The sequence below is a fragment of the Crotalus tigris genome, unplaced genomic scaffold (assembly GCF_016545835.1).
Source record: "Crotalus tigris isolate CLP2741 ecotype Arizona unplaced genomic scaffold, ASM1654583v1 scf7180000019068.10715455, whole genome shotgun sequence".
NCBI classification, from domain to species: Eukaryota; Metazoa; Chordata; class Lepidosauria; order Squamata; family Viperidae; genus Crotalus; species Crotalus tigris.
Genome location: NW_024097358.1, coordinates 6,621,958 through 6,878,315, shown reverse-complemented (window position 1 = coordinate 6,878,315; position 256,358 = coordinate 6,621,958). Strand labels below are relative to the sequence as shown.

Sequence of the window (256,358 nt, the reverse complement as noted above, 5' to 3'; positions counted from 1 at the left end):
CTAGTCAGATAAAACAAATGTTACCTTTGCTCTTGTGAAATAGGTATAATGCAGCAAAGGAGAATACCTGGACTATTGGACCTCCCAGGACCTGTGGCCTCCTCAGCCTCCCTCCCCACCCCCCCACCAAGCAATTACACTTGTCTAAAAGGTTTTATTGATTGCACTAAAAGCCTTTTTTAAGCTTACTTATTGTAACAAAGGAGTTGACACCTAAAGGGAATGCAGTTGGAGAGGAAAAGATTTTATTTAATGATCTAAATCTAACTGTGGATAAAACTGCAATAAATTGTCAAGGTAATACAGGATTAGGCAATATTTCTGCCTGTATTTATTGAAATAATATGTTGCAAGGACAGTGGTCCTCTATTATCCCTTGTCCTGCCTTTCCTCTATGAACAAAGTCCACAAGGTGTACTAAAACATTGTTAATGTCTACTTCCAAATTATTATGAAAATATATTCTTGTTCAGGGACACATGTGTATGTGTGTAAAGTCAAAAAAAGTCAAGATGGAGGTTATGACATGATAAAAGGCCCAATCCTTTTTTATGTGACATCACACATGTAAAAGGATGAGGGTTCAATTGCATGATCATGCTCAAAAGCACTCAATTCAATTACAATGATAACTAACAGAATGGAACTAGGAAAATACCTATGTATTCTGGACTAATTAATCTGCAATAAAAGTAAGAATTTGAAGGCCTGTTTTATTTTAAGAGATGCCAATTTTCTGCAAACAGCTTTAGAATAGCCTTCTGTTGAGAAATCTAACAAGTTGTTTTATGAGATGGACAAGATATAAGAACTCTTGATTAATCAGATCTATAGTTCTTGCATGATAAGGTTGTGCCTCTAGTTTGGGTTCTTGAATCTGAGTATTAAGTCCGGGGATCTGTTCCATTCTGAAAGTGTGAATTAACCACAGGAATACTCTTCAGCCTGCTCAGGGTGCATTTTCCACCCTTCTTGAGTAACCCACATCTCATGTCTGTACAGAATATAGTTTTATGCTTAAAGGGAAATACTTGAACCTCAGTAAATTTCATTTTAAAACTGAGTACTGCATTTCTCTCTGTTGCATTTCTAATATATTTAATGCTTGGTCATTATTTTGATAGCTATCAAGGAACTAGATGCTGAAAATAAACCTCTGTTACTTTTAAAATTATTTTTCTGCTTTGCTGATTTCCTCTTTGATAAAGGTTAATGTATGTGTGGTGTGTAAGGGGTGAGGGTAGCCTCTAGTGGCTTTTTTGTTCAGGGATTTTCATTTCAGGATCTCCTGGTCTTGTTTCTTTTTCTCTCTCCTGGTGAGAGTTTTGGGTCCTAGTGTCTGTATGTATAATGTGTATATATATATATATATATATATATATATATATATATATATATATATATATATAGGTTGTATATATATATATATATATATATATTTTAACAAAGCAATCTTGAATTGTACATGCATTTTTAAAAAAAGAGTTGTATCAGGCCAATATACAGAGATTTTTCTATTGTTGGAATGAGGGACAGCTCACTTACATATAGTCCTAAAAGCTTCTGTAAACTGGAATATAAGATGCATTGCATCATTCCAAGAAAGTGCAGCTTATTTTTGGTCTGGTAGCTATTATTATTACTATGATGATGGTTGTTGTTATTATTATTTTGCTACAGAAACATTGGATAAGAAAACAAATGGTGGAAATAAAAACATTGCAAAATATACTGGATTTTATATTGATCTTTTCATTACATATTTCTCATGAAACAGGATTAAAATATTTTATTTTTCTAGTAAGGCTATACACATGCTGGAGAAGATGTAGCAGCATAATTTATTTTACTAATTAAAAGCATAATTGTATTCACAAACTTCTGATAACTTTTTATTTTATTCAATTTATAAACTATCGGGACTGCAGGTGACATAAATAAAAATTGCATCATAAAATACATACCGGTAGTACAAAATCAACTACAGGGAAACCATTTAAACTCAAATTGCATCCTAGGAAATAGTAGTGGTTATGATACTGAAACCAGGAGACTGTGAGTTCTAGTCCTACCTTGGGCATGAAAGGCAGGTGGGGGACTTTGGCCAGTCACTATCTCTCAGCCCAACTCACCTCACTGGGTTGTTGTTTTGGGGAAAATAGGAGGAGGAAGGTAATATGTATGTCTGCAGACTTCAGTTAGTTATAATAACTGGCAGGATAAATATAATAAAATAAAGTAAAATAAAATATGTTACGAAACAGTCTTACAAACCAGCTGGCCAAGGGAATCCTGAAGAGCCAAGTTTTAAATATTTTCCAATAACAGCAAGCTAAAGGACATGGCAGAGAAGGAATGCTGTTCTAAATACTAGGACCAGTGGCAGAGAATGTATACTTCCAAAATCTAGTGACACCATTTAGTAGATAGGACTGGACTGTGCTGACCTTATCAGTTCTTTTCGGACAGGAACAAATTATTGGATAGAGGTAGCCTCCTACATATCCAAGCCTTGAATTGTGACAAGCACCTTAATTTCTTTTTTAAAAAATCAAATGGTAAGCATACAAAAAATTAAATACAGAGAGTGCTATACAAAAATGCATGTACTTATACATTCTGTGTGGGGGTATTCCATCGTGTTCAGTCCAGATGGATTATATTTGTGATGCATCAAAGTGATTGCTGAAATGAAATCCATGCATCGAAATGCCAGGATAGAAAGAGCCTTAATGGAGGAAGCAATTCCAAAACAAAGAAGCAAGTCTCTTCCTTGAAACTATAAATGTCCTCATGGTTAACATTTTACAGATGTGAGCAATCACTGGTTTGTGGCACTTCTAATCTCATATGCAGACTCTTCTATTGTCATCTCTGGCTAATGTTATCTTTAGACTCTAATGTCAAGACTTAATTTTGCCACTAAGTATGGGGTTAGGAGATGAAGCTGAGTTCATACTTCAGTAAGGCATTTGATAAACTAGATCACAACCTACTATTTGATAAAATAGAAAAATGTGTGTTAGATAGCATCACCATTAGATGGATTTGTAGCTGGCTGACCGGCCGTACTCAGTGTGTGGTCCTCAATAGAACCGCATCTACATGGAAAGAAGTGTGTAGTGCCCCAGGGCTCTGTTCTGGGCCCAGTGCTCTTCAACATCTTCATCAACGATTTGGATGAGGGGATAGATGGGGAACTCATCAAATTTGCAGACAATACCAAGCTGGCAGGAATAGCCAACACTCCAGGCTTAAGATACTGGAGGATCTGGACAGACTTGAACACTGGATGCTATCTAACAAAATTAAATTCAATGGTGAAAAAAGTAAGGTTCTACATTTAGGCAAGAAAAACCAAATGCACAGGTATAGTATAGGGGGTACCTTGCTCAATAGTAGTAACTGTGAGAGAGATCTTGGAATCCTAGTGGACAATCACTTAAATATGAGCCAGCAGTGTGCTGCAGCTGCTAAAAAAGCCAACACAGTGCTAGGCTGCATTATCAGAGGGATAGAATCAAGATCACATGAAGTATTAATACCACTTTACAATACCTTGGTAAGGCCACACTTGGAGTACTGCATCCAGTTTTGGTCACCATGATATAAAAAAGATGTTGAGACTCTAGAAAGAATACAGAGAAGAACAACAAAGCTGATTAGGGGACTGGAGGCTAAAACTTATAAGGAACGGTTTCTGGAATTGGGTATGTCTAGTTTAATGAAGAGAAGGATGAGGGGGGACATGATAGTGTTCCAATATCTCAGGGGCTGCCACAGAGAAGAGGGAGTCAAGCTATTTTTCAGGGCGCTGAAGGCAGGACAAGAAGCAACGGATGGAAACTAATCAAGGAGAGAAGCAACCTAGAACTAAGGAAAAACTTCCTGAGAGAACAATTAACCAATGGAACAATCTGCCTCCAGAAGCACTGGAAGTTTTTTAGAAGAGGATGGACAGCTATTTGTCAGAAATGGTATAGGGTTTCCTGCCTGAGCAGGGGGTTGGACTAGATGACCTCCAAGGTCCCTTTCAACTTTTTTTTATATGATGATGATGATGATGATGGATCATCGCATAGTCAGCCAGATGTTCAGACTGGATTTGGCATTTTGTCTACCTATCGAGTCCTTACCCAGGACCTGGCATAGGCAGATGTGGATGTTTGATGGTATTACAGATATCGTCGCAGGATGGAAGCAGTTCCTAGTAAGGCCGCCTTTTGCAATTGACTAATAGCGAATTTGTCAATGCCAATGGTGTTCAAGTGGTGCTCCAGTTGTTTTGGGATTGCACCCAAGGAGCCTATTACTATTGGTACTACCCTTGCTTGCTTTTGCCACAGTCTTTCTATTTCTATTTGTAGGTCTTTGTATTTTGTTATCTTCTCCAGTTCTTTCTCTTCTATTCTGCTGTCTCCAGGAACTGCCACGTCCACTATCCAGACTTTTTTGTCTTTCTTATCGACAATTGTTAAGTCTGGGGTGTTATGTTGCAGATGCTTGTCTGTTTGAATTCTGAAGTCCCAGAGCAGTTTAATTTTATCATTTTCTATGACTTTCTCTATTTTATGATCCCACCATTTTTTGCTTACAGGCAAATGATATTTTTTGCAGATCTTCCAATGCACCATTGTTGCTACTTTGTCATTTGGTCTTTCTTGTAGGCCAGTTTGGTCTCTCCAGTAGTCAGTAAGCCTTTCTGATATACTAATTTCAGTGCATCTTCATCATTGTTCTTCAGATATTCTTCCAAAGATGATGATGATGATGATGATGATGATGATTATTATTATTACCATCATCATCATCATCATCATGGTTGTGCTAACTTATGATTGTTAGCTTGTGACTGATAGGTCTGTTTTTAACCCAAATAGTTTGTGTGTTCTGTTTTTCTGGGATTTTTTTCCCACTTTTATGTTTTAACACTTTAATTTAGCATCTGTTAGAGGTGAGAGTTGCACATTGTAGAAGATTGCACATTCCATGTTTGTTAGCATTCATAAATATGCAGTTGAAGCAAGATTCAGCACATGCAGTAACTATAAAATTTGACTTATTTATAGAATGGTAGATATAGGCCATCTACATTTAAGCTCTCAGAGCAGAGAAATACAGATATTACATTGTGTCATGTCTTCCTATACAGTACTAGGTTTTTCATGACTTCCACAAACAAACCATGAGATAGCAATAGCAATAGCACTTAGACTTATATACCACTTCACAGTGCTTTACAGCCCTCTCTAAGTGGTTTACAGAGTCAGCATATGGCCCCCAACAATCTGGGTCCTCATTTTACTGACCTTGGAAAGATGGAAACCTGAGTAAACCTTGAGCCAGTCAGGATTAAATTTCCTGGCAATGAGTTCAGCCTGCAATATTGCATTCCAACCACTGCGCCACCATGGCTCAAATACACTATCACAGGACCATGGATAGGAGGGGAATTTCCATATTTTTACATAATGTATTTTTACAACCAGTCAGAACTGCCTCACAGTGTTCAAAATAAGTAAATTCTGATTTAGAATCACGAAGTTTGCTACTTAAGTCTAGTGAGATAAGAAGTGCTCAATTAACCTTACAGTATTTCAATTAGAATAGAGCTGGAAGGGACCTTGGAGGTCTTCTAGTTCAACTCCCTGCTCAAGCAGGAGATCCTATACCATTTCAGACAAGTAACTGTCCAGTTTCTTCTTAAAAAGCTCCAGTGATGAAGCACCTACAACTTCTGATGACAAGCTGTTCCGCTGGTTAACACTGGTCCTCAGTGTTAGGAAGTTTATCCTTAGTTTCAGGTTGCTTCTTGATTAGTTTCCATTGTTTCTTATCCTGCCTACAGGTGCTTTGGTAAATAGGCTGACCCTCTCTTCTTTGTGGCAACCTCTCAAATATTGGAATACCGCTATCATGTCATCCCTAGTCCTTCTTTTCTCTAAACTAGCCAAACCCAAATTCTGCAACCGTTCTTCATATGTTTTAGTCTCCAGGCCTTTAATCATCTTAGTTACTTTTCTTTGCACTTTTTCCAAAGTTTCAACATCTTTTTTGTAATCTGGTGATCAAAACTGGATGCAATATTCCAGGTGTGGTCTTACTAAGGTTTTATAAAGCGGTACTAATACTTCACATGATTTTTATTCTATGTTTCTGTTTATACAAACAAGATTGTATTAGCTTTTTTGGCTGCTGCTGCACACTGCTGGCTCATATTTAAATGAGGTTCCATTCACAGTTACTGTTTTGAGCCAGATTTCACCTAATATGTATGTATACCTTTCTTTTTTCCTGCCTAAGTGTACAATCTTGCTTTTCTCCACATTAAATTTCATGTTGTTGGATTGTTCAAGCTTGTCAAGATCTTTTTGGATCCTGAGCTTATCTTCTGGGTGTTGGCTATTCCTGCCAGCTTAATATCATTTGGAAATTTGATAAAACCTCTTTCTACTCCCTCATCTAAGTCATTTATGAAGATATTGAAGAGTGCTGGGCCTAAGATAGAAACCTGTGGCACCCCACTGCTTACTTCCCTCCATGTAGATGTAGTACAATTAAGGATGACTTGTTGAAATTCAAAATTATAGACCGATTTCTTTACTGAATACAGATTATAAGACATTTACAACAATAATAGCAGAAAGGATAAAAAAAATTTTGAATAACTACATCCACCCAGATCAAAATGGATTTTTACCAGGACGACAAATAAAAAAATAACATGAGGATAATACTGAACACTTTAGAATTTTACGAAGTCCATCCTGAAAGATAAGCTACACTGGTTTTTCTTGATGCCCAGAAGGCATTTGATAATTTGAATTGGAATTTTATTATAACACAATTGTACTATATGGATTTTGGGACAAAATTTGGAAAGATGGTTGAGAAAATATATACTAAACAAACAGCTAGAGTAATTATAAATGAGGAAATGACAGAAAAAATTGATATAACCAAAGGAGTAAGACAAGGATGCCCACTTTCCCCTCTTTTATTTATTTTATCATTAGAAATACTCCTTACAAAAATCAGAGAGGACCAAGAAATAAAGGGTTTAAAAATTAAAAAGGAAGAATATAAGGACCAGGCCTTTGCTGATGATTTGGTATTTATTTTGGAAGATCCATTAGAAACCGGCTTTAAATTGATTCAAAAAATAGAAGAATTTGGTGAGGTAGCTGGATTTAAGATTAATAAGAATAAATCCAAATTAATAACAAAAAATCTTACAAAGGCACATGAAAGGGAATTGGAAGATAAAACAAAGATAAGTATAACCAAGAAAATAAAATATTTAGGGATCTGGCTTACAGCGAAATGTTCCTCGATTAAGGAGGACAATTATGATAAAATATTACACCAGATTAAAAAAAGACTTAGAAAATTGGGAAAATTTGCAAATTTCATTTTTAGGGAAGACCGCTACGGTCAAAATGAATGTATTGCCAAAAATATTATTTCTGTTCCAGGTTATTCCAATAAAATTAGGAAAAACATTCTTTCAAGAATTAAATAAATTGGTCACTAAATTTATATGGCAAAGGAAAAAACCCAGTATTAAATTAAAATTCTTGCAAGATATGAAAAATAAAGGGGGATTGGTGCTACCAGAGTGGGAAATATACTACCAAGCATCGAGCTTAACTTGGCTAAAAGATTGGATGGATTTGAAAAATACTAGAGTTTTAACAATAGAAGGACATGACTTGCAAGCAGGGTGGCATGCATTCCTATGGGACGAAAAACATAAAATACAGAGATACCTTCAAAGACACATAGTTAGGAATGCATTGCTACAGACTTTGGAAAAAATAAAACAAAAACATCATATAAGAATTCCAATGTGGTTATCCCCAGCAGAAGCTCTAAAATACCCAAACTTATTGGATTTAAATAAGATAATTAGATACAAGGAATTAGTAAATGAACAGGGAAATTTGAAAACAAACAAGAATTGGAACAAGACATTGGCAGAGAGACTGATTGGTGGACATTTACACAAATTCAATCTAAATATACAGAGGACAAAAAATTATATGAAATCCAAAAAGAGCTGCAAGAATTGGATAAAATTATACATGGAACAGAAATAAAATTAATTAGCAATTTATACAAATACCTAATTGAGATATAAAATGGAAGACGAGGCTGTCAAAGACACAATGATTAGATGGGCAAAAAATGTTGGATATAATGGGAAATGGGAAAAAATATGGGAAATAAATATAAAATTGACTTATGTCGGCAGCATTCAAGGAAAACCAGTTGAAGATGTTTTACAGATGGCATCTTCCACCAGCAAAGCTTGCCAAGATGTTCCAGAACAATTCGCCAACATGCTGGAAATATAAAAAAGTACATGGAACGTATTATCATTTATGGTGGACATGCCCAGTTGCAAAAAAATACTGGTCTACAATAAGAAAATGGATCGAAGAAATAATAAACCAACCCGTAGACTGGAAACCAGAGATCTTTTTGTTGGCTATTTTAAGCAGAAAATATAGTAAAGAAATATGGTACTTAATTTTACATATAATAAAGGCGGCAAGAATAGCATATGCACAGTGCTGGAAAAATGAGAATATACCATCAGAGGAAGAAGTAATAAGAAAAATCCTGTACTGTGCTGAGATGGACAAATTAACAAAAGAGATAAAAGAAAAGGAAGACACAGAGTATTATATAACATTGAACAAGTTGTATGTCTGGTTGGAGACTAGAAATAATAGAGGAGAATAAATATGGAAAGGTCAAAAGTGAAAATATGTGTATAATAATAATAATAATATGAATTATTCTTAGTAAGAAGTAGAACATGAAGGAAGAAAAATGTAAATAAGAAATAACGGGGCTATAAGGACAAATATTCTAAAGAAGAATAGGGGGAAATGTAAATAATAGATTACTGTTACGCAATTGCTGTAAAAAAAAAGGAGGAGTATATATTGTGTGTGTATGTGTGTTATGTTTTGCTTTGCTTTGTTTTGTTTTGTCTTGTTGGTTAAAAATAAAAATAAATAAATAAATAAAAAAGATGACTTGTTGAGTATGATTTATCAACCAGTTACAAATCTATTTGGTGGTGATGCTGTCTATTCCACATTTTTCTAGCTTACCAAGAAGTAGGTTTTGGTCTACTTTCTGGAATGCCTTGCTGAAATCTAAATATACTATGTCCACAGCATTTCAGTGGTCTACTAGTTTAGTCACTTTGTCAAAGAATGAAATAAGATTGGTTTGGCATGATCTGTTTTTAACAAACCCATGCTGGCTTTTAATTATAAAGTTATTTGTTTCTAAATGTTCGCAGATCTGTTTTTTGATTATATTTTCCAGTATCTTCCCAGGTATTTTTTTTATTGAAAAGTTTTATACAAGTTTTTAACAATATCCCCCCCCTAAAATAAGTCCCTCCCTCCCCCCTCACTTCCCAGAGCTGGTTACAGGGTTACAAATAAACAAGTAAATTCTAAATAAACTTATCCAACTATACAAATAATAAAATCAATAATATACTTTAACTCAAATACAAAAAAGGAAAAAAAATTAACAATATAAGCATTTCCAAATTGAGAACTAAAAATTATTCATAATCTGAATAATGCATTTTAAACCCATATCATAACCCATATTTACTCTACATATAATTTATCCATCTTCACCTCGCTGAGGTGTATATTTCTTTTAAACAACCATTCATCCATAATAAACATAAAATTTTCCCTCCAATATAACCTAACCAACAAACTTACGTTCGATAAAATTGGCTCTTTGCTTTTTACCCCTAAGAAAGTCTATTAATAACCTCCTATTTAAAAAGTTTCAGCAAACCATTCATCTTCTAAAATTCTCACCAACAGAGATCATTAGAATTTAAATCCTTTTACACATTTACCCATAATATCTCATAATTATTTTTCACTTTAAATTAAGAATTTATAATATAACTCCCAAATATTTAAACTTTTCCACTAAATCAACACCTTCTATTATTCTTTTTCTTTACATCTACATACTATACAAATCATTCACTGTTCCTTTAAAACATACTAAATACAAATCATTCACTATTTCTTTAAAACATCTTCTATCTCAAAAACTACTACAAAAGTTCATCATTTCCTTTTCTTTATTCCAACATCCATCTTCTGCTGTTCTTTTAATTTATGTCTATAGGCTGCACGAATCATTCTCGGTTCCTTTAAAAAATCTTCTGTCTCAAGAGACTGCTGCAAAGGTTCAGCCTGTATGTCTCCTACATCCAATAGCATAGCACTTTCAACCGGCTGCTCTTCCAACTTCTCTTCTATTATCTCAGGTTGTAAAGATAATGGAGAGTCCACCTTCAAAACCGGAATGTAAAAATCTTTCGCCTTTGACATTATATTAAGTCTGTAATATATCCCCGCATAGTTCAGCACTATTCCAACCAGTATCTCCCATCTGAATCGAACCTGTCGTTTTTTGAGCTCATCAGCCAAAAAAGCAAAATCCTTTCTTTTTCTAAGAATTTTTGGAGGTATTTCTTTTAAAATTATAACATCTTGAGCTGCAATTTGAAATCTCTGCTTATAAAAAGCCTGTAAAATTTCATTATGAAGTGATCTCCTAGAAAAATAGATAACCACGTCTCGTGGCAAATTCCTGTCTCGCAACCCTAGAATTAACCCTAAAAACTTTTTCCGTCTCTCTCAATATTTCTTCAGACTCAGCCCCCAAAATGAAAGCTATATCTTTTACCACCACTTGTCTCAAATCCTCTTGCATATTTTCCTTCATTCCCCTTATTCTTAAAGCAAATTTCATGTTTCTGTATTGTAACATAGTAATTTCATCCTGTATTATTTCCACGTTGTTTTCCACTTTGTCAATTCGATCTTCCAGTTTTTCAAAATTTTCCACAACATCATCAATACACTCATCCAGACGATCTATGTGACCTACAAACTTTTGAAACACGAACGCTATGTCCTCTCTCAGTTTCATGAATTTATTTTAAAAAAAACCTCCATCTCTTCTTTAATTTGTCGTTCCTTTTTTTCCAAGGCATCCTGTAAATCTTTAAGTATACATGCTGAAGACAATGGAGAAGGTGGTGGAAACTTAGACTTAGCTTGTTGAGCTGTCTGCATTACCGGGAAGATCGAGGCTTTAGAAGCAACAGAAGCTCAGAGATGCTTTGAAGCCATTTTATTTTTAAGACCACTTGTAAAAAGTCTTCTAAAATTTTATAAAATCAACAAATACCCCCTCCCCCAAAAAAGAAAAAATGAAAAGGGGAAAAAAGACAAAAGCCCCCTTAAAAGAAAAAAAGAAGATTCTTGCAATTTATACAAATACAAAATCTGTTACATTGTTCCAAATAGAAGTTCTGGTCCTTTCACTCAAAGAATCAACTCTCAGCGCCATTCTTCACAACTCTTAATTAAAAGAAGGAGAAGATAAGTTCTTTTCCAGAGTTAAAGTCTCGAAATAATCCCCATTTTAGTCTCTCCTGGTCAGCTCTGTCTGCTTTAAATTTTACTCACAAATTCATTTTAAGTGCAGATGTGGAAGCAGCGTCTAGCTTTGCCCTGGGAAAATCAGGGCAAAGGCATCCTGGAATGTGGAGAACACCCCAGACTCCGTGGGAGCTCTCACCCTCTGATCACCAAAAAAGAAAACTTTGGAGTCTCGGGGAGCTCTACCACTATCTGAGGAAAGCTCACCTCCTCCCCTTCGCCCGGGGAGAGAGGTTCCAAGCCGCGAGACAGCTGTTGCTCGCTGTCTCAGCTGGCTTTGACACAGCCCAGGGCGGACGGCTGAAGAAAGCCGCCATCACCGCAGCCGTCGCCACCGGAAGTCCCCCCAGGTATTAATGTTAAGCTGATTGATCTGTAATTTCCTGGGTCTGATTGTTTTTCTTTTTTGAAAATGGGAACCACATCAGTTCTTTTCCAATCAGGTAAAGGTAATTTCAGGTAATTCCCTGGTGTTCCAGGATTTTTGAAAGATATGGTACAATGGTTCTGAGATAACATCTGCCAGCTCCTTCAGAACTCTGGGATGTAAACAATCAGGTCCCAGTGATTTATATTCATCAAGATCAGATAGATGTTCTCTAACCATTTTCTTACTTATTTTAACTTTTATTTCTAATCTGTCTTTTACAGTTAGGTTTTTGGTTAGGTTGGGCTATAGTTTTTTTTTTTGCATGAAGACAGATTCAAAGAATGGACCTACTGTTTCCTTGATTTTCTTTTTACTGTCTGTTATTTCATTGCCCTCTTCTCTCTTAAGTGGACCTATTGTTTCCTTGTCTTTTTTCTTGTTAATTATATGTTGAAAGAAACTTTTTTATTATTATCTTTGATTTTTGTTGCAAGTCTTTGTTCATTCTGAGCTTTCCTGACTTCATCTTTGCAGATTCGGGCTATATGCTGGTATTTTGCCTGAGTTATGTGTATCTCTTTCCATTTTTTGTACTTATCTTTTTTGTCTTTCAGTTTATCAGAGAAATCTTTGTGCAACCATGTTAGTTTCTTCTTGGATTTCTTATTTTCTTTTTCAGTGGTATTGTGCTCAACTGGGTTTTGATGATCATATTTTCCAGAGTTTTCCACGCTTCTTGAGTTGTTTTCCCCTTAGGATTTTCATCCATGGAATTTTTCTTAGACTCTCTCTAAGTTTGTTAAAATCAGCTCTTTTAAAGTTTAAGACACTGGCTGTATTATGTTCTATTGCTTGTGTTTGCATTATATTGAATTCCAATATGATATGGTCATTCTTGCCCAAAGTTCTGGCAATTTCAATTCCCTCTATCACTTCTTTATTAGTAAGAATTAGGTCTAATATAGCTTTTCAAGTTCCCTCCTCTACCTTTTGGATGACAAAGTTGTCAGCTAGGTAGGTTAGGAATGTGTTTGATCTCTCACTTGCTGAAGAATTTCAAAACTAACTTTCAGGAATTCTTAAGAAGCAGGTTTAAGACCCAATTGGCCATTTTATGATTGATAAAGTAGCTTTTGTGCAATTGTTTGAGGAGACTATAACATGCAATTAAATCTCCTCTCTTGTGTAAATAAAAAGAAATAATCCTATAAATTGTGAGCCACAGTAACACACTATTGCACAAATGAGATCTATAGAATATAAAACCCAAGCAATTTTAGTACCTGTAGTTCAGTAAAATGCAAAAATGCATTTAGTCTTGTTGAACAATGAAAACACAATCCAAACACCTATTTTGTCTTTTTTTCTGGATTTTTAACTATCTTGCCCAATGATTCAAAAGTCTGCATTCTATTTTATGAACCTTCAGCTAGATTATTAAATTTTTTTGCCTTAAGATGTGTAAGAATTAACTAATTGATATATTCTAGGTTTCTGTTTAGGGCAGGGTTGTCAAACTCGCAATGTCACATGACCTGTCACGACATATTGTGACTTTTTTGACATTGTCGGCAATGGGATGGGTGTGGTTTTGCTATGATGCATCTGGCCCATGGGCCGGCAGTTTGACACCCCTGGTTTTGGGATACTATTTATAATTAGAAAATAATTAGAATTAGAAAAAAGTGAAAGGAAGCAGGAGGAGCAGAAGATATTTCAATGGCTTGAGTGCTAGCTCCATAGCAGCAGGTGATAAAAGTAATATGGATAGAATTGTCTTTGCTGCAGTTTAAAAAGTGTTCCATACTTTTTAACATTTATATTTTATTGCGTTTTAATAGATGAAATGTTAATATATATTGCTAGTCCATACACTAAATAAATAAAATGAATATATCAAATGGATGGTGGAATATTCACTGTGGTTCAATTTTATTATTTCTGTACCACACCTTTTCAGAGGAGTTCAGAGCTGTTTGCAGGAAAATAAGAGGTATCTTAAATAAAACCATTCACATGCCATAATAGCCAGACAGATCAAACAAAAGCTTTAACAATATTTAAGCTGTTGCCTGAAACACTAGCTAGTATAATAGCTCTATAGCTGATAGTATCACTTTGAATTTAACTATTGGCTTGTTGAAAAAGGAAGACCTGCCTTATTTATTTGACTAGAAAAATAAATTGCAAAGTTGCCATAAGTCCCAGTCCAACAATCCTAAATCCTCTCTACAATTTTAACACAGATTGTATCATTTGTGGTAACTCCAACTCACCTACCTGAACTTAACGAAAAGAACGACTGTGCAAAGTTGACAACTTTGAGATGTGTGAACTTCACTTCCCAGAATTCCCCAGCCAGCACGAGAAACGCTGGTTTATTTATGTGATTTTGCATGAATTTTATGAACCCATCTACTTAATTTTAGAGGGATAAGTGTATAAATTAAGCACCCTGCAAAATTTAGAGAACACTTTTTACGCCTGTTGTTTCTTTTTCCTCTGGTGATACGGAGATAAAAACAGTGACAAAAAACCCGATATAGGGACTCCTGTCTGAGCAGGAGGCTGGACTATAAAACCTCCAAGCCCTTTTCTGATTGATTGAAAACCCACAGAATAAATAACACTGGACGCGTCAATGTGATTTAGCGAAGCTCTTTCCGCAGCCCCTCCCATTCAGCCATGACCTCCTTATCATGGTTACCGCTTAGCCCGACGTTTTTCCGTTTTCCACAACCCAAACCGGAAGAGAGTGGGGATATCATGCGCATGCGCATTGACCGGAGGCGTGTGCCGCATCGCCATTTTGTATGGCCGCCGGGCGGACATTCGTCTGTTTCCGGATTGGAGGCTCCGGATCCGAGAAGGGGGAGTGCGCGTCGTGGGTAAGCGAGGAGTCGCTGAAATGTGAAGTGGGCTTCTGGGAGACCAGGAGAGATGAGGCCTTTCAGGGGGACATTATCTGGGGAGAAAGGAGAACGATGATGTTTGATGGAAGTTTGACATTTGACCTGAAAGTCAGGGGTCATGGGCTGCGGAGGGGGCGAGGCGTGGTGGCGTTAGAAAAGGGTGGCGTGAGAAGGGCGAAAAAGACGCAGGAGAGGGAGCAGCGCAGTTAAGCGGGACGTGTGTAATCAAGAGGTACTGCTTAAAGGATGCAGGTAGACATTTGTCATAGAAGCACCAGATATTAATGTGAAGTCTCCTTGAGTCCGGTGAGATGGGCAAAGGTTTCCTGGGGACTGAAATTAGACATTTTTCTTGGTGTGGGGTGAAAAGATTCCTGTAAACCTTTGGTTTACTAGCTTGTGAACTAGTAAAAGCGTTAATCAAAAGAACAGCGATTTGGCAGATAGGGTAAAGGTGCGCAAAATGATTGCAGTTCTTATGCGTGCGTCATTGATTGATTGTATACCGTCAAGTTATTTTCGACGCCTTACGACCCTACAGATAGATTTTCTCCATGACGATACGTCCTTGATCTGTTATTTCAGGTCTCCCAATGGTGAAGTTGTTCATTAGGGGATTTGAAATTTTCCGAGCCCTGGGTTGAGAAATGCACCTCATCTGGAAAGCTTGACGGGCAAAACAGGCTTAACCCTGCCTGGGTGCTTATGAGAGAGACGGGCAGAGGGAGTGTCAAGTTACAGGTAATGGGCTGCTGATAATAGAAGTGAATGAAGAAGCAATCAGTGTGTGCTAAATCATCACCAGGTGGGGTGGTTGTGTGAGGTTGGCAAATTGTTTCAAGTGAAGTATATCCTTCGCAGAAGATTTCTGGAAAGTTTACCTAGGGATGGTTTGCTTTTCTGTTGAAATTGAGGCAAAAAGAACTGCAATATTTGTGATACAGCTGTGGTTTTTCTTCCCTTATTTTAAAGGTGGGAGGAGTTATCATGCAGACATTAAATGGATGGGTGTGTGTGTGTAAAAGATAAAGTGGAGCTTCATCTATATTTGGTTATTTTTGAACACCAAATATATTTTTCTCTATATATTAGGTATCCTTGGAATCTTCAGTACTAACCATAATTCAGTTACCATCAATTTCTGATCTAATCATTTTTGCTTTCTTTACAATCAAGGTATTTCCCAGGTCTTATGCTCATCTTCCTCATTTGTTACACAATAGACATATTGTAGGTGTGGCCCCTTTTCAAAGGTGTGTGTAATCAGTCCAGAACATTAGGTGCCTTAAGAAATTGGGCATTCAAACTTGTGGAGGTGGAGCTAAATTGAAAGTTATCAGTGCTTGCTGGCTGTGGTATTTGTTCATTAAATGGTGTTCTTTAAATTCCCAGCACACCTAAGTGTTAAGGGTATGAAACAACTTGTCATGTAGAAGTACCTGTAATTAAGGGGACTGGAGATGCATTAAAACAGCTCCTGAAAAAAATACTTCCTAAGTGAACAGAATGATAGCTTATGACTTTCATAGAGTGTTTTCTTCTGCTTGCATCTACTTTGGAATACTTGCTTCTTGAGGATCTAAATTAGTCTACAGGGCTAAAATAATGGGTTTTGATTTGGGCTAAAGCCAGTTTTCAGAAATACACTACAGAGAAGCTTTGGATAGAGGCTTTTACTCTTGGGCTGTACCATATTTCAGATTAGTATAATTTATTTCTCTAACACAGTCATATTGCATTTTAGTTATATTATACCTATATTTTTCAAATTACTTTGCAGTTTTGAGTACTTAATTGTATGCTATTTCCATACCAGTACTAGTCAGCTACTATTCTGAAATAAAGTTCAATAGTAAAGACTAGAGAATTTCTTTGAGCTGTTTTTCCTAGAGTTATATTGTACAGATACTTGTCAGGGGTGAACTTTGTTATATCTAAGTTATTGTAGAAGAAATGTCCTCATTAAATATTTTAGTTGGATTTTGATTGCAGCTTCTATGCTTCTAACATCCTGTTGCAAAATAATCTTTGATTTCTGTCTAATTTGATCATGGTACCAAATCTGGTGTAATAATATATTTATAGAATAATAGAGCTGAAATAATGATCTAGAGAATTGTCCAACTCCTTGCCCTGTGCAGGAATCGAAATTAAAGCATTCTTAAAAATGACTATCTGGTCTCCACTTGGAAACATTCTGATGAAAAATCATTTTCTCCCTCTCTGGATAGGTAGGTAGGTAGGTAGGTAGGTAGGTAAGAAGGAAGGAAGGAAGGAAGGAAGGAAGGAAGGAAGGAAGGAAGGAAGGAAGGAAGGAAGGAAGGAATGATTTAGCATGCATGGTACATGAATTAAGTAACTGTTTAACACCTTTATGTTATTCTTGATTATGTTCTTATTATTGATACAGATTATTTTACACTGGGATAATTTCTGTTCCCTCTATCTCTGAGAATTGGTTTAGTCTTCAGAATAGGCTGCCATTTGGAATATTGATGGAGAACTCAAATCAGATATTGAAGGTGTTCTGACATTTCTCTTATATGGTTTTACTGTGGTTATACTATAAACTAGTCTGCATAAAAGCCTCTGTAATTTGTTAATTTCAAAATTTTATTTTATATTTTTAAAATGTTCATTTTACTTGTCCTGTATTGGACAAAATCTGGGAAAAGGAATGGGCAATTATATATTATTTGGGCAAATTTTAGATAACTTAAGTGAGCGGCTATCTGTGAAAACACATATGTTGTCTATTCTATTGTACAGTATAACATAATTTCCAGAGGACCATGCTGAAAAACAATCAAGCAGTATAAATAATGGACATATTGGGAAAGGCAAGTATGATCCAGATCCCTGTAGTGAAGCTAAAGAAAGTATATTAACTTATTTTCAAGTTTATATTGTTTTATGCATTTGTATTGTTAGTTGTCCAGATCACTAGATTGAAAGGAGCTGCCTTATAAATTTTCAAATGAAAGAAAGAGGGAAGTATATTAATGGAATCAGTTAAGAGTTCTTCAGGAAACATTGTTATACTTCAGCCATTACAAGTTTGTTCAGTGATGTGTATTCTTGTGGCATTTCTGTTGATTTATAGGTGTAATTTATCCATGTATAGTAAGTATGAACAGACAAAGAATATTGATTTATATTCAATAAATTAACATATTCAGATTTTTAGCAATATTGAGTAATAATTCATTACAAAATATCTAGTATTTTAAGTTTTTCTTATTTGCTAATGTAGTAAAGTTTTCAAGTTAGGAGTGCCGTTTCTTTGTTTAACAGTTTATTTAACAATGATGTCTGAATTACTTTGTAGCTCAACATAGCCTTCTCCTAAATCAGGGGTGTCAAACTACTGGCCCACGGGCCAGATGCATCATCGGGAAATCACACGCACTGCCAGCAATGGCGAAAAAGCTCTGATATGTTGCGCGACGTCACATGATGTCAGGAGTTTGACATGTCTGTCCTAAATAATTTCTTCAAGATAGCTAAGACATCAACTAGCAGAATTCTTAGTGTCATGGCCATATGGGCTGGGACCTCCGGGAACTGATGTCTGGATGTTGCTAGACTGCAGGAGACTGCTATAAAAATTGACAACAGGATTGACAACAGCATTACACTGAGTACAATTCCAGCTAAATTTCCAGCTGACTCAATGCTACTAGAGCTCAAAGCCTGAGGGAGCAGCCAGGTTTCAGTGACTTTTTAAAGGCCTTGGGGAGGAGGAGGGGGAATACTATTCTAGAAGACAAACACAACAAAGAAAGCACATTTCCTTGGTCCTAGCGTTTCATTGAATGATTTTTAATGTACAAATTAGAAAAGAATATCACAAAGTTTATTTTACAGAAGCAAGCACTTCAAAGTTGCTGCATTCTTTTATTACTACTAAATTTCCTAAATGCCATCTAATTTTGGAATTCCAGAAATTGAGTCCATCGTGTAAAGGGGAGGGGGGATAATTGAGGAAAATAATGGTACATGACATGTGATATTCTTTTTCTTGGCCAGTTGATTTGATGCACAGGTATTATTTAAAACTAATTATTTTATAGCTTTTATTACTTTCAATCTATGTGTTTTTCCTAGTCTTTAGGAATATAATATCTGCATCACATTCCCCCTAGTCTGCATCTCTAATAAAATCAGAATAAATGGGCTAAATTGAATCAATATTTCAATGTAATACCACTAAGTTGATCTCATTAAATTCAGAGGGGAAGAATTAAACTATTATTTTTCTAAATGTAGGTGGATATGTTATATTTGTGCTATAACATCAAAAGTCATGTTAGATGAGAGTGTAGTTTTTATTTAAAGTGGATTTTCTACTGGAATGGAGTTGTGGAAGGAACATTCATCATATAATCCCTTTGGTTTGTATTTTGAAGCATACTTGTGGGATTGTGGTTCTCTGAAATTGCATCTACACATAAAGCAGAGTAAAACGATTTAGTAGTTTTACAGGCTGTGATACCACTTGTGAATATATCACTGCATGTAAGTGCATCTTCCTATAATCAGAAAATCAACATATATGGTACTGTGCTTCTGGCCCAATTGTTTGTACTTTGCTCTTTTAGTTTTATGGGTATAAGGAGTTTTTAAGCATAACATATGTTAATGCTACCTGCTTACAGTCTAAAAAGCCAAATAACAAATTTAAAACAGTTGTGTAAATATATGAATACACGGGATGTAAAATGTTGATAAGGGGAATAGAATATAAATTCTTGTTTAATAGGTGTATTGTTTTTAATGATTGAAAATTTAATGTGAATGCTGTAATAGTTACTTTTTTTTCAGAATACTGGAATCCTTTATAGCTGGCTATGGAATTCTGGGAGTTGAAGTCCACATGCCTTAAAATTGTCAAGGTTAAGAAACACTGCTTTATAGACAAAAAATGCTAACTTCCTTTTTAGAAATCAGGTCAGGTTTGAATGACTGAACAATAGTCTTATGAAACACACACCTTTCTATAAAAATGGGGTAAGCCAGTTGGTAATCTGTAGTGAGGGAAAAAATATTTGATCCCCTGCTGATTTTGTATGTTTGCCCACTGACAAAGAAATCATCAGTCTATAATTTTAATGGTAGGTTTATTTTAACACACAGAGATAGAATAACAACAAAAAAATCCAGAAAAAGCATTTCAAAAAGTTATAAAATAATTTGCATTTTAATGAGTGAAGTATTTGATCTCCTATCAATCAGCCAGATTTCTGGCTCCCAGATGTCTTTTATACAGGTAATGAGCTGAGATTAGGAGCACTCTCTTAAAGGGAATGCTCCTAATCTCATCTTGTCATTTGTAAGAAAGACACCTGTTCACAGAAGCAATCAATCAATCAAACTTTCCACCATGGCCAAGACCAAAGAGCTGTCCAAGGATGTCAAGGACAAGATTGTACATTTACACAAGGTTGGAATGGGCTACAAGACTATCGCCAAGTAGCTTGGTGAGAAAGTGGCAACAATTGGTGCAATTATTCACAAATGGAAGAAATACAAAATAATTGTCAATCTCCCTTGGTCTGGGGTTCCATGAAAGATCTCACCTTGTGGAGTTTCAATGATCATGAGAATGGTGAGGAATCAGCCCAGAACTAAACGGGAGGATCTTGTCAATGATCTCAAGGCAGCTGGAACCATAGTCACCAAGAAAACAATTGGTAACACACTACAGCGTGAAGGACTGAAATCCTGCAGCGCCCGCAAGGTCCTCCTGATCAAGAAAGCACATGTACAGGCCTGTCTGAAGTTTACCAATGAACATCTGAATGATTCAGAGAACTGGGTGAAAGTCTTGTGGTCAGATAAGACCAAAATCAAGCTTTTTGGCATCAACTCAACTCGCTGTGTTTGGAGGACGAGGAATGCTGGCTATGACCTTAAGAACACCATCCCCGCTGTCAAACATGGAGGAGGACACATTATGCTTTGGAGATGTGTTTTTTGCCAAGGGGACAGGACAACTTCACCACACCAAAGGGACAATGGACGGAGCCATGTACCATCACATTTTGGGTGAGAACCTCCTTCCCTCAGCCAGGGCATTGAAAATGGGTTGTGCATGGTTATTCCAGTATGGCACTGACCCAAAACATATAGCCAAGGCAACAAAGGAGTGGCTCAAGAAGAAACACATTAAGGTCCTGGAATGGCCTAGCCAGTCTCCAGACCTTAATCCCATAGAAAATCTATGGAGGGAGCTGACGGTTCGAGCTGCCAAACATCAGCTTCAAAACCTTAATGCAGGCATGTCAACCTGCGGCCCGCAGGCCGGGTGCATCATGCCGAAACCGCACCAACCCCATTGCTGGCAATGGGGAAAAAGTTCCGATACATCGTGGGATGTCATGTGACATCACGAGTTTGACATGCCTGCCTTAATGCCTTGGAGAGGATCTGCAAAGAGGAGTGAAACAAAATCCCTTCTGAGATGTGTGCAAATCTGGTGGCCAGCTACAAGAAACGTCTGACCTCTGATTGTCAACAAAGATTTTGCCATCAAGTACTAAGACATGTTTTGCGAAGGGGTCAAATACTTATTTCACTCATTAAAATGCAAAACAATGTATAACTTTTTTGAAATGTGTTTTCTGGATTTTTTTTGTTGTTATTCTGTCTCTTGTTAAAATAAAATAAACCTACCATTAAAATTATAGACTGATCATTTCTTCGTCAGTGGGCACACATAAAATCAGCAGGGGATCAAATAATTTTTCCACTCTGTACATTTAATTTAGTGCTACTGTGCTAATATAAACGGTTTCAATTTGCACCTTGACTCTAGAGGAGCTGGTAACCTAAATTGTTGTGCTACCAATGCTACTATACCAGTTATTGCCTGTGCCTAATTTTTTTTTAATGTGTTCTCTTAGGTCAGCGGTTCTCAACCTGTGGGTCGCGACCCCATTTGGGGTCAATCGACCATTTCACAGGGGTTGCCAAGCAAAGCTGTCTGCCATTTTTTTCCCCTTTTCTGGGCTGGGCCAGTTGGTGGCCCAGCCGGTGGTCGGCCTGCTTCGTCTCTGCCGCTTGCCAGCTACGCCTCGGCCGGCGCAGGGGGCGGCACCACGCATGCGCGGCGCTCCCGGGCAGGGAAAGTCCTTGATTTATGACTGGTTGGGTAGTCCTCAACTTATGACCGGTTTAGTCCTCGACTTACGACTGGTTTAGTCCTCGACTTACGACCGGATGGAGGTCATGGCATTAAAAAGGTTGAGAACCACTGTCTTAGGTTGACTGGGGTGGGGAAGAAAATTATAGCTGGAAGTGGACCATATGCACTTGACTGGACTACAGGCCTTGAAATGCTGAAGAGTAGATTGGTGGAAATGTCTAATGGTAGACTCTTAGACAGTGCTGTACTGTTCATTTTGTATAGAACTCAAGAGCATGATTAATTTACTTAATCCAATTATCAGATTATTCATGTGATAGCTCTTTTAGTCCACACCAGAGGTGCCAATCAAATGAAATCCCTTTATATAAAACCTGGTTCAATTTAAAACACCAGTGACGCCCTAATGGGCATGTTCAGACCAGTAAGAATTTTTCCTGAGAGTCTGTCACTTGATCAGGCTATCTCATATCATCTGTATTCTCTAGGTAGTTTCTGTTGCAATTTAGAAGGCTCAGTTTCCGCATGTTTTCCCATTGCTTCCTATATAGCAGCCTTGCAAGTAAGCATTTCAAAATTCAAAAAGTGCTGTAAAATCTAGTGTTTACACTTAGTTGAGCCATGGGGGATTTAAAAAAAGATGTAGGTAATTTTGTGCCTCAAATAAATCTAACAAAAGTTATTGCTAATCAGTCTATGTGCAAACCAGTATGTTGTGATGGTTAAGGTTTTAATCAGAGCAAGACACAGATTCTAGTCCACTTTTAGCCGTGGAAGCTGACTAGGTATCTTTGAGCCAATCACTATGTCTCAGCCCACATACTTCATAGTTGGGGAAATAGGAAGTAGAAACCTTTAAGTAAATAAGTACTGTAAATAAATGACTCAGAAAAGTCTTACAGATTTGCAAGAAACATCATTGAGGTCTGCCATTCAAATTAATTATTAATATTCTCCATACTAAAAAATTGGGATGATTTTGGTATAACAGTATAATTTTTTTCATTTATTAATAAGGTTTTGCAGATTTGCTTATGTGCTGTGTGGTGCATTTTTTCATCTTTAATTTTTACCTTGTTTAGCTCTTGATCTCTATTAGGATAGTTAGTATGGACATTAATAGAGCTTATAATTGAAAAAGACGTTTGTGGGATGCCCTGATTTAAACTCATTGGAGTAAAGGAAGATGCGGAGGGAGGCAGACAAACCATTCTAAAGTGATCCCTTTTTCACACATTTTCAGCTATATTGCTGTGTTACTGTTGTCTCACTCTTTCTGCTCAAATTACTGGTAAATACAGAATTCTTAATGTTGCTGCTGCCCACATCTTGATCCTGAATGTAAACATCTACTTCGCATGTAAAAACTGGAATTTACATAGATGAGTCAGAAATTGTGAATCCTTCTCAATCTTATCTATTTGGTATCTCAGTGTAACACCAGTATAGGATGTAAAGTCAGGGAACGGTTAATATAGCTACTATTCTGTTCAGTATTCAGGTTTAAAAAAAACTTGGGTTTGCATGTTATTGCTTGGTATTAAGTGCCTAAAACAGATTGGGGAATTAATGCATTTTTCCTTCTGTTGAGTACTATAATTCTTTCACTGCTTATGTTGATGGAGATAATGTCAGATATAGTAATGAAAATTCTTAAGCTTTTTGTTCTGCAAAATGTATTTATTAAACTCTCATTATTTTTAGATGAAGTTTTGGTTTTTAGTAACTTTTTTTTTCATTGCTGGAATGGTGGACTGAATGAGATGCAGTACTTTGATCCTGATGAAATCTTGATAATGTTAAAGGACATAGTTAGCATTTGTACCAGCCTTTTGCTACATAATATAAATATGATTTGGGAATTTATTATGACACCCATGACTTATTATTTTCTATCACTGGAGCTTTATATTTTGTTCAAAAGTTCTGTTTTTTTTTTTCATTAACAGCTTCTCTGCTCTGAAAAAGTTTGAGAACTCCTGTCCTAGCCCCTTATTAGATTAATTTATGGCTATGAGTAATAATGCTTTGCCACAAGTCATTGTTCTCTATGTGATGTGTGTTGTTATTGGTGTTCAGAGACTGCTTTAGTTTATTTTAATATTGGAGGAGAATGAATGGATTTCTTAATACATTGGCTGCCATTATTTAATTGATAAATTTGACTATATTAGATTGAATTTCTTGTCTCAATTTTCAGAGCTCAGGTTCACATTCACCCTGATGATGCATTTGAAATAATAAAATTAGCTAAAACTAATCATATTTTTAAGTTGTAAAGCTATAGGAATCAGCTTCTTAGTTAATTCTAGATACTATACGTGTGGTTCTGTTCCTCCTAAAGACTAGGTGAGAACAAACTTTTTTACAGTTGCTGTGCTTTCCAGTTGCTTGAATGGATATGATATCTAGTCATGGTGTTTCTGGGAAGTTAATGAGCTAGATCTTTTGTTATTAAACCACTCTTGTTCCCCTAGTTATAAATGTAAAGCAAAGTAAAATAAACAAGTCCCAAACCAATTGTATAGTGATTACGACTGATTGTCTGTGGATGTCCTATATTTGTAAGGTTGCCTTGCTGATTGAGACAGCAACCACTGGAGGTGTGACATGAACTTGATATTTGGTGATTGAGATAGACTGTAAAGTTCTTGAGGGTGGCTTTACTCAAGTGATCTTTATGCCACTTGCAAATGAGTGGGTGGTAGTTTGTAATCTTTGGCAAGCTATTTATTCTCAATTCCCAGTTTATATCAGCTGGCTGTTAAGAATGCATGTAAAGCCCTGTATTAATTTACAAATTAAGAAGTTATAGATTTTTCTTGCTACAAAAAATGTCCGCAGTTTTGTATTTGTGGTCTATAAATGGTTGCATAATTAGTTTTCATATGATATTATCCTCTAAAGCGTTATTATTAACCTGTAATATAAAATTCGTTGAGGTAGCTCATTTAATACCATTTATTAAGCACAGCTAAGCTCTGTATGGAGTATACCACCTCAGGATTAAACTAAAGTTGTCTACTTTTTTTTCTTGTTGTTTTTCATTCTTGGAAAATATGCATTTTTATTAACTTAATAGTTATATTTTGAACCACCGTGGGTGCTTTCAGTTGCAGATGCTCATTATCTCACCAAGTGAAAGACTTGCTTGCCTCCCCCAGCATTGTGTAATATGAGGGGTTATGTGAAAAACCTTAATAAAAAAATCTGGTGCTGCCTTGATTAATATTGTGGATTCTCCATCGTCATGCTGAGAAAAGACGTTCAGGTAAGACAACGCCTCTTCTTTCCAAATGTTAGGCTCTCTGGACCAGGATTCAGCAGTAAACCTTCAAACATCTTAGCTTGACTGCTAGGTTCAAATTCACCTAAAGTCTCAGAATCACAACACAAAGTAGCTAGATAAACATATTACCTGAACATCAGAATAACTTTGAACAATTGAATGCTCATTGCTGGTGCTTTTTACTTCCCCATGTTTCATTACAGTGTTTATTTACATAATCTTGAAATTATCAGTTATTGGTTATTGATGTCTTGATTTCTCTTTTTTATATAATTTTATTAATTTTTTATTATAACAGTAACATTTAATACAGGCCAAATTTAAAGAAAGAAAAAGGTGCAAAGAAAAAGAAAACAGAAAAGAAAAAGTAAGACTATAACAAACGGAAAAGAAAAATATAAAAAGTTATTTCCAAGCTTCATCATAAGTGTAAACAAATTTTGTGACTCCTCACCACTTCTGATGTTACAATTATCTTTTCATCCTATCTCAGATCTATAATCCAGAAAGCATTTTATGAATTTGCATCTTTTCAGTCCTGATGTTAGTAGAATTTCCATAAAGTCTTACCAGGAGTAAAAGCATATTTTGTTTTAACTTTAATCAAATAAACCAATTTTATATTCCTTTTTTTAAATTCTAACAGCCTTAATCTTTAGTTCATTCAAACATGATTTCTGTTCATTTTGTCTTTGTCTCATTGCACAGAATTCAGGTTTTTAACAAACATTTTTTTGTAAAATCAAAAGGAAAAAATAGTCCAGGTCACTTTTTTGGTTTACCATTTGTATTTCACCTTTGAATGTTAACATATCACCCACTTTCTTATTAGATTCAGTGAAACATCCTTTTCCAAGTCATTCTCTTGACCTATGAGTTGTAAATTTGTATCTTGTCAGATGAAAATTGACACTTATGTCATTTCTTCAATATCATCTTTTGGACATAGTCTGTTTATAGAAATAGACATAACTATTCAAATTGAGGCTACTAATTTCCATTCTTTCAAAGTCTCCTTCACTATTTTCATTGTTAACAATGATTTGCATTTATAAGCTTGCATTTTTTTCTTTCCTAAAATCTTTACCCCCTCGGGTTTTAAAATCATGAAATTACTTATCTTTCTTCTGTTGTCCAAAAACCAAAACTGATCTGTTTCCCACAAAAATCTGATTGTTCTTTATAATTAAGTCCAAGGTATTGTTGTAAAACTTTCAATATTTCAAATTTATCTGGATCTTAGTCCATTTATAACTTTCTAAAATCAAAAAGTTCTTTAGCATTTTTGCTATTTATTTGAGATTATTTAAATTTTTAAGTTTATAATAAAATTTTCTTTTGCTCAGAGTTGAAGATAAACTCACCTGATTAAATTTTCAAATCTGTCATTTGAAACATATTAGAAGGTCTCTAATAGTTTTAAAATGGTTAATAGGCATTTTCTGAAAGTAAATAGAAAGTAAGGTATGCAATCTTGATGTCCTTTAAGACCAGTTTCAAGCAGGACAGTTGATCCCTTTTTCTCTTGGTGCTCAAACTTGTGGAAAACCACTGTCCTACAGTCTTTTTGTGAGGAGCACCTATCTGGCCCATGTGGTCAATCTCTCATCCTATCTTCATTTCATCATACCTCCCTCAAAAGTCAATCCTCTATGTTAACCCTGAGCACCATTGACTTTTATGCTATCATTCATCATCTCAGTGAAAATAAATTTCATAGAAAGGCGCTAAACTGGTATAATATAGCTATTATCTTGGATTAGGAATTGATAACATTATTGGCACCAATGTATTGCTGAAAGTATTTCAGTAAACAAATATTACAGAATACTTGCAAGGCTGGCAAATACTTGATTTTAGTGTTCTTGCATGAATCATAAAACTATTTTGAACAATTAATGCTTTCTAAAATTGTAATTTACTTTAGAGAGTTCTGTGATTACTGTTAATTGATGACATATATTAATTCTACATTCTCCATGGTTAAAGCCGCAAAAGGGAACTAGATTCTTAGTAAATGGAAGAAATGAAATGCAAGAAGTGCACTGCAAAGAATACACCTAAAATCCAGAAGCACTGGAATAAATATGCAGTTAGTTTTTATTCTTCTAGTCTACTTTGTTGTGGTATGATACTACCAGAAGATGTATGTCCTATAGCAGAGGTTCCCAACCTTTTGGGCACCAGGGACTGGTTCCGTGGAGAAAGGTTTTTCCACGTGCTGGTGAATGTGTGGTTTTGTGTGCTGCCTGCATCCCATGGATGGAGCTTTGCTTGTTTGTGCGGACTGGTTGCTGGCATGCCATGGCCCGGTACCAGTTCACGGACTGGGGATTAGGGACCCCTGTCCTACAGGACAAGTTCCTATCTATTTCTTAATACCACTCGTTCTCAATTAAACAAATTTTATGTTTCAATCCTGAGATGTTAAAATGGAAGAGAAGAAATGGGTAAGTAACCTATGTTTACTTGATTTAATTAGTGCTTAAGAGAAAAGTTGGTTGTGTATACTGGAGCAAGTGAGCTAATAGCCAGTGTGGCTATATTCTAAATAGGGATATCTCCAATTAATTGAGAGATTCTTACTACTTGAAAAGTTTGCATCTTACAGAAGTACTTTACCTGAGGCTGTTTGATTGACTGTTTGCTTATCACTAGCCATTTCCGGCCATCCTCAGGTGATCATACTATGATGCTTCCTTCATAACTTGAGTTACTGCAAGGCTACATGTTCTTTTGTGCTCATAAATCAAGGGTGTGACTTTGTAATGAAAGGAGGAACAGGAAAGGAAACGGGAGAAGGAGGTAGTGCTTAATTTCGGGCTCTTGTAAATGAAACTTACGAAGCTTGTTCTATTGCTTCTGACTTAGAAACTCCCAACTAGGTAAGGTATGTTTGTACTTCTTAAATTTATTTCTCTTTTAAGCTATTGTGAGGATCATGTTGCTGTTGTGTAGTACTACGTACATGAGATATTAGCAAGATATCTTGATAAAGTTGGAATCCCATTTAGAATTATATGCTGTCTGAGACAACAAAAAAGTTTATTTTGCCTGAATGCTAAAAAAAAAATCTAGCTATATGTGGAAATAGTCCTACTGTTTCTACTGATTTTACTTTGAATATACAATAAGTTTTATTTCTATATTGAGCATTAGAATAAAGAGAGATATTCCAGGGAGAGAAAGGAACTTTTTTAATAGTTTGGGAGCTGATGGGAACAGTCCATTTCGCCATTGACTGAAAATATGTGATGTTCACCACGTGACATGGAAAGGAACTATTGATTCATTGGTAATATTTAATTATTTCATGGTAAATGGAATCAAAGAACCTTCTAGCAGGCATATAGATGATTAATTTTTGAAAAATCGAATTATCAGTATTCTCTTAATTCAATCGCAACCCAAATATCTACTTAGTTCTTAAGTGGGGGGGGGGTAAAATAAACAGAACGGGATAGAAGGGTATGTGTTCTCATGAATCAGATAGACAGATTTTTGTTGATCTTGCACTTAACAGTTGAGGGAGCAATATTAAAATTTAATATTAAAAATACTAAAGTTCTCATGCTAGGATTTTTCAGGAGTTATTTAACTTTTTTTAATGAATTATATCTTGGCTTTGTTAAATTTAAATATTCTTTCCTATTTCAGAATGTCAGGAAATTACATCACCCTGCTTCAACATCTGTGAGGGACACACACAAAAAATTTGGGCCAAAAGTTTAATAATAATTGGAAAGGGAGGCCAAGTCCACCAGCCTAATTTAGCTTGGTAGAAGGATTCAGAAATAACATTTTCCTGGCAAAGTATTTCACTGATATTAAGACGGTTTCTCTGTCTTCTAAATAGCATGAATATTTCTTGGAACTCATAGCTAATGCATCTCTTAAAGCTTCTTTGGTCAGTGATCGGTTACGTTTTCTTATGCCTTATTATTCTGGACTCCAGAAAAATTGTAACTTTGATCAGTGACTTTAATTCTGAGTGTAAAGCTACTCAGCCTGTGGTTTGAGGGTTGCATGGGGTTCAAATCACTGAATTATAACTTTAATATAACTCAGGGATTCTTAACCTTGGATCCACAGATACATTTCAGAGGGTCCATAAATTTGGATGGGGAAAAAACTGTCTTCACTAATTTCTGGAAAGAGGCCCCTAAGTTTCATCAAACTCTGGAAGGGACCCATGCCACTAAAAGATTAAGCACCTCAGATTTAACAGAAGGAGACAGTAAATACAAGTAGATTTGTTAAATGTTTGTTTGGGCTCAATTTGCTTTTGGGAAAGTGATCATCTGAACCCAGTCAAGGGTCAGGTGCAACTTTCCACCTATAAATGATAGTACACCAGTCTTTTAGAGCAAATTGATTGACTGCCTATTTTTAAGAAGCTTTTATATCCTTTAAACCAGCGGTCCCCAACCCCTGATCCGTGGACCAGCAACAGTCCGCAGCATGCCAGCAAGCAGGCTGCACAAACAAGCAAAGCTCTATCCTTGGGATGCAGGCAGTATTCAAAACTGCACCTTCTCTGGTACACGGAAAAATCTTTCTCCGTGGCACTTGTCCCTGGTGCCCAAAGGTTTGGGGACCTCTGCTTTAAACCATAAATAACTAAATATATATATGTGTAAGCAGATTTCTCTAGTAATTTTTAAGAATTTATTTGTAGGTTCTCTTTAAGGAAGAATTAAAACTTGGGCATTTGAGAAAAGGTAGTATGTTGAGTTATAGTCTTCAACATATTTTGGGATTATAATTCTTGTAATTCTCATATATAATGACTATGAAGGTTGGAAGTTATAATTTCAGTATGTCTCGAGGATATTTAATTGGGCAAGAATGTTGTATAGAGTTTCTTTTCTTTACAGATCATTTTTGTCCTCTAAAGTCCTCTTTTGGTCTTTGTTCATGGAAAGAACAACACAATTATTTCTTGTGAGGAAATGTCCACCACTGTTGAAGCTTTTAGAGGGATTTGGTGTTCCTCTTGATGTTTAGCAGATATCACAAGGAGTTCTGACAAAGCTGTTGCAAAACATATTTGAAGGAAGACGGAATTTTAAGAGTTTTGTGGACACTGAATCTCTTTATAGCAGTGTTACTACAAAAATATAAAAATAATATGATAAAATAAAAAGAGGGAAAGAAAAAAGGAGGGAAAGAGTAATTCTTATTCATGTACAACTAGTTCAATCCTTTAAAATATTACTAAATCTAGACCATAGAGAAACATATTCCTCTATCTTCTCATCTTTAGAATATAAAAACATTTCAAAAACTGATAAGTACACTTATTTTTTAACCCATTCTTTAATATCAAAGGTGTACAATTCTTTCATCTACATAACAATTTATTTTAGACTCTATAAAGCAGGAGTTTGCCTTAAAATCTTAAATTTCTAGGTAGATTGATACAGTTTCCTAAGTGCCACCTTTTTTCTTTGTTTTAATGGGCACGTGTTGAAACGTAACACATTCCTATACTATTAGACTTCCTTGGAAGACCGAGAATCTTCATTGACTTGCTTGAAATAGTTTCATTGGACTTGTGGATTTGACAGGTATCTGTAGTGTCATGGATGAGTCACACTTCCTCCATTACACACCTATTCTTGCTTCATTTCTGCTGTGATGTGGTATCTGATAAAGAATCATGCCTGTTTGTCTCTGGTTATGTAAACTCTGCACAAGTTTGGATGGCAATTAATATACTGCTGTATTAAACTAAATTTTTCGAGTTATTTATAATTATAGGCACACAATTACTTCCTGTACTAGAAATGTAAGACAGGATCTTGAAAATTCTTGTTACCAATTACAAGATGGCAGAACTTTGGATTCACTGTTCTCTTCTTTTCAACACTACAATCATTTCAGTGCTTGGGTAGCTTGGTTCCTGGGTTTCTGCAGCTATCTGGAGTCATACAGTTTCACAAATTCTATAGAGAATGTGCAGAATGTGATAGTCAGAATTGCACAAAACTAAAATCATCTTGGTCGTCAACCCTTCTGGACTGTAGATATGCCATTTACTTTTATTTTTAAGATCGGGGGTACACTTCTGTATATTTGGTCCACAAATAAACAATATCAATAAGAGAAAACAGATAAGGAATTAGTATAGAAATTCCAAAAGGAGGATCTGTCAGTGGTCTGTAACAGCAAATAGCATTGGAACTTCCATCAGGTTGAAAAGTAGTAGTAGGCAAAGACAAGATTTCTAATATCTAGAATACTGTAACAAAACTGGCAAAATGGATGGCATATATATTCATTCTCTCCCTCTCCCTCCCTCCCTCCTTCCCTCTCTCTCTGTTTTTGTGTGTGTGTAAAAGAGCATCTGAATAGCTAAAGTCTATATAAATGATGGATAAGGTTTGAGAGGTATTTGGGATAACATCTGGACATGTTGCTCAGTTTTAGTTCTGAGAAGGAAGGACACACCTCTTCTTCACAACTTCAGCCCCATCAAAGTAGGGCACATAGCATATTCTTAACAACCCCAGAATGTTGCTCCAACAGTATTGGACCTTTAAGCAGATGAAGATGCAAAATACAATTGGTGGAAGAGGGTGCAAGAGGGGAAAAAAAACCCTCCTCTTTGTAACACATAAGATTTCAGATCTGAAGTGATATTCTACTCCTATATAATTTTGATTATCAAAATTTATTTCAAAGAGTATTGGAAATTGTAATGTTATAAAAGCGTGAGTGTTATAAAAGTGTGAAAAAAGTTGTTGCCCCTTCAGAAATGTATGGTTGTGAGAATGCCTTATAGTATTGGAAGCCATGGCTATTGAAAAATTTCAAGTATCTTAAATGTATAGCAAAAATGTAAGGAAATTGATATTTGTGAGAAAGCCTTTCTTTAACTATATGAGAGAGTTTTATATTTTTATATATTTTATAGTTTTATTTATATTTGAGAGCGGGCAACTAAATTTCATTTTTGATGTGTGCCATTGTGCCCACAGTAAAAAAAAAATGACAATAAAGGTTATCTTATCATATATTAAAACAGATAATTTGAGTAACTGCCTCATTTTTATAATAGCTTGTATCATTGAGAACTATAAGCGTAGTTCTGTTGTCATCTGGTGGTATTACAAGCTTCTTCCATTAGACTTCTGGTTCTATGAGCTTTGTATAAAAACAAAGGAGGAGTAGAGGTGGGCAGTCTAAAATAATTGTTGTGAATGATAGTATAATTAAGAAATATACTGTACAGTGTAAACCCATTTAAGTTTTACTTTTCATTAAGTTTCATCTTATTCAGTCAATTATTGTGGAGCTAAACTTCCCTAAAATATTTTCTCTGGGGCTTTGGATTTGTCAGTTGAAAATTATTTATTTGTGCTATTGTATTCTTTATTAAACACTTCTCCCAATGTATTAAAATTATAACTCCAAGAATTTTCAGTTGTCATGACTTTTAATTAACATGTTGAAAGTAATTCTATTAGTTCAGCAAGTGTTTGCAATAATTTCAATTTTCCTATTTCTTTTTGTTACTTCCAACTTTTATTTTGTTATTTTAATTATTTTGAATAGCATTATTATGTTTATATATGTTAAATATATAAATGAGTTAATATAAAAACAATATAAAATGAGTTAATATGTAAATTAATTTCCAGCTCTCAAAATGAAAGCAATATAACTCCCAGGACTTCCAGTCAATAGTGCCCATCGGATGCTCCAATGGAAGCAGTGCACAATACAAGTAGTCTTTGACTTATAACAGTTCATTTAGTGACCATTCAAAGTTACAACCACACTAAAAAAGATGACTTATAACCATTTTCACACTTAACTACTTGCAACAGCATCATGATTACGTGATCAAAATTCAGCTGCTTGGCAACTGGCTCATATTTATGACAGTTGCAATGTTCTGCCTCATGTGATCACCTTTTGCGACCTTTTGACAAGCAAAGTCAATGGGAAAGCCAGATTCATATAATTAGTGTGGCTAGAAAAATTGTAAAATGGGACAAACTCAACAAATGTCTCGCTTAGCAATAGAAATTTTGGGCTTCATTGTGGTTATAAGTTGAGGATTACCTATAGATTTCTGTCCTCTTTTGCTGCATCTGTCCTCTAATCATTTTCTTTTTCCTTCCAACATTGCAGGTTTATGAGTGATCAAACATTCTTTTTACACTAAGCCAGGAGGGAGTGGGGCGAAGATGCCGATACCACCCCCCCCTCCACCTGGACCTCCTCCACCTCCAACTTTCAGTCAGGTAATCCTTCTGCTTCTGTGTATTGCTTTATCTCTAGTATGGATTAATCACAAGATATTTCTACTGATTATGTCAGCTTGTGCATCTTCCATATATGTAGACCTGTGGCTCTAGTCCTAATTAGTATGGCTTTGGCTTAGAATTTTGAAAATGGAAATTCATATAGAGAGTGCTTCGGTTGTTGCTAAGGTGATATAAGAAAGTCAGGTCCAGTTGCTGTCACACATCACTATGCCCAGGTATCATAACTAGGAACAACCTGTTCCTAAAATTTATATATGTTCAGTAGATAATACCAAGTTACATAAAAGCATAAGGCAGTTTCATATACAGCGTATGTATGAAGATCATAGATTATGTACCTTTTATATTGGTCCTTCAGGATTTAACCATTATTACTCTAGTTCATATGTTATAAAGAAGTAGGGCTGGACGGATCCTGAGAGATGACATTAAATATATTGGCTGTTCATAGATTAACCACCAAGAGTGATTTGATTGCAGTATTACAGATATAATACATAATTGGACCAAAAATGAAATATTTATTTTAGGTTGATAGATAAAAATAATGGAAAGAGTAGGAATTGCAAATGAGGTGAAAATAGTTCCTTGAAAGCCTTTTCTAAGCCATAAGTAAGAAATTTTTAGCTGTAGAAGCTATAGAATTGTGCAGTTTATTACAAGTAGCTTTTTTTGGTAGTGTGAATGAAGGATTTGTGTGATCTTTAGGCTGCCAAGGGATAAGAATTCCCTTTTCATTTTTTTGTGCAACATTTCCTTTCAGGCAAATACAGAAGCACCAAAACTGAACAGAGATGAGCAGCGAGGGAGAAATGCTCTCCTACAAGACATTTGTAAAGGGACCCAACTGAAAAAAGTGGTTCAAGTTAATGATCGCAGTGCACCTATCCTTGAAAGTAAGTAGGTGAATGAAGTAACCGTCAGAAGATTTTTTTGTTGTTGTCAAATTAAAGGAAATGTGTTACATTCCCACAGTTGTTCCTTTCTTTTGGGAATAACCTATAGCTCTTTAGACATATAAAATGGGTTCATATATTTCTATTACTGCTTTGCTTGTACCATGAAACCAGAGATTGGAATTTATTCAACAAATTATGATTAGACAGAGCATCATTTCCCATAATGTGTGAATTAGGTCAGCAGTGCAAACAGAATTTGGGAATTAATGTTTAAAATAATTGAATTCCAGGCATGTGAGAGAATTATCCAGAAATTAAATAAAAGTAATTAGGTGAGGGCTTGTTAGGTGAGATGGATTGTTTTTAGTCCAGTAAATAATTATTTAAGCAATTTAGATACAATCTGTTGCCCTTTCACTTTACTTCTGACCATGAATGACTTTGTTTTTTTCTGATTGGTTCTTATTACATAGTGCCCAAATTTATTCTGCTGTTATTGTTTGGTTATTGATTGTTTTGAATTTAATTCTTCTAGTTTAGGAAGGCAGGAGGGAAAGAATTTGTGGAGTTTGAACTATTATAGTTTAACCATTGGAATTTCTACTCAGTACCATTGTTTTTCCTATACCTATTGTGTGCTAAAAGTTATTTCCAAAGGGAGCTTTTGATATTGGGTACAGTCCTGCTCAATAGAAAAGAATGTAAATTGCCTGAAATCTTTAGATTAATATTAATATATATATAAAGTTCAAGCATTTACACATTAATAGTAAACTTTAGAAACAAACGTTTCTGAATTTTGAATTTTAAATTAAAGAAAAAGAACATATTTTTAAAGCATTCTAGGGGAAAATATATTAAACTTTGGACATTTGAATAGCAGTCTCAAATACCATTAGTTGCAGGTAGGCCTAGCAATTATGAGTTTGCTTGCAATAGCTGTAATTAATAAACTTTTTGTGTTACATAGTCTGACAAATTAAATAATATTATTTAACTTATTTCAGAATCCAAAAGTGGCAGCAGCTATAATTCTGCTGCATCTCCTCTTCCAACAAAAGTGGGCCTTTTCCAGGGTGGTATCCCCAAACTACGACACATGGGAGTAAAAGAAAGTTCAGGTGATGTTTTAAAAAATACCTTTTTTAAAGATATTGAAACATGATTTGATTTCTCTTGCTGTGCCATACCTATGTCCATATTTGAATCTGTATTCCTTTTACTTTCTATTGGAAATAGTAAAGTTTAGGTATTTACAATCCAATCATCTGCAATTAGGAATACATATTATATATAGCATTGGGTATAATTTCTGTTCAAGCAGGTCTGTAAGTTTTATTAAATTGGATGGTCATTTTTACCAGTGAGCTTTACACCTTTAAGAAATAAGGTAACTTTTTCACAGCAGAGCTATCTGTATAGGCTTTGATCCATTTAGCTGATTTTACATACCATTTTTTAATTTTTCCAGACAACTCCTCTGGGAAGGCACTACATCAGGGTTCTGGGGTTCGATCAGCTGCACCCCGGCCTCCTGTGTGTGCTACTAGCACACGACCCCAAGATGACACTGAAAATAGCCGAGCTTCTCCCCCAGAGCTTCCACGCATGCAAAGACCTTCATTGCCAGATCTTTCACGGCCAAACAGTGCCAGTGGCACTGGTATGAAGCATAGCTCTTCAGCCCCACCACCGCCACCTCCTGGACGGCGAGCCAATGCTCCTCTTGCTCCACATTCTATGCATAATAGCAAAGCACCTTCTTACAACCGTGAGAAGCCATTGCCACCAACTCCAGGACAAAGGCTTCCAGGAAATCGTGATGGACCACCAGCTCCTCCTCCCATCAAGCCACCCCCTTCCCCAATAAATATCCGGTCAGGATCAAGCAATCAGAGCCAATCCTTGGTACCCCCTCCCCCACCTTACCGGCAGCCTCCTGGTGTCCCTAATGGCCCTGCCAGCCCTATTAATGAATCTGCTCCTGAACTTCCCCAGAGACACAATTCCTTACATAGAAAGACACCTGGACCAGGGAGGGGTATGGCACCTCCCCCTCCTCCTTCAGCATCTCCTTCCTTACAGAATAGTCGGCCCCCACCTCCTGCCCGTGATCCTCCAAGCCAAGGTGCAGGTAAGAGATTTTTACAGCCCCCTTCAGCTTAAAAATAGGTTGTGGAATTGATAACATTCAACATTTAATGTCTGAAAACAGAAAATGCTTCAGAGCTATTGTATATCTTCTAATCTGGATGTATAGAGATAGATTTACAGAAGATGCTAATTGCCCTGGTTTCACAGACAAGGCCACTGACAAAGAAGTTCCCCGTAGCAGAAAAATAATGTTTATGTTATGGAATAAGGATTATAATTAGAAAATATCTGCAGATGACATTTAAATGTATATAACAATGTTTAACGGAAAGTTTGGGAACTTGGGTTTGTAGCTGATCTCAAAATTTTTGATTTGGTGTTTCTCCAGCACAGGAGATGGAGAATCCACCAATGGGTTTGCTCCGTCTTCCTGCTCTTGCGACCAAGTCAGCCAAACTTGCCACGCCCCTGCTGGGCTAGGAGACACCCAGACTTGACTTGGTCTCCAGTTCTAAGAGACGTGACAGGTTTGGCTCTCAAAAGTCTTGCAGGTAATGAGTTCTCCCATTAGTAGATTCTTCATTTCCTCACCTCCACAACTATCTCAGCAGCGCTGGGAACCGCACTGCTCCAGATTGTCTATTGGAAGGCTGAGGGGTGGTGGTGGTTTCCTTTCCCCTTCTCCTTGCCCCAGTGCTCATTGCTGAGGCTTCAACCCTTCGTCCTCTCCACCCCTTGTCGTTTAGGTGCTTCAGCGCTGGGCTCAGCGCAGCAGCTCGGATTGCTGAGGCTTCAGCCTTTCATTTTTTCCACCTCTTCTTCCAGTGGCTTCAGTGCTGGGCTCAGCACTACGGCCTGAATCTTTACCCAGCTTCCCAGGAAAGATACACGAGGCCCCTTGGCCTCCAGCACATTTCTTCTCTCCATTTTGGCTACCACAAACGGGCAGCAACAGTTGTTTGCAACTCTGGAGGAGGGGGGGAGGCTCCTTGTAAGGCCGTTCCTTACCGTTACGAGCGAGGAAAGAGTTCTCACATCAGTGCGAAGCCGATTTTAGTCTCCTTACTGGCAATTGTGATCGGCCAATTGTGATCGGCCCAATTGCTGAAGATCGCGTTCCGATCTGAGCGGCCACCATCTTGGCCACGCCCTGTTCTCCTTGCCTGAGGGGAATGTCGGTCCTTTCAGCTTTTCGTTGCAATGAAAGCCCACGCCTCTGTCGCGGTCGCAATTCGATCGCCGCTAGCCTGGTCTGGCCGGCCCCTTCCTCCCTGACCATTTCCACGCTCGGTATTCCATATAGGCATTATTAACCTTCACGGCCGCCATTTTAGCTGCTGTCTGCCAGGTCCGGCCTGCATCCCCGTGTGAACTCCCCATGTGGCCACCATTTTAGACACGTGGCGGGCCGCTTGCACGAAGGTGCCCTAGGCTGTGGTAAATTTGACATCCAGGCCGGCAGCAAGGCCACTCTGCGCTCAAACAGCTCGGGCCACTCTGGTGCAACTATTTTTGACCTGGCCACCAAAGGATTTCAGGGGCTGCGCACCAGTTGCCTGTCACGGCCTCTGCCACAGATTGACCCGCCCGGGGAGCATGCTGACCTCTTCCTCGTTGCCTCCAAGACCTCAAGGGGGCACTGAGTTGCCGGTCAGGTGGCCAGGGGAGCAGTGCACATTTCTCTGCTCCAGCTGCTTTAGCTAACCCGCCAATTGATCCCCTGCCAGAGCTCCCTCTCAGTACTTCGTGAGATAGCTCCCTTCGGGATGGAGGACTCCACAGTGCCCCAGCTCACGGCCACCGTCTCCCCATCCACTGGCCAAGAAAAACACAAATCCTCCAAACAGGAGGCGGCAGGCAGGATCAAGGCCAAGGCAAAGGCCATTTCCAGGAAGCCTTCCAAATTGGCAGAGAAACAGGCTAGCAGGAGGCACCAGGCCCTGGAGAAGGAGTTCTCCAGAGCGCAGAGGCAGGCCAGGACAGAGGCAGAGCAGGCCAGGGCTCCGGACTTTGACCTTCCACTGGGGCCTTCGACCTCTACCCAGGGGGTGTGGTCCCTGCAGGATAATACCATTTTACAACCCCCTCCCTCCGGGGCGGGTCACAATAGTACCACCCACCCAACTTCATTCACATCTGGGCCACCTTTACCCCTACAGCTGCCGAGCTCAGGGGAGTTGAACACGTAGGCACCCCTCTGATGATCATTAAAGCTCTGATCTCTCGGGCGGTTGACCGGGCACTTGCCGCAAGGTCCTACTGCATACCCGGGACAGAATCAATGGCAGCCGCATCTTCATCTTATTTTCCCCAGTCAGGGTCTCCCAGGTACCATGGTCCCCCCCTCAACTTCCTGCTCTTCATATAATGGGGCCTCTTCTCCAGCAGAGTACAACCAGTCAGATATCCCATGGTTGAAAGAGGAGAACTCCCCTCCAGACCCTCTTCCACCTTGGCTTTCCGCAGGACCCACCAGGCGGCGGCATGGGCGGTGAGAGCGGCCACTTGCGCTTCCTTCTTTACCAGAACCTCTCTCCTCTGGCTTCGTCAACCTCAAGCCAGAATCCCTCCAGAGGAGATACGCACTCACCAGGATTTGAGTAAGCTGGTTGCAGCGACAGAGTATGCCTATGATGCAACCTTGCAGGCGGCCAGATTCTCCTCCAAGTTCATCGCATCCAATGTCACAGCACGTCGGATGCGATGGCTTAAACATTGGCAAGTGGCATCTGGCTGCGGCCCCTTATCAAGGAGGGCATTTGTTTGGAGAGGTCCAAAATCCTTATTTGACCGAGAATAAGGATAAGTGTAAGGTCATGACACATCTCAACAGGCGGACTGACAGGCGTGCTAACCCGTACCCTTGTAAGCAGTCCTTTCGGTCAGGAACAGGCTCGCAAGCCTCACAGCCTCCCCGCCCTTTCACGGCTAGATAGGATCGTCCATCCAACAGACCTGGTTTCAGACCCAGGCAACAGTACCAGGGCAAGTGCCCCTTTCGTGTGGGAGGTCACCCCTTCAGGAGGTGCAAGTGACTCCCGGGCTGCCCCTCCCATAGGTGGCAGGCTATCCCTCTTTTTCCACCAGTGGGAGCTCACCACCACGGACTCCTGGGTCCTCGAAACTGTCCAATTCGGCCTGTCCCTGGAATTCATGTCCAGCCCACCGGGGCGCTTCATCTCTTGCCCCCAGTCACGGAATTCAATCAAACGGGGCCTCATGCAAGAGGCCATTCGTCATCTTCTAAACATAAGAGCCATAGAACCGGTACCAGCTAGTCAGAAGGGAGAGGAATTCTATTCCATCCTCTTTGTGGTTCCCAAGACCTTGGGAGGATGGAGGGCGATTCTAGACCTCAAGGGTCTGAATTCCCACATTGCATACCAGAAACTCAAAATGCAAATGCTCCAGTCCACCCTAGGCAGCATCAGAAAGGGAGACTTCCTGACGTCCATAGACTCACGGAAGCGTATCTCCACATCCCTATCCTTTCCTACCACCGGCAGTTCCTCAGGTTCTGTTATATGGGCCACTACTACCAGTACAGGGCCCTGCCGTTCGGACTCTCCTTGGCTCCCAGAGTGTTCACCAAGATCCTGGCGTTGCTTGCAGCACACCTAAGACTGGTACCGGTACGCATTCAATGCTACCTGGACGACATTCTCATCCAGTCACCCCCCCTTCTGGCAGCCCAGTCGGACCCGGTTTGTCAATCCAGGTCCTCCAACAGCACGGATCTTGGTGAATTTCCAAAAGAGTCAGACAGTTCCCTCGACCCGACTCCCACACCTGGGCGCCGTCATAGACACAGTTGGTTGCCTGGTCTATCTATCACAGGAGCGTCGGGACAGTATCCGGGATCTAACACTCAAGGTATGCAGGGAACGCGTAGTGTCGCTGGCCCTACTTTCCCAACTCTTGGGAAAGATGGTTTCTCGTATCGCCATAGTCCCTTGGGCCAAACTCCATTCCACGAGTTTCCAATGGTTTCTGCTACCCTTCCAGAGGTTGGGCACCAGTTCATCCAACCAACAGGTAAGGGTTCCTGCTCAAACCCTGAGATCCCTCCGTTGGTGATTCTCACCAGAGGTAGCCAGAGGGTCACTATTCAAGTAACCTGTCCATCTTACACTTACAACGGATGCCAGTATGTTTGGCTGGGGAGCGCACCTCTGGTCTCAGTTCGCGCAGGGCCATTGATCCCGTGCAGATCTGAGACACAACATCAACTGGTTGGAGCTCAGAGCCATACACCTGGCTCTCTGCCACTTCCACAACAAGGTTGCAAGGCAGCACGTGCTAGTCCTTACGGACAATGTGGGGGCAAAGGCCTATGTGAACCGGCAAGGGGGTACCCGGTCCAGGTCCCTCATGGCTGAGGCCCAGCTCCTGGGCTCCTGGGCAGAGACCAACCTTTCCTTCCTCAAGGCTGAGCACATCTTGGGGGAGGCAAACCGGCAAGCGGGCTTTCTAAGCAGGTCGACCGTGGATCACTCCGAATGGCACCTGCATCCAGATCTCTTCGCAGAGATGATGCGATGGTTCGGACAACTGGTCCTCAGTTTGTTCGCTTCTCCAGCGAACTACCAGCTCCTGAGACTCTTTTCCCAGTTCCCATCCCCAGGGGCGGAGGGAGCAGATGCCCTTCCAGCCCCAAAGCTGGGGGGGTCTGCTCTATGCATTTCCCCCTCTCCCCCTGATCCCGGCAAGTCATTCGCAAACTACTACTGGAATGGGCAGAGGTAATCTTCGTGGCTCCGTATTGGCCTCGGAGATCCTGGTTTGCCGACCTTGTGAACCTCTCCTGCTCTCCCTCATGAAGAATCCCATCGGATCGTGTATCTCTCCACCAGAGGGTTCTACGACACCTGGAACCCCAATGGCTACAGTTAGCCGCCTGGCACTTGAATGTCGGATCATGACCCAAGAATCGTTCTTGGCTAGAGCGATTTCCATTATTCAGGCATCTTGCCGGCTGGTGACCAATCGCATCTATGACTCCACATGGAGGAATTTTTGCCATTGGTGCGAAAGGCGGCAACTGAATATCTCGGACTTGACAATTCCACAGATTTTAGAATACCTCCTAGACGGCCTTGATAAGGGCTTAGCCCCTAATACCATCTGTAGGCAGTTGCGGCCCTATCAACATTACTTACCTGTGCCAATTCGGTCCCTTTGGACCAGCATCCCAGGATACGTGCCTTTCTGAAGGGTGCCACCAACACTAAGCCACCCGTGGTACACAGGTATCTCTCTTGGGAATTACCTCGGGTCCTACGGGCTCTCACCAAACTGCCGTTTGAGCCTCTCACAACTAGTGCTCTACGGTCCTTATCCCACAAGATTGCCTTCTTGGTCGCTATCACATCAGCCTCTGTATCTTCCACCGGGACCGGATGGTCCTTCGATTGGATCCCACATTTGTGCCCAAGATCAACTCTCTTTTTCATAGGGCCCAGGAGATTGTTTTGCCGGATTTTTGTCCTAATCCTTCCCATGACTTGGAGCGACAGTGGCATATGCTGGACGTCCGCAGGGCACTGCGTCGATACATCAAGTGAACGGCACCCTTTCACAGGTCCGAGGCCCTCTTCGTTTCTTTTCACCCTGCCTCTCTGGGACAGAAGGTGTCTGCCTCCACTATAAGCAGGCGTACCGGTCATTTTCCCTGTCAGCTCCAGGTCGTGTAATGGCTCATTCCACGCGCAGCGCTGCGACCTCTGCGGCATGGGCCACTCAGTCATCCATCAAAGAGATTTGTAGGGCTGAGACATGGTCTTCGCCTTCCCCATTTGTTAGACATTATGAAATAGATCGCTTTGCTTCCGCGGACGCCTCCTTTGGTCGGAGGGTCCTCCAGCAGGTGGTGTCTGGGGATGTGGACCCGGCCTTGTCTTTTTCCCTCCCATTGGGACAGTGAGGCTTTGGTATGTCCCATTGGTGGATTCTCCATTTCCTGTGCTGGAGAAGGGGCATTGTCTTACCTGAACGCCTTTTCTCAGCACAGAGATGGAGAATCCATTCCCACCCCTTAGGGTCTGTAAGGCCAGGGTTAGGGTTCTGAGAGCCAACATCTCCGGACTGTCGTCAGCTGCTTTCGCTCTCGTCAAGACTGGGTGTCTCCTAGCCCAGCAGGGGCGTGGCAAGTTTGGCTGACTTGGTCTCAAGAGGAAGAAGACGGAGCAAACCCATTGATGGATTCTCCATCTCCGTGCTGAGAAAAGGTGTTTTGAAAAAAACCTATTTACAGTGCTAAAATTTGATGACATCAGTATGGGCCATGAGTTAGGAAATTCTTCGTCCAACCATTATGAATACGTAAACAAGCCACAGATCTCTCCCTGTCAGGCTCTTCAGTATTGATCTAAATTTGAGACATTAAGAATTTTAGTGATAATGTTGAATGCTTGATAGGATTTCATAAACTCTTAGTGCAGTGGTCCCCAACTTTTTTGGGTTGGCGGCCCGGTGGGAAAGAGATGGGCAGACACCTTTATGTGCACGTGCGCATACACCCAAATGTGGCTGCATGCACGTGTGTGCGAATGGGGCCATGAAGGATGTTAGAGTGGTGATATATTCATGCTCTGCATTTCTCTTATTTATTTCTAAAATGCTGTACTTCCTCTTCACAGCACTCACCAAATCTTCTGTTAGCTTACTCTCTTGGGATTAAAATCAAATGTATGACTTGCCCCAGTATTGTGGATACAAACTTCTATAGCACATACAGAGCAAGGCAGAGCTTTGCATACATACAGTGTGAATGATGAAAAATATGAATGGAAATGAATTGCCAGTTATGCACATCATATATTTTTGGCTATCAAAGATGTATTTTCAGAATTGGGCTGCATCTGCTAAATTTAGGCATAATAGTTTGTGTATCACATTAAGTCATGATGTGGCTTGTTTAATTTCAGTTGTAAACTTTAGCGTTTATGAACCATGGAGAATATCTTAACATGTACCTGACCTTTGTAGCTTAATCAATAAATATAGCTAAAATAGCTATGACTTTGCAATGGAGTCCATGTCTTTGCTGACGTAGAGAATTTCTGTTTAGCTCCACCACCACCTCCACCTATGATACGAAATGGTGGAAGAGATGCACCTCCACCGCCTCCACCCTACAGAATACATGGGTCTTCAGATCCCATGAATCGTGGGAAACCACCCCCTCCTCCTACCAGAACACCAGTTGGACCACCTCCTCCTCCCCCACCAATGAGAAATGGACATCGGGACTCTATCTCTACAGTTAGGTCTTACTTGGGTGAGTAAAAAGAGCCTGTTGTTCTGATAGATTTCTTTGACATTCAAGTTTAATAGGGAAATATTCAAGATTCTAGACTACCCAGAAAGGAATGGCTGTTACTAATCTTCTTTGTTTAATTCTGAAGATTATAAAAATATTTAGATTAGCCAGGATAATTTTTTATTTTTCTTTTTTATTGAAATATGTTTTATTAATTTTTAACATACACCTTAATATTTGGTAAATATCATGTCTGGGTTAATGTTTAAAAATAATAACAATTTCTATAATTCTATAGTCCATATAATAGCTTTACTAGATTTCCTCTTCTTCCAGTAATATTCTCTTTTGCTAGCCTTAATTTAATACAGCTCTTATTTAAATAAATGACAATTAAATAGAAACATTTTTCTCATGTTTCTGCAAATAATAACCACATCAATATAAATCATTTTTTATTAATCATTTTAATTGCCTGTTTACATTCTTATTTAAATTTGTTTTCCCCACAATATTCAAAACATTCTTACTGGTTAAGATTTTCTTAAAATTAGTTACACTTAAGTATTTAAGTCTTTTTTATTATTTTAATAATAATAATAATAATAAAGTTGGAAGGGACCTTGGAGGTCATTGAGTCCAACCTCCTGCTCAGGCAGGAAACTTACACCATTTCGGACAAATGGCTGTCCAGTCTCTTCTTTAAAACTTCCAGTGTTGGCCATCACATTTTTACATTTCCCATGTCTTAAAGAAAAATAAGAGGAAAAAAACCCCAAGAAGTTTAGAGTTTATAATTCTCACTTTGTAGAAAGCCTAAGATGTTTTCTTTTTTTCTTTGTCACAGCTGTTCTCTGTTAGTAAGACGCTGAAAGTCACCAGTATCAAATTTATCTTTTTCTGAGCCCTGCCAGTTCCTGTAATAGAGCAGCTGTTGTATATTTTCATCCACCACTAGATGTCAGCACCAGTTCTTTCAGTTCTTTTCAGTAATAGATAATTATTTACTTCTATTTTCATGATATAAAAGGAAAATCTTAACAGATTCCACCAATTTCAAACTTATCCAAATTAAGTCTTATATTCTTTTTATTTCAATATATTTCTGTTCCTCCTGGAAGGTTTAATTCGCCGCTTCCATCTGCAGGAGGATGAGGCAAAGGTCCCCCTTCTCACTTTCGGAGGCTTTTTGCTTCTTGGGGTTTTTCTTTTCTTTTTTTCCAGGAAATCAATTTTCAAGTAGAAGAGAGAAAATCACTGTTCTCACCCAGTTTTAAACATATTGTTTACAGTTAGCTTGAAGTAGTACTTTTGGACTTTGGTTGTTTGTAGCTTGGGCTAGATTTGGAAGTTAAGCTAGCTTCTTCTGCTGGTTTCTGGAGGGCTTTTCCCAAACCGATCAGATCAACCGCCATCTCTCTGCAATCGGCGGGACTTTCCCCCTTCTATGTTGCCTCTGTCTATGAGGCAACTTCAGGCCCATTTAGGGTCCCCTGATTTTAGGACAGAAATCAGCCATAGGGTGCGGAGCCCTGCAATTCTCAGCTGCAGCGCTACTGCGCAAAACTGGAAAGCGAGAGAATATTTTCTTTTTGAGGATGTAGTGGTAAAATCAAACTCTGCTGCTCGATGTTAGGAGCCAGCTATAAAATGTAACATTTTTGCCTTACATATTGGTATCAAATTATATACATTTGATGCTTAAAATTAATCTGTTAGTCTAGTGAACCTTCCAAATGTAATTACAGTAGAATAGAAGTTTATCATATTGTAACTGCAAGAAAAAAAGTAGTTTTAAAAAGTTGAGTATCTGTAATCTAATACTCTGTGGGATACATATGGAACTAGTTCATTTTATGTTTTATGTTGCTTTTGATATTCTGATCAAAAGTTATCTGGATACGCGACTTCCGGTGGATCTGCACGCGCGATGGCGGCTACTTTGTAGCCGTCCTGGGTGTTTGAATCGTTATGAACAGCGGCCATCAGCTGTTCAGCGGTTCAAAATCCCCCTCCTGGGCAAAGGGGGGGGGAAGAGGGTTGTCTGAATAGTGGTAGAGCCACTCTCATGCACCCCCAAGGCTTTTTTGGGGGGGTGAGAGGAGTGCTCCCACGGAGTTCAGACTGTCTCCGCTTCCCAGCTGCTTTTGTCCCTAGGGACAAAACAAGCCGCTGCAACCACCTCCGCGATTAAAGTGATCTGGTGAGTTTCTTTTTTAGAGGCGGACAGAGCTGAGTAGAGCATTTAGCTTTTGCTTTCTTTGATTTTATTTGGATTTTAAGTTTAAAGATTTACTTTTACTTTTATATTCCCTCTTTTTATTTTTTTTCCTTTTGTTGAAAGGGAAAGTAAAATGGCGATCGGCAAGCCTTTCGGTTTTTTTTTTTTCCTTTGGGAAGGTAGAATGGCGATCGGCAGGCTTTTTGGTGTTTTTTTTTTATCCTTTTCCTTTTTTTTTAATGATTGGAACGGAATGTGGATTTGATTTTGATGTTGGGTTTGGATTTTAGAAGCATTATTATTTTTGTTTAACTTCTTTGTTTTGCTTTTTGTACTTTTAAAAAAATGGAATGGATTTTTTCTATTTAATTATTTTTTTCTTCTTCCCTTTTCTTTTTTTAACTCCTTTCTTTTTATTATAATGATCTCCTTTTGAAGGATTTTTTGATTTTTTGGAGTTAATCTCTCTTTTTCTTTTGTTTAATTTTTGTAATTTTTAAGAAGAAGTAAAGATTTTTCTAAGATGGCTCCAAAGCGTTCAGTATCTTTTTGTTATAATGATCTCCTTTTGAAGGATTTTTTGAATTTTTTTGGACTTAATCTCTCTTTTTCTTTTGCTTAATTTTTGTAATTTTTAAGAAGGAGTAAAGATTTTTTTTAAGATGGCTCCAAAGCGTCCAGTAATTCCTACAGCTCCTAAGGTGGTTTCTTCTTCGGTGTTATCATCAGTGCAACAACCTAAATCAATAGCTTCACCCTCTTCCTTGGTACAGCCAATAATTGTGAAGGATTTGCAAGATATGATGGGAAATGTTATATCTCAAATTAGGGCAGAAATGAAAGAGATTTTAGAGGAAAATAATAAGATTTTGAGGCAAGAGATAGTTTTGGCTCTAAAAGGAGTTGCCTCTGTTCTTGAAAAGCTGAACTCTCGTGTAGAAGAGGTAAGAAAAAGTGGAATTGATGGAGGGAAAATTTGAAAGCATGGAAAAAGAAATGGAAAATGAGATTCTTATGCTTCAATATAGACAAATGGAATATGCCTTAAGAATCAGAGGTTTGGGAGAGTCTGTGCAAGGAGATCTGAGAGAGATGGTTGCAAAGGACTTTGCTGTGATTTTGAATAAAGAAAAAGAGGAAATACTTAGTGAAATTGAAAAATTATTTAGAGTTAACTCTGTGGTGGCAGTGCAAAAGAATTTGCCAAGAGATGTGGTAATTTACTTTGGGAAAAGATCCCTGCGCAACGAAATTATACAAGCTTTTTATAAGAAGAGATTTCAAATTGCTTCACAAGATGTTATAATTCTAAAGGAGATCCCATCTAAAATTTTAAGAAGAAGAAAGGAGTTTGCTTTTTTAGCAGATGAACTTAAAAAGAGACGAATCTTGTTCAGATGGGATGTTCCGATTGGAATGGTGGTGAATTACCTGGGGATATGTTATAGACTTAATACTGTTTCTCAAGCAAAAGACTTTTATACTTCGGTCCTGGGGGTATGTTCATCGCCATCTATTAAGTTTAAAGCTTTGGAAGAAAAGAAGGTAGAATTGCAGTCTGAAGAGCCTATACTTATGAAAATTGGGAAACCTCAGTTTGAGGGGCCTCAACAAGTTGAAATGGAGGAGCAGAGGATAACCTGTGCAACATATAACTGTAAAGAAAAGGAGCAACAGAAGAAGGTTAAGGAAGCCTCACAACTATTGGTTTCTGAATCTGCGGGAGAAGTAGGATTTATAAATTTTTTGGAGCAACCTTTAAGGGTAGAATTGCAGTCTGAAGAGCCTATATTAATGAAAAATGGGAAATCTCAGTTTGAGGGGCCTCAACAAGTCGAGATGAAGGAGCAGAGGACAACTCGTGCAACATATAATCGTAAAGAAAAAGAGCAACAGAAGAAGGAGTTTAAGGAAGCCTCACAAGTATTGGCTCCTGAGTCTGTGGGAGAAGCAGGATTTATAAACTTTTTGGAGCTACCTTTAAGGGCAGATTTCAAAGCACTTCTTTCGAGATTTATGGATAAGAGAGACTGACAAGGATGGAGATCGAATGAAAATTCTAGATAAGAAGTTTAAGTTTAAGTACTTAGTTTAAGTATTCAAAAGAGTACTGAGTCTGTGGGAGAAGCAAGATTTACAAACTTTTTGGAGTTAGCTTTAAGGGCAGTTTTCAAAGCACTTCTTTTGAGGTTTATGGACAAGAGAGACTGATAAGGAATGTGTTTATTGTGGATGGAATTTGTTATTGGTAAAGATTTAAATGTGTATAAGGGAATTTTAATGGTTTATGGACAAGAGAAATTCATTAGGAATGTGTTTATTGTGGATGGAATTTGTTATTGGTAAAGATTTAAATGTGTATAAGGGAATTCTAATGTTTTAAGTAATGTTCAGATTTGTGTTTTGGAGGGAGTTTATAAAGAATGATGGATAATAACATAAGTATGATATGAAAAGGTTCAGAGTATATTATAATGTGTTTAATGATTGGGGTTTTTTTAATTATTATTATTATTTTTAAGAGAAGATAACTTGTTTAATTAAATGTATCTAGATTTGTTTAGGATTTATATGTCTTTTAAGTTTTTTTTTTTGATAGGAGAGAAGATTATGGAGATTGAATGAAAATCTTAGATAAGAAGTTTAAGTTTAAGTATTTAGTTTAAGTATTCAAAGAGTATTTAGTTTTAATGGTATAATGAAGGTTTATATGTTTATTTTTGTGTTCTAGGATAAAGAAAGAGGGAGAGATTAGATTTTATATTGTAGGTATAGATATTCAAAGAAAGTAATGTTTAAATTTGTGTTTTGGAGGGAGTTTATACAGAATGATGGATAATAATATAAGTATGATACTAGAAAATGTTTAGAGTATATTATAATGTGTTTAATGATTGCAATTATTATTTTTTAGAGAAGATAACCTATTTAATTTAATGTATTAAGATTTGTTTAGGATTTATATGTGTTTTAAGTTTTTCTTCTCTTTTTCTGAAAATTTTTAATTAAGCCTGTACTCAGCTCTGGGAAGGTTGGGGGAGGGTTTGGGAGGTTTGGGGAGCTGGGGGAGGGTATGGGAGGGTGGGGGGGTTTGGGGAGGGGATTTGTTTTGTAAAATTTAAAAAACTTTCAATAAAAAAAAAGTTATCTGGATACGCAAAGAACATGATATGTATTTTATGTAAGTTGCATTTCCAAATAGCAGTAGTTTCTTTACTTTAGGTGCCAGGTGACATCTTGCTGAATTGTGCCACAAATGTTCTATCTATGAAGTCTAACTACCTCATGATTTTAGTTGGCCATTTTCATCTTGCACAGGAGTCTTACAAAGCTTTAATGATAACAGCAGCAGGATGCGTGTGACTTTCAGACTTATCTACCAAAATCCACCATTTTGTTTTTGTTTTTTGAATCTTCTACAGATGACTTTGAATCCAAATACTCTTTTCATCCAGTTGAAGATTTCCCAGCTCCAGAAGAGTTCAAATATTTTCAGAGAATTTATCCCAGCAAAACTAACAGAGGTAAATACTAAACTGTAATTTAGTACACTGCAATGTTGAATCACAATTTGCAAACTAGCAGGCTTAATAAAGGATTTAAGAACAATCCATGGGGCAAAAATGCTGCCTCCAACAGGATGAGTCAAATTGTGTTTATCATTAATTTACTTCTACAGGTAGTTAATTTATTCGGTGGCTATTCGAATAATGGCATTGAATGAGGGTTAGTTATAACAGATTCTCATACTTATGGCTGCCACAGCATTCCACGGTCAAACGTTCACCATTTTTGACCTTCACTGCTGACTTTTATGCAAAATCATGGGAAAATGTCAAGAGGTCACAAATGGTGATCATGTGATCACAGGACACTGTGATCAAGTGGGATTTGCCTAACAGTGCCAACTAGGAACTGCTGAAATAGCCATCACAAGTTGGCACAGTCTCGTGACATTACCCTTATGACCATGTTGCTTAGTGATGCAATTCCCAGTTCTAAATACTGTTATTAAGTGATTGTTTCTTTGATTGTTCCAAATTATGCCAATTGTGCAGCCTTATATATGTTATGCCCATAGTTCTAAAATTGCCATGGAACCATAGTAAACTCATAAGAATGCCCGGTCTGATTGATTACACCTTGGCATTTTTTTGATTGCTATACTGCAGTTCTATTTTATATATATAAAATCACTTTTGCCTTGCCTTTATGGGATTCGAACCTAGGCAGCTTACATGCTAGACAGTTGTATTAACCACCAGGCCACCGGCTCTCCTCCCCTCTTTGTCAGCCGAGTCAAGGGAATATATACAGAAAGTTTTTTAGACAGACCGGTTAGCAAAAAAAAATATATCTATCTATCTTAGGATGAAAACATCCATGTAAAAATTTCGTGGTCTTTTTTGTTTTGGGGTCATGGTTCTTGTAGAAGAAAGCACCTGAATATATAATACCCATATATTAACACCCACTCTTATCTTTTCAGCTACTCGTGGGGCCCCTCCTCTGCCTCCTGTCCCTAGGTGAAAAACAGCAAATGAGCATTTTTGCTTAGCACCAAAACTTGTTCTTAAATTCTCTTCCCACCTCCAAAAAGCATTCCTCAGAAATCTGCATGAAAAATACATTCCTGCTTTTTTTAATTGCAAGAAACTGGATGAACTTATCATTACTCAACTTTCTCTATGCATTTCACTCTCTGACATAAAAAGGCATCTGTTGGCTTAGCCAGGTGAGAATACTCCTGCAGATCAATGCTAATTTCCTCCCTTTCCTGCTATCTTTGTCACAAGGGGAGGGAAACCCACAGTTCATAAACACTACAGTTCAAGAACAAGGGAAGAGTGAATGTTTCCCAGGAAAGAAAACCAATCAGAACAACAAAACTATGGGCCAAGTTGAAGTGGTTATTTATAGATGCTTGCTTATCATAAGGAAGGAAATGGCCACAATTGTATGGATTAGGGAACATTAATTCTTTTTTAAAAGGCTGTGCTATGAAAATAATTGAAATGGCTCCATTTTTCATTGCAGGCACCACATATTCAGTTATTAAACTTTGTAACTTAAAGCAGGAGGAGAAAGATGAACTAAATGACATGTCTTAAAGACAGTTTAAAAAATTGATAAAGCTGCATAAGAATAGTAGTATCTGTAGAAATGCTCAAAAAAGCAGGCAAGTACAGCAGTTACCATGCTATGTTTTGGCAGAGTTGTTGTCTTGCAAATCTGGAACCCTAATCTTTAATTGTCAGTTTCTCCAAAAGATAGCTGGCATCCTAAATGAAGCTTCTCAAAATCTACAGAATAAAAGATACCATGGTAGAGATGAACAGATTGTAAAGTCTAATAGCTATCACTGATTTCTGCATTGTATTAAAAAAAAAAGGCATGACTGTTATTGAGGAACTAGCAGCCCCTGAAAGTGAAAAGAATGATGTCCTGACAAATACTGGGGATGAAGAACTAGTTTATAGCAAACTAGTGGATAAATGTTGCAATACAGTGCTGGCCATAGATAATACATTGAAGGTGCTATACCACTATAGAATAAAATATATATTATATTCCAACTTATTAGAATTTCTGATACCTGAATGTCCTGTGTCTTCAGAAGATCCATCTTGCTCTCATTAACAAAAATGCCCAGCTTCATTGTCTTATCCTATGAATATTTTTCAGACATAATCAGTCTTGAGAATGTAACCATCTATTGCTGAGGGATGGCAAAACATCTGAGAAGTATTCTGTTTTTTTGCTGAGAAGTGGATGGGCGCTGGCTACTACCAATTCCAGAGCGTCATTGACTGTCTGAAGGTCCCATTGGCATACATTCCAGTCTAGTAATGGGGAACATACCTTTAATGGCAAACTTCCAGTTAAAATTTTTAAATGACATACCATTTTGTTCTAGCTCAAAGCTGATCTTTAGTGGTTAGTACCTACTTCAATGAAATAACTTTGGAAATGATAGAAACTGGTGAAATTCCTTCATATTTTATTTTTGCTGGTTATACACAATTGACAAAGTTTTCTGTGGTTCTTGCACAGACATTTTATGAGGTGGAGGGTTGTCAGTTATGTTTGTGTCTTTTAGGATGCTTGTTAGGTCCTTTGCAAGAATGCCACTAATTCCAGCTAGGCCTCTTGGTGGTGTCATAGGAAATTCTATAGTGCTGGCCTTGTCTCTGAGATCAAAAGAGGTATTTACATTTGGCCTTTTCCCAGTATCAGAAAAAGGCCAAGGATGGATTGCACATCTGCTTCTCAACATAGTAGTTTACACTGCTGAAGACTCCCCTATGGGGATGCATCTCTCTCTTTCTCTCTGTCTCTCCCTCTCTCTCTTCAGATAAATTTTTTAGAAAGCAGATTCCAGCAGTAAAAATGCCCAGTTCTGGATTAGACACCACTAAGCAGACTCTGAAGCAGAAGCAAATTTTTCATCTCATTTTATCTCATGCTCTGCAGTTGGTTGTAACATCAAGCTTAGATTGCTGGTTGGTGTTTTGCCTTATACAGTGGTTTTGTTATGTATTGGTACCAGATTTATTATAATTATTATGTGTATTTACTTTTAAAATGTGGCATTGGGAAATTTGTGTTATAATGATAAATATTGATCTATTTTGTATGTTGTAAAAAGTTTGTTGACTTGCTAGCCCTACACTACAAAAATTCCTTTACCACCTAATTTTTTTTTATGATGATGGAAATTTGTCTGCTTTTAAGTTAATGACTGGGCAGTCCCTCATGTTGAGGGACTAATGCTTGGTCAGAGGAATTTCTTTTTTTCTTCTGAAAGAAAATTAAATCTTATCCAGCATAACTCGCTGGGAAGAGAAGTTAAATGCACTGTGCATTTTGGGGAGGGGTATTAATTTTTTTTATTATGTTCTGTATAATGTTGGCTTCCAGTGAGTATATCCTGTGGGAAGCACTGTGAAGGGGGTTCTTAAGCTTGAAATGGCAGTCAAATGGAAACTGAATACAAGAGGCATACAGTCATACTTGCACATTCTGGTCCAAAACGCTGCTTTATTTCTTCTTGCTGCCTCTTGCCCACATCCCTTCCTGGGCCAAGTTGTCTGGTGGTTTAATTATGTGAGTGGGCAAGATGTATTTGCTTTTCCTTGCTAAGGCAAGAGTTTTGTACATAGTGAATTTAGCACATACATTTTCATACGCATTCTGAAAACATTCAGAGAAACCATATATTTGCAACTAGCACTACCAAGATAAAAATCTTAATTGTCTTATAAATCACTTTCACCAGTCTAGTGCCCCCATTTGTGTTGGCTGCAATATCCAATAATTCTAACCAAGGTAATTATGTTGGTTAAAACTGATGGCAAGTATAGTCTTATCATCTGTGAGATCCATTTTAGGGGAGACTGCCTTAGGTTGATTTTGAACTTACAGTCTTAGTTGCTCAGAAAATCTTCTATTTGTATCTGGGAAACTAATTTTGTAGACTCTCACAGAGTCTTCATCCCAGTCTTCTTCTTGCTATTGTTTTAATGCAATTTAAAGTAGAATATTAGGAAATGTTTTACACTCTTTTCCTATGGTACCTCTAGTTTTAAGGATGGTATAGGTTAAAGTATGATTTTTTTGTTCTTCACAGTGTATCTGATCTTTTCTTAAGGTATGAAATGATAGAAATATCAGTTCAGTAATATCTAGTTTCTTTAGTTGACCCAAGAATTTTTAAAAGTTTTATCTGTCTGATTTCTTGAGGCAATTCTACAGTTTTATATTGTTTATCAACAAATATGCCCACACAAAGAAGATTCAAAAATCTTTATATGATTTCTTGAGGCAATTCTACAGTTTTATATTGTTTATCAACACATATGCCCACACAAAGAAGATTCAAAAATCTTTATATGTACAAGAGGTATACAGTGATGCTGTGAAGGCTAATCACAATCTACTAGTACAAAATGAGAGGAACCATTGCAAAGAACTGTGTGTCCTGCTATCCTGTAACTAACTGTAAGTTTCAGATGTTGTGAACATGAATTTTAAGAATTGGGTTTTTCTCTTATTTTTGATGGTTTAGGAGAGGGCCTTTGTAGCTTTTTAACTCTCCCCCAGATTTTATGCAGCCCTTTTCCATGCTGAAATATATCAATTTTCCATTGCAGCTGTGCAGGTATGCCAAGGAAAAGGCTTTTATGAGGGGTGTAATGTTTGTGTTATTTAATAGCAAATGCTTCAACCTTCATTCATAGTGCCTTATCCTTAAATAGCTCCCAATGGAGTTTTGTATCTGTGTGCATGCATAGAAATTTGGCTCTTGCAAGCTTCATGCACACTCTGTCCTCCCTCACTGTCTATGCTCAATAGTTTCATTTCTATTTACTGCAGAAACACTACTGAGAATAGTTCCTGTAGTTTCAAGAACCAGAATTTGAGTCGATTGCACTGCTGCTTTTGTTTCAGATCTGATCTTTCCCTTTCACAGAAAATGTCCTTTTGGAGTTTTTCCTTTGCAAGTGTTTCAAGTAAATTTCTTTAGGTTCTTGGGGCAGTGAAAGAATTCTTGAGTCCATTGCAAGGACACATGTGGACTTGTTTTAAAGAAAAAATTTCTTAATGGGACTTGCATGTAATAGTCTTTCATAATTTTATTATCCTGATTAAATAATTGTGAGAATTCTCTTGATGTGGCATTAGGAGGAGTTTGATTTTTAAATCATTTTGATAATTTTCACATTAAACAGTCAAATACTTCATGTTCATCTGAATTCCACAGATGATAAACATACTGTAGATCAGTGTTTCTCAAGCTTGGCAAACATATGTGGACTTCAATTCAGAGAAGGCTGCTAGCTGACTGGGAATTGAAATCACACATCTTCAAATTGCCAAAATTGAGAAACACTGCTGCAAATCATTTTCCTACATTTTTTAAAAATATAAACAGTCCTTTTTTTAAATTGCTCTCTCTTAGTGGGATCTTTCAAGAACCATTGCCTCTCAGTTTTTTCCCCCACTTGTACGGCACAATAATTACTGTATCAATCAACAGAAGACATGACTATACAATTTCCTCTCAAAGGTAGAAGTCATTACTCGTTTGGGAAAATGCAAAGTGCTCCAAGTACAGTATAATTATATAGCTCTGAATGGGAAGATCATTCCCTCTTCCTCTTCAATCTGTATCATTAATCAACCATCTTAGTTTCAACATGCAGATCAATCATGTTCCCTACAGTTGAGATGAGAATAGCCTGTGAAGATAGCATATATTGAAAGGTTGATTTTGGGGAAGGAGAAAAGAACATTATTTTTATTCCCTAGTAGCTATGTTTGATAATGCTGCCTCTTTTAATATTTCACTACTTCATAAGACACTGTATCTGACCGCAGGAAGTGGTGCTGTCTCTTATTAAAATTGTAGCTGCATTGACTGATGCAGAAGTGAGTCTGTGTCCATGATCTAATAAATTAATCAAATACAAATATTGTTTCTGCAATTTGTTCTCTGTTTAAGCACATGTCACTAATATCTAGCATTGAATATGTCAGGTATTTTTATTTATATCCCATTATATTGATCCAGGGTTATTTGAGATTTCACAAATCAGTCCACAAGAAATTCACACAATCTGCTTTTAGAGACTTTTGAGGAAACGAAGAGCAAACCAATAATTTTTTGCATTGAGCAATTTCTAATATAACCTAGAGTACAATTTTTGCTATGATTTATTTTATTTTCATGTATTTTTCTGACTGAATTGTCAAATGCAGATAGGCCATAGTATTCCCCTTTTCCTCCTGCCTCTTTTTTTGAAGAAAGTTTGCTGTAGGAAAGGAAGTGATAACTTCCTTTATTATATAGATCAGTGGCTCTCAAACTTTTCTATACCCCGCACCCCTAAAATGCTTCTGATATATTCTCGCACCCCTTACAAAAGTTTGAAATAACGGCAACGAATTATGCATATAACTATAATTTTGAAAACCCACGTTTTTGCATCCCCTGGAATATCACCTCGCACCTCTGGTTGGGAACCCCTGGTATAGATAAACCTCAATTAACTACTGCCTCATTTTGTGATGATTCTAACTTATAATAGTGCTGAAAAAGTAGATTTACAACTGGTCCTCAAACTTACAGCTATCACAGCATCCCATGGTCAGCTGATTGCCATTTGTAACATTTCCAGTCAGATTCCGCCCAGCAAAATCAATTGGGAAGCCAGTAGGAAGTTGAAAGTTGTGGGCATGAGATACCATGCTGAATGATTGCAGGTGATTTGTTTAACAATTACAATGAAACTGACATTCATAGGTGTGATTGTTTGATTCACTTAACAATAGTGCTGCTTAATGATGTGATTATTGGTCTCAGTTAATGATTGTTACATGAGGACTACCTATACAATGAATTTCCCAATGAAACCCATATTTTTAAATTATTTTCATGAATGTTTTGACAGATCTGGAAGAGAAGGATTTGTATGTTTTTGAAATCCTATTTGTTTCCTATCAAACTATGACAGGTATCATGATTAAAACATTTAGCACTTGCTACTCTAAAATTTGAATCTGATCTAATCTGAAAATAGATTTACATAGCCTATGGAACTCATATGTATCAAATTAGGCAATTAGTGAAAATAGTATATGCTGTTACATTTGAAAGATTATGTGGTACTAAAGGCTGAAATGTATACAGATATACTAACCAAGAACTATAGAGGCTGTAAAAAGTCGTGTCACCAATTTAGTTATTCCCAGATGCTTTGGACTACAGCTGTCATAAATAATAAATTAGCCAGTTTGCTCACATATTATATGGGAATTGTAGTTTTAAACGTCTGGAGAGCATTGTCTCTGCTCTGCTACAATTTCCATTTTTACTTCCAAGTGGAAACACTCGATAGTTTTCGCAGCCTTCCAATTTACAGAATTCACAACCCGCAAAAATTCAGCTCCCGTGGCTTGTATGAGCATGCTCCTTCCCCTCTAGAAAAAAAATTACGCTGAGCGCGCTTTTTTTAGCTGCTTCCCTTTCATTTTGCAGCAAGGTTCGATGGGAAATGTAGTTCTGTTTGCTAAGAGTGGCAAGCGACTCGTTTCTGCTATCTTATCCGGGAAGGAAGATCCTCCTGGATAACTGGTGTAGTGCTGTATTGCACTATTTTTTTTTTTTAATGTGAAAGAAGAGGGGGGGGGAGATAAGTTGAGCTGCAGGGAGAGTGGCGTAGAAGGGGCAGGGCCAATGAAATATGCGTTCGGCGCGAAGAGTGGCGATTGGTTGGAAAGGAGCAGCACCGCTTGGAATAACCAATTGGCAATAACCGAACGGCTAGAGCGCGCGAGGAGAAATTTTGCCAGTGAATCGGGAAGAGGTGAGCGAACGACAAGCGTGATCCGGTGTCCTAACTCGACAAGCTCCCAAGGATTCGGTTTATGGTGGGTATTGGATCTCGGGGCAGTCAGGAAAGGGAAGTATAGAGATTGAGGAAGGGAACTTTGTATATGCTGGAAAGAATCAGCTGTCCAGCGCAAGATTTAAAACCAGAATATGCTGCCAGCGAGCCCGTGCCCGATATATTGGACGGTAGTTCCCGTTTCATAGCATTTTTTTTTAATACTAGGTTTGGGGATAATTCTGTCAGAAAGGATAGAAGGCGTGGTAGAATGAAGAGGGCATAATGGAGAAGGCCGCGCTAAGGAACACGCGCCATTGAAGCATGTTTGCGTTTCCTTTCCATCTAAGTGGCAGCGATTTGGGGAGGGCGACCCAAAAGAAAAAAAAATATCGTGGGGTAGGAAGAGGCTGGTTGCCCGTTCCCTCGTGCAACTTCTTCCGTGAAAAAGTAAGTCAGCCTTACTTTGCCTCGGATGTTGCAACAACTCAGGGCATGTTGCAACATCCGAGGCAAAGACCATGTTGGCTATAGATAGAGGAGGGAGGTGTTGTGATCCGGAGAACACGAATTTTAAAACTGCCCAACAGTCAAAGCTCTCTGGATTTACAATAAAACACTAAAATAATAAAAACGTGAACAATAAAATTCAAAATACAGACATAATACAGATCAAATAGCTGCAAGGGGGACCAAAATTAATTAGCATGAGAAAATAAAAAGGCCTTCATCTGGTGCAAAAAATAATATCAGTGTGGATGTCAGTTGAACTACTGTTGAAAGGAAATTCCATAAATGGATTGCTACCACAGAAAAAGCTGTCCCCCTTGTAGAGGCCCATCTCATTTCCTTTGGGAAAAGGCTTCATTTAATGGTTTTAATGTCTGGGTAAATATATATATTGGAGAATTGAGAGTTTTAAAAGTTTATTTTGAAAGTCCAAGTGTTAGCATCTAGAACAGTAGTTCTCAACCTTTTTAATGCCGCGACCCCCAACCGGTCATAAGTTGAGGACTACTCAACCGGTCGTAAGTCGAGGACTACTCAACTGGTGCAGCACCGTTTGCAGAATGGGACTTTTGGCTGGCTCAGCAGGGCAGAGACAGCCTGGACAATTCCTACTGGCTTTTGAAAGCCAATAGAATTAGACTCTATTCAAGAGAGTCTATTCTATTGGCTTTCAAAAGCCAATAGAATAAAAGGGAGTAGCACAGCTAAGGAAAAGGGGGGAAAAATGGCGGACCGCGTTGTTTGGCGACCCCCATGAAATGGTCGTTCGACCCCAAATGGGGTCCCGACCCACAGGTTGAGAACCACTGATCTAGAACTATTCTGAAACCAAACTGCTGCTTCAATGCTTTAAAGCTCAGAATTAAAATGGGAGAAATTTTTCTTGTTATTTTTCATTTAACTCATGCTGCCTAGTAGCGGATATATTTAGATGAAACCATATCTGGAAGTATTTCAACACTAGAGCATGAACAAGCAATGGGGCATGTTATGCATCTTTGTGATGTTTGATAGATTTAATAAGTTGGCATCAATCAAAATTTAAAGCTAGGATGAGTGCATGTTTTCTGATAATGTTTAGGATTTTATTACATTTAACATTACAAAGGAAATAAAGAATAAGGAAAGGATAAGCAAACAAGGGATGAAGAAACAAACAAATTGCAAAATAATTGTAATTAAACTTGAGAACCAAAATACGCTCAGAAGAGTGGGACATGCAAAATCCCTGGTGATTCCTTGGATATATCAATGTATTTTTACTGGTAACATTATGGAAATGGTTGACCGCTGTCTTCTAGGATTGTTTTTTAATTTCTCAGTCTACTCTTGAGGTTTCATTCTGGTCTCCCTTTCAAGTAGCCAGGTTTGACACTTGTCTGAATTAAGATAATATTTCCCTCCTGTTGGGTAGGAGGGAAATATTCTATACTTTAATCCATTTTGATTTTGTTGATGTAAGAAAAAAAATATCAACAGCAGATAGAATACCTGGTCTAGCTAACTTATAGACTATTTGTAGAGTATTAGAGATTTGTAGACAATACTTTGTGTAGTTTGAATACTTATCTTTTTTTCTATGTTTGGTTCTAGTATGTTCATCATGCCCGGTACCAGGTCACAGTCCCAGAGCCAGAAGACTATAGACTTTCCAAAGCGAAAATCAGTTAGGACACTTCAGAAATCATTGGAGAAAAAGAAGGGTTCCCATCTAGATTCAGCAACAGTACCAGTCTCTTTGTCATATTCGCCAAAACAGGTCTTGCCTCTCAGTCCCCACAAACGCATAGGTAAGTTGTCTTTCCTTATACCTCCCAAATATCGTAGCATAATGTTGAATCATTATCTTAAAGATCATTTTCTTTAAAATTAAAGTAATAGAAAGGGTTGACAAACTACAGGTAGTCCTTGACTTACAACTGTTCATTTAGTGACCGTTTAAAATTACAATGGCACTGAAAAAAGTGACTTATGACTGTTGCAGATGTCATGTGATTTACATTTGGATGCTTGACACCTGGTTCATATTTATAATGGTTGCAGTGTCCTGGGGTCATGTGATCCCCTTTTGCAACCTTCTGACAAGCAAAGTCAATGGGAAGCCAGATTCACTTAATAACTGTTATTAATTTAACAACTGCAGTGATTCACTTAACAAATGTGACAAGAAAAATAATAAAATGGGACGAAGCTCACTTAACAAATTTCTTACTTAGCAACATAAATTTTGGGCTCAGTTGTGGTCGTAAGTTGAGGACCACATATAATTGCTTATAAATGGAAAATTTCCAAAATATATGAATCCAAAATATTCAAAGTTGAATGTTAAAAATACTATGATTTTGCCAAATTGAATGGTGAGATTAGACAAATTATGCGCTGAATTAAACTTGCCTATTCGATTCTTTGGCATTCTAAGTCTATAAAGGCACAGGCTATGACACAGTTATTTTTGCGGGAAATGTTAAGTCTCGTACTGTGTATAGATTTAAGCACATATGAAATAAAAATGCTAAATATTATCCTCTGATTAATGTTTACAACTATTAAGATTTATTAGATTTATGTTCCATTTTTCCTCCTGGAGCTTAAGACTATATGCATAGTTCCCACCTCCATTTCCCCCCTACCATAAAAACCCTGTTAGGTAAGCTAGACAGAGAGGAGCATACTGGCCCAAAGATACTCAATGAATTTTTGTATTTGAGTATGAAGTTGAACTTGTATCTCGCATATCCTAGTCCTGTATCCTAATGATTATAACAGAATGGCTTGCTCTTCTAGTTAGCTCTTTGTTACTCAACTAAAAATTAGAAAACTAATTTATGCAAAATGAATTAACAACTCTCTTGAACAATACTGGAGAAAATTAGTTCTCTAGTACAGGAGACGGAGAATCCACCAATGGGTTTTCTCTGTCTGCCTGCTCTTGAGACCAAGTAGCCAAACTTGACATGCCCCCTCTTGCTAGGAGATCCAGTCTTAACTTGGTCTCAGCTCTTGAAGACATGTCAGGTTTGGCTCTCAGCAGATAGCAGGTTAGAAAACTCCATTGGTGAATTCTCCTTCCTTTAGTTCTTCCAAGTATTGCTAAAACAACAATTTGGTATTCCCTTTAACAAAGGTTCCCCACAAGCACTGGGCTAAATCAATCGTGATTGAGGTGTGTGTCGGGGGGGGGGGGGTCCTTGCAGCTTCCTTACCTTCTTTTCCCCAGGGCTTTGGGGGAAAGCTTCCAAGCAGGGGCTGCTTGGAACTTTTCCCAGGTTCTTCTTTCCCCCCTTTTTTTTCCTTTTTTCTTCCCTTTCTGGGGATTCATTTTCAGGCTGCGGGTCTGAAATTCAATTTTGAATTCAGGCCTCCGGAATCTCTCAGGCAGCCGAGGACAGTCGCGGGCGCCATTTTGGTTGTCGTTAAAGGCAACGAAGTCAATTTAAGCTTCATTCTTGCTTGCTGCTCGGAGGCAGCCTTACGGAGCAAAAGTCAGCCTCTTTTTTTTTTTTTTGCCAGCTGCTTGGAGGCAGACTTACGAAACATATTTTCGGCGCAACGGTTAACACTACCACCACGAGTGTCCCAGTAACAAGACCTTGCTTCTAAGGCCACGAAGACCGTTCTCAGTGCAGAACGAGTAGCGGCCGCCATCTTGGGGCCGCCAACAGGGACGAAGAGCTGCGAACGGCCTTTTTTCGGCATTTCAAGCGCTCTGTCTCATCGGTGGCTCAGTTTACACAGCCCTTTTTAGGGCTTTAATTCCTAATTTTGCTGCTTGTCCCTGGGGCGTAAATTGCGAGATCACCTTCTGACAGCCGCCATCGTAAACGCCATGTGGGGGCCTCTTTAGGCCCAACGGGGCCTATTCACAGCAATGGGAACACCATCTTGAAAACCACGTGGGGGTTTCTTTAGGCCCAACGAGGTCCACTCATAGTAGTTGGCCTGACTTAGGCCGCATCTGGGGGGGGGGTTGTCTCCCTTTACTTACCTTTTACAATACAATACAATTTGTGTAGCTGCCAATTGAGCCTGATTCTTCCTGTTCAGGACACCTTTTTCCTTCAGGCCCTCTGCGTCCTCATTGGGACATATTTTTTTGCTGGTGCACATTAACTGGCCACCTAAGGCCTCTGAGTGGAGCCCGGAGAGTGGCCCCAAACGTGCCTTTGGCATCTGACTCAATTGCCGTGACCAAAGCCCAGAGAGAAATTTTTTCTGGTCAGGGGAGCAGTCTTGTTACTTGTTCCAATTTCGCTTCCGCCAACTGTTTGCCTGCCAGAGATTTGTCTCAGTTTCCCTAGGCTGCTCATCCAGGATGGAGGGCTCCACGATGCCTCAGCCCATGAGCACTGCCCATCCTCCAGTTACGGCTGCCACAAATCCTCTGAACAGGAGGTGGCAGGCAAGCTCAAATCTAAGGCTAAGACCACGCTCAAGAAGTCTTCCAAGTTGGCGGAAAAGCAAGCTAGCTGTAGGCACCAGGCTCTGGAGAAGGAGTTCTCCAGAGCGCAGAGGCAGGCCGGATTAGAGGCGGATCAATTGGCGGCTCATGAATTTGACCTTCCCTTAGGTCCTTCAATTTCGGCTCAAGGCGTGTGGTCCCCCACAGGGACCCCTGTCACACTCAGCTCTCCTGCATTGATTCATCACACAACAACAGCTCCAGGTTCAGTCTCAGAGGCCACCTTCACTCCTACGGCTGCAGGGCTCAGGGGACCAGACATCGGAGACATTTTCTCCAATGGCCGCCTTGAGGCCTTGCTATCTAAGGTTGTGGACCAAGCTCTAGCAGAACGGTCCTTCCATCCACCTAGTCAGGTGGTTTCCACATCAGCTATGCCACCTTATGTTCCTCTTACGGGGCTCCCTATATCTCATGAGCCCATGTCTCCCGCACACTCCTCCATGAGCGGCTACTCGTCCCCACAAGGTGAGGAACAGCCAGACTTTAATCTGTCAGAGGAGGAGGAACTTCCCCCTGAGCCCTCCCCTTCAGGAGGCCTATTCAATCCAGCCCTGTTTCTTACAGTGCTGCGCAAGGCCACATCAACAGCAAACATAGGATCAGTTCCCTCAGCCACAGGCAACATCGGATTCCAGCCCAAATCCGATATTTTTTGAAACGGTGGCAACCCAACATCATGTTCCGTGCCCCTCTATTTTTCTTAAAGGGATCAAGAAACAATGGGCCTCCCCTTCCTCCTTCCCTTCCATAAGCGGGACTGACAAAAAGATATTTAGCACCTCCACAGACCTCACTGATGCACTGGAGGTCCCCAAGGTAGACGAAGCCGGGACCCCTTTGGTATCCCAGACTGTGGTCGCTGGAGACTTGTCGGAGACGCTTAAAGCGGACGACAAAAAATGGGAACAGACCTTCTGGAAGACCCATCAATCAGCAGCATGGGCAATTAAAACGGCCACTTGTGCGAACTTTTTTGTCCGGAGTACCCTTTTATGGCTACGTCAACTTCAGGCCAGAGTCCCTACTGAGGACATTCGGACCCACCAGGATCTAACCAAATGCTGGCAGCCACTGAGTACGCTGCAGATGCAACGCTTCAGTCGGCCAACTTTGCCTCTAGGTCTCTAGCATCCAACATCACAGCCAGAAGGATGCTATGGCTGAAACACTGGCAGGCTCACGCCAAGGCCAAATGGCGTCTAGCAACTGCTCCTTATCTGGGCAATAATTTATTTGGGGAGGCCCTGGCTCCGTACCTTGTAGAAAACAAGGACAAGTGGAAGGTCATGGCTCACTTGAACAAAAAGTCCGACAAGCGTCCCGCTCCATATTTTTGTAGGCAGTCCTTTCGGCCGGCAGCAGGTCCAACGGTCACTCAGCCCTCCTGCTCATACACTCCCAGACAGGAGAGACCACATGACCATCCTTATGACACACCAGGCTTTCGGCCCAGACAGCAGAGCCAGTCTAAGCAGCCATTTTGAGGGGCAGGATGCCCCTACAGGAAGTCCAAGTGACTCCTACACTGTTCTTCCCATCGGGGAAAGGCTGGCCCACTTCTTCCACCAGTGGGAACTCACTTCCACGGACAACTGGGTCTTACAAACCATCCAGTTTGGTCTGTCCCTGGAGTTTCTAGCCAAGCCCCTGGACCGATTCATCACCTGTTCCGTTTCCAGGGATCCACTCAAACAGGGACTCATGCAGGAGGCCATTCAACATCTTCTAGAGATTCAGGCCATAGAACCGATACCACCGGACCACAGGGGAGGGGGGTTCTATTCCATCCTCTTTGTGGTTCCCAAGGCCTCAGGGGGGTGGAGAGTGATTCTGGACCTCAAAGATCACTTACAAAAAGTTCAAGATGCAATCACTCCAGTCCATCCTGGGGGGCATCAGACAAGGAGACTTCCTGGCGTCAATAGACCTCACAGAAGCGTACCTCCACATCCCTATCCATCCAGCTCACCAGTGGTTCCTCAGGTTCTGTTACAGGGGCAGGCATTTCCAGTACAAGGCCCTTCCTTTTGGCCTTTCTTCGGCACCCAGGGTGTTCGCCAAGATTCTGGCCATAGTAGCCGCCCAGTTGAGGAAAATACCAATACGCGTCCAGTGTTACCTGGATGACATCCTGATCCAAGCGTCATTCTTCCAGGCAGCTCAGGCGGACCTGAAATACACTATTCAGGTTCTTCAACAACATGGCTTCTCAGTCAATTTTCAAAAAAGCCAGACAGTTCCCTCATCCAGGCTTCTGCACCTGGGAGCCGTTACAGACACCACAAACTGCATGGTCTATCTCTCCCAGGAGCAATTGGTCAGCATCAGGGACCTGGCTCGCCAGGTGTACAGGGAACGTACTGTCCCATTGTTCTTACTCTCCTAACTGTTGAGAAAGATGGTCTCCTGCATAGCCATAGTTCCCTGGGCCAGACTCTATTTGCGGGACCTCCAATGGTTCCTCCTACCATTCCAGCGGGTGAATGCCAGTGCATCCAACTGTCAGGTCAGAGTCCCGGTTCACATTTGCAGGTCACTGCGCTGGTGGTTCTCACAAGTGGTGACCAAAGGATCACCCTTCAAGGAACCGGACTGCATCACCATCACGACAGACGCTAGTCTGTTCGGTTGGGAAGCTCATCTACAGTCTCAGTTTGCGCAGGGCCGTTGGTCCCACGCAGATTGAGACACAACATCAATTGGCTGGAGCTCAGGGCCATCCACCTAGCTCTTCGCCAATTCAGGGGACGTCACATTCTGATCCTTACGGACAACGTGGCGTCCAAGGCACACATCAATCGTCAGGGGGGCACCAGGTCCCTTATGTCCGAGGCACGGCTCCTGGGTTCCTGGGCAGAGTCCAACCTGGCCTTTCTCAGGGCTAAACACATCTCGGGGGTCGAGAACCAGCAGGCAGACTTTTTGAGTCGCGCTATGGTGCACCCCTCGGAGTGGGGGTTGCATCTGGATCTGTTTTCCGAGATCTCCCACAGGTTCGGCCATCCAATCCTCGACTTGTTTGCGTCATCAACCAATGCCCAACTCCCTAGGTACTACTCCGGCTATTTTCTTCCAGGGGCGGAGGGGACGGACGCCTTGCAGAACCCGTGGCTACAGGGTCTCCTCTATGTCTTCCTTCCACTCCCACTCATACCGGCAACCATCCGCAAACTACTACAGGAGCAGGCGGAAGTGATCCTCGTGGCCCCATACTGGCCACAGAGGCCATGGTTTGCTGACTTGGTGATTCTTTCCCAGTCTCCTCTGTGGAAGATTCCTCCACATTGCGTGTCCTTACACTAGGGGTCCCTCCAACACCCGGACCCTCAATGGTTGCACTTGACTGTCTGGCGCTTGAGCGCAGCATCATGACACAAGAATTGTTTCCCCCCCGCTCAATTACCATGATTCAGGCCTCTCGTCGCCCAGCAACCAATCGCATTTATGATTCTACTTGGAAAATTTTTTGCCATTGGTGTAGAAGGCGACAACTGGATATCTACAAATTGACCGTCCCTCAGATCGTAGATTATCTTCTGGACGGTCTGGACAGGGGCCTGGCCCCTGCGACTATTCGCAGACAGGTGGTGGCTCTGTCAACATTACTCACTTGTGCGGATTCAGTTCCCTTAGTTCACCATCCTAGGATTCGCACCTTTATCAAGGGTGCATGCAACACCAGGCCTCCCATGGTACATAGGTACCCATCTTGGGAATTGCCTTGCATCTTTCGCGCTCTAACAAAACCACCCTTTGAGCCCATAGCGACTATTCTGTTACGGAACCTATCTCTTAAGGTTGCGTTCTTAATCGTCATCACGTCAGCCAGACGTATCTCTGAGCTGGCTGCTCTATCGGTCAGGAATGACCTTTGTATCTTTCACAGCGATCGGGTGGTCCTTTGTCTGGACCCCGCCTTTGTGCCCAAGATAAACTTGCTCTTCCATAGAGCACAGGAAGTCATCTTACCAAATTTTTGCCCCAATTTTTCCCATTACTTGCAGCAGCAGTGGCACACACTGGATGTCCGCACTACGGCGTTACATGAAACGCACAGAACCTTTTCATAGGTCTGAGGCCCTATTTGTTTCTTTCCATCCGGCTTCTCTGGGACAGAAGGTTTCCGCTAACATTATTGGCAGGTGGATCAGGGCCTGTATCGCGGAGGCGTACCAGTCCTCTTCTCTGCCTGCTCCAAGTCATCTTACTGCCCATTCCACTTGCAGTGCTGCGGCATAGACCACTCAGGCGTCCATCGAGGAGATTTGCAGGGCTGCGACATGGTCCTCGCCCTCCCCGTTTATACGCCATTACAGGTTTGAACGTTTCGCTTCACCGGACGCCTCCTTTGGCCAGAGGGTCCTCCAGCAAGTAGTTTCCGGAGACTCTAATCCAGCCTTTTCTGTTCCCCACCCATTGGGACAGTGAGGCTTTGGTATGTCCCATTGGTGGATTCTCCATCTCTGTACTGAGAAAAAGCGTTCAGGTAAGACAATGCCCCTTCTAATGACATTTCTATAAATAGACTTATTTACAAAGAATTGAGTTTCAACTTTTAAAAATTACAAATCCAAGTGTTTTGAACTTTACTATTGCAAGAGATTTCCAACTAATGAATTAATAAGAGCGAATCATTAAAAAGTTCACAACAAAAGGTTTCCTTGAAACTCCACCCATTACCTCTGAGATAGTATTTTTAAAAAAGGCTTGAGTATCTCAAAATGAGACTTTTAATAAAAGGACAACATTTTAAAGAAGTCACTTTGTGTAGATGGTCTAAATTTCACCTATTAATTTCTACACTAGATATCTCTTTGTTTCCTCTAGGTGATGACAATCTCTGCAATGTTGCTCACTTGTTACCTTGTACCCCAACTAAGCAGAGTAAAAAAGAAAACACCTTTCCAGCAACTTCCCCCAGGGTCCAGACTTTACTCTTTAGTGAACATTCAGTCTCCAGGACTCCCACCAAGTGCAGCAGTTTGGTTCAGTCTCCAATACAAAGGAGCCAAGAAACACCTACTACTATGCAGTGTTACTCTCTTAAAAAACAGCGAGTACGAACTCAACTGTTTAAGCCAGAAGGTATGTAACAAGGATGGGCAGCTAGGACCTATTGTTTCAATTTGTCTTTTCCAGTAACTTTAGTATCAAAAAAAATTCCTTCAGCTCTATATTATTTTATTTCTTTATTTAGTAATTCCATTTATATAGCTGCCTATCTCAAAAAGGGGACTTGAGGTTGCTAATAACAATTTTTAAAAAACAGCAAAAAGCAAGAATGGGCAATCACCCACTATGATAAAAGCAAAAGACAACAAGCATCAATACAAATTCAGTGCAAATGTTTTACATAAAATAAATAAAATACTAATATTAGCATATAATTTCTGTTATTGTATAGAATGGGAAGGCTAAGCATGATTCTATCACAAAATAAATGAAATTTTAAGGTGATTTTATGTAGGAGCTAATATAATACTATGAAAAAGATTTTAACTATAGTTAAAAACTAGCTGAATGAATTTATTTGAATCTTCTGATTTGTATTCAGATGTGATTGCTAGAAGACTTGAAATTAAGTCTGCTACCCTTAGTCACCAATAATGTGTTTCTAAGGGACATTCCATTAACATCTGCCAAAGCACTGGATGCTTCCAAAGTGATGTTTCTAAATTTTGTTTGAATTGTTAAGTATTTTTTTCCTTGGCTGGCTGAAAAATGATTTCTTTTTGACCTATAGCCAATCCATCATCTTGCTTTTCCTTTGCCAATATTTTTCCGACTCCTGTGTGGACCTGAGCATTCTCAGAAAAAGAAAAAAGGGGGGATGAAAATCCTGCTTTCCGGCTATCTCACCAAAAATAAAAGAAAATAAAGGAACTACTGTGAAAATAGTAACAAAAAGAACACTTTTCCAAGCTGAAATAGGTAGACTACTTTGAAAGATTGAAAACAACAGGAGAATAAAGTATAAAAGGAAGATTTTTTTAATGGGTGGCTTGAAGGGAACTGAGAAGCCAGCAAATTAAAACTAGGAAAAAAGGATATGCATATGGTGGACGAATTAGAAATGGTTATACGTGTGCATGGATTGGTGAGTGTGAAACAGAAGAAATGGGTTATTAGAATGGGAGAAGTTGTTTTGAGGGGATTGAATTTTAGAGCTTTATATTAGTATTGATATTGGTATTACATATGGAAGAAATATTAATCTTCCTATTTATTGAAAAGTATCCCTAGAAAAAAATGGAAAATTCTATTTGGAAAAGGACATTTTGATAAGGTAAAGAATATTTAATATATAAACATATTTTCTTGGTTATTTTCTAACACATTTTTCAAAAAAATACATTACGATGTTGTAATAATAACTTGTGTGATTTTTTTTCCCCAGGTCATTATGGTAGCCATTTTATTTTGGTGTTTATCAAGAGTTCCCCAAAATCATAATGTATCCACAAGGCCTAAATTCCCTTCACCAAAAGTTAGAATGAACTTGCTGGGCACGCAACCAATTTCTCTTCTTCATTGATCATATTTATAGAATCATATGTTACCGATTTTACAGCTGCAGACAGTGTTAGAAAGTCAAGATAATATATTAATAATATGAAACAGATAAAATGCAATATTTATTTTGCTTAATCTGATAAGGATGTGTAATTGAACAATCTATTTCATCATTAACAAGAACTCAGTTAAAAGTATATACAACTAATTTAGTAGCAAAATTTTACCCATTATAATTTCTTTTTCTAGAAATCAGAATGCTGTCATCTATTGTGTCAAGACATGTTTTTGTTTTATGGTAGCTGTTTATTTTAATGCAGGCACCTGTTATCAACAGGCAAAGAGCCTCCTTCATACAGCTGTTCCAGACCAATTGCTTACAAGGGAAAAAGAAACAGGTGTCCTGCAACGATTCCTCCTGGAACATGTCTGCAGGAAGAAGCCTGGAAGCCTTTATATATCTGGAGCCCCTGGCACTGGGAAAACTGCTTGCCTCAACAGAGCCTTGCTGGATTTGAAGGTAACTGCTGGATTTGACCATGGGTATTAAATGTTCTTGAGATCTTTCTTTGAAACAGAGTGCTTGAACAATTATTGCCTGCTCTGTTGCTGGTAATGTTATTGTGATAGTCATTTGAGGCCTGGGGAAACTTGATGGGAGGGGTGGCAGAGATGGGGGAGGTGCTGCAACATTCCTACAGTTGGTTGTAACTACCTTTTGTGGGGATTTTTTATAATTTTGAATGGTCGCTAAGTCAAAGTTTACTTGTATGCTGTCAATTCTGAGTCCTAATCGACACAAAACATGATTGAATGCAATGTTTGTATTTGTGTAAATAAAAAATAGCAATTTACACTTATTTATCCCAAAGGTAAGACCGGCCTCTACTTTTCTGGCCTTTCAATATAGTGTTAAGACCTGGCTTTGCCAATTGACATGGAGATTGAAGAATGATATGAGACCCTGGGATGGCTGGTAATGTGAGGATGTGCTGCCTGTCTTTTTTAACTTGTAATATCTTATTTTAACTTTGTTCTTAACTGAGTTTTAACTCTGCTGTATTTGTGTTTTTATACCTCTTTTTATGTTTTATTCTAAACTACCTAGTCACTTAGGTGTGATATTCGATGGATGTGATAGATAGATGTGAGAGAGAGAGAGAGAGAGAGAGAGAGAGAGAGAGAGAGAGAGAGAGAGAGAGAGAGAGAGAGATTGGTCCTTGCTCAACAGTTCAGATTAATAGTAGTGTGATCACAAGAAGTCCTTGACTTATAACCACTCTTGTAACAGTTTGAAATTACAACGGCACTGAAAAAAGTAACTTATGACTATTTTTCATGACCATTGCAGCATCCTCAAGGTCACATGATCAAAATTCAGACATTTGGCAATTGGCATGACAGTTGCAGTGTCCTGGGGTCATGTGATCACCTTTTGTGCCCTTCTGACAAGCAAAGTCAATGAGAAAGCTAGATTCACATAACAATCATGTTAGTAACTTAACTTGTGATTCATTTAACTATGGCAAGAAAAGTCATAAAATAGGGCAAAACTCATTTAAAAAGATTTGCTTAGCATCGGAAATTTTCGGCTCAATTGTGTTCATAAAGACTAACTGTATGGAACTGCAACATGCATTCCATTCAAACTGGAGGATTGATGGCGAAGGTTAATACCCCTACATGAATATAATCTTCGAATGAACGTCTTGTTCTTTGCTGTTATAACAATAAGGAAAATTATTTCAACATCAATTTATACTTGCCTTGAATGTGTTTTACTGTTAATAGGGAAACAATTATTTGTTCTTTGCCTCCCCATCTAATGTCTAGGAGCTGAAAAAAGACTTCCTGGACTTTGTCAGCCATGCAAAGAGCAAAAATCATGTGTAACTTGTTAGTCTTGGTAGTGTAGTTGTATAGAAGCATAGGGCTGGAAGGCATCTTGAAGATCTTCCAATCCAATCGCTTCCCAAGAAAGGAGTCCTTGTACCATCCTGAACAAATGGTTGTCCAGTCTTTTCTTGAAAACTTCCAGCAATGGAGCACCCACAACTCTAGGAGGGAAGCTGTTCCATTGATTAATATTCTAATTATATTCTAGAATAAACTGTATTCTAAATTCATTTTCTATTATATTTAATTATATATAGAATGTTATATAATTGAATATATATAAATTATATAAATATAATTAAAATTAAATATTGTTATATTTAATTATATTACATAGAATATCTTAATATTTTAAATTCATTTTTAAGCCTCAGATAAATTTTATTGATTTGATCATGAGCAGTAGGAATAAAATATACGTATTGCCTATTTAATGTAATTGAGTATTTTTATGGCTTGTCACATCTTCCTTTCTCAAAGGAAGGCTTTGTGAACAGGAGGGTTTTCCTAAAATATTTAGGATGTTGCAGTTTAAATAAAGAGAACAGTTGTGTGTTCTCTTTATTTCTCAGCTTAGTAAAATGAAAGTTCATATACAAGAATATTTGTCTATCCTGCACATTGGGTTGTTGCCCCCACTAGTAAGGGAGGTGTTGCTTTTGTTTTATGGCAGCTTATCTTCATGATTCTTCTTGGAGCTCCTAGTGTTCAGAATGCCTTGCAGGTTGCTTTTGGACTCTCTTATAGAATCTAGGTCCATGGTGGTGAACATATGGCACGTGTGCCACAGGTGGCACGCAGAGCCCTCTCTGTGGGCACACATGCTGTCGCCCCACTCCTAGGCCTTTAGCTGTGTTTTATAAAACCTTTTCGCTTTAGGTCTCTGCCGCCAAAAAAAAAAAGGTTCAATCAATCAATTTCAACTTCTTGCAGGGGAAAAAAAGATCTCACAAAGTTGGAATTGATTGATTGAAATTTTTAGTCCCACCCAGTCTGCCGTTACCACCGCAGCTACACCCACCCAATGGGCCACACCCACCCGGCATCCAATGGGTTTCAGTCTCTAAAAGGTTCGCCATCACTGGTCTAGGTAGTGATCAAACTTTCCCACCTTCCTTACAGACAGAACTCATTGGGATTCAGATCACAGTCTTAAATTGCATGGCCTTAAGGAGCTCCCAAGCTGTCTTCCCAGCAATTGCTGAACAGTTGGGCCTGGCTGGAGCTGCCAAAGCAGCCAAAGGTGATGTCATCAGAAAGCTGGAGAAACGGTTGACATCAGAAAGTGCATCGATGGCGTGAGTAGAAGATTTTTTATGGGAGAAGTTTTTTTTTTTTTTTAATTTAGTTATCCATTGGAAATAGGGATGGTATTAGTCATGAATTTATGCTGTGTATGGAAAAACAGCATATTTGGTTGTTTTGGGACTCTAATTTATATGAGAGCATCACAGAATCCCTGTTTGCTTCACAGAAAAAAGTAGCTTGCCAAACTCCAGTGAGCAAATGGCATTTTCTCACCAGAGATGGACGAGTCTGGCCAATAATAATTTGAATGAAATGTTCTGGGGTTAGAGCAATCTTTATAGGAGAATTACATACCTTTCCTATTGTCTTCTCCCTATAATTCCTCCCTGTAAATATATTTAGGTATTTAAGTATGTTCAAGATTTAATAAACTGAACTAATTGGTCCATGGAAATTGGATTTTTTTTTCTCAGATTAAGCCATTTGACAGGATTATTATTGTAGTAATAACAATTGTACCCAGGGAAAGCATTGTAGAAATAAATGCTGAACAGTAGGATCTCTAATAATGGATTTTTATTATTATAATTATCCTCACATAGGCTGATTGGTACTTGGGAGAGTTGTTCAACTCACAGAATCTAGGTATTTTGACCAGATGTGCTATGTATTTATTCTCAGGAGTATATCTAAGCCTCAAATCATTCAGGGCTTGCCCTTGATTAGCATTAAATGAGTAGATACAGCGCTTGATAAATTGAAACTTTTATTTTTGCCTTTGTTTTAAATATATATATTGTTGTTTTAGTTAATTTTGAAAAACATACTAACCCAGATTTTTTAGAACCAGCTTTTAAAACAGTCTTGGAGAGACTATTGGGAGAAATAATTCTTTCCTATATAATACAATCTTCAGTTTATGAGTTTGAGAGAATAACTTCTCTGGAAATGAATTTATTAAAATGCTGGAGATGGCATAAAATAAAGAGATCAATTAAAATATGCTATAAGCTAAGAAATAAGCAAAAAAAATACAAAATTAAATTTAGATTAAATAGCTAGGATTCTATAGCATTGAAAATCTAAAAAGTGCCTTTATCATAATTCTGAAAGAGGTAACAGAAAATAAAATACTACATTTTTTAGGAGAGACTTCCACAATATGGGTCATATTGCTGAAGAGGTCTTTTTTCACATAACCTATAACCATACATTTTTAGATATGGGAAAGAAATAAGATGCCTTTTTTAACCAGATTGTTGGTTTGTCTAGCACATGACAGAGATTTCTGCCCTGCCTTTTAAAAAATGTGATGAACCTGAATGTTTTTAAATGCAGTCACTATTCTTTAAACCAATTTTTTCTTCTACTTTACCCAGAGATGTCAAGGAGTAATATTGTTGTTGCACCTTTCTCTTCCCCCCCCTCCCCCAATGAATAATGAAAACAACAAGCAGGTATATATGGAAGGAGGCAGTCCTTCAAGTATCTTGTCCTTTCATAGGACAAAACTTGCATCTTGCATTTTACTCATAAAAACTTGAAGTCAGTGAATTTGCTCCAGTAGTAGGTTGTTCGAGCTGTTAGAGCAAATTCATTGCTCCACTGTTTATACTATAAAAAACACACTCCCAAAAGCAATCTAACTGCAATATTATATGTCAGTTACAGTTTTGAATACTTATGAAGGTCACAGTGTTAAGTGATATAAATAAGAGATAATTAAAACACAAATCACAGTTGAAAGCACAGATGGTGCAACAATTGAAAATTGGGCTGGGCAGAGGCATTCCTGACCATTGCTAACAGTCTGACCTTTCAGGATCAGTGCCAATTGCAAGAACACCACTACATAATTATTTTCCTAGTACTTCAAGCTTATTGGAAAATCAAAGAGTGGAGTTCTATTCCCAGAGGAGGATATTTGGGATTAGCCATGGCAGCCAAGCCAGCTCCACACCCACATATCAGTCAGGAGAACTGCCAGCACCAATAGCTAGAAAATTCTCCAGAGCATTCACAAATTCTTCCAAAGCCATTGATCTCCAAAGACAGACTAAATTAATGGTTCACCAGACCAGTGCAGAGGTTTTATGTTTCAATAAATGTAAGCACTATTAATAATGTTCATGTAAAATCGTTTTCACCACAGACTGTTAAGCAGGCTGAAACTAAACACTGAATCAGGTCTTGACTCTGGAAACACACTGTGTTGTATATGAATTAATTCAGACAAATTTTTGCTTGAAAACAATGAACTCTTGAATTATTTCAGATGGTATTACCTTGGTTTGAATTTTCCCAAAGCAAGGAAACTGGAGTGATGACTTTTGAAGCAGCCTGTAACAATTAAGGCAAGAAGCTAGTGGATCAGAGGGTTCCCAATATTTAACCTGTTGGCCAGACAGCATTCAATAAAAGAATGGATTTATGATAATCCACTGCAATTCCATCTTTCTTTCCACTGAATCTTGTATTTTGTTATCCTCAAAAGCCTAGTGAATATAATTAGTCAAGCCAATTCCTTTGCCCTTATATAACCATATTTTATTCAAATGACAGTTCAGTTTCTTTATCCAGAATAAAATCTCAGAGTATATTAAGCAGCAACATTTTATGATCTAGTGCAGGAGTGTCAAACTGCCGGCCTGTGGGCTGGACGCATCACAAGGAAACCGCGCCCACCCCGTTGCTGGCAATGGGGAAAAAGTTTCAATACGTTGCGTGACATCACATGACGTCGTGAGTTTGACATGTCTGATCTAGTGGATTTTCCTAGGATATTTATGAATTCATGGGCTTATATATTAAACTATGTGCTTTTTAAAACAAAAAAACATTTTATTCAATTTTCTGGAAGTTGGGAACCTTGCAAGTACCTCAGTCCACTCATTATTTAAAAGTACTACCTGCAGCTAAAGGATATTTTGTTAAAAATTTTTGAATATTTTATTCTTTGTTTATTGTTACATTTGCATATTTTTTTCTCTGGGAAGGTAGTATTCAGTCTTGATGTTTTTCATCCTTGCAGTTTGGTTGTATTAGATGAGATGGATCAGTTGGATAGCAAGGGACAAGATGTTCTCTATACAATATTTGAGTGGCCTTCCCTTCCCAACTCTCGGCTCATTCTCATTGGTGAGTATTAGAGATGTTAAAGCTTTAGCTTGATAGTTTAAGAAGAAGAGTGTTACTATACTTTTTTTGGGGGGGGGGATGCCTAGCCGAGTGCTGGGTATTTTCCAAAGTCTAATTTTGCCCACTATTGATTTCAGTGCCTTTCTTCTGCTACTTGTCCATGTTGACTCTTGCTTAACTGTGCTATTATAGTTCATGCCACCTTCCTTCTCAACTACTGGAAAGGAAAGGAAAAGATATACTTAAGTTAGAAGCAGAAAAAATAGAAGATTTTCAGAGAATGTGGATCTGTGATTATATTCTGTCTCTCCCTCTGTTAGAATTGTGCATTCCCACTGATCTGCTAAGTAGAAGAATCTTTAATTAATTGCTTATCTGAAAGATATATAGCATTCTAAGGGAAATAGGAACTAACTAGGCCAGTCCTCTATGCAGCATGTAGGACCATCTATCCAAGCCTAAATTTAACAAACTTTTCATTGTGCAAAATAAAAAGCACAAAGTAGGGTGTTGAGAAAATAGGAAATACTTTCCTTCTAAATTTACTTGTGCATTTACTTAGAACCAATAAAGATGGCATTAGAAGTGAGTTGTACATAGCTCACAATAGTAGGTACCAGATAAGTACTGTAAAAGTATGGTTGCTCCAATGTTTTAAAAGAAAGATTCTTTCAATTCTTAAAGAAGCTATGGGTAGGATGGAATGTTTGTTTGTTGGATATAAACGAGATTTGTTTGTTTGGTAGGAATAGCTAATGCTTTGGATCTCACTGATCGCATCCTACCTCGCCTGCAGACCCGACCTATGTGCAGGCCACAGCTGCTAAACTTTCCCCCATACAGCAAAGATCAGCTGGCTTCTATTCTCCAGGAACGCTTGAAGAAGGTAATATCTCAGCGGCCTAATTCAAAAATTACTGTCTTGCCCCTAAACAACTTATAGAAGGAATAAGCTGCATTTATCTTTGATGCCACTTGGCGAACTGTAATTTGAATTTCTCAGCATCCTTTGCGTTGCATTAGGACAGGGGTGTCAAACTGCTGACCCCTAGACCAGACACCTCACACGGAAGCTGCGCCCACCCCATTGCCAGCAATGGCAAAACAGTCACAAACGTCACACAACGTCATGTGACATCACAGGTTTGACATGTCTGCATTAGGAGCTCCTTCAGTTTCTTTTAAGCAGAGAACAAATTAGTTAATTTGTTGGGCTAATCCCTAATGGCAAAAAGTAAGGTAGGAAGTTAAATGATTAAGGATATTAATTTGAGCAGAATGAGAGGTTCTGAACTAAATATAAGGATTGCTTTCTATACATGCCCAGATCATGTCTTTTTTCTCTCCAAAAATGTAGGACACTTACTTTTGTTAACTACCATGTTTTCTCTTCTTTATTCCTTTAGGTGTCAGGGGAGGAGGTGTTGGACAACGCTGCTATCCAGTTCTGTGCTAGAAAAGTCTCTGCCTTCTCTGGGGATGCTCGCAAAGCACTGGACATCTGCAGGTGACAAATATATAGTGAACTAAATTCCAAGCTAATTACTGGATGTGGGACGTGATTTAAAGCTTTATTGTGGTGTTTGGTCCCCCTGCCTGAGGGGGGAGAGTCAGAACCCTCCTGTCCTTGTGCATAGGGGAGGGTGGTGCCTCCTGGCTGTGCTAATGTCTGGAAATGTTTACAGCCCATTACCTATGAAGGGTGAGAGGAATTGGTCCTCCTGCAGCGATTATAGATTGGTTAATTACATTTAGATTGCAAAAGGCTCTCATTAACAGCTCTCAAGCAGACATCTTTATGGTGCTTGGAAATATTATCTTTTCCCTCACAAGAGAGTTTATCAGTTGTCTTCCATCTTCCTTGATTTCAGTTAGACATTTGTTGGATGTCCCCTTTTATGTTTGCAGAGCAAATACACCTACTTTAATATGTATGCATTTACTTATTTATTTATGTCAGTCAGTTTAGAAGTTGGTCCTAATGATTCTGGGTGGCTTAGAGTTAAAAAAAGTAAGAACTTTACAATTTTAAAAAACATAGGTGTCCTGAAGACAGGGGCTCAACCATCAACTTATCTCAAGGTCTAGGAGAAAAGCCAGGTCTTCAATAACTTTGATAATTAAATGTCGTTAGGAATTTTACAGTATAGAAACTCAGTGGAGTTTTCACATAGGCAAAGAAAAGAAGGTAGCTGCCACTTTGGGAGAATTCTAATCTAGATCTTTGCATTAGGGTTTAGATATTTACAGCATTTGAAAAGCACAGAAAGCATATTACAGTATATGTTAACCCAATAACCGAAAGCAAAAGTCACATGCAGCTTAATCCAGACTGAGAAAAGTACAGAAGCAAAGCATGTGTGCTATGATGCCATTCGAAGAGGGCCAGGAGAACAGGCTGCAGATGACTGTCTTGAGTAAGCCAAGCTGCTGGAATGTTCTGCTGTTGTTCCCTTATCTTTATAGGGAAAATGGCCTCTTGAGACCTCTAAGAGTAAGAGTCAAAATGTTAAGCCACATGATCCATATAATATATTTTGATTTCATTTCATTTAAGGAGCTCACAGAGACCTTGCTGAATTGTACAGCTTGTGTCTTGATCCTGAAAAAAATTATTCAGATATGCTAATAAATATTATATGCAAATAAATATTACTGTATGTTTCTGTTTCATATAGTTCACTATTGAGCCTGCCCCCTTTTCTTTTGCTAGCCCCTGAGCTATGCAAATCCTTTCAAACTCCATTAGATATCTACCTTTATCATCTTTGAGGGGGTTCATTAAAAGTGATTTTAATATACAAGACCTTTATAATTTAGTTTCCTGATACATCGTTTTCATGCAGAAGATTCTTGTAGGAGTTTGTATTTAACTGGATTATATTTTATTTCTCTTAGTTAAAAACTACAGCAATAAACATAAAATAATTTACACTTAGGATCTAGAGGAGGTAATGATAACTTTAATACTAACGCAAAATCAGCATTAAAAGTTAATTGGTCCTAAAGCAGTCTTTAGAAGAAGCAGAAATACAATTAAAGTTTATGTTAAACCAATACAGTGAAAGACAGTTGATGCTCATCTAGCTGACATTATGCATTTGAGTTAAGCAAATGCTTTCAGACCAATCTTGGTACCTTAAAGAATGCCATTCTAAAGCTTTACTTGTTCATTCTAGTTGAAGGAAAGATAGGCTGTTTGCTTAATTTGCTTTTTTGGAGGTTATGTTTTGTTTTGGGGTTTTGTTCTGTTATCTGCATTTTATTTGCTTTATTTAGCTGTATGACTGTGCATTGTCAGAAAAAAAATACTTAATTTTATTAAACAAATTCACCAATGAAAATTTAAACATACCTGGTTCCATTTCAAAATAGTTCTTTGTTCCAGAATTATCAACAAATGTTTGGATCTGAAACTTAAGCTTTGGTTTAGCTATGAGTAAATGTCAGCTTATACACAGAATTAATCCTGATTCCTTCTACCCATGTGGTGCCCAAATTAGACATAGGTTAGCACAGAGGGTCAAAATCTGCCTCTGGCACTGCTTCCAATATAACAAATAGAGCGTTAATCTCATTAACATGCAAGATAGTAATGAATTCCCATTAATGGGCCATGCATGTTATACTAGATCTTCTTTCATTATAGCATACTTGCACAGTTTCTCCCTTGTGACTTGAGAGCTACTTTAGAGAACTGAGGTGAAAAGGCAAGATCAAGAACTGGTATAAGTAAGAGTAACATTCACTATGAGAAGGCTAGGCTGGTACAGGTTTCTTGTACCAATAATAAATACCATAGCATTTTATTAGACTTTCAGCTGGTTGGTCAAGCCCAAAATCAATTCATGAATTAGCTAAAGTGGGTTGTGTCATGGCAATAATGGTTAAATTTCTTCTGTTGCTTTTAATTTTGTTATTATTCTTTTTAAGTGGGAACTGTAATAGGAAAGAAGAGAGGAATTATGTAGAAATACATAGATACAGAAAGGGAGTAGGTGAGAAGAAATTCTTTAAAAAGGAAGAATTGAATAGTTTGCTGTTAAGCAGCCTCTTAATGGTTGAAGATTTTCTTCAAATCACAGGATTTTAGGCAGCCCAATCAACCATTCTTGTTTAACTCACCTGCTCTTGAAGGAGGATCTCAATGTATATTACACGTCAAATGTTTGCCTAGCTTTTCACAACAAATCTAATTGGAAGCAGATTTTTATGTTTGTTTGTTTGTTTTTTTAAAGAATTCTGAATGTTAAGGACTTGGTAAGCTTCTAGAAGGTTCCTTTTAAAATCTTTACTTGGATCCCTTTGAGAGTCTATCTATGATTGCCTTATTCTGTTCTCTTCCTTTAATCTACTATTGGTGCAACTTTATTAAAAGCGGTGCACCAAAAAAAGGCACTTTGAAGAAGATATAACCATTTGAGAAAGCAATCAAGATTTATAAAGAAAGGAAAAAAAATCCCTAACATTTATAGACACTTCATAGGCATCACAATACAATGACTTGGTGTATGAAATGTCATCAGCAGGAAGCTTTCCTGTTGTGAGCTTAGTTAATTCTGCTTTTGGATCTCCGTGACTCCCTTTTTGTATTGCATTTGATAAGCTATTTGCCCATTTGTATAAAATCCCCGTTTTTAGATAATAGGAATTGAGTTTACACTTTCTCACTAAAATAAATAAATACTCCAGATAAGGGGAGATAACTTCTTGTGCTAATTGGCTTTGGAGTTGGAGTTTGTTCTTCTGAGGTTGTTTAAATCCCAGTTAAGGCTGGAGGGGTGTTAAAGTGATGGTAATGGATGCTATGATCTGATAGCAAGAACAAACAGCAGATATTTTCTCTCTGTGCCCTACACTAAGTGGGCAGCTAAAGGAATGTAAGTAATACAATTGATTGTAACTTGTCTGTTTTGCACTTAAGCTGAAACAGCTGGAAGTGATTTCTGAATCTTGGCAGAATGCTTTCATATGTGCTAGAATGGTGGTTTGGTCAACACATCAATTATGTGAGACAATCTGGAGTGGCCCATTGCTGTATTGGGGATAAAGTTTTAATACCATGATCTAAAATACTATCTTCATCTTTAGGAGGGCCGTTGAAATTGTGGAGTCAGATGTGAAGACCCAAGCTATACTTAAACAAACGCCTGCCTGTAAGTAGATTTTTCTCATTCTTTACTTTATGCAGATCATGTACTTCTATGCAATAGTACTAGGTTTCCTTAAGTGTTTTCCTGATCTAGTTTGGCACCATTTCTTCGAGAAAGAAAGTTTAAACCATGCTGGGGGAATGGAAATGTTTGTAAAGTTGGCTGACACAAATGTATTTTCTCTTCCCCCACTACAAAAACGGTCCTGTTGAAGAAACTGAACTTGTTCCCTCTCTTCTATATCTGATCCTAAATGTAAGGAACATTAGAAAAGCACGTATGAAGTAGTACTACATACATGCTTCTTCCAAACAGCTACATGCAGTCTAAAAATTTGTATCTTAAGGTTTATGAACAGTGATGGTGGTGTATAGAGGTTTGTATTGACCCGTCTTGAACTTTAGACCAATACTTTTAAAGTTTAGCAATGTTACAATATATGGATTTTAATTACCAGAATTTCCTAGCCAGCATGCAAAATCCACACATCTTAGTGTTGCTGAGGAATCCTGCCAAAACATTTGCTGTAACCATTTGGATATACAACTTGATTGAGCAGGAAAAGGATCTTGCAATTAGTGCAAATGACAGTTTGATATATAGCTACCGTTGAAAAAGGCAAGTTCCATGTTAGGATTCATTAAGAAGATAGTTGAAAGTAAAGTTGGTAATGCTTTAATATAGAACTCTACTGAGACTACTTGGAATAATGTGGTACCAGTTATCTCACTAAACCTCAAAAAAGACAACTAGAAAAGGGGACAGTTGGAAATGTTTACCTGCTAGAGCTGCTCTCAAATGAAGAAAAACAGCATCATATGCTGTTTAGCTTAGAATGAAAGAGAATAAGGGGAGATCTGCTAGAGATATATAAAATCATTCATCACGACTGGCAATTGGCTTCCTTCCTCAAGCACAGCATTGGTATTTGGGGCTTTTTCATGGATAACAAAAAGTGGAGACATTCAGGACCAATGATAATGCAGCCCTGAGTTAAACCATAGAAATCTCTGCCATTAGATCTGACATCTCTTTAGATATTTTAAAAAGGTCAAATAGATTCAAGGATAATTGGATCCTTAATATTTTCCATTGATGCATGTTTATTTACTGACTCTTGAATTAAGATACCATATCATCAATATTAACAGCTGGGAGTAATTGTGAACGTCTTGATTCCACCTGATTTAAGCAGAGTATGGCATAGACTACTGGATGAAGTATGTTTAACATGGTTCTTCATGGTTGATCAAAATCAAACACTGCATGTTTGACTAATGCATGATCTGAAACCACACGATGCAACAATGCTGGTAAAATTAAGCAGGTCTAGATCTTTAGTGAGACAGCGTCTGGGAATCCCAAATATGTCTTGCTGAATTTTTTCAAATGAGATAGAAACTAATCAAAATGCATATATGTGTCATTTGTACATGGGTTAAGTTGCAGTTTTTACGTATGAATAATGGATTTTCCATCTTGTACTTTCTGACCAGCTGATTCCAGTCCTGTGTCCTCAATCAAATCTCATTCCAAACCAGCTGCAGACTCTGCAGTGCCCAAACAAGTGGGCCTGCGTCATGTCTCCCAAGTGATCTCTGATGTATATGGTGATCGGATGGCAACTGGTAACAGTTACGGTGATGCTTCTTCCTTCCCACTACAACAAAAGATTTTAGTCTGTTCTCTGTTGCTCTTAGCCAAGCAACAGAATATCAAAGAAGTTAACCTAGGAAAGGTGAGTGTATTGATCCTTCATTGCTACTCTCCTATAGTACTTTTATTTAGTGCTGCTTCATTCTGCTTCACCCGGATCTCATGAGGAATGAATGTGAAAGAATCTTAATATTGGCTAATGTAATATCTTTATGCAAAATTTGCATTCTGAAAGTTCTAGAATAAAGTGATATCAAAAGATTTCTGCTCTCTGCCTCTTCGTATCCTGTACCTTTTTTTTTAAAAGATTTTGAGAATAAATAATAATTCTCTGTTTACTTAGGAAATAATGTCTCCAATCCTCCCTGGTCTGAATGAAAGATAATTGCATAAAATATAGGACTATGTGTAATACAACTAGTCCTTGACCTATGAACACAAATTAGGACTAGAATTTATGTTGCTAAGCAGGGCAGTTGTTAAATGAATCAAGCCTGATTTTACAATCTTCTTTGCCATTATTGTTAAGCAAATCACTGCAATTGTTAAGTAAATCATGCAGTCATTAAGCAAATCCATTTTGTCTCATTGACTTTGCTTGTTGGAGGCTGGCAGGGAAGGTTGCAATCACAATCATGATCTCGGGGTGCTGCAACTGTTACAAACACATGCCAGTTGCCAAGCACCTGGATTTTGGTCACATGACATTGCAAATGCTGTAATAGTTTTAAGTGTGAGGACCAATTGTAAGTCATTGGCAATGTAACTTTGAACAAATGATTGTAAGTTAAGCACTACCTCTATAGTACATGAGTTATATATAAATTACCTACTATTCCCATTCTATTACCTTCTCATGGCATTTGAAAAGTGGAGGAGGGAATAGTTTGTTCTATACAATAGTTCCTAATTTTTGTAGCAGAACAATATAGTTGCCTGTATTCCAAATTCCTCCAAAATTATAAGTGCTTTTATTCCATAGGAACAAATGCTGAAACTAATTGGGGCAATTATTTGTTCACTGTTTCTAGTAAAATTATACTTAAGTGGGATTTAGTGTAAACTGAATTTTTTGCAATATATCTTATTATGGATTTCTAAATCTCTTTCCATGGCCACTCTTTTCTTTAAAAAGTAAAATTATAGTAACTATACCAAATATAGAACTATGTTAGCAAGTGCTTTGGCTGGGCACTTTGGGTTATGATTATGAAGAACATATTTTAGTTAAAAGCTACAATAATGGAACAAAATGAAGCTAGGATGAGTGAGCCTTGTTGTATCTACTAATCTCTCTGTGTTATTGTATTCAATAATAATAACTGGAACTTATTAAACCTTCCTTATTTCTAGCTGCATGAAGCTTACAGCAGAATTTGTCAGAAACAGAAAGTAGGACCTGTTGGCCAATCGGAATGCCTCTCACTCTCAGCTCTTTTGGAATCAAGGGGCATTGTAGGACTCAAAAAGGCTAAAGAAGCACGGCTGTCTAAGGTATTTCTCCGTATTGGCTGGGAGAGTAGTTTAATCACATGCTCTTCGTTGGCTGAAAGATCTAAGATTAATGTACAAATTTTCCATTCTCTATTGCTTTTTAGAGAAAACCCTTTGAGTGGTTGGCTTTTACTCTATTATAATAATGATGATAACAGGGAGTGATAAAAATTGGCCAGTGATTCTTGTTTTGGCTTTCCTAGGAAAATGTACTATTTAGAGTTTTTTAGTGCCTGAAAGGTCTCTGCTGCACCTGGGAATTTTTTTTCTTTAGATGCAGCCATCTTAAATGTCTTTGCTATATGAACAGGTGTATCAGCCCTCCTTTCTTATGTTTCTGTGAGACTTCCTCAGGGTACAACTTTTTTTTTGTTCATATCTGTTCTTTGCAGAACTGCAGAAACAATAAACAAAGAGGAAACAGAGTTCAATTACTTTTTCACCAGAGCAGTTGGAACTGCACGTGTAACATCAATCATTCTTGCCTATATTGGAAGAGCTGCCCGAAGTTTAGACATATCACAATGTATTTGATTGGTTGTCATATTTGTGCTCTGTCCTTCTTGAAATTTGCCTATTTTTCCAAAGCTTAGTACTTTCTGGAATGTAAATTAAATACTCTATAATGAGGAAGCTAAAGTGTAACATTGTGGTGATTAATTAATTCATGCTAATGCTTGGAATTCTGCTATGAGAGATAATTCTGATTTGAAATGTTGTGGATTTTGAACAATAGAGAAGTTGCACAACTAAAAAAACTGGTTAATAATCCATCTTCCTCCACTTCTTGTTTCTGCTTGTACTCATCTAAATTTTTGCAATTAGAGAAAAGGGGAATGCAGATATTTGAGGCATTTGGGTAGAATCTTTTCATTCTATCCGTCTTTTTTCAGTGTTAACTCTATGGGAACTGGCAGTGGAAATTATATGGCAGATTGTTGATTCTTGTAACAATTATAATATTTCTGTTCTTGAAAAGTGGTTGGAAATCAGCATATGCTGGAAGTTGGATGCTTCAGTGACAACTTGATAGCAGAACTTTTTCTTCTATGTAGATTAAAGGGAAAGTTAGAAATTGCCAATGCCTAAAGTTTAATCTTGATATTGTACACATGGGCAATCATGGATACTCAGCTATGTCCAAGTAACAGATTCATGTTTGTTTTTCTTCCACCAGGTCTTTCTGAAAATAGAAGAGAAGGATGTGGAACATGCTCTCAAAGATGGAATCTTGGTTGGAAGCATTTTGGCTGGGGGACTTTAAAACTGTTGCTTTGCTCACTTGTACAACCCTTTGCCTCATACATCTTTTAGCTTTAGGAACAGACTTCATCGAGACATACAGAGAGGTGCAATCTTCGGAATATTTGGACCATTGGCTTTATTATTTTTAAACAATGTCAGTGTTAAAAAAAATTGCCCTATTTTCAAGGATTTTAAAACTTTTTACCCTTTGATAATGCATCACTCTTTCTTCCCATTTGGAGATTTATTCTTGAATACCAGAAATATTTTCCCCTCTTTCCCAGCCGCAGTGCAATCAACCTTTTCTCTGCTGTCCCTTCCATCTACACATATGGAACTGCCAGTGTGATATTTGCTTCCTTGATTAGCAGCAGAGATGAAAAGGAATGAAAGATGTCAGTAAGAGAGTCCATTTGCAGACACAGCCATTAATGTAGCAATAGAAAATAATGCAGTAGCTTCAGTTCTTTTGAAGTTGGGCTGTTTCAATGAAGTAAATGTCATCCATACTGAGGCTTAGCCTCTTCAGAGCTGCAAAGGGGCTTAGCTATACACACAGAAGCACACACAACCCTGAGGGCTCTTGAACATCTTAACATTTCTGAACTATGGCTACAATCTTAGCAGTAAAACTAGTTTTAGACCTGGAGCAAAGAATCAATTTTATTTCTGGGCCATTTCTTTTTGAAAAGCTGAATTAATTAAATAGCTTAATGATCGTGTATTAATCTAAATTTTTTACTAAGCACAGTGTGGATTTCTGAATTGGAATCCATTTGTTTGCATGCATATATGTGAATGACCAGGATTGGTTTGTTTTAACTGAAAAGCCATTTATTTTTACATATCAGTGCCTTTCTCCACTGATTAACTTAGAATTGTTCTGATGTATTGAAATATGTGTAACCAGATGTTTTTAACAGTTGCAATTATTTGCTATTGCTTTAATTTATAGATTAAAATAGTCAATCTTGCAATTTTGAAGTTTAGGATATATGCTTAGTTCAATCATTTACATTGTTTAGTTATTTTCATTAGAATTGGAGTTGTGTTATAGCTTTCTGGTTTGGTGGGGATGTATACATATCCCATTAATTGTGGGCTTGTCTATGCTCAGTTTTAAATATACTTGGAATTTGTATATCTAATGCATACTAGCTTGTTCCAAATTATGCATACGTTAGCATCTATCACTATTCTCTTGGACTTTGGAAGAGTACCTACTACATTGGAACATGCAATTCTGTAACTAATATGTGGTTAAATTTAAGCCAAAATTGTAGTATTATTAAAGAGCTGGGGGCTTTCAGTTTAATTTGTGTTCTCCCCTAAATTTTTATACTCCCTAATTTTCATAAAGCTGCTCAAGTGGCCACAGCAAGAGATATATTACATGCATTTTTTGATATTTATATTTTATAGCCTCCTTGTTCAGTTATGTTAGAATGGGATGACTTGATCCATCTGCATCCCTGATGGCTGACTCCTGTAAACCACAATGGCATCACATGTTAAAAATCCATCACAGTGTTAAGAGAAACCAGCTTAGCCCCATAAAACAAAGGGAGATTTTGTGGTTGTCTCTCCTGGTCACTAACTGTGAGTGGTTAACCATTGCAATATATCCAATAGAAAAATGCTGAAGCCTAACATAAAATAAAAGGTTAACTTATAAGATTCTCAAGTTCTAATTGACAAACTATTGTCTATAGGATTTGGAGAACCAAGATTAATCTTTGGACTTCTAAGGCTATCAAAGCACACTGCGTATATAAGCCAGCTTTCAAAGAGTTAATGGCCTAGAGCAGCCACAGCTAATAGAAAGCAGACTTTAGAAAGAATTGGGAGCAGATGGGCAGCTGGATTTTAAATCATATTTTTCTTCCTGTTAGGACCTTGAAAGTGATACAGTACTCATTACAGCATATGTGCCTATTTTCTTCATTCATTGCATGCATGCACATGTTAGTCTATACCTAAAAAAAATACTTCCTACCTCCTTCCAGTAGGTGTTCCAGTCTTATACACTGGTAGCATTATTTTGTGCATTGCAAAGGTTATTTATCCATTTGTGCATTTGTTTGGAGACAGCAGTTCTTAAATCATCCTTCTCATTTGGTCTGATTTTTAATATAAGAATCAGCTCTCAAGTTGATGGGTGTTTTAATTTGAGTTGTTGGGAGCTCTGCAACATGATTGCATTTAAAAATGAAAAGCTCAAAGCGATTGGGAATTTGGTAACTGCTGAGAAAGAAAAAGACAAATGGACTTTGCTACTGAGGTGGCTGTTTCTGATGTTTTAAAACAAAAGCTTTTTTGCTGAAAGAAACACATTCTGCTAAAGCAGGGGTTCCCAGCCAGAGGTGCGAGATGATATTCCAGGAGGTGCGAAAACGTGGGTTTTCAAAATTATAGTGTATATGCATAATTTGTTGCCATTATTTCAAACTTTTGTAAGGGGTGCGAGAATATATCAGAAGTGTTCTAGGGGTGCAGGGTATAGAAAATGTTGGGAACCACTGTGCTAAAGAGTCGATCTGAACTAGTGGTTAAGGCTTTGGCAGGTTGAGAGACTTGCTCCAAAAATTAGTAGAATAGTGGTTTTGGAGAGCCTTGATATCTTGCAAGGCTTAAAAAACCATTTTTTATTAATACCCAACTCAAAAACACAGCCCTACCCTCCAAATATTGTATCCTGCATTGCATTTGCTCTGACGGTCATAAAGGGAATATGAGATCCTATGTGGTCCTGAGCTGCATATTTGCTTTCTTCGATTTGTTGTAAGCCTCTGTCTTTTAATTTGAGGTTAGCTGTCTCAAAACAGTGTACTGTAGAATACAGGCTTCTGAGTTTGCTGACATGTCATCAGCAAAGGTGGTAAATAAAGGGAAGCAAAAATGGAGCGGGGGAATCTGTTCAACTCATATCTGAGTTTAGTTTCAGTCTGCTGGAATTTGGAAGGGGCCTTCTAGGCCCTACGGGGTACAGAGGGTTATTAAGGTTACACACTGATTCCCGAACGTTACTGAAATTAAGGAATAAACAAAACAACGGATGAGTCCCCATTTCTTAAATAAGAAGTCTCACAATTATTTTTACCTTTAAGAAAAATACCCATTGGCTCTTCTTGGTTAAACTTCATTGTTCCTTAATCTGTATCGGTCTTCAAATTCACTGTGAGATCTGTACAACAGGCTAGATTTGGGTGCAAGACTTTCACATTTTCTCTTGGAAACTTTCCTGCTGTTGGATCCCTTGTGAGATGCAGAAGATTCTTTACCTATCAGAGAAACATATTTCCTGAAATACCAGTGGAAAATACTTTCTTGCCAGAGCCACTAATCTTTTCAGGAACATATGGTTCAAACATTGAGCTAAACCATTCCCATGGTGATTTGGTAAGTATGGAAGATGTTGGTAAATTATTGTAACAATAATTCTTAACACTGCTTGCATAATGAGCAGCAAAATATTGGGATGGAACAATGATGTTTTAATTACATGGTTAGCTAAACCTGCTGAAATTCTTTGACAAAATGGTATATGTTATAAAGGTATATTCCATTAATTGTATAGTATGATTTACAAATAAAATTTTATACAAGTATTTTCCAAATCTGAGTCTTATCTCCTACTTTAGAATATATGTGAGGATAAAGGGAAAAGCTTCTGGCATGAACATTGCATCCCAAAGAAAATAAAATTTTCAAAACTACTTTGCTCACAGGCAAAGGAGTTGTTGAAGGAAGTTGTACAGTACTGTAATTATGTAATGGGTAACGATTCTAGACCGTTTTTGCTTTAAATCCATCCTAAGGATCACCTTCGACATGGCTGAAATCCAAGAGGCCCTATGTTTACACTTCTATAATTTTTCTTTTCTGATGGAGGTAATATATAATACTTCAGCATGACCTATAAAGTGTGTGATTAACCTGCAGGAGCGTTTCATTGATGGGCAAGAGCCTTTCCAAGCAAAAAATGCGAGTCCTGCTTGCTTGGGAAATAGGTCGCAGGACGGTTTTCATCAGCTTTCCTTATTGATTTCCAACGCCAATTTGTGGCAGCAAACTTTGTACTCTCCTCCCGCCGCATCCCTCTTTTCTCCCAAGTGACCTTTGCTATGGAAAGAAAGTTCCAAAACAAACCCAGAGCAGGGTCATTACCTGCTTTGAGGCCGCTGTGGGAAGCCAAGACTGGGGTGGAAGGGTATTAGGACCCAGTGGCAGCGGGATTGCGCTTGCCGTTTAGCAGACAGTCCATACCCTGAGCGAGACGGGGAATCCTGTTTTCCACCAAGAAGGGCTTCCCCGAGGATCTGAAGAGTCCCGGCAGCCCCAACCTTTACAAGGTAAGCAGCCTATCATCTCTCTTTCTCTCTCCTTACCGCAAACCATACTTAAATACAAGCATTTATACTGGGTAGAAAGAGAATGCCTTCTCGTTTTTCCTTTAATAAGACCCTCCCCCCGCAACCCGTCTGATTTTCGCTTCCTCTCCATTAAGGGATTTCCAACTAGCAAATGGTCGTGCCGACGTAAGCGTCGCTGCCCACCAGAAAGTTGTGCGTGGGAAGAGGATAGTTGGATTTGGGGTTCCACGGCTTCTGTAATAGTCGTAAAATCTCCTCCCTTCAAGTCAGCTGTAAGATTCTTAGCTCTCCCCATTTATCAGGGAATGTCAGCCCAGAAGTGGCTTGCAAAGTTGGGGCGGGCTTCACATACCGTCGGATCAACTTTACTTGAATTCCTTTCCCCCCTCTCTTCGATTTCTTCCAGTAGCTGATGCGGAAGCCAAAAAAAATTAATAATAATAAATGCTGGGGATAGGTTAGCATGGCTGAACCTAATGGGTTCAGGCAGCAGAGGTCAGAGTTTAATCAAGAACAACTTGGGACCAGCAACTCTAAGCTGAATCTCAATACTGTAATGGGATAATTGTATAAATGTCTCTTCTATATTCTTTGAGGAACAGCAGGCTTCGTATTTGTTTTTTAAATAACTTAAAGTGATTAGTTCCATTTTATGGATGCAGTAATTCAAGTCAAGGCAACACGTGGAGTAGATTGCATGTGGCTGAGTATGCTCACCCAGGTTTTTTAGACTCATGGAACTCAGGAAGCATTTCTGAGTCAAGACTTTGGATTCAAAGTTCAGTTTAAAAAAAGATTGTTGGTGCTATTTTACTTATTTGCCATCATTCTTGCACAATAAAATTTATCTGGGTAGTGGTTAGTTTTTTGAGGAAAATGGTTGGATGAATGATATATGTAGGAAGTGGGAGCTATATTTCACTCTCAATTCTCAGGTTACTTCCTTCAAATCTCTAAGGAGGTGCTTCCAAAATTGGCATCATCTACTTCCTAGGAATGCTGTTCCTAGACCAGTGGTGGCAAACCTATGGCACGGGTGCCAGAGGTGGCACTCAGAGCCTTCTCTGTGAGCACGTGCGCCGTCGCCCCAGTCCTAGGCCTTCAGCTGGGTTTTATAAAACCTTTTCGCTTTAGGCCTCCACCGCCATGTATAAAAAAAAAGGTTCAATCAATCAGTCAATTTCAACTTCTCGCGGGAAAAAAAAAAGATCTTGCAAAGTTGGAATTGATTGATTGAACTTTTTAGTCCCACCCAGTCTGCCGTTACCACTGCAGCCACGCCCACCCAATGGGCCACACCCACCCAATGGGCCATACCCACCCAGCATAAGTGGGTTTGGGGTTGCAGTTTGGACACTCAGTTTCTAAAAAGTTCGCCATCACTGTCCTAGACAATCTCAAAGACTTCTATTGGTTCCTAACAGGAGTAAAAATAGATTTTTTCCATTGATGGGTGAGAAATCAATATTAGACTCAATGGAAATATAGTTTTTCCTTGCTTGTTTTGTGGAAAACAGATGTGTCTTCAACATTGCTTCATTTGACAAATTTTGATTGTTTTCTCCAAAATTTGGTGCTCAGATCCGCCTCTTCCAACTAGATTTTTTTAGGCTATAGGCTTGAATGGGCCATGCTCATTCAAGATGATGGGAATCATAATCTAACCACATTGATAGTTATCAGGATGGAAATAGAAAATATAGGATTCCTTCCTCTCAAATTAATATGAATAACTAAATGCCTTAAAGTACATTTTATGAAGTCTATTAAGAGAAGGGAGGACTTTGAGATTTTTGAAATGTTTAAATAGAATTAGTGAAAAACTTTAGACCAATAGCCTCAGTAGTCTTTTAAAATTAGGTTCTGATCATAGAGAATGTGAGATTTGGAAAATAACAGCTGGGAAGAACTTTGCCTAAATTATACCATGATTATATGCAGAACAATTTGGAAGAGCTATTTTGGCTGAAGATGATGGGAGGTTAGCACTGCATCTCAAGGATAACATGCTAACTGACTGCAATATTTTCTGCTATTCTTGTCTAGATAGAAGAAAATCATTACTTGTTCCAATTTCTTACCAACTGTTTTGCTTTGCTAGAGGTTAAGTAGAGGAAAAATAGAGTGTATTGGTAGTCAGTGAGTTATTTGTTGAACTAAATCATTTACTTCAATGTAGAAATTTTGTAGAATTTTCTGAATTTTGTGGCATTGCTTCACGAGTATTTGGCAAAACTAGTGGTTTTGCAAAGGGGAAGAGCTGAAACTTAGCAGAGTTGAAAAAAGTGCTTGATTTTTTTTTTATTTCGGTGGAAAAGAAACATCAACTTATGTGGTGATATCAGGTTATTTAAGAAAGAGTTCCTTCTTTACATTAATATCTGTTCCATAGGGCACAGTTACCATAGCTAACTTGAAAACTTTTGGGTTTTGTCAACCTCTCCGCTTCCATATGGTCCTACCTGCACTTGCTAGTAGCATCATTTAGGTTAATATCTGCACATATGGCACCTCTACTGAGCCAGCTGGACAGTCGGTCTTCCTTCAGTCTTTCTAGTGTGGAAGGAGAGGACATCTGAGGTTTTAGCATTGTTGCAAGGTTGTGTTAACTATCTACCTCTCAGGGCAAGGAATAAGCAATCAAGGATGGCTGGCTGCCAGATCAAAAGTAGTGCACCCTTGTCAGGTAGAAACTGAGCTATTAAATTTTCTGAAGAAGCTGAAATTGAGTGAAAAGTGGCTTTGTGTTCCCTAACTGATCAAAGCTTTTAACTGTTAAAGCTTGAGCTTAAATATTGTATCAGGTAGAATTAGATCAACTTGGAGGCCCATGATGCATCCGATTGCTTCAAACCTTGGTTTCTTCTCAAGGCTTGAGATGAAGAAACTGGAAAAGTTGACTTCTTCAATCCATCAATTTGTGGGATTGTTGAATGCCTAGATGTTTTTGAGTTAGTTAAAAAAGTTATTTTTTTTTAATATGAAATGATGTTTCCATGGGATCTGTTTTAATGAAATATAGATGTTGTATTGAAACTATATTTTTGGTTGTCTTGAATGTCTTTTTTTTTAGTGTAAATGGCACACTAAGAATGGATATGCTTAGCACAGTTTGCTACGTCAGTTAAAGATTTAATGATTTTATCTGCATAACATACTAAGCTTGGATATCTTTAATCCTGGTCAGGTATTTTGGGTTTAATGTATCATATGAATCAATATCATTTGGATAATTTAAAATCCAATGCAGCACAATGCAAATGTGTTAACTATAAATGTGCTAAATGTAACTTACACAGTTACAGCTGAAGACTAAAGATTTGTTTGATATTAAGACAGATGTTATAGATGTGCAGGAAAATAAGTCCTCTGTTTTGAAACCCTTCCTAGATGTATAGCAACTGTGATAGGGGGAGGGAAAGAAAAACTCACAATGGTTTGAGAAATGTACTTTGTGCTTTCTATGATTTTCCTACTTACTTCATGTATTTTGAGACAGAAAAATCTGCCTTCATATCAAAAGGTGTGAAAAGCATTGTGTTCAAAGCTGTATGATGTGTATGGTGACTCATTCCTATGTTAGGTCACTGACTCTGCCAGTATTAAGTGATATGCTGAAATTTAGCTTGAAGATGGTTTTAAGTTCAGGACGTAGCTGATTATAAGGTGTTTTTTTTTTAGATTTGTTCAGTGACCAAATGTCTTCCATCTTCTGCATTATCAGTTGGGAGAGAGATGTATGAATATGTACTGTATGTGTATTAAAATGACATAAATTAGTGTGCAAGCATTCAAATTCTTCAGAACTTCTCTTCCAGATTTAGCAATGTCCTGTAGCACAGTTATACAATTTTTTTTCTGGGCAATAGCAACTTTATATTACAACTAAATTAACTCTGATTATGATTGCTTTCTGGTCATGTGTTTAATAAATTTCTAGTTGTATCTCATTAACAATTTAAATTGTTGAGGTGGAAAAAATGATATCATGATTTTTATGTAAAAAGTTGAGATTTGATTTTAATGTCTGATTTTACTGCAACAGAAAGAGTCGGAAGTCAATGCCTTTTGTTTCCCTCCCCTTCCTCACACCTTTGTTTTCCCTTTTCTTACTATTACCCCTACTATTTGCTTTTATATTTTCACATTTTATGTTATAAATGAATAAATCTAATAAAAAGCAAATTTAAATTGTTCATCTTATAGAAGCAGATTCTATACATGTGTCCAAAAGGATTTGTTTTTTTAAAACAGATTTTAAAAAGTTTGGCTGCTCTTCTGCAGGGCATCTCAGTTCTTCCTACCAGTACTGAGCAGAACATGGAATTTCCCCTGGGCACTAGTATTTCCATTCCATGGAAGGTCAAAACTCTTGAGCACTTGGGAGAACAAGTGATGGTGGTGGTAGTGGTGGTGGTGGTGGTAGTGGTGGTGGTGGAGGAGGAGGAGGAGGAGGAGGAGGAGGAGGAGGAGGAGGAGGAGGAGGCGGAGGAGGGAATGGATGGCTTGTCCATTCTCCTCCTCACTGCTTCTGGGTCTTGACCAATTGAATTCTTGTGTGTGAATTAATTAGATCTGGCAGCTGAAAAACACTTTGTTGGCTTTTAAGGACAGAAGTTGGCAGCAGGGAGGGATGGAAGAGGCCATCTGGAAAAATGAGAAATACATGGAGTACAGATTGATCACTTGCTTTCCACTTGATTATAAACTGCAAAAATGCCAGAAACAGTCTAGAATACTCTTCTCCAACTGGTGCCTTCCAGGTGGTTTGTATTTTAATTCTTATAATTCTCACTCAAGGATTTATACAAGACATCTAGTCCACCTAAAAAGTCATCAGGCTGGAAAAAGTGGACTTCAGTGCTAGGCTTTTCCAGCTGATGGTCCTCAGATGATGCAGTATTGCAGGCAAACTCTGCCCACAGCCTGGAGTTTGATCCTGACAGAACTCAAGGTTGACTCAGCCTTCCATCCTTCCAAGGTTGATAAAATGAGGATCCAGATTGTTGGGGGCAATATGCTGATATTGTAAACTGCCCAGAGAGTGCTGTATCAATAAATCTAAGTGCTATTGCTATATCTCATCTCTGATAACAGGCCATGTTGGCTGGCAGAATGCGATATATTTCAACAACTTTTGGAGATATAAGATGATGATGTTTTATCAGATAAGTGCTTTCTGACACTCAATTGCGAAGGTTTGTGGAAATATATTATTAAGAAAGGGTTACAGTGTGGAAAGAGTTCCATGCTAATGTAAGGAACTGAGCAGCTATAGTGAAACCTCCTTAATTTCTTTGTGTTTACTGAAGAAAAAATTGTCTATTTTTTTCTTCAGTGAACAGTAGGGTACTCTGTTTTGAATGCCATCTGTGGCTCAGCCTAAGTTATTGTGGCCCTCAACAACCTATTTTTCTAGATGTTGCAAGCCCATTTTTGTTGCCTGGAAGACTTCTCAGCTTCTAGTTTCAGTGTCCATGTCTGTGTATCTAAAAAGGAAGACACACTACAAAGCTGCAAATCCATGTCTGAGTTTGTCCCAATATCATTAGGTAGGCTCTCCTTGATTTTTTTTCTCTTAACTGGAAAATTATTCCCTTGTCTCATGATTATAAAGATATTCTGAATGCCAACAAAAAGAAGAATTGAGACTTCCAGAGACTCTTCGGTTTTCTCTCTGAATTAGAGAGAAAATTGAATTTTCCTTTTGCATATTGTAATTATTATTGAACCTTAACTGAATTTCTATGCCACTCACCTCTTCTCACTTGTTCTCTACATGTATTGGGCTGGATATCCCATCATCTAGATGAGGTGAACTCATCTAGAAAACTTTAACTCTATTAGAGATCATTTTCCTCCAGGTCTCAAATTTATTTTTTCTTGGGCTTGACCAAATACGATACTAAATTCAGACATAATCTAGTAGGAACCATCACAAGGACTTGTGTTTTTAAGGAAAAGGAGGAATAACTAGTTCCTTCTCTCTTGGTACACATAAAAAGATTTCTCAGAAGTCTGGTGCAATTAAAAATGTTAATGTAAGTTACGTGTTAAATACTAAGAAGTTATTCTAATTGAGGTATACATTCTTATCCCCTTTCAGGATAGTTCTCAGCCCTGAGGAACTTGCAGTTTGAAGTCCAAAATGGTTTCTTCTCATCCTAGATGAGAGGAATAATGGAGGAAATTATAAGAAAGCAAATTCTGTTTAAAGGTTAAAAAAAACTTTCCTAATAGAAGAGTACATCAACAATGAACTGATTACTGAAAGATATGTGTATTACCCTTTTTCTTATAGTATATGGAACCAGAAGTTGTAAAGCTAACTGCTATGCTTTAATTTTGATTCTTGCACTGAATGAGAGTTTGTGTTTGACTCAAAGTTTGAATAGTCTCTTCCAACTCTCCTATGATTTTGTGAAGGGGAAGGGCAGGTGAGACAGGTTGTAGGCAATCAAATACAAACACTTTATAGAAAACAGATTGTGAAGAAAGGGAGATGTTGGGGTGTCATGGTACTGAGTGAGTTCCAGGAATATGAGTATTGTTAGATATATACTCTGAAATAACAATTGATTATCACTATAATATGCCTGCCTAGCACACATGTTGAGAAAAAGTTTAAAAACTGCACAGAAGCTACTGTTCTTTGCTTTATGTTCCACGTTCGCAAAGTCAGGATAAAAGACAGTATGGGTATTGGCACTTGCAGGCATGGGCAGTGTAAAAAGGACAGTAAAATATTGGATACTGAAATGTTGGCTGGACTTCTGACTTGGGGGGAATTGTTTCTTAGTAGTGGTTTGCGTTCACACTTTTTTAGAAATTACTTTTAATTTCACAGAGGGCATCTGTGAAGATGGGGTAGGAGCTTGAAAAAGGTGAAAAGGGTTGTGGTGATAAGGCAGAATAGCCACTGGGTGCCGCTCTTGCTAAGAGTAAGAGGGAACTATTTTAGGGCAGGGACCCTGGGGGTGGGCATACGACACATACTGATGCAGTAAGTAGTTGGATTTTAAATAGATCCATGGATTATCTGCTCAGTTCCCCAATTTTTTAAAAAAAACAAACAAACACTGGCCACATAAATTCCTGTGATCGTATTTGATTTTTTAAATTGTTTTTGTTATTTTTCTGCTTCATCTATGATTGGCTAGAGCAATGAAAAACTGTAATTTGCTGGGTTCCAATAAATATAGTCCACTGTAGACTTTGGATGCATCTCTTTGGATGGATTCCCACACTATGTTAGCCTCAGCTAAAAATGGAGTTGAGGTAGTTCTGTGGCTCAGTCCATCAAGGCAATCCAGCCATTGACTTCATAAATTGTACAACTTGGTCATTACATTAGGCCATAATATGATTTATTTTTTTGGACATAGCATGCTATCTGAACCCAGCAACTGTGCTTTGTTGAGCTGTTTAGTGTGTTGCGTGGACTCAGGCTTTGTGTCTCATCAGTGTTTTTTCATTGCAATGTTGGCTTCCATTGTGTGGCCACAGCCTCCTCAGGTCATTCTGGATTCAAACTTGGGCCCAGCTCTCCTGGCCTGGTGCCCCAGCACCACCATCCCTCCCTTCCCGCCAGCTAGCCTCTCTGTCTTGCTGACCTTTCTCCAACTTGGCAGTGAGTGAAAGTTGTGGCTTAGAGCCTGATTGGGCGGAAAACCTGGGGAGGGGGAGAATTCCCAGCCCAGAGTTAACTAGTTGCTATCCATAAGGCCCTTTTCGGACCAATTTAAAATCAGCAAAACCTTGCTTTCTAGGAATGGGGTGTAGGATTCTGCTTCCACCCATCAAAACTCACTACAGGACACAGGAGCTTTGCTAGCTCTAGGAACATTTTGCTGTTGTGTAATTCAAGAAAAGCAAGCTTTCATTCTAAGTTGGGAGACTAGATTTGCTTTCCAGAAGTTGCACATTGAGAGTCCTTCCTTAGGTGCTGTACCTCATAATTCTGACATTCCAATTCTCAGAAACAATTTTAGCAGTGCCACGTTAATTGTACTTTTTTCCTCAAGACTCCAGAAGTACTGTTTGTATTTGTACCTAAAGCTCCCTGCTGCTATTTTAAGGAGTAATAAAACTGTGGTTCTTTTATTCCTTGTTGCCCCTAATCTCGTCCCCTCCCCTCCCCTGCCCCTGAAGCTGCAGAGAGAACCCAGAAGCTCTTGCTCTTCAGGGTTTCATAGGCTGAGCTACATTTACTCTACTCCTAAGCAGATAACATCCCCTAGTGGCTATTAATAGTACACAATCCCCAATGTGTGTGCATTACGTGCTTGACAGACTAAGAGGTGAGCAAGGAGGAAAGGAAATACAGGCCAGGTTCAGATCAGGATTCTGGCCTCTTCAGGGAATGGTTTTTGTGCCAACTGCTTGGCACATCCCACCATTCCCTCTTGCTGCTATGGAGACTGGCTTTGCCCTGGGGAATCCTTAATGAAACTGCATACACTAGGAGGGAGATTATGGGGCAAGAACTGAAGGAGAAAACACATAATATATGCTATCCTTTTCTCAACACTTACTTAGATAGGTAAGTCTAGAGATTCTGCCATCATTTAGGGTATCAACAAATCTAGATGAAGAGGCAGCTGAACTGGAGGACCCATCCAAATATATAGTTATTGTGGAAGGATTGATTTGAAAGTGGTCAGCATTAAACAATACTGGTAAAAGCAAAACCAGTTCCCAGACTGTGGGAAGCAGCGACGTCAGCTCTGTATGCAATCCTCTGAGCTAGATTGCTAGCCTTCTTTGGAGAAGAAAGCATCCTGTCATCAATGTTAAAGTTGAGCTAATAACTAGTCAGCTTCTTCTTATGCTGTGAAGTGTGACACCATCATGAATATGGAATAGGATAGGCACTAAGACAGGAATCTGGAGAAGGAAGTGTCCTACAATTGATACTCTACTTTCTGACAAGAAGAAATCCTAGTGACTAGGTTGCCATACATGGAAAGGTTGTAGATGCTTCCTTTCAAGGCACTTTCTCTCTCATTCTTTCTAGGTACAGCACAGAGGTACAAATCTTGGTCTTTAAACCTACACAGTTCAAAGTACCTGGAAGCAAGTTAGCCATCCTTCTTCAGTGAACCTGAAGCAAGGTTCTGCTCTGAGTAGAGAGATAGATAGATATACGACACTGCCTCTTTTCTGAAGCAGTACCTTGATTATGGAACACTTTCTCTTGAGACATTTTGTAGTAGCACTTCCCCTTTTACCTCGGAGATGCCAGGTCTTTTCTTCACTTAAGCTGTTGGTGAGTTGTTTAATGGACTGTTTAATAGTCATCCTGGTATTTGAGCTGAGGTTTTACTGTATTGCTGCAAGACTTTATTGTTCCCTGTGTTCTTAGTACCAAACTATTTAGCCACTTTAGTAGCCTTCCTTTGAAGTAGACCAAAGAATGTTTGGTTTTGAACATTGTAAGACTGACTACGAAACAGAATTGTGTACAAATGATGAATGTATTATTGCTAAGTTGTATAAACTTTATTGAAATTTGAAACAAAACAACAGCTGAAATAATGTATGATAGAGTGGGCTGAAAATTTTGATTACAATACACAGATGGAACAATGGAAAAATACGTGGTTGAAAGGATTGAAATTTACATTATTTTACAATCATAAAGATTACTTTTATAGAATTATTTATATATGTCACCAGAGAAATTGTCTGGAAAATATATAAGCACTTCAAATTTATGTTGGAAATGTGAGCAACAAGAAAGGACATTTTATCAGGTTTCATGAATGTGTAAAAAAGTTAAAAATAAAACCTTTGGATTCAAATTCCTACACTGATTTTAAACATTAATATACAACTGAAACCAGAGATCTTGCTTTCTTTTGGGATTGATGGACAAACATCTGAAAACCAAGAATATTTGAGAACTATAACAAGATTGTTGCATGCACAAAGATGGAAAGATTTGGCACTAATGGAGGAATGATTGCTGAAGATGATGGAACTTGCTGAGATGGCAAAATTGACTTCTCTGATGAGACAAAAGATAATATCTGCATTTATTGCTGAATCGAAAGCCCTTATAGACTTTTTATGTGAACCAGAAGAAAAATGTGATTTATGGTTTTGATGATCGGATAGAACAGATTATAGATATTGTTATGTTGTAACCATAGATTAAGAGGTAAATCTATGATTGTACTGCTGAGACAAAGATTAGAACCCAAAAGGTTTGTACCTTTTTCTTTCTTTTCGTTTCTTTCCCTTTTTTTGCCTTTCTTGCACGTTTAGCTTTCTCTTTGACTTTTTCTTCTTTTCTTTTTATTCTCACCTTATGTTGGTTTGTACTAGTTTTAATCTTCTTTTGCAAAAATCTTTTATAAAATTATCCCAAAAAAGTATTTGTCCTTTGGAAAAGTGAGGGAGAAGTATTTTAAATTAAACAACAAACTAACTACAGCCCAACATACCCAAAAAAACCACTGCAAAAGACATACTAGAAACAAAAGTTAAAATAAGCAATAAAATAGTAAGAGATCATCTATCCTACCTTGACGAATATAAATCACCAGGACCCAACAGACTACATCCCAGAGTTCTGAAGGAGCTGGCAGATGTTATCTCAGAACCACTGCACCATATCTTTCAAAAATTCTGGAGCACCAGGGAAATACCTGAGGATTGGGAAAGGGCTGATGTAGTTCCCATCTTCAAGAAAGGGGAAAAAACGGACCCAGAAAACTACAGACCAATCCATTTAACATCAATACTTGAGAAGATCCTAGAAAAGATAATAAATAACAGATCTGCAAACAACTAGAAGCAAACAAAGTTATAACTAGTAGCAGTGCTTTTTTTGTAAAAAAAAAAAAAAAAAAAGATGCCGGAATTCACACACGTTATACAACCCGCCTTGCCTACCGTACAAGATTCCATCCAAAAAAGGTGCCACAACTCCGTTCTGGGCATTCTATGAGAAAAAAAGCCCTGGCTAGTAGCCAGCACGTGTCTATTAAAAACAGATCATGCCAAATCAATTTTATGTCATTTTTTGATAAAGTGACTAAACTGGTAGACCAGCGAAATGCTGTGGACTTAGTATACTTAGATTTCAATAAGGCATTTGATAAAGTAGACCACAACCTACTCCTTGGTAAGTTAGAAAAAGATGGAATAGACATCACCATCAGATGGATCTGTAGCTGGCTGGCAATCTGTATTCAACAAGTAGTCCTCAATGGCACTACATCCACCTGGAGAGAAGTAAGCAGTGGGATACCACAAGGTTCCATCTTAGGCCCAGTACTCTTCAATATCTTCATCAATGACTTAGATGAGGGAACTGAAGGGGAACCCATCAAATTTGCAGAGGACACCAAACTGACAGGAGTAGCCAACACCCCAGAAGACAAACTCAGGATCCAAAAAGATCTTGACAAACTTGAACAATGGGTCCTTTCCAACAAAATGAGTTTCAATGTGGAGAAAAGCAAAGTTTTACATTTAGACAGGAAAAATCAAAGGCATAAATACAGATTGGGTGAGACCTGGCTTAAAAACAGCAACGGTGACAGCGACCTTGGAGTCCTAGTGGACGATCACTTGACTATGAACCAGCAATATGCAGCAGCAACCAAAAAGCTAATATAATCCTGGGTTGTATGAACAGAGGCATAGAATCAAGATCACTCAAAGTATTAGTACCACTTTATAAAACCCTAGTAAGATCACATCTGGAATACTGCAGCCAATTTTGGTCACCATATCACAAAAAAGATGTTGAAAGTTTGGAAAAAATTCAGAGAAGAACAACTAAGATGATCAAAGGCCTGTAGACTGAAACATACGGAGAACAGCTGCAGGACTGGGTTTAACTAGCCCAGGGGTAGGCAACCTTGGCTCTTTTATGATTCGTGGACTTCAACTCACAGAATTGAAGTCCACAAGTCATAAAAGAGCTAAGGTTGCCTACTCCTGGGCTAGTCTAAAGAAAAGAAGAAATAGGGGTGACATAACAATATTCCAGTATTTGAGAGGCTGCCACATTATTCTTCAAAGCACCAGAGGACAGGACAAGAAACAATGATTGGAAACTGATTGGAAATGATTGGAAACTGATCAAAGAGAGAAGCAACCTGGAATTAAGGAGAAACCTCCTGACAGTGAGGACACTTAACCAGTGGAACAGCTTGCCTCTCAAAATTGTGGGCACTCTGTCACTGGAGATTTTTAAGAAGAGGCTAGATAGTCACTTGTCTGAGATGGTATATGTTGTGTCCTGAGCCTGCAAATGCAGGCTCGGGATGTTGCAATGGTCCCGGGCTTTGCAAAAGCTGCCTGGGACCAGACTGAGTGGTGCCGGCTTTGCACGCATGCGCAAGGCGGGAAAAGTGCCTGTTTTCTGTTGCCATTGTGTCCGAGGATTTGGGCATATAAAAGGAGGCCTGCATGCCTTTGCTCGTTGTTGGAGTTTTGACTGGAAACGAAATAATGAGTTATTCAAGGAAAGATGTATCTTCATCATTCGCCATTAATGTGAGGACTTAACACTGGCGACAAGGATGGGATGGCTTTACAAGCTTAACAGAAGAAGGCTGTAAAGGCTCACCTAAAGAAGTCCTGAAGAGGGAAGACGGTGTTAAAGTCAGCGTCCCAGCCTGCCAGTACAGCGTCACTGGAGGGTGAGTTCAGCTGAAAGATCCCTTCCCTAAGAGAAGCGAGTGGTGAAGTGCAAGTCAGAATGGCGAAGATCAGCCGTTTATCCGAGTTCGATGTCTCACACCCAGAGAGATGGGAATCCTACATTGCAAGGGTGGAGAATTATTTCAGGGTAAACCAGATCAGAGAAGATGGATTGAAGGCTGCAACACTGTTATGTGTCTGCGGGCAGGAAGCCTTTGAGATTGCAGAAAACCTGGTGGCCCCTGCTTCCCTGGAGTCAGTAACGTATACTGACTTACAGAAACTTCTGAAAGAGTATTTCCAGCCTAAGTTGTCCGTCATTGCTTGGAGGCACACTTTTGAACAAAGGGACCAGAGGGCAGGTGAATCTGTTAAGGACTTTATTGTGGCATTGAGGCGAGCAGCCAGACCATGAGAGTTTAAAGACTTGGAAGAAAGGCTGCATGACCGTTTTGTATGCGGGTTAAGGAACAGAGACTTACAGCAAAAGATCTTTGCTAAAGAAGATGTCTCTTTCCAAGATGCTCTGTGAGAGGTTACAGCATAGGAAGCAGCAGGCGGAGCGGTAAAGAATCTGCGGCCCACCAGAAGCTCTCCAGAGACAGTCACTATCCACTGTCCACCAGGAAAACGTGTGAAACAATTCGGAGGAAGATCCTGAAGAGGAGGTGGATAAGCTTCACCAGGCAGCCAGAAGGAGACAGAAGGAACGTACAGAAAAGGCCCCAACAGCTCTTCAATGAGAAGAGGTGCGGAGGATGCTACGAACGAGCTGACTGCTGGTTCCGTTCCGCCATTTGCAGAGCATGCGGCAAGCAAGGCCACATCACATCCGTCTGTTTGGGACATCAGAAGGTACCACCTAGAGAAGAATTGCATCTGAAAGGTACCAGGGTCCCCAGCCAAAATAGGGTGGGTTTCTGCGCAACACGCAAAGTGTTCTAAGGACAGGCACACATAAACCTCTAAAGAAGAAACTGTCCCTTAAAGTAAGGTTACAAGGGATTCCTTTATCAATGGAATTGGATACTGGGTCCGCTGTCTCCATTCTTTCCCTCAACATATTCAGGAAAATTTTCAGCAGCAGTGGCCTTCAAGCTAAACTCAGGCCATCCAATGTAATACTCACAGACTTTCAGAATTCTAAGGTGTGTGTTAAGGGGGAGGCCACCCTTAAGGTATAGTACAAGGATTTTAAAGGTCCCTTAGATGTGTTGGTTGTTGGGGGTGAACGCACAAGTCTTATTGGACTCGATTGGTTCGAGTCTCTGGGAATCCGGGTTACAGGGCTGCACAATTTGCAAACGTGGAGCCTGGCAGAAGTCTGCAAGGAATTTGCAGATGTGTTTAGCTCTGAGCTTGGAACCTACAAGGGGCCTCCAGTTTCATTAAGATTAGATCCTTCCATAACGCCCATCAAGGTTAAGCCCAGGAGAGTACCTTTTGCTCTCAAGAGCAAGATCAATGCTGAACTGGACAAATTGCTCCAGCAGGGCATCTTAGAACCTGTCCATGGGAAACCCCCATAGTAACGCCTCTAAAGGCTAATGGGGACATATGTATATGTGCAGACTACAAATGCATACTAAACAAGGCACTACAGCAGCACGCTTATCCAGTACCTGTAGTAAACCGTATCCTGGCCTCCCTCAAGGGGGGGGCGCATTTTTGCGAAGCTTGACCTGGCACAGGCCTATCAACAGTTGCCTATTGATGAGGCAGCTGCTGAGGCTCAGACAACTGTAACCCATAGAGGAGCTTTTAAAGTAAAGAAACTGCAGTTTGGGGTGAATGTAGCCCCTGGCATATTCCAAAGTGTTATGGAGAACATACTGAGGGGTATTCCTGGAGTCTGCCCATATTTTGATGATGCCCTCATTGCTGGGGAATCATCTCAAAACTTGGCAGAGAGATTAAGGGCTGTCTTGCTTCGTTTTAGAAGAGCAGGCCTTAAGCTAAAAAAGGGCAAGTGTAAGATTGGAGTTAATTCTACTGACTTTTTGGGATTCAGGATAGATGCTCAAGGCATTCACCCTTCTGAAGCTAAATTGAAAGCTATTCAGCAGGCCCCAAGCCCTAAGTCTAAGGGTTACAAGCTTTTTGGGGGTTATTAAACTTTTACTATGCTTTTCTTCCACATAAAGCTGCAATAGCTGAACCTTTGCACAGGCTCTTAGACAAACAAGCCTGCTGGCAGTGGACTAAAGTCCATGAAAAAAGTTTTAATGAGGTTAAAGCCTTGCTTACTTCCAATGCAGTGCTTGCTCAACTCAATGAGCAGCCACCTGTTTGCATTGCCTGCAATGCATCTCCATATGGGGTGGGAGCCATACTTAGCCACCTGAAGGCTGATGGGACACAGGTCCCTGTGGCCTATTATTCCAGGACCCTGTCTTCTGCAGAGCCTAATTACGCTCAAATTGACAGGGAAGCATTAGCTATTGTGGCTGGCATTAAGAAGTTTCATGATTTCATCTACGGCTGCTGCTTCACAGTCCACACTGACCATAAGCCCTTGTTGGGGTTGTTTATCACTTCTAAACAAACCCCCACATAATTCACAAACCTGGAAAGGAAATGGGTCATGCAGATGGCCTGAGTAGATTACCCCTGCCAACCTTGGAGCCTGATCCTGCTCCAGCCATTAATATTCTGTCCATTCAAGAGCTGCCTGAGTCTCCCCTCAATGCTAGGGATGTGGCTGCAGAAACTGCCACTGATCACACGCTTACACATATGCTGACATGGGTGTTTTCTGGTTGGCCTGAAACGTGCCCAGACACTGAGTTCCAAAGTTTCTGGCAAAAGAGGCATGAGTTGTCCACTTTCAAGGGATGCTTGTTATGGGGATGTAGGGTAGTAATCCCGGCCTCATTGAGATCTAGAATCTTAATCTCTCTGCATGAGGGACACCATGGGATAGTCAGGATGAAAGCGCTTGCGTGCAGCCATTTGTGGTGGCCTGGCCTTGATAAAACCATCAAGGCCCAGGTACATGGGTACCATGTGTGCCAACAGTCCAGGCCTGAAATGCCTCAGGCCCCAGTTCACAGGTGGGAGGAAACTCAAAACCCATGGTCTAGGGTACATATAGATTACGCTGGGCCCTTTCAGAGGCAATTCTTTCTGGTTGTTGTGGATAGCCATTCCAAATGGCTAGAGGTTGTTCTTGTATCCTCCACTACTACTGCCAAGACTATCCAGGTGTTGAGAGAAATTTTTGCAGCTCATGGCCTTCCAGATGTTCTGGTTTCAGATAAGGTCCTCAATTTACCTCTTCTGAGTTCCAGGCTTTTCTTCAGGCCAACCTGATTCGCCATGCAACTTCGGCTCCTTTCCACCCATCCACCAATGGAACGGCTGAGCGTATGGTGCGCACCACCAAGGATGCCCTTAAGAAACTGACTTACGGTAACTGGCATCACAGGTTAGCAGACTTTCTTCTTGCACATCGCATCACATCTTGCACAGCCACAGAGAAGAACCCTGCCGAACTTTGCTGGGGTCACTGACTTATCACTAAGTTAGACAGATTGCACCCTGACCGGGTGGCATCTCAGGTGTCACACCCTCAGGCACCGAGGAGTCTGCAAGTGGGTGCTCCAGTTTGGAACTACAGGCCCGGTCATCTCTGGGTACCAGCTGTGGTCTGCAAGGTCTGTGGACCTTTGTCCTATGAGGTGACTTTGGAGGACGGCCGCGTTCTTCGGCGGCACATAGACCAGCTGCGTTGGCGGCTGGACTCTCACCCTTCCGCTCCTGGCTCTGCTCTGGGGGGGGGGAGGAGGACTATGGAGTGCATTCTGAGGATCAATGTCAGCAGTCATTACTGGCTGCTGAGGAGGCCATTGATTCCCCATCTCAAGATTCCGCAAGTGCTCCGAACAGGAAGTCCTGGGGCAGGGGGTCATCCCACACACCCATACTTACTCCAGCCAGGGAGTCACACCGGTGGTATCCACATTATCCACCCATAACTAGTAATACTCCAGACAGGGAGATTGACCGGGGGTATCCACACAACTCACATCCTGCAAGAGAACTGGCAACACAGCATGGGAGCAGGCCCAATTCTGCAGTTGCTCCCAGAAGGAAGTTCTCTGTAAGGGGGGCAAACAGAGAGGCTACTCCTGACTCTGGCACCTCATGTATGATCTTGGGGTCCATTGGATACTGGGGCTCTGTAGCCATCCCTGACTATCCAGCTGCTGACCTTGGGTTCAAGGGACAGTGCTCCCAAGAAAGGTCCAAGGGACGCTGGTTTGAGCTCAGAGGGCTCAGCCAGCCAGCAAATGGGCAGGTCAGCCAGGTACTTGGGGCAGCAAAGTCCTGACCTACTGAGCCTGGCAGGCGAGCAGGTAGGTCAGGCAATAACACCAGGGTCTCCTGAGGCAAATGGGCAGCATCATCTGGAATCACCCAATCCGGTGGGCGAGAAAAGGGACCAAACAAACTCTTCTGGTCCGAGGAAGTCGCAAAGGGCCAAGTGCCCACCCAAATATTTTTCAGATTTTGTGAAGTTGTTGTCCAGTTCCAAAGTCATAGACTGATAATGTTATTTTGTTTTATTTATGATTTCGGGTATAGCTATTCACCCAAAGCAATGGGAAGAAACTTGTAGGTGGAGGCAACCTCAGGCACTCCCTTCCATGTTTGGCGGTGAGGAAGTGTGACAGTCTCCCCGAAGAAGAATGTTAAATAATGACAGGATTGATTCAAGCTAGGGGGGAGCGGTGTTGTGTCCTAAGCCTGCAAATGCAAGGCGCGAAAAGTGCCTGTTTTCTGTTGCCATTGTGTCCAGGGATTTGGGCATATTAAAGGAGGCCTGCATGCCTTTGCTCGTTGTTGGAGTTTTGGCTGGAAACGAAATAAAGAGTTATTCAAGGAAAGATGTGTCTTCATCATTCGCCATTAATGCGAGGACTGAACAGTATAGGTTCTCCTGCTTGAGAAGGGGGCTGGATTAGAAGACCCCCAAGGTTCGGTTCTATTCTATTCTATTCTATTCTATTCTATTCTATTCTATTCTATTCTATTCTATTCTATTCTATTCTATTCTATTCTATGAAAGAAAACTCATTAATATAAGATGCCCTCTTAAAACAGAGGATTTCCTTAACTGCTGCTGTTATAATCTGATTTGCTTTCTGAATATTAGTTTCCAAATCTTTGTCTTCCCAAAAAATTGGATATCTGTATAAGTTTGTGACCTTTTCACCTTTCACCTATTTAGTCTGTTCTGCAGAGTTGGCTCAAGACAGCATGCTATCAGAGCCAAAAACCATGGCTGATATCAACACTGAAAAGGAAACAATATTCTCCATTACACCAGAAGTAGAAGGCTAATTTAGAGTGTGCAAAGTTGCCTTATGGCATGTGGAACTCCATATTGGGATTCCACAACAGTAATACCTATTCTCTCCTCCTCAACATCTTCTACCTGAAGTAGTTGCTCTTTTCACAACTAATCTTACCTAATATTTCCATGCAATTGTACTCCAGAACTGCCTGTATAAAGAAATTGTGAAAACAAAATATACATTTGATTATATATGGAGCTTCTTAAATTCTCTTAATCACAACCTTCTTGCAATGACCTGTGAGCCCAATGGCACAAAAATTGAGAAAGTGTGATTAGAAAATAGCAAAGGCTCAAAATGATCATGTGACTCTAACAATTATCAGGGTTTTAGTGTAAGTTCAACCTCCTTATTTTAAGATTTGCTGGTTTAACATATTCATTTCTTTTATGACTTAGATTTGCATTATTTTGCCATTTTTTTAATCTTTCCTGTTGAATCTCACCTACAAGTAATTTTATGTATTGAACAAAGCCAGGTCAGCCCTTCCAAATTAAGAATGTTTTGTCCGTTTTCTCTCTTCTCTATATTCGATTCAACCTTAATTTCCCCTTCCTCACACTATCCAAAGGAAGAATTTGATGTTTAGGTAGGGCCTAGAGAAATTGAATCTGACATATAGCCTGGGAAGCTTCCCCAACTTAATGCCCTCAAGGTGTGTTGGGATGATAAATATTTGAAGGGCACTGCTTGGATAATTCTTGCTGAGGCCTGGGATGTTTCTCCCAGATCTTCCTCAGCAACAGTGATTTTCCCTAAAACCCAAATTCTCAGGAGATAGTGGATTGCAGATTAAAATAATAATAATAATAATAATAATAATAATAATAATAATAATAATAATAATAATAATAATAATAATAGTAAAGTTGGAAGGGACCTTGGAGGTCATCTAGTCCAACCCCCTGCTCGGGCAGGAAACCCTACACCATTTCGGACAAATGGCTGTCCAGTATCTTCTTAAAAACTTCCAGTGTTGGAGCATTTACTGCTTCTGGAGGCAAGCTGTTCCACTAATTAATTGTTCTCACTGTCAGGAAGTTTCTCCTTAGTTCTAGGTTGCTTCTCTCCTTGATTAGTTTCCACCCGTTGCTTCTTGTCCTGCCTTCAGGTGCTTTGGAAAATAGCTTAATTCCCTCTTCTTTATGGCAGCCCCTGAGATATTGGAATACTGCTATCATGTCCCCCCTTGTCCTTCTCTTCGTTAAACTAGACATACCCAATTCTCGCAACCGTTCCTTATATGTTTTAGCCTCCAGTCCCCTAATCATCTTTGTTGCTCTTCTCTGTACTCTTTCTAGAGTCTCAACATCTTTTTTACATCGTGGTGACCAAAACTGGATGCAGTATTCCAAGTGTGGCCTTACCAAGGCATTGAAGAGTGGTATTAATACTTCGCGTGATCTTGATTCTATCCCTCTGTTAATGCAGCCTAGCACTGTGTTGGCCTTTTTGGCAGCTGCAGCACACTGCTGGCTCATATTTAAGGTGATTGTCTACTAGGACTCCGAGGTCCCTCTCACAGTTACTACTATTGAGCATGGTGCCACCTATGCTGTACTTGTGCATTTGGTTTTTCTTGCCTAAATGTAGAACCTTGCTTTTTTCACCATTGAATTTCATTTTGTTAGTTAGTGCCCAGTGTTCAAGTCTGTCCAGATCCTTCTGTATCTGAAGCCTGTCTTCTGGAGTGTTGGCTATTCCTGCCAGCTTGGTGTCATCTGCAAATTTGATGAGTTCCCCATCTATCCCTTCATCCAAATCGTTGATGAAGATGTTGAAGAGTACTGGGCCCAGAACAGAGCCCTGGGGCACCCCACTACACACTTCCCTCCATATAGATGCAGTTCCATTGAGGACCACTCGCTGAGTACGGCCGGTCAGCCAGCTACGGATCCATCTGGTGGTGGTTCTGTCTACCCCACATTTTTCTATCTTGTCAAGTAGTAGGTTGTGATCTACTTTATCAAATGCCTTACTGAAGTCCAAGTAAATTATGTCCACAGCATTCCTCTGATCCACTAATTTTGTCACTTGGTCAAAGAATGCAATAAGATTTGTCTGGCATGATCTATTTTGACACAACCCATGTTGGCTTTTAGTAATGACTTTTGTTTGCCTCTAGGTGTTCGTTGATTTCGTTGTTTGATTATCTTTTCCAGGATCTTCAGGTATTGAGGTCAGGTCTGATAGGTCTGTATTTCCTGGATCCATTTTTTTTTCCTTTTTTGAGGATGGGAACTACATCAGCTCTGTTCGCCTCCTCTGGTAGTTCCCCTGTGTTCCAGGATCTTTGAAAATATAGTTCGTGGCTCCGAACGTCTGGGTGTAATCCATCTGGTCCTGCTTTTGAACTCATCTAGGCTGGACAATGCCCCCTAGACCATTTTCTTGCCTATCTTAACTTGTGTTTCTGTTTTGTTTTTTATGGCACTATTTTTGATAGGTTGTTCTGTTTTTTCCCTTTGTGTAAAGACAGATGCAAAAAATGAGTTAAATAGTTCTGCTTTCTCCCTGTTGCTTGTCACCTTCTTGCCACTTCCACCCACTAATGGACCAATCATTTCCTTCACTTTTTTCTTGTTTTTTACATGTTGAAAGAAGCTTTTTTTGTTATTTTTGACTTTGGTCGCAAGCCTTAGTTCATTTTGAGCCGTGGCTTTCTTCACTTCATCTTTGCAGGCTCGGGCTATTTGCTGATATTCTGACTTAGTTATGTTCCCCTCTTTCCACTTTCTATACTTGTCCGTTTTATCTTTCAATTTGTCAGAGAGTTCTTTATGCAGCCATGCTGGTTTCTTTTGAGAGTTGTTTGTTTTTCCTCTTTGTTGGTATTGTGCTAGACTGTGCTTTTATTATCTTATTTTTCAAAATTTCCCAAGCTTCTTGAGTTGTTTTCCCCTTGAGGATTCTCATCCATGGAATCCTTCCCAAGCCCTCTAAGTTTATCTAAGTTTATTGAAATTAGCTCTCTTGAAGTCCAAGACTCTAGTTTGACTGTGTTCTATTGGTTGTGCTTCTATAATGTTGAATTCTAATATTGCATGATCACTTCCTCCCAGGGGTCCTATGGCTCCAACACCGTCTATCATTTCATCTCTGTTAGTGAGAATTAGATCCAAAATGGCTAATCCCCTAGTTCCCTTCTCTACTTTTTGGGAGACAAAGTTCTCTGCTAAGTTTGCCAGGAACCTGTTTGATCTTCCACTTGGTGCGGAGTTTGTCTCCCAGTTGATGTCAGGGTAGTTAAAGTCCCCCATTACTATTGTGGTGTGCTTCCTACATACCTTAGTTAGCTGACTAGCAAAAAGTTCATCTATTTCCTCTGTTTGGTTGGGTGGTCTGTAGTATACACCCATGGCAATGTCATTTCCCCCCCCTTTTATATTGACCCAAATGCATTCAAGAGAGTTTTTATCATTGTTGTACTCTATTTCTGTGGAGATGTAGTTATTTCTTATATAGAGAGCAACTCCACCTCCTCTTTTATTTGGTCTGTTTCTTTTAAATAATTTAAATCCCTCTAGCTGTGTGTTCCATGGGTGAGTTTCATCCCACCATGTTTCCGTAATGGCAACAATATCGTATCTGCCCTCATTAACCTGAATTTCTAGTTCACCCTGTTTGCTTTTCATACTCTGTGCATTGGTGTATAAACATTTGAGTCCTTTGTGGGTGGCCCTGTGTTTCCTTTCTACATAACCTGTGTGGTGCCTGAGTTCCCCTATTGTCTTACCACCTATTTGGTTAGTGCACTTTATGTGGCACTCACTATTAGAGGCTTCATTTTGATTGGTAGCAAGGTTGGTATTCTTGTCCACACACACATCTGTGCTACATGCACTGATAGCCCTATAGTTTTTAAATTGCCGGGGACATGGTTGTTCCGTATCAATTAACTCCCTGTCCCCGCTGTTTAGTTTAAATTTCCCTCCAGAAAATCTGTGAATTTATCCCTTTTTTTGATGGATGCAAACCATCTCTTTTGTACATCTTTTGATTGGACCAGCTACTGACATCGTGACTAATATATCCGAAGCCTTCCCCTTTACACCACTCCTTTAGCCACATATTGACTTGTGCTATGCGCTGGCCTTTTCCGTTTTGCTCCTTATACACTGGTAAAACCTCTGAGAAAGTAAGCCTACAGCCTATTCTGCTAAGTTCCTTCCCCAAGCTCTGGAAATCATTCTGCACAGAGAGTACATCTTTTTGGGACAGATCATTAGTGCCAATGTGTACAATAGCCTCCACATCACAGTCCTTGCTGCCATTCTTGATTATTTTAGAAATACGCTTCTTGTCCCTACTGGCAGTAGCACCTGGAAGACACCTGACCTCTTTCAAAGCCTCTGTGTCCTTTCCTAAATTTACATCCCTTATAATTGAATCACCTACCAGAAGGTAGCTTCTGTTTTTGGGAGCCTTTCTATTCTTGCATGACTGATGTGCAGTACCTGATTCACACTTCTCCCTGTCAAAATCTAGTTCTTCATCTCGGACCACAATCCCCTGCTTATTTGAGTTATCTTCACAAATACCTTTACCAGTCTCCTAAATGTCCCTATTAAGGTCAGCAAGGGCACTGTAGCTGTTGTGCAGGGACACAGCGAAAGCTTTGTGTTTATGGTTCACAGCTCTCACCCTGCCAGATCCCACGTTTGTCCACACTGCCCTTTTCCTGCAGGATCTTTGTGGTAAAGGGGGCTGATAGCAGGGAGGCTTACTAGAGTAGAGGGGCTGAACTGGACACCTAATTTCTGCCCGAAGAGCATGGATTACAGACCCTAGGTAAATGATCTGTCCTTGTAGGCTAGTGATTTGTTTACAGATAGGACAGTTTCCAAGTTTGAAAAGGGTACTGCGAAAAACAGCTGCAAAGCAGGTGTTGCACTGAACTAAGCCGGACACCTTAGATACAGGGGATGTCAGACACACTTGCCCTGAATGTACTGCTACTGTTTGTGATTTTTAGTTATCTAATTATATAATTCGCGCGCCGTTAGGCGCGCGGGCCGCTACTTTCCTGGTGGATTCTCCCAAAACTTACAGTTTAAGCAGCAGCTGGTGGGATGTAGCACGTTCCAGCAGCCCGACCGAAGTTGGAATGGGGTTTAAATAGAGTACAATACACTATAAATATAATGGAGATCCAATCAGGGCTTGCTACTTTCCTGGTGGATTCTCCCAAAACTTACAGTTTAAGCAGCAGCTGGTGGGATGTAGCACGTTCCAGCAGCCCGACCGAAGTTGGAATGGGGTTTAAATAGAGTACAATACACTATAAATATAGAGTACAATACACTATAAATATAATGGAGATCCAATCAGGGCATTGCTACTTTCCTGGTGGATTCTCCCAAAACTTACAGTTTAAGCAGCAGCTGGTGGGATGTAGCACGTTCCAGCAGCCCGAACCGCAGTTGTGAATGGGTTTTCAATAGAGTACAATACAGCTAATAAATATAATGGAGATCCATCAGGGCCTTGCTACTTTCCTGTTGATTTCTCCAAAACTTACAGTTTCAGCATACAGCTGTGGGACTGAGCACTTTCCAGCCGCCCTACCGAAGTGAAGTGGGGTTTCAATAAGTAACAATGCACTATAATATAATGAGATCCAATCAGGGCCTTGCTACTTTCCTGGTGGATTCTCCCAAAACTTACAGTTTAAGCAGCAGCTGGTGGTACGTAGCACGTTCCAGCAAGCCCGACCGAAGTTGGAATGGGGTTTCAATAGAGTACAATACACTATAAATATAATGGAGATCCAATCAGGGCCTTGCTACTTTCCTGGTGGATTCTCCCAAAACTTACAGTTTAAGCAGCAGCTGGTGGGACGTAGCACGTTCCAGCAGCCCGACCGAAGTTGGAATGGGGTTTAAATAGAGTACAATACCTATAAATATAATGGAGATCCAATCAGGGCCTTGCTACTTTCCTGGTGGATTCTCCCAAAACTTACAGTTTAAGCAGCAGCTGTTGGAACGTAGCACGTTCCAGCAGCCCGACCGAAGTTGGAATGGGGTTTAAATAGAGTACAATACCACTATAAATATAATGGAGATCCAATCAGGGCCTTGCTACTTTCCTGGTGGATTCTCCCAAAACTTACCGTTTAAGCAGCAGCTGGTGGAATGTAGCACGTTCCAGCAACCCGCTCAGAGTTGGAATGGGGTTTAAATAGAGTATAATACCCTATAAATATAATGGAGATCCAATCAGGGCCTTGCTACTTTCCTGGTGGATTCTCCCAAAACTTAAAGTTTAAGCAGCAGCTGGTGGAATGTAGCACGTTCCAGCAACCCGATCAGAGTTGGAATGGGGTTTAAATAGAGTATAATACCCTATAAATATAATGGATATCCATTCGGCCTTGCTATCTTTCCTGGTGGATTCTCCAAACTTACAGTTTAAGCACAGCTGGTGAATGTAGCACGTTCCAGCAACACCGATCATAGTTGGAATGGGTTTAATAAGAAAAGAAAAAAAAAAGTAGAAAAAAATAATCCCGATAATATAATGGAGATCCAATCAGGTGCCTTGCTACTTTCCTGGTGGATTCTCCCAAAACTTACAGTTTAAGCAGCAGCTGGTGGAATGTAGCACGTTCCAGCAACCCGATCAGAGTTGGAATGGGGTTTAAATAGAGTATAATACCCTATAAATATAATGGAGATCCAATCAGGGCCTTGCTACTTTCCTGGTGGATTCTCCCAAAACTTACAGTTTAAGCAGCAGCTGGTGGAATGTAGCACGTTCCAGCAACCCGATCAGAGTTGGAATGGGGTTTAAATAGAGTATAATACCCTATAAATATAATGGAGATCCAATCAGGGCCTTGCTACTTTCCTGGTGGATTCTCCCAAAACTTACAGTTTAAGCAGCAGCTGGTGGAATGTAGCACGTTCCAGCAACCCGATCAGAGTTGGAATGGGGTTTAAATAGAGTATAATACCCTATAAATATAATGGAGATCCAATCAGGCCTTGCTACTTTCCTGGTGGATTCTCCCAAAACTTACAGTTTAAGCAGCAGCTGGTGGAATGTAGCACGTTCCAGCAACCCGATCAGAGTTGGAATGGGGTTTAAATAGAGTATAATACCCTATAAATATAATGGAGATCCAATCAGGGCCTTGCTACTTTCCTGGTGGATTCTCCCAAAACTTACAGTTTAAGCAGCAGCTGGTGGAATGTAGCACGTTCCAGCAACCCGATCAGAGTTGGAATGGGGTTTAAATAGAGTATAATACCCTATATATATAATGGAGATCCAATCAGGGCCTTGCTACTTTCCTGGTGGATTCTCCCAAAACTTACAGTTTAAGCAGCAGCTGGTGGAATGTAGCACATCAATAACTGGATCCTACTGTGATCTGATTGGCTCATTGCCAAAACAAGAAGATATCTGATTGGCTCTCTAAACGCTCATGCTCATTGGCTACAATCGGATGAAGGAAAGCTACCTGAGATCAACCGAAGCAAGTTGTGCTTCCTTTTTCTGGTTATTTGGCTATAACGTTTCATAGAATACAATACAGATAATTGAACAAGCTTTGTTGCATTACATTCTTGATTAAATTATCTTTCCATTGATATATAATTTTATGGTACTACTTCAAAAAAAGGGGTGTTATTAGCCATCAAACCTCAAAAACACACTTTTCCCAAAAGGTTTCCACAATTTTGGCCACTACTGTATCTTGTCACCTTGAAGAATTCTGCCACTTGGGAATATTAATCATCATTTCACGTGGGGCTCCTTTCGGGAAAGCGATCTGAGGCCATTCCGGATCTCAGGTCCATGATCAACCCCTTGTATGAATTCAAAAGAGGCCAATAGACATGACCACTGAAGTAAAGACTAGGATAGAGAAAGCCTTAACAGCATTCTTTAAAATGAAAAAGGCCTTCTGCAGTCACGACATAGCCTAAGACTGAAAATCAGGCTTGTCAGATGCTATATTTTTTTCTATCCTGCTCTATGGAGTAGAGAGTTGGTCTCTGACAGAAGGCCACCTGAAGAGACTGGAAGCATTTGAAACGTGGATTTACAGGCGGCTGTTACGTAGAAGCTGGGTTGACAAGATCAGAAATGAGGTGATAAGCCGCCTGGGCAAGGGAAATCATCAAAACAATTAAATGAAAATTAGAATATTTCGGACATGTGATGCGACACCCAGAAAAATACGGCATGCTCCATTTAATCCTCCAAGGAAAGATGGAAGGCAAACGAGGTCCAGGCAGAAGAAGAACATCGTGACTTCAAAATCTGAAGGACTGGTTTGGACAAAACTCAGCAGCACTTTTTCGTGCAGCTGCTGATAAAAACAAGATCACCAACATGATCGCCAACGTCCAATAACTGATATGGCACAAGAAGTAGAAGCATTATTAATCTACTTTGCCGCTGTAAGAGGGAAAATGCTAGACTAGGGGAATTCTAATCTCTTATAGCAACATATTTCCGAATGTAAAAGAAACAGTAATGTTTCCACAGTGAGGGTTCCTGCATGACTTAATTTTAACATACTAAGAAAAATCAAATATATATTAAATCAGGCTTATCCTGCCACTTTGACCTCTATCTTGTTACCAGATCCCAAACAAGGCTCATCGCCAAACAACAATTTTTAGAGTCCGGCCAATCCTAAATTCTATCCTTTGCTATCCTTTCCTTACCTGATTGTCAATTTTGATTTCTGCCAGTTTGGACAAAATTCAGCTGCACTTTTTTGTGCGGCTGCTGATAAAAACAGGATTGCCAACATGATCGCCAACGTCCGATAACGGATATGGCACAACAAGAAGAAAGAACTCCACAAACATTTCTACCTTGCTAGCTTGCCAGTTTGGCTCACTTATTGCCGGCCTCATATCCAGATTTTTGTTGCTGTGTAATTGTTCTTTGCAGGACGCGGATTGGAAAGCATGAATGAAATTGAGAAATGGCTGTCTGCGCCAAAGGATCATTGCTTCATCTCAATCATTCTAACCATGAAACCAGATTTTCTTGGAAAGGCAATCCTATTTATACGGAGACTCCTCTCCTCCTTTCCATACATAATGACACCTTGTTCGCGGGGAAATAGCTCATCCTAGATAGAAATACCAGGCACATCTTATGCATAATATCCCTCTGAAACATCATCCTAGATAGAAATACCAGGCACATCTTATGCATAATATCCCTCTGAAACATACCAAAGAATGAGCCAGCATTAGGCGCAGTAATGATGAAGATTAAAAAGCTAACCGTGATATTCTCCCAAACCATCCTTACGAATTCTGCCTCATCTGGGACTCTCACACCAGAAAGCTAACTGAGCAGGATATTCCAGTTAATTATGAAAATATTTTGAATAGGTCTAGATTTCCCAAGCAGACATAGCCCAGAGCACCAGGGGAGGCCTGTTATTTAAGTGTCATTTCTGGATGGAAACAAACCTTTCAAATGCTCTTATTTCCGGCTTCCACTTAGTTGTACTCTCAGCACCGGAAATGCCTTTCTATTAAATCAACAGAACCCAATTTACCTTTATCAGCAGCAGAGATCTGGATGCACATTCTTTAATCCCACAATGTTTGAGAAAATACATCCCCTCTGTGTATTTTTTTTTTTAAAAAAAAATTTCCGAATGGTAGCCGTGTCTGAAATTGAGGCAGGATTGCAGAAATTAAAAAGAGCGGATATCTGGATTCTACCAGTTAGGCTTCCTTTCCTCTGGGTTGAAATTTTAGGAATTCAATAACTTTTGACATTCCTTCATTCATCTAGAAGCCAGTGCCTGATTCCAGAGCCCTTATAAGAAAACTTTTCTGAGATTAGGTAGTTCTCTGAATTTAGGATGTGCCTACACTAAAAGTTAGATATCAGCTATGAAAGGTCAGCAACCTAGCAGGTAGGAAAGATCAAATGCTAACAATATTTGGTCAAAATTCAACAGGCTTTGAAAGTTCCTCTTTATTTATTTTTTTAAAAAAAGTTTCTATGGCTGCCCCTCTTAAACAACTCTGGGTGACTCATGTTGCTCTTCCTATTTCTAATTTACTACACCACACTTGCCTTCACATCCCAGTTTTTCATCACCAGTAGATAATCTGGGAGGTCTTGAAGAGTTTTGTTTTTATTCTACATTCTTTGCTTTGTTCTTATGCCTGGGAAAAAGAGTCAGACACAGCCACAAACTTTGCCCTAAGCACAAACTAACCAGCAGGCAAGCAATTTTTAAAGAAATTCCTGATTTAAAAACTTTGCCCTAAACACAAACTAACCAGCAGGCAAGCAATTTTTAAAGAAATTCCCGATTTAATATAGTGACCATATAGCATGGGGATTAAACCCTACATCCAGGTTCTCCAAAGTAAGAAGAGTTTGAGGACTCTGCCCTACATCAACAGATATACCCATCACCGTTTGCTGACAGATAAGATTTAGCATCTGAATGCCACTGAAGAAACAATAAAGGAGAATATTTGTAGCTCAGGGTTGACATGAGGGGTCCTTGATGCTCTCTGAACTTGGTTGTTTTATTGCAGACGTTTCATTATACAAACTAGGAAACATCATCAGTGTTAGAAAGGAGAGGGAAAAGAGGAGGAGGAGGAGGAGGAGAGTTGTGGGATCCTTGGTGTTCTCTGAGCTTGCTTGCAGATGTTTCATTACCCAAACTAGTTAACATCATCTAGTACTGATGATGTTACCTAGTTTGGGTAATGAAACATCTGCAAGAAAAAAGAGAGCACAAGGACCCCTCACTGAACAAACAGCTGTTGAAGTTTCAGAAGTCCAAAAGGAGCATCAGTGGGTCTATCTTTACACATCCTGGTCTCAGTCTTGCAAGCTGAGATCAGCTTGTAGTCTGTTCCAAAGCTGCTAAGTTTATCCTGTTCTTGGTGCTGGTTTGTTGAACCTCTAAGCATGCAAGCAGGGACAAGAACATGGGGAAAGGAGCTAGGCCTGGCTGGAGACATTTGTTGCCTGAGGCAAAGGACACAATAGCAGCATTTTCTATTCTGTGTATAAAAACGAGCAGCTTTCTCCAATCTTGGCACAGGTCCCTCATCACACCTTAAAGAACAAACTGCAGGGAGAGCTGTAGGCAAGCAGTTCTTCACCTCCTCACTGCTCTGTTATTCTGCCTAATGGGTAAAAGCCAGTCTAATTTCTCTCCGATTCCTTCTGGGCAATGCTGAAAACTGGGTTCATAAACCTACTTTGCAAGGGGATCCACCGACAGCATCTTAGCTGAGAATACACCCTCCCCTCCTGGCCCAAACTGAAACCAGGCAGAGCAAACACATCCAAGATGACAGAACGTTATAGCAAGGGGACATGTCAAACCACCTCAGCAAGAAAACAATTCCTCCCAAGGTCCTAAATGAACAGGTCTATTTGGAACACCCTTTCTTCCTGGAACAACACCCTGTGCACGCTTTGTCTCCTCCTGCAGCAGCGATTAAGGAACGGGCTCAGACAGTTGACTGGAAAAATTCCAGGAAAAACACAAAGGAAATACGAAGGGGGTTCTACAACGGTTGCACTACAGACCCCTGGCCAGCTAGGATGAGACAGACAATTGCAAACACTTCTAGCCCAGGCATTATATAGGTAAAGGCTGCCCAACTTACTCTAGCACAGCACTATCAGTATTGGCTTGTATCGGCTAGGTCTGGATAATCTTTCCCAGACGGAGGTGGGATTGAAGTTGAAACTTTTGGGGAGGCGAACCCCTGAACCACCTTAGCAACAAGTTTGTTCACGCCTCCTCTCCTTACCCAAAGGTAAAAAGCTTTTGTTCAGCCCAACAAGGGCAGGAAGAAAAAGCAGGCATCGAAAACAATGGGAGACCATGCAAAGGGGGGGGGGAGGGAAATCCAGAGGGAATGCATATGGGGTATGGAAGATCAATACCAGAGGGATCTAATCCTTAAATTCCAGAGCATTCCAAAGCAAAACATAGGCTTTTAAACTTCGCTGGAAGTGACTAATATCGATTCTAAAGGTCGGCGCTGCCAAGTTCATCATCAGGAAGGGTCAAAAAGCAACCAAGACCCAGCTTTTAGGCTGGGCTTGCCCGGGCAAAACTGAGCTTGAATGGGAGATGGTAGAAAAGGGAAATGCTCCAGAATTGGGACTGGGAAGGTTTTGTTCCCAGCGACAAGGGCGGGGCAGGGAGATCCCCGGGTGTGGAGGGTCCCCACGTCTCCCGAGCAAGAGCAGAGAAAGAGACCGGGAAGGACCGGGGCTCCTGCCGCGCCCCAACCTTCCTTACCCTCCCCTCCTCTCTCGCACACCCTCTTCCCCGCAGCTTCCCCGGGCAGCCCCCCCCCGCAGGGAAACAGAGAGGCGCCCCCTCCCCAGGTGGACTCCCCAGCCCATCCTCCTTGGCCGCACGACCTGGCAGCCGGAGCCCCAGCCACCCGGAGGGCGCCAGCTTGCAGAAGGCAGCCCGACCCTCCCCCCCCCGCCTAGGGCAGAAGTCAGCCTCCGCCGCCTGCTCTTCTTCCCCCCCCCCCATTTGCTCGCTCGACTTTGCAACTTTCGAGAAACAGGCAGGCCAAATTCCCCCCCCTCCCCCCCCAAAAAAACCCCTCCCGCTTTTGGCTCATTTGAAGCCTCCCCCCCCCCGTGCCTGCCCGATGCTCCGGAGCCCCCGCCGGACTCACCCTGCCGGAGAAAGTCCCAGCCCCGAAGAGTTGTAAAAACTACAGGCGCTGTTTCCGCCCGGCTGCTGCGCCTGCGCGCCCTCCCTCGAGCACAGGATAGGCTGGAGGCGCCGAGGGGCTTCCTGGGAGATGTAGTCCGCCATTGATCCCCGGCTGTAGTCCGGTCAAGCCAGGCGGGATCTTTGCAAAGAGACGGGGCGCGGGGAGGGTTGTTTTTTTTTTTTTTTTCCCCCTTTTCATCGCAGCTTTTTCTGCTTTTTAAATTTAACGGGTGCGAGGAGGCGCTCTGCTTCTATAAGCCTTCGATGGGCTGGCCGGGGATGATGGGAGCTGTAGCCCCAATTTTATTTATTTATTTATTTATGAGACTTATATACCGCTTTAAGTGCAAGCACTCTCTAAGCGGTGTACACCAGTAAGCAATGTATATATACATTTATATTGCCCCCAACAATCTGGGTCCTCTAGAGCAATATTGCTGGCTGTGGAATTCTGGGAGTTGAAGTCCACATGACCTTAAAATTGTCAAGGTTGAGAAACACTGCTCTAGAGCAGTGGTTCTCAACCTTTTTAATGCCGCGACCCCCAACCGGTCGTAAGTCGAGGACTACTCAACGGGTCGTAAGTCGAGGACTACTCAACGGGTGCAGCACCGTTTGCAGAATGGAACTTTTGGCGGGCTCAGCAGGGCAGAGACAGCCTGGACAATTCCTATTGGCTTTTGAAAGCCAATAGAATTAGACTCTATTCAAGAGAGTCTATTCTATTGGCTTTCAAAAGCCAATAGAATAGAAGGGAATAGCACAGCTAAGGAAAAGGGGGGAAAAATGGCGGACTGCGTTGTTTGGCGACCCCCGTGAAATGGTCGTTCGACCCCAAATGGGGTCCTGACCCACAGGTTGAGAACCGCTGCTCTGGAGCCACTGGGTTGGGAAAGGCAGTTGCACAATATTGAATCTGCTTATCTTCCTGTGACGCTGCAAATGAAAACCAGAGTCACGCCGTGGAAACGGCAGTTGCATTTCCCTCCCATGAATGATTTGCAACTAGTAATGACAAGCTGACTTCACGTGTTCCCCCCCCCATTTCGTGCCACAAGCAGGCTTCATCAAAAAACTTTGTGGTTGCATTTGCCCCTGAGATAAGCTTGGTTATTTTTAGTCTTCCTCATTTAGTCCCCTTGACTAGCACTGATGAGATTACCTAGTTGGGTAATGAAACGCCTGCAAGAAAACAAGCTCAGGGACCCCTCATTTCGACTTTGAGCTACAAATATTCTCCCCTATGGCAGGGGTCCCCAACCTTGGGCACTTTATGACTTGTGGACTTCAATTCCCAGAATTCCTCAGCCAATGAAGTCCACAAATCATAACGTGCCCAAGGTTGGGGACCCCTGCCTTATAGACTCTTCCTCATCGTCTGTTGTTGTGTGCCGTTTAGCATGTTGTGCAAATCTGGCTTGCAGCTCGTTCAGAGTTTGTGATCCCACGTATTGTGCAAATTCCAAAAATGGGTCCAATAACCAGGCAACCCTCACGGGGACGGGGCTTGCACATCCTAACGATGCTATCAGCAGTTCCATTAGGAAGGCCGCTTTCCATATGTTCACTGATGAGGAACTGGACTAAGTACAGTTCGTTGACCACCCATGCTATCTTTTGCCAAGACAAGCAAATGGACACTCACAACCAAGTCAATGTTAATCTGTTCATCAAATGCCTTCCAATCTGGGGGACTCATCTTCCAGGAAGTACCATACTAGGAAAGAACAGAGGGCAACAGCAAGTATTTCTGGTGTTTATGATCATCATCATCATTTTAGCCATTGTCTGTTCACTGCTGGATGAAGGCCTCTTCCGCATATTTCCAACCATTACGATCCTGAGCTTTCTTTTGCCGCCATACTTGTTGATGTCGTTGATCCATTTTGTTTCAGGTCTCTTTCATGAATGTTTTTGATCAAGTGGGATCCATTCTATGACTGCCTTGGTCCACCTGCCCTCAGTTCTTCTTGCTATGTGACCAGCCCATTTCCATTTCAATTCTTTTCCATTGTCTCTTGATGATATTGTATGCTTTTGTTTGTTCTATAATCCATGTCTGTCTTGTCTTATGCTGAGCACATATCTTTCCTTGGCTCTTTGTGTCACTTGTAGGCTGTGAGGTTAGTATCCATGTTTCACCAGCATACGCTAGAGCAGGTGGCACACACCAATTGAAGGTGTTTATGATACGGCTGGATTAAAGCCTAAAGATCATCCAGCTGCTGATGTGTTCGGAGGTGAAAAGCAAGTTTGATGCTACAAAGTTATGTATATAGTTGCTCTATGGAACATCAGAGCACAACTGGACAATTAGCTGCTCATGAGTATGCAAATCACAACACATTTCCATCCAAGATTATTTGGATGTTGGTCTCATTTTCTTCAACAGAAGTGATTTTGAGTATAGGCAATGGGTTGCAATTTAAGGTGACTATTCCAGGTTTTTTTTTCCCTTTGGTGCAGTTGTGTCTGATTCTCAGAGGCTACCTTGATAAGTCCCTGCAGTTTTCTTGATAAGCTTTTTCCAAAAGTAGTTTGCCATTGCCTCCTTCCTAGGATTGATGGAAAGGGACTGGCCCAAGGTCACCCCACTGACTTTGTGCTTAAGGCGTGACTGGAACTCAGGGTCTCCCGATTTTTGGCCTGGTGCCCTCAGCACTAAATCAAACTGACTCTCTTTGACACTGCATAGACGGGTGCCATATTCGGTGCAAATAGTCTAACTAAGCAATTAAGAAATCAAGATCTATTTCAGTGTTAGGGTCTTACATACATACATTCTCAGAGTAAGTAACTTCAACAGAGGAAACCAATAGAGAAGAAGGGATAAGATCAATTTTAAGAGAAGAAACGGGAGAGAAACATCAACCTGGCTCTCAACATTCTACATATATTTACCGCTAAATAAATCTCAGTGGTTTGGTCCATACATTGCATTATCAACCATTGTTTACAATCCACTGTGGCTCAATTTATACAATACATTAAGCCAAAGCCCAGTGTGAAAGACAAAGCTCTTTGGGGGCTCTCTTTTTTTTGTTGTTGTTGTTCATGCATTAAGCATCTCTGAAATTTTTCTGCCGCTGAGCAGCTTGGACAGTGTAATGATTGTGTGAGTTTCACTTGAAAATGAGAGTGAGCAGGGTGAGAACTCTTGGCACGTTGCCTCTGGCATAAGTGAAGGGGGACCTTTGTGTGTTCAGAGGGTGGCTGCCATTGTGTGGAAGTCCATTAGAATTCAGTAGGGCTTCTTAATGGGCTAATATTTTCAGCCAAGGTTCCAACAGAGCTGAAAATAAACAGGTCCTTCCCCAGAGGGAAAGCTTCTGGAAGAAAGAAATTTAAAGGCTTCAGCAAGCCTGGAAAAAATGCAGACTTTTTAAAGCATCTATGAGCTCATCTCTGTTCTAATGAGAAATGGGAACCGTTTGGGTACTCCAAAAGACCAAATTAAACGTTTTCATGGGAAATCTAGTGCTGTGCGCATGCTATGTGCTGTAGCACCTGGGATCTGCAAAAAATGGTGCAGGATGTGAATGGTGCAAGCTTGGAAATGCTTCCAGCTCAGGATTAGACCAATGCGTGGAGCATATCCTAACTGGAGGTCTATGCTAAAGTAGACAGTAAATATTATTTGGTTATTCATCACAAATCAGGGCTCAGACCTGGAAAGCATCATTCTCATAACAACAGAAAATAAAGGCGGGTGTCTTTCTCGTGCTTGATTTACGCAGCTAAAACCGATTTTAGGAAGGAGTTTCTTTTACTGTTAGCTATAAAATTCCATCCTAAAATGATTTCTGTCCAGGAAGGAGACAGAATTAAATCAATTGCTCCAACAGGCAAAGCCGCATTCATCAGGCATAATTTTTGAGAAATGAGCCTCTCGTCTTTCGACAAGCAATCACAGAAACACTGTGGGAATTCAAATGTTGCACAACTAAAGCATGGAATCTTTAAACCGTGATGGTAGCTTCTTTATTTAGACAGACAGAGAAAGATTGGGAACTCTGCATAGGTGCTATTTAGTGAGCAGGAACCCAGAACTGAGTGTATTTCAAGGTTCAAAGTGGACCAGTGGAGCTCAATTAAACCCAGCCTTTGATGACTGTGTGGTTTTTACAGCAGGGATAGAAATAAGATGAACGTTTTAGTATTAATCTTAGACGACGTGTTGCAAAATGCATCTTATAATTAGCTTATTTATAGTGTCTTGTTCTAAAGAGGCACCCTGTTTAATTAAATAAACGCATGGCTCATTATACTTCAATGATAGTGGAAGATCTAGTTTGATGTTTACCGGACTAGTTTTACGTATGATTATAGTTCTGGAAACACAAAGCTGCCAAGAGCTGGGCTTATCTTTCATCTGGTAAGTCCAAATGCCTTTGAATGTTGCTGCCCTACTACACTGGGAAATGTCTTGTGCATTTCAGAGATTGCTTCAAGGAATAGACAGAGGAGCTGACAGTTGGCTTCCTTCTGTGATTCAAATTGGTAGTAATAGACTTAGTTAACCATACATACTAACCATCTGGAATAATACTCTTCCTTTAAATCAAAGTAGCCTATGCCAACTGGGTGTGATGGGAACAGGAATTCATCAACATTTATAATGATGATGGTGATGGTGATGATGTTGGAAGGGATCTAGTCCAAACCCCTGCTCAAGCAGGAAACCCTATATCATTTCAGACAAATAGCTGTCCAGTCTCTTCTTAAAAACTTCCAATGTTGGAGCATTCATAGCTTCTGGAGGCAGGTTGTTCCACTGGTTAATTGTCAGGAAGTTTTTCCTTAGTTCTGGGTTGCTTCTCTCTTGGGTTAGTTTCCATCCGTTGCTTCTTGACCTGCCTTCAGGTGCTTTGGAGAATAGGTTGACTCCCTGCACAGCCACATGTTGCCCTGTGTTTTAGTATTAGTAAAAATAAAGTATAACATCTTCTTTGAGTTGAGCTTAACTCTTGGTAACTGGGGATACATTCTCGTCGCTTTTAGAAGTAATTTTCCATTGCCTCGAAGGGGGTTGTTTTCAATTTTCCAGGATGACAGTTCTGGGATTTCTGTAACTACTAACTAGTTCCAATCCAAGTCAGCTTTTAGAGAACTGACAGTCAGCTAAATATTGCTTCTTCGTTTCACATGTTGGAAAGCCCACTCCGTTGTGTTAATAAAGGCTCTTGTATGTTCTGCTCGGTGGTCATGACTGCCTGACAACCTTGTTCTGAACATACTGTAATTCTGCCATGTTTATGCGCATGGCTGATGAGCCTTCCACAGACTTCAGAATTCTGTGTGAGATGTATAAATGCTTTGGGGAAAAGAACTGTTTTTGAGCATCAGTTCATCTTTAATCCAACAGAGACTAAGACCTGTCATTTTTTTTTCTCCTGGAGACATTTTTCTCCTGGAGGTATGAAAGTCTGGCCCAATGAAACATCTGGTGAGCATTCTGTTTTATGGACTAGCCCTGGGGAAGTCCAGGGGCTAATAGCAAAATTTGTTTATTGTAATATGACTGCAGTTTTGCTGTGCAATCTTCAGCGTACATTTTTGTTGTAATGGATTTCATTTTAATCATGCATCTCCATTTTCCTTTGGGTTCAGGCCTAGAATCTATTTTCTGTGCCAAATGAGGATTGGAATAGGCATCTGAAGATGTGTGAGATGCCCGTTTATTCTTTTATTGCCTTTAAGACTTGTATTACAGTAAAAGCTTTTATTGACAGGTATTTCCTTTCATCAGATTCAAACATGTTACTCGGTGCAGAGCTTTAAGCTGTACTGTTGTGAGTTCAGAAAGAAAGAAAAATGAGGTAGCAATGAGGTCAGAGCCAAATAAAAAAGCTATAGACGAGGTCCACTAAAAGGACTAAATCACAGTTTAATTAAAAGAAAAACCTTTTATAGGCAGATGAATTCATGTAACATCCCAAACAAAACCGTATGATTCACATTATCATAGAAGTGTGAATACACAGATTCTCATTGTCGTATTAAAGGTTAAATGGGTATCAGAAACTGACCAGGCTTCAATTACTATTAATTGTAATCAAGTAACTAAGATTAACAAAGAAGACTTTTAAAGTCAATAGGAATGGATTGGTAAGGTAAGAACACTTCCAGTTTAGCTACTTGAAAGCAATAAGATCTTTGCAGAATCTAGTTTCATAAATCTGTGCAAAAGTATTGCTTGAATGTTCCTTCTAATTAAGGAAGCCTAACATGTTTTCATTCTGATTGATAAGGAATAACTGAAAGGGGGAGGGTAATATTTTTCCTGAGTGGCCCCATCTGTCTCCCTTAGCCTATTTTCTGCAAACTACCTTATATAAATCATTGTTGCTGAGTTTGCCCTGGGGATGTTCTCTTGGTGCAAACTCAGCTGTAGTCTTTATTTCAGGATTTAGCTGCCTCCGGGGAGCTATCTAAATTAAATCTCAGTCTGAGGAATGGGGATGATGGATCTCATTTGCATATGACCATAACACCATATAATTCTTGCATGCCGAATACCTTAACCCCTGCATTAAGAGGAACATAAGCATCAGAGTTCACCCTCTTAATCAAACACCGGTATGTTCTTAAGCAAATAAATGGTGCTCTTGCATCAATTTATTTTGTTGCAACGTTGCCTACTTGTAATTTATTATAAAATATTAAATAAAAGAATTTAATGGGACTGCTAATTAGAAAAATAGAAAGAATAGCAGTTCATTAGATTGGTGTTTCTTAAGCTTTGTGTCTTTAAGTTCCACCAATCGCTCTGTCAAAGAACTTGTATTCCATCACAATGGATACAAAGCCCAGGGGATTTTTTCTGGAGACATTTATACGTTTGTAAGCATAGATGCTGAAATTGAAACTCAAGGACTTTGGACACCTAATGAGAAGGAAGGACTCACTGGAGAAGACTCTGATGCTGGGAAAGGTGGAGGGCAAGAGAAGAAGGGGACGACAGAGAATGAGGTAGCTGGATGGAGTCACTGAAGCAGGAGGCGTGAGCTTCAATGGACTCCAGAAGATGGTAGAGGACAGGAAGGCCTGGAGGAACGTTGTCCATGGGGTCGTGATGGGTCGGACACGACTTCGCAACTAACAACAACAAAGCATTCTGTTTATCATTTATACTAAATTTTAGGGACTTAAACATTTCATGACTCACCACCTAACTGCTTCAGAATCTTATCTGTGATAAGCACATCGCCAACTGAGAAGCAATGGTGAATTTCAACTTGACAGTCTCATTTAACTTTCAGAGCTGTAGTAGTTTTGTCTAGTGGTTAAGTCAGGGGTGTCAAACTGCCGGCCCACGGGCCGGATGCACCATGCCGAAACTGCGCTCACCCCAGCTCTGGCAATTGGGGAAAAAGTCACAATACGTCATGACACGTCATGTGACGTAGTGAGTTTGACACCCCTGGGTTTAAGTCATCAAGTTAGAATCTGAGAGACCATGAGTTCTAGTCCTGCCTTAGGCACGAAAGCCAACTGGGTGACCTTGGGCCAGTCACTTTCTCTCAGCCCAACTCACCTCAAGGGTCGGTGGTGTGGGAAAAACAGGAGGAAGATGTGTTGACAACTGCCTTGCGTTCTTTGCACAAATAATGAAAGAGAGGACAAATAAAACCAACAATCATAATAATGCAAAAGGACACAACGGGATAGGGAAACTTGGCGTGCCAGAATGAAAGACTTGGACGAAAGGCATTTTAACGCCTGAACTGAATATTTAGTTGGGGAGAAGGGGCTGGAGATAGGACTATTTTTTTTTTTTTTTTTGGGAAGACAAAATTGCTGGTTTTTTTGTTTTGGGGTGTTTTGTTTGTTTGTTTGTTTGTTTTGGCAATGCACTTTCAAATCCAGTAAGCCCTGATTTCTGCCTTCCCAATTCCAGCTCAAAGTCCGCAAAGCGAGTCTCTGGTTTCCACTGAGGTTTGTACTGCAAAGCCAAAGCAACTCTGGGACTTGGGAAGAAAGGCTGGTTCGCCTGCCTTGACCCAAAAGAGGAGGAGAAGGAGAAGGAGGAGAGGCTGCTCGCCAACAGGTGCCAGCGCCCTGCATCCCTCGGGAGAGGAACCGCTGCTTCCCGGGGGAGCTAACCCAGCTAGGGCCGGCCGTCCTCCTTCGCTGCGGGGCATGCAGTAGCGCCAACGCCCCCTCCCCTCCCCTGCCCACCCCATCCTCGGAGAAGCGTTACCATGGCAGCCGCCTCGAACTACGCGCCCCATAGTGCCCGGCAGCCGCGACTGAGCCTGCGCGGCGGCCGGCTTTGGTTCGGCCAGCGCGCCCTGCCTCTTTTGACAGCGCTCCGGGCTGCTTCGGCAGGAGCGCGCGGAGAAAGGACCGGGCGAGGTGCGGACTGCCAGTCGGGCCGGAGGGACCCCGGCCAGGGAGAGGCGGCGGTGCTGGGTAAGCCCTGCCATCGCCCCCTTCGCTTCCCCGGGTCGCTTGGCTCCTCGCCTGCCGCCGCTCTCCAGCAAGGATGCTGCTGCGGGGGAGAAGGCGCGGGCATCCCGCTGGATCCCTCCAGCCAGCCAGCCAGCCTGGAGAGATCTGGCGAGGCGGCGGCTGGTGCCCAATTGCCTTGAGGGGTGGATGCTCCGCTGCCCGGGCCGTTCGCTGCTGCCCGGAGAGGGGCGGATGAGCGATGGGTGGGTGGGTGGCTGGCTGGCTGGGGAAGGCGGGGGGGGGGGGACACGCATCGGAGGATCCGCCCCGGGTCTTGCCAGCCTCGCCAAAGGCTGTGAAAAACGAGCGCCTTGATCGACAGGGTCTCCTAGTTACGCATTCCTGAAAGGCGCATGGATGGGGAGGGGGGAACGGATGGGAAGAGAAGGCTGTCCCGCCAGGGCACGCTTCTTCCGAACTGCCCCCGCCTATGCGGCTTCCTGGGTGGGCTATTTTTTTTGGGGGGGGGGTGTGGTGGGTCGTGGGGGGGTCGCCTTTAGTTTGAGCTGCAGGGACCTGGGTTTGGGCAACGGCTCCGGTCCACCCCGGGAAATGAGTGTGTGGGATGCAGAAGAGCAACCCTTCCCATCATCCCCTCCCAAGGGGGCCAAGGTGGGGAGGGGAAGTCGGCTTTTCTGACTCCAGTTGACCATTGGGGGGGGGGAATGGATCTCTTCTCCTGCAGCAGACGCTCACGCGGCAGGAAACATCCCCCTTTGTGCAGTGTATTGATTTTGATCTTAAATTTGGTTTTGTTTTTTTTTCCAAAGGTTCTGGCTTCCTAGAAAGCAGGTCTAAGATGGCAGCCAAGGTTTTGTTTTGTGTTTTTTTCCCCCTCTTTTGGGGTTGGTTTCAGGAGATGGACAGTGCCCCAAGCTAGCTTGTGCCCATATCTCTGAACTAGGAGATTTCAACCTTTTTTAGAATCAGGAACTCTAGTGAGTGAAGTGGCATCGTGTGCCAATCGGTATAGAATCTAGTCACTAGATGAGATCATGGAGCTAGCTCAGAGTGAATGTAATATTCCGTACCCCCATTCAGACAATGAGAATGCATCCAGGCTTGTGATTTAACACAGATGCCTTCCTTGGAATCTCCTCTCTTTAAATTCAGCGTTCACACCACTTGTCTGACCTACAACAGGATTTGTTTGCTTTTGATTCAGCCATGGGTGTGTTGGGTAAAATGACTGACTATTCACTGTGGTTTATTAAGTCACTTTGAAACAATCTGTGGCTTGTTTCCAGTTTGTGTATAGAGGAATGAAGGGGCTAGTTCAGGGCTCTTCAAACGTGGCCCTTTTAGGACTTGTGGACTTCAACTCCCAGAATTCCTCAGCCAGGCACACCGGCTGAGGAGTTCTGGGAGTTGAAGTCCACAAGTCATAAAAGGGCCAAGTCTGAAGAGCCCTGGGCTAGTTGATATATATAATTCTCTGCCAGTGTTTCTCAACCTTGACAATTTTAAGGCATGAAGACTTCAACTCCCAGAATTCCACAGCCAGCATTGCTGGCTGTGGAATTCTGGGAGTTGAAGTCCACATGCCTTAAAATTGTCAAGGTTGAGAAACACTGCGTCTGGATGTCCTTTAAAAAAAACTATTTTCTTTAAAAAAATAATTTCATCTTTTGTCTTGTATGCTTGTTTATTATTTAACAAATCAGGGAATTCAGTTAAGATGCCTGATTTAAAACAAAAAAGGCTCAAAGAGACTCACTTGTTAGCTATCTTCACTGTCTTGTCCCATCTCCTTTCTAAATCCACAGATGACACCACTTCCCTGCGAGCCAGCTGCAGTTGTATAATCAGTACATTTTAAGAGCACCCATGCCAGATGTGTCTGCCAAAATAAGCATGTTCGAAGAAACTTTAAAAGCTTAAATTAAAAGAGATTAAAAACAAAAACTAAATCCTGGGAATCTGGATAGGGAAACAAGCACTGCCTGCATAGCTGGTTATAACCTTCATATTTTGAATAAGGCCCAATACTTCATTCATTAATCTATCAATCATACTTCAGAGTTTCATGGGATTGATTGGAAGATGAATTTATGTGGCTCTTTTGTGAGCAATGGATATGCTTCCAAATGCATCCTCTTCCTTATCTATTGCTCTGCTGCCTGTCCTTATTTACTAACTGTGCAAATTTAAAGGTAAAATTAGCCTTTCAACAGTGGTTGCAAATCACCATGGAAAGCTCACATGCAAACAATCAGGGCTACCCACAGAATGTGGTTTAAAAAAACATGATGGTGGTCATGAGTGTCCAATCAACATTCTGCCTTTTTTTTAAATATGTATCAAACACAAAAAAATAGACAAAGCTTCAACTGCATCATTGCAGCCATCATCCTGACCTTTCTGACCACACCCTGCAGACAGCCTGCAAATAATCACAAATGTCTATCAGTTAGTTATGATTGAAGAATTAATGCTGGGTTTGCAGCATTTTTTTTACGAGCACACCCATTGTTGATTTTTTGGGGCATGTTTGTGGGATAAAAGCTATATTTAGGTATGTTACTCTAAGCTCGCACTTTTTTTACTCATCAGGCTATAGATAAATTCTGGCACGTTGCTGTCTTCTCTGTAGATGGGTAGTTAATCTTATCATTATGAAAAAAAAAATGGTGCTTCAGGGGAAAGAACTAGAGCCAATGCCTTGGAATTGCAAAAATGAATATTTTAGCTAAATAGTAGAAAAATGTGATCAAAGAGTAAAAATGGTTCGGTGCTGAAATGAAGTGCTTTGGGAAACAGTCTGCCCAAATAGTTGGGAGGAATTTAAGCAGAGTTTTTCTTTCTATATAGGAAAAGCCATTGTGGCAAGATTATTGCATAGCAGTGATTCAGAATAGATGACCTCTAAAATCTCTTCTCGTTCTAAAATCAAAAGATTTCAGTATGTTACAGCTGGGGAGGGGAGGGAGAATCACAACTATTAATGCCCTATATATTCTTCAAGACATGTCTTTTCATTTTTAAAGAGCTATTCTTGGTTCCCATGAAATGTTATCTCTGAAAGAAAGAAAATGTATCCAAAACAGCACGATGGAGAGTTTCTCCTGGAAGAATTCAAAAAAGTGATTATCGGTTTATGACCTTGGCCGAAGTGTAGAGTTTGCTGTTTTCTGAAGTAGGAATTCTTTCTGAAGAGAAACAATTTATGGAAGGAGCATCTAGAAGAGAATGCAGGATTGCCCCAGAAAAGACCCAATTTACACGGGGCAGAATAGTTGCTTTGCATGAACCCGGCACTGAAATATTAAGAGTGCTCCCCAAATTGTTTCTCTTGGTTTTTTTCTTTACAACAGTGGTTCTCAACCTGTGGGTCGGGACCCCATTTGGGGTCCAACGACCATTTCACGGGGGTCGCCAAACAACGCAGTCCGCCATTTTCCCCCCCTTTTCCTTAGCTGTGCTCCTCCCTTTTATTCTATTGGCTTTTGAAAGCCAATAGAATAGACTCTTTTGAATAGAATCTAATTCTATTGGCTTTCAAAAGCCAATAGGAATTGTCCAGGCTGTCTCTGCCCTGCTGAGCCCGCCAAAAGTTCCATTCTGCAAACGGTGCTGCACCAGTTGAGTAGTCCTCGACTTACGACGGTTTGAGTAGTCCTCAACTTACGACCGGTTGGGGGTCACGGCATTAAAAAGGTTGAGAACCACCGCTTTACAACAATCCTGTGGAAGGCAAGTGATCAGGAATAAGTGATTGATCCAAAGTTACCCAGTGAGTGAGGATTTGAATCTATGCATGCAGCCTAATTCTGACCCAGCTTTAACTTGGTCTCCCTATTCTGATTTGAGAAAGAGTTCAGAACACCCAGTCTTTTGAACTGGCCTGCAAACATATGTGGAAGAGGATACTGTACATCAAGACAGAGGTGACTGGTTTGATTATTATCAGTACGCTCTGACTTTTTTATATTCTTTGCTACAAATTAGGAATTGGGTTTTCAAATGATGCTAAATAGTAAGCAGTTCTCTTTACTGCACTTGCTAGCCAGGTCACCTGTGAGTTGCATTTGGGAATCATCTAGAACAGTGGTTCTCAACCTTTTTAATGCCGCGACCCCCAACCGGTCATAAGTCAAGGACTACTCAACCGGTCGTAAGTCGAGGACTACTCAACTGGTGCAGCACTGTTTGCAGAATGGGACTTTTGGCGGGCTCAGCAGGGCAGAGACAGCCTGGACAATTCCTATTGGCTTTTGAAAGCCAATCGAATTAGACTCTATTCAAGAGAGTCTATTCTATTGGCTTTCAAAAGCCAATAGAATAAAAGGGAGTAGCACAGCTAAGGAAAAGGGGGGAAAAATGGCGGACTGCGTTGTTTGGCGACCCCCGTGAAATGGTCGTTCGACCCCAAATGGGGTCCCGACCCACAGCTTGAGAACCACTGGTCTAGAAGGCCCCAAGTTTGGTGCACCTCAACCATAATCTGGTTGGATGGCTTCTGATGTTGGGATGCCAATTCTGGGAAGGTTGTAGAGAAAATCTTGCTTTCTATGACTATTTCCCATATTTCCATAAAGAGAATAACCAAACAATATTTCTCATTGCAACTGGGCTAAAGTAACAAGTAAATAAAGGTTGTTTCTATGGATAGACCAAGCCCATTAAATGTTATCCTTGTACAGTTCTGTTAATTCCTTTTTTTTTTTTTTTTTGGCACAGAAAAGTGGGATATTTTTCTTCTTTCCTCCACTCTTTAATCTTCTCTAGATCAAAGCAAGAGTGAGCTTGATGTGCATAAATAGCCAAGCAATTACATAAAATGATCAGAAAAGCATCTATTGAACATGACAAGAAGGATCAAGTCCAGTTTGATCGTTTTCTTTTAATAGAATAGAGTCTTCATGTTTAAAAAATATTTAGTAAGGAAAAAAAATTTAAGCCCAATAAAATTGTTTTTCAAGACCGTGCTCAAAAAACAGAATTGATGTATCCCATTGGGAACCTTTCAAACTGAGCAGTAAGAGTCGTTTTTCAAGCCAATGTTTAACTCTCTCCAAGGAGGGTTGATATATTAATTGTACTCGGAGTGACACTATATCAGAAGCATTGTGGGAATGCCAAAGTACGTCTTTATTTTGAGTCATCTGTTTCTTGGGAGTGTTGAGATGTTGAAATGTGGAAAACAAAATATTGGTAAGAAAAGGGTCACATGGGTGAGCTCTGACATATTGTTGAGGTTCCAGAAGCAGTCTAAGAATTACGTATAGTAGTACAACGGGATCTCCACATAGTTTAAGAATCATGCGCTCCAAGCAGTGCAATCACATTGCTAGATGAGATCATGAAGCTAAGTCAGGGTGAAGGTAATATTTCATAACTTTGCTCAGAATATAAGAATGTTTTTCCCCCCTAGGTGGAAAACATGTTTGAGAAACAAGGTCAAGTATGCAAACGAAAACTTTGAGGAAACTGATCTCAATTATAAACACGGCTCTCTTTCTCACACAAATTTATAATGCTTCTTGTCTCACTGTTAGGATTTAGAAATTCATCATCAGTAACCTTAATGCGTCAGTCTGTGTGCAGACCTTAATAAATGAATCCAATGGGTAAACAGCGCTGTAAACTTGAATGCACAAACTCAAAATAGTTCCCAGGTCAGCAAATATTTTCTATCTTTTGCTGGAATGGAGAAATTAACCTTGAGAAAAGTGTGGGAAGAAATTCTCCTGGGTAAATCTCATTCATTCCAGTTCCACAGATGCAGGCATTACACAGGAGATGCTCTGTGAATGGCTGTGATTGGGCCATGGGACAACCCAGCACTCAGCTCACGCCAAGTCAAAGGACAAGCAAAAAGGCAGGGCCAGAAAAAAAAAATCAAAGATTAAATAATGTCTCTGAACACAGATTGATCATGGGTGCTCCACTGCTGCAGCTTTTTAAGAAGAGGCTACAAACCGGTCAGTCCTAGAAGAGATCAACCCCGACTGCTCTTTAGAAGGCCAGATCCTGAAGTTGAAACTCAGATACTTTGGCCACCTAATGAGAAGAAAGGACTCACTGGAGAAGAGCCTGATGCTGGGAAAGATGGAGGGCAAGAGAAGAAGGGGACGACAGAGAAGGAGGTGGCTGGATGGAGTCACTGAAGCAGTAGGTGTGAACTTAAATGGACTCCAAAAAATGGTAGAGGACAGGAAGACCTGGAGGAACGTTGTCCATGGGGTCGCGATGGGTCGGACACGACTTCGCAATTAACAACAACAACAAAACAGCCACTTATCTGAAATGGTATAGTTCTCCTGCTTGAGCAGGGGGATGGACTAGAAGACCTCCAAGGTCCCTTCCAGCTCTATTCTATTCTAATGAAAACTTCATGAGAGGCCGCTAATAATTCTTACAGGATTGTTACAAGGATTACAATGAACTAATATATGTGAAGTACTTTTAGTAGTTGAAAGCACCAAGCAGATATTAAGATTCCGTATTGTATCATGAATCATATCATGTAAAGCATCACCAATAAGCCATTTATGCAATGACTGTAAATGATCAGAGAACTGATCGTATCTTTTTCTTCCAGGAATCCGGAAGACAGTCTTGTGAATGATTGACAAGTAAACGTCAACGGGACGTGATTGGGAGACATGTCAGTGCCATTCCGGAAAGAGTTGGAGAAATACAAAAATATCAATGAAGATGAAATTCTGAACAAACTCTCTGAGGATGAACTCAAACAGCTGGAGAATGTCCTTGATGACCTAGATCCAGAGGTACGTTCTAAACAATGAAACTACATTTCCGATTTTCCAAATTAAGTCCTGAAATATTTATAACGCCTGAAGATGTAAAGATACAAGATAGATTCATGGTTAGTTTTAACTATAGCCACAATGTCTGTCACAGCAAATGTAATCCATTCTATATAATACCCAAATTCACAAGACAAGGAAAAACCATCTAAATGGGATGTCTTTAACTTCATCAATGTGGCCTGTGAAAATAGACTGTGGAATTTACAATCATTCAGAAGACACAAAGAGGTCTATTACTAATGTTTGAAGTGACTCATGAAGCAGCGGAAGGTGATGGTCTGGAGATACATACTGAGAGGGTGATAATGGGATGGAGCTGCAGTTTAACGTCTACTAGATCTGTGTGTGCTTTGATAATGATTCAGAAGGGCTTCATAGGATATAGAGAAAAGCATCTTTCTGCTATTCATTCAGTGCACCTAATTTTCTCCAGACTTCCACTCAAGTCTGAAAAAATGGTGTTACTTTCATGAATAGCTCCCTTCAGCTCTGAAGCACTTCTTCCAAATCAGCTTTGTAGCATGTATAGCAGGGGTCCGGGCCGCGGCATGCCAGCAACCGGTCTGCACAAACAAGCAAAGCTCCATCTGTGGGATGCAGGAAGCACACAAAGCTACGCACCCTCCGGTCCGCGGAAAAGCCTTTCTCTACGGAACTGGTCCCTGGTCCCCAAAAGGTTGGGGACCCCTGATGTATAGCATCTACCTCTTTTTCTCACAAGGGCCCCAAATGTAATGTGATTTCTGAGGAAAAAAAAACGTTCTTTTGGCAGCTGCCATTTGTGTATCTACATGCTGAGTTAGGTAGGGGAACGGTTGTAAATGAAAGAACAGGATGTAAATCACTGTTTTGAGTGCCATTGTAAGTCTGAATCATTATTATACAGATGGTTTCAAGTCAAGGACTATCTGTACCCTTTTTCAGTTGTCTGCTCTGAAGCAAACGTGCACATGAGCTACATCAGGGCTTTTCAACCAGTGATACAGGTACCACCGGTGGTACATTGGCACCTGGCAGGTGGTACACGACCATCCTAGAAAAGGGGTAGCAGGGGAGGGGAATGAGCTGAACCGGTGGCAGCACCGTACAAGCCTGAACGAGAGATGGCTGGAGTTGTAGGGCTGTCAGGGCTCAGCGGAAGCACCAGGATCAGCACTTCTTCGGGGCTGTCAGGGCTCAATGGAAGCACCACGATCAGCACCAGGCTCCAGCTGGAGCTCGGCGCTGATCCTGGCGCTTCTACTGAACCCAGAAGAAGCGCCGATCAGCTGGAATGTTGCAGCATCTCCAGGGTCTTGTGTGATTTACATTCAGATGCTTGGCAACTGATTCATATTTATGACGGTCACAGTGTCCCAGGGTCATGTGAAGTGACCAAAACCTGCTGCAACCACGCAGCAGACGGGGGCAGAATAAAAACCAAACACCCCCCACCTCATCCCCACTGCCAATCCCCAACAGAAATGCTCACAACAATGGAAACCTCGGACAGGAGGAAGAGCGCCGTAGGGCGGGCAGGCAGGTGTCTTGCTCGGCTGTGGCTTGGGGGCACTTTTTTCAGTCCCATTGTAACTTCGAACAGTCACTAAGTGAACTGTTGTAAGTCGAGGACTACCTGTACTTTATGACTTTTTTCCTCTTTTTTATTTTTTGGTCATCAAGTTTTCGACACCTTGCTAGGCGACTGGTGGTCCTCGGATGTCGCCATATCCTGAAAGTGGCACAATGGGTGAAAAGGTTGAAAAGCCCTGAGCTAGATGTCACAGTAAAGAAGTTGTGGAAATGTTCCACTCCTCCTAACCGAATAATCCCTTCTGTTTCTCACGCTGCTGTGTCAGAATGCCCTTCTGCCAGCGGGCTTCCGACAGAAAGATCAGACCAGTAAACCTGCCACGGGACCTTTTGACAGAGAACGACTATTGTCCTACTTGGAGAAAGAAGCACTGGAGCACAAAGACCGAGAAGATGTGGTGCCTTTTACTGGAGAAAAGAAAGGTAGGTTCCTGGCTGCAGTGTCAACAATCAAGTAATGGAGATGACGTGGTTATCTTTGCTGCCCCCAGCCTGGCAGAGAAAGTCCTATGCAGATTGCAAGGGTTGAATATGCAATTGGTGTAGATACCCTTTCTCCGTCTAAATTATCATTATGTAATAATCAAATTCAATATGAAAAAAGGATATAACAGTGGTGGCGAACCTATGGCAAGGGTGCCAGAGGTGGCACTCGCAGCCCTCTCTGTGGGCACACGTGCCGTTGCCCCAGCCTCACCTCCCCCGCGACCCCCTCTCCAGCAGCCCCCCTGAAGGAAAGTCACCCCTGAGCATGGCCCACGCGGAGCAGCACAGCCAAGGACATGGCAGCCAGGCAGCGTAGACCAGACTCTGCCCTCACACCCCATCGTGCACAGTTGATGCTGCAGGGCGCGGGCAGAGGGCGTGACCGCCATAGTACTGCTGGGCTGCCTGGGCGATCTGCGACAGTCCCTGGAGGCGGTGAGTAGCCCTGCGGGCAGGCGGGGTGGGGGATGGGGGGTGGAGCAGGGGCAGGGCAGGGGGGGGAGCGGGGGCGGGGTCAGTTTTTGGGCACTCGGTCTCTAAAAGGTTCGCCATCACTGGTATATAATAATTAAGTTTATACGTCATCTGTCTTCCAGCAACTCTGGGTAATTTACAATTGTTAAAGGCATTTTAAGAACAAAAATCAACACCAAAAAAAAAAAAAAAAAAGACAAGACGAACAAGTTGCTGGTTTTACAACTTGCTGGTTTTGTTTGTGGGCTGCCTTCGTCAAATTCTGTTTGGTCCTCATTTCCTGGATTCTACTTTAATATTCAACATCAGGCTTGGATACCGTGACTCACAAGGCATACGTGGCCTCTGAGTGATCCATATTGGTTCATGAGGATTTAAAAAAAACTGCCGGTTGGCTTCTCAAAGTATTTCTATAATTTTTAATCTTAGGAGCCATATTGTTCTGATCCATATTTTCCAACTATAAATTCCATGGTTCTCATTCTGGAAAAGGATGTTATTCCTAGACAGAGGCTAGGCATTTTGGGACCTGTGGTGTCAGCCCACTTGCAAAGCATCTGCTTGAAGAAGGCTGATCTACAGGAGTCTCTTACTCAGAGTTAAATGGGAACTTTCTTTGTCTCTTTCCACTGGAATAGAACATCAACAGGAAACTCCACCCAGAATTAACTCATCCCAACAGCATGTAGTAATTAGTTGCTAAATGATTTAATAGCACTGATCAGAAAGGGGTAGGCATGGACTTGAGAAATATCACTTCTACAAAAGGAAATGGTGTGGGCGTTTTAAAATTCCAAATATGCTTTGCTGTGGTTTTAATATATATTTTGCATTGACCCTAATGAGTATTACGCATAGACATTTATTCACATTTCAGTTGAAGTTGGTAGAAAGCTTTGACTACAGGTAGTTGGGGGGAGAAGATATACTCCATTGCATTTAGCAAAAGGTGCATATACTTGCACTTTACAATAAGAATGTCTTAGCAGCAGCATAACCGGGTTGAGAAATACTAATACCTGTAAGTGAATGGCCAGAAACTGCTTAGCTTAAATATTCTGGCTCCTATCTGCCTAGGGAAGTTGTTTCCATCAGCTCTTCTTTCCAGGATTACAGTATTTATTTCATCAGCATGGAAGGTCTCTAGCAAAGAGGAGTAATAACAGCCACTCTTCATTGCTGCTGCACAGCTGAAGCTGGACAACGTTGAAAGGGTTCAAGAAATAAAAGAAAAACTTCCCAGCCTGCTTTGTGGTTCATCCTGCAGCCCCCCACCTTATTAGGGACACTCCAAATTAGAAGCGCAGCCGCACAAGTCTGGACTCAGAGGAAGCCTCCTTGTTCGAAATAGAGCAAATGTTACTGAATTCACCTGAAGCGTCCCTCAAATTAGTTGGCTCCCAGATGAAACCAGGGCACCTTTCGCACAATATTCTGCATTTACTTCCCCAACTCTCTGAAGCAGCATGAAAGCAATCTCTGATCGTCTTTATTTCCGAGAACCTGAACTGCTGAGGGCTTTGGTGTTTCAGGATTCTGCATCTCTAGGTCTTTGTATTGTCATAATGTCAGAAGCGCTGGGGAGCTGGTCTGATTTATTTTCAGTTCAGCAGAGGTGGATTTGCAACAGCTAGATCAGGGGTGGCGAACCTATGCCCCGGAGATGGCAACCGTCCCTTTTCAACCAGCTGCCCGCTAACTCGCCGAGATCCACGTGGCTTGATGCATCCCAGCGCCCATGAGCTCGCTGGCCTCTGTGTGCAGAGGCCGATGGTGTCAGGCAGCAGCTGCCCCGGCCCCTGACTCACCTTGCCCTGCAACAATGGCTACCCCGCCCTGCCTTGCCTCACCCTGCAGGACAAGCCTCCTGCCCACCGCCCCACCTGCCAGAGACCCCCTGGATTTCCCCCAACCCTGCCCGGCCCCCACAGGTGTCCCTCCCCACGAGCAACATTGAGGTGATCACGCCCATCTTGGCCACACCCTCCCAGTCTGCCATGAGCACCACAGCCACGCCCACCCAGTGGGCCACGCCCACCTGGCACCCGGTAATAAATAAGTGGGTTTGGGGCTGCAGTTTGGGCACTCGGTCTCTAAAAGCTTTGCCATCACTGAGCTAGATTGTGGGATTTTTTTAAATTATTTTTTTTAGATACTAGGGTTTTATTTCCACATTAGAGGGAACTCTACCCTTCCACCACAGTTAACAACTTCTAAGCTTCATGTCTTTTAACATTGGCTTGATGGCTTTACGGGTCCCCCCCCCCAAACAACCACGTAAACCGACTGAAGGTCAAATTGATGAAATGTCGCCAAGGGGAATTTTATCTTCAACATCTTAGAACTGTCTTGCAAAGCGCCAAGTTGGTTGTTCTGGGGTTTTCCTCCCCTTTTTTGTTTTCTCCCTTTTGTGTCGCGTAGGTTAGACAGGATTTTTTTTTGCTGTTGCGGGATTTGCAGCTGTGCACGACAGAGCAATGATGCAGCCTGTGTCCTCAGTATTTCACGTTGACAAAACTTTGGGGGGACTGCAAAGAATAGCAGTGAGAGCAAGAAGCAAGATATGATGGCCTGACTTGCAGCGGGTCCTGCGGCAATGAATCTCCTTACGTTCTCTCCATTGCACGTGAAAAGAATGAAAAGGAAAACAACAACCCCACGATAGTTTGACAGGCTGCCATGGGCTTGTCCCTGCGGAAGAAAGTACAGTACAGTGGAGGGAAACGGACAAAATGCTAGCCAATTTCACCCGTCCTCCTTTTGCCTGGAGTACAGGGGTGGGTGGGAAGCTGTCAGTTATCCGGCCAATACATTCCATGCAGAAATTGAAGCCAGAGGGAGAGGCAAAGCAAGAGTTGTTCTGAATGGGGAAAGTAAGCCATGGCATCTGAAAACAAGCCAGCTCCACCTTTGCAATGATTTCTTCTTCTTCTTCTTGTGCCGTATCTGTTATCAGACGTTGGCGATCACGTTGGCGATCCTGTTTTTATCAGCAGCCGCATGAAAAAGTGCAGCTGAGTTTTGTCCGAACCAGTCCCTTAGATTTTGAAGCCATGATGTTCTTCTTCTGCCTGGACCTCGCTTGCCTTCAATCTTTCCCTGGAGGATTAAATGGAGTATGCCATATTTTTCTGGGTGTTGCATGTCCGAAATATTCTAATGTTCGCTTTTTAATTGTTTTGATGATTTCCCTTGGCTTTCCCAGGCGGCTTATCACCTCCTCATTTCTGATCTTGTCAGCCCAGCTTATACGTAACAACTGCCTGTAAATCCACATTTCAAATGCTTCCAGTCTCTTCAGGTGGCCTTCTGTCAGAGACCAACTCTCTACTCCATAGAGCAGGATAGAAAAAAATATACCATCTGACAAGCCTGATTTTCAGTCTTAGGCTTATGTCGTGACTGCAGAAGACTATACTCCTGTAGCTGAATTAATCGACCGAGTTCTCCAATCTTGCTGATCGCAGGGAGATAGAGAAAACCCAGACCTGCTTACAAACTAGCACAGAATCCTTTTGTCGAAGTAGCCCAAAGGAAATAATATTTAGCTTATTTGTCCCTGGAGATCAGAGTTTTTCCCTGCAGTATTGGTCTTTGTAATCCAACATGTCTGCTGACCTGGAAAAGTCTGTTTTCAAGCTTCCATCTCATCTCATTTTGGACGGTATTCCAATATTTGAGGGGCTGCCACAAAGAAAAGGGGGGGGGGTCAACCTGTTCTCCGAAGTACCTGAAGGCACGAAAAGAAGGAACGGATGGAAAGTAATCAAGGAAAGACGTGAGAACCAGTCTAGAACTAAGGAAATTTTCCTAACAATAATTCAGTGGAATGACATGCCTCCAGAAGCTGTGGGTGCTCCAAACACTGGACAGCCATTTTTGCCTGAAATGTTATCGGGTTTCCTGGTCGAGCACGGGGCTGGACTAGAAGACCTCCGAGGTCCCTTCCAGTTCTATTATTCTCACAGGCATTCTAAAACTGGGGATCCTGCAAAACTCTGCCTTGTTGCGATAACCATTTGCAGCCCCAGTTGAGCCAGGAGGAAAAACTGCCAGGCTGTTATGCAAGATGAGCCTGCTGATTTAAAGCTGGCAAAATCATTGAGATACTTGCATAAGAATAAGTCGTGATCCTTGTTGGCAGGACATCCAAGACATGTGGTGTTTCTGGCCACTGCCTTTATTTTATTTTATTTTTTTGGCAGGCCTTGCAGTAAAAATGGCTGGGGAGTGATTATTTGGAAAGCTTAACAGGCTGATTCTCCTTGGAACTGAACTGCTTAGGAACTACTCACTGAAATAAAGCAGAAACAGTCCTTTTAAACAAAGAGGCTCAAAACCTGACAATGCCTGACCCAGTGGAAAAAACCAGGCGGTAAACAGTAATCGGGAACAGCCAGACTAGGTGAAAATAAGCATCTGATAAAAGGTTTGCTGCCCAGGAACATGTATGTTATCCTACAATATCCCCAAGACTATCCCTTTTTGATGAAATTCATCACTGAGCCCACAGACTGAGCTAAACCATGGTTTGAATAAACACGTGGCTGGATTTACACGTCATGCCCAGCCACAAATACGCAAATGACTTTATGCCTTAGTGCAGTGGTTTTAATGCCGCAATCCCCAACCGGTCGTAAGTTGAGGATTACTCAACCGGTCGTAAGTCGAGGACTACTCAACTGGTGCAGCACCGTTTGCAGAATGGGATTTTTGGCAGGCTCAGCAGGGCAGAGACAGCCTGGACAATTCCTATTGGCTTTTGAAAGCCAATAGAATTAGACTCTATTCAAGAGAGTCTATTCTGTTGGCTTTCAAAAGCCAATAGAATAAAAGGGAGTAGCACAGCTAAGGAAAAGGGGGAAAAAAATGGCGGACTGCGTTGTTTGGCGACCCCCGTGAAATGGTCGTTCGACCCCAAATGGGGTCCTGACCCACAGTTTGAGAACCACTGCCTTAGTGGGATGTGTAAAACCAGTAGCTAATATCGCTATCGTTATGGAAAAGGAGCAATTACCTATTTGCGACAAATATTTCCACATTGGGAATCTTTGAAAATGTTAGCTCTGCTCTGGGTTTTCTGCTTCTTAATACGGTGAGCTAAATGATTTCCTGACACACGTGCTTCCCTCTGGCACTGAGAGATAATGGAATTTTTTTTCTCTCTTTCAATTATCAAAATATTTTTACTTTTCACTGTTGCAAATTTAGCTGGCAACTTTGGCACCAATTTGGGCTGTATGTGTGGAGATAAGCTAGTGGGAAGGTGGCACGAACATCCTACTGGTTTATGTGTAATGCAAAGGTGTGATTATATACATTTGCTGGCCTACACCATTTCAGACAAATGGTTAATAATAATAATAATAATAATAATAATAATAATAATAATAATAATAATAATAATAGTTGGAAGGGACCTTGGAGGTCATTGAGTCCAACCCCCTGCTCAGGCAGGAAACCCTACACCATTTCAGACAAATGACTGTCCAGTCTCTTCTTAAAAACTTCCAGTGTTGGAGCATTCACCGCTTCTGGAGGCAGGTTGTTCCACTGGTTAATTGTTCTAACTGTCAGGAAGTTTCTCCTTAGTTCTAGGTTGCTTCTCTCCTAGATTAATTTCCATCTGTTGCTTCTCGTCCTGCCTTCAGGCGCTTTGGAGAATAGCTTGACTCCCTCTTCTTTGGGGCAGCCCCTGAGATACTGGAATACTGCTATCCTGTCACCCCTCGTCCTTCTCTTCATTAAACTAGACATACCCAATTCCAGCAACCGTTTCTTGTATGTTTTAGCCTCCAGTCCCCTAATCATCTTTGTTGCTCTTCTCTGTACTCTTTCTAGAGTCTCAGCATCTTTTTTACATCGTGGTTGTCCAATCTCTTCTTAAAAACCTCCAGTGTTGGGGCAGCTACAACTTCTGGAGACAAGCCGTTCCACTGATTAATTGTTACAGGTTGGACTATAGTGTTAAAAGCCAATTCTCCTAACATATCTCATTCCCCCCCTTCTTTCTAGACCACCTTTGTTCTTTGTTTCGAATAGACCCATTCATTGGGGAACACTTGGGACAGAATGAATTATCCCACACTCAGTTGCTTGTGGAGCTCCAGTAGAAGATACCTTAAAGCTTTCCATATGATTTCATTTACGTGGTGGAAAGGGGGCAGGGTGGAGGAACTGGGGGAAGGTGGGAGAGGAGACAGCAGAGGCAACTTGATCGCTTTTCTAGCAAATATTCATATCTGCCTCGGGAAAGCCATTTCACACATCTGGAGCGCTGTGGCTTTATAGATCGAAAGTATATTGAACAGGCTGAGTTTGCACAGTATTCTAAGCTGTGGTTTCTTTCTGACTACAGTTGGCTGAACAATCACTGGGGCCTCCTTCTCATATAACATTAAACAACAGAAATGGGATGAATCCGTATAATGCATTAAGTCAAAATCAAACCCATTATGGCTTGGCACAAAAGTACGAACATGATCCGGAGGACCCCTCCTCATGCAGCATTGCTCACAAAAAAAAAAAAATATCACACATATGATCCTTCTCGGACCATAGAGTCCGTTTTCTTTCAGCTGTAGCACAGCGCAAATGACAACATTTTATTTGTCTGACACTGGAATTCAAGAGCAACTTATAGGCAGGGTGAACTTGGAACTCTCTAATAGATTTCACAGGCAGCCCAATCAGCAAACCCAATATAATCTCTCCAGTCAGTTTTATAGCTCCTGTAAAAAATTGCTAGCTCGATTTTCCTGCTTGGGTAAACAGTGTGCAGTGAACTCCTGCTTCACCTTGACTCACCTCCCAATCTTTGGCCTCAAGTGAGTCATTTTTCTCTTCCTCTCACACATGTGAATGTGGTATGGTGAAACTAGGATTATAGCCCTGGGGAAAGAGGTCTGGCCCCAGATGGATCACATGGCGCTATCCTCAAAAATTTATATTCAGGAGGAATGACAGCTTGTCAGCAATGAGCTTTCCTCATTTTAACAACTCAGATGTTTTGCAAAGTGGCCAGACAAAACCGCATCCAAATGTGTGTTGACATTTGGGGATGGGAGTTAGCTGCTCATTTCCCCCACCCCCCTTTTGTAATTCTTACATGAACTGTTGTAGCTCCCGTAGAGGGCAATATCAGGCTAGTAATTTTTGCATTCGCTTATTGTTGATGGAGGTGCTTGTTCTCAATTATTTGAGTTGTGCAGGAAGGAAGATGATTGCACACTTGGCTTCTAAATGCTGTTTGGAAGACCAGGGAAGTAGCGTAAGAATGTGAAAATGCCTACATCTGAATTTATCAAACTATAGTTGAGAAAAACAAACTCCCTACTGCAGATATTCCGGCAGGACAGGTCACAGGTCTGGAGATAGGGATGGACCATCTGCTGGAGACGGGGACTGGACCTGTCTCCAGCCGATGGTCCATCCCTATCTCCAGGCCTGTGACCTGTGCATAAGAAGAAACAAGGGCTTTGGAGAGCAGTTGTGATACGACTTGGATGACCTATATCAGTGATGGCGAACCTTTTAGAGACCGAGTGCCCAAACCGCAACCCAAAACCCACTTATTTATTGCAAAGTGCCAGGGCCGCATCAGCATTGTGGTGCCCTGGGGGGGGGCAGGGAGGCTCCTCTGAGTGCTGCCTCTGGCACACAAAAACCAGGGGCACAAAAATGGGCCACCATGCTGCAAGGCACAAAAATGGCCACCGCCACTCTGCGGGATGCAGATACAAGGTGCTGCACCACATAAGAACGGGGCAGGCACTAGCCCCTCCCCATTTGCAGTGTGTTGATGCTCGTGGTCCCGGTGTGCGCATGCACGCATGTAAAATGCTTCCCTCTCCCTTTTCTTCTAGTCCACCAATTGACAATGGTTGGTGACCTCTGCTCTACCACCTCTATTCGAGCTTGCTAGTCGGCCACTTTGCCTCCTTTGTGTTGGGTGGGCCTCCTGCTCCAGGTGGCGGGGGTGGCCTGATGGACCTGCTGCTGGCGGTGGTGGGGCGTGTGCCAACAGAGAGGGCTCTGAGTGCCGCCTCTGGCACGCGTGCCATAGGTTCTCCACCACTGACCTATATTCAAACCTCACCTCTGCCATAAATTCATACAGTGGATGTAAGCCAAGCGCAGCCTTATTCATCTGATCTCACTCCAGGGTCAAGAGATTCCAATGATGTTTTTTCTTACAAAGCCGTTGCAAAAATCCTGTAAGTAGGTGAAGTGCTTCTGTCCCTCCAAAATGCAACACGTGATTATTGTATTATTTTTTCTTTTGTGAATCTCCCCACCTTATAAATAGAGAGAAAACATAGAATCATAAAGCTGCCTGGATAGTCTTGGGATAGTCAGTTTGTCTTATCCCAATCTATCGGACATGCGCTTGACCTAAGTTCTTCAGGGGAATGTGAGGATAACAGCATGGTGTATAAAACAATGAAAAAAGGACAACCCTGTGGCTGAGCAATGAAGATATATCATTTTATCCATCACTATGCATTATGGGATCAAGTCAGGAGGAGGCTGAAGAGCTGATGCATTCCTTTGAAAATTATTACCTTATTGCCAGCTTTTAAATTTGGAAATTATGAATCATTTTCCTAAAAATAATACCAGCAGCCAAATGTTTGCTTTTGTTGGCTTTTACTGTGTGAACAGGCTGAATGGCTGTCTCTTAGAAAGCCTGTAGTTGCACTCTAAATTTCACATGCTTTGCTGCACAGGAGTTGACCCCAATAACTCCTTTAGGACTAAATCCTAGGATAGTCGGTATTCGGTATTCGTTCGCATGTTGAATTTTGGTCATTCCCCTGATTTGCCTATAATCCACAAATGTTCTTCCTCTGAACTCGTTCTGAATGCAATAGATGCTTAAGATGTTTTCCCCTAAGCTCGCAACCATCACGCTCTTCAATTGATTCAGTTCATTTATGTCTTGAAGGAAAAGCATTTGTGCCTAAGGAGAGACCAACAGAGACCCACACAGAAAAGAAGGTGACTCTGGATCCAGAATTAGAAGAAGCTCTGGCCAGCGCCTCTGATACTGAGCTGTATGATCTAGCAGGTGTGTGGCAAGATTTGTTTGTTTGTTTGTTTGTTTCACAGCAGGGTCAGTCTTTCAGTCACTCCAAACTTATTACTGCTGTGATTCCTCGCCAGCCAGTGGACCCGTGCCTGGCTGAGGAATTCTGGGAGTTGAAGTCCACAAGTCATAAAAGGGCCACGTTTGAAGACCCCTGTTGTAGATGAAGGCCAGGCCTTCTCAAGCCGTGTTGTATTCAGTCTTATTGACTCAGCCTTCCATCCTTCCGGGGTAGGTAAAAGGAGGACCCAGATTGTTGGGGGTAATGTAAATATATATATATATATACATTGCTTACTGGTGTACACCGCTTAGAGAGTGCTTGCACTTAAAGCGGTATATAAGTCTCATAAATAAATAAATAGAATAGAATAGAATAGAATAGAATAGAATAGAATAGAATAGAATAGAATAGAATAGAATAGAATAGAGGTGGCACAGCAGTTGGAGTGCAGTACTGCAGGCCACTTTAGCTGACTGTGTTCAGCAGGTCAGCGGTTCAAATCTCACCGGCTCAAGATTGACTCAGCCTTCCATCCTTCCGAGGTAGGTAAAATGAGGACCCAGATTGTTGGGGGCAATGTAAATATATATATATATACATTGCTTACTGGTGTACACCGCTTAGAGCAGTGCTTCTCAACGTTTGTGTGACGGCGACCCCCGTCACACAAACGTTCTGCGCATTTGCCGGGCCGCGCGCATGGGGGCGGGGCCCTCACGCACAGCGCGCATGCGCGGCGCCCCCCACGCGCAGCGCGTGTGCACAGCGCTGCCCCCACGCACGCCACGCATGCGTGGCGCTCCCCATGCACGGTGCGCGTGCGTGGCGGTGCGCCCAGGTGCGGTGCGCGTGCACGGCAGTGCCCCCAGGCGCAGCGTGCGCGTGCGGCGGCGCCCCATGCGCGCCGCGCATGCGCGGTGGCACCCCTGTGCGCGGCGTGCGTGGTGGCGTCCCTGTGCGCGGCGCGCGTGCACGGCGGCGCCCCTGTGTGCGGCGGCGCCCCTGTGTGCGGCGGCGCCCCTGCGTGCAGCGCGCATGCGCGGCGGCACCCCCGTGCGCGGCGCGCATGCGCGGGGTGGCCCTGTGCGCGGTGCACACGCGCGGCGGCGCCCCCGTGCGCGGCGCGCGTGCGTAGCGTCCCCGTGCGCAGTGCGCGTGCGCGGCGGCGCCCCCGTGCGCAGCGCGCGTGCGCGGCACCGCCAAAAATGGCGGATCGCCGCCTTTGGCGACCCCCGAAAAATGGGCGATCGACCCCAAATGGGGTCGCGACCCATAGGTTGAGAACCGCTGGCTTAGAGAGTGCTTGCACTTAAAGCGGTATATAAGTCTCATAAATAAATAAATAAATAAATAAATAAATATTGCTGCTATTTCTGGTGCTTCCAGCTGTCCTCGGAGTTCATAATTTGGTCAACAACCCTAAGTTTGATGAAGGAACCACCGGTCAAGATGGCAAAGGAATTGTGAAAAGTAAGTAGAGACATTTCCCTGCATCCTTTACACCAAGCAAGAGAGCAATATCCTGCAACCATCAAACCTACTTATGCTGCTAATCTTTTTCCTAGTGTGGTGATTACAATTGTTGCAAAGATCCAATTAGCAATTGGTCAACATGGCAGGTCTCCTAAACTGCATTCCCATCATGAATGAGGCAATTAGGAATTTGCTCTGTCAGGCCCTTTTGTTCCAAAAATAATTTTTTCCCCCTTAGACAGTAATTTTTCTTTTTTAAAAAAATTAAAACAGATAGTGAAGAATCTATTTTAGGAATTTCTGCAAACTGAGTTATATAACTGAAAACGTGGCAGGCTATGAGAAGTTAAACGTGAGTTTAATCTATGCCCTGGTTTAATCATGGTTTATTGAATACATCAAAATGGGCTATGTTTACATAATCAGCTAAGCCAAAATGATATTTCTAATTATCATAATGTATGAAAATTTATTAATGCTTATGCCTAGTTATCTGCAAGAGCAGGAAGAGAACTTGGCAGCCTTGTTTGAGAGTCTTCTCTTGAGTAAACAAAGTCTTGACTAAGGGATAAAGTGTTTGCAAAATCAAAATTTATAGCCATGCCTACTAAGAAGCCTGACATAGGTGTCAATTGTTAGAAGTGGACAAAAGTGTTTAAAACAAGGAGAGAAAAGGACAAAGATGACTTTGTAGAAATGAGAATGTTATAAAACAATCCATCAGATAATAAATTAGTGGCTTACAGTGCACATATCACTTTATTGAAAATATTATTTTGAAAGAAAATTTCGCATCAATGGTACAGTGTATGGATGGAAGGGTTGCATTAGTGCTTTTTTTTTTTTTTCCCAGATGTGGTTAAAGGTGAAAAAGTCAAGCCTGTTTTTGAAGAACCACCTAACCCAACAAATGTTGAAACCTGTTTGCAAAAAATTAAGGCAAATGATCCCACTCTACAAGAAGTCAATCTGAACAACATAAAGGTACTTTTATCAAAGTCAAAGTCAAATTCAATTGTTTTATTTGTGCCAGTCTTACCTGTAAAATATTTTGAGATGGGCTTTATTTTTTTTTCTGGTCTAGACTATAGCTTCATCCATGAAAGATATTATGAAGCAGATATTGAAAGTTCATGTCAATATTCAAATTGAATTTTTTTTAAAAAAGACTATATATTTGCATTCTCTACAAACATGAAAGTCACCAGGGTAATGATATTTCAGAGGATGATGTATTGCAATTTCATTCCCTTTGAAAAGATGTGCTGAAACATTTAAAAGACCAACAATCAGCCTTATAAACACAACACTTTTGAGTGTGAAATCAAAACAACCATGTGCTCTCTGTTGTGGAATTATTGCTTATGCCTCTTCCTTTTTTAAAGCTTCTTTATTTCTATTTGACATTTATTAGCTTTAGATTGATCCTAATTTATTTGCTGTACCAATTACCTTGTTTTATTTTAAGTATTTTGTTAGTTGTCTTGATGCTATTTTATAGGAAGGTGGGATATGAATTATATTATTAAATGTGTATAATCCAAATGAAAATTATAGACCTGCTTAAAAAATAGATTCATTTACTGTCCAACACAGTTTTGACTTAGTACCACTTTGACAGAACCAGGTCACTATATGGCTACAACTGAACCTATTAAATTCAAGCAGTTACACTAGAGTTGTTTTTTTTTATCTTATACAGAACATCCCAATTCCAACTCTTAAAGACTTTGCAAAGGCTCTGGAAACCAATAACCACGTGAAAAAATTCAGCCTGGCAGCTACTCGAAGCAATGATCCTGTTGCAAGGGTGAGGTTTTCTTGGGGAAAATTGCATATTCTATTTTAATACTGGGTTGATAGCCTGCAAAGTATTGGGAAAACAGTGCAGGATAAATAAATACGCTAAAATATAAACAAACTAAAGTTTCATGTTTGAAAAGCTGCAGGCTTGCACCGTTTTGAATTTTCCATAAACGTCTTACTAGACTTTATTTAACATGTTCATTCTGTATCCAGCTATTTTCACACTATATTGAGATGACAACGGAGGAAAGATGAATTCTGAAATGTAATATTTCTTAAGGCAAACAGAAATAGAACTGATACCAGTCCTTTCACCGCTGTGTTTCTTTTCAGGCTTTTGCAGATATGCTAAAAGTAAACAAGACACTGAAAAGTCTAAATATAGAATCCAATTTTATCACTGGGACAGGCATCCTTGCTTTGGTTGATGCTCTGAAAGGAAATGAAGTACTGGCAGAAATCAAAATTGACAATCAGGTAAGGAAAGGATAGCAAAGTGGAATTTAGGATTGGCCGGACTCTAAAAATTGTTGTTTGGCGATGAGCCTTGTTTGGGATCTGGTAACAAGACAGAGGTCAAAGTGGCAGGATAAGCCTGATTTAATATATATTTGATTTTTCTTAGTACGTTAAAATTAAGTCATGCAGGAACCCTCGCTGTGGAAACACTGTTTCTTTTACACTCGGAAATATGTTGCTATAAGAGATTAGAATTCCCCTAGTCTAGCATTTTCCCTCTTACAGCGGCAAAGTAGATTAATAATGCTTCTACTTCTTGTGCCATATCCGTTATTGGACGTTGGCAATCACGTTGGCGATCCTGTTTTTATCAGCAGCCGCACGAAAAAGTGCTGCTGAGTTTTGTCCAAACCAGTCCCTTAGATTTTGAAGCCACGATGTTCTTCTTCTGCCTGGACCTCGTTTGCCTTCAATCTTTCCCTGGAGGATTAAATGGAGTATGCCGTATTTTTTCTGTGTGTCGCATCACATGTCCGAAATATTCTAATTTTCATTTTTTTAATTGTTTTGATGATTTCCCTTGGCTTTCCCAGGCGGCTTATCACCTCCTCATTTCTGATCTTGTCAACACAGCTTCTACATAACAACCGCCTGTAAATCCATGTTTCAAATGTGTCTAGTCTCTTCAGGTGGCCTTCTGTCCGAGACCAACTCTCTACTCCATAGAGCAGGATAGAAAAAAATACAGCATCTGACAAGCCTGATTTTCAGTCTTAGGCTTAGGTCGTGAATTAATAATGCTAGGAAATTATTTTTTTGGGGGGGGGGAGGGATTAGTTTCTGGTTTGTTCAAAATGCAAGTCACTGCTTGATTGTGGACAGGTAGCCCTCAGCTGAGCCCAAGATTTAAGTTGCTAACTGAGAAATTAAGTGAGTTTTGTCCCATTTTACGACTTTTCCTGCCACAGTTGTTAGGCAAATTACTGCAGTTGTTAAATTAATGACCCAGTTGTTAAGTGAACCTGGCTTCCCCATTGATTTTGCTTGTCAGAAGGACACCAAAGGGGATCACACAACCCTAGGACACTGCTAGTGTCATGACTATGAGCCAGGTACCAAGCACCTAAATTTTGATCAAGTGACCACAGGGATGCGGCAATGGTCAGAACTGTGAAAAATGGTCGTAAGTCACTTTTTTCAGTGATGTTGTAACTTCGAACAGTCACTAAATGAACTGTTGTAGGTCGAGGACTACCTGTAGATATTATTACCCAGCACCATTTTCACGGCAGGGCAACTAGCTAAGTTTTCAGCAAGCTACTACATGGTGCTTGGAACTACAGTTTGAGTTATCCATTTGTTTGTGATTTTTGTCTAAAAATCTTTCAAGTGTTTCATACATCTGTCTCTTTTTACATTTGCTGCTCTCCCCATTTTAGTTTCCCTGACTAAAACCAAGGTAACTTCCACACTGCAAAGCTAAAGTAAGTAGCTGGTGTAGGAATGTGTGAATTGAACTGATATATGGCAAGGGGAATAGAGACCTGTTTAGCCCTTTACTATCCATTGCAATTCCCTAACCCACTGGTGGCGAACCTACGGCATGGGTGCCAGAAGCGGCACTCAGAGCCCTCTCTGTGGGCACGCGCGCCGTTGCCCCAGTCCTAGGCCTTCAGCTGGGTTTTATAAAACCTTTTTGCTTTAGGCCTCCACCACCGTGTGCCAAAAAAAAAGGTTCAATCAATCAATCAATCAATTTCAACTTCTCGCAGGAAAAAAAAAAGATCTTGCAAAGTTGGAATTGATTGATTGAACTTTTTAGTCCCACCCAGCCTGCCGTTACCACCGCAGCCATGCCCACCCAATGGGCCACACCCATCCAATGGGCCACACCCATCCAGTGGGCCACACCCCCCCGGCACCCGACAATGCATAAGTGGGTTTTGGGTTGCAGTTTGGGCACTCGGTCTCTAAAAGGTTCGCCATCACTGCCCTAACCACAGATGAGAAATGTTTCAACTGGAATCAATGATTTTTTTAAAAAATGCTATTCCATCCAGCAATTACGGGAAGTACAGCTTCAGTCAGGACTATAGCGGAAGCAAATAATCACACCAACGTAATAGTCTTCTGTTGCCATAACAATTCTTTGATTATGACAAGCTCCACCACCCCACACCAAATATTAAATCTAGTTTAGCTCTTAGGAGACTTTAGTGTTGTGCATGAAGTAGCATGGATAATGATGATATAATAGGATGTATAATATTTTCCATTTGATTTGATCTCGGTTGCTTTCTCAGAGGCAACAGCTTGGCACAGCAGTGGAGATGGAAATTGCTCAGATGCTGGAGGAGAATTCTCAGATTCTCAAATTTGGGTACCAGTTTACAAAGCAAGGCCCAAGAACCAGGGTAGCAGCTGCCATCACTAAGAATAATGATCTAGGTAAGATACCAACCCCTCAGATTGGTGAAAGTTTAGGAGCATCCTTACCGGAGAAAATACTGGATTCAATTCAGATTAGGAAAATAGAAAACGTCTGGTCTTCTTTGTACCATTACAAAATGACACATCTGATACACAAGGATGAACAAGGCTCTCTTAACACAAAACAGAATTGATGAAGCAAGAGAGAACTAGAAAGCAGGAACCCAAAGCATGCATATTTGTTTTGGTTAAATAATAAATAGAAATGATTTGCTATCCAAATTTACCTTGAAGATTTACTACAAAATAAAAGGATGACAAATATTACTGATCCCGTGGTGGAAGGGGTGAACACAAGTGTAGACATAAATAAAATTGTTTTATCAATCACCTTTACAAAAACAGTTACAAAATTAGAAAAAAATATTTTGTGACACTTACAAAGCAATGCTTCTTCTTCCTCCTCCTCTTCTTCTTCTTCTTTCTCTCTCTCTCTCTCTCTCTCTCTCTCTCTCTCTTTCTCTAGTTCGCAAGAAGCGAATGGAAGAACACCATTAGCCTTGTCTCTGAGGATGTGAGGGAAGAGAACGATTTCATCACAATCTCAGAAAATTTACAGATTTAAAGGGAAGATACTGGAAAAGCTTTAGAACAAGACTGTTCATGTTCCATTACCTCAATTCATCCTTTCCTGCTATTTGACCACCATAATTCAGCCTAATTTTCTCTTTCCTAGCAATCAACAATCATGCTCTGAATTCAAGATGCTCTGAGCTGAATGGAAGAGCAACTGGAATTTGGTGTCAAAACCGGGAGAGCTGCAAGTTAGTCTTTTCTCCCCCTTCCATTTAATGCTAATCCATGAGTGATTAGGAAATTTTCCTGCACCAGTCCACTGAAACAAGTGGGAATTGTTTAGTGGATTGTGCTTTCTATGTCATACAAACCGCCACCTCCTCTTGCCTCATAGCAAACCTAAGTCTGCTCTTTGTTTCCTGTTATCTTTCCACAGCTGTGTGCAAACTATAAAGAAAAACAACTTTTCATGCCAAGGTGGAACTGTTCTCATACCAGCACACTCTGCCAAACAAATTAATCTTCAAATTCCAGACTACAGTGTGCCATAAGCTAGACCAGGGGTAGGCAACCTTGGCTCTTTTACGACTTGTGGACTTCAATACCCAGAATTCCTGAATCAGCCATGCTGACTCAGGAATTCTGAGAGTTGAAGTCCACAAGTCATAAAAGAGCCAAGGTTGCCTACCCCTGAGCTAGACAGTAGGTATATTGCAAACTATTGCTTCTGGAGCTGATAACTGGAGACAAATCTCACAATAGGCTTTGTTTATACTAAATTATGATTTTCATTAACCTTATCTTAGAACACACTGTAGGATCTAACAATCAGGACTTATTCACATAAAATGCAACACCATACCTTAGTACTCATTTGCTATGTACGTGTAAATATGACCACTATAGTATTGTGTTATGTGTGAACGAAGCCACTATGGGCTCATCCAACAAAATTCTGAACTAACACTATGCATGAATGCAATGATAGACAAGCCAAAACTGGAACTACAATACATGTTAGCATTCTTTTTTCTTTATATTTAGGAACTCATGCTTTAGCTGTACTTATCTTTCACATTGATTGGACCCTTCTAAAGGTAGAAGAAATCCTCTAAAGAAAATATGCTAATTTATCCTTGGCATAATATTATAATTAGCACAATCCATGATTTGAATTTTTTTTCTGATTCTAGCTTTCTGGCTGACTGTAAATCATTACTTAGTTAAATCAGTCCTAACCATGGTTTGCCTTGATATGAATGGAGACAATAAGCTACATATTGTATAGTGTAAATCAATTATCTTCCAAAATAGGAAATCATCAAGAGAATATTGTTTCCTGAACATAAATATTAGAATCTTCAGATCCTGGCTACAAGTTAAACCTCTTCTTCAAGTCACAGTTGAGGGATATTAAACTGAAAACAATTTCATGTCACCACTCAGTTTATGATAAAGTTTCATGATTCCATCTTGTATGATTGCAAGGACTGTCGACTATGTGTTCACATACGTTACTATTAGGAGAGCCAATTTCCTAATATAATTTGCCAACCTAAATAGCTTCAGCTGACCTTTTATTTTTAAATTATTTGTTGGTTTGTGTATATGTATTAATAGGAGGCCAATATAATTACTAACAACCCATTGGCTGTACATAAGTGTTCTAATAATAATGTGTCTGTCAAATTGCTTTTAAGTTTGTTTTAATTTCTGATATTAGACATTTGCAATTACTATTGGCCACTGGATTTAGTGATTACTAGATAATGAGTATCTTGATAAGAAGCTGCTTGTCTTTATTCTATGTAATTTACTCAGGAGGATAGATTTCAGCTACTACAAAAGGCTGGTATTTTAAAATGTTTCTTTTGTTTGATCACAGTTTATGCTTCAACAACTGAGTAATAGGTCAAGCTTTAGAAATAAAACAGGTAAAAAAAAAGGATTGGCTTGACAAGAAATAGGCTCCAACAATAAAAAAAAAAAAAAAAAGCTGGATGGGAACTGTGTCTGATAGAAAATGATCTCACTATATTGGGTGAAAAAACATATTAGGAATCGAATTAGGCATTTTAAAGTTCCTATTTTATATTTCAATCACCTGCAATCTCTTAGCTGTAAAGTTTCAGTCATCACACTAATATAAATATTTTAATTATACATAAGCTAATATGTCAGTGCATACAGCATTGAAGTTACATGATGGTCTGTGTGGATTGTATCTAAATTTAACTATTAATTGACCAATTGTGAGAAATTTCAGACAATTGCTTTATATATAGACTGCAGCCATCCAATGTAAGAGCAGGCTTGTGATGGTGGCTTAGAATTAAACTATGTTCAATTTTTTTTAACATCACCACCAAATTAAGTTACGTTTCCCATGAAACCCTGAAAGTATTCAAGTAATATACTATAGATCATAAGAAGTCTGGTAACACCTTTTAAGACAAAACATATTTTATACAAAGGATTTTTATTAAAAAGAGAAAAAAAAGGACTTGCAGTAGTACTGTATCACAATCATGCCATTGTTGTCCACTAGAGGGAACAACAGCACACCAAATGCAGTTAGGAAAAGTTTCCAATTTGGAAATCATTGCCTTTGATCTTCTAATAACAGAAGATGAAGTTTGTATACAACTCAAAATAAGTATTTCCCTTCTTTAAAAAAAACATAAACAAGTCTACGTTAACAATGAAGCACTGCAGGTCCTGCCATTGGTGACAAAAAACTACCCTCCGTGATTCCCTGAGAGAACAATATTTGTAGATTTCTTTCTTTAGTCCTTTTTTCTGCGTTTATAGAATTATGGAATGATTTATACTTAACACTGGAAGTTTTTGAGAAGAGACCGGACAGCCATTTGTCCGAAATGGTATAGGATTTCCTGCCTGAGCAGGGGGTTGGACTAGATGACCTCCAAGCTCCCTTCCAACTTTATTATTATTATTACTATTGTTATTATTATTAATGCATGTATTATATATATGTATGTATATATATGTGTGTGTGTATATATATGTATGTATGTATTTGTTTTCGTAGATTTTCACGGGTACAGGTATGCAGGTCTTGGCATAGTCGGGTCTTTTTCCGTGTAAGATTGAGAGTATCTTGGCGACGTTTCGACAAGGTCCCACTCGTCATCTTCAGGCTGGGGTCTTTGGCTTTGTGCTTGGGTGAGCAAAGTGTGATCGGAGCTACCCCCACCAATATTTATAGAGAGACAGCAGCTCCGATCACACTTTGCTCGCCCAAGCACGAAGCCGAAGACCCCAGCCTGAAGATGATGCGTCGAAACGTCGCCAAGATACTCTCAATCTTACACAGGAAAAGACCCCAATACACCAAGACCTGCATATATATGTATGTGTATATATATGTATATATGTGTATGTAGGTCTTTGGTTGTTCGGGTTTTCTCCCGCGTAAAATTGGAAGTGTCTTGGCGACGTTTCGACGAAGTCTCATTCGCCATCTTCAGGCTGGTGTAATGAGACTTCGTCGAAAGGTCGCCAAGACACTTCCAATTTTACGCGGGAGAAAACCCAAACAACCAAAGACCTACATACAAATACCCGTGAAAACCTCAGAAAACAAATATGTATGTATATATATATATATATATATATATATATATATATATATGTTTATATATGCGTGTGTGTATATGTATGTGTATATATATGTATATATGTGTATGTGTATATATATGTATATATATGCGTGTGTGTGTGTATATATATGTATATGTGTATGTATATATGTGTGTATGTGTGTATATGTGTGTGTGTATATATATATGTATATATATGTGTAAATAGACACACACACATATGTATATGCATATGTATGTGTATACACACACACACACACACACACACACACACACATTTGCCTGGTTCGCAGTTCGCAGTTCCTTACAGTACTTTCAACCCTAAAGGAGGCAGCTGGTTAAGCTATACCCCCAAATCCACACACCACAGTTAACGGGAACCCCAATTGGTGTGTGTGTGTGTTTGTGTGTGTGTGTGTGTGTGTGGCACCCAGGCCTCCCCGAGGCCCTTCACTGACCTGCACAGGAGCGTCGTGAGAACGCGGCCGCCGGTCACGGGCGGGGAGGGGGGGGGGTGAAGGGAAAGGAAGGTCGGCCGGGGACAAGACCTTCTCCTCAGCGGGGAGCGCGTCCAGAGCATGCGCGAACCTCGGCGCAGGCGCAGAGGGGCGGCCTGGCCTGAGGCGCGCTCCTTGCCCCCAGCCCGCGGGCCGCCGGGTCTCCAGCGCGCACGCGCACGGGGCCGCCGCTCGCTTCCCGCCTTTCGCGCCTCGGGGCGCCGCTTTCGCTCGGCGGCCTCCTGAGGGAAGCGGCGCCGCCGTTGCTGCCCTGCCCGCTATGGCCCCGACCTGCCGCTGAGCTGCCAGCCGCCATGGCCGAGTCGCTGCCCCTGCCCGGGCTGTCGCTGCGGGAAGAACCGCTGCCCGGACCCGGCGCCGCCGAGGGGGAGGCCGAGCTGTCGCTGGGCTTGGCGCGCACCAAAACGCGGTCGTACGGCAGCACGGCCACGGTGCTCGCCCCCTTGGCGGAGCGGTACGTGGAGCACCGCCTCAGCCCCGGAGACACCTTGCCGGGCTTGGCGCTCAAGTACGGCGTGACGGTAAGCAGGGAGGCGGGCTGGCTGGCCGGGAGCCCCTGGAGGCCACGGCCGGGGCTCTGGGGAGGTGCCCGTGGAGGGTCGCCCCTTCTTCCACCCGCGAGGGGACAGGGCGCCCCCCATGAAAGAGGGCAGAGGGGCCCCCTTTCTCTGCCAGCAAGGGATCGGGGGGGGGCCTCCTCCGCCAGCATGGGCAGAGCTCGCCACCCCAACACCAGGAAGGCCAGAGGGAAACCCTCTCCATGAGAGAAAGAGGGCACCCCCAACACGAGCAAGGGCACAGACCCTCCGTGAGCATGGGCAGGGGGCACCCCCTCTCCATGAGAGAGGGTCTTCCCTCCACCAGTACAGGCAGGATTACTCCTCCAACGCAAGGAAGGACACAAGGAGCCCCCCTCTACCGTTATGGGTAAAAGGACCCCCCTCCATGAAAGAGAGGGCACCCCAACACGAGCAAAGGCACAGGGAACCCCCCTCTGTGAGATAAAGGGCAGAAGGTACCCCCAATATGAGCAAGGGCATAGGGAACCCCCCTCCGTGAGATAAAGGGCAGAGGGTACCCCCAATATGAGCAAAGGCACAGGGAACCACCCTCCATGAGATAAAGGGCACAGGGCACCCCCCAATATGAGCAAAGGCACGGGGAACCCCCCTCCATGAGATAAAGGGCAGAGGGTACCCCCAATACAAGCAAGGGCACAGGGAACCCCCCTCCATAAGATAAAGGGCAGAGGGCATCCCAACACGAGCAAAGGCACAGTGAACCCCCCTCCGTGAGATAAAGGGGAGAGGGTACCCCCAATATGAGCAAGGGCACAGGGAACCCCCCTCCATGAGCATGGGCAGAGGGTCCCTTTCCATAAGCATATGCTGAGGACCTGCTTGGTGGCACTGCCACGCACCCACTTTTGACACTCAGACTCTGCAGCTGAAACAAGAGAATATGAACTTTTCTCAAATCCCCAGCTCCAGTCCAGTAATCCCTGCTAGATTTGGTCAGCCTCAGATAGGAAAGCTTCTGGGTGAAAAACGGCATATTTTTCACTTTTTCCCCACTTCTCAAAAACTAGAGGAATTTGCTGGAGGAGGAGGGAAATGCTTCTGCCCTCGTGCAGAGTGCTTTCCACTGGAATCATTGCAGCCGACTTGGTGTGTCTCTTTGAGCTAAGCAGTTTACATAACTTTGGATTTTCTCCTCATCTAACGCACATCTCAGACCAATATAGCTAATATTAAGGGGTCACATCTTAACCCGCGCACAGGGAATCGGTAGGGGGTTTCAGACAGACAGTCTTTTCATACAAAAGGAGATTTGGAGGGCATCAGAGGTCTCCATTACAACTGTAGAGTTATTGCAATGAATGGATGTGGTATCTAACAGAGACTTGAATTTGGAATTTTCCTTTGAGCGTGGCTTGATCGCTGGGCCCTTTGAAGGTTGAAAATGAAAGTCAGTCTTTGAACATAAGAAGATGGCGTGCATTACAGAATTGCTGTCCTTTCCTATCTTTGAACTGTGGCGTTTCGATTATAAATCATTTGAAAGTTTGCCTTGCTGAAATGATGGTTATGATTTGTTGAATAGCAACCGTTGTTGGCACAATCAAGATTTGTAATACATCACTATTAATAGGAAAAGGTTGAAGAGTGTATGCATAATAAGCCAACCTAGGTATACGTGCTCATTCTGAGACACTAATTCTATTAGCTGCATTGAATATACATTGAATATTACTCAAAATTGAGACAATTTCCATAGAGTTGTAGACCACATTTAAGACTAAAACAGTTTTTAATCCAGGTAGGTGATGACTTTTATTATAATTGCTTTCAAATGTGGGCCTGTGAGAGAGTTGTATTGCAATAGGTCTGTAATGCCAAACCTAAATTAAAAAGTTTCTGGGGGAAAAGTGTGAGATCTTATAAGAGTCTTCTAAACTTTATGCTGTTCAATCATTAAACTGCGGAATGAAAAATAGTCTTTTAACGTGGTTATGGGGAGAAAGTGTAAAAGTTCTAGTTATATAATAGCTTTAGGTACATTATTTATTAAACTGCAATTAGCAACTAGAGCATCAGGTTGCTAGTTCTTTGTGAAAACAAATGCCTGAGGCAACATTTGGTTTTTATAGTTAATGTATGAAAATGATATAATCCTTTTGGAAACTGAATTGCTGTAAAAATTCAAAACACAAAATTGAGTTTCCATTTTTAATTTGTTCAGTTAGAGATGTAAATTAGTTTCCAAAATGGTTTCCCCCACCACCACCAACTTTTACATATGCCTGTATGAAAGATCTGGTATTGCAGCTGTAACAATACCAGCCCCCATATGGAAGGATAGCCAAAAATTAACCGCATTAAAGATTCATCTTCAGAAATAAAATTATGTAATAAGGTAGCTGCAGGCTATTTTAATCCTTGCTTCACTTGGATTGTAAATATAACTCTTTCTGTTTCAGATGGAGCAAATAAAAAGAGCAAATAAACTTTTTACAAATGACTGCATATTTCTTAGAAAAACATTAAATATCCCAGTTATACTGAAAAAGGCGCTGCTGTTTAATGGATGTAACTCACTGGAGTCTCCAGAAGATGAGTCTGACAATCCCGCTACTTGTGAAGAAAGACCTATGACTGCTCAGGAAGATAGTTCTTCTCCCAGTCCTCCAGAGTCCGACAATCGACTTCCCCCACCTGAAGAACTCTCGGCCAAAGATTTTCTGCACAGAATGGATGTGCAGATTAAATTGTCCAAACAAGCAGCTAAGAAATTAAAATCTGAAAATGACAGGTAAAATTTTATCCATCTCCTTATCTAAAATATGTTTTTATTTGAAACTGCTGGGAAACTTTAATAGATGATAATATAACAAATAATAATAGTAGTAATAGAAATCAGTATATAAAACTCTTGTTAAGAAAAGCTACTGAATTTTCAATATCATAATTACAAATGATCCCAAAGCAAAAGTTGGTATGTGTCTAGAATTACTTTGACTCTCCATGTTGAATTGATTAGTGAAATTTTAGGGGTATGTGTGTGTACACAGAAATATATAGACATATATATGACATACCCCAAATCAATCTGATGGAGATAAATAGAAGGGAATTTATTAGATATAGAGAAGACAGTATTGACCTAGAGCTGAACCAAGAATATTTCTCATTAAATTACTTGAAAGCTAATCCAGAAGAGATGAGGTAGGAGTGGAGAGTAGGGAGATGATGCAACAGAATGTCAGTTGTGACTATATAATGATAATACAGTACATCTTGTTTTCTCGCTTTAAAGTTTTTACATGATACATTAGTGGACACTAAATGCCCTGACCATTTCACATGTACATCTATGCTACTAGAAAAAGCTTCTAGGTTGCTTTGCTCTTTCTAGAGCAGGGGTCCCCAACCCACAATCTGTGGACCGGCACCGGTCCGCGGCATGCCAGCAACCGGGCCGTGAAAACAAGCGAAGCCCCATCCACAAGATGCAGGAAGAATGCAAAAACACGCCCTCTCCGGGCTGCGGAAAAACCTTTTTCCATGGAACTGGCCCCTGGTGCCCAAAGGGTTGGGGGCCACTGATCTAGAGTAAGAAAATGCACTTTCAGAGGATTGGAAGAAAAAGAATGAATAGATTTTTTTTGAAGGATCTTCTACATAGCTATAGTAGTCAAATATAACATTATGTTATGAGCATGCTGTTGGTGAGAACCTTTAAAGCCCTGCATGGAATGGGGACCAAATTAATTGCACAACTGTCTTTGACCCATTACGACAGCCTATATAGGATTTCCATTATGGGCCCCGGGGGTAAGTTGCTGCTCAGAAGAATAACATTTCTGCAGCAGTCTTCCAATGGCCTACTTTGAAATAATTCTATTAAAATTGGATAAACCTCTGAGGTGTAAACTATAAATAACTTTGCATATTTTCATAAGTTTCCTTTTTTCCTCAACAGGGAATATGGTGAGGAAAATTCCTATGCAATTTCTTCCTATCAGCAGTAGAAAATGAATAAAGAGCTGGAATGAAAGCAGTTCTTAAAGAACTAAATGTTTGAAATTCAGAAGATCTTTTGGATTTGATATATTATATTGTACTTGTTACAAATCATATATAAAAATTCCACTGACTGTTGCACTAAAAGTATTTGAATGTTTGCCTTCTTTAGGTTAATATTCTTTTACTATTCATTAATAAAGGAAATGCTTCTCCAAAATATTGCCTTTATATTTCTGCTAAAAAAATGGCACACTAGCAACAATGTATTCCTAAGAGAACTTCAATACAGATTTTTTTTGTTTTCGTATACATATATATAAGATAATATTAAAGGAATAATCATTTATTTTTAAAAAAGCCCTGTGGTCTTGACTCAGACATGGTTGTAATACAAATTTTGTGAACTTGATGCTGATGGATGCACCATGATTAAGTTGAATGTTTATGCACATTTGTATATGTCTCTCTGTGTTGACATATTTAAAGATATGTTCTTAAAGTGAATCAGTTTTAGCCGATTATTTTAGGGGAAAAAGTTGGGATTTTAAAATATGTACAGTAAAATACTTTATTTGGGGAAAAAGGGATCAAACTGAGTAAAATGTATTTTTTTTTCTTTGTGAAAAAGTGTTTGGAACATATTTTCTTGTTAGCACATATACGTAGTTTCATGTATTGAATATAAAATGCACTTTAAAGAGTTATTGCCTTTGTTGTTTGACGTATCTGATGCTTTGCAACTACTGTACATTTCAGATATGATTTGTTTCATATGCTATATTAAAATTTCTTATAGCGTCTTTGCTCCTTTTTCCAACTATTTTATCTTTATTCGAAATCAAAATAGTTTGAATAAATTTATCTTTGTCTTGTAATTCTTAGAAGGAGAATATTCATATTCTAGCTGAGGAAGACAAGATCACAGGATGTGTAACTTCATCCTGTTTTGGTAATGGGAACAATTTATTGCATGCTTGAGGAGTGGTGCTGTTCACTCTAAAGCCAATCTTACATAACAAATTTAAAGAAAACTCTTGTGTGCAAATAAAATGGCTGGAGCTTTTTATTTTAGACTAGGAAAAAACCCAAAAGAAATAAATAAAATTGATGCTAAAAGAAATCTATCTTCAGAAAATTTGATGTCCATTGTTAGGAAAACTGATGAATAGTAGATTGGAGGTATATAAAACAACATAGTTTTGTAGATGAGCGATCTAAAAATACTATATCCTCTGACTTTAAACATCAAATGAATCTTGGCCTATGACACATTTCCTGTTTAATTTTTTCTCCTTTTATTCAAACATTGTGAAGTGTGTTTTCAAATGGATTGAAAGTTTCAAGTTCATCCTGTAGATTTACTGTCTGCTTTCTTTAAAGTATCATTTAAGCATTTTGATGTTTGAAGGAAACTATTTTGAAACTCAATGTGAGAATGATAATAACTTGTCCGATCTCCGGTTTAAAGACAGCTATATGTAGAATTACATTGGGAATACAGTTAATTTATAAGTGACAACTCTGTCAATTTGGAAAAAAATGTTGTTTCCAATTATTATTTTACAGAAACAGAGTTTTAAAAACATTTTCTATTTCTGTTCTTAGCAGTACTTAATCATAACTCACCTGGAAAATGTTTCAACACATTTTGCATTATAGCAAAATTTCTTGCTATGTGCGTTTCTGTAAATTTCAGTAGTAAGATCACCAGTTCGAGGTATTATTTTTAAAGTAGTAATTTAAAGCGGTACCCCATGAAGACAAAACCAAGAATCTGCATTACTTTGTCTTGTAGCAAAGCATTTAATAAAGTACAGTATCAGAAACAGGATTCTATTAGAAAAGTGTATTTTGAATGCAATATATATGATAATTTGTTACATTTTCCCCAACAATGTTTTTTAAAGGTAAAAAGGTGTAAAGACACATCAGAGCATCTAAAAGATGTTTAAGTTATTTAAAAAAGCATTGGTAAGATTAGAACTAGGGAAGTGCAGGATACTTTTATTTCCCTTCGCTGGGATAGAGATAATACCAAATGTGTCTAGCAATTGTTTTCAAATGCTAAAAAGGGCAAAAATATATTATGCCTTGAAATATTATGCTGGATTGCTTACACTGCTTTTAAAAACTGACCACTCCATTCTGCACAAGCCATGGCCACGAGGGTGATGCATGAGGTGGTTTTCCGTTTGCTTTTATCATATAATATGTTGCCAAATGCTGTATTGGATGTCCCATAGTATGTTAACAGTCAGTCCTCAATTCACAGAAGAAAGCAGGGGAAAATTGACATAAATAATACACTGTTATGAAAAACATGGCATACTGAATCTGAATTATATACAGTTTTTTAAAAAAACCTTAAAGATTCATTAGCATAAGGACTGAATCATCTGTCAATTGTCCAAAGCTCTATTTAATTACAGGTAATCCTCAACCATTCATCATTTAGTTACAGATTATCCTAGACCAAGGGTAGGCAGCCTTGGCTCTTTGATGACTAGAGCTGACTCAGGAATTCTGAGTGTTGAAGTCCACGAGTCATAAAAGAGCCAAGGTTGCCTACCCCTGACCTAGACTTATAACCATTTATAACAGCACTGAAAAAAGTGACGGATGAGGGTTTTTCACACTTAACAACCGTTGCAGCATCCCCATGGTCATGTGATCAAAATTCGATTGCTTGACAACTGGCCTGTATTTACGACAATGGCATTGCACCGGGATCATGTCTCCATTTTCAACCTTCTGAGATTACGTCTGTAAGCCGTCACTGAACAACAGATTCATAAACCATTGGCACCAATGTTTTTATCCTGTTTCAAAGTTTAAGCTAGTGCGTGTCCAATTCAGAGGTATTCCCTGTTGACTAGATATGCTTCGGGCTGCCTTCTTAATTTTTCTGCTGCGCTCCTTCCCATCTCATATAAATGCAAATTCTTTTAATGACTCTTTCAAATGTACTGAGGAATACGAGACTAGTATGTCTGCAGAGTACATTACGATTCTCTTTTACAGCTTTTATTATCCAGATGGTGCTAAAATGATCTTTTTCTGAGTTAGCAGCTGCACAAGAAATTTAACCAAATACTTCTGTCTAAAACATCCATTTATGAAGGAGGGGTGCCAATGGTAACTCTTATGGATTTCAGTACTGGTCTTGCCTCATTCAGCTTTTTTGCCATGATCCCGCAAGAGAAGGGATGGGGCTGTTTGGCTAGTCTCAGCCAATGGAAGTTGGTCTTCATGGCCGACTCATATTTGGGGGATTCTCTCCCACTGATACCTAGCTTCCTCAGCTTCCAGCAGATCCATGAAGACCGCGAAGATTTATTTTGCATTTGGTAGTTTTAGTCTGAATTGCTTCTAAATCATTTTATTGCTGCAATCTATCAGTGCAGTTTATGGGGAAAAGCAAAACAAGCAAACATACAGGTGGTCCTCACCGAATGACTACTCATTCAGTGACCATTCCAACTTGCAACAATGTTGAGCTTACTACCAATCCAAAGTTCTGCCCAATGCATGCCCCCATAGTCACGTGACTGCGATCCAGGTGTTTGGCAGCATCCGGTGTCACGTTATCACAATTTGCGACCTCCCATCACGTTTCCCACAAGCAAAATCAATGGGGAAGCCTGCAGGATGTCAGGTCATCGCAGTCACGAGAAGACCTTGCTAAGTGACCTTCATGGTCTTCACTTAATGACGGTAACTGAGAACTACCATAACTGCTGTCCTTAAGCAGTGCAGTCACCTGATACCATATTTTATAATCGCATGGCTTAGCAACAGAAAATCTATTTCCAATTACTGAAATTAAGGGAAGCTACTTGTATTATTAATGGAGAAATTAAGCAGAATCAGCCCATCTTCTAACCGGAGTGCTCACTGCATGTTAATGTCATGAATTTGGAATCCCAAAATAAAAATAAATTGATTATTATAAGACAAACATAGGTCTCCTCATGTTATGTTCAGAATGAGAACTTAAATGCAGGATTTACTTCTCAAGAATTATTCAATGTGCAAGCAACATTAACTATGGAGGGGATACAATATCCTGTGAATGTAGCCATTCTAGTTTTTGAACTATGGTTTATGCCTCATTGCACTGTGGAGCCCATCCAGTTATGGCTTAATCCACAAACCATGGTTGATCAAACTGTAAACCAACATTGTGGATTGTGACTTATGGCTTAGCATGTTGTTTTAACCCAATCGTGCCTTAGTTTTTTAAAATAAAATAAAATAAAATAAAATAAAATGTGAACCGAGCCTCTGTAAAAACATGTATCCTTGTTTAAAGGGAGCTTAAATCTTCAGTGTTAATTCAGGCCAAATCAAAAGTTTACAAACACGAGACATTTATGAAACCTCGTGTTGCTAAATTATACTGCATTCCCGCAAGTCCTACCATATCACTCATCCTATATATAAATGTCTGATCCTAAGCAGACCTCTAAGCTCAAGTACTTTGCTTCACCTCTCTTTTTACCCTTAGAAATGGTTATTCACATATCATTAAGCTACTCACATCAAGAACTGTTCTTCATACATGCAGAGAAATAACACTTAATCAACAACAATGGAGGATGTGAATGACAACCGTTGCTATTGTACCTAACCGTAACACAACGGTGACAATACAGTTCTTTCTCCCTGTAAAGATCTATTTTGAAGGCTGATGCAGGGTTAAACATACAGCCATGACTTAATGGCACACGGACGGGGGGAACAAAGTGGAATGCGCAAACAGCAAGAAAATGAATATATTACAGCATTCCAACAATACTTTCTGCCTGGGACACTAAACAAGAGGTGCCACAAAAGAGAATGCAAAGGTGAGATTTCTTTGCAAGAACGAAGTTGAGCTAAACTGAGTTAATTCATTTGAGTATAGGGTTTCCTGCCTGAGCAGGGGGTTGAACTAGATGACCTCCAAGGTCCCTTCCAACTTTATTATTATAATTATTACTTGCCCCTAGTATTGCCCTTTATAATTTTTTTCAGAACACGATCTCTTAAAAGACATTTCACAAACTAGCTGTTCTCCAAAGCATATAATCTGAAAGAGCCGCTGGATAAATTAACGGGGACATGAAATGTGCAGCTGTTATACCCTGTTATCTATAAAGTGGGCAGCAAAGGGGGCTGCTGATCAAAGTTGAGAAGAAACAAATATGCGATTATAGGTTTGTTTGTTTGTTTTAACCTGGATTAATACTTTCTAATCACCTCTTTTTTTCCTGGGATGTGGTGGGGAGAAAGAAAGTCGTAGGTCTTAGAACTAGATGTGGGTGAAGCTAGACTAGAATTCCATACAGCTTCCAAAAGATTTTCTTTTCTTTACAAGCTGCCATAGATACGTTTGATCACATCAGCCTCTCCTTTATCCAGGATGCCCTTGTCCACGTAAGCGTCGGCTTGTTGGTCTATGAAATCCCGCAGTTTAGAAAGGTCATAATCTGAAACACAGTTAAACCAGGCAGATTATATCAGATTCTCCTGGAGAGACGGCTTCTTATTTCTTTGGTTATTTTAAAATCCACGTTTCCCTCTCTAGAAGGAACATCCAATATTTGGAGGCTCAAAAGCTACAAATCTATTTTAAATGGAATATTGTCCTCTACTGTCCAAAGGATAAGCAAGCTCTGAACAATTACATGCATTTGACATTTAATTTACACCTGCTCCCCATTTAACAACAGAATTCCCATCGTAAGACGTGTTTGTTAAGGGGGACTGTTTTTATGACAGTCATAAAATGAAACTGCAATGGTTAAGGGAATCACAGAGCTGTTAACGTCAACCACACAGTTGTAAAAAAAAACAAAAAACTAATCCATTCTTCCAAATGGACCTTTTTGCCATATTGCATATTATGAATTGGGTCAATACATTTAACGGTGCTGGGCTCATGGATAGGCAAAGCCAATTGCTGATAAATTCTGTAGAAAATTTAAGAGAACCAATATCGCTTCCCATCTATGTCCCTCTATAACCGTGGTGGTGAAACTATGGCATGCGTGCCACAGGTGGACCTCAGAGTCCTCTCTGTGGGAACGCGCACCATCGCCCCAGTCCTAGGCCTTCAGTTGGGTTTTATAAAACCTTTTCGCTTTAGGCCTCTGCCATATGCAAAAAAAAAAGGTTCAATCAATTTCAACTTCTCACGGGAAAAAAAGATCTCGCAAAGTTGGAATTGATTGAACTTTTTAGTCCCACCCAGTCTGCCGTTACCACCGAAGCCATGCCCACCCAAAGGGCCACACCCACCCAATGGGTCACACCCACCCAATGGGCCACGCCCACCCGGCACCCAATGATACATAAGTGGGTTTTGGGTTGCAGTTTGGGCACTCGGTCTTTAAAAGGTTCGCCATCACTGCTCTATATCCTCTCTCTCTCTATATATATATATATCCTCTCTATATATATATGGGTATAGAGCAGGGGTAGGCAACCTCAGCTTTTTTATGACTCATGGACTTCAGTTCCCAGAATTCCTGAGTCAGCTAAGCTCATGGAGTTGAAGTCCATGAGTCATAAAAGAGCCAAGGTTGCCTACCCCTGGTATAGAGGATATATTCTCTATATCCTCTATACCCCTATATATCCATCCATATGTCTTTCCATCTATTCCATCTTCTCAGGACTACACGATCAAGCTTTTTATTTAATGGAATTCCAACAGAATATGTTCTCCGGATTGGTCCTGTCCATACCACAGTTCCTCTTCTCAAACCTTACCATCTTTCTTTCCCTGTGGGTTATGCTTCTTCAGCCACTCTATATTCTTTCGGATGGCTTCCAAATACGCCTCTGCTTTTCCTTCAAAGGTAAGGGGAGAAAAGAGTATTAGTAGTTAAAGTACACGTTTCAGAGGAGAAATCAGGTCTATTGTACAGAGAATAAAAGGCTCTTATTTCTAGGCAATTTCTCAGCCATCCACGATTGTCCCAAAGGGGTTGTTTAAAAGGCAAGTCGATTTTCTGTGTTGATTTCTTTCCCGTTGGATTGTTTTATTGGTTTGTCAAAATATGAAATACAAAGAGAAATTCAAAAAAAGTAATAGACAACTAGAAGAAGGGGGGATGGGAAAGGAAAAAGATAGTGTAAAGAGAGAAAAGAAAAAAAAGGCACCAACTTCCAAATCTTTTTAGCACGGCAGAAGATAACATTACAATCGATTCTTGGTTTTTTTCTTGAAGAGGTTTCACAGTGCTGGGCTGCATTACCAGAGGGATAGAATCAAGATCACGTGAAGTGTTAATACCACTTTACAAGGCCTTGGTAAGGCCACTCTTGGAATACTGCATCCAGTTTTGGCCGCCACAATGTAAAAAAGATGTTGAGGCTCTAGAAAGAGTACAGAGAAGAGCAACAAAGATGATTAGGGGAGGCTAAAACATATAAGGAAAGGCTGCTGGAATTGGATATGTCTAGTTTAATGAAGAGAAGGACGAGGGGGGACATGATAGCAGCGTTCCAGTATCTCAGGGGCTGCCCCAAAGAAGAGGGAGTCAAGCTATTCTCTAAAGCTCCTGAAGGCAGGACAAGAAGCAACGGGTGGAAACTCATCAAGGAGAGAAGCAACCTAGAACTAAGGAGAAACTTCCTGACAGTGAGAACAATTAACCAGTGGAACAACCTGCCTCCAGAAGCAGTGAATGCTCCAACACTGGAAGTTTTTAAGAAGAGACTGGACAGCCATTTGTCCGAAATGGTATAGGGTTCCTGCCTGAGCAGGGGTTGTTGTTGTTGTTGTTGTTATTATTATTATTACTATTATTTCTCACCCAGCAAGCTTTAGGAGTCAAAGGCTACAATTATACTTTGAATGGAATATTGTTGTCCACTTTTCAAAAGGAAAGAAAAGTCTGCATAACAATATGCTATTTAACATTTAATTTACACGGAGTCCTCATTTAACCACCACAGCCAAGCCTGGAATTTCCAGTCAGAACTGAAGAAGCTTCTTGGGTGAGAAGTGAAACGTCTTCAAGAAAAAAACAAAGAAAGTCCAGTTGCCTTTTGAAAAGCACTTTTGGGATAAAGGTTCTCATTTACTCATAAGCCATTTGAAAATGAGAAGAATGGTTTGAGAATAGGAGGACACTCCTTAACCCAAGAATAGTTTTTTCCAATCTTTTCTAGCTATGGCCAATCTAGACAGCATTCTAAAAAGCAGAGACATCACCCTGCCAACAAAAGTACGTATAGTCAAGGCCATGGTTTTCCCAGTTGCAATGCATGGCTGTGAAAGTTGGACCACAAGAAAGGTTGAGCGCCAAAGAATTGAAGCCTTTGAACTATGGTGCTGGAGAAGACTCCTGCGAGTCCCCTGGACTGCAAGACGATCCTAGAGGAGATCAACCCCGACTGCTCTTTGGAAGGCCAGATCCTGAAGTTGAAACTCAAGTACTTTGGCCACCTAATGAGAAGGAAGGACTCACTGGAGAAGAACCTAATGCTGGGAAAGATGGAGGGCAATAGAAGAAGGGGACGACAGAGAAGGAGTCACTGAAGCAGTAGGCGTGAGCTTAAATGGACTCCAGAAGATGGTAGAGGACAGGAAGGCCTGGAGGAACGTTGTCCATGGGGTCGCGATGGATCAGACACGACTTCGCAACTAACAACAACAAGCTAGGAATTCTGAGGATCGTAGTCTGAAGATGCCTCTTGAAGATGTTGAGAAAGGCTCCCATAGAGTTAATAATTGCAGATCAAACCCTGAAGGCTTATAGCAATTTATTGTGTGTAAGGCAGCAGAAGTACGTAGTCCTCTTGAGCTCCCATTGCATACCTCCACTGTATTTCATCTAGAGCCACTCAGGAGAAAATGTTTTTCTGGAAATGACCCTCAGCATTTTGATCGCTCTTATTTATATTTCAAGCAACATCTCACATTACAGCCCGATCAATACGCCTCGCACAGACTTCTGCATTTGGTAACGATTTTATGTTTTGAAAAAGGATACATACAATTAGAGGAATATCTCAGCCAAGAGTGATCTATTGATCTCATTGTGTTTGGACTGCAAAGCTAGCCTCTGGGCTCCAGAGAGAGGACAAAGACCCTGTGGCTTCTAAATGTGATAGATCAGCTCTATGTACCAGGACAGGGGTCTTCAAACTTGGCCCTTTTATGACTTGTGGACTTCAACTCCCAGAATTCCTCAGCCAGGCACGTCCACAAGTCATAAAAGCCCAAGTTTGAAGACCCCTGTCCTAGGACTTCGACACTGTCATATCTTTGAATGGTTGTTACATTGAGAAATACTTCTATTGCAGTTAGTTGGGTCATAATCAAAGTATCGAGAACAGAAATAACAGATGATGCTGTCCAATCAACCCCAGAACCTCTGCCACCTCTGTTGCAATAACCTCTGTTTATGATAAGGTCAGTGGTGGGATTCAGCCGGTTCACACCAGTTCGGCAGAACCGGTAGCTAATTTTTTGTTGCCCAGGCCCAGAATGGACTTCCGGAAGCGGCATCCACACAGAGAACCGGTTGTTCACCTATTTGAATCCCACCACTGGATAAGGCTGACCTTATTTGGCAATCAACCAGACTGTTGACTCTGTTAGATAAAGGTTTGGGAGCAATACCACTGTAACAAGCCCTGGTGGCACAGTGGCTACAGTGCAGTATTGCAGGCGAACTCTGCCCACAGCCGGGAGTTCGATCCTGACCAGCTCAAGGTTGACTTTGCCTTCTGTCCTTCCAAGGTCAGTAAAATGCAGACCCAGATTGTTGGGGTCAATATGCTGACTCTATAAACCGCTTAGAGAGAGGCTGTAAAGCACGGTGAAGCGGTATATAAGTCAAAGTGCTGTTGCCATTGCTATCTTACACACACGTGCAACTACTTACCTTTAGGTTCTTTGTTGCTTCCTACGTTTTCCTCCTCGGCTTTTGTGGAATCTTTCAGGGCTTCGTATTCTTTTTCCATTTCAGCCGTGGCTGTTTTTGTGCTGTCGGCTTCGTCGGTGCTCTTGGCTAGAGGGATCGCAAGCAGAATAACTTTTTCATCATCTGAACCATAGCACATTCCCACATGCACTTGGGTGTCTTAATAGCCCTTGAGGCTGTAATGGTTTGTGGCAAAACTAAATTCATACGAACAGATTACTAAATAGGCTTGCTGTTGTCATTGCGATTTAAATCGATCCAAACAACTGCCAAATTATAATTCAACTAAGTCCACAGGAAAAGTAAGCGGGGAAAAAAAACGATGCAATAACACATTTCCCAAAATTACCTGATAGCTTGTTCTGGGAACTGGATTTTTCAAGTTTCTTTCTTGTCTGTAGGGCTATCATGGCATCTAGATTTTCTGGAAGGCAGGGGGAAAAAAAAAAACAGAAAAATTTGAGCTCCTGTGTAGAATCAAGCCCTTTTGGAGGAGTTTCTTTCTGTTTATGAGCTAGGATGGGACAATTAACTCTCCAATAACTGGCTCCTTAACATTGATGAGGGCAGACAGAGTTAAATCTTCTTTACTCTGGAGTAGTTCTAGAAATTAATTAACAGACTCAATATCATCTAACCCTGTTTCCCAACCTTGTTGAATACAGTATACTGCGCAGTCAGGAATAAAAATCTATATATAGATTGCCAAATAGCTCTGCTGTGGCCATCAAAGACAATTATTTGAAGGAGCAATTCTACATTCATTGTCACATTATCCCAGGCACGCTGGTGCAAACCTCTTCATTTGATTGCCATGTTACTATACAGTCAAGTTACATCCACCAAGGCTAGGGTGTATTAAAATGTATAATCACCAGCCAAGCCGAAACTGGAAACTCCAGTTTATTTATTTTTAACATACACATACTTATTACAAGCCCATAAAAAAAAATCTTACTTTATGGGTGGCATGCCTATTTAATATTCAATAAAAAAATGGATTGGGCTTTTAAATCTCACATTTTAAGAATTTCTTTACTTAGGATTTGGAGAAAATATTATAAAAGTGATTTCAAAGTACCATTATGGGCTATACCTTGGCATGCGATAGAAGCAATAAAAAGAGGGGTTAAAATGGATATGGTGTCTTACAGACAGTTACTTAAATGGGATGGACAAAACTGGCAATTAAAATCACGGGAAGAGTTAGCACAAGAAAACTTTATTTATTCTTGGTTCCAATATAGGCAATTACTAGACAGATGGAAGATGGATTGTAAGGTGGGTTTTCTTAGAGAAGATGAAAATCTTATTAAGCAAGTGAAGGATTCAAGACAAACCCACATTAAGAGAATTTATGCGGTTTTAGTTGAATTGGATTCAGAAACGGAACTAATTAAAGATTGTATGATAAGATGGGCGCAGAATTTTGGTGAGCCAGTCTCATTGGACACCTGGGAAAAAATTTGGGTGAGAAATGTCAAATTTACACAAGCACAGAACTTAAGGGAGAATTTTTATAAAATGTTTTATAGATGGCACCTTGATCCACAAAAAATGTCTTATATGTACCCTGACGTGCAACCCAAATGTTGGAGATGTGGTTATAAGGAGGCTTCCTATTATCATATTTGGTGGTCATGCAGAGAGATAAAAGCATTTTGGATCAAAGTATGGTGGAATATCCAGAGAATTTTTAGAAGGAGGGTAAAATTTACTCCGCAATTATTTTTGTTAGGTATTGTTACAGATTGTGATACAAAGGAGGTTGTATTGATGTTAAATTTGATTACAGCCGCTAGGCTGTTAGTAGGACAATATTGGAAGAAGGAATCCTTGCCTACATTGCAGGAATGGTTTCTTAAAGTAGCTTATCTGGCGGAAATGGCAAAGATCTCGGCTTTCTTAAAGCAACAAACGCAAGAGAAGTTTTTTGCTGTTTGGGATAAATGGATAAAATTTATACAATTTAGATTGGGTATACAAAAATATTATATAGTTTTTTCATAAGTTTTATTTTTATATATGTTATAGATAATCTTTTTATATATATAAATAAATAAAGTTCTTAATTTAATTTTTATTTTTACTTTTTAAGCCTATATTCTGCTCTGGGAAGCTCAGGGGGGGGTTTGGGAGGGGGGGGGTTTGGGAGGGGTGGGGTTTTTTTTTTTTTTATATATATGTATTGTTTAGTTTTATTTTTTTGTATATGTTGTCTCTTGTTTTGTATTCTTTTTTCTTTTTTGTAAAATTTATAAAACTTTTAATAAAAAAAAAAAAAAAATCTTTCCTGAGTCTTGACGCACATGTTTTGCAATGTACGTTCTAGCTTAAATCCCCTAGACGGCTTCTCAAATTGCTGAATATATTCTCTTGGGCTGAATTTTGCCTAAAGAGTTTTTGGCTGCTTTCTTGCATAGACAAACTGAAAAGGGGGGGGGGGGAAGGAACCCAAAAGAAAGGAGAATGCAAGAAACTGGCTGTTTTCAATCAAAATGACGTTAGTAGGTACCCTTTAGCTGCAGCTTGGATATGTTGCATGGCTCAGTATTGGCTTTCAATTACTCTAATGTGGTGAGTCATTAAATGTCACTCACCAGGACAGTAGCTAAGCAACTGGTTCTCCTAGTGGGGCTTTTATAAGATCAGATGTCACTGCTAGGCTGGTTGCCTTGGTAATTTAAAAAAAAAAAAACACTGAATAAGAATGTGAACACATGGACCTTTCACCCGTCCAGTCTATTTTTTTATATACTGTTAATTAAAACAAAGGCCACCAGAGCTATACTGCTGGTAATATCTTCCACAAACTATCTTATAGCTGATAGTGAAGCCAGCTTTCAATCAGTCAATCAGAATAGAGCTGGAAGGGACCTTGGAGGTCTTCTAGTTCAGCCCCCTGCTCAAGCAGGAGACTCTATACCAGACATGTCAAACTCGCGACGTCACGTGACGTCGTGCAACGTATCGGAGCTTTTTCGCTGTTGCCGGCAAAGGGGTGGGTGCAGCTCTGGTATGATGAAACCGGCCTGCGGGCCGGCAGTTTGACACCCCTGCTCTATACCATTTCAGACAAGTGGTTGTCCAATCTCTTCTTTAAAACGTCCAGAGTTGGAGCACCCAAAACTTCTGGAGACAAGGTGTTCCACTGAACAATTGTTCTATCAGGAAATTCCTCCTTAGTTCTAGGTTGCTTCTCTCCACCTCTATATCTATATCTATGTCTGCTATATCTATGTCTATATGTCTATGTTTATGTCTATGTTTATGTCTATATCTGTCTATATCTATGTCTATATCTATATCTGTCTATATCTAGGTCTATATCTGTGTCTATGTCTATATCTATCTCTGTCTATACCTATATCTATGTCTATATCTATATCTGTCTATATCTAGGTCTATATCTGTCTATATCTATGTCTATATCTGTGTCTATGTCTATACCTATCTCTGTCTATACCTATATCTATGGCTATATCTATATCAGTCTATATCAGCGGTTCTCAACCTCAACCATTTGGGGTCGATCGACCATTTTTCGGGGGTCGCCAAAGGTGGCGATCCGCCATTTCCCCCCCTCAGGGGGCGCCGCCGCGTTGCGCATGGGGCGGGCTGCGCATGCGCACTGCGCATGGGGCGGGCTGCGCATGCGCACTGCGCATGGGGCGGGCTGCGCATACGCGCCGCACATGGGGCGGCCCGCGCATGCGCGCCGCACATGGGGCGGCCCGCGCATGCGCACCACGCATGCGTGGCCCCCGCCCCCCCATGCACGCAGCGCCGCGCATGCGCAGAACGTTTGTGTGACGGGGGTCGCCGTCACACAAACGTTGAGAACCACTGGTCTATATCTATGTCTATGTCTATATCTGTCTATATCTGTGTCTATGTTTATATTTGTCTATATCTATGTCTATATCTATGTCTATATCTATGTTTATATTTGTCTATATCTATGTCTATATCTGTGTCTATGTCTATATCTATCTCTGTCTATACCTATATCTATGTCTATATCTATATCTGTCTATATCTAGGTCTATGTCTATATTTGTCTATATCTATACCTATCTATATCTATGTCTATATCTGTCTATATATCTGTTTCCAAAATTCTTCAGTATATATTCCCAATATGTTACTACAATATTTTTGGACAAGTCTGCTCTTCTTTACATAAACATATACCACCCAGCACATTTTCAGCACATACTTGTTCACTTGTCACTGACATTTAGAAACAAAACTAGAGTTTCTGTGGAATTCAGTCATCCACAGAGAGAGAAAATATACCTAATATCCCCCTACCCTATCATAAAGTGTTACATATCCAAGGAGGAAATATTGTAATTCTGATGAAGATAAGATGTCTGTTCTCTTGACTCATCCATCATATACATACTCTGGCAACTCAAGAATATTTACAGAATTATTTATTATTAGTGTTGTATGCCATGTGACGTCTTACAGCAGCATTCGCAATCTCCCAAGAGGAGTATAAACAACTGAACAATCACAAGCAAATAAACATTATATGACACTGAAAGGGAAGATATCAACATCTAAAACCTTTTTCCCACAGCCATTTTTTTTTATTTCTTTACAGAAACTAATTAGAGAGGAGACAATTTTTATATATGAGAACACGTTGTTCCAGAAGAGGGGCAAATTAAAGTACGCTAGCGACCAGACATCAAAGCGTGCATAGATGAATTATTAAAATAATAGATCATCATTATCTAAAACACTAGTGGGAACAGCAACAGACCCGTTTTGATTCAGCTGACCCAAACCAACAACTGATCCCAGAATGTTTTACTACAACTATATTTATTTCTTATAAAAATAAAATGGAAATCCTGCCACCAATAACTCATCTCTTCTTCTTGAAATCCACGTCACTGCCAGCAGGTCAGAAATGATGATGCCGTTAAGTTCTAATCCAACTCCATTCTACTCTGGGTCACTTTGAGATAGGGCTATTCCTTTATTGGGCAAATGGGGTGATATTCAGCCTTAGCAGGTGATGGTAAATGGCTGCCCTTGACTGAGCTTACAACCAAAGACTGGGCCTGATGCATATTTGGTTATCAGACCACCACCATCAAACACTAGGATTCTACCAAGAAGCTGAAAAGCATCTTTGAAGTTGGATAATAGGGAACAGTCATGGCTGGGAGACCATGGAATGATTCCTCCAGCAATTTGACATTGATGTTGAACAGCATGAGGGACGAGGTAGAACTTGATGGGCACATAAGCCAACATTTAGATATTGCACAGTAATCCCCTTTGGCCTTGAGGTTACAGGATATGGCCCTCATTAGGCAGTGGAGAAGGATGGTCAACAGTATCAAAAGCCAATAAGGACTCCAGGAAAACTAATAGGCCTCATTCTTCTCTAGTCAGAATCCTGCAAAGCAACTGAAGTACTTCCAGTATCTTATCTCATCTGAAAGCCTAGTTCTAACCAAGCTTCTAATGTCAGTCAAAAGTCAGCCTATACCGCTTCCATTTTTTTTCTCATTACCCTTTATTTCCTACTCCATCAGACAAGGATGGTGGAAAACCATACATTTGGTTGAGGATCAAGAACACACTGCACCACACTGTAGACCTCTTGTTTACATTTGTTAACAATTCATTAAAAGAAACGTGATATCTATATACCTTGACACTTCTCAGTAAGGCAATACTGGCAGGGCCGGGCAACCTATAGACCAAATAGGACGCTCAACCTGGTATCACAAAGATCTTTCCAAGTGATTAATTCGGAATTAATCCTCGCGCAACAGGGTGAGCTTCCCTTCCTTGCCCCAGCTCCTGCCCACCGACCAGCTTGAAAGCATGCAAATGCGAGTAGATAAATAGGTACCACTTCAGTGGGAAGGTAACAGCATTCCATGAGCCTTTGGCGTATAGCTGGCCACATGACCATGGAAATTGTCTTTGGACAACACTGTCTCCCTTGGCCAAGAAAGGGAGATGAGCACCCTGCCCTAAAGTCAGACACAACTGGACAGGGGGAATCCTTTGATCTTTAATTCAGCACTCTGCAATACTGGACAACCAATTCCATGGACAAAATGAGAGAGATAGGAAATCAGAAGGGAGTGGAGAGACAGGGATGGTGAAAATAGAAGGGGCGACTCCCTTCTTTCGGCTTCGCCCCCTCCTCGCCTTGATTTCAACCTCGCCCGCCAACTGGCATATGGCTCCCCACATTATCCTCAAGGGTACGTAGGAAGGAAGATTTGCTCGCCTTGGCAAAGGAGAGCAAAACATGGGGGAAGATTAGACGCTGAGTAGTGTCTGTTCATGTCCCTCCTCATCAAAACACGTCCAAACTCACTTGAAGGCTCAAGAATGTGACGGCTGAGTCATCTGTGACGGAGGAAGGTGTGAATGTGGAGACTAAGGCTGACAGTGCCACAGCAAATGGCATTCCGCCCATGGATCCACAGCGGAAGAGAGTTAACTCAAGCATTCTTACTGTTTTCATCGCTTACTAATAACCAGCAATTATTACAGCCAGAAATAATTATACCCCCCTGTGCAAAATTGGAAGGAAGCAACTCTGCAAGAAAGAAGTTGTTTTGGACCCAGACGAGGGAATTTCATAATTTCCAGTAATAATTTTCCTACCCTACAATGTGAGGATCAGAAAGAATAATGGAATATTAATGGAAACATTCTTATCCTTTTTACCAAACCTTTCCACCTTTTTCTGCATGCTGGTATTTGTTCCATATACACACCCTGCATGCGAACACACACACACACACACATTTCACAAATATGGTTGCAGAAATCTTTGAAACAATTCAAGCAGTACTTTTTCCCTCCTGCAGCGAAAATAATTGAAACATATGTCACGGGCTGAAATCTCAAGAGGAGCATTGCCCTTGCAACATATTCTGTGAAGTAGTACAAAGAGTACAGATCTCTTTTCTTTCTCCACGTCTTTCTTGCATTCCGCTGCTGAAAAAATAAAAAAACGAGCACACTTGTAGGACAGTGGCTCCTTTATGATATATTTTTTTCATCTGCATCCATGGATGCCTCTATCTGGATCTACATCGAGGGAGCCTTAGAAAAATTACGACTGGATGGAAAGCAACTACCTTAAAATATTTTTTGCTTGCTTTCAGTGCTAGAACTTCCAGCTTAAATTATGGGTGAAAACACAACAATTCTTTTTACTAATCAGGTGATTTTTTTTTCTTTCTTGCATGACAATCTGGTGGATTGAGCAGGATGTGGAAAAGAAGATGTATTTCTCAGCCTGCCCCACCAAACGCAAAAGTGGGAGAGGTTTTCCAAAGACAAAAAGAATGAGGAAGGAATAGTCCTTCCTTTGATCCAATGACTCCAATCCTCATAAACCACCGTGCTGTATGTAGTTGTGGGTACTCCATTACTGGAGGCTTTCAAAAAAGAGATTGGACAACCATTTGTCTGAAATGGTATAGGGCAGTGGTTCTCAACCTTTTTAATGCCGTGACCCCCAACCGGTCGTAAGTCGAGGACTACTCAACCGGTCGTAAGTCGAGGAGTACTCAACTGGTGCAGCACCGTTTGCAGAATGGGACTTTTGGCGGGCTCAGCAGGGGAGAGACAGCCTGGACAATTCCCATTGGCTTTGGAAAGCCAATAGAATTAGACTCTATTCAAGAGAGTCTAATTCTATTGGCTTTCAAAAGCCAATAGAATAAAAGGGAGGAGCACAGCTAAGGAAAAGGGGGAAAAAAATGGCGGACTGCGTTGTTTAGCGACCCCCATGAAATGGTTGTTCGACCCCAAATGGGGTCCTGACCCACAGGTTGAGAACCATTGGTCTAGGGTCTCCTGCTGGAACAGGGGGTTGGACTAGAAGACCTCCAAGGTCCTTTCCAACTCTGCTATTCTGTTTACAAAGTGTTTTTTTTTTAAAAAAAGCACTGTGTCCAATATTACCTACACAGCAAAAATATGCATATGAATGCTTTCAGTGGAAAAAGCACAGACTAAGAAATAAACCATGATTCCAAATGAAAAAAAAATAAATAAAGTGGAATTCAGAATCGGCTGATTCTGACAAATGCCAATTTATCTATCACCTCTTGTGCTCTGGGCTTGAATGCAAAGTCCTTCACTGCTCATCCAGAGTCCTAATAACATCAATTATCAAGTGACAGGTCAGACTTCCCTCTCTCTCTCTTTCCCACTTTGCCAATCCAGCACAAAGAGTGACATCATGCTAGGGGGATTGCAAATCCCTCTCCAGTTTTGCAGAGGTACGCTTTTAAACTTCCTGCCTTCGCAAACCACGTCATGCAAGAAACTAAAAATAAAATAAAATAAAAAATGACTTGGCTAGTAAAACATGTATTACTTTGCATCCATAATTTTAAGATGGAAGCTCCAGCATTTCGAAGCAAACAGGGATATTTTAAGGCAACTGCTCTAAATCTCGCCCCGATTTCATAACGCTCACTGGATGTAGTTCCGAACGAAGACATCCGTGGATTTTGTTGCAAATGGAGAGATTGGAGAGGATTGTTGTTGTTTTTTAACACTATAGAATCCTGAAGCCGGCTGGTAATTCGCACGCCGATAGTTAGTTTGTGTCTTGGTCTCCAAGACAAGTGGACAACTCTCTCAACCAGCATCTCTCAACGCTGCTAACATCGAAGTTCTTTGAAGAGTCTCATCTGTAGGAACCGTGTCATTATCACCTCCTCCCCCCCACCATGAATGGTTATATTAAGCTCATCATTTCATCATTTCTTAAGGCTCCAGAAGACCAGTGTTTTGAAGGTCAAAAACCCTGAGCTTCTTCTCAATGGTGATGCTAAATAAAGTGCAGGAGGGAAACCTTTGAGAAAAAGGCTTTCTGCTCCACTTGGCAGCTTTCACGACAAAATATAATGTTGCCTGTGGAGCGTTTATGACTAGCAGGGTGGAAGTGGACCGCAACACTAATTGTCATTTCCTGGGGCTGGTTCACACTCTGGTGGCCCAGCATGGGGTTGAGTTCCCCTTTGCTGGCTGTGTCTAAGCAGAGATTGAATAGACTTTTTTTTGGGGGGGGGGGGGATGTTAAATGTAGAAAACATAAGTCACCAGAAGCTTTTTCATTGCGTTGATGGATAATTAAGACACACCAATTTGAAAGAGAGTGCCTCCTGTATTAAATTTTTGACTTCATTCTTAAAATTCTTCACCCTGCGGAGGAAAAATTCAGACATTTTCTATTTCCTGTTCTTTCTCGTTATCCCAAATACTTATTTAGGGTATTTGGGATAGAGACTCAAAAATCTTTTGTAATGAAGTGGTTGCTAAGGATATTTTCACCCTCTCAAAGATGTCTAGTCGGTGGAAGAGTTACAAGCTTGTTGAGATATGAGGAAGTGTAGGGTTTCCCCCTCTCTCTACCTCCAAAACACCAGAGCAGCAATGCTCTCAGTCAGGTTGCATCAAAAATGGAAACAACCTTGTAGTATTTGAAAAGCAGTTTGCAATATGGTAGAGGAAAAAAAAAAGAGATTTGGGTGAAGAAAATGTAACCGGTCTGATCTACATCTTTAAATCATAGCCACTATACATTCCTACACAAGAATCATGGGGTAGATAATCAAAACCACCACAGAGGTTGGCCATTTTCCACTTTGGCATTTTGTTAGCTCGTGTAGCCATATGCATGTGCCGAAATGGATAAACTCACTTTAGAACTAAAAGAAAAAGACGATTCGGAATTTTATGCGGTTTGGGAAAAATGGTATACATGGATAGATAATAGAAACAAAAATTGGAAATACAGATAAGGTTATTGTGAGTTAGATATTGAAAGTACATAGTGTATATATTGTATAGAATGTTGATTCGAAGTATGTAAAAATGACACAGTCTGCTGAATATGTATTAGAGTTGTATAAAGGAAAATGGTAATAAAAACTATTTAAAACAAAAAACAAAAACAGTCTTATGTTCTGGTTTCCTAATTCCAATTCATGTCCCTCCATTTGAAGACTTCAGAGACCAAAATTTTGCACTTTGATACATCTTTACGTTACAGTCAGTGCTTTGATATAAACAAGACCTGAGATTTAAAACATCACCTGGTGCAATTCATGAGAGAAACATGGTTTTAAAAAATTAATTCACATGCTCTTACCTAGGTACGAAACGCCTTCTTCCGGTGTGATGGTTCCATATTTAACCATCATCTTGACAAAATCTATTAGAGTTTTCATGATTGTTATCAAGGTTTCCTTTTCTTTCACTTCTTCCTCTGCGTGAAGAGTAAACAGATTCGTGATCTCTTGGAAGTGATGATGGTTTAACTTAAAAAATACTCTTATCTATTGATCGGCACATATTTTTTCTCTCTCTCTCTCTCTTAGCCTGTTTGATTTTTCAGGAGAGGAGACAATTTGCACGGCTGGCTGAATGTGAATTAATGGACCTGCTGAAAAATACTGTATGACTTAATCTGCATAACTAGATTGTGCCCTTTTGCTATTCTGGACCAATACAGATCATGACAGCAGAGGATTATGGCCGCTGATCTATATAAAAATGAGAATGTGATGGCTCAGCTTTTATTTAACTTCTATTCATTTTGATCCTGCCTTTCTTCTCCAACAAGCACTCCAAATTAATGGATGTTTATAGTGCTTTTGTTTATTGCTTCTCTCCCAGAGCCTTGTCATTTAATGATCTGAGCAATAAGTGAAAATCAGGTACTGGATTCATGCATCGCGCTAAGCCTTCACGTTGTTTGCTCCTTCTTGGATTAATGGGCTGTGTGAACATGATTAGCTGCTGCATTTTGTAAATCTAGGTCTGTGCTTTGTGATCCTAAATTATGGCAGATGGCAAATCACAGTTGCGCAAATGGGATGCCAGAACCCAGCTCAGCAAGTAATTTGTGTCAATCTAAGCATTTTGAACAACTGAAACACAAAATGGCCTGCTAAGGGAGTTTTCCTTATGGTTCTTAAGATGCAAATGCGTCCCTCAATATAGGAATCAGAGTACTTACCAGAGTCCATGAGGTGTTAGTGTTTAAACTGATCTGACTTCACAACCGTTTATGTTTATTATGCTCTTGTATTTTTTAAACCTGTAAGCTGCCCAGAGCTGCTATTGGGAAATGGGCAGCTTATAAATCCGAGAAATAACATTTTTAAAAAAGTTAAATAAAACATGGGATGGCTCTGATTTTTGAAATGACTGCCCTATAGGAAACTCACCCGAGTCAAGGCTTTTTAATAGTTCATAGAAATTAGGGAAGTATTGGAGGTCCTCAAAGCGATCCTCTGGGGGCAGTTCATTTCTTCTTTCTAAGATGTTGGTGGGTGCCCATGTATTATCCAAGGTATGATCTGGATCAGTACTTTTTAACACCTTCATAAAAAAAAAAAGTACGTATCTTTGAGCCGTGGTGACGCAGTGGTTAGAATGCAGTACTGCAGGCTACTTCTGCTGACCGCCAGCTGCCAGCGGTTCGGCAGTTTGATCTTGACCAGCTCAAGGTGGACTCAGCCTTCCATCCTTCCGAGGTCGGTAAAATGAGGACCTTGATTGTTGGGGGCAATAAGCTGACTCTGTAAACCGCTTAGAGAGAACTGTAAAGCACTGTGAAGTGGTATATAAATCTAAGTGCTATTGCTCTCTGTCTGTCTGTCTGTCTACCTACCTATCTACCTACCTACCTACTTACCTGCCTTTCCTTCCTTCCTTCCTTCCTTCCTTCCTTCCTTCCTTCCTTCCTAGAACAGTAAAATGAGGACCCTGATTGTTGGGGGCAATATGCTGACTTCATAGAGCTGTAAAGCTCTATGAAGCGGTATATAAGTCTAAGTGCCATTGCTATTGCTATTTGGACATCACAACCAAAATATTTGATACCAAATAATGCACAGCAAGGAATGCTTGAACAGGGAATTAGTCCACTTCTATTCACCAAAAGGCTTAAATAAATTAATACAAAATAGATCTAGCAATAGGGCTGAAAGAAAGTGACTGGCCTAAGGTCACCCAGCTGGCTTTGTGCCTAAGGCGGGACTAGAACTTACAATCTCCCAATTTCTAGCCTGGTGCCTTAGCCACAAACTGGCACTCCACAACCATGATCACTAAATGTAAAAGAACACTTTAAAAGTCTAATTTTTAAGTAGCAAATACTAGAAGTAAACTCCGGGGATTCCATTACTTTTATCCACTGCTAATGAATATTCAAAAGCAACTTGCAGTCATCCTATGGGATAGAATTGGCTGGGGTCATCCTATACATTACACCGTAATATGGGTTGTTCAGTCCACACTGGATCCTATCATGACAAAACTATTTTAGGGTATACAGTGGTGGGTTTCTCAGCGGTGCAAAAGTTCTTTGACTGAGAGGCTGTATTTCCTAAAACAGTGGTGGCGAACCTATGGCACGGGTGCCAGATGCGGCACTCAGAGCCCTGTCTGTGGGCACGCGTGCCGTCGCCCCAGTCCTAGGCCTTCAGCTGGGTTTTATAAAAGCTTTTCGCTTTAGACCTCTGCTGCCATGTGCAAAAAAAAAAAAAAAGGTTCAATCAATCAGTCAATTTCAACTTTTCACGGGGAAAAAAAAGATCTTGCAAAGTTGGAATTGATTGAACTTTTTAGTCCCACCCAGTCTGCCGTTACCACCGCAGCCACTCCCACCCAATGGGTCATGCCCACCCAATTGGCCACACCCAGCCAATGGGCCACACCCAGCCAGCATCCGACGATGCATAAGTGGGTTTTGGGTTGCAGTTTGGGTACTCGGTCTCTAAAAGGTTCGCCATCACCGTCCTAAAAGAAGGACTGACAAGTAGGCATGTCCACTGAACTGTTCCATAAAAGTGGATTGCAATTAAGAAGTATTACCGGTTTTACTTTCTGCTTCTCTTTGGTCTGACTGTCACTCTTGCTTGGGAGATCCTCAAGACCCCTGAATGCCTTTTCCTGGTCTTTGGCTTCATTAGCAATCAGCTGCTGCAGTGCTTCAGCCACTTCATCCTCTAGGGTGTAGGCCTGGCTTTCGGTGATCTGGCGAAAAAGAAGAAACAACGGAGACTTTTTGAGTCTCTCACTGCGCTCTGCATGTCACATATACGTGCTTTTGAGACAGACGGGCCAAAATAAATCACATTTTAACCCAGGTGAATTCCATTGTGGTCTCTGATTTATTTTTATTCTGCTGTGCTATTTTGCAGAATCTAAAAGCTCGACCCGGAAATTTGAAAAGAGAAAGGAAGGGAGGGAAGAAAGAGGTAAAGGCGAATCATTTTTAACCGCACGGTTGTCTCGGTATAAGTCAGTGGTTCTCAACCTGTGGGTCGGGACCCCATTTGGGGTCGAACGACCATTTCACGGGGGTCGCCAAACAAGGCTGTCCGCCATTTTTTTCCCCTTTTCTTTGGCCACGCCCCTGGCACCCGATGATGTATAAGTGGTTGGGGGTCACCACAACATGGGGAACTGTATTATGGGGTCGCGGCATTAGAAAGGTTGAGAACCACTGGTATAAGTGATCTTCAACTCAATGCAATTTTTTTTTTTTAAATGCAGAACTAAACAGAAAGCAAGTTAAGATTCACAGATTCATTGTAACTGATTAAAGCTCCTCTTCGCTTACACATTGATCTTCTTTTTCCACTCTTGGGCAATTCAATGCTTCGGCTCTGCGAGAAAGAACTTAATAGAAAGTACTTCTCACATCCTTCCTATTTTTCCCTACCTTTTGAGTGATAAATGATAAAACCTTTCAAGTAACTGGCAACTTGCATCTCGTGGCCAAACATCTTGTGGCTGAAGTTATTGTTGAAAGCCTGAGCTAAAATGCAAAATAATACCGCTTTATTTAAAAACGAATTCATTCGCTCCAAAATTTTCTTCAAAATAGTCTCAGCACCCCAAACAAGAGGCAGGAAGAAAAATCAAGTAAACAAGTAAATCAAGTAAACAGATGTCCCAAACACTTACCAGGCCCAGATTTAGAAGCTTGGAAACTATCTTGTCAAAGATGCCTCTATCATTTTCCTCATAAATTCTCATGGCAATCTTCTGGACAATATCTTCAGCTGTTAATGGGGTCCCATCAAGTTGATGAAGTCCATCTGGGTCATCTGAAAGAATATCAGGGAGATAAAAAGATGCTTTGGGGACAGCTGTAGGTCAGTGGTAGAATACAAAGCCCCAGGTCCAAGCCTTGGTATCTCCCAGAGAAGGAGACCCGGAAAAAAAATTCTATCCTAAAAATTCTATCTATCTTTGAGGCATATGTCTCATTCTGCTCAATTTACGGTTTTCTCTAATGTTATGGCCCACAATTTGCCTGAATGGCTTTGTGGGGACCATCCTCCAAATGGTAATCATGATGCCATGATAAAAAAAAAAAATCCTTTCCTTTTACATTAAACTGAAATTAAATATAATCAAACTATGATTGTATTTAATAATAGGCACGACTACATTTAATCATCTTTTCCTTCTGTCCCATTAAACTTTGTAATTTGTGAACCACCCCTGGAGGACTGTGGGGCCACACTCAAGGCTTGAAGAACTGCATTGTGCCTAACAGTATAACTGGCCCCGTCTCTAGTCTCAGTAATTATTAAGCCCAAATATTAGGCCAGTTACAGTATATTGAACTTCAGCCTCAGATCAAATCAGATTTTTTTTTTTGATTTTCTGCTATTCTGCTCTGCTGGACATACAACGTGAGTGTGTTGCATGGCTCTGTAGATTATCCCACAGTTTGTCTATGTATATAGCTACCCTCTTTACATATTTACCATATAAACAAAGCTCAGTTAACACTGCGCTTCATAGTTAAGTAATCAAAGTTCATTCAGCGGTACATTCTGTGCTAATCAGCGGTCTCTTCCTGTCTTCCTTTTTTTTTAAAAAAAATGTCTAGTGCTAATTGTGAACCTCATGGAAAATTCACATCATGCATGCAGAAAGAAATTGGTTTACGTAAGGCTGATAAATTAAAAGGCTTCTATTTTTGCATTCCACGTTGTTGTTTTTTTCTAATATGGGGATTACACTGCATTTGGATGGCATCCATGAGAACAGACTGAGATTTGTTATAGACAGAAATGTTCTTCCTGTACCAAAATGTGCTTTATAGTAGAATCAGATGTACCAGCAGCACCAGAGAGCAGATCTCTCCAATCTGATGCTCACCAGAAGTCTTATAACTAGAATTCAAGAAATTGACAACTCGAAGGCACCAGCTTACTTCAAATGAGTCTTCTCCAATGAAGTAAAATGCCTTGTTAGAATAGAATAGGATAAAGCTAGAAGGGACCTTGGAGGTCTTCTAGTCCAGCCCCCTGCTCAAGCAGGAGAACCTATACCATCTCAGACAGGTGACTGTCTAGCCTCTCCAGTAATGGAGCGCTCACGATTTCTGGAGGCAAGCTGTTCCACTGGTTAATTGTCCTCACTGTCACTGTTTATTTTGGGTGTTCATCATCTCAATTTGGGATTCTAAAATTTTGAACTTTCAGTATTTCTGCAAAGTTAAGCTTCTGTAAGCCTCTTCCTCCTCCTCCCCCCCCCCCCAGCACAATATCTACAACCAACTTTGCAACCTATGGACTTCAACTCCCAGAACTGGAGTTAACTCAGGAATTCTGGGAGTTTTACTCCACAGGTCATAAAGTTGCCCTAATTGCCCATGGTTTAAACTGAGTTTCTCAAGTGCTGGTTTTTTTTTTTTTTGGATTGCTGAAGTGGCACCATCTACAGTGTTACTCATAAATGATGCCACTTTGGCGATCCAAAAAAACAGCACTCGAGAAACTCAAGTTATGAATTTGTTTGCATATCACACAAGTATTATGCTATTGGTTAGGTCTGGGCTTGAACTGTTTGTATTTGTAGCCTTTGAAATGTGAAATCACGGTTATGTGTGTCCTAAGGTACTGTGATTTGTTTAACAAGCCACGGTTCAGTGCATTCTGTGCTGTTGCATAATGGCTTGAATTTTATTCTCCTCTTTTTCCTAAATTTCATTCCTTTACCCACGTCAGCAGTACTTGGCCCATGGCCATCTTGGCATTCCCGCTGCTTGTCCGCTAAGATTGATGAGTCTACGTGATGTCGTGCATTCAGAGGAGCTGTTCAACTCATCTGTGTATGTAAGATGAATTCAAAGCATAATCGTGGCCGGGGAAGGCTAATGCAGTACCTTGGTATTTATAATCCACACCACTTTTAGTGGAGTCATACTCATCCACCAGCCTGCGTCTCTTGGTGGAATCTGCATCATCAAGAGCAAGCTGTTGGTTATACAGAGGACTCCTGACCGATTCCATTTCCTTTTCTTTTCTGCCTTTTTCCACAACAGATCTCAGCAGGTTCAAGTCATCCACAAATGAATAATTCCTGAATTCTGGCTTATTTTCTGGAAGATCTGGAATATAGATGGGTGGAGAAACCATCTCATCCTCTGAGCAAGCAGCAGTCTGAATCAGGAATTTAAAAAAGTGTAAGGAATAGTGAGTGAGTCAGGAATTAAGAAAAGATGGCTCACCAGTCCTGGGTGATTTCTTCATCTTGTCTGCCTCTGCTTCAGCAATCTGTTGGGGGAGACAATAAGTGAGGGCTTGAACTGGCTTCTTGTGGCCCATTTCACCATCTGCCCAAGATAAACCGACAGGAGTAAACTGGGCTATAAGGAAGCATCTTGGGGATAGTAGCCATGTGGACCAGCCTTATCAAGTGGCCTTCCGTTCAATAAGTAGTCCTTGACTTAAAAGCATTCCTTTAGTGACCATTTGAAGTTACAACAGTGCTGAAAAACGTAACTTATGGTCGTTTTTCACAATTACAACTCTTGCAACATCCCCATGGTCGTGTGATCGAAATTTGGACGCTTGGCAACTGACTCGTACTTATGACGGTTTCACTGTCCTTTTGCGACCTTATGACAAGCAAAGTTAATGCAGAAGCCAGATTCACTTCACAACTGTGTTAATAACAACTGCAGTGATTCACTTTGCAACTGTAGCAAGAAAGGTCGTAAAATGGGGCAAAACTCACTTAACAGCTGTCTCGCTAGAAATTTTGGGCTATGTTGTGGTCGTAAGTTGAGGACTACCTGTATATTCTGGCTAGTGCCCACCATGGCAACCATTTTGTAGATGCACATGCTCTTTCCCCAAGGCAGCCCTTTCTGAAAGTGATTGTGTTGTTCTTAAAATTTCAAATGTACGCCTAACCCAGGGGCAGGCAACCTTGGCTCTTTTATGACTCGTGGACTTCAACTCCCAGAATTCCTGAGCCAGCTCAATGGGGAACTCATCAAATTTGCGGATGACACCAAGCTGGAAGGAATAGCCAACACCCCAGAAGTTACAGGCTTAAGATACAGGAGGACCTGGAAAAGACTTGAACACTGGGCGCTATCTAACAAAATGAAATTCAGTGGTGGAAAAAGCAAGGTTCTACATTTAGGCAAGAAAAACCAAATGCACAGGTATAGTATGGGGGTACCTTGCTCAATAGTAGTAACTGTGCAAGAGATCTTGGAGTCCTAGTGGACAATCACTTAAATAGGAGCCAGCCGTGTGCTGCAGCTGCCAAAAAAGCCAACACAGTGCTGGGCTGCATTAACAGAGGGACAGAATCAAGATCACGTGAAGTATTAATACCACTTTACAAGGCCTTGGTAAGGCCATACTTGGAATACTGCATCCAGTTTTAGTCACCACAATATAAAAAAGATGTTGAGACTCTAGAAAGTGCAGAGAAGAGCAACAAAGATGATTAGGGGACTGGAGGCTAAAACATATAAGGAACGGCTGCTGGAATTGGATATGTCTAGTTTAACGAAGAGAAGGACGAGGGGGGACATGATAGCAGTATTCCAATATCTCAGGGGCTGCCCCAAAGAGGGAGTCAAGCTATTTTCCAAAGCACCTGAAGGCAGGACAAGAAGCAAAGGATGGAAACTAACTAAAAAGAGAAGCAACCTAGAACTAAGGAGAAACTTCCTGACAGAACAATTAACCAGTGGAACAACCTGCCTCCAGAAGCAGTGAATGCTCCAACACTGGAAGTTTTGAAGAAGTGACTGGACAGCCATTTGTCCGAAATGGTGTAGGGTTTCCTGCCTGAGCAGGGGGTTGGACTAGAAGATCTCCAAGGTCCCTTCCAACTGTATTATTATTATTATTATTAATTCTGGGAGTTGAAGTCCACGAGTCATAAAAGAGCCAAGATTGCCTACCCCTGGCCTAGCCCCAAACATTGCATACTTGTGATTAATATTTGTTAATACCAACTCATTTGAGTTTCTTTTTTTCCAGCTATTCCTACAGATGCTCGGAATGGACTTTGGGTAGCTAGTTATGAATTCTAGGATAGTCCCAACATAGCTGGGCGTGAAAATAACAGTCCTAATCAATAGACTGCAATGTTGATCCAGTATTGGATTTTTGTATAATGACAGTATTGTCAAGAGAGATTGGATCAATGTTTATGCAGTTCACTTGGATCAAAGGTACGCCGTTACTGTCTGAAGCCACATGCCGTGTCCCAAAATTGTAAGGCATTTCTCAGTTTTCACTAATTTACAATTAAGGTGATAGAAGAGAAACATATCAACCTCTTGGAGATTAACGAGGCCTCCCACATGTTACCAAAAGACCAAGTTTAGATTTCAGTCTGAAGGAAATAAAGTGTCCATGACTTAGATCAGGGGTCTCCAACCCCAGGTTCGTGGACCAGTACTGAGCTGTGGCATAGCCAGCAACTGGTCCACACAAACAAGTGAAGCCCCATCAGCAGGATGCAGGCAACACACAAAACCACACACCCTCCAGTCCATGGAAAAACCTCTCTCCACGGAACCGGTTCTTGGTGCCCAAAGGTTTGGGGACCTCTGACTTAGGTGATCACTTGCAGCTTAGCTATGGTTGGCCTTGGTTTTGGAACTTTGATAAATGGCAGATAAGGATGGAGAATGTCCAGTGGTGGCTTCTAACTTCTGGAGCAGCCTTTGTGGCAGAGGTCTTCAACCTTGGCAACTTTAAGACCTGTGGACTTCAACTCCCAAAATTCCTCAGCCAGCTGTGCTGCTGAGGAATTCTGGGAGTTGAAGTGCCCAAGTCTTAAAGTTGCCAAGACTGGAGACCTCTGCTTTATGGAATATTATTTAACCTCTAAACCTTTCTCAAAAAGTGGTGATCAGCCAATGCAGAAATATACTTTGCCTGTATGAGGTCCTAGTCTCACCCTTGCTATCATTAATTAAAACGAGCAGATGGCAGCTATCTTGTATTACTTGCATTAGCTTGCCTTAGTATAAAGCATCATGTCCCCTACATCTCTACTTAAGCAGTAGGGGGAAAAATAATTATATTCCCTTTGATGTTTGCCTTTATGTTCTTTAATGCTTTGTGGGTTTTACTTCTGATGTATTTTTCCCTGTTTCTCTTTAAGTTATTGGATAGTTAATTGCTGCTGGATTCCAAAATGTACAACTCTTATTTATCTCCTTCTTTTAGTAAGGTGTCTGGTAGCCAATTTGTGGAAATATAGTAAAATAAAGCCAAATAAGCCCTCCCTCTCCCCAAAGACAGTCAAGAGAGCATTCTGCCCTAGCAAGAAAAGTAATCAGGCATTTTGAACATGCCCATTGATGCTTTTATTGATTTCATAAATGGGAGAGGATGAGCAGTAGCTCAGGAAGGGAGGAAATGCTTTTTAAGCAAAGGAGATGAAGTTCAGCATTTGGTATCTCAAGTAGGGCAGGAGAAATATCAATTTAAAACCTGAGGTTTGCCAATGTTTAACACTGGAAAAAAATGGATCCCAGGTCTGATTCAGTCCCACGCTCTTCTTCCTTCCTATAAAGTGATCATTATAGAAAAACCACTGTGAGGTAGAATTCTCAAAACTTTGTAGGACTCATTCCAAAAAAACCAACAACACAAAACCCCAAAAACGTTCTGAAGCTTTGGCTAATCATCAAAACATTTTAGGATTCCAGAACATTTTGAAAACGGACCATTATTCTTTTGTGCGCTTTTGGTGTGTGAACATCTACGTCATCAGATGCGTGAGTCTGATTTTCTTGCCAGTGGTGAATTAGTCACTTGTCTGCTAAAAGCCCATGCTGTAACAGGGATGCAGTTGCACATAAGCTCCTGAACAAACTATTGTATACATTGACTTTTGCAGGGCTGATGTGTTAGCAAATATTTAGTCGGAATGGTTATGTGGCACAGGATTTTTGGTTGGTTGGTTTTTTTTATTAGTACTACGAAATTAATTTTTTCAGATCACTGGGATTCTCCTAGCAGTTGAGAGGCTTAGGTTCTGCTGATTTTTATATTACTGAAATATATTTGTGTAGAAACTTGCTTTACCTACCTGTTCTTCCAGTGGTCTCTCTACACTTAGTTCTCTGTTGTATATTGTTTTATCTGGAATAGAGACATACATATTTAGACAGCTGTGGTACAATCAGGGTGTCACGCTTTCTCTCTTGCACATATCTATGTATATAATAATAAAATATATTATTAAAGTCCATCCCAACCTCTTTCCCGAATACTCCACTTGTTTAAAAATGCTGAAACAAGTCCCAGAGGAATCTTGTCAGGGGAAAACCAAACAAAACATGGATTTATTTTTGTTTTTAATTAATGGAATTAGCACTGGATATTCCTTCAGATGAAGGCATCACTGTTATTTATCATCATAAATCAACTAATGCACACAATTTAAAAAAGAATCTCATAAGAACTGGACTAAAATAGCAGTAATGTAATCAGCTTGGAATAATCAAGAGATTAAAAGATTGTATGACATTAAGAGAAACCTGTAACAAAGGGAGACTGCGAAAATGTTTCCTTGCAAATCAGAGGCCCAGCATGAAAAAAAAACCTAAAATAAAAGAAATTCAAACTTTTTCTCCAATTTTTTTGGAATCCCCCTCTTTTTTCTTGTCTATTTAACTTGGCACACACATCAGCTTTTATCTAGGGGCTGTGTTCCAAATCTGTATACGTAGGTTTTGGAACCAATTTGAACCAACATTGTATAATTTTTGTTCTTTAAAAATTGTTCAGCATCTCAGAACCTCTCCTTGAGTTATTTCTTTCGCGTTGCAAGGCAAGGGGTGATAAGAATACATTACAACTACTGAAAGATGAAGAAGTTTAAAACGAGACCAACCCATTCATAAGGATGGTTTGCTTACCTTCTCTTGCACCTTCCGGCTTTGGGAAGCCAAACATTTGGCCTACGATCAAGGACAACACCGTTAACAGGCTGAGAAGCATCTTTCTGCCCATGGTTTAGGAGAAAACCCCGCTGTGGGGCTCCAGGGAAAAGCAGGATCTAGTGCAGATCAAAGGGGCACCCAACAAGGATGCTTCGCCTCTTTCTTTTGTGTGATGACGTCGGTCTCTGGGTGGATTCAGCCAGTAGCTCAAAGTACCAGTTCAATGAATCTGGAGCTGTCCAGAGCTGCTGGTGCTGAAATACCCAGAGTCCCAGCTGCTCCTGGATAAAGCCAGCTACTGGGAGGATGCTGGAGAGATTCCCAGTGACAGATCAGCCTCCTCCCTTTCCCCTCCTTTCCCCATCAGTAGATGAGCTAGTTCCTTTCCTTCTGGGCAAATCCTAGCAGGGGTGGAGGAGAGAAGAGGGGAGGAGATCAGGGATGAGAAAGAGATGGGGGGGGGCTGCGGATGCTGGAGCATGCGTGCAGTGCATCCGTTCTCTTTCCAGCCCAGCCTCACTTGCTGGAAAGAACTACGGGAAAGCATTAAAGCCCAGTATGGAAACATTCTTTGTTTCCAAGTGTGTTCTGCCCACACACACACAAAAAATCTTGCTTCTAGACAGATGCACTTGCCCACTTTGTTCTGAAAGAGAAGGGGGGGGCACATCATTGGCTGGACCCACACGTCACTGACCCTCGCTTGAAGGGAAGTCCAGGGTAAGCTGACATGTATGATAAATGGCACTTTTATATACATGCATGCACACAGAAATGCTTCGATCCAAAATTACATATAGGTTTAGTCAGGAAAGGCAATCTATTCATGCTAAGAATTTGCCTCGTGGAATTTCACAGAGGCCCAGAGCTAACTCAAAAGTCTCGTCCTTGGTCTCCAGGTAGTTCTCAATTTAAGACCACAACTGGGACCCAAATTACTGTTGCTAAGAGAGACAGTTGTTAAGTGAATTTTGCCCCATTTTACAACCTTTCTTGACACAGTTGTGAAAGTGGATCACTGTAGTTGTTAAGTTAGTAACATGTTTGCTAAGTGAATCCAGCTCCCCACTTGACTTTGCTTGTCAAAAGGTTGCAAAAAGCAATCACAGACCCCCGAACATGTAATACTAATAATACTAATATACTACTACTACTCCTCCTAATAATAATAATAATAAAGTTGGAAGGGACCTTGGAGGTCTTCTAGTCCAACCCCCTGCTCAGGCAGACAAGCACCTGCAACATAACACCCCGGACTTAACAATTGTCGATAAGAAAGACAAAAAAATCTGGATAGTGGATGTGGAAGTGCCTGGAGACAGGAGAATAGACGAGAAAGAACTGGAGAAGTTAACAAAATACGAAGACCTACAAATAGAACTAGAAAGACTGTGGCAAAAGCAAGCAAGGGTAGTACCAACAGTAATAGGTGCCTTGGGTGCAATCCCAAAACAACTGGAGCACCACTTGAACATCATTGGCATTGACGAATTCGCCATTAGTCAATTGCAAAAGGCGGCCTTATTAGAAATTGCTTCCATCCTGCGATGATATCTGTAATATACCATCAAACATCCACATCTGCCTATCCCAGGTCCTGGGTAAGGACTCGATAGGTAGACAAAATGCCAAATCCAGTCTGAACATCTGGCTGACTGTGCGATGATCCATAATAAAGTTGGAAGGGACCTTGGAGGTCTTCTAATCCAACCCCCTGCTCAGGCAGGAAACCCTATACCATTTTAGACATAACAGACTGGGCAGCCATTTCTGTAACTTCTGTAACTTCAAACAGTCACTAAATGAATTGTTATAAATCGAGGACTATCTGTATTATCAGTTTCCATGTTTTTCTGACCTTTCACATATGCTGTCAATGCCAAATGTAAGGGATCCCCACTCTAGAGGAGGGGTACCCAACACCCGGTCCATGGACCAGCATCCGGACACAGCATGCCAGCAACCGGGCCACACAAACAAGCAAAGCCCCATCCATGGGATGCATGCAGCACATTAAAACCACACTCTCTCTGGTCCGCGGAAAAATCTTTCTCCACAGAACCAGTCCCTGGTGCCCAAAAGGTTGGGAGTCTCTGCTCCACTGGGCCAACTTCAAGAGAGGCACACAAAATAATTGTAGGCAAAACCCTATTGAGTGGATACCCCAGAAACTACTTTATGGGTAGAAACTTGGTGTTCTTATGGTATCTTGTCAGTGAAACCCTTGATCTATCTGCTCTTTGGCTTTAGTCATTTCTTGAAAAGTACTGAATAATTGGTGTTGGGAAATGTTGTGGAAAATAACACAAAACCAAAACTCTTATTTCAAAGGCGGAGAGAATGGAGGGCCCAGAAAGGTTAGGAGAAAATTAAATCACACACCTACAGATCAAGGATATTCTGGAATACATCAGCTAACGTTTGTTTATTTTAAGGCACTGGAAGGAAAGAATGGCCAGATGGTAGCGGAAAGAGCATCAAACGCACACACCGTAATGCTGAATCACAGTAATGGAAACTTCTGCACTTAAGCTTCTATTACAGTGTTGGGCAAACAGGTTTTTCTGGGCAAAGACAGGCATAATTTAAAGCCAAGAGTAATGTTGACTTGTCCTATGCCTTATGCTCATTACATTATGATCAGAATAGTCCTGCGTGAAAGAGGTAGACGCCTGTGACGTCAGCCCCACTTGGTACGTCAGACTAGGAAATGAGAAAAAGAGCCAGTTTAGTCTAGTGGTTAAGATGCTGGTCTAGAAACGAGGAGATGGTGAGTTCTAGTCCCGCCTTAGGCATGAAAGCCTAGTGGATGTCTTTGAACCAATCATCAGGAGACAGTGAGTTCTAGTTCTGTCTTGGGAGTGAAAGCCAGCTGGGTGACTTTGGGCCAGTCCCTCTCTCTCAATCAAACCCACCTCACAGTAATGTTGTGGTGGGGAAAAGAGAAGGAACCAGTATTAGGTATGTTTGTCACCTTGATTTATAAATGTAATAAATGTGGGATAAAAATGTAATAAATAATACATCCACAGGAAGCCTAAAGCTACTTTCAAAAGTTAAGTGTAGGAACAGGAGAGGATCTATGTGCACAGTTGTGATTTTGCTATGCTTCCTCCCAATAGTTCAGTGACTTAGGAGGTGACAGTAATAGACTTCAACCATGGATAAATTGGTGAAGGAGCTGTGGTTAAAATCCAGCTCAATAAATTTGACCTTCTAGCTCAGTGGTTCTCAACCTGTGGGTCAGGACCCCATTTGGGGTCGAACGACCATTTCACGGGGGTCACAAAACAACGCAGTCTGCCATTTCCCCCCCCCCTTTTCCTTAGTGTGCTACTCCCTTTTATTCTGTTGGCTTTTGAAAGCCAATAGAATAGACTCTCTTGAATAGAGTCTAATTCTATTGGCTTTCAAAAGCCAATAGGAATTGTCTCTGCCCTGCTGAGCCCGCCAAAAGTCCCATTCTGCAAACAGTGCTGCACCAGTTGAGTAGTCCTCGACTTACGACCGGTTGAGTAGTCCTCGACTTACAACCGGTTGGGGGTCGCGGCATTAAAAAGGTTGAGAACCACTGTTCTAGCTAAAGATTAAAGTCCTAAATAAGAGGCTTCTGTAGAAACTTAGAACTCTGTATTTAGATCAAGTCTGTCCAAACTTGGCAACTTTAAGATCTGTGGATTTCAACTCCCAGACTTCCCCAGCCAGCATGAAAAATTCTGGGAGTTGACGTGCACAAGTCTTAAAGTTACCAAAGTCTGGACATCCCTGATTTAGACTATCTTGTAAAAGGAAACAGATTATCTCCCACTTTTATGAAATGAGTATTTTTTTGTGTTTGCATGATTAAGGATGTTCCAAAAGCTTTGAACTCTCCAAAGTTATTTTGGAAAGCTGTCTTTTGGTGCCATCTTCAGGCTTCTTTTTTATCGTATATTTTTATTAAAAGTTTTTTTTTCTTAATATGAAATACAAAAAAGACAATGGAAAAAAGGGAAAGCAGATAGAGGGGAATAAAAAAGAAACAGAAAACAGTGACTTGCAACCTTTTAAAGTGAAGTAAGATACATAATGATGTTACAGTATCAACTTTTTAGTTATACCAAATAGTAAACTACTAACCATTTCTATAACAATAACTATCATCAGGCTTCTCAGCGTTTCTTGACCAGAAAATCTAATAAAGTGTCTCTACTTCACACCACCTTCCAATTGTCAAATACTTACTACGGTAGTCGTGTACAAGACGATGCTTTAAATAAATGAATAAAGATGGATTGTAACTGAGGCCCTGGGCCTGAAGAGTGCCCTTCCCCTGGCTGGGGATGATTGTTTGGGTAGTGGCATGTATTTGATTTTTTGATAAGAGTATATCTTCTGCACTTTTATTGTAAGGTGCCTAGAATCAAGTAAAACTGAGACAGGCACCTATGGATGGATAGATAGATGGAAGGAAGGAAGGAGAAAGAAAGAGTGAGAGGAAGGAAGGAGGGAGGGAGGAAAGAAAGACAGTGGGAGGGAGAAGAAAGAAAGAAAGAAAGAAAGAAAGAAAGAAAAGAAAAAGAGAGTGGTAAGGAAGGAAGGAAGGATGCTAGGGAGGGGAGGGGAGGAAGGAAGAGGCTCTTAGCGGGCAACTGGAGAAGGACGATGGGACTTGTAGTTCCCTAGACCCCTGCCCCTCTCCTCCCTTCCGGGCTTCAGAGGCCCCCGGCGGGCCGCGTCTCCTAAGGCGCTTCCCCCGGGGACGGCCGAACGCCGCGGGACTACCCGTCCCATGCGCCTCGGCGGGAGAGAGCGATGGGAGGCGGGACGCGCCGGGCCAGGCCTCGCCCGCCCGGAAATGAGCGCTGAGGCGGCGGCCGGGGGACGAGGCCGGCGTCGGGCCTGCTCTTCCGGGATGCGGCGGAGGCGGCCGAGGCGGCGGTCCGGGCATGAGCGACGTGGTGGAGCGGACGCTGAGCGCCTTGCCCGGCTGGCTGGGGCAGCAGCGCGAACCCGCGGCGGCGCTGGGCGGCGGCGGCGGCGGAGGAGGCCCGGCGCGGCCCGGCCGGAGCGCCGCCACCTCGCGCCTGGGCGGCCTAATCCGCAGCATCACCGCGCTCGCCTCCAAGCATGTAAGGCCGCGCGCGGGGCGGGCAGGCAGGCAGGCTTCGGGGCGCCCGGGAGCGCCCGGTAGGGGAAGGAGGGGGGGGCACGTGCGCGCGCTCGCACTCCATCAGGAAGCCCGGGAGGGAGCGGTGCGCGTGCTCGTGCGCGCTCGCCCGTGGTGGTGGGGGGGCAGAAGTGTCCGCGCGCACAGGCTGCTTCTCCCTCCCTCCCCTTTCTTTCTTTCTCTCTCTCCCTCTTTTCTTTCCCTCCCTCTTTCTTTCTCTCCCCCTCTCCCTCCCTCCCTCCCTCTTTTCTTTCCCTCCCTCCCTCCCTTTCTTTCTCTCTCTCCCCCTCTCCCTCCCTCCCTCTTTCTTTCTCTCCCCCTCTCCCTCCCTCCCTCCCTCTTTTCTTTCCCTCCCTCCCTCCCTTTCTTTCTCTCTCTCCCCCTCTCCCTCCCTCCCTCTTTCTTTCTCTCCCCCTCTCCCTCCCTCCCTCTTTTCTTTCCCTCCCCTCTTTTCTTTCTCTCCCTCCCTCTTTTCTTTCTCTCTCTCCCTCCCCTTCTCTCTCTCTCTCTCTCTCTCCCTCTTCCTCCCTCCCTCCCTTCCTTTTCTTTCTTTCTCTCCTTCCCTCCCTCTTTTCTTTCTCTCTCTCTCCCTCCCTCTTTTATTTCCCTCCATCTTTTATTTCTCTCTCTATCCCTCCCTCCCTATTTTTTCTCTCTCTTCCTCCCTCCCTCTTTTCTTTCTCTCTCTCTCTCTCTCTCTCTCTCTCCCTCCCTCTCTGCCCCCCTCCTCTCCTTTTGCAAGGCGTTCCCCAGGCTCAGTGGCGTGCCCAAGAGTTACCTGGGCGTGTGCAGAGTTCCTCTTTCTGCTTCCTCTATAGCCAGGGGAGCCATGCCTTACTGTGTGGAGTACTTGTATCTGCTCCCCCTCCCCTTGTTTTCCCCGTTTTCCCTTCCCCGCCCTGAGTGAAAGAAGGAGGTTATTGTCTTCTTTTCTAACTGCTTTTTAAGACCTCAGAATGTGCAAAGTGAAAATAAGGTAAGAATCGCGAAATGCAAAGTGCTGTTACAGTCTTTAGCTCACTTTCAGGGGTTCTTTTTTTTAAGCAATGTTTTCAATTTTATACACTGCTAGGAAGAAGAAAAACTTATCCACCAGGAATTAAATAATTTAAAAGCCACTGTTGCCGCACCAACTACAACTCTGGTAGGTCTTAAAGACAAAATAAAATATAATTGCTATTGTTCTCTCTACACGCCAATGCCGATAGTTGTAAAGCTGCTGTAAGCTTTACAGTTACTCGATCAGATTCCTTATTTTTTTTCCCATTTCATGTGTTTACCCTTTAGATTCTTTTATATCCCCACTCTCCTTAGGCTGGTCTATGACTTGACTGAGGTGAGATATAAATTAACTAATAGAGACAGCAATGCCAGATTGTTTTTAAAGACGTTTTATTTTCTGCTCTTCAGAAATTGATGAAGGAATGTATGGTGAGGATGATCTACTGTGAGATGCTGGGCTATGAAGCCTCTTTTGGATACATCCATGCCATTAAGCTCGCACAGCAAGGCAATCTTTTTGAGAAAAGAGTTGGTAGGTTTTTTCATTAATTATGTGTTTCTTCATCTTCAAGTCCATAAATCATGACGCCTTTGTATTATTTATATGGGTAAAACAGGCTTTTGGCCTGGTATCTCCCAAACCTTTATAGCAGGGGTGTCAAACTCAATTTCATTGAGGGCCGCATCAGTATTGCGGTTGCCCTGGGGGGGGACGGGGGTCTGTGGCCAGGGTGTGTGTGGCCTACTGGGTGTGTGTGGCTGGAGTGGATGTGGCCTACTGGATGGGCATGGCCAGCTCTACATCGTTCACATCAAGGGAGCCTGTGGGGGCCTGGGCAGGAGTGGGACAGATCTGGGGGTCTCTGGCCGAAGGGGGTGGGACCGGGGCAAGCGTCAAGGCACGGTCCATTTCTCATTCCTCACAAAGGGTGACACCTCCCCAGCATGCACCCAGGGGGTGGGGGTGACACAGCAGGGTCTGGTTCCTCGCTGTTTCTAGACGGCCTTGTGGAGCTAAGACTGAATGCGTTTCAGCATAGATGGCCACCACAAAATTGTACATTGGCTCCCGGCCAGCCTGGGCCAGGGCCAAGGCAGTGGAGGCCGTTTCCTCACTGTTTCCAGAATGGCTTCGCGGGCCACATGAAACCACTTCACGGGCTGCATCCGGCCCCCAGGCCTTGTGTTTGACATGTCTGTTTTACAGTATTCAGCCTGTGAGCTTCTTGGAGAGATGTATGTCATTCTTGCTATAAATTGATCTGAACTTGTCGAATATAGAGAGGTGGAAACTATTTGATGCCTTAATGCAGAATATTTCTCCCCCCCCCTTTTTTTAGGTTATTTGGCAATTTCTTTATTTCTGCATGAAAACCATGAGTTGCTGGTTCTGCTGGTGAATACAGTGGTGAAGGTATGGTTTTACAAAGTATGCTTTAAACCGTAATTTCTTGAGCTGACTTGATCAACCAGGCTTAAGGGAAAGCAGAATGCTTGCTAAATGTTTTCCTGTGGAGGAGAAAGAAGGAATATTGTAAGATCTGCTGGAGTTCCTTTCTGCCTAACTACAAGTTAATGATTTGTGTGGATCATAGCAACAAGAGCTTGTCAACAGACACGTATGCACTCACAAATTGTGCTCAATACCTTTAAAGTCTGCCCTTTCATTGGTAGTGGGATCTACTGAAGGCCAATCTTTTTTTTTTTTTTACTTACAAGAAAGCAACAGCGGTTATGGTTTGAATGTAAACTTTCTTTGATCACTGCACTGTTTTCTTGCAAACATTGCAAGTTAATTTAGATTGTTTCTCAAGTTTCATCCTTCCAAGTCAGTAACCCATATAAACTGGCTGCACAGTTATCATAACAAGATAATGTCTGTTTATCTGCCTGCTTAATGTCTGGTGATTGACATTTATCCAGCCAGTGAAAGTGTGGAGGGGTTTAATGCAGGGGTCTTCGAACTTGGCCCTTTTATGACTTGTGGACTTCAACTCCCAGAATACGTGCCTGGCTGAGGAACTTTGGGAGTTGAAGTCCGCAAGTCATAAAAGAGCCAAGTTTGAAGACCCCTAGTTTAGTGGATGAGTGAGTGTTGCGCAATGTTATTAATGTTGGGAGATATGAAAATGGAGGACATGAGATGGGGTGGTGGGTTGGTCAGCAAGTCACCTGGAGGAGAGAAGTGAAAAGATGTAGAGGTGGGGGCCAGGCAGAGATCGTGTGCAGAAAACTGCCCTTCCAATGCCTGGGTGTCTCTTCTCTACATTTATCTCATTCTTTCACATCACCATGGCGATGTGAAACTGCAGGCTTGTGCAATGACCTTGCCTGCCTGATATCAGCTAGCTCACACCAACAAGATGTTATTGCCAAACTGCTCCCTGTTTTTGGCTTCTATATTCTTAAGGATTGGTAAGGACTTTAACCAATGAAATGCTATTGCCATGTAAAACTTTTGCTGTTTGTACTACTGTATATAAAGAATAGAATGCTGCGTACGAGCAGCCATATTTGCACCCTGCAATGACTGAGCACTGATTACTACAAAAAGAAGATTTCCCCCAAATACTGGTGGCTCCCAGATAGCAAGAAAGTCCTCAAATGGGGCAAAACTCACTTAACTCCTCTCTCACCTAGGTACAGAAATGTTGGGCTCGGTGGTGACTGTAAGTTGAGGACTGTCTGTAGTCAACCCATTTAACAAAATCCTTCTCTTCTTCATGGCAGGATTTGCAGAGCACGAATCTCATGGAGGTGTGCATGGCCCTCACAGCGGCCAGCCAGCTTTTCCCGCAAGAAATGATTCCCGCTGTCCTTCCGCTCGTAGAAGACAAACTCCAGCATTCTAAGTACGTGCTAGGCCAGTGGTGGTGAAACCTATGGCACGGGTGCCAGAGGCGGCACTCAGAGCCCTCTCTGTGGGCACGCACGCTGTCGCCCCAGTCCTAGGCCTTCAGCTGGGTTTTATAAAACCTTTTCGCTTTAGGCCTCCGCCGCCGTGTACACACACACAAAAAGGTTCAGTTAATCAATTTCAACTTCTCACAGGAAAAAAAGATCTTGCGAAGTTGGAATTGATTGGTTGAACTTTTTAGTAACTTTTAATTACCACCACAGCCATGCCCACCCAATGGGCCACGCCCACCCAATGGGCCACACCCACCTGGCACCCGACGATGTATAAGTGGGTTTTGGGTTGCAGTTTGGGCACTCAGTCTCTAAAAGGTTCACCATCACTGTGCTAGGCCTTGGCTCCATTTGTTGAGAAAGATCTAGTTGATAAGAGATCAAGTGTATTGCGATAGTGCAAAGCCAGAACTGAAAATTGTATGCCCAAATCCCTAAGTTCTACTCTTCCCTTCCATAACTATTTTTCATTGCTCCCCCCCCCCAGTGTAACAAATCCAGTTCCAGTAATATGTTTGTTGTGGTTCCGGCTAATGAAACATTCCAAAGAACTTCCAGGCATTTATTTTCCTAAACGTCTTTTATTGTTACAAAATGTCGGCACAGGCACAATGGAGGGATGCTAGGATCTAAGTTCTCTTCCTCTGAGCAGTTAAATTATCAGCATGTTCCCTCCCTAAATTAGCATCATATCTCACATTATCCAATTAGTGTGAAGGTCAAATGTTTTCTTCCTCTTTCTTTCCCAGGCTTTACCACCAACCCCCCTTCTGCTCTGTATTAACCCCATAATTACCAGACAATTCTACATATTGTCAAAAGCAAGAATATACAATATTTGCAGTGTTGACAATGTTTTCCTAACGGTCAGTTCAAGCGCAATTTAGCCCCCTTCTTCTTCCAGCTGGGTGACCTTGAGGCAGTGTCTTGAGGAGATGCAGCATTTACTTCCGTTTCCCAACCTTCCTCCTTTCATTCCCCCTCCCCCCCAGTTCATGACAGTCTGTTACCGCAGCGAAGCACAAGCAAGCATAGAATGGTAGCTAACTGTATGGATGCAGCTTGTGAGATCAGGCTTCTGTAAACACAGAGATCAGGGTCAAGCTGGAGGTAAGAGCTGAGCTCAACTCGATCTGATTTCTTTTTTAGGGAAATTATTCGGAGAAAAGCCGTCCAGGCCCTGTACAAGTTCTACTTAATTGCACCCAATCAAGTCCAGCACATTCACGACAAATTCCGGAGGGCGCTTTGTGATAGAGATGTGGGTGTCATGGCCGCATCTTTGCACATCTACCTGCAGATGATGAAGGTGGGATCCTTAAGCTTCCTTAGGCTGTTAATTTTGACAGCACATATTCCACGACAGAAGTTTAGCCGAATGTAAACAAGGATGGCTTTTATCCGTACTATAAGTGACTCAGCCTGTCAACTATAAATATTTAGAGTGTGGTTTTTAAGAGGAAAGGGAACTGATTGAAGATTGAAATCAAAACACATTTCACATGCCTATAAATATTGTACGTGAGTCAGAGTAGAACAAAGGGAGGGTTGGAAAATAGTATTTGTCTGTAATGCTTTTAGTACCTTTTTTTTCTTTCATTATTTTTAATAACAGATTGTGGGGATTTGGGCATTTAGCTTGGAGATTCCAGTCCTTTTTCACACTGCTAATTCAATATTTTATATGGTTTCTTCTCATAACTGTACAGTTCAGTAATTGTTTTGGGCACTTACTATATTTCAGTGTCAAATAATATGACAAAGTCCAATATTCTCTTTAATGACAAAGAAGCTTGCTGTAACAGAACATGTGCCCCCAAATAAAATTGTGATGTAGGCAAGAGAGAAACAATTGGAGTCTTAAAATATTCTCGCAATCTTATCCTTAAAATCTGATTAATTCTCATGTAATAATACTGAATTTTTGTCAGGTTCGACAGCTCTGTGAAATTTCAATCCTTTTTAAAAGTGACATTTGTTTCTTTTAAAGAGTGGATTCTCTAGATCAGTGGTTCTTAACCTTTTTGAAAGAATCGCCCCCTTGAGCCAATGAGGAAGTTGTCATCGCCCCCCTCCCCCAACATAACCTCTCAATCACAACATAGGAAATAATTCTTCAATTTATGCAAACACTTGTTTTGTTTTCTTTAAAATTGTCATCAGGACATATCGATGCAAATAATTTATTTCCAGTCTTTTCCCCATATCTCCCATATTCTGCCAATGCCGTGCCACTGTATGGATAGAGGTGCTGTGCAACACGCATGAAGATAAGCGATGCGTCTTCACATATGTACGGCGTTGTGTACTGAAGCTAGCTGGAGGAACATTTGAAAACACAATTCAATCCACTAATAGTGAGCGCGATCTGATGTTTTTGTACAACAGATATACAGCGATTCACTGTACGAAAAGGTCTCAAAAGTGTCCCCAAAACTTCTCGCTCCATCACCCCCATATCGCCCCTTTTTCGTTCCTTCACCCCCGTGTCGCCCCTTTTCATTCCATCGCCCCCCTGAAAAATGAAATCGCCCCCTGGGGGGCAATATCGCCCAGGTTAAGAACCACTGCTCTAGATGACGCTTAAGGGCAGTATAGAATTCACACCACTGATTTAGACAGTGCTTCTAAAAAGACCCCCTTAGAGATATGCATCATTTTTTTTAATATAGAGTTTTATTGAGTTTTATAGGGTTAGGGAGGGGGTGGGGTCAATATGGGAATTAGGGTTCGGGGTAGAGGACAGGGTTGGGGTTAGGTTTGGAACAAGGATAGGAACAATGGGGTTACTCCCCATTAGCATTTTCAAACTTTAGCAAACAGACTATTGTCCGGGTACATATGTTCGATAACAGTAATTAATATAGTAGTGAGTAGCTAGAGTAAAAATAGAAAACAATAGTCATGAACAATATAAATTAATCAATACATATCCTTCATTTTAATAAAATATATTTGCCATTAAATATCACAATCCTTTCTCACTATTTCGTTTTACTAACCATTGGTAAAAATTATCCCATATTTTAAAATAAACCGAGTCTTCTTTCTCTTTAATCTCTAAAGTTAATCTGTCCATTTCTGCACATAAGAGACATGCATCGTTTTAAGCAGATTTTGTACTTGCTGTTTGTTTGTTTGTTCTGTGTTTTGTGTTTAACTGTCAGTTGCCTTCCGGGGTGAGAAATTGTTAAAACGTTAGCTTTCACATGAGAAGAACAAGGAAAATGGCGATGAAATGCCACGAATTCTTGACCGTCAATTTTTCATTGTGCGTGTTATATTTTTGTCTAGGAAGATCCCTCGGAATGTAAGGATTTAACAAGCAGCTTTGTAACCATTCTGAAGCAGGTGGTTGGAGGAAAGCTCCTTGCGGATTACAACTATCACAACACTCCAGCCCCTTGGTTGCAAATCCAGCTTTTAAGAATACTGGGGCTACTTGGAAAAGATGATCCGAGGTAAATTCTCACAATTTTGATAACGAAAAGTGAGGGGGAAAAGTATTATTTGCAATACCAGCTATTTGCAGGTATGAACCATTTGCATGCTAAATAATTGTTCAGAGTTATTGAACGGTTTAAGTCCGATAAAGGGTTAGGGAACGACCTAAAGTCTCCCTTTTTTTAACAAAAAAAAAGTAATATTTTTTTTCTCCCTCTTTCTGTATCAGGACCAGTGAATTAATGTATGAAGTTTTGGATGAATCTTTAAGGAGAGCAGAAATCAATCACAACATTACCTATGGTAGGTGAAGTAAGATTGTCTAACATAAGAAGAACAAAATGTGTACTATAGGTCAGTGATGGCGAACCTTTTAGTGACCAGTGCCCCAAAACCTCCCCGCCCCCACTCTGCCCCGCCCGCTCCGCCCCCCGCCCCACCTGACCCTACTCCACCCCTGCTCTGCCCCACCCCACCCGCCCGCAGGGCCACCCATTGCCTCCACGACCTGCCGCAGATCGCCCAGGCAGCTCTGCAGCGCCATGGTGGCCATGCCCTCCACCCACGCCCCATAGCATCATCTGGGTCATGAGGGTGGCGTCTTGTCCCTGCTGCCCAGCTACTATGGCTTGGCTGCGCTGCTCCGTGTGGGCCATGCCCGGGGGCGATTCTCCAGGGGGGCTGCTGGTGAGGGGGCCACGTGGGGAGGCGGGGCTGGGGTGATGGCGCACGTGCCCACAGAGAGGGTTCTGAGTGCCGCCTCTGGCACGCGTGCCATAGGTTCGCCACCACTGCTATAGGTAGTGCTTGGCTTACAACAATTCGTTTAGTGACCATTCAAAGTTACAACGGCACTGAAAAAAGTGACTTACAGCATGACCGGTTTTCACACTTAACAACCGTTGCAGCCTTCCCCGTGGTCACGTGATCAAAATTCAGAGGCTCGGCAACTGACTCATATTTATGACGGTTGCAGTGTCCTGAGGTCTTAGGATCCCCTTTGGCGACCTTGTGACAAGCCGAATCAAGGGGGGAAGCCAGAGCCACTTAACAACCGTGTGACCTGCTTAACGACTGCAGGGATTCACTTAACAGCCGTGGCAAGAAAGGTCGTAAAATGAGGCAAAACTCACTTAACAAATGTCTCGCTTAGCAACCGATATTTTGGGCGCAATTGTGGTTGTAAGCTGAGGACGACCTGTACTAGACATTCCTGCTGGTGGCAGAACCGTTCTTGATAGAATAGTGACAGGTGTGCTCTAATGCAGCGTTCCCCAACCTTTCTGTCAATGTTGGGGGGAGAGGGGGGAAAGAGGGGATGGTCTTGTGGGAGGGCAGGAGCGTGCGTGTGCGCACAAGCATCCATTATTCACTTCCGTGGGGCTGTGAGTACCTGCGACATTCACACCAAATGGGGCTGCGAGTGCCCATGACACTCGCTCAAGTGGGGCCTTGAACCTTGCCACGCTTGCTAAGTGGGGTCGCGACCCCCCCGCAAGTGGGGCTCCAAGCGCCCATGACACTTGCGTGAGTGGGGCTGTACGCACACATGTGGACCAACCATCTACTCCCACGGCCTGGTTGCAAATAGGCCACGGACCGGTAATGGGCTGCAACCCACAGGTTGGGGACTCCTGCTGTAATGCGCTACAAATGCTTTCCTGCCTCTTGTCAGCTGCTTGGATTTGTTTTTAATATTCCCGCATCATCATTTTTTTTTTTAATGCATCGGATCTCACATGTGCTCTTTGTCTTTCCTGCAGCGATCCTGTTTGAATGTGTCCACACCATTTATACAATTCACTCCAGATCTGATCTGCTCGAGAAGGCCGCCAAATGCATTGGGAAATTTGTCTTGTCTCCTAAAATTAATTTGAAATATTTGGGTGAGTTCTCTCATTTCCCCCCCCCCCCACACACACACCTCAAACGGAATAAATGCTGAATGCCTACAGTTTCATTTTTCCAACTTTCTAGTTCAGTGGTTCTCAACCTGTGGGTCGGGACCCCATTTGGGGTCGAACGACCATTTCACGGGGGTCACCAAACAACGCAGTCCGCCATTTTTTCCCCTTTTCCTTAGCTGTGCTACTCCCTTTTATTCTATTGGCTTTGGAAAGCCAATAGAATAGACTCTCTTGAATAGAGTCTAATTCTATTGGCTTTCAAAAGCCAATAGGAATTGTCCAGGCTGCCTCTGCCCTGCTGAGCCTGCCAAAAGTCCCATTCTGCAAACGGTGCTGCACCAGTTGAGTAGTCCTTGACATACGACCGGTTGGGGGTCGCGGCATTAAAAAGGTTGAGAACCACTGTTCTAGTTTCTTTTTTCTCCCCTCCCTAGGATTAAAGGCTTTAACGTATGTCGTCCAGCAGGACCCCAACCTTGCACTGCAACACCAAATCACAATAATTGAGTGTCTGGAACATCCTGATCCCATCATTAAAAGAGAGGTAATAAAAACCAAGTTATCATTTTATGTTAATGGAGTTAGGCCCTCTTAGCAAAGTAATAAATAAATGCAGGCAGTCCTCAATTAACGACCACCATCAAGCCCAAAACGTCTCTTGCTAGAGTGAGACATTTGTTAAGAGAGTTTTGTCTCATTTTATTGTCATGGTTGCTGATCCGAAGGTTGCACAAGCTAATCACATGACCCAGCAACCCTCATAAATATGAATCCGTTGCCAGGTGTCCAAATTTTGATCACGTGTCCACTGGGTTGCTGTAATGGTCATAAGTGTGAAAAAATGGTCATAAGTCATTTTTTTCCAGTGCCGTTGTAACTTAAAACGGTCACTAAATGAACTGTTGTAAGATATGGCCTATCTGTAATTGCATTTCTTTGATTATTGCACTAATTGGTCCCTAAACCGAACATAGCATTATGTTTTATCTTCCTTCTGTTTCACTCGAGTGAAATGTATTAAACCTTTATCCATTCTGCCGTCTCCTTTAGACCTTGGAACTTCTGTACCGAATAACCAATGAACAAAACGTCACTGTCATTGTACAGAAGATGCTTGACTACATAAATCAAAGCAAAGAGGAATATACCATCATCAACATTGCTGGAAAAATAGCAGAGTTAGCTGAAAAATATCCTTTTTTTTTTTTTTGCTGCGTGTGCGTGCACCTATTAGGTGAACTTCTATATCTCTCCACGTGCTTTAATTGTCGGTGTGGATATAATCATTTTGAGGGTTGTTCCATTTTATTGCATCTAAAACTGAGTTGTTTTTTTTTTTAAAAAAAAAATAGGATCTGCCTTGCAGTCACCTAAAATTACCCAGGTTGATTGTATCAAGATCAAAATTTTGCTTCCGACTAAGTCACATTACATCAGAGCTGCACAATCTGGATCGTGCCTTTGAAACTGCATTCCTGACATCTGAAAATCATGGAAATCCTAGCAAATATATGTAGTCCTTACTGAACAAGCACAACTCGGATTGGCAACTTTGCCACTAAGCGAGACATCGTGTGACTTGTGATTTTACTGCTGGTTTTTCCATTGCTTTTCAGAAGCCAGCTGCGGTGCTTGCAAATGGCAGTTGTGATTGCAGGAAGACTGCGATGGTTAAATGTGGGAAAACCTGTCATAAAGTTACTTTTTTCAGTGTGGTTGTAACTGAACGGTGGCTAAACAGGACAGTCATTAAGCCAGGACGGCTTGTAATTGGTACAGACTTGTGTGAACGAACGCCTTGCTATCATTTCAGGTCCCTGAACGCTAATAAATGCTTCCCCCTCTTTGCGCGCAAGTTAACTTTAATAAAGACATTTATTATCTCTGTAAGACTCTGTAATAGAACACTTAGTGCTGTCTTGATGTCCTTTCCTTAATGTCGCTGACACATATGCTCCAAACAATGAATGGTTCATCCGGACGATGAATGCCGTGTTTTCTGTGGGAGGAGATAAAATGCATCCCGACGTTCTGAACAATTTCTTGAGACTTCTTGCGGAAGGTGAGCAAACTGGGTGAGAATAATGCAATCCTCTTATTAAATAATACTAATAAAAGAATAGCTATTTCCATGAATTAAAAAAAACAAGCCTCTTTTTCTTAGGCTTTGAAGATGAGAAGGAAGACGTTCAGCTGCGGTTTCACGCTGTCCAATCTTACCTGTCATTACTAGAGGACAAAAATGCAGTTTATCCGCAGAAATTTCTTCAAGTGATGAGTTGGGTAAGGAAAAAAACAAACAAAGATGAGACTATTTTAACATTAGTGAAATCTACGTATAGACAGATAATTAAACATTGGAGGACTGAATTGCAACTGTACACAAGTCCAGATGGATTTAGAATATTTTGGAGGAATTATTATGTATTATTGTTATTACTTAATATTATTGTTAGTCATCATAAGGATGACTCTCTTCATCGTGTGATTCAGTTGGAATTTTAGTTATGAGATCATTACCACTGCTTCATATAACTACTACCTAAAAAATTCAGTTTGGGTTCCAAAAATCCCAATTCTATGCATTGCTTGTTTTCATGTGCCTATATACATAACTCCCAACAAAAAAACCCTTCCTTTTCAGTTGCTCGGACATTACCCCTGAATTGTATCTGAAGGGAAGAAAGGAGACGAGAGAGAAAAGAGTAAAGGAGGGGAGAAGAGAGTAGGAAGGTTGGAGGAGAAGTGGGAAGAAAGGGGAGGAGAGTGGTGAAGGAAAGAGAAGAGGAGAGGAAGAAGAGAGAAGTAGGGAAGAGAAGAAAGGGAGAAAGAAGGTAGAGAAGAAGGAGTGTGGATACAGTGAAAGGGGAAATGGGCGACCAACACCAAAAGTCATGTGTATGTATTTATTTCATTTTATTAAAAGTATCTTATATATGAATGTAAAAAGAATGTATGTTAACATCTGATAAATATCACGATATATGAATGGGGGAGAGTTTAGAAAAATAAAAAATAATTTTGAAAAAACCTCCTTTTCAACATCAAATTTAAAACATTATTTTTATGACTTTCAATTAAGATCTTATTAAGTCCAATTTTGATACCAACAAAGCTAATTATCTGGTAGTAATAAGTGAATATTTTTTTAACTGCAAACGTTCTTTAGAAATTGGAAAAGGGTAAAAACACTTTTGGAAGGGGTTTCTGATTTTGCTCCTCTTTTTTCATTCTTTGATCATTCTTTTTTAAGTGTGAGGATAAATGTTCAGTATAAAGAATAGTTCATTATAAGGGACAACAAGATAAGAGTTGGAATGAGAACCAAGTGAAGATGAAAACCTTATTATTACTGAAATTTTGGCTTTAAAGGTCTCAAGTCCCTTCCTTTATGAAATATCTGTCTCACTGAACAACTGTTTAAGAAATATATTCTTCCTGAATATTTCTATTTCATGTGATAGCAAATGAATGTCATCAGTGTTGCTCTTATATTCAGTTTAACAGTTTCTTAAACTAGAGAAAATCCAAACTGGAATTTGCAATCTATGCTGTTAAAATGACTTTCTATTCATTGACTAATCGTGATATTTTAAATTTTTTTTCCTGACAGGTATTGGGAGAGTACAGTTACCTCCTGCAAAACGTGGATCCTGAAGTTGTTTTAGCAAGTCTGTATCGGATCCTTAAAAGCAACGCCACGTCTGAAACCAAAGCTTGGATCGTGGCTGCAATTTCTAAAACGGCTTCCCGTGCAACTGGTTCAAAGACGGTGGAGAAATTCCTCTTCGAATTCAGCGCATCCTTGGATACCAGCATGAGGCAGCAGGCGTTCGAGTTAAAATACCTTTACCAAAATAAGGAACTGATGAAGAGACTGTTTCCACTTGATGCGAGCTGTAAGAACGTTGTGGTGAGTCCTTGTTACTACAAGGTGCAATGGTACGTGAGAATGACTTTAGGGCAGACATGTCAAACATAAGGCTGGATGCAGCCGGATGCAGCCCGCGATGTGGTTTCATGTGGCCTGCGAAGCCATCCTGGAAACAGTGAGGGCACGGCCCCCGCTGCCTTGGCCCTGGCCCAGGCCGGCCGGGAGCCTATGTACAATTTTGTGGTGGCCATCTATGCTGAAACACATTCAGCCTTAGCTCCACAAGGCTGTCTGGAAACAGCGAGGAACCAACCCCTGCTGTGTCGCCCCCGCCCCCTGGGTGCATGCTGGGGAGGTGTCACCCTTTGTGAGAAATGAAGAAATGCACCATCGCCTGGAAGTAGCCAGCAAATGGCCCTCGCCTACATCACATATCTGGCTTGATGGGCTCTGGGGGAGGGGTTTTGGCAGGCTCTTCCAGTGGACCATGCCTTGGCACTTGCCCCGGTCCCACCCCCTTCTGCCAGAGACCCTCAGATCTGTCCCACTCCTGCCCAGGCCCCCACAGGCACCCTTGATGCAAATGATGTAGAATTGGCTATGCCCACCCAGTAGGCCACACCCACTCCAGCCATGCCCACGCAGTAGGCCACGCCCACCCTGGCCACACCTACCCGGCCCCCTGAGGACAACCGCAATGTTGATGCAGCCCTCAGTGAAATTGAGTTTGACACCCCTGCTTTAGGGGCAGTGGTCAGACAAAAGGCAACTGAGCCCACAATTGTTATTGGGCTGTGGCAAAGTCTCAGAAGGGACACCCCCCCATGTTTCTTAGACTAAAATGCAAGGGGGGGGGAAGAGAGAGATATCCTTTCAAATGTGCGGGGCTCTGTTAATTGTAACCTTACAATAAAGACAGAACATACCTATGTTGTGTAGACCAGTGGTTCTTAACCTTTTTGAACGAATCGCCCCCTTGAGCCAACGAGGAAGTTGTCATCGCCCCCCTCCCCCAACATAACCTCTCAATCACAACATAGGAAATAATTCTTTAATTTATGCAAACACTTGTTTTGTTTTCTTTAAAATTGTCATCAGGACATATCGATGCAAATAATTTATTTCCAATCTTTTCCCCATATCTCCCATATTCTGGCCAATGGCGCGCCACTGTATGGGTAGAGGCTGCTGCGCAACGCGCATGAAGATAAGCGATGCGTCTTCACGTATGTACAGCGTTCTGTACTGAAGCTAGCTGGAGGAACATTTGAAAACACAATTCAATCCACTAATAGCGAGCGATCTGATGATTTTGTACGACAGATATACAGCAGTTCACTGTATGAAAAAGTCTCAAAAGTGTCCCCAAAACTTCTCACTCCATCGCCCCCATATTGTCCCCTTTTCATTCCATCGCCCCCTGAAAAGTGAACTTGCCCCCTGGGGGGCAATATTACCCAGGTTAAGAACTACTGGTGTAGTGTATGTTTAAATGTGTGTTATGTATGTACTTGGAGAGCAAGCAACTCAATTTCCTTTTTAATGCGTGCCATTGTGCCCACAGGTAAAAAAAAATGACAACAAAGATTATCTAATCTAATCTAATGCGACATTTTCTTAAAAAATAATATTTTCAATAACGTGATAGTGCACTCTAAGCCAGTAATTTATTATCCGATGGGTTGTTTTATAACAGCTTTGGCTTTCTCATTTCTACAAAGTCACCTTTGTCCTTTTCTCTCCTTGTTTTAAACACTTTTGTCTACTTCAAACACTTCTATGTCAGGCTTCTTAGTAGGTATGGCTATAAATTTTGATTTTGCAGTCTAATCTAATAGTCCTGAGGGTATTGTCTGACTACGTTGACAATACAGGTAATCCTTGACTTACAGCAGACCTTTCAAAGTTACAATGGCAGTAAAACAAGTGTCTTATGACCATTTTTCACAGTTACCACCTTTCCAGCCTTCCCATGATCATGTGATCAAAATTCAGATGCTTGGCAACTGCTTCGTACTTATGACGGTTGCTGCGTCCTGGGATCACATGATCTCCTTTGGCGACTTTCCGACAAGCAAAGTCAACGGGGAAGACAGATTCACTTAACAATCGGGTTACTAACTTATCAACTACAATGACTCACTTAACAACGGAGCCGAGAAAGGCCGCAAAATGGGGCAAAATTCACTTAACAAATGTCTCGCTTAAACGACAGAAATTTCAGGCTCAGTTATTGTGTCGTAAGTCGAGGATAACCTGTATGTGCACCCTTGCTGCTTATTTCTTGAGAACTAAGCACTTCTTATGAAAGAGGAGGGCTGTGTTTTTGAAATTTGCTTTATAAATAAAAGATCCAGACGAGCCATTTTGCTTGGAAGAGTGCAGACTGTTCTGGACATTATTATTGTTTTCCATAATAATAAAACCGAATGTCTAGGCTTATGCACTTAGTTCAGTTCTTGCTGAGGACATCTGATTCCAATTAGCTTCTTACAAGAAGCTCAGTGTACCTTTATTCTGCCAGAGCTGCATGTTGTGAACGAGCGACAGGGATCTGGCATGTCTGTCAGTCTGCTGGAGGGGAAAAAAAAAAAAATCCAGAATGATGCTTCCTTTAAACATGTCTTAACCGAATAACCATCTTCGACCCATCTCTGATTCAATATAGGTGGATGCTTCATTGTCTTTCTTAGACGGTTTTGTGGCTGAAGGACTGGACCGGGGTGCGTTGCCATACAAACCTCATCACCAAAGACAGGAAGAGAAGCTGTCCCAGGAAAAAGGTGATTGCTTTCTAATAAATCAGTGGTTCTCAACCTATTTAATGCCGTGACCCCCAACCGGTTGTAAGTCGAGGACTACTCAACCGATCGTAAGTCGAGGACTACTCAACTGGTGCAGCCCCGTTTGCAGAAGGGGACTTTTGGCGGGCTCAGCAGGGCAGAGACAGCCTGGACAATTCCTATTGGCTTTGGAAAGCCAATAGAATTAGACTCTATTCAAGAAAGTCTATTCTATTGGCTTTCAAAAGCCAATAGAATAGAAGGGAGTAGCACAGCTAAGGAAAAGGGGGAAAAAATGGCAGACTGCGTTGTTTGGAGACCCCTGTGAAATGGTCGTTCGACCCCAAAAGGGGTCCCGACCCACAGGTTGAGAACCACTGTAATAAATGAAGATCATGTATTGCTTCCTAACTAATTCCTAATTGTTTCCTAACGGAACGATTAAGCAGTGGAACAGAAGTTGCCTTCAGAAGTTGTGGGTGCTTCCTCACTGGAGGTTTTTTTAAGAAGAGAATGGACGGACACTTGTCTGAAATGGGGTAGGTCCTCCTGCTTGAGCAGGGGTTGGACTAGAAGACCTCCAAAGTCCCTTCCAGCTGTATTCTGGTTGATTGATTGCTTAACTCAGTGATGGCGAACCTTTTAGAGACCGAGTGCCCAAACTGCAACCCAAAGGCCACATATGCATCGTCGGGTGCCGGGTGGGCGTGGTCCATTGGGTGGGCGTGGCTGCGGTGGTAACCCTGGCCTTGAAGTTGATGCTTGTTATTTCTCTTTGCAGCTTTGAACTTTGAACCCTACGGGGACTCCTTTTCTCGGAGCTTCCCTGCATCCAGAATTACCGGCAGGCTATCTCCAACCGGACTTTCTCTGGGCTCGGATAATAGTGTGGAGACAGGACAGAAAGAGTAAGTGTCTTCGTCTCTTCAGCAAGGACTTTAAAACGCAGCCTGCCCTCCGTTCATACCTTGCTACACAACGGTTTGACCAACAAAACAGTAACTTCTGTCAGAGTCAGGGGAAAGGTAATACTCAATTCTGAAGCGAGTGGGAGACCGACCAGGTTCTTGACGTGCCTTGATGACACCTTTCCAATACAAAAGGTGGAAGGGACAACTAGAAGGACATCTATACTGGACTTCATTCTTACTTACAGGGTTGAACTGGTTGAGGGAATGGAAGCTATAGGAACTTTGGGGAAAACAGTGAGAATGATTAATTAGTGGAACAGCTCGCTTCCTGGACTTGTGAGTGGTCCATCACGGAAGTTTCTCAAGGAAAGATTGGACAGCCTTAGTGTCAAGGTTCCGACTAATGAAGCACTTCAAAGAACTTTCAGGCATGTTTCCTAAAGTCTTTATTACAGAGCTACAAATTGCCGGTCACCATCATGGACGTTTTGATGCCAGAATCTGACTTCCTCTTGCTGGCATCAATACTGTATATTCTTGCTTTGACACTTTGTCTGGTAAAAGATCCCCTGCCTTGGGCAGGAAGTTGAACAGAACAGAATAACAGAGTTGGAAGGAACCTTGGAGGTCTTCTAGCCCAACCTCTGCTCAAGCAGGACACCCTATATCGTTTTAGACAAGTGGCCGTCCAGTTTCTTCTTAAAAGCCTCCAATGATGGAGCAGCCACAACTTCTGAAGGCAAGCCCTTCCACTGGTTCATTGTTCTTACTATCCGGAAGTTTCTCCTTAGTTCTAGGTTGCTTCTCTCCTCGATTAGTTTTCATCCATTGCTTCTTGTCCTGCCTTCAGGGGCTTTGGAAAATAGATTGACCCCCCTCTTCTTTGCGGCAGACCTTCAGATATTGGAACACTTGCTCTCATGTCACCCCTAATTCTTATTTTCACTAACTAGACATACCGAATTCCTGCAACCGTTCTTCGTATGTTTTAGCCTAAGCCTCTTGCTCTTGTCTTTCCAGAGTCTCAACATCCTTTTTTATATTGCGTTGACCAAAATTGGATGCAGCATTCCATACTCGGAATGCTGCACCCAGTTTTGGTCAACGCAGTATAAAAATATTGGCGGTCTTCTTGTCAGACTAGAGCAGGGATCCCCAACCCCCGGTCCATGGACTGGTACCGGGCCGCGGCAGGCCAGCAACCGGTCTGCACAAACAAGCAAAGCCCCATCCGCAAGATGCAGGCAACACACAAAACCACACACCCTCTGGTCCGTGGAAAAACCTCTCTCCACGGAACCGGTCCCTGGTGCCCCAAACGTTGGGGACCGCTGGACTAGAAGCCCTGAAAGGTCCCTTCCAGCCCTAGGATTCTATGATTCTAACCACTATCACCTCTTTAGGAACAACAGCCTGAAGCTTGAGGGCGTAAAGAAATTGTGGAGCAAAGAAGGCTACCTCCCCCAGAAGAAAAGCCCAGAAGAACGAGAAGAGATAACCACCGAGGCTGCTCTTCAGGGCGGCCCATCAGTAGAGACGGTGGCCGGCACTTTCCCACTGCAACCTAAGGAAGAAACGACAGAGGTCGCAGAACGGACCAATGAGAAGCAGCGGCTGGCTTCAGCACTCTTTGTCGGGCTAGGGTCACAAAGCAGCACCAATCTGGTAGGATGGCTCAGTTGTTGTTATTTATTCATTTTTATCCTGCCTTCATTACTTTTATAAACAAATACTTGTTTATAAATAAATATAAGTGATACTCCGTCCTGTTTTCATCCTTGGGCTAAGAAAGAGGGACTGTCCAGCCAACTTTCATAGGTAAAGAGGGACTAGAACTCCCAGACTCCTGGTGATTGACCCAAGGTCACCCAGCTGGCTTTCATGGCTAAGATGGGGCTAGAACTCCCAGGCTCATAGTGGATTGGCCCAAAGTCACCCAGTTGGCTTTCACGTTAAGGCGGGACTAGAAATCCCAGACTCCTAGTGATTGGCCCAGCCAGTTTAATGCCTAAGGGGAAACTATAACTCACAGTCTCCTGGTGATTGGCTCAAAGTAACCCAGCTGGCTTTTATGGGTAAGGCAGGAACTCACAGTCTCCCACTTTCTAGACTGGCACCTTAACCATTAGACCAGGGGTAAGCAACTTTGGCTCTTTTATGATTCGTGGACTTCAACTCCCAGAATTCCTGAGCCAGCATGGCTCAGCTTGGAAACCTTTCCCTTTCCCCTCAGCGTGGCTGGCTCAGGAATTCTGGGAGTCGAAGTCCACGAGTCATAAAAGAGCCAAGGTTGCCTACCCCTGCGCTAGACCAAACCGGCTCTAAATTGAAGCTTAATGTGCATGGTACATTTTTAGGATTCCCTCCCACCTCTCCCCTTCTTAGCTCCTGTTGCTTTGGTTGAGATGGTCCATTCCAACTTCCGCTTTCATTTTAATCCTGCTTTCCTATCTCACTTTCTTTCCTTTCTTTTTAAGATGGGCAAGGCAGACTCCACAGCCCAGAAGTTTACAAGGAAATTGAAAATGAACGAAGCCTTCCCTAATGAGAGCTCATTGCCTATGGAAAGCTCAACCACCACTTCCTTATTTCCGGAAGCGTTAACTGAAAAGAAGGACCTTTTTCTAAACAATGGACATCTCAAATTCAGGAAAGCTTCCCTAAATTCTGCTGAAATGCCGGAATACAAAACGGTGCTGGATCGCTCCCATTCGTTGCCGGAAGGTGAGTTGAATGAAAAGTCGCTGGATCACCAGTTTTCGCCATCTTCTTTATTTACCCACGGTCACATGGACGTTTTTCATCCTTCCCCAAGTTCTCCCACTAAAATTCGAAAGCAACTTTTGCAGCTAACTCCTCGGCTACCAGAAGAAGCAAGCCAGCATCCTCATTCCGACATTTCAGAACTCTGCAGCAACGAATCCCTGCTTGTGTATTTTTCTAAGGTCTGGAAAGAGGACTGTTTTCTGGTTTTTTTATTTCTCGCCAATAAAAGCCCTTCCGTTCTGAAAGACGTAAGGCTGGAATTCCAGCACTCGGAACATTTTAAGGTAACCCTTTTAGCACCATTTCTGCTGTCGTGCTGGCTTGGTGGTGATCCCACGAAGCATCTTTAACCCGTAGTTTTTTTCTTCTTTTCTTCTTTTATATTGAAGATGGTGGACGGTCTTGACTGCCCACTTGCTGTGATAGAAAATAAGAATATAGAAAGCTTCCAGATGTATGTAGAGATGGAGAAACCCTGTTCTTCAGGAAAAATCTTTGGTTGCATCAGTTATCCATTAGAATTGGAGGTCCATCTCAGATTTTCTCTCTCTTTAGAGCTGTTGGATTTTATTAGGTAATTACTGTATATAAAATAATTTCCTTAATACATGTGAAATGTAAACTAGAGCTAATTAAATTTAGTTAACTTGGTAAGCTTCTCTCCCACAGTTAGGTCTCTTTCTCCGTTTTTCCTCATCTTCTCCTCCTTGTCCTAGGTCAGGGGTGTCAAACTCAATTTCACTGAGGGCCGCATCAGCATTGTGGTTGCCCTGGGCGGGGATGGGGGGGGCAGAGTGGGTGCAGCCCACTGGGTGGGCATGGATGGAGTGGGTGTGGCCTACTGGGTGGGTGTGGACAGTTCCACATCATTCGCATCAAGGGTGCCTATGGGGGGGGCCTGGGCAGGAGTGGGACAGATCTGAGGGTCTCTGGCGGAAGGGGGGGGAACCGGGGCAAGTGCCAAGGCATGGTCCACCGGGGCAAATGCCAAAATGGCCACCACAAAATTGTACTTTGGCTCCCGGCTGGCCTGGGCCAAGGCAGCAGGGGCCGTTCCCTCACTGTTTCCAGGATGGCTTCGCGGGCCACATGAAACCACTTCGCGGGCCACATCCGGCCCCCAAGGCCTTGTGTTTGACATGTCTGCCCTAGGTTTTTTAGTATTGGAAAACTGAATGCTTCCAAGATCGGTAGACAAAGAGGGATCTATCAAGACTGAACAGGCAACTTGTAACCGGCACATCTATATATTTTGGCTACTTCAATAGCAAAGCATACTTGTAGGATAGTGGGGGGATTTCAGTCTGAGCCCCTCTTAATGATTATTCCAATATCAGTTTTTCATGAAATCTTTCTTAGCTTGGCTGTCTTGGCTGCATGCCCTTTGAAAATCCACCCCAATGGATGGAAAGGCTGACTTTTAAAAATGCATGGTAGATTAATTAAACGAAGTAGAATTGTTATCGTTGCCCATTCCTTTAGACTTTTTTTTCCTTCATTGCTATCGGCAGACCAATGAAGATGAGCACGGATGAATATGGAAAACTGTGGCTCTCCATTTCAAATGAAGTCAAACAAAATCTAAAGGTGGCACCATCTCAAGGTACCCTGTCCATGATGCTAGACATCCTTCAGCAAAAACTGAAGCTACATATTGTTGATATCATAGGTACGTAACTTAAAATTGTTTCAGATTCATGACATCTATCTATGACCCTGAAATTCTGGCCTAGTGCCAGTAGCTTAAACCACATTTTCCCAAAATTGGAATGACTTGGCTGTTAACTGAGGTGAAGCTACTTCTCTGAAGCAATTGGAAACCATTTGGGTTTTTCTCAGAAATTTGCATCGCCTTTCAGAGTTTCAAGAACATGGAGATACCCGCAGGATGTCTATAGTTATTTTCCGCTTCCCCCAAATGCCCAGTGTTGGGAAAATGTTCAATAATTGTGCATGTCTCTCCCTTTTCTACATCCAAACTGAAACCTCAGGGAGTGGTGGTTGAACAGGAACCAGAACCAGCTGTTTCCTCAGATATTAGAGAAAAGAAAAGGGTATTTGGGGAAATGAGTATTTTAACCAGCCTCAGCTAGCAGTATTCATAAAGCGTAATATTGTAGCTAGGATCCCAAAAAACAAAACAAAAATTGCACAATCCTTGCCCCCCCCCAACTTTGAGGCAGAAAGTCAACTCCCAGAATTCCTGAGCCAGCATAGCATAGCTGGCTCAGGAATTCTGGGAGTTGAAGTCCATGAGTCATAAAAGAGCCGAGGTTGCCTACCCCTGCCATAGGCAATCTGTGACATTTTCTCTTTGAATAATAAACCCACATGTGTCACAGTGGTTGTGCCTTAAAAGGACCCGGTGTAGGAGAAGAGCAGGCAGAGATGGGGTGGAGTTAAGCGCACCATCAGCTTAGAATTGTTATGTGGCCACAAACAGTTTTAAGTCCAAGTCCTCTCGAATTCTGTTGACTGTTATCCAGTGCCAATTTAATATTAAACTTTAGTTGTCTAGATTCTTGGATATAGGCTCGAGGGATAAATCTTCTGAACTGCAATTTCATGTATGGTCCTGATCCTTTGTGCCTGAGACCTGGATATTAAGAACTTTCCAAATGCCTTCTTTAGGAAATGAGGGAATAGCCACTTGTCGACTGCTTCCATCAACCCCGTGTCTTCTCCACTGCCGGCTCCATGCTGGAAAATTAGCCTTGTGGTTCAGATCACCTTGCTCTGCTCTACCAGACTGTTTACTTTATCAGTGTCAGAAGGTGATAGAAGAATCCTGAAAACCACACAGTCTCCTTTTTGGATTGATAGGAAGGAAGGGTGTGATTGTACACAGGGGTTTACCACACCCAACTTCTGTTCTACATGGAGTGGAGATGTGCCTTGGCATCAGCGTGGCTCTCCTTCCAGTGGGAGGAGAAAACCCATCACAATCAGCCTGACGTTGAGAAGACAGTAAGGTACGGGTAGCTGAACGAGACATGTTATGCAAGGCCCGTATTTTCTATTAATGTATTTGTATAACTCACAGGGGACTAGCAGTCGGATCAGTTACTTGAATTACTCAATCACTATGCTCCCTAGTGCAGAGAACGGTCTTAACTTCTGTTTACTTTTCTGAAGCTCTTGAAGTGGCTTCTTAAGCACTTACAGAAACAATCTGCGGATCACGAAAATGCAGTTCATCAATGCATCATGGCTGGGTCATGGCACGGTGAAAAATTCTTGGCTTGGCAGCAGTCACCGTTGACTGTACCTCAACAGAGACATCGGAATTATGGGGTCTGTCTTCAGTGTTTTGATCATATGGATATATAGTAGGATGACTAGGGGTTTTTGTGTGTGTGTGTGAGAGAGAGAGATCAAGGAAGTACCTTTTGCAAAGACAGCTTTAGATGGGCGGTGTGATTCTAGGTGTGCAATACAGAGTTTCGACAATTTTTGCGTGAACTTCCAGATCTTTTGACTTGGTGAGCTGTCCCTCCTCATCTTCCTACTACCTTTGGCCATGTGAAAATGTAAAAGATTTTTTTTTAAATAATAAATAAATAACTTAAGGTGGCAAACATATTTAATATTCCTTCCTCCTTCAGTTTTCTCTACAAGAACAACCCTATGAGGTGGGTTGGGCCAAGAGAAAGAGTGACTGGCCCAAAGTCACCCAGTGGGCTAAGGCGGGACTAGAACTCACCCTCTCCTGGTGTTTGGCCCAAAGTCACCCAGCTGACTTTCATGCGTAAAGCAGGACTAGAATTCAGTCTTCTGGTTTCTAGCCTGATGTCTTAAAAGTATATGCAGCCAAGTATTGATCTAATAGTATCTTTTTAGCAACTTTCTTGATCAGTGGGGAAGTTAAATAGAAACACATATATCTTAGCCCAGTGTTTCTCAACCTGGCCAACTTTAAGATGGGTTGCACTTCAACTCCCAGAATTCCCCAGCCAGCAATGTTGAGTTGAAGTCCCTATATCTTCTAGTTCAGTGGTTCTCAACCTTTTTAATGCCGCGACCCCCAACCGGTCGTAAGTCAAGGACTACTCAACTGGTGCAGCACCGTTTGCAGAATGGGACTTTTGGCGGGCTCAGCAGGGCAGAGACAGCCTGGACAATTCCTATTGGCTTTTGAAAGCCAATAGAATTAGACTCTATTCAAGAGAGTCTATTCTATTGGCTTTCAAAAGCCAATAGAATAAAAGGGAGTAGCACAGCTAAGGAAAAGGGGGAAAAAATGGCGGACTGCGTTGTTTGGCGACCCCCGTGAAATGGTCGTTCGACCCCAAATGGGGTCCCGACCCACAGGTTGAGAACCACTGATCTAGTTGCAAAACATGAGGAACACTAGGTGTATAAGTTTGGGTTTCCCCCCCCCCTTATCTTATGCCAGTGACGGCAAACCTTTTAGAGACCGAGTGCCCAAATCCCCCCGTCCCCCGCCACACCGTCTCCGCCCCGCGGCCACCCACCGCCTCCATGGCCTGCTGTAGATCGCCCAGGTGGCCCAGCAGCACCATGGTGGCCACGCCCCGCAGCATCATCTGCACGTGATGGGGCGTGAGGGCGGAGTCTTGTCCCTGCTGCCCGGCTGCCATGTCCTTGGCTGCGCTGTTCCGCGTGGGCCGCACCTGGGAGCGGCTCTCCTGCAGGGGGGGCTGCTGGTGAGGAAGGGACCACAGGGGGAGGCAGGGCTGGAGTGACGGCACACGTGCCCAGAGAGAGGACTCTGAGTGCCGCCTCTGGCACGCGTGCCATAGGTTCTCCACCACTGTCTTATGCCCTTCACTTCTTTTGCTTACCATTTCTTAGTTCCGGCAGAATGACGGCTTAGTTCTGAAAATGACGGCTATGTATATGTAGGTGTAATTAATGGATAGGCTGCGTTGCTAAGTAGATCGCAAGGCATCAAGAGAGAAAATAGAAACATCCTTTGTGAACGGCACACAGTTCTGATTGTAAAACATCGGCTCTTTCAAAGTTCGCCAATCTTCTTACTTAAGAAAGTACAGTGCAATTAACTAACAAAAGGGGTTGAATTTTTTTTTTTTTTTTGTCTTCCTGATTTTTCAGTGTTGTCACAAAGGAATGACAATGAATTAAAGAAATGTATTAAATCAGAGTTCTCCCAGCCATGCAACTTTAGGACGTGTGGGCTTCAACTCTGGCTGGCTGGGGAATTCTGGGAGTTGACATCCACAAGTCTTAAAAGTTGCCAAGGTGGAAGACCCCTGTATCAAATTATCTACAGAGACTGTTGTACGATCGTATTTAAGCCTTACAGGTTAAAAATAAGAACTTAGAGCAGTGTTTCTCAACCTTGACAATTTTAAGGCATGTGGACTTCAACTCCCAGAATTCCACAGCTAGCCAGAGTTTAAGCCCACACGTCCTGGCTGTGGAATTCTGGGAGTTGAAGTCCACATGCCTTAAAATTGTCAAAGTTGAGAAACACTGACTTAGAGGTTGAAAAAGCTAATACATTTGAAATATTATTTCTATATGACTGTTCCTGGTATATTATAGGATTTATCCTAACAGTTTAGGAAAGCTATAATTTCAAGTCTATGCAGTTTTTAACCACTGTCATCAAATGAGGCTTAAGTGGAGAGCTTCTGGCCTTCCAGATCTTACTCAGCTACAACTCTTAGCATTCTTCGCTACTATTTGCAGTTGTAGCCGAGCCATATTTGGAGGCTGAGAAGCTCGCTACTCATCTCCTTATAACAAAGATTCATCCATCTGCACACTGCAGATCCTGTTGTCCATTTTTTTCCCAAATGCTTATTGTCCTACTTCTGTCAAGTATCTAGATCTTAACCAAAGCTGGGTGGGACTTACTGGGTTTTCCTTAATTGTACCCCATCTACTTTTTATTTTCAAACTGTCTGCAGAAATGGTTTCTTTCTGTTCTTATTATCAGGTAACTTAAACCAATTGCAATGTAATAAATTATCCTGCTGCACCAAACAACTGTTGTGCATCGGTCACTGGGCCATTTATAATACCAAAGGACTGTTGTGTAATGCAAAACTTAGGCATGCTGCAATGAGCATTATATGCTACCCAACTGGCCTAAACTTGCAGTGCCTGTATCTACTGAAGAGGGCCATAAGGAATAATCAAAATATCTCAGTTTGGAAAACGAAGTCTTATTAGTTATGTCATTCTCAATGACTAGGTGTGACAGACTGACGATCTTTGTTCTTGGATAAAATGCAATGCTGTATTCTGCCTCATTCTAACCATGAGTTGAATAGGGCCATAATTTCTCCAGATGTCGAAAAACCACATGGAGGCCTGGTGGCTCAGAGGTAATAGTAATAGTGGTAAAGGGACCTTTGAGGTCATCTAGTCCAACCCCCTGCTCAGGCAGGAAACCCTACACCAGCGGTTCTCAACGTTTGTGTGACGGCGACCCCCGTCACACAAACGTTATGCGCATGCGCGGCGCTGCCCCCATGCGTGGCGCGGCCCCCAGAGGGGAGAAAATGGCGGATTGCCGCCTTTGGCGACCCCCGAAAAATGGTCGATCGACCCCAAATGGGGTCGCGACCCATAGGTTGAGAACCGCTGCCCTACACCATTTTGGACAAATGGCCGTCCAGTCTCTTCTTAAAAACTTCCAGTGTTGGCGCATTCACCGCTTCTGGAGGCAGGCTGTTCCACTGATTAATTGTTCTCACTGTCAGGAAGTTTAAAAGACACCAGCGGTTTGAGTCCTAACAGCGCATGATGGAGTGAGCTCCCGTCACTTGCCTCAGCTCCTGCCATTCGAAAGCATGTACATGCAAGTAGATAAATCGGTACCACTTCAGTGGGAAGGGAACAGTGCTCCATGTTTCACCGGACACTCTGTGCTGCAGTATGATGTCATGCTTGGCCATATGACTGCGGAAACATCTTCGGACAGTGTTGCTTCAAAGGCTTGGAAACGGAGATGAGCGCTCCTCTAAAGTTGGATACAGCCAGTGGAGTGAAACCCGCAAGGACTCCTTACCAGAAATCGCATAGCAGTCACAGTCCCGCTGTTTCCGGAGGGCATCAAACAGCAGAAGACAGACGTGAACGAGAGGGATTAAAGTTATAACAGCAACAAACAGAATCCCAGAGGAGACACATCCTTTCATCACAAATCGTTTAATGCATAATTTATGGTAAGGAAACACTATATCTGACTCAACACACTATAGATATTGTGGAACCGATGGTTTTACACGGTAACCCCACCAATATAAAAGTAAACACATTGAACATTACAGTGTAGAACCAGTCTGGGAAATTACATAAATACTCCTCCATATGTTTAAGGCTACTCAAGTCTCATATAAATATAAACGGCAAGACATTTGACTCCTTAGAAAAATAGTCCCAAGTTGGAATACCAATATGTGCAAGAGGTAACACGCCTGCCTGGCTGAAAATAATTGGATGGGTCTGGCCACAGTGAGTAACTCAAAGCATTTGGCTCCACAGTTAGTAGATATGGGTAACTGGGCAATTTCCAGAGAAGATGCTTGTACATTCAAAAAATAGGATGCTAACTTTCCATTTGATAAAGACAAACTCTTTACTAGTCTGAAAGAAGGCAGAATTAGACTCAGTTTTCAACCAGGTTGGTTATTAAATTGTGCTTTAAGCTATCTTGTGTCCTATGTGGGTATAATGGCTACATTGACACAAAGGATTAAGCCAGCATTGTGCAAAAACATGGTTTGCCAAGAACAGATACGGCAACCTGATTAACTCCTGTTAAGTCCCTTTCTGTAAAATGAAGCAGTTAAATGGGCTGCAGTCACCATGCAATTACAGCATTCGCTGTCGTGAATAATGTAACTGCACGAAATTGCATTTCCTGCAATTACACAATATTCACACACCTGCTGTCGTGCAATTAACAGTATTCACCAGGTGAAATGGGAAAACAGGTAGTCCTCGACTTATGACAGTTCATTTAGTGACCGTTCAAAGTTACAACGGCATTGAAAAAAGGGACTTGTGATCATTCTTCACAGTGATCGAAATTCAGATGCTTGGCAGCTGGTTCGTATTTATGATGGTTGCTGTGTCCCGGGGGGTGTGTGTCTTGTGAACCTTGTGACAAGCAAAGTCAGTGAGGAAGACAGATTCACTTAGCAACCGGGGTTTAGTAAATTACCAATTGCAGTGATTCACTTGACAACTGTGGCAAGAAAGGATGTAAAATGGGGCAAAACTCACTTAACCAAAGAAATTTTGAGCTCCAATTGTGGTTGTTAAGTTGAGGACTACCTGTATAACCTCTCATTTGTATGGCATGGTCTTGTAGGCTTAACTCACAATTGCTACTCTACAAATACTCTACATTTTCTTTTGCTAAAAACGTACTTATTTGCAGGCCAGACCCACTGAGCTTTAATAGATTAATTTGGGAGTCATCAACAAGATTGAAAAATCCCCATGTATGTTGTCCAAGAGCAGGGGTAGGCAACCTTGGCTCTTTTATGACTCACGGATTTCAACTCCCAGAACTCCTGAGTCAGCTATGCTGAGGAGAAAGGGAGAGGTTTCCAAGCAGAGTCATGCTGACTCAGGGAATTCTGGAAACTGAAGTCCATGAGTCATAAAAGAGCCAAGGTTGCTTACCCCTGGCCTAAGTCCTGTTCTAAGCGGTGAGCCTCCTAGACTAGGGGTAGGCAACCTCAGCTCTTTTATGACTCATGGACTTCAACTCCCAGAATTCCTGAGTCAGCCATGCTGAGGAGAAAGGGAGAGGTTTCCAAGCTGAGTCATGCTGACTCAGGAATTCTGGAACTGAAGTCCACGAGTCATAAAAGAGCCAAGGTTGCCTACCCCTGGCCTAGAGAGTAACATTTCTGACAAGGGACCACCGTTCTTTTGATGCTCTTTCAAATAATTTGCTATCAGCTCTTGACTAAACATTTTGCTATACAGTCGTGTCAACTTCCTGAATGGAAAGTGTGAATCACATAAGCCATCAGACCAGAATGATGTACTTTTTGGGAGGAGGGGAGGTTCATAAAAAAAAATATAGGAAAACTTAAGCAACTATATCTCCAAGGAGATGATAAAAGTATTCCTTGCGTTGGTTCCTTGGGATAACATGGGCATTACCAAGTATATTTTTGGCATAGCATGGATGTGGTTTGGCTTGGCCCGTTTCTTTCAGCAGATGCCATCTGCTGTTCTTCTCTCTGGTCTCCCTTTCATTTTCCTGTATACCACCTAAGGTGTCTACTGCTCATCAATTGTCCATTCTTCCCCTGGTGACTCTCCCAAGTGAGCAATCCTTCTGATGGAAAACATGGGATGATGGAAGGCTGCAGGGAAATTCACCATACCTGGAGTCTCTGCTCCATTTCAGAGCATCCCCTGTTGCAGCTGAACACGATAAGATCTCTGAAAGGATCTCCTTGGCCCAGTGTTCGTTTCAAACTTTCTCTGCTCTAGAACTGAATTTTGTTCACTTTGGTACTACCTGCAGCAATGTGCGAGGATTTTACGGAATGAACTTTTTTTTAATAGCTCCTCTTTTAGGTTTTTGGAGCCTTAATCATCCTTCGTTAAGAGAGTTGTGCCAACTTTTCCATTATTTTCAGTGGAAACACTATACCCTTTAAAAGCAATCTTGAGTTTTGTCCCTGTTTCTTACATCAAAGAGTTTCCCCTCATTTTTCAGTTTGGATTGTGTGGTTTTTCTTTTAAAACAAAGCTTGGCGCTTGCGTTTCCATTTTAAGGTTTTCTTCTGCAATGAAAATGCGGGTCGTTTTATTTGCTCTCCAAAATGGATCTTCGGGTTTATTTTTGCAACACTAAATTCCAATTACAAAAAAAAAAAAAAAACCTCGCACAATTTCTTTTGCATTGTAAATATCATTCTCTGTGCGAAAATGTTCTTTTATTTGCAGGGTGAAGTACATCTCACTTCTGATGGCTTTTCATTACCAACAGAAAGTCACATATTCCAGAATAAAAGCAGTTTGTTACCAAGATATTTTGTCTGGGGATGGGTGGGTTATAAAACAGAAGCAGGCCCTTATATTCCTTTCCCAACACTGTTTTGCCTCTCTTAATTTGATCTGTTCTTTAAAAGTTTTGGAAAGTTGAGTTTCAGAGGACCTTCTCGTCAAGTAGTTTGTTGATCCCATCGCAAATCTTTTTGAGGTGTGAGCGGCCTTCACCATCCAGGCTGTAGAGAGCCGTGAGGAATTCAACAGCTGCAAAGTGATCAAAGACATGGTTGATCCGTGCGTGAGACCTGGCTGTCAGGTGCCGTTCTACAAGTTCGTGGATGAGATCTTTGCACTCGTTCAACAGTCCCGAAAGAACATTCTTATCAAAGGTGAAGTCCACTTCATAAAAACTGACCAATGTCATGGCTGCCTGATTCAGCTTCTTGCGGAATTTCTCAATAATCTCCAGCTCGTCTGCATTGAATTGATTGTTTCGGTAGAGAATCCCAATCTTGATGGCGACTTTGATCAAGTCTTTCATAATTTTGTGGGCTTCTTTCTTGCTTTTCATGTGCTCAATGGTCACTTTGTACAACTCGTCGAAGATTTCGCTGCTGGTGTCGTCAATCAGCATGTTGACCATTGTCTTGTTTGCCATCTTGCTCAAAATCTTCTTTTGGGCTTGTAGAGCGAGACTCTTGGAACTAAAGTGATCAGGACCTAAAGGACACAACACGGCAACAAGAAGATAAACAGGAAAGTAAACAAAGGGAAAGAGAGAATTAATTGCAAGTCGTTTGTAATAAATCTCATAATTTAACACAAGCGCTGTCACTATTACTTCCTTTTTGTTTTTAACCTACGAAAAGCTATTCAGAAACCAAATAATACCAAATATTCATTTCAACATTTTTCATATTCTATCAGAGAAAAATATAACCTAATAATGTTGTAGGACAGTGGTGGCACCTATGGCATGGGTGCCAGAGGCGGCACTCAGAGCCCTCTCTGTGGGCACGTGCGCCGTCGCCCCAGTCCTAGGCCTTCAGCTGGGTTTTATAAAACCTTTTCGCTTTAGGCCTCCGCCACCATGTACAAAAAAAAAAAGGTTCAATCAATGAGTCAACTTCAACTTCTCGTGGGGAAAAAAAAGATCTTGCAAAGTTGGAATTGATTGATTGAACTTTTTAGTCCCACCCAGTCTGCCGTTACCACCGCAGCCACGCCCACCCAATGGGCCACACCACCCAATTGGCCACACCCAGCCAATGGGCCACACCCACCCGGCACCTGACAATGCATAGTGGGCTTGGGGTTGCAGTTTGGGCACACAGTCTCTAAAAGGTTCGCCATCACTGTTGTAGGAGATTTATTGCTCAAGCATATACACAAGAATCTAGTCAACTACAGTTCAGTACTAAACTGGCGCCAGATAAAGGTCAATAGGATTCATGAGAGGTTGGACTTGAACCATTTGTGGGAACGTAAGGATTCTAAACTGATGACGCACTTAACTCTACCCCCTACCTACCTCTACCTGCTCTTCTCTCACAAATGTGGATGGACAGAAAGAAAGTGCCCTTTGGCCATTGTTCATATGCACGCTAGAAGGCGCATATACGTTATCATTTGAGAATCTGGAACAGCCACTAAAGGCTTAAAACGTTCAGCGAATGATTGCAACCGAGCTATTTTGTAAAACATTTGCTGCTTATTCCCGCTCTCTTTTCCATGGCAATCAGAAGCCACCAATAATCCATATATGGGCAGAAATGCAACCCCAACTGGTTGTACTTAACTAACCTTGTGTGGAATTGAGGGGGAAGCGTACAGAGGCTTTTGAAGCCATATGGTGCCCCCCACCCCTTTTTAGAAAAGCAGGATAAATAGTAGGCGGTGAGAATTGGTTAAGCAAAGCCAGTGAAAGCTGTCAGATTTTTTTTTTTTTTTTTGCTATATCCAAGTTGCTTCAAAGACGTGCCCATTTTAGTCACTGGGAGACACTGTTGCTGTCAATACTGCAAATATGGCATATTCTTGCTTTTGACAATATGCAGAATTGTCTGGTAAATATGGGGTTAATAAAGAGCAGAAGGGGCGTTGGGGGTAAAGCCCGGGAAAGAAAGAGGAAGAAAAAAGAAACTTATCAACTTTCTTTTGTTTTGTTTTTTTCATTTCCCTTTAAGAAGCTTCAAGAAATCGCCAGCATAAATCCACTTTTAAAAGGGAGATTTAAAAACAAAACGAACTTAAGGGATATAATTTTGCAGGTGGGTTACAAACACAAATGCTGCTCGGGGGTCCAGATCGTCAGCTTGAAGGCCACAACCTTGAAGGACACAAAGGCACCTCAAATAAAGAGTAACACTATTGAAGAGTAATGCCATTAAATATCTACTCTTTGAATTTTAAACCCCCTCCTTTGCCTGATTTTGTGGCTTTTGATATTTTTCCCAATAGGGAAATGGGAATCCCTGCCACTGAGCACAAAGCAACTGATGTGGTTCCGGCTAATGAAACCTTCCAAAGAACTTCCAGGCATTGATTTTCCTAAAAGTCTTTTATTGTTACAAAATGTCGGCACAGGCACAACGGAGGGATGCTAGGATCTAAGTTCTCTTCCTCTGAGCAGTTAAATTATCAGCGTGTTCCCTCCCTAAATTAGCCGTCATATCTCACACTATCCAATTAGTGTGAAGGTCAAAGGTTCCCTTTCGTCTAGCTGTGAAACTGCTTACGGAATTCAAATGGGCCATTTTTGAGTTTTGCAATTTACTGCCTAAGACCTCTAAAGTAGCCCACTATTTATTTGAATGAATATCTATTTAAATTATGGGGGGAGGGGGGTTAGCAGGCCAGTGGGGGCAGACCGGCACAGCTGATCCTCCTCAGCGCATTTTTAATATTCTAAACAATTGGGGAAATTACTGAAGCCATAAAATTAAGAATAAAAATGATGAATAAGTGTGGTGTTTCAACTGCGAATGAACATCTGCATTCATTTTGAGAGGGGTCAGGATTCTTCCCACCCACCCCCAATGTGCCTTACCCTTTTTCTTCATGTTCTGAGAACTAGCTTGCCAATGACGGGCACTGAGTTCAGACCAGTGGCCGGTTTGTTAGAGAAAAACAGACTGGAATGATAATAATTCAGTTAATAAGCACTCGGTGAGAAAACCAGAGTTTAGATAGTGGGTGTAGGAGATGACCAGGTGGAGGGCAGGATCAAAGGCATCAGCAGTTTGGAGACTGTGTGTTCCCACAAGAGACCGAAGTCCAGGCCCTTGTGAATTCTGTTGACTCTCATCTAGGACCAATTTGGCTTGACCGTTAGATCAGATTTTTGTGTATAGACAACATGAAACAAACTTTTAGTGCTTTGAACTGCCCTATTCAACTTCAACAGAAGACAACGTTTGTAGCCTGCAGTTGAACTGAGGGGTCCTTGGTGCTCTTTGAGCTTGGTCATTTTCTTGCAGATGTTTCATTACCTGACTAGGTAATGTCATCAGTGGTAGGGATGTTACTTAGTCAGGCAATGCTATGTCTGCAAGCCAACAACCAAGTTCAGAGAGCATCTAGGACCCCACAGTTGAACCAAGAGCTTACACATATTCTCTTCTATTGAAATTTTGAAATTCACCTAGAACTGGAACACAAGACATCTCTTTATCTGGTACCATCAACTAGGACCTGCCTTATAATTACGCTGTCTTAATTACATAAAGACTGGATTTGCTCACCTGTGGCTCGATCAGATCCCACTTACCACCAGGATTTATACAATATGTTAAGCATGCTTAGTTTTAACAGTACTTTTCCTAGGGTTGAATTATCCTGGTGGGTACACCCCGCTTATTTCATAAGTTAATACTTTAATGCTTTAATGCAAAGCCAGAACACTATTTAGCTGAGTAACCAAATTAAGGCTTTTCCTAATGTGACCCCCTGTGGGGGTCAATATATTTCAACTCTGCATCTGTGTGAACTTTAAATCAATGGATCAGAAAGAGCAGAGGACATTCAGGGCTATTATTGATACAAGCACTGAGACTATAATTATAGATAGGAGAGAAAGGATACGAAAAGTTCTTTAAACGGAACCTTCTCAAAATATTTTCTTCGCCCTTCCCATATCATAAATGCAGACTATGTGAGCATCTGTGAGATTCCCAAAATATTTTATCTCCAGATGGCCGAATAAAGTGTACAAATTGTTACAGGGATTTTTCCCCCCCATATGGGATGGTTCAGCTATGTTATTTGCATGTAAATATGGTTCCTATTCAACACAGGCACTACATGCATGCAGATATACAATGCTCAAAGCAAAACTTTGGTATTTGTTCCAAGATGCAAGAAAAATTAAACTTGAACCTTCGCTACTAAATGCTGCAGCTGAATTAATAAAGACTACTAAACTTATAAACCATTGCAACAAACCATGGTTACGTGATCAAAATTTGGGCACTTGGCATGTGTTTACAATGAGGGCATGTGATCACCATTTACAATCTTCTCAGCAAGCCAAATCAATGGAGGAAGCTAGATTCGCTTAACGTCCATATGACTTGCTTAACAACTGCAGTGATTTGCTTAACAGCGGTAGCAAAAACATAAAATTGGTTATGGTTCATTTAATGACCACTTTACTTTAGCAATTCTGCACTGTAACTGTGGTATGCGGCTGCCAAAAAAGCCAACACAGTGCTAGGCTGCATTAACAGATGATAGAATCCAGATCACATGAAGTGTTAATACTGCTTTATATAACGTCTTGGTAAGGCCACACTTGGAATTCTGGCAGGTGAAGTCCACACATCTTAAAGTTGCAAGCTTGACGAACACAGCTTTGGTAAGGCCTTGGTAAGGCCACACTTGGAATACTGCATCCAGTTTTGGTCACCATGATTTAAAAAAGATGTTGAGATTCTAAAAGAGGGCAGAGAAGAGCAACAAAGATGATCAGGACTGGAGGCTAAAGCATACAAGGAACAGTTGCTGGAATTGGGTAGGTCTAGTTTAATGAAGAGAAGGACGAGGTTTGCATGACAGCAGTCTTTGGATATCTCAGGGGCTGCCCCAAAGAAGAGGGAGTCACTATTCTCCAAAGCACCTGAAGGCAGGACAAGAAGCAAGGGATGGAAACTCATCAAGGAGAGAAGCAACCTAGAACTAAGGAGAAATTTCCTGACAGGTAGAACAATTAACTAGTGGAACAACCTGCCTCCAGAAGTGGTGAATGCTCCAACACTGGAAGGTTTTAAGAAGAGACTGGACATGCATTTGTCTGAAATGGTATAGAGTTTCCTGCCTGAGCAGGGGGTTGGACTAGAAGACCTCCAAGATCCTTCCAACTCTGTTCTATACTATTCTGTTCTATTCTATTCATAAGTGGAGGACTGCCTGTACTTAAGATAAACTTTGAGGGAATAAAGCTGCATTCCTCACTTTTTGCCAGGAATTACCGTCACAGTGACTTGGTTAACTGAAAATGCTCTGCACTTGGCTCAAAGCAATTTGGTTTAACAAGCTGAATCTTGTACTTTGCAAATATATTTAAATAATTTCTAACAGTGCAATAACTCACTGTTGATACGGGGTGTAAACAAATGTCAAGAAGAAATATGCTCATGAAAAAAATCAGCTAAGCGTAATAATTCTAGTTAGAATAAATATGTTAAATCCTCTGGGTGTCGCAAACAGGGAGGTGAAGCAATGCTTTGGCTTAGACTAATCACACCGCTCTTGAGAGTGTGCATGAAATAAAGCTTTCGGGGTATAGTAAGTGTGAAATACAGTTTACAACTCTGGGTTCAAGGGCTTGCTTGCTTAGAAAACTGGTTTCAGAATCATGCTAAGGCAGATGTTTAAAACCATAGTTTAACAAACTGGAATGCTTGCATTCACTCGGAACATTTGAAGCTCAAATCCAACTGCTGCGGCTAAGCATGTTGCTGGAAACTCATCAGAGCAATAATTGTAAACTCATGTTTAATTGGAACTAAAGCTGATTAATGTTGTTGGGACTAATTTTGAATAAGAAAGCAGTCATCAAGCATGCCCCCTAATTCTCTCATCAGCATTCATGGCATGGTATGGATTGTTAGTCAGCCTGAGTTTAATGCTTTATATTTCTCTTTGACTATTGTTTAAAAATAGCCCTGTGTTTGTTATTTAGGGATGGAAATAGATCTGAATAGAAATGGGGATGAGCCACGAGCATTGTTCACTCATAATGCTAAAATCTAAAGTCTGATCTGCTGTGTAATTCTTTGTCTCCGGCAATTCTAATTGCCACCCCAAACTTGTCAAACATCTACCAAGCTAAGCCAATTGAGGCTGGAAGCTGTGGATATTTACACACAAGGAAGCCCCTTTAGAAGACTGAAGATTAGGACATTTAGGAAGAAACCACTGGCAAACCACTTCTGTATGATGGCCAAGAAAACGACATGGTTCATGAAGTCAACGAAGTCCTATCAAATGAATTGGGAAAGATTGAAGGCAACAGGAGAACGGGACAGTAAAGGATGAGATGATTAGATAGTGTCATCAACACAATGGACATGAATCTGGGCAAACTCTGGGAGACAATGGAGGACAGGAGGGCCTGGCTGTGATCCACGGAGTTGCAAAGAGTCAGACATAACTTAGTGACTGAACAGCAACAACAACAAAAATCAAACGAATACAAAAGTCCATAGCATCAATCAGCAAGTTCCTTTCTAAGACTGCTCTACACACGGATTGACTTGCGAGAGTCACTCATGACGCAAATCCAAAATACTTTTAACGTGGTTGGTTCAACACACTGCATGGTCCTGGTTTGCAGACATTAACCCGCCCTGGATGGATTCACACATTTTGCTAAATCCCAGACAGGAAAGCTGCAGGATTTTCTTACGCTCTCTCCATCCTGTGGCTTTGCTTAACATCCAGATGGGTGAAATGTCTCGAAGAACTCAAATATCTGCCTGCCGATCCTCTTAAAAATATAGTCTGACTCCAAATGTTCTTTCTGTTCATTGCAGTATTCTTTTCTACAAAGACCCACCTGTTGTTCCCAGAATCTCAACCATCTCAAGTGAGGTCCCAGTGAGAATTCATGACACTCCTTGCCCTAAGATCCTTCGCCTTTTAAGGCATGGAAACTATTTTTGTGACCCTTTAGCTTTAAAGGGGAGCCACAAGGGGCCATTCCTTCACAATCCTGGGGGGCAGAATCTTTGGACATGTCTGATATGTTGGCGGATGAAATATTTTTTTTTAAATAAAAAATATTTGGAAAAAGTAATGCGGATCACAAAAAAAATGCTTACATTCCCCTCTCCTGCCATATAAGGAATCTATGCCACTTCAGAAACTCATTTAGGCCAAATTCAGCCAATTAATAAATCAGACTGTTGTGTTTTCAGACTTCCAGATGGTAAAATCGCCACCTTTTATGGGCACAGATGAACTTTTAGCAGAGAACCAACCAACAGCATCTGTAAGTCATGTTTCCATCACAATTTGAAATGTTTCTCTAGAACAAGTTCCAATGGTTGCCCCCCCCCCATGATACACATACACACACATACACACACAAACATTACATAGCACTGTAACTGCAAAGACAAGATGAAAAACTAGGAAGAGCTTGGACAATGATTTATCCCGGAATGGTATAGATCTCCTGTCACGGGCAGGGGGGCTGGACTAGAAGATCTCCAGGATCCCTTCCAATCCTATGATTCTATGTTCTATGAGCCAGTTTGCTATAAGGGTTAAGGTGCTGGACTAGCAACCAGAAGATTATGAGTTCTAATTCTGCCTTAGTCATGAAAGCGGGCTGGGTCCCTTTTGGCCAGCCCCTTCCTCTCTCCACTCAACCTAACTCACAGGGCTGTTTTTGCGTCTGCTGCCTGGAGTTGCACAAAATAAAAGTGGCTAATAATCTAATCTGTTTATTTATCCATGCTATTTATATCCTACCACGACCCTATACAGACGCTCAGGATACATATAATGGATAGGGGACCAAAAAGACAGCAGGACCAGTTAACACAAATTGATATTCATTCAGTTCCAGGAGTTGCAGGCTGTCCTTGACTTGCAACAGTTCGTTTAGGTACTGTCCAAAGTTACAACGGCGCTGAAAAAAGTGACTTCTGACCATTTTCCACACTTAACGACCATGGCAGCAGCCCCGTGGTCACGTGATCAAAATTCGGATGCTTGGGCAACCGATTCATATTTAACGACGGTTGCAGGGTCCCCTGGGGTCACGTGACCCCCTTTGGCGACCTGATCAGCAAAGTCAACGGGGAAAACCCAGATTCACTTAACGGAACTCCTGCAGCGATCCACTTAAATCACTGCGGCAAGAAAGGTCGTAAAACGGGGCAAAGCAAATGTCTCACTTAACCACCTAAATTTGGGCCAGAACTTCTGGTCGTACGTTGAGGACTACCTGTATTCTTCCATTCTGCTGCTCTGGAGTTTTGAGTTTTACCCATTTTCCAGAGGGGCCCCTTCTGGTTTGATGAAAGCAAGCTATTGTGGTTTAGCGCATCACCATTCTCCAGTTCTGGGTATTTATTTATTTGCCAAGGGCCCTTCTTCCCTTCTTAGGTTTTTTTCCTCCAGGCAGAGGGAAGAAACAAATGTCGATGAAGCTTTCCTACTTTTCAGCCAAGGTTGGCAGTTAGTAGGGGAAGCCAACGAGTGGGGGGAGGGGGGAGAAAGGGAGGGGGGAATTTGCTGTGAAAGTATTGCACAAAAAAGCTGGCAACTAAAGCCAGAGTTAGCTTTTCCGGGGTTCATTCATGCCTGTCCTTCCATTCATAAAATTTGGCAAGCAGACAACATCAGTTGCAATCAGGGCAGCGTCTACTCTATGCTTGCTGCGTAAAGGATAGCTGTGACCCAATATTTTTCTTGAATTAAACCCATCGTATATATATCTGGGTGCTTTTAACTATCATCTCCTCCAGTTCCCCAGTAACATCAGAAGTAATCCAATTCTTTTTCATATAAAAATTGGAAGGTCGTCCGGAAAGAATAAAAAGAAGCTCTAAACTTTTTCCTGGCCTGCTAAGAAGGACCGTTATTATTATTACTATTATTATTAATAATAATAAAAGATTGTTTCCTCGTACAGTAAAGCTTAGATGTTCTTGGCAACAGCTTGCCAACTTGCCACGTAGCTACTTCATAGCTGGCACTGTCTATAAGAGCTGCTTAACAGGCAGAAATCCAACAGGCCCAGCTTTCCAGCACAGTGATTGAGTGAATCAAGACACATTTTGGGAACTGAAAGTCCACACCACTTAAAAGTTGCTGAGATTGTAAAACACTGTTCCATAACATTGCAAGGTAGGTGTGCAAAACATTGTATTATTGATCAGTGCTTATGGGTTCTCAAATTCTGTGCTGGAGAATGTCATACTTTGGGTTTGATTCGCACAATATACTAAGTCAAAGAGCTGCGATTAATGGGTTGTAGACTATGGCCATCAGGTATGACACCTCTTCAACTTCATTGAGTGACCTCAAGGCTTAGCCGATAATGGTCACACTTCTGGGAATTATACTCATCTATCATATTCTTGGGAAAGCCTGGGAAAGCCAAGGGAAATCATCAAAACAATTAAAAAACGAAAGCTAGAATATTTCGGACATGTGATGCGACGCCCAGAAAAATACGGCATACTCCATTTAATCCTCCAGGGAAAGACTGAAGGCAAACGAGGTCCAGGCAGAAGAAGAACATCGTGGCTTCAAAATCTAAGGGACTGGTTTGGACAAAACTCAGCAGCACTTTTTGGTGCGGCTGCTGATAAAAACAGGATCGCCAACAGGATCGCCAACGTCCGATAATGGATATGGAGGAGGAGGAGGAGGAGGAGGAAGAAGAAGAAGAAGAAGAAGAAGAAGAAGAAGAAGAAGAAGAAGAAGAAGAAGAAGAAGAAGAAGAAGAAGAAGAAGAAGAAGAAGAAGAAGAAGAAGAAGAATACTGAGTGGGAGAATAAGTGGTCAAAATTAGGGAGAGAAGAAGGAGGAGGAAGAAGAAGAAGAAGAAGAAGAAGAAGAAGAAGAAGAAGAAGAAGAAGAAGAAGAAGAAGAAGAAGAAGAAGAAGAAGAAGAATACTGAGTGGGAGAATAAGTGGTCAAAATTAGGGAGAGAAGGAGGAGGAGGAAGAAGACGAAGAAGAAGAAGAAGAGAAGGGAAGGAAGGAAGGAAAGAAAAGAAAGAAAGAAAGGAAGGAAGGAAAAAGAAAGAAAGAAAAAGAAAGAAAGAAAGAATATTCTTGGCAAAGATTCTTTTGGCATTATGAAAATCCTAGAAACTCGCCTGGTCTTGCAGAAATATGGGTTCCCCCTTAATTTTGATAGAATCACAAGCCGAGTTTGAGAAGAGAGAGGCTTTATTGATGGGATCCTTGTAGGATCACAGTGATTTCCATATGATGATCCAGATTGCCCTTTGTTTTGTTTTCCTTCCTCCCTTTAACAATTGTACTGTAAAGGCTTATGAACCAGGGGAGTGTAAATCAATGTGTGTCTCATTTTTGCCTCCTATGGCCACCTCCAAGAGCTTTTAAATATTGTGTGACTTTCAAGTTAGAAATGTAGAGTTTGCCCAATGCCAAAAAACATTCACTTTTCCTGCACGTCTTTTGTTCATATCAGTCGGGTTCAACTTTCAGACCGCCAATCAAACACTAATATTTACTATGCAGGATGACAAAACCCGTTACTCATTCCTCTTTCGGCTGCATTGTTCAAAAGGGAAACAGGAATTCCTTTAGTACGACTTTTTGCATTCCCCTTGCTATGTGACAGCACTTGCAAGTCATGAAAACAACTGTTCTATAGTTGTCTTGGTGACAGTTGGCAGTAGACAACAACTGAGATTAAAACAATTTAGCGCACTCTCTTTTGGCACTCATTTTCAATGTACATAAAGAACTCGTCCATCCGATGTACAGTTGGCTGTAATGGGTCAAATCTGGCTGTTATTATACCCACCCCCAAGAACATCTGGTTCAAATTTAGCTGTAGTTACCTAACATCTGGAGAGTTGAGGCTTCGGTGCCAACAGTCATTAAATGCACAGTGGTGCAGTTGGTTCCTGTTACAGAATTTTCAATTTAACACCAACTCTAGCCTGCAGAGCGGGCAAATCCTTGAGATGCTTGTGAGTCTTTCAACTGGAGATGATAACCCTCAGCAAGCTCTTAATCTTTTCAGGTCCCAAAAGGCCAGGAATCTCTGCGGAGGGTTACACAGCTCCTATGCTGCCCACATAGTTTACCAGATTGTTTTAATCCACTGCAAAATGCAAAATCCTTTTCTTAAAGGCCTCCATTCTCGGCTCTCTCTCCTTACCACTTGGCTGACTCATAGGTCTTCGGCACACAAAAGAGGCAGAAGAAAGAAAAAAGGAAAGAAAAAAAAAAGAGAGAACAAACTGCTTTCCACAGCAACCGAGATTTCTTCTGATCTCCATTATGAAACATGCAGCAATCACTCAGAACCACTCAAAATTACACCTTCCTCAAATGAACATGAAAATGCCACCTCACCGGCCGTCATGATGGCAAGCTGGCTTGGTGGAAGCAGATACCAGGATTAGAAAAAGGTCTTTGGAAAGGTGGCCACAGAGGGAGAAAATGCAGATGTTCTGTCTGTAATGCTGGAAATAATATGTATTTATCAAGATTAGTCACAAAGCATCAAGAATTAGGTTTCACTTCTCTATTAGCTGAAGGTGTTGCTTCATCTTGTTTGTACTCACAACTCACTACTGCTCTTATCACTATTCCCTAGGTGCAATTTAGAATAGAATAGAATAGAATCGAAATAGAAATAGAAATAGAAGCTGGAAGGGACCTTGGAGGTCTTCTAGTCAAGCCCCCCCCCCTCAAGCAGGAGAACCTATACCTATCTCAGACAAGTGACTGTCTAGCCTCTTCTTAAAAATCTCCAATGATGGAGCGCCCACAATTTCTGGAGGCAGGCTGTTCCACTGGTTGATTGTCCTCACTGTCAGGAAGTTTCTCCTAAATTCCAGGTTGTTTCTCTCTTTGATCAGCTTCCAAACATTATTTCTCATCCTTCCTTCTGGTGCTCTGGTGAACAACGTGATCCCCTCTACCTTGTGGCAGCCCCTCAGATGCTGGAACCCCGCTATCATGTCTCCCCTATTTCTTCTTTTCTTTAGACTAGCCAAACCCAAGTCCCGCAGCCGTTCTTTGTATGTTTTAGCCTCCAGGCCTTTGATCATCTCAGTTGCTCTTCTGTGATTTTTTCCCAAACTCTCAACATCTTTTTTGTGATATGGTGACCAAAATTGGCTGTGGTATTCCAGGTGTGGCCTCACTAGGGTTGTATAAAGCAGTCCTAGTACTTCACCTGATCTTAATTCTAGCTCCCTTTACCCCTCTTACACAAGTGCGTCCGTGTGTTTGCTTCAGATAACCCATGCATCTATTGAAGTGATTCACAAAAGCTTAGGCTATTCACAAAAGCTTAGTATGTAAAAAAAAACATGATTCGTTTAAAACACCAGGCGACAGATAGAGGTTTCTCTGATTGTTACAGTTCTCCCATGGTTTAACAAAAGGTAAAAGTTGCCCTGTCCAGTTGTGTCCGATTCTAGAGCACAATTCTCTGTTTCTTGGCTGAGGGAGCCAGCATTCTCCGAAGACATTTCCATGATTATATGGCCAAGCATGGCCTTCCCACCACAATGGTACCTATTAATCTACTTGCTGTCAACGCTGCAAATATTGTATATTCTTGCTTTTGACAATATGTAGAATTGTCTGGTAAGAAGCCTCCTCCACATGAACCCGAACGGCAACCAGAGCTACCCGGACAGCAATCACCCCCACGAAAGCCTTTGACTACTGCAGTGGTTCTCAACCTTTTTAATGCCGCAACCCCCCAACCGGTTGTAAGTCGAGGACTACTCAACCAGTCGTAAGTCGAGGACTACTCAACTGGTGCAGCACCGTTTGCAGACTTTTGGCGGGCTCAGCAGGGCAGAGGCAGCCTGGACAATTCCTATTGGCTTGTGAAAGCCAATAGAATTAGACTCTATTCAAGAGAGTCTATTCTATTGGCTTTCAAAAGCCAATAGAATAAAAGGGAGGAGCACAGCTAAGGAAAAGGGGAAAAAAATGGCGGACTGCGTTGTTTGGCGACCCCCGTGAAATGGTCGTTCGACCCCAAATGGGGTCCCGACCCACAGGTTGAGAACCACTGGACTACTGCAAGAGCTGAGAGACTCAGGCCACCTACACGCCCTTCCTTCAAGTGTTTCCATTGTGGACAAGGAGGACATCGAGGGCCACCTATCCAGTCCCCTACCCCCGACTACAGAGCAGGCCAGAACCAGCAATGCGAAAGAAACCTGCTCAGCGGCCAATGAGAGAAAAATCCACCTGACTCACGCAGGAACCTGTCGCCCAGGTTATAGACCCCACACACAGGAGGATGCCGAGACTCCAGATGGACCCACCCCTGCTCTACCCTTCTTTGACAGCGACGACGAAGGGGAAAACGACCCAACGATGAGTCGACAAATCCCGTCTTTTTCCCTAGCCACCAAACTTATAATCCCTAAATCAGGGGTGCAAATAAATGTGCTAATAGACTCTGGATGCGCCCGATGTATTATTAGCTTACCCTTTGCTATGAAATTGGGCATACGAGCAAAATCAGCTTCTCTGGGTCCCCATCAAAGGTTGCATTGAAAGGTGGTGTGAACACTTGCACTTGTATGCTTTCAGACTGCTAGATGGGCAGGAGCTGAGGCAGGAACGGGAACTCACTCCATCGCGCAGAGCTTGGGTCTCGAACCTGGGCTGCCAGCTGACAAGCTCAGCCACTTTAACTGCTGAGCCATTTTGCGCCTGGTCCATCTTAAATAAGGCATGCAGGTCAGTTCATTTGAACCCGGAGGAGCTATATCCATTATAACCAATTTCATTTCATTTTATCTGAGTTTCAATCCAAGAGAATGAAATGGAAATTGTTTCTAGCCCAGCTGGGTTTGATATCCTGCTTGCTTTGGGTTGTAGCTGCCCCCCCTCCCAATAAAGATTAAATGCAACTTTGGCCTTGCAAAAAAGCATTCCCCCCCTTACTCAGATTTGCAAGATGCAAACTGAGTCACAGAGAAGCCATTTCAATTCAAACCCATTAAAACGTCTTTCAATTACTGGAGGGAAATGCTGTTTTGAATGTTTCAAGCTTTCATGGAAGGCAGATCGTAAAGTATGACCAAAAGAGTTTATGGAAAAATGATTGCTAGATGTTCCAAATTAGATTGCAAAAAGATACAAGCGCAAGGCAAATAAATTATCCTCTGACTTCCCAGTCATAGTCACATAGTCATAAATAAGGTTGAAATGCAGGAGAGAGAACTTCCTGGCAAGATTTATCTTCCCTCCACTAATCTGGAGAAGATGTCCACGGTATAACTTAATGATCCTCTATTTTTTCGTGTCAAGAGTAAAGAAAACACAGAAACGTTTTTTGGAGGCTTCAGATGGCAGCAAAAGGAATTTCTGGATGACGAGAACAGAGAAGAGCAACAAAGATGATCAGGAAAGTGGAGGCTAAAACATATAAGGAAAGGCTGCTGGAATTGGGTATGTCTAGTTTAACGAAGAGAAGGACGAGGGGGGACATGATAGCAGTCTTCCAGTATCTCAGGGGCTGCCCCAAAGAAGAGGGAGTCAAGCTATTTTCCAAGGCACCTGAAGGCAGGAGAAGAAGCAACGGATGGAAACTAATCAAGGAGAGAAGCAACCTAGAACTAAGGAGAAACTTCCCGACAGTTAAAATAATTAACCAGTGGAACCACCTGCCTCCAGAAGCGGTGAATGCTCCAACACTGGAAGTTTTGAAGAAGAGACTAGACAGCCATTTGTCCAAAATGGTGTAGGGTTTCCTGCCTGAGCAGGGGGTTGGACTCGATGACTTCTAAGATCCCTTCCAACTTTTATTATTATTATTATTTAGACAACTCTGCAGCTGGATGCAAACTCCATTTGGACGGCCAGCTGCCAGCTGGTCACATGTCTGAAGTTTTACTCCCCCCAGAGGGGGGGCAACATTCCATCAAAGAAAAAGCCGTTACCACCCCACCGTATCCTCGGTTGCAATAGAACCGAAAATTAATTAAATGCAATTTTTCTCCTGCGCCAACTTGCTCAGCACTCGGCAAGATTCAGAGTAACCGATTTCTTGGAAACTCTGAGAATGCTTCTGGACCTCTCCATTCTCTCCCCCCCCCCCTGCAGGCCTCGTGCATGCAGTCAAAGGAAGACCTCATTTGAGATTTCAGTCCTGTATTTTATAAGCTGCAGCCAACCTCTGCGTTCGCTCTTTGCCCGATTAGGAACTTGCAAACTCCATCCTTCCTGGGAGACATTTCGACTAGTGTAACACACTTCATTCTTCAAAATGAAAAAGGCCTTCTGCAGTCGCGACCTAAGCCTAAGACTGAAAATCAGGCTTGTCAGATGCTATATTTTTTTTCATCCTGCTCTATGGAGTAGAGAGTTGGTCTCTGACAGAAGGCCACCTGAAGAGACTAGAAGCATTTGAAATGTGGATTTACAGGCAGCTGTTATGTAGAAGCTGGGCTGAGAAGATCAGAAATGAGGAGGTGATAAGCCGCCTGGGAAAGCCAAGGGAAATCATCAAAACAATTAAAAAACAAACATTAGAATATTTCGGACATGTGATGCGACACCCAGAAAAATACGGCATACTCCATTTAATCCTCCAGGGAAAGACTGAAGGCAAACGAGGTCCAGGCAGAAGAAGAACATCATGGCTTCAAAATCTAAGGGACTGGTTTGGACAAAACTCAGCAGCACTTTTTCGTGCGGCTGCGGATAAAAACAGGATCGCCAACATCCGATAACAGATATGGCAAAGAAGAAGAAGAAGAAGAAGAAGAAGAAGAAGAAGAAGAAGAAGAAGAAGAAGAAGAAGAAGAAGAAGAAGAAGAAGAAGAAGAAGAAGAAGTAACATACTTACGCTGATGACTGTATTGACCCTTTTTCTGGTTTTGCACAATAATATAACACTACATAACCTAATGATAAATAATGTAACAATACATAAACTAATAACACATAACAATATACAATACAATACAATACAAAACATAACAGGTCAGACTTATTAAATGGAATATTTAAAGATTAAACATATGTTTAATTATGGGTAAAAAGAACAGAAAATTTTGGGAAGTAAATGTATACTAGTTTAAGAGGGATATGTATTTTAAGTAGTATATTATTTTCTTATTTTTCTTTTCTCTCTCTTCTTTTTTTTCTGTTTTTTTTGTGTCTTTTTTTTTACTTACTTTTTAAGACATGAAAATAGATTTAAATACTTCAATGGAAAAATCTTAACCTGTAAGAATGTTTTGAACATTGTAGGGAAAACAAATTTAAATAAAAACTCTAAACAGGATTCATGATGAGGCAACAAAGATGATCAGATAGAAAGGAAGCATGATATTGATGTGATTATTATTGGTAGAAATCTTAGAATTTTTTTATATTTAATTGTTACCTATCAAGTTAATAAGAATTGTATTAATTTAAGGTTGGCAAAGAGAATATTATTGGAAGAAGAGAAAATCAAGCAAAGCTATTATGTGGACTTTGAAATATAGAAACTGTTAGTGATTATTTTGCAAATATAAGCCCAGACAACACGCTGTTTACCAAATATTAAGATGTTTATGTTAAAAAAAATCAATTTTTTACATACATACATACGTACATACATACATACATACATAAAAATAACAGGTCAGACTCCAGTAGGCCAGAACCAGTGACTCTCCATATACTCAATCCTGCTCTTGGTAGCAATAAACATTCTATAAACTTGACATAGCTAGGGTAGTTTTATATATGTGGTTTGTAAAAAAAAAAAAAAAAACATATTCAGAAGATTGGCTAATTTCAAAACATAATACACACACCTGCCCGTGTATCAATTCTAAGCCTTTTCCTCCGATTCTTTTAAGTCAGCAAGGAAATTGGCTGGGTTGATACAATAATTCATTTATAGTTGCCTGCAGCATCCTGCAGTCATATAACCATGTTTTACAAAGTTTCCAGCAAAGGCAGCTCATAACAAACAATAGATTTGGTTTAGGACTGCAGCATTCGCCACAAGAAAGGTTGCAAAATCATGTCAGTCACGTACGTGACCCGCTTTACAACTGTCATGGGTAGGTTCCACTACAGTCATAAGTCAAGAACTATCTGTATCTAGTATATCTTCACAGGAAAGAGAATAACAATCTTATTGAGTATGGGGTATTTAATTGGTAGGTCTAGTTTAATGAAGAGAAGAATGAGGGGGGAACATGATAGCAGTGTTCCAAATCTCAGGGGCTGCCACAAAGAAGAGGGGGTCCACCTATTCTCCAAAGCACCTGAAGGTAGGACAAGAAGCAACGGATGGAAAGTAATCAAGAGAGAACCAGACTAGAAATATCCTGACAGTTAAAACAATTAATCTGTGGAATGGCTTGCCTCCAGAGGTTGTGGCTGCTCCAACACTGGAGATTTTTAAGAAGAGATTGGACAACCATTTGACTAAAATGCTATACAGTTTCCTGCTTGAGCAGGGGGTGGACTAGAAGACCTCCAAGATCCCTTCCAACTCTGTCATTCTGTTATTTCAACACTCCTAGTTCTTCTCCATCATCATTGAACAGATATGTTCTTCTCAAAGTACAGTCTAAGTTTTCCACCCACTGTTCTTTCCTATCCTTGATTTTTTTCCCCTCTTCCATTCACATTTTAAACCTCTCCTCTTGAAAGGAAGTGTCTCTTTGGATACTAATTAACAGTCACAGAGCAATTTCATCCCTCAGCTCCTACGACTGTGAACATCTGCTGCTTGGCTATTTCCTTCAGCTACTAACCCATTTTTAGGCCTTTGAACTTTGATGCTGGAGAAGGCTTCCAAGAATACCATGGACAGCCAAGAAAACAAACCAGTAGATCATTGAACAAATCAACCCAACATCCTTTTTCAAGGCACAAAGGGCTAGACTCAAATTACACGACTTCAGACGCATTATGCAAAGACTTAGCTTCTCTCTGGAGAAGGCTCTAGTCTAGGGGGAAGAAAAAAGAAGAACAGGATGACCAGCAACAAGATGGATGGACCATGGGGATGAACTGCCTCACTGGAAAAGTTGAAGGACCAGGTCAGATCTTCATGGAGAAAATTGATCTATGTAGTTGCTAAGAATCAACCATGACTTGATACCAAGAAATTGATCCTCACTATTCCATTTTGGACTATAAGAAAGGCTGAGCACCAAAGAATTGAGGCCTTTTAAACTATGGTCCTAGAGAAGACTCCTGTGAGTGCCCTGGACCGCAAGGTGAATAAACCGTTCAGTCCTAGAGGAGATCAACCCTGACTGCTCTTTAGAAGGCCAGATCCTGAAGTTGAAACTCAAATACTTCGGCCACCTAACGAGAAGGAAGGACTCGCTGGAGAAGGGCCTAATGCTGGGAAAGATGGAGGGCAATAGAAGAAGGGGACGACAGAGAAGGAGGTGGCTGGATGGAGTCACGGAAGCAGTAGGCGTGAGCTTAAATGGACTCCAGAAGATGGTAGAGGACAGGAAGGCCTGGAGGAACGTTGTCCATGGGGTCGTGATGGGTCGGACACGACTTCGCAACTAACAACAATTCCATTTTTAGGGAAACTGGAAAAATCAGGAAACGACATCATCAATTCCATCTAAGTGTCCTACACAGGTAGACCTTGACTTATGATCACAATACATGCCAGTTGCAAGCACACAAATATTTTATCGTGTGATCATGGGGATGCTGCAATGAGCGTAAAGTGTAAAAACTGGTCATAAGTTACTGTTTTCAGTGCTGTTGTAACTTCAAACAGTCACTAAACAAATGGTTGTGAGTCAAGGACTATACTGTAAGTCTAGTATCTGTACTGGGGAGCAGAGAAAATGAACAGTTGGTTGCATATTGGTTACACCAGAGTTAACTTCTTTTTCTTGGATCTTATGAGCCTCAGCAAGATGGCCCTGATGAAATACACAAAGAGTTTCCCCATGTCCTTAATTGTTTTATCAACTTTATACAGTTGGAGAATAACAACTACAAATGCTTAGGGGGAAATATTTTGCCTGAATCTGGGGAGAGAACGCCACCTTAACATGATTTTTTTTTACCATGACATTTGCAACAAACTACTAACACCTCTTCATAGCCCATTTCCAGATTGGACAAAAAAATAAAATCATAATTCTTCGGATAAATGAAGATCCCAAGCTAACTCTTGCTCACTGTTCCTCAGTTTCGACGCCTTTTCCCAGAATTATAATAATAATAAAGTTGAAGAGACCTTGGAGGTTATCTAGTCCAACCCCCTGCTCAGGCAGGAAACTTTATACCATTTCAGACAAATGGCTGTCCAGTCTCTTCTTTAAAACCTCCAGCGTTGGAGCATTCACTGCTTCTGGAGGCAAGTTGTTCCACTGGTTAATTGTTCTAACTGTCAGGAAATTTCTTCTTAGTTGCTTCTCTCCTTGATTAGTTTCCATCTGTTACTTCTTGTCCTGCCTTCAGGCGCTTTGGAGAACAGCTTGACTCCCTCTTCTTTGGGGCAGCCCCTGAGATATTGGAACACTGCTATCCTGTCTCCCCTCTTCCTTCTCTTCATTAAACTAGACAGACCCAATTCCAGCAACCGTTCCTTATATGTTTTAGCCCCCAGTCCCCTAATCATCCCCCTAATTCTTAGCAATGACCGTGCTGTCCAGGGAATTCTGGGTACATACTGAAAGCATATATCAAGAAGTTGCCAAGTCTGTACTTATAGCCTGTAAAACCCATGCACTATTGACAAAACAAACAAACAAACAGTCCTTTGTACTATGTATCTACTACATCTACTATATTCCTGACTGTAGCATGGTAGATGTTGAGAAGATCAGGTATTTAAATGTTCCTCAGGTCCTCGCTAATAAGTTTTATTTTTTTTTAACAAATCTCCTTTCCATTGTATACTTTTGAAGGTCCCATTTTATTGTCTGCTGCCATTTTTCATTACCACAATGTGTAAGTGTCTTAATTTAAAATTTAAAAAAAAAGCTTGCCCTCATTCACCAACCATTCAGAGAAGTCCAGTATTAAATCCTAGTGATTAAATCGGTAAAAATGGTGTAACGTAAGAGTAAAAATATGTTGACCTCTTATGACAACACTTCCCAGAGTTCAAGTGTAATGTGAATGTAAATCCTGTAACCAAAAATAGAAGCAGATTTTAAACAATTTACTCAGGGACTCATCCTTTGTTGTAAACATTAGTCTTTGATTTGCTCCCTTAAGGTTGAGTACTACTAATATTAATGAGGGATATATAGGAAAAGTTTTGGCTTGATGACACAGGATGAACTAACTCTTCTTCTTTCCAACTTGAAACGGATTTCGTTCAATTCTGAGGGTTTTAAGTCCACATACGTTAAAGTTGCCAGGTCTAGTGGCAGGGAAAAGAGACAGACAATTATTTATTTTATATTTATGTTCCTCTCCCAGAGGAAGGCAAACAGTAGAACCACCTTCATGAAAACTCTTGGGATTAATATCAGGATTTGATGAGGACTTGCGAGCCCCAAGCCATTGGATGGGACACAAAGCGACGGGTGGGAACTCATCAAGGAGAGAAGCAGCCTAGAACTAAGGAGAAACTTCCTGACAGTTAGAACAATTAACCAGTGGAACAACCTGCCTCCAGAAGCGGTGAATGCTCCAACACTGGAAGTTTTGAAGAAGAGACTGGACAGCCATTTGTCTGAAATGGTATAGGGTTTCCTGCCTGAGCAGGGGGTTGGACTAGATGACCTCCGAGGTCCCTTCCAGCTCTGTTATTCTGTTAATACCCAGTTTCCACTTCATTCGAGATCAGCTGTAAGTTAAGATATCTCCAGGCTGAGCTATAACTGTAGCTCTAACAGGATACATTCTTAAATCCTACACACTGGTCCATACACACCCATCTTTTGTTGCTGGATGGGATAAGCGTGACTCATTTAATCCTTTTACAGGAATCTCCTTACCAAGAGCAGATTTGTCCATCCGGTCTCATTTGAAAACCTTATCTGGTTTCCATCCAGGGAAAACAGCTGGTTTATGTAGCTTCGACCCAACGCCCAAATGCCAAAAGCAGAGAATCCAGGCTGGCTTTTCAGAAGCTTCAAAAACCAGGCCCAAAGTACCTTTCAACCCCAAATATCACCATGCTGGAAAAATTTGCATCAGGGAAAGTTTTCTTCCAGCGGGAGAATAAAAACGAAGGGATTGTATTTTTTTTTTTTTTCAAACACAGGGTTGCGAGAAGAGAGAATCATGCAAATCTTGTGGACTAGGCACTTCTCGAGGCAAACTTATATTGACAAAGTAAAGAGACCGGGGATATTGTTGTAGCACTGGTGAGAAGCCAAGTTAGGTTGCCATGAGCCATCTGCCTTATAAGGTGAAATACACAGATCCCCAAATGGCTTAATAACCTGGGTTGATCAACTATGGCTAAAACAAGCCACAGCTTAAACGGTTTGGTTCTGGATTGGGATCAATTGAAGGCCGCCTTCAATCTGTCAACATGGGTTACATCATGCCATGTTTGTTTCCAGGAGGGCTAGATCTTCCAGGATCTAGCCATCCTGGAAACAAACATGGCAATGATGTAACCCATGTTGGCTGAGGAACTCTGGCAGCTGAAGTCCACACATCTTAAAGTTGCAAGCTTGACGAACACAGCTTTGGTAAGGCCTTGCTAAGGCCACACTTGGAATACTGCATCCAGTTTTGGTCACCACGATTTAAAAAAGATGCTGAGACTCTAAAAAGAGTACAGAGAAGAGCAGCAAAGATGATCAGGAGACTGGAGGCTAAAACATATGGTTGCTGGAATTGGGTATGTCTAGTTTAATGAAGAGAAGGATGAGGGGGGACATGATAGCAGCGTTCCAGTATCTCAGGGGCCGCCCCAAAGAAGAGGGAGTCAAGCTATTCTCCAAAGTCCCTGAAGGCAGGACGAGAAGCAACAGATGGAAACTGATCAAGGAGAGAAGCAACCTGGAACTAAGGAGGAATTTCCTGAAAGTTAGATCAGTGGAACAACCTGCCTCCAGAAGTTGTGAATGCTCCAACCCTGGAAGTTTTTAAGAAGAGACTGGACAGCCATTTGTCTGAAATGGGTTTCCTGCCTGAGCAGGGGGTTGGACTAGAAGACCTCAGAGGTCCCTTCCAATTCTATTATTATTGTTATTGCTCTAATCCAGTGGTTCTCAACCTTTTTAATGCCGCAATCCCCAACCGGTTGTAAGTCAAGGACTACTCAACCGGTTGTAAGTCGAGGACTACTCAACTGGTGCAGCCCTGTTTGCAGAATGGGACTTTTGGCGGGCTCAGCAGGGCAGAGACAGCCTGGACAATTCCTACTGGCTTTTGAAAGCCAATAGAATTAGACCGTATTCAAGAGAGTCTATTCTATTGGCTTTCAAAAGCCAATAGAATAAAAGGGAGGAGCACAGCTAAGGAAAAGGGGGAAAAAATGGCGGACTGCATTGTTTGGTGACCCCCGTGAAATGGTCGTTCGACCCCAAATGGGGTCCCGACCCACAGCTTGAGAACCACTGCTCTATTCTGTATGTTGTACACAGATCTTGTGATGAGCATGCAAACATCCTTCAGCTACCATACCATACAATCATGAGTTTTCATTTCACTGGCCTTTGGCTTGACTCATTTTCTCTCAATCTGAGGTCAGAAGACACTGATGTTCAAGGAGGCCAATAAGCCCTTCCCAGACTAGAGATTCAGCTGACATCTGGTCATACAGATTCACTCTTGTACATAGGAAGGGCTGAAATCACACAACATGCCAAGAACCAAACCATATCATGGCTTCACATGCTGTGTGAAGTTAGCCGCTCACGGTGGCTATGAACCTAATTGTGGTCTTTTGATAAACAATGATTAAACAAGGCGTGGCTTAGTGCAAGATATGGACCCACTCAAAGAGAGGCTTCCAGACCGCTCCCTCCATTTTAAAAAAATAAGCCACAATAGCACAGGCGGTGTACAGAAGTCCATAAGTTGCCTATATTAATAGGGATCAACTGAAAGCGGCAACAAAACATATGGTGTTTTTTTTTTTAAAAAAAATAACCTGCCAATCTTCTTCCACATAGTGCAATGTGTACAGTACTTTTTACTAGGATCACAACACTTGTGAGTTGCGCACAACTGCAGGATCCATCCGTCAGTTTTACAGCCAAGTGAACATTTGAATTTGGGTCCCTGGATTCCAGCCCTTACAAATTACAGATGTGAATGCTCTGCCAAGCAACCCATTTATCACTGCTGAGACTCAACAGGTGACAATCTAATAATTAATTTCAAAAGTTTTATGCACGACGAACTTCTCGATCGACTCTTATCGGAGGTGATCATTCTGGAAACCTCTCGGTCACCAATTCCAGCCAAGCGCCCTTCACACCACCACCACCCCAGCACTTTTTAAATCCGCTCCAGCAGTGGTCTTCTGAGCATAGCCAGAGTGCATCTCCTCTCTCAGAGAGCCGCCGATTACAGTACTCGCAGACCACATCCCTCCGCATCAAAACACGCACACCGAGGTCGCCGCAGTGTGCGATACCCACAATTGCAGTTCAGCCTGGCAGAGCTGGGAACGCAGCCAACTCCAGAAACCCTGGTTTAGCAAAGCGTGAGAACTCGGCGACCCTGCCAGAAGTCTTTTCTTCCGAGGAAGCAGCGCGACAGGCGAGGAAAAAAACCCGACTCGCACCCTGCCTGTTTCCCAGCAGCACAAATCTCCCTAGGCACGGTAGGCGCGCTCAGGCAGGACCGGCCCCCAAGGAGTCTCTGAGCATGGGCAAAGTTTCCCCCCCTTCTGACTACAGCCCACTCGCACACCGGGATCTGAAGCTAGGCGGCGGCGCGAAGCCAAGAGAGGGGCTCCCGAGCCAGCCCGATTCCCCCCCCCCGCGTCTGTTCCCTCCTCGTGGCCCCCCTTCCACCCCAGGGGGAGACAAGCGCGGCTGCCTTACCTGCGGCGGAGACCAGGTCCCCGTCGCTCAGCTCCCCGGAATCCGAGTCCATGGCGTGGAGGGGAGCCGCCGGCCGCAGGGCACCGACTGGGGCTGGCAGCGCAGCCCACCTTGGCAGGAGCTCCAAGCCCTCCGCGCCGCCCGGCCGCTTGCAGGACCGCGGAGTCCCGAGAGCGCGCGGAGAGACGATCCAGCCGCGTTAGAGGGTCGCTTCCAGCGCCGGCAGTGGCAGCAGCAGCGCCCGGTCCAGCCTGCTCCCCTCCACCCCAAAAAAAGCGCCGAGTGCCAGCTCGGGCGGAGCCAAGAGGCAGGTGGGCGGTGCTGGTTGCGGGGGGGGGGGCACACAAAGGGGGTGGGGCGCCTGAGAAGGGAGGGCATGTTTCTGGAGCTGCCCCTCCCTCCCTCCCTCCCTCCCTCGCTCGCTGCCGCCTCTTCTACCTCCCCTGGAGAGCTTGGAGTTAGTACATTGCCCTGACTGAGTTTCAGCAGCTCCTTTTTTTTCCAGGGTAGGGGTCTGCCCCTATTGCTTTGCAACCCTCTCCCGTAGATTTAGGCTTTCTTCGTTGTCCCCCCCCTCTCCCCGCCCACAACCATCCAATGCCGGGTCCCCCTCTGCGGATGGATGCTCCGCCAGCGCAAAGGCTCTGTGCCGGCTGCTCTCTGGACCGTCGTGAAAGATTTGGGTTCGATTTGATTAACAGAAGCGACGCTTGGGTTTGCTCCACGAGGTAGGACGGAGCAAGCTGCAGAGGTTTTGTGTTCAGACAATGCTCTGATCCACACAGCTTGGCTCACAATCTCGGGTGGTTAGATTCCCACACACAAAGGCTGAGCCAAATCACAGCCTTGGTTTAGCATGTCGTCTGAAAGGATGAAAGGAAGTGGGTCAGGATCAAACTCCTGGCAGTGAGCAGAGTCAGCCTGCAAGGCTGCATTCTAATCACTGTGGAGGAAGGAAGGAAGGAAGGAAAATAGCAATTATGCTTAGATTTATATACCACTTGACAGTGCTTTTCAGCTCTCTCTAAGCGATTTTGTAATATCAGCCTCTTGCCCCCAACAATCTGGGTCCTCATTTTACTAACCTCAGAAGGATGGAAGGCTGAGTCAACCTTGAGCCAGTCAGGATCGAACACCTGGCAGTGAGCAGAATCAGCCTGCAATATTAACCACTGTGCCACCGTGGCTCCTATTTATAATAGCAATAGCACATTGCCGCCAACAATCTGGGTCTTCATTTGATCAACCTCGGAAGGATGGAAGGCTGAGTCAACCTTGAGCAGGTGAGAATCAAACTGTCGAACTGCTGGCAGTCGGCAGTCAGCAGAAGTAGCCTACTGCATTCTAACCACCGTGCCACCTCTTATAAACCCCACTGGCCTTTGACTCTAATGCTGAAAGAGGACAGAAAGAATCGTTTTGGTCCCCACCTACAGAGAAATCAAAGATGGTTGTTTTCCAAATGGGGCCGTAGTGGCATCCGTGGGGCAGTTTGACCTCCCCCCCCATGCACTCCAAGGCTGCTTGTGAAGGCCATACCATATCAGGAAGGTCAAAAAAGTCAAGATGATGGCACAGTCATACAATCAAAGCCCCGTTCCTTTTTTTTTTTTTTTTAAGGTGTACTGCCATCCAGTACCACAGCTAGTACAGCTGCACAGTCAGTTCAGGAAATCGTGAACTGTACAGTCAGCTCAGGAAATCAGGAAGGAACAAAATATTCCACAGTTACAATGGAGGAAAAACTAACTGCAATCGGAAATGATCCAGAGCAGGTTCAGAGAACAATGACAAGGATTAAAGAAAGAGCTGCAACAAATAAACAAACATTTGCAAATGTTTTGGGAAGTTCACAAGAATAACCAGCCTATCCGAAAATAAATATATAAATAAAACATCTTCCTTCAGTCTTTGAAAATTGAGAGGTGAGTCAAGTAAATTTTACCAGCATTTCCCAAGGCATGAATTCACATTTTGGTCTATGATAAGCTCCATTGGGGCTCTTAAAACTGAGAAAGTCAGTCAGCGTTGCTTTAAAATGCTGTATTGTTGGGATTGTGCAGAAAGCTAGACATGTGTGCCTACCTAAACTCTTTTTCATTATTGTAACATACAAATAGAAATAAAAATAGGGAGTGGGAGAGGGAGAGAGACACACACACGGAGACAGACCACAGAATCAAAATAATTCCACGATCCAACATAATTTTGATTTAAAAGCAAGCTCCTTTTGTATGCTTTTAGCTAAAGATCGGCAGATCAGATTTTCAAGGAAGGTTTTATATCAACATCACAAAACAAAAGTAAGTGGAGGCTTATATATTTAGCTGTGCTTAAATAAACAAATGGTTTCTATAGACAAGTCATTATCTGCAGAGTAGGCACAAGAATAAGACTGAACTGAATTATTTTTGACCAGCTGGATTTCTGTTTATGGTCCAGACAGTGTCACTGCTTTATTACACTGAATGCTGCCTTTTTCCTGGAAACCAAGGCCTTAATACTGAAGCCCCCAAATCTGCATTTTTTTTCATTTGGGTTTCCAAAGTTTATCTAGTACCCCAGATTCACCGTGCTTCTCAAGTTGAAATGGCAGCTAGTGTTGTGCACTTCTTTTGGCTGTTTATTTTTCCTCCTCCTCCTCTTCATCAACAAGTTTGATTTCTTAAAAATCCTCGGTGGGTGTCAGTGGAATGCGATTTGTGGGTGATAACGTCAATCATGAAAACAGGCCACTGGCTCAATTGCAAGAGAAATCATCTGAACTGTAGGACTTTTGAATTCTCTCTTAAAATATCCAAGAGCAAAGACTGTGCTTGGAGGTGGAATTTGATCCCTGTGGTTTACAGTTTGGATCGAGAAGATGCTGAACATCTGCTATTAATACTGAAAGTTACAAGGAGCTGCAGAATTTCTCCATGATTGACATCCAAACTGGGCAAAATGCCATTTAGGCCATCAACAGTTGTGTGAAGGTTTTTAGAGAAGCCAACTAACCGCTCTTACAAGATGCTGGCCTGGCCTGGCCGGAGATTTTTCTTCCATCCTGGAAACAGTTTCATCTCTTGACCACAGGTACCACTTTGAAGATGGGTGGGTATCTCCTTTTTTTCAATTAGCTTTCAAAGTTATTTCCAGCACTCTTTGTGCATAGCTATTTTGAACTCACTTTGTTCCATGGGGATTTATTCACATGCAACGGAGGATGAGATGACAGACAGAGTTCTGGGCATGTTTGGGCCTATATCATCATTAGCTAACATTCCGTAGATGTTTGCCATTTGTGGAGAAGATTTCCACAACATCCTGAAACAACATTGTGATTATGCCCTTTGTGAAATAGGGTTTTTTTTTGGGGGGGGGGGATATACTAGAATACCTTTCTTCAACCCAGCGCTTTCCAAGTGATTTAGCACTACAGACTTGATTTGCCAAGCAAGCAATGGCAATAAGACCCACATCCACATCATCCTCACTTGATCAAACCACACCTTAGCTGACTTCACTCGTTCTCTCAGCCCCACCTAATTCCTAAGGGATAAAGGGAGAGAAAGTCCTTGAAGTCTCCAAGGCAGGGGTAGGCAACCTTGGCTCTTTTATGACTCGTGGACTTCAACTCCCAGAATTCCTGAGCCAGCATGGCTCAGCATGGAAACCTCTCCCTTTCTTCTCAGCATGGCTGGCTCAGGAATTCTGGGAGTTGAGGTCCACGAGTCATAAAAGAGCCAAGTTTACCTACCCCTGGCCTAAGTCTTCCTGTTCTAAGCGGTGAGCCTCCTAGACCAGGGGTAGGCTGGTTGAAGTCCATGAGTCATAAAAGCCAAGGTTGCCTACTTCTGCTCCAAGGGAATGTCGACAATGATCAATAAAATGAATTCAGATATCAGTGTTAGGACATACCCTTTGTAACTGATTGTCCGGTTACTTTTTAGCTTGTTGATCTTTGAGTGATGAGGGTTGCCTTCTATTTATTCAAGTCCTTCTTGGCTGATTATATTGATCAGGATGCTACCTATTCCAAGATTATGGAGCTTATCAATGCCATCTTGTAGTTGGGCATACTAAGGTTATATAGAGCTGGCTTGGTTTAGGACAGGGGTAGGCAACCTTGGCTCTTTTAGGACTCGTGAACTTCAACTCCCAGAATTCCTGAGTCAGCATGACTCAGCATGGAAATCTCTCCCTTTCCCCTCAGCAAGGCTGGTTCAGGAATTCTGGGAGTTGAAGTCCATGAGTCATAAAAGAGCCAAGGTTGCCTACCCCTG

At 41.3% G+C, this 256,358-nt stretch overlaps 7 protein-coding genes and 1 long non-coding RNA gene across 23 annotated transcripts; 5 read left to right on the top strand and 3 right to left on the bottom strand.

Moving 5' to 3' along the window:
- The first annotated feature begins 14,663 nt into the window (after window positions 1–14,663).
- Window positions 14,664–55,456, top strand: WIPF2 (WAS/WASL interacting protein family member 2). Of its 7 annotated transcripts, XM_039359317.1 has the most exons (10): window positions 14,664–14,768; window positions 15,378–15,533; window positions 17,562–17,632; window positions 33,371–33,483; window positions 34,271–34,403; window positions 35,414–35,527; window positions 35,878–36,540; window positions 43,570–43,779; window positions 49,405–49,506; window positions 50,472–55,456. In XM_039359317.1, the coding sequence occupies exons 4-10, from the start codon at window positions 33,427–33,429 to the stop codon at window positions 50,510–50,512; spliced, it is 1,320 nt and encodes a 439-aa protein (XP_039215251.1). In that variant the 5' UTR covers window positions 14,664–14,768; window positions 15,378–15,533; window positions 17,562–17,632; window positions 33,371–33,426; the 3' UTR covers window positions 50,513–55,456. The 7 variants fall into 7 exon arrangements, with proteins under 7 accessions (XP_039215251.1, XP_039215246.1, XP_039215250.1 ...); XM_039359312.1 differs by lacking the exon at window positions 17,562–17,632; XM_039359313.1 differs by lacking the exons at window positions 14,664–14,768; window positions 17,562–17,632 and adding an exon at window positions 14,893–15,024.
- On the top strand, window positions 50,581–88,304 carry CDC6 (cell division cycle 6). 2 transcript variants are annotated; one of them, XM_039359311.1, is made up of 12 exons: window positions 50,581–50,717; window positions 59,476–59,672; window positions 67,172–67,429; window positions 69,178–69,377; window positions 71,876–72,051; window positions 75,033–75,139; window positions 75,886–76,025; window positions 76,546–76,646; window positions 80,231–80,295; window positions 81,789–82,030; window positions 83,302–83,442; window positions 84,620–88,304. In XM_039359311.1, exons 2-12 carry the CDS (start codon window positions 59,477–59,479, stop codon window positions 84,704–84,706), a joined length of 1,713 nt encoding a protein of 570 aa, XP_039215245.1. In that variant the 5' UTR covers window positions 50,581–50,717; window position 59,476; the 3' UTR covers window positions 84,707–88,304. The 2 variants fall into 2 exon arrangements, with proteins under 2 accessions (XP_039215245.1, XP_039215244.1); XM_039359310.1 differs by lacking the exon at window positions 50,581–50,717 and adding an exon at window positions 57,185–57,415.
- A 39,740-nt stretch (window positions 88,305–128,044) lies between these two features.
- On the top strand, window positions 128,045–154,030 carry TMOD2 (tropomodulin 2). Of its 2 annotated transcripts, none has more exons than XM_039359006.1 (10): window positions 128,045–128,207; window positions 134,791–134,980; window positions 136,861–137,017; window positions 146,502–146,624; window positions 148,033–148,116; window positions 148,973–149,103; window positions 149,822–149,929; window positions 150,259–150,402; window positions 151,824–151,868; window positions 152,688–152,792. In XM_039359006.1, the coding sequence occupies exons 2-9, from the start codon at window positions 134,855–134,857 to the stop codon at window positions 151,830–151,832; spliced, it is 882 nt and encodes a 293-aa protein (XP_039214940.1). In that variant the 5' UTR covers window positions 128,045–128,207; window positions 134,791–134,854; the 3' UTR covers window positions 151,833–151,868; window positions 152,688–152,792. The 2 variants fall into 2 exon arrangements, with proteins under 2 accessions (XP_039214940.1, XP_039214939.1); XM_039359005.1 differs by lacking the exon at window positions 151,824–151,868 and adding an exon at window positions 153,341–154,030 and having other exon boundaries at window positions 128,047–128,207; window positions 152,688–152,832.
- LOC120315150 lies at window positions 129,878–157,562 on the bottom strand. Its single transcript, XR_005558609.1, has 3 exons — window positions 157,472–157,562; window positions 153,256–153,380; window positions 129,878–130,086 (listed from the first exon to the last, which is right to left on the bottom strand). It is a non-coding gene; the product is annotated as an uncharacterized LOC120315150 (long non-coding RNA).
- Window positions 157,563–157,673: 111 nt separating this feature from the next.
- On the top strand, window positions 157,674–162,857 carry LYSMD2 (LysM domain containing 2). The gene is made up of 3 exons (XM_039359007.1): window positions 157,674–158,052; window positions 160,512–160,843; window positions 162,014–162,857. The coding sequence occupies exons 1-3, from the start codon at window positions 157,825–157,827 to the stop codon at window positions 162,060–162,062; spliced, it is 609 nt and encodes a 202-aa protein (XP_039214941.1). The 5' UTR covers window positions 157,674–157,824; the 3' UTR covers window positions 162,063–162,857.
- Window positions 162,858–167,408: 4,551 nt separating this feature from the next.
- On the bottom strand, window positions 167,409–194,453 carry SCG3 (secretogranin III). 2 transcript variants are annotated; one of them, XM_039358764.1, is made up of 12 exons: window positions 193,213–194,453; window positions 192,381–192,433; window positions 188,536–188,581; window positions 188,191–188,415; window positions 185,973–186,115; window positions 184,875–185,036; window positions 183,224–183,377; window positions 182,143–182,259; window positions 172,330–172,404; window positions 171,942–172,067; window positions 168,814–168,894; window positions 167,409–167,528 (listed from the first exon to the last, which is right to left on the bottom strand). In XM_039358764.1, the coding sequence occupies exons 1-12, from the start codon at window positions 193,304–193,306 to the stop codon at window positions 167,410–167,412; spliced, it is 1,395 nt and encodes a 464-aa protein (XP_039214698.1). In that variant the 5' UTR covers window positions 193,307–194,453; the 3' UTR covers window position 167,409. The 2 variants fall into 2 exon arrangements, with proteins under 2 accessions (XP_039214698.1, XP_039214699.1); XM_039358765.1 differs by lacking the exon at window positions 188,191–188,415 and having other exon boundaries at window positions 193,213–193,637.
- Window positions 194,454–196,709: 2,256 nt separating this feature from the next.
- On the top strand, window positions 196,710–233,097 carry AP4E1 (adaptor related protein complex 4 subunit epsilon 1). Of its 7 annotated transcripts, none has more exons than XM_039358758.1 (21): window positions 196,710–198,347; window positions 199,458–199,529; window positions 199,796–199,919; window positions 200,728–200,801; window positions 202,118–202,239; window positions 203,447–203,606; window positions 205,592–205,758; window positions 205,971–206,044; window positions 207,505–207,627; window positions 208,083–208,192; window positions 208,699–208,838; window positions 209,598–209,710; window positions 209,813–209,931; window positions 211,262–211,561; window positions 214,191–214,305; window positions 215,087–215,213; window positions 216,620–216,881; window positions 217,694–218,266; window positions 218,372–218,556; window positions 219,494–219,651; window positions 230,400–233,097. In XM_039358758.1, exons 1-21 carry the CDS (start codon window positions 198,165–198,167, stop codon window positions 230,543–230,545), a joined length of 3,447 nt encoding a protein of 1,148 aa, XP_039214692.1. In that variant the 5' UTR covers window positions 196,710–198,164; the 3' UTR covers window positions 230,546–233,097. The 7 variants fall into 7 exon arrangements, with proteins under 7 accessions (XP_039214692.1, XP_039214693.1, XP_039214695.1 ...); XM_039358759.1 differs by lacking the exon at window positions 230,400–233,097 and adding an exon at window positions 230,210–230,354; XM_039358757.1 differs by lacking the exon at window positions 230,400–233,097 and adding an exon at window positions 220,614–221,564 and having other exon boundaries at window positions 196,711–198,347.
- On the bottom strand, window positions 226,720–252,345 carry TNFAIP8L3 (TNF alpha induced protein 8 like 3). The gene is made up of 2 exons (XM_039358766.1): window positions 252,094–252,345; window positions 226,720–228,659 (listed from the first exon to the last, which is right to left on the bottom strand). The coding sequence occupies exons 1-2, from the start codon at window positions 252,143–252,145 to the stop codon at window positions 228,097–228,099; spliced, it is 615 nt and encodes a 204-aa protein (XP_039214700.1). The 5' UTR covers window positions 252,146–252,345; the 3' UTR covers window positions 226,720–228,096.
- Window positions 252,346–256,358: the final 4,013 nt, after the last annotated feature.

Coding starts and splice junctions, on each gene's coding strand:
- WIPF2 (XM_039359316.1), top strand. CDS start 33,427: ATGCCGATACCACCCCCCCCTCCACCTGGACCTCCTCCACCTCCAACT. Junction 33,484..34,270: donor CACCTCCAACTTTCAGTCAG/GTAATCCTTCTG, acceptor ATTTCCTTTCAG/GCAAATACAGAAGCACCAAA. Junction 34,404..35,413: donor CAGTGCACCTATCCTTGAAA/GTAAGTAGGTGA, acceptor AACTTATTTCAG/AATCCAAAAGTGGCAGCAGC.
- CDC6 (XM_039359310.1), top strand. CDS start 57,222: ATGAAATATGCGTTCGGCGCGAAGAGTGGCGATTGGTTGGAAAGGAGC. Junction 69,378..71,875: donor GAGCCTTGCTGGATTTGAAG/GTAACTGCTGGA, acceptor CCTTCCTTACAG/ACAGAACTCATTGGGATTCA. Junction 72,052..75,032: donor TCAGAAAGTGCATCGATGGC/GTGAGTAGAAGA, acceptor TCATCCTTGCAG/TTTGGTTGTATTAGATGAGA.
- TMOD2 (XM_039359005.1), top strand. CDS start 134,855: ATGTCAGTGCCATTCCGGAAAGAGTTGGAGAAATACAAAAATATCAAT. Junction 146,625..148,032: donor TGAGCTGTATGATCTAGCAG/GTGTGTGGCAAG, acceptor TGGTGCTTCCAG/CTGTCCTCGGAGTTCATAAT. Junction 148,117..148,972: donor TGGCAAAGGAATTGTGAAAA/GTAAGTAGAGAC, acceptor TTTTTTTCCCAG/ATGTGGTTAAAGGTGAAAAA.
- LYSMD2 (XM_039359007.1), top strand. CDS start 157,825: ATGGCCGAGTCGCTGCCCCTGCCCGGGCTGTCGCTGCGGGAAGAACCG. Junction 158,053..160,511: donor CGCTCAAGTACGGCGTGACG/GTAAGCAGGGAG, acceptor TTTCTGTTTCAG/ATGGAGCAAATAAAAAGAGC. Junction 160,844..162,013: donor TTAAAATCTGAAAATGACAG/GTAAAATTTTAT, acceptor TTTCCTCAACAG/GGAATATGGTGAGGAAAATT.
- SCG3 (XM_039358764.1), bottom strand. CDS start 193,306: ATGGGCAGAAAGATGCTTCTCAGCCTGTTAACGGTGTTGTCCTTGATC. Junction 188,582..192,380: donor AGAGACCACTGGAAGAACAG/GTAGGTAAAGCA, acceptor CTCCCCCAACAG/ATTGCTGAAGCAGAGGCAGA. Junction 168,895..171,941: donor AAGCAACAAAGAACCTAAAG/GTAAGTAGTTGC, acceptor TTACCTTTGAAG/GAAAAGCAGAGGCGTATTTG.
- AP4E1 (XM_039358757.1), top strand. CDS start 198,165: ATGAGCGACGTGGTGGAGCGGACGCTGAGCGCCTTGCCCGGCTGGCTG. Junction 208,193..208,698: donor ATCCCATCATTAAAAGAGAG/GTAATAAAAACC, acceptor CGTCTCCTTTAG/ACCTTGGAACTTCTGTACCG. Junction 218,557..219,493: donor GAGCTGTTGGATTTTATTAG/GTAATTACTGTA, acceptor TGCTATCGGCAG/ACCAATGAAGATGAGCACGG.
- TNFAIP8L3 (XM_039358766.1), bottom strand. CDS start 252,145: ATGGACTCGGATTCCGGGGAGCTGAGCGACGGGGACCTGGTCTCCGCC. Junction 228,660..252,093: donor GGACCTGGTCTCCGCCGCAG/GTAAGGCAGCCG, acceptor TGTGTCCTTTAG/GTCCTGATCACTTTAGTTCC.